The 288,358-nt window shown below is 39.7% G+C and overlaps 2 protein-coding genes, 1 non-coding gene and 2 pseudogenes across 4 annotated transcripts; 2 read left to right on the plus strand and 3 right to left on the minus strand.

The window, feature by feature from the left end:
- Positions 1–6,967: 6,967 nt before the first annotated feature.
- On the plus strand, positions 6,968–46,218 carry SMARCA5 (SWI/SNF related, matrix associated, actin dependent regulator of chromatin, subfamily a, member 5). Of its 2 annotated transcripts, XM_026499413.4 has the most exons (25): positions 6,968–7,276; positions 7,413–7,678; positions 11,040–11,114; positions 16,530–16,696; positions 20,141–20,241; positions 21,962–22,062; positions 22,816–22,995; positions 24,103–24,258; positions 24,353–24,484; positions 25,882–25,950; positions 29,249–29,358; positions 31,519–31,745; positions 33,399–33,520; positions 33,602–33,754; positions 34,962–35,094; positions 37,608–37,756; positions 37,956–38,075; positions 38,908–39,018; positions 39,560–39,673; positions 39,854–39,976; positions 40,726–40,858; positions 41,470–41,588; positions 41,971–42,183; positions 44,114–44,221; positions 44,955–46,218. In XM_026499413.4, exons 2-25 carry the CDS (start codon positions 7,502–7,504, stop codon positions 45,018–45,020), a joined length of 3,159 nt encoding a protein of 1,052 aa, XP_026355198.1. In that variant the 5' UTR covers positions 6,968–7,276; positions 7,413–7,501; the 3' UTR covers positions 45,021–46,218. The 2 variants fall into 2 exon arrangements, with proteins under 2 accessions (XP_026355198.1, XP_048068175.1); XM_048212218.2 differs by having other exon boundaries at positions 7,065–7,678.
- A 23,201-nt stretch (positions 46,219–69,419) lies between these two features.
- FREM3 (FRAS1 related extracellular matrix 3) lies at positions 69,420–152,558 on the minus strand. The gene is made up of 8 exons (XM_026499414.4): positions 147,383–152,558; positions 145,881–145,970; positions 103,334–103,480; positions 99,600–99,830; positions 96,574–96,699; positions 86,024–86,275; positions 74,184–74,333; positions 69,420–71,629 (listed from the first exon to the last, which is right to left on the minus strand). Exons 1-8 carry the CDS (start codon positions 152,556–152,558, stop codon positions 71,424–71,426), a joined length of 6,378 nt encoding a protein of 2,125 aa, XP_026355199.3. The 3' UTR covers positions 69,420–71,423.
- On the plus strand, positions 110,246–110,349 carry LOC113255847 (U6 spliceosomal RNA). Its single transcript, XR_003316467.1, has one exon. It is a non-coding gene; the product is annotated as a U6 spliceosomal RNA (small nuclear RNA).
- Positions 152,559–204,857: 52,299 nt separating the features above from the next.
- Positions 204,858–206,023, minus strand: LOC113255435 (ethanolamine kinase 1-like; annotated as a pseudogene).
- Positions 206,024–278,005: 71,982 nt separating this feature from the next.
- On the minus strand, positions 278,006–278,975 carry LOC113255484 (protein SEC13 homolog; annotated as a pseudogene).
- Positions 278,976–288,358: the final 9,383 nt, after the last annotated feature.

Genomic DNA, 288,358 nt, shown 5'->3' on the forward strand with positions numbered 1-288,358 from the left:
TATTTATTCGATAGAGATAGAGACAGCCAGCGAGAGAGGGAACACAAGCAGGGGGAGTGGGAGAGGAAGAAGCAGGCTCATAGCGGAAGAGCCTGATGTGGGGCTCGATCCCATAACGCCGGGATCACGCCCTGAGCCGAAGGCAGATGCTTAACCGCTGTGCCACCCAGGCACCCCTAGATTATAAACTCTTATACAGTCCTGTTCTGATTGACCGACAGAGGTAAATAAGCACTTACATGGATTGCATATTCCTAAAATTCCCAGAAAACAGTGAACTAATACTTTAAATGTGCTAGAATCTAAAAGGAAAGAAAAGTATTCTTAGCAAAACTAACAGGTAACTTTTGGTGACAAATTCACAAAATTTAAGTGAATCTTTAGCAAACAAGACTAGTTCAATATTATTGGTTTAACAAGTCTAACTATGTCTTCTCTGGTTTATCATTGTTAAGTATAATGCAAGCCTATATCTTATTCTGGTTGGGAATGTTCTTCCTAAATTTACAGTAGTTTATGGATCAAATAAACTAACATTACTTCCACTTAATGTTTAAAATTATGAAAAAATATGCATTTGTGTTTAGCCAAATTGATTTTCAATAGTCTGATTTTCAATAGTAGAAATTATATTTTACAGTGTGTTGGTTTGAAGATAATTTCTTTAGGTGACTTAAAACCGTGGACTTAATTACATTAATTTCCAGATGTTCATTGGATGTTGAAATCATTTCTAAGTAAGATATGACACTGCAACATTGATTACTAAGCATAATTTTCATTTATATGCTTTTATTTTGCATTTTAAATGCTACAAAGAGGCTCTCTCTGTGGGCCTGTTAATAAATGTGCTTATTTTCACCATTTTGAGAAATATTATAAAGGATGCATATGGCTGTAAAATGTTGTTATGTGTATTGATGAGTTTTGCTAGTCTACTAAAGTGGCAGCGTAGGACATGTAGTTTACAATTACTTACCCTCTAGTTTTGTGTGACATAACAGTTACTTTGGCTAAAAGTTACAATTAATACAAATGATAGAGACTATATTTAGGAGCAATAATTTCAGAGAAATAAAATTGTGCACATGCTTTTGTTTTTTGAGGAAAAGAGTAGTCTTTTCCAAAAACAGCCATTCTCAGGGTTTTTCGGTCTATGAACTCTGCACTACATTTTCACCAGCAATGTCTGATTCAGTTTTTCTCTATGCTCACCAGCATTTTGGAGTTGTCATTATTTTTTATTTTAGCCATTCTGTTGGGTGTGAAATGATATGTTATTGTGGTTTTAATTCACATTTTTTTAATGTCTACTGATGTTGAACATCTTATCAAGTGCTGATTTGCCATCTGTGTATCTTCTTCAGTGAAATGTCTCTTCATTTCTTTTCCCTGTCTTCTAAATAGACTCTTTGCTTTTTTACTTGTAGAATTTTGAGAGCTCTTTATGTATTTTAGATACTCATCCTTTGTCTGATATGTGTTTTGCAAATATGTTCTCCTATTCTGTAGATTGTCTTCTCATCTTCTTGCCAGTTTTTCACAAGAGCAAATATTTTTAATTTTGTGATTCAGTTTATCAGTTTTTCCTTTAACTGATCATGCTTTTGGTTTCAAAGGTTAGGAGCCCTATGCTTAGCTCTAGATCTTTAGCATTTTCTCCTATTTTTTTTCCTAAGACTTCTATAGTTTTGTTTTGCATTAAATTTATTATCCATTTTGGGTTGATTTTTGCACAAACTGAAACCTCGGTCAAGGTTTTTTGTTTTTGTTTTGTTTTGTTTCGTTTTGTTTGTTTTTGCTCTTTGCCTATAGATGTTCCTCCAGAACCATTTGTTGAAAAGTCTGTTTGCATTGAGTCCACATGTTCATTGCTAATTTATAGACATATAGTTGATTTTTGAATGTTTATCTTGTATCTTGAACCTTGCATAACTCATGTATTAGGCATTAAGTTGTTTTATGTAGATTTCTTGGGATTTTTGATGTAGATAATGATGTCATTTACAAATAGGGACAGTTTTATTTTTCCTTTCCAGCTCCGTATTGAATATCAGTGATGTGAGCAGAATTCTTGCGTATTTCTGATCTTAGAGGGAAAACATCCATTCATTAAGCGTAATGTTAGCTGTAGGCATTGTGAATGTTCTTTACCAAGTAAGTGGAGGAAGTTTCCCTCTTTTTTTTTTTTTCCTAAAACTTTTTATCATGATGGGTGTTGAGATTTTCTCAAATGCCTTTTCTGCATCAATTGAGATAATCGTGTGTTTTATATGCAGATAACATTGCTTGACTTTCAAATATCAAACCAGTCTTGCATCTCTAGAATAAATCCTTTTTGGTCAGGGTGCACAATTTTTTAAACATATTGAGTAACTGTATTTGCTAATATTTTGTTAAGCATTTTTGTGTCTATATTCATGAAGAATATCGATTTTCTTTTTTATAGTGCCTTTGTTTGATTTGGTATCAGGGTTATAGTAGTGTCATAAAATGAATTGGGAAGTGTACCCTCTTCTATTTTCTGGAAGAGATTGCGTAGAATTGGTATGGAATTGTGGAAAAATATTTGGTAGAATTCTCTAGGACACTATCTAGGCCTGGAGATTTGTTTTGGGGAGTTATTAAGTTATATATTTTATTTCCTAGTTACAGTTCTATTCAAATCGTCAGTTTCATATTGTCCAAATTATGGTAGCTTGTATTTTTCAAGAAAATGGTTGTATTTAAGTTGTCAAATTTATGTCTGTAGTATCCCCTTGTTAAACTTTTGATGTTTTCAGCATCTGTGGCAGGAAGTTCTGTTTCATTCTTAATATTGGTGATTTGTGCACTTTCTTTGTCACTTTTTCTAGAAGTTTGTCGATTTTATCTTTTCAAAGAACCAATTCTTTGTTTCATTTTATTTTCTCTAAGTTTTTCCGATTTCAATTTCGTCGACTTCTGCTTCAGCCTTTATTATTCCCTTCTCTTTGCTTAATTTGGGTTTACTTTGCTCCTCTATTTCTGGGTTTCTGAGATGGAAGCTTAGAGAATCTTCCCTTTCCTTGAATTATTTCGTTGAAGTATTTAGTGCTGTAATTTCCCTCTTAGCACGTTATCTGTGTTCCACAAATTTCGGTATTTTGTATTTTTATTCAGTTCAATTTACTTTTTCTTTTAAGGCCTCCTGTGAGACCTATGGATTATTTAGAAGTGTGTTGTTTAGTTTGGAGATATTCCTTGCAACTTTTGGCTACTGATTTCTAGCTCAATTCTAATGTGGCTGAAGAGCATGCTGTGTATAATTTCAATTTTTTAAAATTTGTTGAGGTTTTCTTTTATGGTCCACCTTATTATATTTTTGGTGGGTTTTGGAAAAAAATGTGTATGCTTCTATTACGTGAAGTGTTCTGTAAATGTCAAGTAGATTCTGTTGGTTGACAGTGTTGTTGAACTCTTCTATATCCTCGGTGATTTTCTGCTTAGCTGTTCTGTCAGTTACTGAGAGATGCTGTAGCCTTCACCTATAACTGTAGATTTGTTCTCATTTTAGTACTGTCAGTTTTTGCTTTGCATATTTTGCAGTTGTGTTGTTTGGTGCATACACTTTTAGAATTGTTATATCTTCTTGGTAGATTGACATTTCTTGGTAGAGTGACACTCTCTCTTTGTAATTTTCTTTACTCAAGTCTACTTTACCTGATAGATAGAACCACTTCTGCTTTCTTTTGAATAATGTCTGAGGCATATATTTTTCCATCTTCTTATTCTAAATCTTTTGAGCAAAGGAATCCCAAATTTCTTAACTATAGCTTTGGCCATAGCTAATTCTTTTGAAAATATTTCAGGAGTGGTGATAGTTAAAATTTAACTTTGGATTATAATATTCGGGTTCCTAGGAGTATTCTACCTAGAACCAATTCAATAAAGAAGAGAATATTTTTCACGAGTGGGAAGAAAAGGCACAGAGAATTTGAATTTTTGACTTGTGTGTATTAAAGGCAACTTTAAATGATTACATAAAAACATGAATAAACACCCAACAGATACAAAGTCACTCACTGATGTGAGTTGGTGACCAAATATAAGGGGAATATGTTTAAAACTTATTTAGCTTTTTTGTTAAGAGCTTGGTTAATGTTTTTGTTTAATTGAAATGCTATTACATGGCAAATGACCCATGTAGGAGAATTCTGAAAAATGATACATACCAGATGTGATCATTGGTATCTACTGTTGGAAATGTCCATTCACAGATACTCACAAACTCAATACTCTCGTATTGTTGTCATGTAGTAAGACTTTATTTTCCTAGGCTTTCACAAAATAAAATAAGTATGTGATGAAGAGAGGCTCAGCATTCCTACTCCGTTCTTGATAAACTTAGTTAACTCCTTTCCCTTATCACTCAAGGCCAAAATGCTGAGAGTTCTCGCTCTTGGGCATCTTTTGTTCTCTGGCAATACCTCTTCGTTCTACTCCCCAGCACAGCACATGCTGTGCTGGCATACTAAATCTAACGGAGGAAATTTTAAGTGTCAACAATATGTACTTGCATATTTGAGACAGAATACTCATATGTTTTTACATTGTAACACTCTATTTCTGGGAACATGGTTAAAGCAGGAATTTTTTCTAGCATTTTCTTGACATGATTCTCCTTACCTTCCTCCTTATTAAAAAAAAAAACAACAAAACATTAGATTATCCTTCCTCCAACTGGACTGATTCTTAGGCTTATGATTCTTCAGGATTAGAATACCTAACACTTGAACACAGAGCTCGCTCCATGTCAGACACTGTATTAAACGCACTACATGCACCCTCTAATTATTGTGATATCATTATAAGAATATTATTCCAATATAAAATTGAGATAATAATAAAAAGACAGGAAAACTGATTTCAAAAAAGTTGAAAGATAACTTGCCTGCATTCACACAGCTACTAAGTTCTTGAGCCTGCCCTGGAATCTATGCTTGCCTGAATCCCCAGTTACTCTCCTACCCCTACACTAATCCTATATTAGACTATCAATTCCAGAACTAGCTATTATTGTAACCTATTAGTCTTTGAAAAAAATAGGTCTCTGTGATTCATGTAAGTACTATCTGCCTAACTTAGCTAGTATTCCCATAGCTCCATTGCCAGGCATCCTGTGTTTTCTGTAGCTTCTCTCTCCTCTTTCTCTCTGCTTCTAGACCCTGCTCAAAATTGGTTTCTCTGTTCTTAATGTTAATTAGAGGACTCAAACATTCTGTCTTCTCTTCCTCCTTTCTTCTAAGTATCGTCCCTCCACGATTTTTACGATTCCCATACAGATTTCATATGCTTATATGAGAAACTCACAGTATAAATGCACATGTTAAAACTGCCATTTTAAAGGCAATTTTATTTATTGCTTTTCTTGTTATTTATTGCTTTCCTTAACTAGTTCTTAGACTTAAGAACCTTCCATTTATATACTTGTATATATTTTTAGGCTTTCTGAACCAGGACCCAAGATACCTACCTATCACTATAGAGCGGGGAAATATTCTGAATATTAAATAAATGTTATATTCTTCCTACTTAACAATGTCAATAATGAATAAATTTTTATCAAATGAGTGTCTATATGTCAGATACCACCGTAGACACTTTTACCCTTCCACCCACACTTTTTTAGGTAAAAGAACATTTTTTAATATTAAAATAAGTTTTATCAGTATAATAATATACAAATTCATTTTAGAAAAATAAAAAAATACAAACAAAAAAGAATTAGGAAATAAACACCAGCAACACTTTCAATACTTTTATGATTATCCTTCCAAATTTTACCTATATTTTTGAACTGTTAGATTTTTTTTCAATTAACACTATGTAATAAACAGTCTTCTACATTAATGGCTGTTAAAAGGTTAATAATAGTTCGTTTTGTGGGTGTACGATAGTTTTAAAATCACAGTTCAATGTTGGATTCAGCCTATGGGTAGCTTTTTGAATTACATGTGATTATGTTGAATGTCATTGCAGGTATTTTTCAAATGTATCCTTAGGCAGTTTCCTACAGTCTCAGAAATAGCATTTCTAATGGACTGGTGGACGTTTTCCAGATCTCAAAGAATTATCATTTGATTAGTTAAAAGTTTGTAGTCTGTACATTCTAAGGAGATCCTTTGTGTATGAAATTCAGCATAATTAAAGTTAGCTCAAACCTTAACTATTGAAAAGTGTGTCTCCTTTATTCAATAAACACTGATAGAATTCTTGACATAGGATGCGAAGATGAGTAAGAGGTTGCGGAGTGCAGGTAACAATTTACTGTAATATGCAGATTTGTTATCCACTAGACTACAATGTGCTTAAATTCTGTAGAGAACAGACGCACATGACCCTTAGGCTGTGTTGAAGAAAGCCTAAGGCAGCGGACAAAACAGTGATTACTTGCTGCATTTCTTACTGAGAAAGAAGAATGTACTTTTTATTTAATACTTGGTGGTTGAGGAAAAGATACAACCCACCGGTGGCCTCTCTTCCTTGATTACTCAGGTTTCTCACATGGCCGCGGGCAGTTCGCTTGCTTTTAGCCTGTGGAGGAAATACCGTCTAACTTTGTGTCGAAGGAGAAGAAATTTAGAAACGACTGAAATAGCTAACATGGGAAGACGAAAAATATCACACTAACGGAAACTTGTCCTGAGACAAGACGTCACTTGGGAAAACCATAACGTCAACGCTATGGCGTCACGCCTATAAGCGGAGGCGGTAAAGTGTTAAAGTCAGCACAGGCCCCCATGTTTCAGTAGGCGGCGCAAAACCTGTGCGAGTTTTCAGGTGGCGCCACCGACCCCTCCGGGCCCAGAAGATAGGACCAAGGAGGACAGCCGTTAGAACTGCGTTCGCGTCATACCTCAGAGCGAACGCACAAACGTACGTCTCCAAGCACTCCCCCGAGGCCCCGCCCACTCGTCGCCCTAGAGCCCGCGGGGGGCCCCCGAGGGGGCGTGGCTAAGGGTGAGGCGAGGAGAACGCGCAAGCGCACTCAGACCCCAGTCAATTAGCCAACTATTAATCTCGCGAGGGTTGAAAGTCGGTGGCGTAGGTAGTTGTCCTGGATGCTGGCGAGATAGATGATTTCTCCCAGAGGAAGAAAAGGAGGCGGCGAAGCTAGTTCCCGGCGTCGGTCTCTGTTTCGCTTTCCTTTTTTCTAACTCCAACCCTCCGCCCTCCCGTAAATCAACCCGCCTTCCCTGACCTCGGTGACCCAGGTGGCCCCGCCCACTCTCGTCGACGTGATTCCCGCCGTGAGGTAAGCGCCGGTCGAATCCCGAGCCCCGCGGAAGAGGAGGCAGACCAAAGGGGGAGGCTGCTGGGCCGGGCTTCGGCTCGTAGCGGAGCCGCAGCGCAGGGGGGGCATTCGGGTGGTCCTTTCGCTCCTTCGTCAGCTCGTGGCGACGTAACCACCCAGGCCTAGGCCTCCTCATCTCTGCCGAGCCGGGCCTCAGGCAGCAGCGAGTGACGCAGACGGAACATCATGTCGTCCGCGGCCGAGCCTCCGCCACCCCCGCCTCCCGAGAGCGCGCCTTCCAAGCCCGCAGCCTCGGCCGCCAGCAGCGTGAGCAACAGCAGCAACAAAGGCGGCCCGGAGGGCGTCGCGGCCCAGGCGGCTCCCTCTGCGGCTAGCTCCGGCCCCGCGGACTCCGAGATGGAGGTGAGGGTGGCTGGTGGCGCGGGGAGAGGGCGCAGCGGGGAGGAGGAGCTGGTTCCCTCGCCCGGGTTTTAGTGATCAGACGCAGAGCCGTACTCCACCCCTCCTGCATCCAAACTCGGCCTCAGACCCTTAGGATCCGAAATGATTCGCCCTTGCGCCCTTGTGCTTAACCTACCCACGCCGACTCCGATGGGTTTCTGGAACTTCACATTTACATTATTTGTTTCTTTAGCGACCCTTGCCAAATCCTCCGGAGCTATTATTAAACATGATATTGATTACTGAGGCCGAGAGGGACCTACCCGGTTATTTATTTATTTATTTTCGGTAGACTCCCATAATTCCCTCACCCATCTCCGTTTCTAGCTTTTAGTTTCCACTAAACTTGCGGGTAGGGAGGGGGAGATGCCCCTTAGTAGTGAGGGAAGGTTGCGCGGGGTGGGGAAGGCATTTAAATGCAGCGCATCCGAGGACTCGGGCCTCTCTTCTCCATCCCGGTCCTTGCGGGGGCGGTATCTGTTCTGGGCAGAAACAATGGCTAGAGCTGGATGGCCGAGTGCGCAGTGGGGATAAGCGGGGCGCAGCTGCTCCTGTGAAGGGAGAGGAGGCTCCTCCCAGGCACTGATCCTTAGGGAGGGAAGCGACCGAGGCAAGAGCAGCTGTCTTGGACCCCCATCTAATTTGGGTAGGGGGATGGATGAGCGAATGGATGAATTAGTGAGTCTGGGGTGGTTGGCTTTCAGTCCAGCGCAATTCCTTCTTTTGGGCCTTGGCCCTTTTTTTCTTTTCTTTTTTTTTAAATTGGTACTGCTCGCTTGCCGAGCCTGCCTTCAAGGGCTGGAGTTGGCCAGGGGATGGTGACAGTGCTGCGGGGGTGGAAAGTTTGGGGAGCTGCCAGGCGGGTCTCTTGGGTGTGCTCCAAGACTTTGCGAGGTCTGGGAACAAAGTGATTGCTTGCTCCTTCCAAATTTTATTCTTGGCCTTCGATCTGTTTTGAGATATTTTATAGTCGCAGCCCAAAGATTTCTGGGATTTTTCCATCCTTAGATAGAAGGAGTGAAGGTAATACTGCTCTAAAAAAGGATCTTTGATGGAGAATTAACACAATAAGTAAATGGAAGTGCAGTTTACCACTGGAACGTTTGGCGCACCAAAGTTTTACTTGGGCACCAAAGGTCTAATCTAGCGTGAAGTAACATTATGTTAATAGTTTATAAGAACTTTTTGGTGACGGTAGGTTTAGTGCAATAGGACATTGATCTGTACTTTTAAGTGATTTGATTTTTGTTTAAAATTCTTAACCTAGCGTTGCCTATTTTTCTTAAGGTTTTAAATGGTTCTTTTGGATTACCAGGTCTGTTTAACTTGGATTCCTGCTCCATGGTATGAGGGGGTTTGAAAATATTTGACACTGAAAGCATTTGTGTGTAAATGGACAGTTCTCAGCAAAATGCTGTCCATAGTTTTCATCAGCTTCTCAAAAGGGTCTGTCATTCGAATTTTGGAATAACAACCATTGTCTCAGGAGAGATGTTATTTAAAGAAAGAGTAATTTAAAGCCTAAACTGGCTTTTAGTTGCTATTTTTATATTTAAGTGGAATTTAAGTATGGATATTGATAGGATAACAAGAACCAAATGAAGTCTGGGCCAGATTTATTTGCCAGTTGAAGAAATTGAGTCTTCTGATAGGTAGAATCTGTGATAGAACCCAGGTCTGGCTCTGAAACTGACCCATTTCCCACGTATTTTTACCCTGTCATATTCTTACAAGAAGGATGTTTGACAGTTTTATTTCTTGAAGAATGACTTAGTTATTTTTACCTTTTCAGTATAGGAACATGAGTAATTTCATCTTTTATCAGTTTCTTCCCTGACTAGTTTTAGTCTTGATTTTTTTCTTTTCATGTTATAGTTGATTTAAAAACTTTTTTTAAAAGTAAATGTACTTTAGTCTTTTTTTCTTAACTAAATTCGGAAATCATGGAGGTTCACTGATAAATACGGGTTTGAGCATATATATATAATATATCTGGCAATCTTAAATGCCTTTTTCTTGTTTGAAAGTAGAATTTAAGGTGGGTGTTTTTCAAAATTAGAAAATAAATGAAAGCTTGCATTCTCAAATTCTTTCTGACAAAGCGGACCTTCCCAGAAATATTAGTTAGCTTTCCTATATATTCAGTTAAATTTTCATTTTTGCTTGGTACCGATAAGTCAAGGGAGTAATTTCTTTTTTGTTTATTATGATTTTTTTGGCAACGTGGATGGAACCTTTTTGTCTTTCACTGTTGATCAGACTAATAGGTAGGTATACTATATGCCAACAGAGTAGACTGATAGATAGGCACACTATATACCAAATAATCATAAGACCTCAGTTCTGGAGTCCAAATCCTTTTTTTTTTTAAACTATGAAAGAAATAATGATTGCTGTTGGAAAACATGTTTTACTATATTTTGACCTTTTGATATCTAGTACCATTTTGTGAAGTAGGCTAGTAGGTGGCTTTATCATTTTTATTCATGGACACCAGAAATTTGCAGTGAGCTTAAAGGTAACACAGGTGCCTAGAGATCTTAGCAATGAAGTTAGATTAGAATTTAGGTAATTTGACCTCTCAGTTCTGGTACTGTACCGGCTCCAGTCCCGCAATTTTAATTACAGATAGCTTTATTATAGTACATACTGCCAAGAACAGATTTGTACATTGTTAATGAAAATTGTACTTTTACCAACTGTTCTTTAGTTGTTTTTTTGACAGATGAGTAGAACTTTGCAGAGTAGTTGTTGCTGTTTTTTTGTGGGATTTTGAATGCCAGGGTGAATAAATTTGCAAGAAAGGATATTTATTACTAATTTGTAGTTAAGGAGTATTCGATTTAGGATGCATGATAAATTTTTTGTATTTTTCCAGAAGATAGAAATCAGGGTGACTAATGATGGTGATTTCTAGGTGTATATTTTTGTAGGAGCACAGTGGATACTGCAGTTTTATGATTAAAAGGGAACATGATTTCTTCACATTATATACTATTTAATTTGGTTTCATAATATTTATTGAATAGAAAAACAGATTTGTTGAAAGTTATTCTATTCTAGGATGATGTAGATAATAGTCTTGTGTTTCAATCTTGGCCAATAGCCACGCAGTTTACGTATTTGGGTTAAATAGGTTGTTAGCATCATGGCATTTAATTTCATCAAGATACTCTGTCAGGTTAGATTATAGCCAGTTAAGTATCTAGCAAGTTTGGGATAGAAATGTATTACTTAGAATGAGTTTTGAGCAGAAATTAGTTTAATAATGGTGTGTTAACTATTTTTGAAGAACAATCCATGATTTTTTCCTTCCTACCAGGAAGTATTTGATGATGCATCTCCTGGAAAGCAAAAAGAAATTCAAGAACCAGATCCTACCTACGAAGAAAAAATGGTATGCTCTAGGTATATGAATAGAGTCTATAATAATTTTTAACTAGGTGACTGAAGGGACCAAACATCTACATTTAATTTTTATAACTGAGGCACAGATACCCAATTGAAATATGTGTAACATGGGATACTATAATTTTTGTTACTTACCTATGTAAAGCAAATACAGAAATAAAACATGAACACACATAATAGTGTTATGTAAATATATGGGATATGTTACTCCCCTTTATTTTAAGATTTAGTGTCAGGAAGTGAGGACAGTAAAAGACCAGAGAAGTAGTTATTCAAAGTGTTTCTGCATCTGTCATTCTATTCCACTGGGTACAGAGACAATAATATATACTCCTTGTCCACAGCATTTTTTGCAATATGCGTGAGAACTTTACAACAAGAGCACATCATGTTATTATACTTGAATCCTCGAAGAACCAGCTCACATTTCCTACGTTACAAAAATTTTTTTTAGCATGACTTAAACCATAACCTATGAAGAGCTTTAAACTTAAATTCAGATTCAGTAATAATAATGGCTAGTAGCAAATACTTACTGTGTACTAGGCCCTGTTCTGAGTGCTTTATGTGGATTAAACTCGTTTAATTGTACTGAAATCTTAAAAAGTTAAAATAGCATGTTATTTTACTATGTTATTTACATGTTGTTTATGTTACTACTATACAATACATCACAGTACGCTCTTTAAGAGTGAAACCAATGTCTTAATCTGTCTTCAGCACCCAGAACAATATCTGGTCCATAGTATATTTTAACAAATATTTTTTGAAACTTACTATCTTCTCAACCTTTGATCTTCTCTTCAAGATCAGTAGATATTTTGAATCTCTTAAATAGCTTCAAAATCCTAAAAATACATGCATTTTTTGAACACGTGTTTATGTATATGCATACATAATGTGCATGATAAACATAGTAATATGTAAAATATAAATGACATTTTTATTTTTTATTTAAATTCCAGTGTAATTAACATACAGTGTTATATTAGCTTCAGGTGTACAATATAGTTATTCACTAATTCTGTACATTGCTTAGTGCTTATCAATTATTTCACCCCTCTCTGGTAGCCACCAGTTCTCTGTTTAAAGATTCTGACATTTTTTCTCTTGTTTTGCTTCTTAAATTCACATATGAGTGAAATCATATGGTATTTGTCTTTCTCTGTTTTATTTCACGTAGCATTATACTTTTTAGATCCGTCCATGTTGTAAATGACAAGATTTTATTAACTGACATATAGGATTTGTTACATTTTGTAGATGTACATATCTGTATTTGTCCCATAGCTTTTCTTTGCTTTCAGCCTTAAAGATATATTTGCCAGCTCCACTTTTCCTATCATTTCCTCCAGCCCTTCACAATTTATGTTTTGTTGTTAACACTGTACTAGTGGATCTCATTTCCAGTTTATAGCTTAATTTCATTTCATTCTTCATCTCACTTGTGTGTGATATTGTCGACCCCTCCTCAAAATTTTTAGTTGCCTTGAGAGACCTTTTTCCCCCCCTTGATGATACCCTATTTACTTGACTATTCCTTTGTCCTCCTTCATCACATCCTAAACATTTCTTCTCGAACAGTTCAACAGTCATTGGTTTTCTTTCTCTTTTCTTTTCTTTTTTTCTTAAGATTTTAAGTAACATGACATCCAATGTGGGGCTCAAAGTCAACCCCAAGGTCAAGAGTCACATGCTCCACTGGCTGAACTAGCCAAGTGACCCTATCATTGATTTTCTTTAAACTGAATTCTACTCAATATTTATCTTTATTTTTTTTATATGTTTTCTCTTTTTATTTATTTATTTATTTATTTATTTTTTTTTTTAATGATTTTTTATTATGTTAGTCACCATACAGTACATCCCCGGTTTCCGATGTAAGGCTCGATGATTCATTAGTTGTGTATAACACCCAGTGCACCATGCAATACGTGCCCTCCTTACTACCCATCACCGGTCTATCCCATTCCCCCACCCCCCTCCCCTCTGAGGCCCTCAGTTTGTTTCTCATAGTCCATAGTCTCTCATGTTTCATTCCCCCTTCTGATTACCCCCCCTTTCTTTATCCCTTTCTTCCCCTACCGATCCTCCTAGTTCTTATGTTCCATAGATGAGAGAAATCATATGATAGTTGTCTTTCTCTGTCAATATTTATCTTTAGCCCAGATGCTTCCAGCCATCATATTATTTTCATTTGTTTGTTGGACATTTAAGTCCCTTTTGTACTTCTTTCTTAGGAATATACAAAATTGAATTTATTTTCTCGACCTCACATATCTACTTAGTGTTATTAAGTTCCTCTTAATATATACCCAAGCTGTCCTTGATGGTACTTCATAATTTTAATAGTCTTGCAAGTTTAACCTCATAAATACTTCCTCTCTTTTCCCCATTACCCTATTCAGTATTCTTCAATTGAATGGGTTATTTTGTTGACTTTCTATATTTGTTTCCTTTAATGATCTGGCCTCTTCCAAATCTCTTCATATATTTCTTCCATATTTTTCAGTGTCCTAGTTATTTCCTTTTTCACCAATCATGATCTTGATTACTTTTCTTTTAAGCAAGCTCCCCTATCATTTGTTAGTTTCTAACCATAGGTAAGTCTCAGTATCCACTCTTGATTCTTGAACCAAGGATGCTGAATACTACTTGAGAAAACTAAATAATAGTGCTGATTGGTACCAGAATAGATTTATGGTTTTTACTCTCAGGCTTTCAGTATTTATTGTGCAGCAGTCCATTTAGCTATTTAAAAACTTTACCACTCTGAATGAACTTTGTATTCCATTTCTGACATCCTTATTTTCAGACTTCTTCCACAAATAATTACAGGCCTTTCTTCAATTTATTTCCTCCCTATTTCCAAATGTGAATGGCCTGTCCCTGCCCTGTGTCATTTCCTCCTGTCTTAGATAAAGAAGCTTTTTTTTTTTTTTAAATATTTTATTTATTTATTTGACAGCCTACAAGTGGAGGGAGCAGCAGGTGGAGGGAGAGGGAGAAGCAGTCTCCTTGCTGAGCAGGGAGCGCCATGCGAGGCTTGATCCCAGGACCCTGGGATTAGACCTGAGCCAAAGGCAGCCGCTTAACAGACTGAGCCACCCAGTCTGGTTTTAAGCTATTGATTTTAATCTTCCATTTGATTTTATGATTAATGTCCTTCGGGTTCCTAATCTTATTCTGTTGTTTCTCCTTTTTAAGGATCTGTTAGTTTTCTCCCTTCTCTTTAAGATCTCAGATCATTTTTATTTTAATATTCTTATTCTCAGCCAAGGTCTTCACTTGTTTCTTTCTTCAACCCTTCCCACAATTCTACTGAAAGCTTATTCTGTAAATGTTGTTCTGAACTCTTTGGTTCTTTGCAACTAGTTTATAATTCCACTACCACTTGGATGAATGAATGGTGAGAATTCTGAAGTTATTGACTCTTGTATAGAACTGTGGTGAAATTTATACTTAATTCCTTAAGGCAGTAGTTCAAAACTTGATTGTGTAGAAGGTCTTGGATATTTTTGTTCTGATGTGTCATGAAGGACACTTTGAAAATCTTAAAACATCTAGAGCCATTAAAGGTTTTTGGAAATTAGAGATGCGTGATAAGATCTAAGAGTGGGGACGGGAGGGGGTACCCCCATCTTTGTTGAAACATTATGTCTTAGGATTTTCTTGGTCGTCCCTGTTAAAATTTTAGTGCCATTCTGTTTCTTTTACCCTGCTTTATTTTCTGAGCATTTATCACCTTCTGACAATCTCAATCCCTTAGGTTTATTTTTGATATTGGACTATAATGAGCAAAAAAGTGCGTTTTCTGGTAGATACACAAAAGTAGTTGTTAAATTGAACAGCTATTTAAGAAGATAATGTTTATTGAAAACTTTTGAAAGAAGCGAAGAATACCTAGTGGTTTTTGAATACTACAGAATAGGTTTTACCTTAAAATGTCTAGCTCTGACCAATCTGAATTAATTTTCAGAGCTTATTTATCTTGATTCCAAATTAAAATTACAATAATTGGATAGACTTTTTCAGCCCCAGTATCTTCTAGTTGCATGGTCTTTATTATATATGCATTAAGAAATGAAATCCTGCAAAATACACAGAAGTATCTTAGTCAGTACTTTAAAATAGTTTGTAATCCTCAAAAACAGAAAACTGAAGCTTGTCTTCTACAGAAAATTATCATGGAGAAGCATGTCGATTTCAAGGATCTAAAATTTTTTTGTTTCATATTTTTCCATTCTCTTAGTGTGATAATAGGGAACATTTCAAAGTGGCAGATATTTGACATGAAAGGAAGAACTAGTATTAACTACATTGGGTTAATGAATATTTCATGAACCTCACAGATTTTTTTTTTTTTTAAGATTTTATTTATTTATTCGACAGAGATAGAGACAGCCAGCGAGAGAGGGAACACAAGCAGGGGGAGTGGGAGAGGAAGAAGCAGGCTCATAGCAGAGGAGCCTGATGTGGGGCTCGATCCCATAATGCCGGGATCACGCCCTGAGCCGAAGGCAGACGCTTAACTGCTGTGCCACCCAGGCGCCCCCTCACAGATTTTTTTTTTAAAAAGATTTTATTATTTATTTGAGAGAGAAATCCCGAGGGGAGGGAGAGGGAGAAGCAGACTCCCTGCTAAGCAGGGAGTCCCAACATGAGGCTTAGTCCCGGGACCCCAAGATCATGACCTGAGTCAAAGGCAGATTGTTAACCGATTGAGCCATCCAGGCGTTCCCCCCCCCCCTTTTTTTAAAGTAAGCCCTGTGCCTGATGTGGGGCTCGAACTCCACAACTCTGAAATCAAGAGTCTTGTGCTCTACCAATTGAGTCAGCTAGGTGCAGCTTAATGTTTTTTAACCTGATACCTTTTTAAAATCTGGCACAGCTGAACTGATAAATGACCAATGCATTTTCCCCATTTCTGAATAAATTCACTTGTATTGAAGAGTGTCTTAATTTTTTTGTTATTTTATGGTCCTCTATATTGATGTATAATTGACACATGACAGTTGTAAGTTTAAATCAGTGAGTTTTGGCAGATTCATGCAGCCAGCCACCTTATAGTCATGATGTAGAACAGTTCTGTCATTCCCTGAAAAGTTTTCTCTTGTCTTTATCCCTTTGAGACTTCATATCTGCTTTCTGTCACTAGCTATAATTTCATGTAAGTGGAATCATAGTATGTAGTCTTTCTGTGTTTGGCTTCTTTTGCTTAGTATAATGCTTTGCTTTTTTTTTTTTTTTTTGTATAATGCTTTTGAAACTCATTGATGTTTTTGCATGTCTCAGTAGTTCCTTTTTATTGCTGAGTTCATTGTTTAGAGGCATGCTGAAACTTTGATTTCTGAAGTTGTATTTATATTCTGATAAAATGTGTCTTAAAATTTTTCTGCAGCAAACTGACCGAGCAAATAGATTTGAGTATTTATTAAAGCAGACAGAGCTGTTTGCACATTTCATCCAGCCTGCTGCTCAGAAGACTCCAACTTCACCTTTGAAGATGAAACCAGGGCGCCCACGAATAAAAAAGGATGAGAAACAAAACTTGTTATCAGTTGGCGAGTGAGTAATAGTTCATACTTCATAGTTGAAACATTTATTTTCGATAATCTTCATTAGAAGCATAAAATCACTTCATTAAAAAAACTGTTTAGGGCTGTTATTTATTTGGTCCCAGTTGGCTTGACAGTATGTAGCCATACGTGTATAAATGAGAATAATGTGTAATGCCTTAGCTTTTATGGCATTATACTGTTAGGGAATTCAGATGTTATCCTTTCCTTGGAGAGGAAACAAATGCAGATGTTAAGCAGCCTACTTAAACATCCCACAGAATTAATTAGAATAATCCAAGCTTGACTTTAGGTCTGATTTGGGGTATGCTGTAGGCATAAACCACATACATGCATCAAGGAGATTGCTTTTATCTGAAGTCTCTGCTTGTGTATGGAATGTTGTGATTTATGTCATAGCAGTTTAAAGTTTTTATTACTTAGTTGTCCTTCTGCAAATTGAAGTGTCAGGTTGTATGTTGCCCTTGGGTGGTTGTTTAAAATGTGTAAAATAACTCTACACGTTCAGTTTATAAATACTTTCTTGGAATTTTTGTGCTGGTTGGGTAATTAAGATATTTAATTAGTTATAACTGATAGATTTGGTATTAATAGCTTTAGGGTAATCTCAGTTCCCTGGAATGACCATGTAATTCCCAAAGTGAAAAATGAAAAATAATCTAATTAAATCCACTAGGTTATTTAAAAGAGGAAATTACAAGCTCTCAACATTGTTTAATTTACTATGCAGTTTACAGAAACGTGGACACATGAGCTGTACCTTGAAGGGATTTTCATCAGAAAGCATAAGCATACCTTAATCTTTTTTTTTAAGATTTTATTTGTCAGAGAGCGCACAAGCAGGAGGAGCCGACAGGCAGAGGGAGAAGCAGACTCCCTGCTGAGCAGGGAGCCCCACGTGGGGCTCTATCCCAGGACCCTGGGATCATGACCTGAGCTGAAGGCAGACGCTTAATCAACTGAGCCACCCAGGCTCTGTTAATTTTATATGGGGTATTTTATACCTTAATTTTATATGGGGTATTCTACTCATCTAATGTATCTTACACATTATGCATTGTGTATAACCAGAGTGCTTTTAATACTTACGAAACTTCCTAAGAGACATTTGTACTTCAGATGTATTTAAATTGTTTAGACTTGAGAAGTTTGCATGTGGCTATTTTTTTTTTTATTTAAAAATTTTAAAAATTTTTTTCAGAGAGAGTATGACCTGAGTCAAAAATCAAGAGTTGGCTAAGCCATCGAGGCACCCCTTGCAGCTGTTTAAACGGCATCAGGTCTCATGCTCTGGAAATGCCAAGTACTGTAATGGATATTTTTATGATGTAGGTAGTTAATAGGATGTCATGAAAAGAAACACTTTTACTAAGATTATATAAGATAAAGATATTCTGTAGTAAATATATAATCGTTCAGCTTGGTCTTACTGGTGTTATTGGGGAGAGGGAGTCTTGATTAACAGATTTCTTCTCTATCCTTCAAGCCATTAGCTTATGCAAAGTAATTAGGGTGATGGTACTGTCCTTAAGTATAAGGACATAAATGTTTTTCTCTTCATTCCATCATTTACTGAATGTAAATTCAGCGAATCCTCAGTTTTAAGTAATAAGCATATTCCAGCCTTTATCTTCAGCTTTATAATAATCAACCGTCTTGATAATAGACTGAGATTTTATTTAAAAAAAAAAGTTGAAGTTCTTTGCTAGTTTGTGGAGAATAAATTAGGATTGAGGGTGCATCTTTGTACTAAGTTTCATATGGTTAGAATGCAGAGAAGTATGAGAAATAACATACTAAGACATTCTAAATTGAAGCATTTAAAACAAGCAAGAATATTCTTGCATATGTTTACTGTCTTGGTCTGAGTTTCAGAGGAATGCTTTGAGAGGACTGATCATCCTCTTCCATCAAACATGTAGTTTTGGTAGAATTCAAGCTATAAATTAGATTTACTGTTTTCTAATTTAAATGAAAATATTTGTTGAAAGTATGAAGGTACAAAATTGGAAGCTTCAGAATTGGAGAGTAAGTACTTCTTACTAACCTGAGGCCTTTTAGAGATTAAGAAGTTCGGCAATATTAAAACTGCAGAAAATTAGTTTTTAACGGGATGTATCCCAGCATCTCTTGGGATGTAGAATCTGAGCATTTCTAAAAAGCTTTGAGTAATTCTGATAAATCTCTGGCTAAGAGTCACTGCTTAAGCCCTATGTCTCTCTTCTGCGTAGTCTGCAGCTTTTGGTGAAAGCTGTAGTTTTTACTTATTTAAAAACATAATATATTTATTCTTAATAGAAGCGTGGTTGACACACAATGTTACATTAGTTTCAGGTGTACAACAGTGATTCCACAGCTCTATACATTATGTTATATGCTTATCACAGTGAAAGTTGGTTTTGTTTAAAAATTTTTGAGTGTAGTTGACTTACAGTGTTACAGTAGTTTTAGATGTACATTTTAGTGTGATTGTACAAGTTTATGTATTATACTGTGTTCATCACAGCATATAGCTACCATCTGTTCTATTACATTGCTATTACAGCATTATCGATTGTATTCCTATGCTCTGCTTTTTATTCCTGTGACTTACTCATTCCATAACTGGAGGCTTTTATGTCCCTCTCCCATTATTCACTCATTGCCCACTGCCCCACCCTTCTCCCCTCTAGTAGCCATCAGTTCTCTGTGTTTGTAGTTCTGGTTCTGCTTTTTGTTTATTATTTATTTGTTTATTTATTTAAGATTTCATATATGAGTGAAATCCTATGATATTTGTCGTTCTCAGTGTGACTTACTTCACTTTGCATAATTTATTCTGGGTCCATCTATGTGGTCTCCAAGGGCATAATCCTATCCTTTTGAAAGTTGTACTTCTTAAGGGTTGCCTAGGTGGCACAGTGGGTTGAGTGACTCTTGGATTTCAGCTCAGGTGGTGATCTCCAGGTTTTTAGATCGAGCCCTGCATTGGGCTCTGAGCTCAGCATGGAGTCTGCTTAAGTTTTTCTCTCCCTCTCCCTTTGCCCCTACCCCTTGTGCTTGCTGTCTGCTAAAAAACAAAAACAAAAAACACATGGTTTTTAAAATGTGATTTCTGGTACTATTTTCTGGCAAAAATACTTAAAAAGGTAACTTTAAATTAGAGATTATGAGATTTTTCTGACTGTGTAGTTCCTTGAAATGAGATTATTCCATTATCTCAGATCTTACTCTATTTTAACAATTTTATGTGTATCTTAGAAAGCCATGTAAAACATTTCAGGTTTAAGTTTACTAATAATTTGTGCTGTTCCACTTCTCTAGAGAAGCCTTAATTTAAGTGCCTATTAAAAATGTGGAATCTTGGTCAGCCACTTGACTATTATGTTGAAATAGTAGCTGGTAGTTAAAGCTTGAAAGTGCTAATCAATTGATTTTATCTTGAACTTGACAGCTATCGACATCGTAGAACAGAGCAAGAGGAAGATGAAGAACTATTAACAGAAAGCTCTAAAGCAACCAATGTTTGCACTCGATTTGAAGATTCTCCATCATGTATGTTATATACATATTTATAACTATTTGATTTTTTAAAAATCCCCTTTTGAGACATCCTTTGGTTAAAGTTTTGGATTTGTTTTGGCTGTAATTTAAAAAGGGAATTTTTAGTAATCTTTTGAAATTGATTGTGAAATCAGATTTTTTTAATGGAAATGGTAGTATAGTAGTGTGATAGTGGTGCTGTATTTCAAAGGGGCATAAAATGCCATTATGTTTATTGTTGCCTGAATGTATATGTAAAACTAGGAATGGTTTTTACCTTTATTTGTCCCAGATAAGAAAACTTAATGTGTAAAAAAAAAAGAAAAAAGTACTTCATGAAGACTTTTGTTAACTGGTGTCAGGATTTTGTATTAGTTTGTTTTAAATTTTTTTCTGAAACATTTATTATTATTGGTTTTCTAAAAGGAAACCCGGTTAACCAGGTTTTTAAGTTTTACTTCAATATAATCTTGATAGTCTGGTGGCACATTTGTCTTTACTGCAGCCTAGCATTTTTTTTTTTTTTGATCTCCTTCCTCTCTTTCTTTTTTTTTTCTCCCTCTTACTTGATAATTGGTTTGTGTGATCGTAGTGGTTGTGAACGACAAAAATTTAGCAAGATCAATATAGGACATACAATTTGGACTTGTTATTTAATTAACTATAACTAACTCTTAAGTTGAACTTCAGGCAAGATGGTATCTGGTTAGAAATTCAGCAATCTGTTTAAAGTATGTATCTTCAAATTTTTTTTGGCTGTGGAATACCGAGTTTCCATTTTGTTCATGAAGTTAGAGACTAGAGCCAGATATATGGTACAAAGGGGGAAGGAAATTTGAATTGTTTGAATTATCTTTTTCTCACATTCCTACATTGGAACTAGTTTTCCCAGTATTTGGTTAGCTTTTCATCTTAAAGCAGTGTTTTTTGAAAGGTGATAGGGTAAGATGTGCATGTTAAAAAGATCTGGTGATTGTGATGTATATACTTAGTAATTATTCTGGTGCGGGAAATGTGTAGTAAACCCCAAAAGAGATACTGTCTCTCTTTACAGGACCTGTTGAAAAGTAACTTAGAAAAGGTAAAGGGAAAACAATCTCTATACATCCTGTCTTATTTCCCCTTTGTTAGGAGGAAGACTAAATCCCCAGAGAATGTCTATTTGGGTTACCATGGAGGGTGGAAACACTTGGTTTAGAAACACTTGCGGGGTACCTGGGTGGCTCATTCAGTTAAGTGTCTGCCTTTGGCTCAGGTCGTGATCCTAGTGTCCTGGGGTCAAGCCCCACGTCTGGCTCCCTGCTCAGCGGGGAGTCTTCTTCTCCCTCTCCCTCTCCCTCTGCCCTTTTCTTGCTCTCATTCTGTCTCTCAAATAAATAAAGTCTTAAAAAGAAACTTGTGATAACATTAAAAAAGAATATAAAGAGGTGAGAGAGTCCCTAGGACCAGTATATGGGTAACAGGAACTGAGTGATTGGGGTAGGCACTCTGATGCTTTACAATCACGGGTTTGGTTTTTTTTTTCCCCCTCGCTTGGTTATTGTCCCTATCCATTCACTCCTCTGCTCCAGATCACGGCAGCTATCTCTAATGACTTGAAATTGAAGACAGAAAAGTCAGAGTAAACCTATGTAGGTCCAAGTTAAAACACTGAGTATCAAATGAAGGGGACTGCCTTTCTGTATTTCTTGTGTCTTTAAAACATGCATTGTGTTTTTTCTTTTATTCTTAGATGTAAAGTGGGGTAAACTGAGGGATTATCAGGTCCGAGGATTAAATTGGCTCATTTCTTTGTATGAGAATGGCATCAATGGTATCCTTGCAGATGAAATGGTATGTGTTTAGTAGTTTTTTAGAAGGCCATATTTTGTCATTTAAAGTACTTTTGTACCATGAAATTTATAAAAGTTAAGATAGTGTAACATAATTTTTGTTGATTACAATCCAGAACTGTTAGCAAACTAATCTCTGTCAAACTTGGTTTAGTCACATAAGCAGAATCTATACTTCATTTGTGAGGAATTATTATTTATGAAAGTGTAATCAACTTAAAAGTAATACATTTTAGGAAACATATTTTTGGTAGACTCTTGTAATATACTGTTTTGGCCATTTCCGTCCACTTTTATAAAACACAAGTGGGATTAATTGATTTATTATCAGTGATAATCTTCTCAAGGGTGGCAGCTTGTACAGTTCTGCCTCAAAACATTTATTTCTTGTTTACTACTTAATAGATATGTAGTGAATATTCCAAATTTCCATATAGCTGTAGTGTTAAAACATGTAATTGCTTGAAGAAAGTATGGAGTCAAAAGAAATGGGTCTTAATTCTAGCCCTGCTGCGTGACTTCGGAAAAGTCACTTAAACTTCTGGACCTTATGGGTATGGTTAGTAGTACCTATTTATAGACTTGTGAAGATTAAAAACGTAACACAGCTCAAATCGAAACATATCAAGTTTTTGCCCTTTGTTAGCTATCATAGACACACAGGTTTTCTTTTAAATGTTTTTATGTGTCAGGAAATAAAGATATGGGTGTCTGTTTTGTTTTAATTTTCATTGCTTTGTGGTTATTCTTTCAGGGCCTGGGAAAGACTCTTCAAACAATTTCTCTTCTTGGGTACATGAAACACTATAGAAACATTCCTGGTCCTCATATGGTTTTGGTTCCTAAGTCTACATTACACAACTGGATGAGTGAATTCAAGAGATGGGTACCAACACTTAGATCCGTTTGTTTGATAGGAGATAAGGAACAAAGAGTAAGCTTTTCATGTTTCATTACTTTTTTGATATTTAAACAATTTGAATTTAGGTTTTGGGGATAACGAGAGGAGGGATAAAAGTGAAGGAGTCCAGTAATAAACTTGGTCTTCACAAGTATTAGTAACTTGCAAATGTAATATTGTCTTGGTAATGAAGAATCCTACTGGAGAAAAGAGTTGTATATTGTAGGATACCATATGAGTATAGTTTAGTTTGTTTCTTTTACTTTGGGATTGGTTATATAAAGTCAAAGGGTGTGTTCTCATTCTAGAAGCAACATTCTTGTTTTTAAAAGAAGTTTTGACTGTGCGAATTGGTTGGAAATGTGAGGAGCCAGATTTTTTTTTTTTAGATTGATTTACATAATAGTAATTAATAGTCATAATTTTTAAAGATGGACTGGGTCACAGTATTTTGGTGAGTTGGTATGGTATTTATTGAAGTAAGTTCAAATGTTGGTCAGTTGACATTTTCTGGAAGGATTAATGGAACTGATACTATTGAAGATACAAAGTTCAGATTTTAAAGTTTACTATATCAAAGAATAATGTACTTAAATTTGTTTTCTCTTCATTCAGCTCTCATTGCTTTTCTCCTTTTATAGATAACAGCGTATTTTAAGTTACCAAGTTGCTTTTTATGTTTTGGAGCCCAATTCAAACCACTTTTTGCTTTAGTTCTTTACTTGTGTAATAAGAGTAATAATAAAAAAGTTTATTAGATCTGTAAACATGAAAGGAATGAAAATGCTTACTGCAAACCATCCTTGAGTCTTCACTCTATGGCAGAAACTGCCCTCTCTTTCTAAACCCGTTTCCTTAGAATTTCAGCACCTGGTGGAAATGAAGAGAAGACATTTAAGAGTTAGTTTGTCGAATTTTGCACTGATCAGTTTTGTCAGTTATATTTTGTTAAATGGCTGGGACACTTAGAAATGATTCTGAGCTAGTTTGAGCTGGTTCTAGATGCCTACGTACTATAAATAACTATCCCTTTTTATTATTTTCCACCCTCTTTTATGTATTAGATTACTTGTCATCAATATGTTTAATGTGTAGTTAATTTCCACATGATGTGATTTTTTTCTCTTGCTACCTACACAGGCTGCTTTTGTCAGAGATGTTTTATTACCAGGAGAATGGGATGTATGTGTAACATCTTATGAAATGCTTATAAAAGAGAAGTCTGTTTTCAAAAAATTTAATTGGAGGTACTTAGTTATAGATGAAGCTCACAGGATCAAAAATGAAAAATCCAAGGTAATTTGGTATTTGGAAGCGAAAATCATTTGTGCCTTCATTTAGAATTTGATCAGTATGTAGAATATTCTAATGATGAATTTGATTCTTCTAGTTGTCAGAAATAGTGAGGGAATTCAAGACTACAAATCGACTATTATTAACTGGAACACCTCTTCAAAACAACTTGCATGAGCTCTGGTCACTTCTTAATTTTTTGTTGCCAGATGTCTTTAATTCAGCAGACGTAAGTATGTCTTACCGTTTTCTGGTTGTAATATTAATGTTTTTGTTTAATGCTATACATTTTTGTAATAAAATTGGCCTTTCAGCACTGCTTGAGATAATTGGTAATTTTTCGCTTTTATGTAGCCTGGTGTAACCTATAAGTTTTTTATGCATCCTGAGAGTTTACTTTTGTGCCTTTTGATTTCAGTATCATTTTATAAATCAGTTGTTTTCTCTCTCTGGAATGTCATGGATTCATTCACATTCTAAATAGGTAGTCACATTGGCCTGAATTTCAGCGGCTGTAGATGGACTGCTTGTGTCCTTAAGGTGCTGCTCAGGTTATTTCCCAAGGAAATTTGTAAACTTCACATAGCCTGTTTCCCCAGGATGGTCTTCAAATTTGGTAAAATCTGTCTAGCCATCATTTTATATGGTCTAACAAACAGAATCTAATCTTTACCTTTTAATAGATATTCACACTGATAGAAGTGGTTAAATAGATATTCAAACTGTTGGTTGTACCTAAGAACATAGTATGTATATTAAGAGTCTGCTATTGGTAATTACAATTTTTTGCTGACCCAGAGTTCATTTTTGAACTTTGCTTCCATGGGTGGAGAGAGAGAGAAAGAGCCTGCGCATGTGTGTGGCTTTTGAAGAGCTCAGTGAGCTACGAAAGGGCTAATTTTGGGTGGTTGTGTTAAGGATCATTATAAAAGAATAGAGAAATTTGTGTTCTTGGAAGACATTTAATCAATCTCAGGAAAATACTTTAGTTCTGCTTTTGTGTATTTTGATGTTTTTGTTTTAGAGATGTCTTACTGCATTGACACTTTAATTTGTTTACTAATCTGTGAAAGTTTTTTGTAGTTAACATAATTAATTCTAAGATTATGTTTACTAACAAAGCACAGATATATACCAGATGTGCTGAAGAGGGAAGAATATGGAGGTTATCCTTGTTTGGATCCTACCTAAATACTAATGAAATGCCGGTAGTTTAGTAAGTTTAAATAAAATTGACACTGCTCTGGAAACTTTGTGTTTAAGTAATCTGAGTAGCCTTGGAGAACAAACTAAAGTGATTTTAATTTTTCAGCTTTTCTAAAGATATATTTTTCAAGAATATTAATTCTCTAATTCTGTAGAACTTCCTTTCCAACTCTTGTTTATCATTGTGGAACTTGTCATCTTGATGTTTTTAATCTTATTCTCAAGGTAGTTCTAAAATGAATTGTTAACAATGACACATGAAAAATATGGGATTGAACCAAATGTTTTTTGCAGTTCATAGCTCAAATACTAAACTAATTCTAGAATTCATTGTTATGTCTAGCATAAATAGGGTATTTATGGTTAATGCTTGTAGTTAATATTTCTGATCTTAATTTATTTTTTGTTTTTTTAATCTAGGACTTTGATTCATGGTTTGATACAAACAATTGCCTTGGGGATCAAAAATTAGTTGAGAGGCTTCATATGGTAAGTGTTTCGGAATAAGGTTAAAGCATATTTCCAGTGGGAAAAATGATAGAGGTTTAAATTAGTGGATTATTTTTCTGTTAACAAAAAAACATATTGACTAGAATTAGATCTATTTGAATCCTGTCACTTAACTGTTTAATCTTATTCTGGGGGCTGGGGGGTTGTGACGTGTGCTTTTAGTATTAGAACCTAGGATGAAATCCTAACTTAATGAGTGGAAAAAGTAATCCAAATCTAAGAGATTTGGTTCTTAGAGGCTAAAGGGGTCCATCATTTGTTCTTAAATTCTGTGTATAAGCAACTGATAGTGCATTGCAAGCTGTGTTGTTTTTGCTTTGATAAATAGCTTTTTTACTTCTTATGAAGATTGACAAGTGACAGTTGGTAGGTAGATAAATTTCTCAAACAGAACCCAGAATATGATACCCTGACTAGCAGAATAAAGCCAGACCATGTAAGTGTGGCCTGTAAGGCCTTTCATGACCTAATGCAAGGGTTCTTGACTTGTATTGACATTTCAGTCTAGATAATTTTGAGGGGCACTGGGAAGGTGGTTTTTCTGTTTAATAGCATTCTTGACACCTGTACCCACTACATGCCAGTAATATGTCCCCATTTGTGACAACCAAGCATGTTGCTGGGCATTGCAAGTGTCCCCTGGGGGGGGGGGGTCAGTCTCCTCCCTAACCCCCATGATTTAACTTTCTGACATTCTCTAACTTCTGTTTCACTTCTTCTGTCAATTTAATTTGTTAGAATTTCTCACCCCACTATCAGTTTTCTGTAAACATTGTGCTAATTTCAGTCTCTTTGTCTTCGCAAATCCTTTCTGCCACATCTTGTACTCCCTTTCTTGCTCTTCACTGCTAACCTAGTCCAGCTCTCAGTGGTAATGTCACCTTTTCCATGAATATTCTGGATGAAGCCAGCCTAGAAGCTTCTTTGTATCCCATCTTTAATAATCATGGCATTCTAACATAGGACTTTGCGCTGAGTGTTGAAATGTTTAATTTACATGTTTTTTCCTGCTGCATTGTAAACACAAAAGAGGAAACACGTATCTGTATCTCTAGCACAATGCCTTGTTCATAGTGGGTATTTGAATAGGGGAAAAATTAAGTTTATGAAAGTTTAAATACTTGTTTCTATATAAATTAATTAGACTTTAAAATTCTCATGTACTGAAATTTTAGTATGTTAAATATTTGAAGGTGATAATCCCTTAGACATTTTTGTTTCAAATTAGATAGCATTTAGCATTGAATGCATGTAAGCATTTAGAGTATGGAGTGTATATGTAGACTTTGCTTTAATAAATAGGTACATGTATGTAAAGCAGACTCAATCCACATAACAATCACCCACTTTTGGCATTGCTGTTTATTTTGTTCAGACAGTAGTATGAAAATGCTTATCAGATCGGGAGAAGAGGTCTGGTCGCTCCCTTTCTGTACTCTGTCTTGAAATCCCCACCTTAACTCCTGTGGTCTCATGATAGAAGAGGAAATTCAGAATCAGTATAGGTATACTTAGGAATGAGATCATTTTTACTTAATGTATCAGTTATCTATTATTGCAAAATATTCCCTTCTCCCACCAAAAAACCCTTAATAGTATCTGTTTTAGTAATCCTAGAGTTTATGGGTTGGCTGAGTGGTTCCTTTGCTGGTTTTACCTGGATTTATCCAGCTGCATTTACCTGGACAATTCTGGAAGAGGGCCAGGTGGCTGAAGGTCTTAGTAAAATATCTGGCAGTGGCTGCTGATTGTTGGCGAAGATTATTTATACTAGCTTTCTTACATGATGACATTAGAGAAGTGTTGCTGATTATTTTTCTCACCAGTTTTTAATTTCTGTGTTATCGTATTTTTGTAAGCTAGTGTAAATAGAACATAGGAAGATACAAATAAAGAATCTTTAGTTTTGTAGATACTTTGAAATTTTATAAGAATGAACTACATACAACATGGATAGGTTTTACAAATGTGTTGAATAAAAGAAACGAGATAAAATGGGTATATACTATATAATTCTATGTATGTAAAGAAAATAACAGGCAAAACTAATCTACGACGTTAAAACGTAAGAGGGGATAGTGACTGGGAACGTTGCAAGAAGGGTTTCTGCAGTATTCTATTTTTATTTAGGTGATAGTTGATTACATGGGTATGTTTACTTGATTGAAATTTATTGAACTGTGTAGTCCTGATTTGTATAATTTATGCCCTACTTCCATAAGAAAAGGGTAGTAAAATTTTTATTGTTTTTATTTTAATTTCAGTATAGTTACCATACAGTGTTATATCAATTTCAGGTGTACAATGCAGTGATTCAACAATTCCATACATCACCCTGTGCTCATCACAAGTGCACTCCTTAATCCCCATCACCTATTTCATCCATTCCCCCCACCCACCAAAAAGGTAGTAAATTTAAAAACTAACCCTAAAAACATTTTAATGTGGACCTAGCTCTAAGTACTGTTGGACCATCTACATGAAAGTACAGTAGAACACCCCAACCCCTTGGCTCCTTGTCTGCAGGTGATACATTCCAAGATTACCAGTGGGTGCCTGAAACCATGGATAATACCGAACTCTGTATACGCTCTTTTTTCTTATACATAATATCTGTGATAGTTTAATTTATAAATTAGGCAAGATAAGACAGCAATAATTAAAAAACAGAATGATTATAATATTTTATAACAAGTTATATACATATATATAAATATAAAACATAAACTTATAAGTTAAATATGTTATATAAACATATATACTTCATAAGTTACATAAATATATATAGTTATATTTCTCAAAATACCTTATTGTACTCCCCCTTCCTCTTGTGATGATGCGTGAGATGATAAAATGCCTACATGATGAGATGAAGTGAGGTGAATGACGTAGGCATTGTGATGCAGTGTTTGTCTACTCTTGACCTTATGTTACATTGGGAGGAGGATCATCTGCTTCTGGACTGTAGTTGACGTGGGTAACTGAATCCATAGGTAAGGGAGGATGGTAACTAGTTTTAAATCTGAAAGTCAGTGAATGTTGAAAGCATCAAAACTTACTGTTTTTGGTGTCTTATGATGGTATAGCAAGTGTATATTCATTACATGTATTGAATAAGTAATGATCTTGTATTACCCTTCAGGAACTCAGTAATAACAAATTATATTGGAAGGGAGAAATTAAAAAAATAGATAAATTTCCATATATTTAATAAACAATTTTGAGATCCTGAAATAATTATAGATAAGATCATTTCCGTTTCTTTTTGATCTTTAAGGTTTTGCGTCCATTTCTCCTTCGTCGAATTAAAGCTGATGTTGAAAAGAGTTTGCCTCCAAAGAAGGAAGTTAAAATCTATGTGGGTCTCAGCAAAATGCAAAGGGAATGGTATGTGTTCTTAGACATTTTAAAATCACTGTTGGTTCTTCACTAACTTTGATTTGTATTTTGTTTTCCTAATTGTGTCTACAAAGAATAATTGTTTGCTCTGTTGAGCTCAACCTGAAGAGTTTTCTGGTCATGTAATTTAGGACTTGCTTATTAAATTTATAATACCAAGTCTTAAAACTTTTATCTTACAATCAGGATGGGAAGCTTATGAATCCAAGGATTAAAGTTGGCATTTAATTAAACAGGGATACATATATAAACCCCTCTACTTACGTTTTTTTAAGGAGAAACTGGTGGCACAGATGCAGACATATAGTTATCTTGGTGGTTCATAAATGCTGAATTGTGGATTAGCGCTAATATGATGAAGTTGGAGATTGTAAAGATATGAGAAAATTTCTTTTAGTCCATGAAGAGGCTGTTACATATATTTAATTTAAAAGACTCCATTCTGAGTGAATGTTTTATTTTAGGCGGGATTCCTTTTGTGAATTTATGGTGGCAATACAAGGTAGCTATTTTTAAACACGTCTGTAGGGAATTATAAAAATATTGAAAATCTTATAAGTTTCTTTTTTTTTTTTTTTGAAGGTTTTCTGGCTGTATGAAATCCAAAAGGCTAGAAACCACTAAGTATTAAATTTTTTTTTTTTTTTTTTTACAGATAGGTCATCCTGAATCAACAATGCAATGTGAAATGGCTGTAGAAAAAGATAATGTTACCTTAGCATATATTAACATATGTGTAGTGTTCAAAGGAGAGAAATAAATAGCTACCTTATTCTTTACTGGTTATACTACATTTCAAGTATATATTTAATTCCGTACTTAATATTGATAAGTATTTGCAAGGGGCTGGGGTTGTTGGTAAAAGGACAGAAAGGATAGATTTTAAAGAAATGGCATGTTATCTGGGAAAGAGGACTACTGTAGAAGGTAGTCCATCCTCAGTGTCCTTAAAACTTTTGGAAGGCTTTGATAAGGTAGCAGTTGTATGGCTCTAAAATAACAGAACTATGACATGAGTCGGTGTTAAGGGAAGAAAAATCTCTAAACATTGGTGAACTTCTGTCAGCCAGAATTGTATGGAAAGGTCTGCCTTGAATAATACTTTATGCCTCATAACTGGAGTTATGCATAGATTGCTTAGATTATTGAACTTACTTTGTTCAGAGGATTCAAGGTCTTGAAACTTTGGTATTTAGATATATTGCTTTTGCCTGCAGCATATTTACATTCTTTCTTTCTTTTTTTTAAAGATTTTATTTATTTGACAGAGATGGCAAGAGAGGGAACATAAGCAGGGGTAGTGGGAGAGGGAGAAGCAGGCTTCCCGCTGAGCAGGGAGCCCTTTGGGGGGGCTCAATCCCAGGACCCTGGGATCATGACCAGAGCTGAAGGCAGACTCTTAACCTAACTGAACCACCCATGTCCCCCCAGGATGTTCACATTCTTGATATGCATTCAGGGCTTTTTACAATCCATCCTTAGCTTGTGGCTATAGTTCTACTGCCCTCATATCACCCCCCCATATTTTATTTATATTTAAATCACATTGATTTCATTTTATTCTCAACATCATGCCTCACCCTGTCGTGATTCTTCCTTCATAGATCATCCTGTTCTCACCCAAATGCTACACTAGCCACATTGAATAGTAATTGAATAGTGACACTCTTCTTTGGAAAAGACTACAAATTAAATTATATTTTAAACTGTGTTTTGGGGTGCCTGGCTGGCTCAGTAGAGCATGTGACTCTTGATCCTGAGGTTGTTAAGTTCAAGCCGCATGTTGGGTGTAGAGATTACTTAAAAAACAAAAAACGAAAAAATCCTTAGGTCTTTTAAGTTTTGCTTAATTATTTAAAAATGTTCTGTCACCTGCTTTGTTTTAATTGATCCCAAGGAGACATACTATTTTGGACCTCAAGGCCCAAAGTGTTAAGTGTGAACATTAGAACAATGGGGGAAATAAAGAAAAACAAGGAAAGAGAAAGATATTATAATACATTGTAAACTCCTAACCACATCTTAGAAGTTGAGGGGTTCTTTGCAGGATTTTTGGGTTGAGGATAGGGTAGGGAATTAAGTATGGAAAGTAACAGGGACTGGTCAGAGCACATTTGAACCCTTTTCATATATTTTTCTTCTCAATAGGTATACTCGGATATTAATGAAGGATATAGATATATTAAACTCTGCAGGGAAGATGGACAAAATGAGGTTATTGAACATCCTGATGCAGTTGAGGAAATGCTGTAATCATCCATATCTCTTTGATGGAGCTGAACCTGGTCCACCTTACACAACAGATATGCATCTAGTTACCAACAGTGGCAAAATGGTGGTGTTAGACAAGCTGCTCCCTAAATTAAAAGAACAAGGTAAGTATGTTACTGGTAACAAATTGAGAAGTGATAAAAACTGTTTTAAAATTCTGATGTAAAACAAGGGACTGCTACAGTTTGAAATTACTAATCTGGCACTTTATAAAGTTGAAGTGTGAGGCATTTAAAAACTTCTACCTATTATTTGAGCTTCATTTCTCCCCCCAGTTTTAGGCTTCTAAATCTTAGTGATCAATAGTTACGGCAGTTACACTCCTGGATTTTGGGCGAGAGTTCTCATTTTATACATACTTTCCCACATATATCAGCTTTTTGTTATAAAGTGCCAAGAATGCTCTTTCCACACATACACAGTTCCCAGATGCTTTGGTAGACAGTGTTGTGTTCATAGTATTGTTTTTTAATTATTTATGTGGATTTTAAAATTATTTAAATGACAATAATGACTTAAATTTAAGTAATAAAGTTAAACAATAATAAATACGTGCATGGACCCAAAGCAATTTTGTTCATATCATGCTGACTTTTTATGTATGTAGTATGTATAGAGGTGTATTTAAAATACGTGAATGTAGAATGAATTTAGTGTGATGCAGCTTCAGTAATTACAGACTCGTTTCAAAACTTGTTTACATCTATACCGTACCTGCTTTCCTCTTCCCACATTAATTTGAAGCAAGTCCCAGACATCAAAGCTTTTTATACACTAATAATTCTGTAATGTGAAATAATACAGTCAGATTTCAAATTTTACCATTTGTGTTTCTCTTGCGTGTTTTGGTAAGAATGACTTTTGTACCAGTCGCCTCTAGGATATTGACTGTCAACCTTCTAAGAGTTATCAGTGAATTGGTTTACTTTTTTTCTTGCTCTTACACCTTTTTATGGAAATACATTTTCTAAAATCCTGGAGAGCTAAGTAGTGAAGGATTGAATTGGTGGAAAGGAATAGCAAGAACTTGGTAGAAATACTCAGATATTAATGAAAGCTATATTAAACTCTGCAAGGAAAATGGAGACTATTGAGCATCCTTAGGCATCTCGGGTACAAGAAGGTGAGACACCAGCAGATTATCAGTCTCAGCTTCCAAGACAAGATAATTTCATAATCTTTACTTTTTTTATAATTGCTTCTTGGTCTTCATGCATTCTGCTCTGAAGGCATTGCGCAGCTGGCTGAAGAAATGGAAGGGAGTTGAATAACTTGAATCATGGCATAAGTGAAAGATGACCATGTAGATGTGAGGCCACATTTATGTTATGGTCTTTCAGTCTGGAATTGGGTCTTCAGAACTGGAATGAGATGGGTTTTGGGTGTGTGTTGGAGGATGTTCAGGGCCATACACATGGGAGAATTGCAGTGGTGGGGAGGGGGGTGGAAAGTTATTTTTAAATGTATGTGGAATAAAAAGAATGATTCAGCCTACAGACAGACCCAGGCCAGAACAAATACCCTTTTCCGTTTACCTTAGTGTGTTGTACAGATACTGCCCTTTTCTGTTTTTGTCACTATGGGAAAGATGGGGAGAATGATTTGGATAAATAAATAAAGTTTTTTTCTTAAAACCAGCTAGGTAACTTGGAATTAAGGGGTAAATGGTTAGTCTTAGTTTTGATTAGCCTTAAATTTTTAAATACTTTTTTTTACTTTTGAAGCTTCTGAAAATGAGCTGTTCTATTTGCTAACAGGTTCACGAGTACTAATCTTCAGTCAGATGACAAGGGTATTGGATATTTTGGAAGATTATTGCATGTGGAGAAATTACGAGTACTGTAGATTGGATGGTCAGACACCCCATGATGAGAGACAAGTGAGTTTAATCCAGGAAGGGAAGGTAGAAAATTGTCAGATAAAATAATTTTCTGACATTTGTTTTATTTTATATCTATAGGAGTCCATCAATGCATACAATGAGCCAAACAGCACAAAGTTTGTTTTCATGTTAAGTACACGTGCTGGTGGTCTTGGCATTAATCTTGCTACTGCTGATGTAGTAATTTTGTATGATTCAGATTGGAATCCTCAAGTAGATCTCCAGGCTATGGTAAGAGATAACAGTAGATATATTCTTAATATTTTTTTGGAACTTAATATTTTCATAGAGCAAGTTAATGGTCTGCAAATGTCAGTGACTTAACCCAGTAAAATTTTTTCTCTGATGTAATAATTCAGAGAGGGTGTTTTCTAGGTAATCTCACATCTAAAGCAGGATATCTCTATCTCACAGCTTTGCCATATCTTAGGACCTTGGAATCTAGCTATATTCGTGTATGCTGATGGCAGAAGTGGGGATAGAGTTGAGGATTGCGTAGGAAATTTTTTATGGGTCAGACATGAAAGTGTCCCCACAATCATTGGCCAGCACTCAATCACATAGCATAACTGTGCAAGAGAGTTGGTAAATTATAGTATAGTTGTGAAAATTTATATATGATTTAGGTGGAAATGCAATTTGAATTTAAATCTAAGAAAAATAGGGGGCGCCTGGGTGGCACAGCGGTTAAGCGTCTGCCTTCGGCTCAGGGCGTGATCTTGGCGTTATGGGATCGAGCCCCACATCAGGCTCCTCTGCTATGAGCCTGCTTCTTCCTCTCCCACTCCCCCTACTTGTGTTCCCTCTCTCGCTGGCTGTCTCTATCTCTGTCAAATAAATAATAAAAATAAAAAAAAAAAATAAAAAAAATAGATTTAAAAAAAACTTTTATCATCCAACTTAATTATGATTTTGTCTGTCTTATTTGGAGACATGTGAATTTTATTTATTATTTACTTATTTTTAAGATTTTGTTAACGTGAGAGAGGGTGGGGGTGGGGGAGGAGCAGAGGGGAGAGGGACAAGCAGACTCCACACTTGGTGTGGAGTGGAGTCTGACGCAGGGGTTCGGTCTTAGGACCCTGAGGTCATGACCTGAGTGGAAATCAAGAGTTGGGCGCCCCTGGAGACATGTGAATTTTATATCAGTGTAACCTTGTAAAAGTAACCAGATAGTTTCTCATGGATTCAGCATCTGTTGTGTTTCATACCTCCTAAAAGTTTTTCTTGTGAGATAACCAATTAATTTGATTTGAAACGGAGATACTTTGAGAAACTAAGAGATACTAATCTAATACAAAATTCTTTTTAGAATAGTTTTGTTACATTAAAAACTTTAACACTTGAGAATATTTTAATTTTGCTTTTCAGTATACATAGTCAAATGTTATTTATGTAATTTTTAACTGTATTCAAAGTAACATGGTAATTTGCCTAGGACCGAGCACATAGAATTGGACAAACGAAGACCGTCAGAGTGTTCCGCTTTATAACTGATAACACTGTGGAAGAAAGAATAGTGGAACGTGCTGAGATGAAACTCAGACTGGATTCAATAGTCATTCAACAAGGTGAGCCTTAGAACTTTAAAAAATTTACCAAGTTGGATTAACAAATGTTTTTTTCCTAGATTTTTTAGGGGTTCTTGTTACTGAGCATCTATGGAATCAAGCTGGCAGCCTGAACGATATTTATATTCCAGAAAATAGTAAGCTTTAGTTTTAATAAGAGGATAGGTATGGGCTCAGGAAGGTTGAAGTTTGCATATTGGCTTTGCCAATTAGCAGTTCTTTTATACCATCCAAGTCTGTTTCCTCATCTGTTAAATGGGGAAAGAGAATTAAAGTTTAGTATTTTTAAGGATTACAGGGGAAAATGTATATAAAATACCCAGCATTCAGTGTGGTACATATTAAATAGAGCTGTGGTGAGTATAATTTACATGTACTAAAAAGCATTCTATTAATTATTCTGGTAAAATGAAGAAATAAAAATGAAACTCAAAGAATCTGATGTTATTTTTTTTTTTTAGTCTGCAGCTATTTTCTGAAGAGCCAACAGATGCCAGGCATTGTTCTTAGTGCTGAGAATACAATGGTGAAAGAAAGCAACAAGTGTTCTTATTCTCATGGAGTTTACAATTTAGTGAGAGGGAGACCCAGTATAAACATGTAAATAGGACTAGAGGGTGAGAGTGGGACTCCTCGATAACCTTGGGCTCATACTGGTTTCTTTCATTCTCAAATTTGCATTATAAGCATGCACTTCTTATCAGTCTATAAAGAGATAGATACACTGTTAATATTGTTCGCTGATGATTCCTGATTGTGTGACTTCATTTTGTTAACTGGCTTTTAATTTCCAGGTAAGTAAGGGAATGTTACGTTTCTTTCATATTCTATTAATGCCAACCATAGTGTTAGCCACATCTCTGAATTTGTGAAGACAATAAATGATGGCTTATTATTAGTTGTTTTTATTGATAATTACTTATTATCAAGTGCTTACTTTGTGCCAAGCCAGGTGCTAAATACTTCGCATCCATTATCTCCTTTAGTCTTCATGCCAGCTTGAGGTTGGCATGAGAAGTAGAGGCAAGTCACTTGTTTACTGTTCATGTAGCTAGGAAGTGAGTCATCTAAGACTAAGAACTATATTAACTTACTAGAGTGAAGTGTTTACTTAGGAAAGTCTCTGGAGCCTGCCAAACAGTAAGGTTTCTCATGGTAATGTAATGGCTAGTTCTTTTCCCCCTCAAATTCTTCATCCGTGTTTTTAGAAAAACATCTGCCTTCTAGTATTTTTAATTATTCTCATCTGTGAAACAGTTTTTAAAAAAAGAATGAAAATTAATTTATAATCAACTTAGAAAAGCTGTTTGAGTTTTTTTACTTAGTTTTTTGGTTTTGGGGGGCAAATTTTAGAGTGAAATTTTGTGCTAATAGCTTTGTAGGCATTAGTCAGATAGCAAGCCTTAGGTGTATACCGTTGTATTACTGTCTGCGAACTAAGGCATGTAATTTAAAATAATGAGAAATCATAGAACTGCTTTAAGTCTGAATCCCCCCCCCCCCCCGCCGTCCAATGGGAAGTAGTTTCAATAAGACTGAGGACATTTTGGTAGCAGTGAGATAGTTTTCAAACCAAAGAAACATTCTGAAGATAAATCCTAACTTTGAGAGTCATAGATGTTGGTGGATTCTGTTAGGGATCCAAAGCCATGATAACACAAATTTAAGATCCAAGAGAACAACTTGGGTCTTTATCCACTTATTCATTACAAGTTGGTTGGAATACAAAAATTGAAGTTTTATGTTAAGTATATGTGAATGGCCCTTTAGGGTAGAGATAATTCTTTATGGTATTTTGGTTTGTTTTGATTCCTCCATTTTTGAAAACAAATTACAGGGTTGGCCAGATTCCTATCAATTGAAGATCTTACTTTTCTTAGGTTGAATGTCTTCTATGATCAAAATAAGCTTTCAAGAGTTTCAGTTCTTAAGATTAGTAAATTTTCAGAAATTGATATATATTTCAGTCCTTAGCTAAAGCTTGGTAATATGAGGGTTTTTTTGTACTTCACCTTTTTTGTTTTGTTTTTTGTACTTCCTTAGATAAAGCTTGGTAATGTGAAGGTTTTTTTGTACTTCAGCTTTTTGTTTCATTTTGTTTTTTGTACTTCACTTTTCTAAGAAAAAGCTGATGGAGTATTAGTATTAATGTCTGTCTGCTTATCAGAAACTTCTTGTCTTTATAATCTCATCTGTTGATACTTTAAAAAATCTGAATTTTTATTTTCAAGTATCCCAACTTGCTATTATTCAGCCCATACAAGAATACATTTTATTGAGATGGTGTACAGTAGGCTTCATTATGTGTAATAGATTAACTTTAGAATATTTCAAAGCTTACAACTAAGAATCTGGCATTGTTTTATGTGAAAATGAAAATTATCAGAAGTAAATAAATAATTGATGCTTGAGGCAAAATACATGGTATTACATCTGACATTTAAAATTCCAAGTTTTCAGTAAAACACAGTTTGCTCGATTAACATTATACAACACTTTTTTTTTCCCCCCAGGAAGGCTTGTGGATCAGAATCTGAACAAAATTGGGAAAGATGAAATGCTTCAAATGATTAGACATGGGGCAACACATGTATTTGCTTCAAAAGAAAGTGAGATTACTGATGAGGATATTGATGGTATTTTGGAAAGAGGTGCAAAGAAGGTGAGGAATAGTTAAATGATAATGTTTTTAATATGTAAAATGTTTTAAATCAGAAGTGTTTGAGGAAATACTTGTTATGTGAACCAAAAAAAAGCAGCTTTTGTGTACTGCAAAGCCTAACTTACTTTAACTACAGTTCTCAAGTTTATTTATTTATTTTTTAATTCTCAATCTAATAAATTGTTTTTTTTCCCCATAGACTGCAGAGATGAATGAAAAGCTCTCCAAGATGGGTGAAAGCTCACTTAGAAACTTTACAATGGATACAGAGTCGAGTGTTTATAACTTTGAAGGAGAGGATTATAGAGAAAAGCAAAAGGTAATTTTAGAAAGACATTTTGGTTACTCGAAGACTTTATTTTACTTGAAACTTGGAATTTTAAGTGTTGGGTGTAATGCCTTGTAAATTTGTCTCAAAGCAGTCATTTCTGTAAACTCACATCTAAATTATTTTCATTTTTACATGTAGTGTCAGATTTTCAGTTGGTAAACTGAAATGTTTTCAGAATTTATGTAATGAGGCTTACTGTATACATTTGTAGTTGAAATATAGTGTGGGGTGATTATAATAATTTGGAATCTTTGAAAATTAAAATGAGTGGCAAAAAATTGTCATAACCTTACTAGATTTTTTTAAAAACAGAGTTGACTGGTAATAAAGGGGGAATGCTTCCTAATTTCTTAAGTAATATTTGTTAGTATGTAGAGAAATTAGAAAATACCTACAAGTTGGAAGAAAAAAAATAGTTTTACTCAACGTTTTTTTCTGTTAACATTTAGGGTTTTGTATAACCTCTGAATTTTTTCTAGGCTAAATACATACCTATATTTTCCTCCTAGTTTGGGTTATAGCATATATTCTGTAGGTTTCTCCCCCACACCTGCCACAGGATAGAATGTTTTCCATTTGGTCAAGAAATACTCAAGTATATCTATGCTATTCACTAGACACGGTCCTATGTATTAATTACATAGTTTTGAGCAAAGTAGCATAGTCTATCCTCGTAGAGCTTATAGTCCAGGATTTTATGAGTATCTTACTATTTACAAACAACAGTTGTAATGATGTACACAGTATGAGTTGCGTTCATCTAAGATTTGCGACTGTAAATAATTGAAGTTGGTGATATGAATTGTTTCCCATATGCTAGATTGCATTCACAGAGTGGATTGAACCACCTAAACGAGAAAGAAAGGCCAACTATGCTGTCGATGCCTATTTCAGGGAAGCTCTTCGTGTCAGTGAACCTAAAGCACCCAAGGTAAGTTGATAGAGCAATAAAATATCCACAAATACCAGAAATGTAGTAAATTTTTTTCTTATATGTATATATATTTTTAAGATTTTAATTTTTTAAAATACATTTGTCTATGAGAGAGGGAGAGAGAGCACACAAGCAGGGGGAGTGGCAGGCAGAAGGAGAAGCTGGCTCCCGCCTAAGCGAGGAGCCCTACGTGGAACTCGATCCCAGGATCCTGGGATCATGGCCTGAGTTGAAGGCAGACGCTTAGCGAACTGAGCCACCCAGGCGTCCCTTTTTTTGTTATATTCTTACAGTTAAATCAGATAGAGAATTAGAATCTTTTGTGGCTTCTTCCAGTGTATGTCTTTCACTTTCTGTTAAAAAGTTTTCTAAAAATTAGTTGTGAACCTGTGCATTTAAAGTTTGATTAATGTTCATTATTAATGGTAGATTCAGTTGCTTGGAGAATTGGCCATTATAGTTGATGGAAAAGGGAAGAATACAATTAATCAAAGCAAAACAATTTCTTTTTTATGGATGATATTGTTTTTCTCTCTAGGCTCCTCGACCTCCAAAACAACCTAATGTTCAGGATTTCCAGTTCTTTCCTCCACGTTTATTTGAATTACTGGAAAAAGAAATTCTCTATTACAGAAAAACTATTGGGTACAAGGTAATGGAAAGAACATTGCTCATAACTAATCTGGTTGGTTTTTAATTTAATAAATGGAGGATATATAAGTATTTTTTTCATGGTTGGATTAAAATGTGTAAAATATCATTTGGTTAAGAATTTAGTTCATCACATACTTTCTAAAATCTGATGGATGACATAAAAAAATATATTTTTTAGGTGCCTCGAAATCCTGACCTACCAAATGCAGCACAGGCACAAAAAGAAGAACAGCTTAAAATTGATGAAGCTGAACCCCTTAATGATGAAGAGTTAGAAGAAAAAGAGAAGCTTCTAACACAAGTATATAGAGTCTTTATTCAACATAAAATTTAGTAACCGTTACTTTTGTTAAGCTGCTGTGCTTAGGTCATGTTGGGGTATATAAAGAAGTACAAGTTTTTTCTTTCAAAAATGCAGTAACTGGAAATGATAAAGCATGAGCATATGGGTGCACACTACATTTTCGTTGTCACTAGTTGTTGAGGTAGTTGAGAAGAGTATGTATTTGCACCAGTCTTGGAGTGGATATCCTTTTGATTACCTTTCTTCCGATATTCATTTTCTTTTCCTTTGAATCTTCCACATTGGAACAGTATTAAGTTACTGTTCTCAATTACAAGTCTTATTTGGTACTCTTGTTTAACAACCTTTATGGTTTAATCAGGGTCTTTTAGAATCTGGCCTTAACCTATTTTTGAAGCTTCATTTTTCTTCCATTTTTCTGCTTGATACATCTTTGCTCTTTAGTCTTACGCTTATTGCTCTTTGAAAACTCCTGGTGATCCTTCAGAGTTCAGCAAAAATGTTACTTTTTCGTGCAGCATTCCTTACTCTCTCCCACTGAAATTTAATTGCTTGATTATGTAAACAGTATGTGATGTATTGCTAAAAATGCATGTCTAGATGTATGAAAAGTTACTACTTTAAAAGAACTTAAAACCTAGGAGTAATTGAAAATTTTCTGATACTTTAGAAATATTGGTAAGTGTAATAGCAATCTTATCCATGTTCAGTGTGCTCTTAAATGTTTTGTTTCCATTGCCTTGAAGGGATTTACCAATTGGAATAAGAGAGATTTTAACCAGTTTATCAAAGCTAATGAGAAGTGGGGTCGTGATGATATTGAAAATATAGCAAGAGAAGTAGAAGGAAAAACTCCAGAAGAAGTTATTGAGTACTCAGGTAATTCTTTTATTATTTTAATAGATACAAGAATGTTCTCAGGTTTTTGGAGAGCTATTGAGTTCAGATTTTAATATTCTGAATTATGTTTTGATAAGCTAAATGTTGCCACAACTTTTAGGGCCTTATTTTTTGTGTTTTTAAAAAACTGAGTTGGAAAATGTCCTTTTTAAAATGGCATAGTTAACTTTTTTTTTTTTTTTTTTTTTTACCATAGCTAACTAGCTATTGCTAAGAAAATAAGAATAGGTCACTAACAACTGTGCTTTCATTTTTCCTCTCTGTGACTGCTTACTCTGTGACTGCTTACGCGCTCTGTGCCTGTGTTTCCTGAAATCCGTTGGATTGTCAGATGAAGAGGTGTAGTTGTGCTGCGATGAGTGTGCTTAGAGTTCAAGAATAGAATTTAAGAGTCGGGAGATACTTACATTATCCAGTTCATCTCATTTTTTTTTTTTTTTTTTACAGTTAAGAAAAATTATTGACTGACTTTGTAGTATTAGATGTGAGAAAAATGGAAACATTTAATTGTTTGCAAATAATTTATGATAAGTTATTTATATTTTTTCCCCCTTCCTCCACCTGTCCCATCTGTCCAACTTTTTTATCAGCTGTATTCTGGGAAAGATGCAATGAACTCCAGGACATAGAGAAGATTATGGCTCAGATCGAAAGGGGAGAAGCAAGAATTCAAAGAAGAATTAGTATCAAAAAAGCACTTGACACGAAGGTACTTTGTGTATTAATAAGTATGGTAGTGATGTAACTTCTTAAAAGGAAATGAAATGGTGGTCTAAAATAATTTTCTTCAAAGAATAATATTCAAATGTTACAGGTGTATTCTCAACAGAATTTACCTTAGTACTTCAGTTGATATATCTGGGTCAGAGTCCCTATGATTAGCTCTTTCCTACAAAGTCTGAGCCTGTATTTCTCTTTAGAATAGTAGAGACTCTGAAATTGTTTCACAGCAAAGCTTATAACGTAATTGAGGTGCTTTGGATAGAAAATTCCGATTTGGAATGAAACATTGTTAGCTCATCTTATTAAAGCTAAGTGTGGAATACAGATCATATAGGATTTATGTTTTATATAAAATCTGACTTTGATAGATTGGACGGTACAAAGCACCTTTTCATCAGCTGAGAATATCATATGGTACTAACAAAGGAAAAAACTACACTGAAGAAGAGGATCGTTTCTTAATCTGTATGCTTCACAAACTTGGATTCGACAAAGAAAACGTTTATGATGAATTACGACAGTGTATCCGCAACTCTCCTCAGTTCAGATTTGACTGGTTTCTTAAGTCCAGAACTGCAATGGTGAGTCCCTTGCACCTTTCTGTGTAATGTAGTAACAGTTTAGAGTAAGTATTGCTTAATATTCTTTAAGGTAAGTAAGGTAACTCATGAAGAGAAAATTGTGGTTTCACTCCATCTTTGGAGTACATGTTTGTTATAATAATGTAAGTATCTTGGGTTAAATCAGTTCCTTAGAAAACAGTTCTCATCTACAGTTAAAAACCTAATATCATGGATAACTTAAGAAATTTCTTGGTTCCATCTGCTTTTAATATCACATATCTTTTAACATCACCACATAGGATAAAGACTAGTTTTTTATATTTTATTTAGGTTGTAAATAGGAAACATCACCCTCAGTTTCACATTCTGAATGTGATGATCATAATTTAAAACTTGTATTTTTCAATTTCAGATACTTTTGGTTTTATAAATGAATATATTTCTATAAAGCAAGAACTCATTCAGGCATCTGCCCATCTGGATTGTTTTAGATTGATGTAGTAAAACACTTTATTCTCAATACCAGGGTGTTTCTGATAAGCAAGTTGCATTCCTAAGGACCTAAAAAGTTACAATTCAGGAAAGTTTAGCTTTGATGAATTGCCCTTTTTAAATGCATTTTACCATTTTGAAGCTTTTAACTTCCATCTTGTGTTCTTTAGGATAATAATGTCCCAAATGTTCTGTAGTCTTAAGTTTGGGATATACTGTAGGGTAAGCAAAGTTTAAACATTTTATATAGGGAGATTTCTCTTGGTGTATTTAAAGTATGTTGTCACTCTTCAAGACGGGGTACAGTGCAGTCTTCTCATGTTTGACCACTGAAGGATTTTTCACTAAACATTAACAGTGGCTACTGTTTTGTGTATCTGTGTTTGGGAAATGTTGCACTATAAATGCATTATAAATAAAACTTGAGGAAAGACCGATTCAGTTGCTACAGCTCTGTCTGCTGTCTTTAAGGGGGAACAATTTATATAGTTAATAAGAATGATTTTGTAGTTAGTGAAACAAAATGCAGCATCATGTTGATTTACCAGTATAATACCATGGTCTAAAACTTGTTTCATGTTATGATTGTATGTGTATGGCCCCTTCTTATAAATACTCTTGCCTTAGAGCCAAGAGTATTCAGACCTTACCACATCTGTACCACATTCTGGCATGTGTGCCTCAGTTCACCTGTTAAATATAGAAATTTAATGTAGTTTATTACCATCTATCTCTAGATTATATTGCAAATATTTCTAAACCTTGTATGGTACATCGTATAACAGTATTTTTAAATGATTTTGTGGTTGTGTAGTATCACTTTTTACAAGAAAACTATTTTGCTTATTAAGTAGTCAGCAATGAGGCAGATGGACTTTGTTTTCTTCAGGGTTATGTACTACTGCTACACTACACTGATACGACCTCTACGAAGGATTTTAGATTGCTAGAGAGATATGATGTAGATATCATAAACTTCCATGGCTATTTTTCCAAAATTGGGAAAGGTGGCATTGGGTACACTGATGACCATAATTCTAGTTACCTGTGCTTTTAAGGGAAAGAAGATGTACACTTATTAAAGTTCTGGTTTATTTTGACCCTGAAATAGGTGCATTTATATTATAGTTTTGGATATATAGGCTAGTTCTCAGGCATAGATACTAAGTAGCAGTGTAGCATATATTATGTTTATTTTCAGTGCTTGCATTTCTAAGGGAAGGAAGGATTTAAGACAACAGTATGATTTTAAATAATGAAGTAAAAACATTGATATCTTTATCCTCATAGCATGGATGAAAATCAGTTCTTTTGGCTGTTTTAGATTTTATCTATGGGGTCATGTATAATTACGTATTACACTATTAAAATGTTACAATTTAAAAACCTAGGTATCATGAAAACTTGTAGAGGGAAAAATATATGTTTACCATATAAATTTATGTTTACAATTCAGGAGCTCCAGAGAAGGTGTAACACCTTAATTACCTTGATTGAAAGAGAAAACATGGAACTAGAAGAAAAGGAGAAGGCAGAGAAAAAGAAGAGAGGACCAAAACCTTCAGTAAGTATTCATGAATATGCAGATATTTTCTTGGAAGACTTGTCTTCGTAAGAATTTGAACATTACTTGGCTATCATTGACATGTTAGTCTTTTTTTGTAAATACAGCCTTGCATTGCTTTTGATTGCTTTGTGTAGGGAATATCACATTATGATGGTATTCCATAATTTGGGGATTCATGAAAATCTGGGAAGGTATGTCTTGTGAATGCCAAGAGCTACCCTTGACCTTGGGAGTACAAGGTATAATTTTAGAATATATAAAGAAATATTAGGAAAGCAGTGGCTTTACAGCCTTTACTAACTTCTAAGATTTAGTTTAGTGTTCCAGTGATATCTTAGCAATGTAAAAACAGATGTTTTAAGAGGAAAAAAACCCTCTTTTTATTTAGTGGTAATTTCGAAAGTCATGAAGGAATGAATGCCTGAGTAATGTCTGGTATTTATGTATAAACCTCATAAAATAATTAGCACTGCTTTCTTTTGGTATCAGGGCATGTTATACTGTTTGGTGTATTGATTTACTGTTGCCTATTGCAAATTATTTCATTGGCATGAAAATTTTTGTGTTCGTAAAAGGAATAGATAAGAATTTGGAGAATTAAGACTATTCTGGTTAAGAAAGTCTAATACTTGTTACTTTGTAGCAGTTATTAATAAAGTAAAAAAAGTCCATATATTTTACCTTTAATATTAGTCTTGTGATGAAAAGGAATCCTTCATTTCATTTGTAGACACAGAAACGTAAAATGGATGGAGCACCTGATGGTCGAGGAAGAAAAAAGAAGCTGAAACTATGAATACGTATTTGTTTCATAATCACTAACTTTAAACCAGTAGTTCTTTAATTTACGGGTCTTCATAAGATGTACTGTACAACGCGCAATTGTTACGTCATTCAGAGACATCAGGTTCATCTGTTTACTGAGCTTAGAAACATAGTATGTAGTTTCACTTTTTTAAATGCAACAGCTGTGCTGAAATTTTTTTTATCATTAACACTTGAAGTAATAAAACAGGCTTCATTTATTAATAAATGTTTCATTTGATTTATTTTTCTATTGTTCCATTCGTGAAGATTGTGACTTTTTGTTTATCAGCTATAATTTCTATACTCAAAGCTTAAACAAGCAAACAACTAAAAAAATTGCAAATAACATTTGTCCCTTTGGTCTTCACTTAGTTGTGTAATTGTTTTAATTCACTTTGCCTTTGCAGAAATTTGGGTATCTTTGTAGTGCTGTGTAGAGTCTCATCTGGGAAGATTATGTAAATTGCATTCTCCTTGATTATTATATGGGTAGAATGGAACAAAAGGCAAGACAAATTATCATTAAATTCTATGCATATTTCTGTTATGCTTTCTGTTTCTATAGTTGGTTGTGAGGTGTGAATATGCCCTGTTCTGTTGGAAGACTGGCCTTTTAGTTGTATAGCCAAAGACATTTAGTATATTCTGGTTCCGTAAAGTGTTACTGTACTATTTTGTAAAAGGAATATTATTTTTAATTGTTTGGTAAATGTTTTGACAGTTACCTTCTTGAAGCAGCCACAACTTAGAAAGATAATGTCAAAACTAAGGTGGTTTTTTGTTTTTCAAAAAGACCCAGCCAAAATAAGGTATGGATTTGTCATACTGTTAAATTGAAATTGGTAACAGAATGTGTGTCCCCTTCCAGTTTACCTTTTTTGAGTTTTTAGAGTAATTGAAATTTTTATATTTTAAATTTTAAAATAATTTCTAAGTGTGAACGGCAAGATTGAGTATAATACCAGTTTTTATTTTCTATGAACAGACTTGATAAACTGGAGACCCTGAAGCAGGATTACCCAAATTGTAGTGTCAGGATTTTAGCTGTACCAGAGGCCTTTATGTGCTACACATAATTTGTATAAAGTTTTATATGTGCAAATTGGGTACATAAACAGTTCTCCATTTTTCTAAGGGAATGCAATAAATGTAGCATCGTGAATAAATATAACTTTTATAATCCTTAAGTGGTCTTTTCTTTCCATTTCTTTGATTTTCTTATTTGATTTTTCCCCCCTTAGGACGTTATCTCTTTCCCTTAGATTTCTTCTAAAATTTCTATCATTTGTCATTGTTTGCCCACACATAATTAGAAATTAGCATTATAAATAAAAATCTCAAAGTATTACTGATAACTGCTTACTTTTCTAAAATGTGGAGTTGTTGCTGTGTCAAGCAAAATCCAGTGGTTATGGTAAGTTTTGTAATTTGAGTTTCTGTTGCTCCCACCAGACTTACCTCATTTTAACCTTGGATTCTGGAAACAATTATGGGTCTAGTGTATTCAATATTTTAGGAAAGGGTTACTTTTTCATGAAAAGTGTTATCATTTTTAAGAGAAGTGGCCTAATTTGGGAAGAATTACTTGGAAAAACAAGGCTGAAGAAAACTATGGAAGTCACCAAAGAAATGTTTTCAAGAGGAAAAGAAACAGCCTAATACCATCTGGTTGGGGTGGGGATGGGGGATTCAGAGTAGGAGTGGGAAAACGTAGAAAGTGGAAATGTGTTAAAGGAATCAAGTATAGTGGTCAGCCCTTGAGAGCTCAGGGACTTAAAATAGAAACATATAAAGGGAAAAAGGGAAACAATTAAAAAAAAAAATGAAAGAAAAATATCCAAATTCAGCATTGTAATTAGCCAATGTGTGAGACATTTCCACAGGTCAATTAGGATATTATTGCATATTTAAGAATAAAGCTGTGATTCTGATTATATTGCTAATTAAGAGAAGGAAAAATTAGCTCAAAGTAACTTTTAAAAGAGGGAAAATGGTAGAGAAGATGGACTCAAAATTGGAAACCAATTTCCAATTGATAACCCTCAATTTTCAAATGAAGAGGTAGGTATCCAGAAATAGGTAGAATGGGGCCTAAAGCCAACCTAGACTTCGATTAGATAGTTTACTGTGACCTTGGTCACCCATGTAATCTGTTACCTAGAGTATTTCATTTAATAATTAAGGTTTTATATTTGTTGGAGAGGTTACGTTCTATTGGGAAGATATCCAGGTAAAACTAATAAAATAATCATTACTTTCAATTTTAATATTTTAAATAATTAGAACCTTGGAGAAAAGAGATAATGGAAATTTTTCCAATGGCAAGCCTTTCAAAAATTTGGCCATTTCAAATTTATATACTAGACAAAGTGTGGTTAGTTTTATAGCAGTGCTTGCATATGCTCATTACAGTGTTAGTTTTATTTACTTCAGAAATCTGAACTAAACAGCCCTAATTTGGGATAGTTGCATCTATGGACCTCTAAACACAGAATATCCTGTAAAGACAAGTGTTAGATAAATGAGAAGTAGCAATATATTGACCAGTTTTTGGTATCTAACAGTTACACAATTAACCTACCAATTTTGGTGGTTTCAAATTTTTTTGCCAAATACGATTATTTTTTTTTTAAAGATTTTATATATTTGACAGAGACAGCCAGTGAGAGAGGGAACACAAGCAGGGGGAGTGGGAGAGGAAGAAGCAGGCTCCCAGCAGAGCAGGGAGCCCGATGTGGGGCTCGATCCCAGAAGCCTGGGATCACGCCCTGAGCCGAAGGCAGACGCTTAATGACTGAGCCACCCAGGCGCCCCACGATTATACTTTTTATATGTTACAAAAAGAAAAAATATATATGTTAAGATCTGCATGTCCTTAGAGTAACAGATGGGTTTAATTCTAGTAACATTTTAAGGAATATTTAGAAATTCCATTTCTGAGGAGCTGCCAGCCCTTGACACCTTTGTTAGTGTTTTTGTGGGCAATTCAGTGGACAGTCTCAAGCTGAAACAGTCTGAAGAGGTTGAGTCAAGTGCAAAATGATGGACTTACTTTAGGTGTAGGACAATCTGTGACCAGATTCCTAGGACCGTTTTCAAGGAAGGAACAGCTCTTTATAAGATAGTGTAACCTGTTTCAGTATAAAGGCACACCTCAGAGATGATGGTTCAGTTCCAGACCCCTGCAATAAAGGGAATATTGCAATAAAGTGAGTCAGACAACTATGTTGGTTTCCCAATGCATATAAAAGTTACATTTACACTGTGGTGTAATAGCATTGTGTTAAAAAAAAAAAAAAGCAACGTACATATCTTAATACTTTATTGCTAAAAATGCTACCCATCATCTGAGCTTTCAACAAGTTGTAATCTCCTTGCCGATGGAAGGGTCTTGCCCGATGTGATGGCTGCAGACTGCTCAGAGTGGTGGTTGCTGAAGGTCGGGTGGCTGTGGCAGTTTAAGATAGTGAAGTTTGCCACAGGAAAGGTGTTTTCCTTTGGTGAAAGATTTCTCTGTAGCAGGCGATGCTGTTTGATAGCATTTTACCCACATCAGAACGGCTTTCAAAACTGAAGTCCTTTCAAACTCTGCTGCTACTTCATCGACTAAGTTCTTTGTCATTTCAAAAGCCTTCATAACATCCTTGTCCGGAGTAGATTCCATCTCACGAAGCCACTTTCTTTGCTCATATAAGCAACTCCTTATTCAATAAAGTTTTATTATGAGATTGTACCAGCTTAGCCATATCTTCAGACTCCACCTCCAGTTTTTTCCCCCCACCCCGTCTTCAGTTACATTCTCCACTGAAGTGAACCCTTCAAAATCATCAGAGGGTTGTTCTCAGCTTCTTCCAAACTCCTGTTAATATTGATACTTTGACCTCTTCTCATTAATCAAGAATGTTTTCAATGGCATCTAAAATGTTGAATCCTGGGGTGCCTGGGTGGCTCAGTCAGTTAAGCGTCTGCCTTCAGCTCACATCATGATCTCGGGATCCTGGGATTGAGCCCCACCCCCCGCCTCCGTCAGGCTCCCTGCTCAGCAGGGAGTCTGTTTATCCCTCTCCTCACCATTTGTGTTCTCTAGCACTCTCAAAGTTTTTAAAAAATAATTGAAAAAAAAAAAAGGTGAATCCTTTCCAGAAGGTTTTCAATGTACTTTGCCCAGATCATGAATTGTATTTCTTAAATTACAAGACTTGACTCCTGAATCCACGGGCTGCAAAAATCGATGCTGTTAGCAGGCATGAAAGCAATATTCATCTCGTCCATCTCCATCAGAACTCTTGGGTGGACCAGATGCATTGTCAATGGACAGTATTTTGAAAGAACTTTTTGAGCAGGAGGTCTCGAGTAGGTTTAAAATATTCAGTAAACCATGTTGCAAACAGATGTGCTATCATCCAGGCTTTGTTCTATTTATGGAGCACAGAGTACATTTAGCATTATTCTGAAGGGTCCTAGGATTTTCAGAATGGTCAATGAACATTGGTTTCAACTGAAAGTCACCAGCTGCATTAGCCCCTAACAAGAAAGCCTGGAGACAAACGGGGAACAACCAGTTAGGGAAGCAGAACACACATAACATATATCCATTAATTTTGCCCTCTTACACGGGTATGGTTCATGGCACCCCCCCCCCAAACAAAGTAACATCAAAGATCACAGATCACCATAACAAATATAATGAAGTTTGAAATAACTGAGAATTACCAAAATGTGAATCAGAGACATGGAATGAGCAAATGCTGTTGGAAAAATGGCACTCCTAGGATTGTTCATACGGGGTTGCCACAGACCTTCCATTTGTCAAAACAAAACAAAAAAAACCAGCATCTGCAAATGGCAGTACAATTAAATCGGGTATGGCTGTATCTGGATCCAAAATACTGGTACTTAGGCCCCACACTTAGATTTGTGGCAGTCAAGCTGTAGAATTACTGCCTAAGATTAGGTGGTCTGATCACTGGTAGACTTGCCAGCGGAAGCAGCGTGGGGGTGGGGGCATTCTAATGACCTCACCGTGTACAACTCTGCTTTCGGTCTCCTGCATCACTCAGCATTGTAAGTTTCACTTGACAAGAAGTATCACCCCAAGTTGGATGTATTTTGAAAACTGAGATCACTGTAATCTTTGGACTTAACTGTGATTAGGTGAAGGTTTTGAACCTCTAGAACCATTTTGTTAGAAACGTAGACTCCAAACCCTCATGCCAGGGGCTCCTGGTGGGCTCAGTTGGAAGAGCCTGCGACTCTTGATCTTGGGGTTGTGGGTTTGAGCCCCACGTTGGGTGTAGAGATTACTAAAAATAAAACCTTCAAAAAGTAAAAAACAAAGCTCATGCCAGATGGGCTGAATTAGAATCTACACTTTAATAAGATCCTCAAAGGTGACTCATATGCACAGAAAAATTTGCAAAGCACAGCTTTAAAACATTTTGCCAAGGCAGAATAAAAGGAAATCTTAATAGCTGTTCAACAGATACCTTTATATTACTATGACATCAAAGTAACATGGATTATTATTTTTAGTATTGAATGATTTCCCTCACCTAAACTAGGTCAGAGAAAATGCTTTTATCTTAAACTTTGGAGATGCAGATAGCTTTACCAAGAATTTCTCTGGTGAGTTTCAATATCCTAGCACTGAAGTCATGACATCCCAAATATATTAGGGCAGTGTTACTCTGCTGTGTGGTGGGAGGACCAGCAGCAGCAGCTGGGAGCCTGTTAAAAATACAGATTCTCGGATCCCACTCCAATCTACTGAATCGGAATCTCTGTGGGCTCTGTGGGTGGGGCCTTGAAGTTGAAGTCTTAAACTCTTCAGGTAATTCTTCCGGCATACTGAAGTTTGAGGTGCACTGTTTTAGTACATCTCAAATACCTGCTGGTTATTGTTCCCCTGTCCTTCATAGGAAAGAAATTATTGAACTTGTGACTGTGAGTTGCTTTGTCTTACTCAAACTTACGAATCTAGTCACGAGACTGTAAAAGGAATAATGCTGGGCACCTGGGTGGCTCAGCTGGTTAAGCATCTGCCTTCCGCTCGGGGTGTGTCCCAGGGTCCTGAGATCAAGTCCCGCATCAGCCTTCCTGCTCCGTGGGGAGTCCGCTTCTCCCTCTCCCTCTGCCCCCTCTCTCTCATGAATAAATAAAATCATTAAAAAAAAAATAAAAAGAAGAATGCTGAGCATGTAGGTAATTCAGTGAAGGACACCTGAGCAATCTTATTGTGAAGCTGTATGCCGCCTCTCCTTACAGGGATGGTGCACGGACGGTGTTTGGAGAACTAGGCTCGCTGACAATGATTTTGGATGACTGGGTCATTGCTTTCACAAGAAGGACAATTTTTTAACATCAGAACATGTAAAAGTAATTCTCAGCACATTTATCTCGCTGTATATTCTTTTAAGACTTACTTTTAAATGGTTAATCTGGTTTGAAGTCGGGGAAGTATGTTCATGCGTTGATGCGGAGACAACCAGATCTGCTTCCCAGGTATGGTCTGGGCAGAAAAGATCCTTCAAACCTCGGCAGACAGTTTAGACTTCTGGGGAGTCATCATAACTACGTGATGGAGTTACTGTCTGGGTGCTCTTAAAGTTGCTTACAGATGGGTCAGATTTCTCAAATGAGGCTTGTGTCTGAGCAGAAGGGAAGTCCATAATCTGAGGCGGCTCAGTAATGAGACAAAATGCACCCTCTAAAATGGATATGGTGCTGCTTTGGGTATCTGTACTTACGATTTCTAGACCCATTTGCTCATGAGCCTTGTCACCCGGGAATTAGTTTGGAGTGAAGACTACTTATTTAGAATGATTGTTCAGGGCAATACGTTGAATACTAATGCCCCTGTTTTTATCAGCACCTACATTTTGAGATGGGGTCAGGAACCCAGGATCGGCTCTTCCACTGTGTTTCAAGGTTTTGCCCCTAGCAAAGGAGACGAGGGACAGATGGTACTCCAGACTCCTCTTTCCAAATGCTCTTTGCATGCTCTTTTGATCGGACAGTGTAAATTGTGTGGCTATGCCACTCTCCCAGTTGTGACCTTGGAAGCAAACAAAAATGGCTTTGAGGAAGTTTACAAAGTAGGAGACGTGATCAGGGCAGGGAAGTTGGAGGTTATCGTTCCCGTGGGAGTTGCTGGTCATATACCTGAAGAGGACAGCAGAGGACTGGCTGAAAGCATCAGATCCTGCCCATTTCCCTAGAGACAGTGCTTGCTTGTGCTACATCAAAATCCACATGGCCAAGTTTTCTAACTTGAGTCTCTGGGGATGAGTGTTATCTTAGAAGGTGACACGAGATACTTGGTATTAGCTTTTAAACACTAATATTAAAAAGTCCATAAGTTTCTTTCTGACTAAAGTATAAATTTTTTATTTCAAGAATCACCATTAAATAAAGTTCATGAAACGGGGCTTGACAGATCTAATTATATATAGCAATAATATACCCGGTCATTCCCCCTTTTCCCTAAGGTAGTAGGTTACTGACCACAGAGTGGATGTTAACATATGAACAAGAATCATACCAGGATATTGAACCTGTGGGGTAGGGAGCGTAAGTCAGCCAAGCAACCGTATTTCTTATGTTCTGGAATATTTGGGAACACATTCATCTGTTTCTGTACATAGAACACCTTCTCGATGTTGGCAGTGTTGAACTGGGCCCACCTCTACATTACCCCAGGTCATGGAACCTGAAAGAAAAGACAAGTCTGATGTCATGTTGACCGCAGGGGAAAAGTCAGATCAGATGAGAGTTGTGTGATAAAGTGTGTTCATGACTTTGGCATGTAGATTTTCTCTTCTAGATGCAAACCTAGCGATTGCAAGTGTTGAAGAAGGAAAAAAAAATCAAAAAGACCTAAAAGGAGACATTTTTCAGATTTTTGTCAAGAGCAGCCAATACATCTGATGACGAAAATAAGGTTCTCCTGGAACTTCCTCATAAAACCCCGAAATACTACAAAAGTTATCGAGATAGAGGATGCCATTACGCTCTCAAAGTTTTATTTTTTAAACAGATTACTTTTCCTGAAGAAATGAGGACTTTTCAAAGAAAGTGATATTCTTGTGCCTAAGTTCATACTGATAAAGTTGGTTTTTTGTTTTGTTTGTACACCAAATTTAGATAAAATCTAGAAGGATACACGGCCAATGGCAGCACAGTCATAGCTGCGGCTTCTGTGGTGTTCTAAATCAGAAATAGTATTAGGATGGTTTCATCGCTCATGACAACTCTGATCATGAGTAGTAGCCACTTGGAGATGTGGAGGTTTCAGCAGGAAAGGGAGAGCACAGTTGATTAACACGTTTGTCAAGTGTGGAAAGAGGATGATGTTGCACGGACCATGGATTTGCCACTGCTAGGCTAGAGATGACGGACGTATGTAACTGTGAACGTAACTCTAAACGGTACCTTAGCTATAGAAGGGCTCTTGCCTTCAGAGAAGTTCTCATCAGTTTCTTCCTCGAAATCCATGGACCCGTCAGACATCCACAGCTCCTCTTTGGAGAGGAGGAACATCTGGGTATTGAGACCAAATTTAGCTGCACCAGGGTCACTGTCCTAATAGGCAGGAGAAAGACAGTTATGTAATGAAACCCAGATAGTTCGAAATAGAGTTACGATTTATAAGTCTGAAATGAGTTCGTAAGCAGCGTAGATCTCCTATACACAAAGCTTGCCAAGCAACACGATTAAAGTGATGGATCCCATGACCTTGTGGTTTAATGACATGACTAACAGCACCATCTTAAGTATCTGAGAATTCCTGTCCTAGCATAAGTTATAAAGAATAGATACGTATTATAGATTAATGTATATCGGAGAATTTAACTTCTTAAAGAACATGACCTTTTCCAAAGTGTGAGTGCTAGTGTTCCCATACTGATCCAGGATTTTCTGAGTATCTAATAGGGTCAAAGGTACTTTTCGTATCAGTGGAGACGACAGGAAGGAAGACTGTACGAGTGTTTGGTATGGTATTTTAGAAAGCAGTGCAGATCTGAACTCCTTTTAGTATCTATGCATAAAAAGCTAGGCTTTGGGAATAAGTGAGCAAGATAGACACAAACTCCCATGGAGTTTATATTAATCCCGGGGAGATAAAGGATTTATACAAAAAGTTTCTCAACCTCCATTCCATTGACCTTTTGGGCAGGTCATTTATTGCAGGACTTGTCCTGTTCGCTGTTGGGGGTTCAGCAGCATCTCTGGCCTCTACCCACTAGACGCCAGCAACACTCTCCCTATCGTGACAATCAAAAACATCTCCAGACATTGCCGAACGTCCTCTGGGGAGTAAAATCATTCCTGATTGAGAGCCACTGATATGCAATGTTTTCATGGAGTGGTAACTGCTATGAAGAAAACTAAAGCAGGGTTTAAAAGACCAGGGAACAATGAGGGATGGACAAGGGCTCTTCTGGACAGGAGGCTTTCTGAGGAGGGTCCATTTCAGCAGAGACACAAAGTGAGGGAGTGAGCTTTGTGTAAATCGCTGGATGAAGTCTGCAGGCAAAGGAAACAGTAAGTGTAAAGACGGTGAGGTCAGAGGAGGCTAGAATTATGGAGAAACAGCATGCCAGACCTTTGTGGCTAAAAAGAATGAGCAGGGACAGAGGTTGGATAGTGTAGGGTCTTGTAGGACACGGTGGGAGATTGTGTTTTCATTCCGAGTGATATGAAGACAGTTGAAGTTTGAGTAAAAGAGCAGTATGAGTTATCTGTGGTTCTCAAACCAAATTATTTTAGTCTTCAAGATTAAGTTATTCCAAAATAAGTATAATTTCTATTTTTCTCAAAAACATATTCATGCCTTCTCGAATTACTAATATTACTGCAAAGCCTTAAATACTAAAATGGTGATTAAGGACACCTTATAATACTCTTAATTGTACATCTAGCAAAATAAAGTGCCTGTAGCTTCTATAAACTGTAAAATATTGTTTTGGAAACACTTTGACATACTTAAACTGCATGTATCCAGTGTTATATACTTTTAAAAGTAGCTGAAACACACCAAAAAGCTATACTGTATTTCTAAGTCCTTCATAAAGCGGAGAGATGTGCACCTATGTGCGGAGTACTTTGGACGTTAATACAGCAGTTATGTGAACTGGTCCGCATTTACTTATACTCGCTCTCTTTGGCTTAGATGCATTTCTGAGTCTTAACTTTTAAAAACATAAAATACCACTTTGGTTTTCCAGGAAAATTGAGTTTAAAAAAAAAAGTTCATTTTTCTACCTTCTTTTAGCCTTAAAAATCCCTTTGAGAGGACGTGCTATATGCAAGTCAATTGTTTTGGGGTAGAACAGGTGTGTGCTTAGACATTCCTAAGATATAGGGATTTAAGGCAGAGATTTTAACAAATGAATTGATAACCCAATATGAAGTGGTAAATCCAAACTAAGGAAATGCTAGAAGGCATGTATTAACCTAATAGAAACCTTGAAATATATAGCTGTTACCAAAATATTCTTACCTGTTGGAACCTGATGTCAAGGTCAAAGGTAACGGGATCCTTTAGGAAACAGATAACAGCTAAGATATTCTTGGTGTGGAATCAGTGATACAAGGAATTAACTTCACTGTATACATCCCAGAATAGCCTCGGATCTGTTCAGGTTTTATTAAACAGGATTTGCAGCATTAGCTTGACTGTGATTATCACAAGAGATTATGCCGTAAGAACCAATATTGCAGTGAGAAAAACACAAAGGACAGGATTTTAAATGGGAAAATAAAGAAGTGGGATAACTTTTTGGTACACATAAAATACAGGAGAGCATCACTTTGGAAGTGGACTGGCCCCTCACCTTCTCTGCCCACCTCAAGACCGGCAACCTGGGGATCCTGGTGTCTGGAGAGGTCCCCAAGCCCTGATGACAGACTTCAGCTGGGAGTGTTGAGGCTCTGAGAGGACCGAGGGTCTAGGCAGTTGCCTCTAATTCTATGGCGTCCAAATGGATGGGTCTTAGCTCTAGGACAGCTTTGTTTAATATAGCATGATCTGTATTTCCAGTACCAGAAGGTCTCTTGGAATTAAAAGCTCATAGCTTTATACTGACAAAAAGGGCTTTAATTAACGCTTGCAAAGTCCGATCAATTACGCATGTATTTTTCTTGCTACGGCACGTTAGCTTTTCTGATGCCCTATTTTACAAGCTTTTCTGTCTTACACATCATCACTGAAGAACCCAGTATATGAATGCCATACTTGATCATGAGAGAAATTTTGTTCTCATCCCAGACTAAATCCGGTCCTGAAAAGTGAATTCAGTGGGAAATCAGAGATGAAATTCCAGCGCTGTGCTGGTCTATGGAAGGTGGGTTTACTTCTCAGGAGGCTCAGGGTGAAGGGGGTATCAGGATGGGGTGCAGGTAGCACTTGAGAGGATGGAGAGGGGCCGAGTGGTTGGGAAAGGATAGATCCTAGATAATAGCAACATCTTTCTAGAGCTCCGTTACGGTGAGCCTCACTGTTGCTCATCAGACACGGTCTGGTTTCAAAAAGGCCAGAGAAATCCAGCAAAGAAACAGCACGGCTTCTATAGACCATGGGTATTTCTCTGTGGCAGATGTTTGAATGTCTGTCAAAGCCTCTCATTCAGGTTGACAACTTCTCTGGGTAAGGTGGTGCCGTTGGCTGGAAGCAAGGCTTACCTTGATTAGACGTTCCAGCTGCCCTTGCAAGCAGAGCTCGGTCCTGAAGTTGACCGTCAGCCTGCCTTGTCATTCATGCATGCACTGGTTGGGAATACAGCAGCTGAGCAGAGGGGAAAAGAGGAATGTTGTTGATACAGGTTTACTGTGAAGAGGAAAAGTTCTCACCAGCTTTCCTTCATGAGTAGTTTGGTGGTCAGCTGACTTCCTGACTCTTTTCTAGGAGCTGGTTAGGGGCCATTTGGTCATCCTGACTTTGCAGAGAGTAACTCAACTCTCTTTTTCAGTTTGAATTCCTTTTAATCCTAGTACATGAGTGTGTTTGCTTCTTAGTACGTTTTCTGGTTGTAAAAAGGGTTTTCCTCTGGGTACTTCCCCCATCCCGCCTATTTCTTGCCCCTCTTGAGATTTCCCTGGGAGCCAATTTGAGGAAGTTAATGGCGCATGTCCTGCTGGATTACTTCTGCCCATTTGCTTCTAAGTGTTGCAGACACAGTAGTGTTCCTTCTCAACCTTAATAGTCCTAAAACAAGTGAGAGGAGGTCCTTCAAGAGTGGACTCAGCATAGTTTCTCTACAGTAGGAATGAACCTTAAAAAAACAAAACAAAACAAAAACCACAAAAAAACCCCCAAAACAACAACAACAACAACAACAACAACAACAACAAAACCAAACAACAAAAAAACCCCTTATATTTGCATCTTCTTCAGACGTGGGGCCCCGTGCTTAATACGGGAAGGAACAGTGAAGTGGAATTGCAAATACTCCTAGAGACAGAGCTGAAGGCTCACTCCGAAGCGCTGAGGCGCTGCAGTTCCCCTTCTCTCCACAGGATGGCAGTATCACACCTGCCGGGGAGCGGCGCCTCGCCTGGAGGTCAAGGTGTTGCCGGCCACCAACCGAGGCTAGGGTGCGAAAGATGCAGGAGTCAAAGGGGTGCGCACAGTCAGTAGGACTGGACCAGGTTTAACACCTGATAAGGTGGGGAGAGAGGGTCAAACCCTCTTAAGATACGTTGAGGAATTTTTGGTTTTCTAGCACCAAGACTTCAAAACAGGGAGGTAAAGCATCCCTTTGGTTACGGGTAACTCTCCCTCCTTTCAAAGCTCTTGATGCTTTTGCTCTCTTTTGCTTTTTCCACTGCTTCAGTTTTATACGATGGGTTGAGGTGGCCGCCAATGACCTCACGCGCAGCACATTTTTCTCGAGCAGCGGACTCTGCTTGGATTCTGAGTTGCAGAGCTCAGGTCCAGATACTTCCTCAGAGGAACAGAGGCTTCTCCAGGAGAAGTAGCTTCTCGCCCTGTTAAATGCCAGGCAATCAACGAAGAAAGGGGTCAAGAAAATATTTCCTGGTTACGATATAAATAAGTCACCTAACGTAATTTTCACAGCTTTTTGCGTCTGACTGGATAGTAGTTCTCTCTAGATCTGTCTGACCTGCTGCTTATTTGCCCCAGAGGTGAATACAGCGGGGCTCCGGGCTCATGATCACGCACATAGGTACATATCAGCCCCACCAGATCCAGAATCTTCACTGGTATCTCTTTGGCTTTTACACTTGAGCCCATCAGAACACTGACAGTTGACCCTTGAACAACACGGGTTTGAAGGACATGGGTCCACTTGAACGGGGATTTTTTTTTTTTTTTCCAATCTAGTACATACTGTATTTTCTCTTTAGGATTTTCTTCATGTTTTCTAGCTGACTTTGCTGTGAGAATACTGTATTAGATAATACATGTAACATACAAAACCGGTGTTAATCGGCTTATCAGTAAGGCTTTGGTTACCTGTTTCAATCCCCCATCTTTTCATTGTTCCTCATTTTCGAGGAAACTGGGACGATGGTCGCTGTAGTTTCTCACTTGTAGGGGCCACTCTTATCCAAAGTAGGACAACTGGCAAGGATTTTTTCCAAGTTGGTTTCTTGGCAAGTTTTTGTCAAAGTTTCCTCCTGCCATGATCCACCCCCCCCACCCCCCACCAGTTTACTAGGGAAAGCACTTAACTTTTGTTAATCTCCAAGGCATTGCATGCTGCTCCTGTGACTTTTGCCACAAATGCTGCTCTGAATTACTGGTAGCAATCCAAACCTAGGAATAATTTTGTTTAAAAGTGTTCTGACAACTTCTGAGGCCTCTTCTAAAGGGTAGGGAAAAGCTCCAACCCAACCTGTAAAAGGGTCTACAAATACTAGCAAATATTGAAAATTACCCGTTGTTTTTTAGTAAAGTCTACCTGCCATTCTTCTGTAGGTTCGGTGCCTCCAAGTTGTAGACCCTTTTAGAAGTGGTGGAGACCCAGTCTTAGGACTGTTTTTAGGACTAATGTCGCATTTTTAGACAATCTTTTGAATAGTTCTCTGAAGATTGGGACCCACAATATATTTCTGGATCCACTGAAGAGTAGCAACTCACTCATGATGGGTGTTTTGGTAAATATGACTTTTTTTTTTTTTCATAAGATATCCTGGGATAATGATTATCCCTTGTTCATTATATTTCCAGCTGGCTTAAAATTTTTTTTTTTTTTTTAAGGATTTGAGGGAGGGAGAGAGGGGAGGGAGGGAGAGAGAGAGAGAGCGTGCATGCAAGTGCAGGGGAGCACAAGGGGTGGGGGGAGAACCAGGCTCCCTGCTGAGCTGGGAGCCCAGTCCCAGGCCCCTGGGATCATGACCTGAGCCGAAGGCAGATGCTTCACTGACTGAGCCACTCAAGCACCCTCCAGCTGGCTTTAATGCTAGTATTGTGTTCAAATCCCCATTCTTCAGCTCTTAATAGAGTTGATAGGGGCACCTGGGTGGCTCAGGCAGTTAAGCGTCTGTCTTTGGCTCAGGTCATGATCCCAGGGTCCTGGGATCCGGCCCTTCAAGGGCTCCCAGCTCAGCAGGGAGTCTGCTTCTCCCTCTTCCTCTGCCCCTCCCCCCTGCTCATGTGCACATCTTTCCCTCTCCCCTCACTCTCAAATAAAATCTTAAAAAAAAGAATAGATATTATTTGACATTTGGTTAAGTCTAGGTCTGGTACTAAATCCATTATACAGGGTCTCTGTACAGGCTGCCAGCTTGGCGGCTTCATCTGCCCAGTTGCCTAAAGGAACAATCAAACTGTCTGATTTCTGGTGTTTTTGGCAATGGACAATAGCTGATGGGCCATCATTGCATCTAGCTCTCAGTCGTCCCTGATCTATAAAACTACTCCCATCTGTGACCATCTCAAGGTCTGGATTTTCCAACGGTAGATCCATATGGCTGGAATTAGTTGTAATTAACTTGGCCTAATTAGTCATATAAGCACAGCAATAGTGATTGACTAAATAGGTTTTTGTTGTTTTTTTTTTTAAATCTGCTTTCCTGGAACTTTTCATAAGAAATTTCAGGTTGAACGTCTAACAGCCTCTCAAGGCTAAGAAGCCAAGCTAAATACTTGCCATCTGACTTCACCCACAATACCTAGAGGTTTGGGTGAATTCCTCTCTTCTTGGGGTCCTCAAAATAGCCGGAGGTTCCTGCACCTGCCAGGAAGTGACCTTCTTTACTCACCTGGGACGGCTGCTGGTACCCCTGTAAGCAAGGTACTAAGTCAGTTTTCCCAAAGGCTTTCATTGGCTTTATGAAGTTGGGCTTAGTTCCTTCAAGCTGTCGGGTCCCATCGGAGTCTATGCATATCTCCCTCAAATAGGTCATTCTGGTCAAAGCCTTGGTAACACAACCAATGTTTCCAATTATGTCCTGACGTAAGGAGAACAGATTCTTATTAAACTTACGCAAATAAAAACATACTGCCGTGAAAACGGAAGAACACTCATTTGGAATTTCTGAATTCTGGAGAGATCAGGCAGGGAGAAAAAGACAAAGGTTTCTTTGTGTACAAAGGATTCTTTTTACCAGATTTCGGTTAAGTCATAGGTAGCTTAAGGGGCAAAGTTTCCTTAAATCTGGAAGAGCAAATGTTAGAGAACCAGCAACATTGCAAACGGGTCATGGAACCACCTGCCTCAATTCATTCAGTCCCATGTTATTAATTCTCGTTCTATTAGATGCAGTTTTTCCACTAGTTCTAGAAATTCCTACTGTTGAGCTTTACAATCTTAAAGATATCAGAGACCTGTATTTGTCATTACAGTGCATCGGACAAAGAAATTCTGTGGCACATGCTTCAATAATTAGAATTGCAGGTGATGACATTATCCCAGGACATATCAACACCTTAGGAGTTATGTAATTTCTGGAACAGTTAGTGATCAACCGGGAGTCTTTGCACAACGCACACCTACCGGCGACGGGGACCTGCTCACGCGCTGGTCACCGGCGGCTGGGCGCGTGCTCTCCTTTCTTCCGCACGCTGTGCAAGTGTGGAATTGGGAGGGAGGCGATGTGGTTCAAGTCTTAGCTCTGCCCCTGGTGCCTGAGTAACTCCGGGTGTTTTTATTTTTAGGGTGGGGCATTTGTACATACTTCACGTGGGACTAAGGATTAAGTGAGAAAAAAATTATTTTGTCAACTTCAAATAAGGCAACTAGTGAGAGTGGAGGACAGTGGAGTCACGCTCACTTGGAATTTTAGTTCCAGAGCGTCTCCCTCATGAGCCAGGTCCACCGGGGATCACCCACACTCAGGATTTCCCCAAGCCTCGCATGGCTGCTCTGTCCTCAGTCCCAGAGTCGGGAGCCCCGCTGTGCCCCTTCCCAGCAGAGACTCTCACAAGCAAACCTGGCCGTCACCACGCTCAGCCAACAGTTCCCGACGTGTCCTAGTGACTACTGACTTCCCAGACGCAGGACTCCAGGTGGAGGTTCTGGTAAGAGTGCAGGGTACAGACGGATCTCAGGGAGGTGCAGTGCTGTCAGGGGTGCTCTGTCCGTGCCTGGCAGGTGTTGTGGTGAAGCCATGCTTGGCAGGGAGCTCACTGTTATTGAGAAGATTGGAGCACTTGTGGTTGCCTCCGCAGGTGCCATTACGGCTGAACATGAGCCTGAAGTGGGTCCAGAGCCATGTGGAGAGGACAGGCAGCATTCCCGGAACACGGAGAGGTAGCCTGCCTAGGGCAGGGCTTAGGGGCCAGGACACCTGGATCCCCCCTGTATCTCTAGCTCTCCCAGGGGCCGTGGCATAGCCCCAAGATTCCCCCTTCTCCTTGCAGTGAATGCAATTATTATCCCTTTGGTTTTATGGTGATGCTTACCATCTGTGTGTGGCCTCGTCACAGTTCTTTTGATCAGATGGGGGTCATCAGGCGCCATCAGGCCCCGTATATTGAATCTTGGCCGGGGCAGGAGTCAGCTCCTCCTGGGCCAAGCAGGTGGGGCTGACCGAGGCCAGGGGAAACCAATGCTAATGAAGACTAAAGGCACTGGCTAGGCCAGGGTTCATAAGAATAAGGAAAGAAATGGTAGTTACCATTTGTCAATGCCTCCTAAGTACTAATGTACACACATTGTCGCATTTTTTCCCAACAATTCCTACAAAGGAGATGTTCTCATTTTGCAGATGAGAAAATAGAGTCACTGACACAGTTTTGTCTTTGTAAATTATTGACTTCGTATCCCAAAGGAAAAAAGCTTGGAATAAATTGATTAGTAATAATAATCTCTAAATGTATTTTTTTAAAGTTTATTTATTTTTAAGACATCTCTGTACCCAAAGGGGGGTGCGAACTCATGACCCCAAGATCCAGAGTCACATGCTCCTCCGATTGAGCCAGCCGGGGGCCCCTCTTTTAGTGTATTTTTGTCAAATAATTCCTCATCCAGACAGGCCTGATTTCTTGTTTCCACAGGATGCAAACCTGTGGAACACTTTCCTCAGCGGAGGCACTGAGCTGACCCTCTGACGGGTTTCTTCTAGTCCTTGAAAGAGGACTGTGGACATAGAGAGTCATACATACGCACACAAATACACGCTTACTGAAATTATTTCCAATTTGTTCATTTTAGGTAAGACACACAACGGATCAGATTCAGAATGACTTGAGAAAAGAAAGAGGAGGAAGAAATTATTACTATTGTCTACAACGGCTAGCCAGCCGGAGATTGCTGAGGGGCGGGGAGGGAGTCTGGATGCAGTGAAAAAAACGATAAATTAGGGCTCAAAATTGTTACACGGGGTTTGCATTGATATGAGGTCTGGGTAGCGTGTAGAGTTTCCTCCTCGTGGAGAGTCCCACCCGCCCGGCCCTGACCTGGACCCTTTACCCCCACGATTGCAAGAGCGGGGTGTTCTGTTTTAGAGAAAGCTGCTGTCCGCCTCACACCCCGAGACTGGGCATGCGTTCTGTGGCCTGGAGATGGGTATCCCTTTGCTTCAACATTCCTTTCATGAGTGTAAAAGCTGTGCGTTTTCCGATTCTCCTCAGTTAATGTATTTCTAGTAGCATTATATCTACTTGAGTTAAGCAATTCAGTGGTAGCTACCTCTAGAATTGACATCGATACCTTTGTCTGTACATATTATGTGTAACATTTATAATGTATTTTATTAAGGAGACATTGGAAATGTGTTGACCCTGATATTGTAAGGGCAATACCATAATCTTCAAAAATTATTGTCTAGGACATCTTACAGCTCTTACAGCACTTAGGGGACATCATCACATTTGGTTTTTGTTTCTTTGCAGTACAGTATTGAGGCACAGGCTGACCTGGGAAGAACTCTGGCTCTAGAATCAGCCTGAGTTGCAATCTTGACTCTCCAGATGACTTTGAACAATCCGTCGACGCTCTCAGAACCTCAGTCTCATTACCTGTAAAATGGTTCTTTTGCCTGAAGATAATAATACCTACCGGTTAGGAATGCTGTAAGATGAAATGAAAACGTGTGTGTAAAGCACTTAACGGAGTGCCTGGCTGATGGTCAACCCAAAACAAGCCTATCATACAGTCCTGCTAATGTGGATGTATGCATTGGACTCGAACTTACAAAACTTATAACACTTTGGAGAGTTAAAAAAATTTTTATTATTGAAGTACAGGTGACATGCAATGTTATATTAGTTTCAGGTGCCCAACAGCGATTCCACGATTCTATACATTTTGCATCGCTCACCATGTAAGTAGTCACCTTGCGACGTTATTATAATATTATCGACCATATTCCCTCTGCTGTACTTTTCATCTCTGTGACTTATTTATGTTATAACTGGAAGTTTATACCTCTTAATCCCCTTCCCCTATTTCACCCATGCCCCCACTCCGTCCCTTCTGGCAACCACCAGTTTGTTCTCTGTATTTATGAGTCTGTTTCCATTTTTTATTGGTTTTGTTTGTTAGATTCCACATACAAGTGAAATCGTATGGTATTTGTCTTTCTCTGTCTGAATTATTTCACTTAGTATGATGCCCTGTAGGTCCATCCATTTTGTTGCAGATGGCATGATCTCGTTCTTTTTTATGGCTGAGTAGTATTCCCCTGTGCGTGGAAACTTTTTTTTTTAAGAATTTATTTTTATTTATTTTTAAAGATTTTATTTATTTGAGAGTGACAGAGAGAGCGAGAGCGTGAGCACGAGTGGGGGTTGGGGAAAGGAGCAGAGGGAGAGGGAGAAGCAGGCTCCCCACTGAACAGGGAGCCCCATGCGGGACGCGATCCCAGGACCCCAGGATCATGACCTGAGCCGAAGGCAGATGCTTAACCAACTGAGCCCCCCAGCCCCCCGTGGAATCTTCTTTATCTATCTGTCCATGGATGGACACTCAGGTTGCTTCCATTTCTTGGCTACTGTAAATAATGCTACAATGAATATAGGGATGCACGTATCTTTGAATCAGTGTTTTCATCTCCTTTGGGTAAATACCCAGTAGTGGAATTACTGGATTGTATGCTATTTCTATTTTTAATTTTTTGAGGAACCTCCATACCATTTTCCACAGTGGCTGCACTGATTTATATTCAAACTAACAATGCACGAGGGTTTCTTTTTTGGAAAATTAAAAAAATCCTTTTATCTTCCATTTGTCTCATTCTAGTACAGAAAAAAATTCAAAAAGGGTGTAGTAAAAAAAAAAATCCCTAACCCCAAGTCTGATTTATTGTGCTCTTAGATATTTTTCATATATCGGAAATCATGTTATTTCAGTGGTAAAGAATGAACGTGACAGGGGCCAACTTCTGGAGGTTTCAAGCAGTTCTAATTTTCTCTTTTCATTCTGTAGCCCTTGTACCAAGGAATTTGCCACTGGGCTACTACCAGTCCCCATCCTCTTCGTGCACCATGACAACTGGACTCAGAAGTGCGAGCTCCGCATCACTGGCGGTACTGACAGCTTGAGCTGCACGCTGTAGCCTTGAACTGGCTTGGACGTAGATGGGGTCAAGTGTGATTGATTTCGTGTCGGTGAAGAAAGCTTTGCAGTCTGACTCCTGCGGTCCCCACCCCGGTGCTGGGAGCTGCGGCCAGCCAGCCACACAGGGTCAGGGTGTCATTAATGCTCTCGGCCTAGCAGATGGTGCTTGTGTTCTCGTAATTGGAAGATTTGGGATTACGGGCCTCAAATGAGACCCAAAAAATGGCAGGAAAAAAAGATGCATTCTTTTAGGTTATGTCTGCGTGGATCAAATATTTCTCCTGTCAGTAGCTCTGCCCGCAAAAAGGCCACGTACGTGTCACCCTGGGGAGCTGAGCAAGAAGCCGAAAGGACAAAACATTTTTAAAATTTGTGGTTTGTCATAGTAAGGCAAATTTTCTATTTTCTTCTGTACTATATTTGTTTTCAATAAAACATCTCAAATACATATCACTAATGCTCGAGGGAGATGCATCAAATTTCACATTACGATCTGCTTTGGCCCATCCTGGCACCACGGCAGGTATCCATGGGGAAGCACCCACACTCCAATTTGAGAAGAATCGATATCTACCGATGGAAACACCAGCATCAAGGTTTTAAAGTAATTCGAGCCTTAAAGGATGTCAGATTATAGACGAGTAAGCAAAAACAGGAGGCTCACAGATTTTTGCCTCCATCATAGCTGTGGTATTTATTAGCTAGGAGGGCAAGTGACTGTTTTGAGGGCTGGTGTGCGCTGGGTTGAGCAGAGCACTGAAAAACATGTCCTACGGTCGTACACACAAGTGGGAAGCCAGCAGAGGTCTGTCTTTGTTTTTGTGGCAGCTGTGTCATCATCAATGAGAAGAGACATCACTTGGGGCACAGCTGGAAAGGTGACAGGTGTGACAGTATCGATTTCTTTCAACGTACACAAGAGCTTTGGCCATCGGAAAGAGAGATATATGAACGGCATTTCCCAAACAGCAAAATGGGCCATACGCGGTCCCAGTGTATTTGCCATATTTTTCGTTAGATTATCGCAGTGTTCCGCTCCAGGATGTTTACTGACAAACCTGAAGTGACTGTGCCGAAGAAACTGTCGTTCTTGTTTTATTGCATCCATCTGTCCCTTTGTCCTTCGGATTTGGATGTAGAACACCACCCGGGAGCGATGAGCGGAGCTTCCTCCGACTCGGAGGCTCCTAAGTCCGGTAGAGGCTGTCCATACAGTTCACCCGTGAGCTGTTACCGTCTCGGTCTGTCTCCTCCAGATCCACTGTCTCTGCTTCTCTGATGCCCCAGGAGATGAGTCCCGTGGACCACGGCAACTGGGCTCCCTTTCCCTCCGGCTTCCTGTTGGGTCCGCCTGATGGGACGAGCCTGCAGGAGAGCAGGGCGTAGGAGCGGAGAGCTTGGGATCCTGATTCCCTGGCTCGCCCCGCACACGTGGCTCCTTTGGTTGGTTCCTCTCCCCGTAGGGTTCCAGCTATCGTTCTTTCGAGGCTCTGGTACACCGCTCTGTGCTTGCCCCTCAGCCTCATGGTGGTCATGACTCCTCATTGTCGCTGGTCCCTCAGTGCTTCTACACCCCTTTTGGTTCTCGAAACCTCTGCAATATTCCCCTCACTGAACGCTCTCGGGTTAAGTACTTTTGAGTGTGCCATGACTTTCCTGCGGGAACCCTGACCCAATAAAAATTCCTTTAAGAAGAGCACTTTGGTCAAATACATGGGGGTCAATCAATTTATTTGCCTTTTTTTTTTTTTTTTTTGTAATCTCGAAACACAATCCTATGTGCCAGGTGTGGTGTCAGGTGCTGGAAATAGAATGAGTCACATGACAGACTCGACCTTTCTTTTACTGAAGATGTTTTTAGGAATTTCAAATGCATAATCTGTATTCAGTCATTTATGCAGGTGCTCAGTGCTACTCAGGGTAAGGACATGAGGCGTAATGTACGACACCCCAATCTCTTTTCCTTACAGAACACCATCACATCCACAGTGCTCGTCTGTTACAGAAGCAAATTGTTTTTTCATGCTTCCTAACATTTACCAAACAAATAGATCATATTAAGAACAGTAAGTAAACAGCTGAATTTCTAGAAATATGGGTTGAGTAGTTCTGGTTAAACTTTTTGGTTAGTAGAGAGTCACCACACAAATCACCAATTTTTAAGGAATTACAATAAAATATATATTTTTTTACAATAAACTATTCTTGACACAAAATTATGGTAGACTTTTTTTTGTGTTGTCATTTTGAACTCAAATTCCTAGTTTAACATTATAAATGTGGGGGTGGGTGGACGAGGCAAGCTTTTGTGATTTCTGATTGCCTATCATTATTTTAATTGATGTTTCATTGTAGAGTCAAAGAACAAGGCTTTGTACCAAGTTCAGCATATTTGTGTTTGCTCTCAACTGAATTCAGTTGACAGACATATCATAGTGTCAAGATACGCCACCATACTAAGAATGGAAAGGTCTGAAGCACTGGTCCTTCAAATGACAACTGGTGAGGTCCTTTGAGAGCCCAAGAGAGACTGGTGAACGAGTAAAGAGAAAGGAAAACAGCTGCATATATGTCCCTTGCTCTGAAAATATTCCTCCAAGTGTATGAAGATCATATCATTACTGGCCCTTCATCTGAGCAGTAGGAATTTGACTTACAGAGGGATACAGGTGTAGAAGTCTGAAATCAGTGTCACCGGGACAAAGTCTAGATGTGGGCAGGCCTCACTCCTCCCAGGGGCTCTAGAGGAAGAGCCACTCCTGGCCTCTCCCAGCTCTGGTGGCTGCCGGCCTCCCCTGGCTTGTGGCCCCATCACCTGATCTTTTCTCTTCTATCTGCGATCTCCATCAACTCTCCCTTATGAGGACACTTGTGATTACAGTTAGGGCCCACCCAGGAGAGTCTTCCCATCTTCCCAATGAGATCCTTAATTTAATTTCATGTGCCAAGATCCTTTTTCCGGGTAAGGCAAAATTCATATGTTCCAGGAAGACCTAAATTCGTTGGAGGCCATTTTCAGCCTCCTACACCTGTCAAATTCTGGTTGTTTTGTTTCCTTGTCTCCACCTTATTATATTTAGAGACACATTTGGTGAAACCCTGTTTCTCAACCCTGCTTACCTTTTTCTTTTATTTTCACTTCTGTTGTATATAGTTTTGGTGATACCTCTTTGTATCCAGCTCATTTTTCCAAAGTCGGGGCTGATGTTCCCAAGGGACCCCACTTGACTCTGTCATCAGTTGTGATAATATAACGGAGTAAGGTCATTATAACCTGCTTAATTTCCTTAATTTCATAAATAACAAAAACTTGCTCTTGAACACATATATTTACCAATATAACTATAGAGTATGTTTGGGAAAAAATGGATGATAATCTCTTGACCCTAACACAAAGTCATTATCTTTTCTAGGCATGTCCTTTTACTCTTTTCCATATTTTGAAAGGTTGCAACAGCAACATGATCATTGGTAATCTAGAATTCCTATTATCCTATCAAGTAGCTATCCCACAATTCAATTAACAATTTCCTTAGTATGGGCCATTTAGGTTGCTTATAATTATTCACTCTTATAATATAATAAGGTTAGGAGGTACAACATCGTGGTGCCTTGTGGCAAAAAATTTTAGAATGCTTGCCTGGTAGAAAATGCTTTGTGGAGTCATCGGTGTTGGGCTGTGCCTCATGGTCCATCATCACGTGGGCTGAGCCCTGCTGGGTACAGCTGTGCATGGACGACTTCTGCCTCGTGTCTCCTCCCCTTCAGTAAATGACCGCCCTTGGCTGCCTTCTTCATTCACCCTGTAAATGGGCTCCTTAAACTGGGGTCTGGATACTAGAATAAAATATATAACATCTTCCCATTTACAGTTTGTTCAGTAGCAGTGACATCATGGGGCATCTGGTATATCTCCATGATGCTTTCTAAATCCCTAAGAAAATGGAAGTATTTTTTTAAAAGATTTATTTATTTAAGAGAGAGAAAGAAAGAGAGAGCAATGGGGGGAGGGGAAGAGGGAGAGGGAGTCTTTTTTTTTTTAAATTTACAATGATTTTTTATTATATTATGTTAGTCACCATACAGTACATCCCCGGTTTCCGATATAAGGCTCGATGATTCATAAGTTGTGTATAACACCCAGTGCACCATGCAATACGTGCCCTCCTTACTACCCATCACCGGCCTATCCCATTCCCCTACCCCCCTCCCCGAGGGAGAGGGAGTCTTAAGCAGACTCAGTTGAGCATGGATCCCGATGGGAGGCTCAATCCCATGACCCAGAGATCATGACCAGAGCAGAAACCAAGTTGATTGCTCAATGGACTATGCTACCAGGTGCCCCGAAAACTGAAGTATTAATGAGAAAAAAAATGTATATACTTTTTATTCCATAAAAATGTTAGCATGAGGGAAGAATACATGAGGAATGAAAATGAGCCCAATTTTCCATAGTGTGTAAGTCCATTCTTGGTAGGAAATTGGGTATTTTTCACACCTTCAGGCCACTAGATCTTTCATTCAGTATGTACATTCATTTAGTACGATTAAAGTCATATCTAGAACATACTGGGCTTTATCCTAGAAGCCTAAAATAAGTAGGTTTGCTTCTCTGGCATGTCTTCCTGGGAGGAAACCAGGAATGGAACAGACGTCACAGAAAGCACTGTTGGTCATGTCACCCAGGAGAAAAGATGTCTGCATAAACACTGTGTTCTTCTGGATGGAGTTCCTTAACAAAAGACAGAAAAGAGAGAGAGAGAGAGAGCGGGAGAGAGAGAATGTTTGAAAAACACTGAAAGACTGGGATTAATTTCAGGTTCAAAACCAAATCCGCTGTGGCTTTCTCGACAAAGCTGACAACGTGGATTTTTCCTGGGCACAGAGCACTCAGCAGCAAGTTCAGGGTGGTTGCTCCATTTGGGGGCTGGGGGATGTATCTGACAGTTATCCTGGCCACTATGTAGTTTTTTCATTATTATTATTATTTTTGACATTTACGAAGGGTTCATATCTTTCTGTCATGTTGGAGAAGCCCAATAAATATCTATTGAATTGAATTGTGTTTAAAAGGTTTTTTATTTTAAGATTTTATTTTTAAGTAATCTTTATACCCAACATGGGGCTTGAACTCACAACCCCAAGATCAAGAGTCGCGTGCTCCACTGACTGAGCCAGCCAGGCATCCCAAGTTTCAAAGAATTTTGATCTTGGTAGCTGGGCAAATTAGAAGATGATGGAGGGTGATTTTCTGTTGGTAGATAAGTACTCAGACAGGAATTAGAACAGGAAATTGAGGCCAAATTTCCCATTTTACAGAAGGGGAAGTGAGGTCAAGGGTTGCAAAGTAGCTTGGAAAAATCTCTCTGGTCAGGGAAGCTGATATTATCCAGCAAGGAAGCAAAACCCAGGCTGATGATGGATAAGGACTTCTCTCCCTATATATGCAGACCTCGTGGTAGCCAACAGCCTTCTTGTTCCCTTTTCTGTGGGGAAGGCTTCTTGAAATGGTGTTTTGTTTTTTTTTCCCCCGAAGTGGTTTTTATCATGGGTCATATTGGCTTGTGACTAGGTTAAGTCATGTCTGAAACACAAATTTAAAAAGCATTTGCATAGGAAATACCTAAACGGTAATCACCAGAATGAAGATGTGGTTTTCAAAATAATTTGGAAACTCTGATTTATGTGGTATTAGCAGAGGCATGCTGATGGTATTTGTATTGCCAACTTAAACTTCTTTAAGAACGAATTGGGCAGTTTGGGGTTTATGCAACTCTTCAACTTTTCTTTCTTCTTTATGATACTTGCATTGTAAAAAATAATTTAATTTTTTTATCCCCTTTTATAAAGGAATTTGCAAAGGAAGGGACATCTGATGAAAGGATTTCCATACCTAAGTGGCTCTGAGTAAGATTTGTGGAGAAAAGTTGAGCAATTGGCAAAAAGGAGCTTTGGGCTTCTCGGCAAGTTTCAGTTAGGGCGCTCTTATCACAATAACCCGAAACACTGACAGAGGGCGACAGTATGTATATAGTTGAAAGGTGCTTCATGTCCAGCATCAATGGGCAAAGAGAAGCTGACCCTTTTGTTCTTAACTTTTGATTTAATTGGTGACAATGGCTTTCACTAGCTTTAGAAACAAAGTAAAGAAAATAGGAAAAGGAAAACAAGGGCACAGTCTAATCCTTTCTGGGCTCAATCCTTTCCTGTATTTGTGTGTGTCTCTCTCTCTATCTCCACACAGTCACATAAACTATATTTGCATGTATCACCAGAATATACATAACACCAATGACAGTACAATATCATCGATATCCCAGAGTTGCTAAGCTCTAAGTATGTACAGTTTCATTCTGAGACGTCTTCTGGGTGTTGAAGTCCTAAAAGTCTTTCAGTCAAATGAGCTACAAGCCCACTGCTTACAGTCAGATGGTGTCGTTGATGAAAATGGTGGTTTTATGTGGTTCTCCAAGCACTGCACCCACTGGCCTCTGGAGAACTAATTCAAACCTCTCTGGACCCTCCAGGATGGGCCGTCCCGGGTCATCAAGGATCATCACTTGGAATATCTGCTTATGCACTCCTGGAGCAAAGGCCAGATGTCGGTTGATGCCAACATAATCTATTCCAGCTAGTGGGAAAGGAAAAGTCAAGAATGAGACTGTAGGATTCATTGTCAGAAGTTTTCCTTCAGAAAAAGTTTCCTTCAGAGAAAGACAGCATTCTTCTATGTACACAGCACCCTCACAATCATATTTTGTGGGCTCGAAGCCCAGAAAGGGGAAGTTTCCATATTCTACCAAATACCATGCTAGTCACTCATTCATGACCACGGCCGTCCTCATCAGGGCATCACCTTCCAAGCACTTCCACAGAAAGCTCACGGATAGACTGAAGGCTCTCTGAAGGCAACTTCAATTGGTAATAAAGAAATTTACCTTTAAAAATTTTAATTGTTAAGGTCACTATCATGAATTTTATTTTCATTAGGTTTCACTCATTTGCCTTTGTCAGATACTTGGTTAATCTTACCACATTCTGGTTGGTTTTACCAAGGCATGGAGTTTCTGCCTACTTCCTGAGTTATTAATTATTTTGTGAGTTGGGTCACTTGACCCAATAGCTTCTTTACTATTTATTTAAAAAGTCATCAAATGTAATGACAGCAATAAATTGTAACCAATGGAATAAAATAGAAAACCTTCAGTATATAAATAAATATGTTAATAAATCGACGAACAGAATATTTATATTGTCTCAAGGTATCTCTCCATAAAATACTTACTAATTGCAAAGGAAGAAACAACTTTATTGTGGAGAAACCCGGCAGATACCAACCTAACCAAGTGATCAAAGTTACTAGCACCACTGATGGATAAATGGAAACTGTGCCATTTGATAGACTCCAACGGGAACACAGTGTCATCTCTGCAAACATTCGTGCCAGAAAAGCACTGAGGGAGAGGGACAAGCGGACTCCAAGCCCAGCACAGAGCCCGATGCAGGGCTGGATCCTAGGACGCTGAGATCTTGACCTGAGCCAAAGTCGAATGTTTAACCAATTGAGCCACCCAGGCACCCACAAAAAAAATTTTTTTAAAGCCATTAAATAATTATGCTAAGAAAAACAAAACAAGATTACACTGAAAAGTGCCAAGGGAGGAGAGTAAGGGATCTTCTGCACTGTGGCTTGGATCTTGAGTCCATTGCTTACTTATACAAGCTATTTAACCTCCTTGAGTCTCAGTTTCTTTAACTGCAAGATGGGGGTAATTATTGTTATTTTACAAGGGTGCTGAGAAGATTAGAGATAATACAGCAAGGATTCTAGCATGGAGACTGGCAAATAGTAGGCACGTAGTACAAAGAAATTATAAAGATTATGTGACAAGTTATAACGATACAGGTAACCACAGATGCATAATTGTTATTGTGAATTGACCAAGCTGAGCAGATGAGTCACTTCTCTTAGTCCATCCCTACCTGAGAGCTAGCAGAAGGCTCATCATCACTTGTGCACAAGGGAATTTATCTAAACGAATTTCAATTTATTTTCCCAACCACAAGCCAAATAACCCAATGAGCCAATTAGTCTATTTATTTTCATTTCCAGAAAAAGAGAGTAAAAAATGACCTCTGAAAATTAAGAAAAAGAAAGAAAAGAAAAGAAAAGAAAGCACCCCCCCCCAAACCAGCTTGTAAGCACATTACTAGTTTCATGTACCATATGCTGTGATATATTCACTGGAGGGTTATAATCTGGGAATTCTTCCAAGAGCAAGCACTGTGCTCTCAACCCGATTGGCTGTCTTTACATCCCCTAACTTTCCGGGTACGTGCTGAAACTGGGTTTACACTTTCAGAGGCAAATGCCTATTTTACTCTCTTTACGCCTTGTTAGTTAGTATAGGCTTTTATGTTGCTGGGTTTTACTTGCAGGATTCGTGCTTTTCTCTTCAAAGATTCTCATTGTCTTGGATATAGATGATGCTAGTCCTGGACGAACCGATGGCCCAGAACCCAGAAGATTGAAAGGTTGCGGGGGGCAAACGAGAAAATGTGGCTATCGACGTAGGTGGAAATTTCCCCTTCTTTTCCTGTTGAATTCTTCTGCTTTTGGGATTGGTTGTTTTATTTTTTGGTAAAGCAACTGATAGGCTCCCCAGAGGAAGTGTTACTCAGAACTGTCTAGCTCCTCTTAACGACCAGGCCTTGATTGTCCATATCAAGAGAGGCAAAGGTGAGTGGGACACGAGGACATGCGGCTTGAAGCCAAGGAAAATGCCTGAGTCCGAGTGCAAACCTCCTCTCCTTCTAGGGTCCAACAGGGGCCTGGATTTTCCCAGGAGATGGGCCTTGCTCAGCCATTAAAGGGGTACCTTGGTCTAAAATACTGTTTATGAGCAGTTTACAGTATCTACAAATATTCTGAACTTTGGAAAATTAATTTGGGTCCATGACAAGCCAGGGGGTAATGAACGGATCATAAAGGCTGCTGTTTGAATAGTCTATTTATTTTATAAACAGCAGAAGTCATTCCATATGCAGACCATTTATGTGCTCAGGTAGGAGAAACTTAAAATCAGAGTCTATCAACAAAGACCAGGCATACCACACTTGACAGACTCGACCCCACCCTATACGTACATCTTGATAACGATATAATTTTTAAATGGCCCTCTCACCTTCTGCTCCTGCTGGCTCTGTCTTCCTGGAGCGCACAGTGACAGACGACGCTTGGGAAAGGTCAGGGCCTGTCCTCCAGACACAGATCTCCACGGAGCCAGCACTTTCCTCGACATGATACTCGGCATCCCCAAAGTGGAGGGTAGGCTCTAGGGAGGCATCAGAGGACAAACTAAGAATACTTCGGCCCTCCAGGCCAACTCTCTTGTGGGCTCCTGAGACCCTGGGTGTTTGTCACAATCATCCGACTTGACAGATCCCACAGGCTTGAGGAGAAAACAACAAAACACGTGTGCACACACACACACACACACAGACACACACACAAACCACGTCACAAATCTGACTCCAGGAGGTGCAGTGAGATAAGATCAGTAAGAATTCTATTCATTTTTCTGTTTCAAGAGATTTCTGTCGTATGAAGAAATTTCCCCATTGGGGAAAACCGGCCAGCTAGCTGTAACTCAGACAAGTCAGCTGTTATTTGGGAAAAGATGGTGGGGAATTGAGAAGGCTTTTTCTCAGGAGAAATTTCTCTTTGTGTTGGGGGACAGTCCAACCAGGGTTCTGAATTCGGGGACTGCTGCTGTTTCTTTTCTCACGATATTTGTTGATCACAGGGTTGGACAGAAATCCTGGGGGGAGTCAGGGTCCCATCAGCTGAGATGCCAGAAACGCTCCCCTGGAGGCAGAGAAGGGACTCCCTAGAAAGAGAAGGTTGAAGGAAGCCAGAGTGGGCGTCAGACTTTGGGGGGGTGGCAGGTGAAAGAGTAGCATACATCTCCTGAACGGAGGAAAAGTCCGACAATGAGAAAGTTGGGATTTTTACGGGTATGCCTGCTTCTAGCTAGTTCTCTGTGTTTGAGAAAGTAGCCTATGAACTTAGCTGACCATTTAAAGTTTGCACAAGGTCTAGCTGTTATACTAGGTGTGCTGCCATGAAAAGATTTGAAATGAATGTTTGTTTAGACTGTGAAATCTGGAGGCAAAAACCTGTAAACACCAGGAAGCAGCTTCACCATGGAGGAATGACCCCTGAGATGGTAAATGGAAAATTAACATTGTAGAGACGACGCCTTTGCAAGCATAACGCAATACAGAAGCACATCTGAGTTCAATGTAAAAATTTGGAAGGTAGAAATCAAGTTTATAAGTATTATTTGCTCAGGCTGTATGTTAGTAGATCTCTTAATGCTGAGGAAAGTTTTACTGAGTTTTACTATGATGTACAAGACCTCTCCTTATCTGACTGGAGTCCATTTTTGTCTGGAATCACTGAGCACCATAACTGGCCCTGTGCCCTGTTGTACCACACAGCTCACCACATACCCAACACGCCATTGTTGCTGGTGTGTTCTCTGAGCTGGAGCTCTCTTCCCGAAGTCCCAATTTCATACATTTCTTTTTTTTTTTTTTTTAAAGATTTTATTTATTTATGTGACAGAGAGACAGCCAGCGAGAGAGGGAACACAGCAGGGGGAGTGGGAGAGGAAGAAGCAGGCTCCCAGCGGAGGAGCCTGATGTGGGACTCGATCCCGGATCGCCAGGATCACGCCCTGAGCCGAAGGCAGACGCTTTAACGACTGCGCTACCCAGGCGCCCCTGTACATTTCTACTCATTCTTTAAGGCTGTGATTGAGAGTAACCTGCTTTGGGAAGCCATATATAACTCTTTCAAGAAATCAGACGTTCTTTACCGCATGCTTCCTAACATTTTGAATAGCTCTATACTTGCTATGATGGGCCACACTTGCTATTGGCTCACCTCAGGTGTCCCACAGGTGGGAGGCCTGCACTCAGAGAAGGGGGCAGAGAAGGGAGGCATCCTCTCGTTTCTTCTTGCCTAGACCTTTCACACCATCCCACCATTGCCGCTGATGAATGTTCCTGATACTTCTGAGCTTGGGACAGGAAAGAGGGAGGAGAGGCAAGAGGAGCAGGGATGTTTTTTCTTAGTGGGTGTTATCCTGGTGAACACACTTTCTGGTCTTAGTTGATGGAAGAAAACGGATTCTGTTTCTCATGGGCACGTTGGTGTCTTCTGTGGAGACCCTCACTCCCAGAGTTGGATATTTCTCATCTGCTGCTCCCTTGATGAGGTTGCTGCGTCTCTGTCCTTGCTGGTCACTTTAATCCTCCCTCAACCCATTAGCATCGGCGATGCTTCTGCTGGGGATTGTTCAGCCCTCTAGATGGCGCTTTCAGCCAAGACCTAAATTCACTCTGGTTCTCTCTGGCGTGAAAGGCTCACATTTGGTCCATGGCAACTCTCCTGCCACCAGTGCCTTGGTAACCTCTAAGAATACTGCCTAATCCTGATGTAGCCCCTGTGTTTTGCTCATCCATCAGAGCAGCCAACCAGCTTGTCTCCTATGTTGTGACGTTCCAGGGAAAGCCAGACCTCCGTTCACCGTGTCCTCCATATTGCATATGACACTCCCTACTTCCCAGATGGTCTCCTTAGAACCCCTTCTCCCGATTTATGGGTTCTGAGAAAAGTTTAAATGTGAAAGCTAACAAGCTCACACATTGTTCTGTATTTTTCTTAGAACCATACAAACTTCTCAAGGTCAGTGCCATAGTCCAAGTGTCTTCACACACTTAGTGACACAGAGGCTAGTATATAAAAAGTACTCAAGAATTTGTCAAATGGATAATTTTAACTCACTTCTGATATATTTTGAACTTATTACAAAGGTTTTCTTTTAAAAATAAGTTGGGACAAAGTGATCTGATTTTTTAGCACAGAACTTATTCTGTACGGTATCAAGGAAGGGCAAGAAGTAAGAAAGGGAAAACACATTTGGGTCACTTATGCCGCTGTGCGGAGAAAAAAAATGGACCAAGTGTCTATGAATATAGTCAGATACAAGATGTAAGAGGAGGATGGTGTCACTCAGAGGAAAAACCAGGCAACTCTTCCGAGATGCTCTGTGTACTAAGCTTCAGGGGATTTGTTGAAATAGAGGAAACAGCTCCTCTATGATGCCCGGCGGTATCTCCAGTTCTCCTTGGCCTCGCTCTGTCTAAAGAACTGAGACAGTGGCAGTAATCCGTAAGGGTGGGCAGTTACAAGAGTATGATGCTTTGACCACATCCTACTTACATTCAATTGATTCCCCAGCCACAGATGTGTTTTTATCTCCTTTCAAAGAGAATGCTCTTCAAATGGAAATAGGAAAAAGGAATATGACAAGTTGGGAAGTGAAGCTCTCAAAAGAGATATGACCATCATTTAAAATTAATTCAATGTCCAGATTCAGAGAAATTTCATGACAAGATCCAAAAGGGACTTGCAGATGGAGTGACAGAAACACTATTGGTAAACTGTGAGATAGGATAGATGTCCAAATGTGGGAGATAGGAAAATGTTTTTTTTCAATTGCCTCAGAAAAGAAAATAAAATCTAGAAGCAAATTGATCAGCTTAATCTCTAGAAAAATTCTAGAATAACATATTTAAAATGATACCTGAATTCTTAGAAAAGAAAGAGGTGATGCCTATGAGTCAATATTAATTCTTTAATATGAAAGAATTCAGGTAGTCAAATTCAATTTTGTTTTGTTGTTCATTAATGAGCATCCTCTCTGTGCTCTAAGCATCGCGGGAGCTGCTGGGGATGTAGAGGAATACGCATTCTTTGTCGTTGAGGTGGTTTTGGTATGAGAGGGCAGCCGCACCAATTTCAATCAGCTAACACCTGAGTGCTTTGACAAAAGAAGGAACCAGCCTCAAGGCTCAGAGGAGGAGTACTGGGAGAAATAAAGCTGTGCCAGATCTGAGAGATGAACGAGAATGGACCAATGGGAGGAATGTTCCAGAACGGCTAATATGGAAAAAGGCAGAGAAGACTGAAGAAGCCCAGTGTCTGGGGAGAAATATAAGCATTTGCTTCTTAGAGATGTATGAGATGAGAGTGAAGGGTTGTTGGGAATGAGTTAGAGAGGAAGGTAGAAGCCACATATGGCAGGGACTTGGATCCATCTGAAGTAGATGGGTCTTTACTTTTCAGACTTTATAGCCTGTGGGAACCAATTTCAAGCAGTGGAAAGTGGTTGGTTTTGTTGTTGTTACTGTTGTTGTTTCTGTACATCTGTCTAACTTCAGCGTGAGCCACAGATTTAAGGAAGAGTTAAGGCTGTCAATTAGGACGCTACTGCAATTATCCACGTGAGACATGAGCATGGTTTGAACTGTGCACTAGTATTAGGGTTGCAGTGGCAGATGAATGTGTTAAGTGTCCCGAGCAGCACCCGGAGACTGGATGTTGGGGGTTTCTAGGATGCCCTGGGGAGGTGGGAGTGGGACTGTCAATAACTTAGTTGGGAATATAGGAGGGGAAATAGTCTCTATTGGGGGGTAGGAGAGGGCAAGATGATGGCATCTGATGGGATATCCAAGTAGATAGGTCTAGAAAGGCTGGAGTTCAAGAATCAGGTCAGGGCTGGAGGTAAGATTTGAGAGTGTTAAGCACATAAGTTGGAGTCAATCCTGTAGTAGATGATATAATCATCCATATGGGTGAATAAAGAGAAATGTAGTGGGGGTATCAACCCTTAGGGAGACTGGCAGAAGGGAAAGAGTTCAAAAGAGAGACAAAAAGAAGAAAAGGAAGGAAGGAATAAGGAAGGATGGAGGGAGGAAGGAAGGAAGGGGGGGAAGGAAGGAAGGGAAGGACTGATGGCAAAAGAAGACTAGAACTGGGGAAATCAAGGGCAGAATAGTGAGAAGAACGAGTGGTCACAAGGTCAAATGCAGCAAGCAGATCCAGAAAGATGTGCAAAGCCAACAGTGGCAATCAGTGCAAAATAACCAAAACACATCTTATGAAACTTTAAGCTGCAAAAAGTGAAGTATGGCACCCAAGTTTAAGAATAAGAACGGAAATAAATTTTCTTCTACTTGTGAAGCCTGTGGCAATTGGATTGTCATATGACTAGCCCTATAAAGCATAGCGCTACTCTTTCTTCCCAATGGTTTCCTGGTTTTACAGCACCGCAATATGTCTTTCAAGTTTTAAAAACATTTATGTGTTGAAGTTTATCTTGGTCCATACAACAGTATTAACCACATAAAAAAAAAAGTTGGATGTGCTGATTTCCCCAAAATGACACTTGGTTTATGTGCCATTTTTCTTTACAATGTTTTCTTAAATCTGTCATTATTCTGTTAGCTACCCATTTAATGACAAAGATACTAATCCGGCTGGCTATCTTTATAGGCAAATTTTGTGCACGTTATACAAATCTTATTGCCACAGGACAAAACTAACAGCCTTCTATAAAATTTGACATCAGTTCTTTTTTGGGAGGAGAGTATAAGTTTTCAAAGCACATGCTAAAAATGGAAAGAAACACCCTCGGTCGAAAAGCGGAAACGTGCTTATAAGTGTTTATATATAAACAGACACAATTTGCTGAAGAACGAGTGTCCTCACTTTCCTCTTGCCCCTGGTACAGCCCCTGGAAGCGAGGGTCCAAAGCCCAGTGAATGCCTAGGAAGCCTATTGAGCATTCAACTAACACTTATTGTCCAGAGTCCGTGGTGTCTGCCCTCATGCCACTGATGTTTCTTATAAGGGTTCCTGTGTCAGGGTAGGGCCAGGACCTTGGCGGGTTAGGTGGCCTCTGCTTCTATACGATTTCTTTTCTTAGCATTGCTCCATGGTAGTTGCCTTTCCAAAGGTATTCCTGTAGGTGACCCATTTGACAAGGGGATATTTGATCTCTGTTTAAGGAAGCAAGACATTTCGCAGAATCTAGCTAAAGAGAATGAAAACATTTCATCCCTGAAAAGGTACGGCACAGGGAATATCGTCATCGGACTTGTAATGGCCGTGTGCGCTGACCGATGGTAGCTATGCTGATGAACTAACGACATACAGAGTTGTCAGGTCACTGTGTTATGAAACTAATGTAACATTGGGTGTCAACGATATTTCAGTTAAAAAAATTATCTAAAAAACCCCAAACCAACCAACCAAAAAACAAAACAAAACAAAACAACAAACCCATTTCATGCCAATTCTAACTAGAAAAAAGAGAGTTTTCCTTCGACTTACTTGAGTACATCTTTAGATTGCTGGATACTGTGCCACCAGTTGGCCTAAACGAAAACGTGCTTTTGCAACAAGATGTTGGACGTACTGTGTCTGAATAAAGAAAGCACTATCGGTACTTAACAAGGGCCCGGACTGTGGCCAATTACATACAAAATCGTAACCCTAGAAAATGAGCATGCCCTTTCCTCCATATTTTCCCAAATCGTCAATTTTGTATGACACTTGTTTTTAGTCCTGACTGAAATGACAACTATATGACCACCTGAGATACACTACACATTAGGGTCTGATACAAGTTTAATGCTTAAAACACTGAGTTAGAGGAATTATTGTTTCATGGCAATAATTCAAAAGATTATAATCATGTGGTTGGTATGCTAATAACCACGGAGGATTGTTTTCTCAAGGAGAAGATAAAATAGTACCAAAGGAACCATTAGCACCATGAATGGCAAAATCTCTGGGTATCTTTGGTCTAGTGACTAAAGCAGAAATAGTACCCATAGTAGTCATTCCAGGGCAACGCTGAATGAGCACCTGCTGGGGACCTGAGAGGAGAGGAAGTCACACTTTAGAAATTTACACAACACCTTTTCTGAAATACCATTAATTCTGACCGTGGATATTGGGGTGTTTTGGGCCCTTCCTCAGTAGAGTCAATCCTGGGCTACAGGGAATGTGACTGTGCCACCTCAGGAGAGTGGGGCTAGGTCAGTGTGGTCACATCTGCAGCAAAACTGATTCGGCTGAAGTTCACTCTGGGTGGAACCTGGAAAAGAGAAAGCAGCCAGAAGAAGAAAGAATGGGCTGCCCATCTTCAGCTGTGTTCAAAGAAAGAGTATTCTGACCATGGACCTTGAGGGTCCAGGACCCTTGGCAGTACTGGCCCCGGGGGCTGGAGGTGGTTCCGTGGCTTGAGGGAGTTGCTGAGATCTCCCACTTCTCAAACAATTTCCTGCTTATAAGGTCGCTGTCCATGTAGAGTCTCCTTTAAGAAGAGGATATGCTAATGAGTGGTGTTGGGGCTTTTTAAGCTTAGCAAAGTGTTCCATCTTCAGTACGTGTTATAGGATCTGAATGCAAGTCTCCTGGATTCAACAATGATTAACAGTGATTTGCTCAGAAAAACGGGTAGTAATTAAGATTGTTTATACTGAACTAAAAATCTTCCATCATTATTTTTGCACATGATTTTTCCCCCCTTTCGAAAGCCTTTGTGAGTTTGAGAACAGCCTAATTAGAGATCAAGTCAGATGTGACAGAAGCAGGAGAAAGACCTTATTTGACTTTGTGGTCCTATACTCAACACCCAGTCGGCCACTGTGAATGCTTCTTGAATGAATTAATTACTTAAGAATCTACTAAAATCATTTCAAACAATACTGCAAGTTATCAACTGTATCATATACTGGACTTGGTGTTAATTTTCTTCCCTTTTTGTTCTATTTTTTTTTGCCTTTTCTTTTTATGTTTGGTGTTGGAGAGTTTCACCATTTCTCTGTTCTAAACATTGGAAGCTTTAAAATTACTAGTTTTAAAGTAAAAAGTAAGCAGGGGATATGTCAGTGCTCAAAGAGAAAATATTTCTTCAAGAAATAGATTTTAAGACTTCTATTTACTTTTGTACATTCCTTTAAAGGCTGTTAGGTTCTAACACCCCGGAGGCCAGAAAGAGGAAGCCCTGCCCAGCTATTGGGAGAGTCAGGCCAGTCCTGGCAGCACTCCAAAACAAAGCCACAGGAAGTCAGATCAACCCAGACAGGCCCAAGATGGCTACCAAGGCAGGCTGGAAATCCCTGACCAAATAAGGAAGGCAAGGCCTGAAACCCCTCTCTCAGAAATCCCCACCCCAAGTAATGAATAGTCCATCCCCCTCGTTAACAATCGTCAGTAAAAGATAGAAATCCAAGCCTTGGGGCGTCTATCTCTCTCTGCCTCTCTGTCTCTGTCTCTCGCCCTTGCCTGTTCTCACATCTCGAGAGCGTAATTTTGCCTTAATAAACTTTCCTGCTTGTGTTGCTCATCCCTTGTGTTGTGTCTGTCCTTGATAAGACCAACTGCCTTCAGCGACATCGTTGGGACTGGCTGGGTCTAAGCCTCAGGGCCCGGGGTCCCCCTGTTCACCTGGCAACATTGCCATGTACAGTTACCCCTACAGGTTAGTCCCACTTTGTTCATCTTACTCTGTTCTTCACATAAGGACTCTGTGGTTCATATAATGCTGTGGCACTAACGAAATTCATCTCTGGCATTTCTGGCTTTCGCTACCGGAATTTGATGAGTCAGTCTATTGTATCGGTGACCACCATGACTTAAAGACGTAAGTTTGTTACTTGAAATATAAACAACACAGTCAAAGACAGAGAAAAGTGCAGCCCAAGTGGATTACCAGGATATGGAGAGAATTAATGAAGAAAGCACTGACCATCTGTGGCTCCATCATCACTTCTTTCTCTCACTGATCCCCCTGCCTCTCTCTTATAAGGACCTTTGTGATCGTATCGGGGCTACTTGGATAATCCAGGCCGATCTATCCATCTCAGGATCCCCAATTCCATCCCATCTACAGTCTTTCCCAAGTAAGGTAACACACTAATGAATTTGAGGGATTAGGACACGGATTCATTTGGGGGCCATTATCCCACCTGCCACACTGACCAATGGACTTGAATGTCCAACCCCTTGACAGCCATTCATTTCTTACTGTACAAACTAACATTTGGGTTAGGAAGCTCTGTCCGAGCTCTTCTGTGAGGTGGTTCCGAGAGTAAACTCAGTTTTGAGCACACCCACAAAGTTGTAGTCCAAACCGGGCCCTGTGAACTTTCTTGTTTAGCTCTGATGTCTGCTGAATCATTTATGACCATCTCTGGTGTTCGTAGTTTTAGGGGACACTCTGGTTTTTTGATAAATTCTTAGAAAGTGTTAGGTAAAGAGGTTGCAGGAAACATACTTCTTATTGGGAAAAAAGAGAATCATTGAAGGTCAAACAATCTTGTTCTTCACTTTTGCTTTAGTTTTTTAGGACGATTTTTAAGAAATAATTCTTCCTAAATAGGTGGGTGAGACTGTAAAGTATTTCCTTATCAAAGTGTAACTCATTATATGCTTAGAAAATGTTAAAGCATGGAAAACCATATAGCTTTATTTTGGGGGTCTTCTAGAACCCACGTAGGAAAAAAATAGCATGAGTCAAACAATAGGAATTTATTTATCCGGGGGAAACCTTGAAGAAATAGAAGACAAAATGGATAGCTTGAATCATAAGACCATTCACGTTCAGTGATTAGCTCTGTTCTTTATCTGACTTTTTAACACAAATTTTTAAGTTTGTGACAAAATTTTATTTAAAAAATACTCAAATCTTCTACAGGATACTTCATTTTATGGGTATGAGAACTAATTAACTAAAGCCTTCATCTTAAAACGACTTCAAGAACCATCAAATTCTAGAGAGGGAAGGGTCCCTAGAGATCACCCATTTAAACCTCCTTATTTTAGGAATTGGGAAATGGAGCCCCAGATAGCCCCACCTGTCCAAGGTCACCTGAAGTGGTAGTGGACCCAAGTCTCCAGGTTCCCAGTTCAAGCTTTCCTCACTCTGGCATTCCACTTCCTGATTCTCTTTTTCCTCCCACTTTTTTTTTTTTTTCTTGTGTACTTGGAGCAAGAACAAGGTCCAGCAGAGAAAGAGAACTCAGATTGTACTGACCTCACTCTTCCGGGTATGGGGAAAGGTATCCTAGTGGAAGGAAAATGAATTTGAAGGTTTATCTTTACAGAGTTCAACCTTTTCATGTGAATTCCTCCTCACCAGAGAAAACTGTGAATTGGTTATAAAAGGAAAGAGCTACTAAGAAAAAAAGTATGTAGAAAAATCTACGAAGTACCTCCCTTTCTCTTCTCATTCTGCACTGAACGTCTCAGTCTCTGGAACTCAGTCCAGCAAACTTTCCCTACCTCTCAGTAAGAGTTAGGTGCTCTAGCCATAATTCCAATCATAACCCTGATATTAAAAAGAATCTAATCTTTCATTTGGCTTCAAAACCACAGAACACCATATTATCACTCGTTCAGACTGTTCCTATTTTTTACTGACTTCATATTTATCAAATAGACTTGAGGTATCAGATTTTTCAGGACTCTCAAACAGTTAAATTTACTCAGATTTTCCTTCTGTTCAGAAGACAACGGATAATTTATATATAAGACTATGAATAACATTTCTCTTTCCAGAAAAATTGGATAATCAATATTGATATTCTTAGTAGACACTTCCTAATAACTCTTTGGTTCAGTCGAGAAGATAATACAAATTCTAAATTCCCATACAGTGAAAATTCACACACGTATCTGAAGAAAAATGGTCATTCTCTTAATTTTAATGGGGACATTTTTGAAAAGGAAAGCTCACAACGAAGGAAACCTAGACTCAGGGTCTATACTTATTTTTAGCTTTTGATACTTGTGAAAATACAGTTTGGAATGGAACTTAGTCTATAATGGTTTTTTCTTTCTTTTCTTTCTTTCTTTCTTAAAGATTTTATTTATTTATTTGAGAGAGAGAGTGTGCGAGAGAGAGAGAGAGAGAGAGAGAGAGAGAGAGAGAAAGCACCAGCCAGGGGAGGGGTAGAGAAGCAGGCTCCCCGCTGAGCAGGGATTCCCAGGACTCTGGAATCTTGACCTGAGCTGAAGGCAGATGATGTTTTTTCTTTTTAATGGAGCAAAATGGGTCTATTCTACAACTCTGAGATTTTGTCCACAGGGCGCAACATCAACGGATAAATAAACCCACTTTAATCTCACTCGTATCTTCCTTTGTTCTACGGTTGCTAGAAGAACATCATGTCACCCAGAACATGGAGCTCATCTGCTGTACCAGCTAGAGACTGGTGCACTCTTCAGTCCTGGCTCTGTGCTTATCTCTTAGCACAGCTCTCGGAGTCGTGGAAGCTCTGTGCATAGTTATAAAGCAGTCACCCTAATTTTGGGTCTGTGGTAGCAGCCAGTCTAATCTTGTTTAGATCTGAACACGGCAACTCGTGGCCATGCAAATCCCAACAGAGGCACATTTGAGAGATGAAGCAGTCAGACTAGTAATAAACCAGTCTGATCCTGCCCCTGGCTTGACCCACATTTTCTTTTTTGAAAGTGCTTCTTGTAGAAAGGGCAATGGAGACCTAGGAAAATCATATTGGGCTTGATACTACTTATCACATCTGGGGGGTGCGGTTGGTGTTGAGGAGTGGGAAGGCCCCCTCTTCTTTGGCTGAATTTCAGCCGGGCTCCCTAGGAATTGGAGCCAAATTCCCTGCCACACAGGGGTAGGAAGAGAAGTCTGGATGTCTACACATGGGCGCTCCATGGGACCCTTGTACCATCTGAAGACTCACGTACCTCCTGCTGTGAGCACCCCCCCCCCGCCCCCCGCCTTGTGCTACTAAGATGAGGGTCCCTGTGGGCAGTCCTGTTTGGGGAATCAGATACTTAACTTTGGTCTTCTTCTTGGCTTATTTAAAGTCTTAGGTCATTTCTTTAGGCTATTTTTGTTGTTGTCGTTGTTCAGTTAAGCCATACACAAATATTTTTTCTCCCTGAATTGTTATTTTGGTGTTGGTGATATCTATGTATTTGACAAGCCACTCACAGCTTATGGAGAAAGAGGGACCCCAAATAGTCCTTCAATAGATAATTTAAGGGAGATTTGTCTTTCAACTGTTGAAGGACAGTGTAAGAAGGCAGTTACTGCTAAGCGTTGAAAACAGGAAATGGACTTACCATCACCGTGATCAGCCAGGATAACCACCCTGGTGGTGGGGAACTGGGCTCCCAGTTGCCCTCCCACGGGCAGGCTCAGTGAAACACTAAAGGATTCCTCCTCTTCATAGAGGCAGTCATCGATGATCAAGACCCGGCAGTTCTTCTCAGCCTCATCCTTGTCAAAGTGGAGGAGGCTGGTGCGATCTTCTGGACGTGAGATGTAGTCAGAGAAAGAGAATGCTGTTGAAGGAATGGAGCCTGTGGCAGAACCTATAGGAATATGAGATGGAACAGAAAAGGTGAGAAGAAATGGAATTCTAAGTAGGAAGCCTATTCCCCACTGGTTCTTCAAACTGTTTTGGGGTAATAGCATTGAGCACAATGCTATATGAACCATAAATCGCACTTCTCTCTGACAGTCCCAGATATTCATATTGTAATTAGAAGCTTTCAGAACAGACCCTGGCATTTTGACACGATTCACAGTTAGTGGTCTCTAAACGGTATATATTGAATAAGGTCTGTTTGGATTAGGCGCTAAATAAACTGAAGTATCGTAAGATACCAGGCCTGGTTTAGCTTAATTTGTCCATGACACAGATGGGGAAACTGAAGTGCGGAGAGATGGGGACCAGAGAATCCATGCCGTGGTCGTGGTGCAGACGTTTCCTGCCCTACCCTTCCCCCGGGGGCAGAGCTGCCAGCAGCAGCCGCACAACCTGACTCCCACGCCCGACTAGAGGTCTTTGCATGGCACCAAATGCAGCCACAAAATTACTTGTTATTTTACAAGAAGTACGGGACCGATGGGAAGATTTCAGTTTAGATGTAGTGTGTCTTAAATTTTATTATAATGATTTACATACATCAACATTCACAAATCTAAACACACCATTTGATGAGTTTTGACAAATGTATACAGTCACGTAACCATGACCACAAGCGTAACAGTGAACATTTTTATCCACCCCGAGAAGTTGAGGTGTACCCTTTGCAATCCCTCTCCTTCCCTGTCCCCAGCCCTGGGAACCACTGATCTGTCTTCTGTCACTACACATTTACTTGCCTATATGAAAATTTCATACACATGAAATATACACTTAGTCTTCTGTGTCTGATTCCTCTCATTTAGCACAATGCTTTTGAAATTCATCGGAATTTTTTTCCCCCTTTGTATTGCTGAATAGTATTCTCCATTGTATGGCTATACCACAATTTGTTTTTCCCATTTACCAGTTGATAATTTGGGTTGTTTTCAGTTTTTAGCTATTCTGAAAAATGTTGCCACGAATATTCTAGTACAGGTCTTTGAGTGGGTATATAATTTTATTTCTCCTTAGCAAATATTTAGAAGTAGGATACCTGGGAGTTAGTGCAATGTTTTTATTATGGCAAAAGAAATATAATCCAAAATTTACCATCTTAACCGTTTTTAGTGTACATATCAGTAGTGTTGTCTAGTCACGTTATTGTGTGATAGATATCCAGAACCTTTTTCATCTTGCAAACTGGAAACTCTATGCTCATTAAATAATAACAACTCTCCACTTCCTCCCCCCAAGTCCGTCCCCAGTCTCTGGCAACCACCATGAATTCGTTAGCTCTAGGTACTTCATGTTAGCAGAATTATACAGTATTTGGGGGCCCCTGGGTGGCTCAGTCGTTAAGCGCCTGCCTTCGGCTCAGGGCATGATCCCAGGGTCCTGGGATCAAGCCCCGCATCGGGCTCCTCTGCCGGGAGCCTGCTTCTTCCTCTCCCACTCCCCCTGCTTGTGTTCCCTCTCTCGCTGGCTGTCTCTCTCTGTCAAATAAATAAATAAAATCTTAAAAAAAATAAAGGAAAAGAATTATACAGTATTTGTCTTTTTTGTGTCTGGCTTGTTTCATTTAGCACAATGTCCTCAAGGTTCATCCATGTTGTAGCCTGTGATGGGATTTTCTTCTTGTTTAAGGCTGAATAATAGTCTCTTGTATGTATGAACCACATTTTGTTTATCTATCCATTTGTCCACGAATACTTGGGTTGCTTCGCCTTGGCTATTTGAATACTGTTGCTATGAGAAAGGGTGTGCAAATATCTCTTCAACTTTGCTTTTACTTTCTTTGGATATATACCCAGAAGTGGGATTGCTGGACCATATAGCAGTTTTAATTTTAATATTTTGAGCAACCTCTGTACTGTCTTCCATAACAGCTGTACCATCTTATAATCCCCACCAACAGTTTAAGTCAGTGCATTTTTTTTTGTATTAAAAAAATAGCAACACACAGAATGAGAGCTAAAAGAGTAAAAGGCAGTCACAGTAATTTAAATGATCTAAGCCGACCAGATTTAGGTAAAACAAAGACTGTGTAAAATGCTCAATTTATTAAATAAGCCATTTTTGAAAAGCCTGAATATTTCCCACCACAGTTTTCCTTAATGAGAAGCAGTGGGGCTATGACAGTGAACTTCTGAACTGACACGCTAGTCCAGGGTCTCTCTTGCTTGAAGCTATGGTATATGCATCCATGTGGGCTAACACCAATGTCCACTGTCTTCTTGCTAATGGGAATCAGTATAAATACAAGCTGATACTTATGAGTGTGTGTTGCCTGTATACATACAGCTTGTTAAAAAATGAAAATGCTTTCCAAATTGACCTCCTAGGTTTTGCACAGAGGGGCACTAACTCCCAAAATGTTTCAGGATGATTTTTCAACAGAACAAATTTTAGAATTATCAGGTAGTAACAAATGGACTGTTTTGCTATTCTGGGAACCTAAAAAAAGGTTAGAGTTGGAGGGATTGATGAGAGTAAAGCTTGTTTACAAAGGCAGAGGGCAGACACTGCCAGACATGGGTAGCTACAGGGGGGATGAGCATTTGCTGGGGAAGCTAGCCCGGTTCCAGTGCCAGCCTGTGCTTTGAAATTTATTCCTTCCTGACGTTCCCTCCCGCTTCGGTCCTGCGAAATCTCTGCATTGAAAAGCTCTCTGAGCCAAGTGAGGAAGGAGAGGTTGGCCCCTAGGGTGTCAGAGACAGAGCCATCAACAAGGGCTAGAGAGAGGCACTCCCCAGCTGGACGGAGAGGTAAGTGGTTCCAATACAGAACGCTCACGGGACACGATGAGACGCTCTGTTGGGGAGAAGTTTTATGCTTCAAGATATACACACAAAATGGGAAAAAGGTCCTAAACTCTTACAATAATCTGATGAGATCTCAAACAACCTTTGGGATGCTTTTCTAAGAGTGCAAAGTTTAGAAGGGATTATACGTGAGAATACCCTGTTTTCTTTCCCCTAGTCATCTGGCGTGCAGAATGTTGATATGACAGCCCATGTGAGAAAACGACCTTATCAGAGACCTCACATCTAGCTCCTCAGGATACATACCAAAAGCAGATACATGCTGGACTTGCGTAGGAAGTGTCCAATGCTATCTTTATTAAGTCTCTTTTGCAATATATTTCATCTAGTGAATGGTCAAATAACAATTTATTAATAGTTCATAAAACAAAAGTGATTGGGATTTTTCCCTTTTCTTTTTTTTTTTAAGATTTTATTTATTTATTTGACAGAGAGAGAGACAGCCAGTGAGAGAGGGAACACAGGCAGGGGGAGTGGGAGAGGAAGAAACAGGCTCCCAGCAGAGCAGGGAGCCCCATGCGGGGCTGGATCCCAGGACTCCGGGATCATGCCCTGAGCTGAAGGCAGATGCTTAACGACTGCGCCACGCAGGCGCCCTGGGGTTTTTCCCTTTTCTGTTCAATTTTTTCAGCTGACTGATGCACTTGGTGAACTAGACATTCATTTAATTAAGTAGCTTTCTGTGTTCAGTGAAAGACTGAAATATAATTCTTGAAAATCATTTGGCTGTGGAACTCTACTAAAACAAAAAGTAAAACAATACATTTTAACAGGTTTTTTTGGCAAGTTTTTTTTTTTAAAGATTTATTTATTCTTAGAGAGACAGAGAGAGAGAGAGAGAGAGAGAGAGAGAGAGAGTGTGGATGCAGGGGCAGGGGCAGAGGGAGAGAGAGAACCTCAAGCAGACTCCCCGCTAAGCATGGAGCCTGACCCTGGGGCTGGATCCCAGGACCTTGAGATCATGACCTGAGCCGAAATCAAGAGTCTGCTGCTCAACCGACCGAGCCACCCAGGGTCCCCTAGCAAAATTTTTTGAAACACCTAGTGTTGATAGAAAAGAGTCTAATTTATATCTCAATTAAAAAATTTCAGTGTATCTAAATGACCCATTCTTCCTAGGATTCTGGAACTTTTACTTTGGAAAAACAATGAATTTATTTTAGTTTAAATAAAAAGCAAGTTAAGAATTCCCAGGAATTGAGACAGAAAATTCTGTTCTGAAACATTAAATATAACCTGAGGTATAAGAACAGGGCCTTGGCAACGGTCTGCAATATCTCTTATGTAGTAGGGAAGCATGTCCAAGGAGTACGGATGGTGTTCCAGGTTGTTTTCAAAAAGATGCTTTAGCAACTGGGCCTCAAGTCTTCTAGGGCCACTAGCCAGTGGTTGTACTTGGGCAGTTTTGCAAGCAGCATTAGAGAAGTCTCTCGTATAATACGTCCCTTGTTTGTGGAGCTGGATTAGGAGGCAGGATGGACTGTCTTAGTGAGTATCGTTTAATTCTCCAAAATTAAGGTTAGACCCAAGGATTTATTTCATATTAACCTAAGAACCACCCTCTCCCCTCCACCCACCGGCATGAAGTTTTGCCGGCAAAGTCTAACAACTGGCTCTCCAAATAAGCAAAACACCCCAAAACGCTGATCTGTAGTCTTTGCTGATTTTTGCCATGTAGACATTCCCACCAGCCAGTTTCACTGTCAGTGTGAAGTCAGAGCCTAGATTTGGGAGGACAATGTGCACACCTGACTCCTACCCTCAGTTTCTAGCTGGGACCAGCATGCCACTGCAGCCAAGATGATGATGGCATAGATTTTCCCTGGGAGTCTGAGAATCTATGAAGTTATTTAAAAAAAAATACTTGTCTCTTTGCAGAGAGTATATATGACTCGTTTCTGTGGCTACATAGCACATTTGCTTTATAAAGATCATAGATCATACTTAAAGTCAAAGAAAGCCGTATCAAGAAACTATACTAAACGGCGATTGAATCACTGTACTATGGTATTTGATAACTTTATGAGGTGGCGAGGGCATTTTCTCAGTGAGAAAATTGAGGCAGAGAATGCCCCAGTCACTCGTCCATGAGTCAAAGACCTGTCTCCTGATGGGGCATCTTTTACTTTCCCACATTAACTTATTATATTACTTAATTATAAATTCTTTTAAACATACAAATTTCCTTTAGTATAGATTTTTAACGGGGCAGCAAGACAGGAAATCACTTCTCTTTAAAAGCGCGGCATTTAACTCCTGGTTGGAGAAGGTCCTTGTCAGAAACCCCAGGCACAGCTCACGTGATGCCCAGGAGTGTCTGTGACTGGGACAGGTGGGGGAGCAAGTGGAGAGAAAGGAAGGGTGGAGAATGCCGAGCTAGAGCGGCATGGGAGCACTGTCTAGAAGAGTCTTGGGGACATCTGTTCCCAGTAGTGTGTCTGATTAGGTATTCTGGGGTGCTCTCCCACTGCAAAACATGTATTAGAAATTTATTCTGGCTTTTCTGTGCTCATAGGAATAAGGAAAATCATCCAGGGTCAGAATGAAACAAAAACAATATCCTAAAAGCCCTAAACACCAAACGCCGTAAAGCTAGAGAAGGGAATTCCACTTCGAAGCGGTGTCACCCTGAGAGCAAGGGCAGCGTCAGCCCTGCAGGGGGCGCTGTGCCCTGGGCCTAGGGCTCCGCCAGGGAGCAGAATCTGAACTCTGCAAGTAAGCCTGGGGATACGGGGGGGAGCAGGAGTGTTTCTGGGGCAGCATCGCTCTTAAATCCTGGAAGAAGCAACACAAATCCTCCTTGGAAGAAAACCTCAAATAAAGCCCTCGGATCTTCCACAGATTCAGTCACACAAATATGAGATCTTGAATGCATAGAAAAGACCGATCACTGCAAAGACGACTTTAGACCACGGGCAGGCTTTTTAACATCAGCAGTGGAAGCTGGAAGATGCTGGAACTTCAAAATGCTGGGAGAAAATAACTGCCAACCTAGAATTGCAAGACTGAGGTTGAAATAAACACGTACACCGACAGAAAAAACTGGAGTTTACCCTCAGCAAGCCTGAAGTCAAGGAACTTCCAGATGATCCAAGGACCCCTCTGAGATCAAGGTGTCACTTCTATAACCTATAAATACTCTTATAACCAAATAAATAGACACAGAATTTTTTTTAAGGAAAAAAAAAGGAGAAAGTCTTCTGTTTGGATGTGCTTGGAACCTGCTCAGAATAATGGTGACTAAAATAACACAATAAAAAATTATTATAAAAAAATAAACATAAACAGGTGAAAAAAAAACAAAAACAAAAACTAAGGATGTACTGTATGGTGACTAACATAACATAATAAAAATTATTAAAAAAAAAAAAGAATAATCTGCTTTCTACCTCCTCCTTAACATGACCCGGAGAAACAGGCCAATCGGAGAAGTGGGGCTGGGCCATGGCTTGTGGGTCACCACACAGTCCTCTGCAAACGGGTAAAGTCGATCATTTGAAAACCTCAACCTCCTTGACCTGGGTCTGACCAAAACACAGGATGAATCAGTACCATTCCTGGACTGTTGGTTTTAGGTTCTGTGGTTTGCTCTTCATCGGCTGTTTTTGTCCAGTAAGAGCCGTTTCCTAACAAGGAAGTGACTATTGAGAAGAAAAAGATGAACGACACCCATCTTAAGAATAAAACAGGGGCAAGAACTAATTTGCACACATCCGTTCCCAAGGTGTCCTTGAGCTTAAAACATTTCGGTAGAGTAATAGTTCTTAGTCATTGAGGGGGTTAATTCCTCCAGCTCTTCTTCTCCCCAACATTTTTTTTTTTTTTAATACAATGCCCCCATGTCATTGCCTGAGAATACTGATGATGGACATTACAGGCAGGTAGCAAGGACAGGCAATGCCGCAGCTGGCTGAAACGTTAATGGTGGGACTTTGACATCCCAGCAAAGCACCACATAAAGCTAGTCACTCCTCTCATCTACCTGTAGGTGTAATATGCGTTCAGTATTTGTGAATTACTATAATGTACGAAGCATGAGTTTGCTTTCCATTCAACTGTTCATACAGCTTATGCTTATTTTACTCATGAAAATAAGAACTGGTAAAGATTTATTTTAATAAGAATTCCATAAAGGTTTAAATAATCAAATTAAGGTGTGCCTGGGTGGCACAGTCTGTTAAGAGTCTGACTCTTGGTTTCAGCTCAGGTCGTGATCTTGGGGTTGTGAGATTGAGCCCCCATTGGGCTCTGCACTCAGTGGGGAGTCTGCTGAAGACTCTCTCTCTCTCTCTCCCCCTCTGCCCCTCCCCCATTCTCTCTTTCTCTCTAAAAAACAAACAAATAAATCTTTAAACAACCAAATTAAACTTTCACCAGCTGAGATTTTTAGGTATCTGCGGGGATTAGGTGAGGATAAATACCGCAGTGCCGCTCAAATGTGCGTACACAATTTACGAGTTCTTGGTCTCTTGCGAGTCCATAGAGGTGAGCAAGAATCAGGCTTGACCATGAACGCCGTGCTTCATGCTCCAGGGAAGGACCCTGGCTGGCCCTGTTAGACTTTTTAAATTTATTTTAATTTTTTATTTTTACTGAAAGCATGAGAACTGTCTTTTGTGTGGGTCAAGACTCAGGTACTGAGCCGTCTGAGTTGTATGCCAGCTAAGTGGGGAATTTTCTGGGAATATCAATCTTGGACCTGGAGACCTTATCGGATGTGTCCCGTTGAGCAGTTCTATAGGAAGTTCTATAGGAAGCTCCATCTGGGTGTAGCTTCTCCCAGGTGGGGCAGAGGCATCTCTTTATCCTAACTGACTCATTGCCCAATCTTCTGAACTTCCTAGTTTGTTCTGCTGATCCTTCTACAGTGAGGCTCTTTCCAGAAGCAGAGGGGCGGGCAGACCTTGGTGGTCCTTTCCAGTTTAGCAATAGCAACTGATCTTCCAAGTTGGGCTATTTACCACCTCATTTCTCCCATTCACAGCTAGTAAACTCCAGACTCCTTGTCTTCCAGACAGTATGGGTGTGGACAGAGACTATGCTACTGATATCGGAAGAAGCCCAGCTGGAAGCCTAGAGCAGAGAAGGAGCTTCTCCATCAGCTTCTCCACCCAGCTGCAGCCCCTCCCCTGCATGCCCAGGTTCTCATTCATTCTAAGACTTAACTAGAGCCCAGTGTGGACTTGGAAGAGAGAGCAAAGCACATCCTCCCAGGGATCACCTGGAGAAGAAGACCTCAAGGACTGCCTTGCCTTGGAACTTCTTCTCCTTGCTTTTCACTTCCTGCGCGGGCTAGCCCCAGGTGGAAACCTAAGTTACCTGTAGCTGGCAGTGCCTGATGCCTTCAAGAGCGGAGTCTTAGTTAAAGAAGAGGCTTTAATGAACAGGGCGGTTTATCTCTGGACATAAAGCCAAACACAAACGTGAAGATCTCGAAGATGTGCTAAAGAGCTTGTCCTTGTAGTTGGCTTTGAAAATCTCAATATAAATTACCTGCTTGCTGCCAACGTCCTTGTTCTCGGAGCAGAGGAGAACTTGTTCCTTCCCTCAACCTTGGCACTGTGAATAGATCGGGTAGATGACCCTCAATTGCGGGGGCTGCGTGTTGTTGGTTGTTTAGCAAGTGTGAGCACAGACTGGAGATCTTGCATAAATGAACAGAGCGTGGTCAGGCCATACATAAAAATAGAAATCTGACCCACCATCCGCAGCAACAAGTCAAGGAAGTGAAACCACTACCTCTGTGACGTGTGGCTTCAAATGGCCAGGACTTAATAACTTTCAGCTTCTCTAATTTTTGCCCTGGCTTCCAGTGTAGGACCAACCAGAGAAAGCCAAACACACTTCGCTAATCAACCACATAGGCTTCCAGCTTCCTTATGCCAACAGCCTCCCGTCAGGGTACACCTTCCCTTTTTTCCATTATAAAGCATTCCACTCCTCTGCCTGCCTTTGAGTCTCTGCCAAATGCCAAGTGAGGGTGGCTGACCCCCTAGCTATAGTGAGCTCTGAATCAATTAGCCTGTGACATTATAAGTAATATATATTTGGTTTCTGTACCTGTTTTCCCGCACACAAGCTCCTTAAGCCCCTAGAATCCTTGAAGTGATATGTCTTTTTGCATGCTAATGAGAGGACTGGTGGTGGGGGCTCCTAGATAGCACTGGGGATGGGACAACGGTTGCCTGGGAAACCAACCAGTGATTAGAGGGCTGGGATTTTCAGCCCCACTCCCTAACCTTCAGGGAGGGGAGAGGAGCTGGGTATGATTTAATCACCAATGGCCAATGATTTAATCAACCATGCCTATGTAAGGAGGCCTTCAGAAAAAACCCTAACCAAAGGGGTTCAGAAAGCTTCCGGGTTGCTGAACACCTCTAGGTGCTGGGAAAGGGACACGCCCAGAGAGGACAAGCGAGCTCTGTGCCCCTTTCCACATACCTTGCCTATGCATTTTTTCTGTCTGGTTGTTCCTGAGCTGTATTCTTTATAACAAACCTGTAATCTAGTAAGTAAATGGTTTCCTGAGTTCTGTAGGCTATTCTAGAAAATTATCAAACCCAGAAAGGGGAAGTGGGAACCTCCAGTAGGTGAGACACAGAGTGACAACCTAAACTTGGGATAGGTATCAGAAGTGGAGGTGGTCTTGTGGGGTGGAGCCCTTACCCTGTAGGGTCTGTGTTATCTCCAGGTAGTGGCATCAGCTGGTGTGGGCAGAAATTGCAGAATTGCTTGGTATGGGAAAAACCTGCACGCATCTGGTGTCGTCAGTGAAATACTGGTGTGAGTGTAGAAAAATGTAGTTTACTTTTATAGCTTCTTCTTCTTCTCTTTTGTATGGTCTTCTTATAGGTCCATCGTTTTTGTGTATTGCATAGTTCTAATGAGTGAAAAAATGCGACCTTGAGAGACTGGACAGAGGACAGCTAAATTTTGACTGTATAGAAGTAGAGAGGTCAGAAAGAATGGGATGTTGTTTTGAGGTGTAAGGACCCCTGGGCCCATGGTTAGGGGGCATTTTTTATTGTTGGGGGTGGGGAGGGAGAAGAGCCCGAGTAGTACATACAGACTATTTCACCTTGTTTCTTAGATGCAATGCAGACTATTACAAGTAAGAATCCCTTATGTATATTTTCCACCAGCATATAGAAACTATTTTCACATAAAATGTCTCACGTGACCCTCAGGCAACTTTATGAGGTAGTCACAACATACATTTTTATCCCAGTTTCCAGTGAAATTTTATCGTCCAGCTGCAGCAGAATTAGGCCACCTGCCCGTGATTGCAAGGCGGTCGGGTGACAGGGCGCGAACCAGGGCTGACCCAGGCTCCAGTCCTCCTCAAGCGCATGGCTCACCACCCAGCTGCTCCCCGCGGCCCCACAGTCCTGCCTAAGAGTCTTATTCCGGGATGTCAGTGCCCCGCAGAGCTTCCTACCTTCACGCGTAGAGCAAATGACTGTTAGTGCTTGGCTGGCATCTCCAGACCGTCTCACTGGAATCAAAAGCTCTCCGACATGCTCCTCTATTTTGTATTCTGCTTCTGGAATATAAACTGTTGATTCTAGAAAAGATGGTAGAAGACACTTCAGCAAGGCTTCAAGTGGACTGGTGATACTGGTGATATTTTAACCTGAGTAGAAATGTACATAGTCTTTGACCCCTCTATTTTTCGAACACGATTAACTGTATGAGATACAGTGGGAATAGGAAATGTTTCTTATTCAGTGGGGCTGGAGAGGCAGTGGAATTGGGTTTAGGAGGCTTTTGAAAGGTTAAAAAGGAAAGCTAGCACTAAAATGGAAAGGAAAATCTTGCAGTAACTGTCTTTTTTTAATCTGTGTGCGATCAAATTTTAGGTCTTCTAAATAGAGATCACACATTTCTACCTTTGCTTTACTCTTATTGCTTATTGCTTATTATTATTATTATTATTATTTTTTTTTAAGATTTTATTTATTTATTCGACAGAGACAGAGACTGCCAGCGAGAGAGGGAACACAAGCAGGGGGAGTGGGAGAGGAAGAAGCAGGCTCATAGCGGAGGAGCCCGATGTGGGGCTTGATCCCATAACACCGGGATCATGCCCTGAGCCGAAGACAGACGCTTAACCGCTGTGCCACCCAGGCGCCCCTATTATTATTATTTTTAATGCTTTTAACAGTCAGGTGACCCAATTCATTAACACAGAAAAATTTTTTTCCTGCTTTATTCAACAAACATTTTATTCAACACTTATTGTGCAGGTATTGTGTGGAAGACCCTGGCCAATTAATATTTTGGGAAAAATAAGTTACTGGTTCTCCCTTAATTTTTTTATTAGGCTTTTTAATTCTGGTATCGTTGACATACTCCTACCCTTAATCTTTAAAATAACATTTCCGTTGGAATTTACCGAGCTGTGTGTGCGGTGTTTGCATCTGTGTGCATGCACATGTGTGTATATTTATGGATGCATACATACCAGAACATTCACTGAAATACGAATGTCAATATTGGTCATCCCTTGTTGATGGAACTGTATGTACTATTTGCCTTTGGGCTTTTCAATGTTTGCCAAGGGTTTTCACTAAGCATGCATTGTGCAATGAAATATATGTGTTTGTTTAAAAAAATGGAAATTTAAAGTGGGTTGTTCTTACTCACAGAGTCAAGTGGACAACTGATCAAATCACACTTAACTTCTTTAGTTCTTTCCTTCATAACATATATACACACAGATTCTTCCTCTTGGAAGCAAGAAGGAAAAATATTGTAGTAGACCATCATTTCTTCTTTGGAACTATTACTAAGTGATAACCCAGCATTCAATGTTGAATTGTCTAGTTATCATGAGTTAATTTTTTTCTTCTTTATTTTGCAGCCTAAATTAGTTTCAACTGGTACTGGTATCTACCTCTAAGAAAATAGTGGTCCTGATTTACAGAGGAAAAGACGGTGATCATTTTCTTTCTGCCGTTTACCCTCCTATGGTAGTCTACTGACATCTCTTGACTCAAAAGGTTGGCATCATGGAAGAAGCTAAAAGTAAGTTAAAATTATTAATATCATGTGAAAAAACTGGAAAAATACATTAATACTGAGTTGTTCAGACATGTTCTCTATTTTCCATTTTGAAAAGCCTGCTCCCTTCTATCTATGAATCCAAATCCCATTTATTCTTCAAGACTCAGCTCAAACGCTCCCTCCTCCAGGAGGCTTAACTGCTTAGGACTATGGTGATCTTTCCACTTTCTTACCTCAGAACTCTTGACTGCTTTAGCCATATATCCTAACATGGGGCTTTCCTAGTTGAGTCATGTGTCTAAGTGTTGTTATCAATAAAACTGAGAAGATACCTTGTTCCTTGGGTAATGGGGCAATGTTTTCTACTTTTGTCTACCAAAAACCAAAGTGTATAGAAGAGTATTTCCCAAATTGTATTTAGAGGAAACTATAACTAAGAGATTTTATAGGATATTCCTTGGAGACAATAAATTAAAAACAAAATCTGTGGTCTATTTTGGGAAAACTGATTAAACAAAGTTTAACAGGTTTCTTTGTGGGAGAATTTCTTAGGAAGTTTAATATGCTAGCGTGAATTATGATGCTTCGAAGGAAGGAAGATATTTGAAACAATTTCTAGATTTATTTGGTCCATGGGAAGCTTTCTGATCCTGTTGTAGAAATTCTATTACACTACTGTTCTTTGTTATGCAGTTTGGGACATACGAATACTTTCCATGCATTCTTGTGAATTTAACTAAAACTTAGGCGCTGGTAGTAAGTCATGCAATTTTAGGGGATGCCTGAATTCTTCAACTATTATGACAATCAATGTGTCTAATTAAAATTCAAAGCTGAATACTAAAACATTCCTTAAGGGAGTATTCTTGTCCTTTCACGAAAAGGGGCAGCCAATAGCACAATTCCTAGTTAAAACTTCTTTTTCCCTTTTAAATTTATCTTGGGAGATATTTGCTGTATGAATGAATGAATAAATGAATAAAATGAGCCTATGAATTCAAGAATATGATCCACAACTTTGTGGAATGCATACTAAAGCCAACAAGTTGACTGACGCCCAGCAGCCACATCTAGGACAAGTATATCTAAAGCCCCTCCCTGATCTGGTGAGGTGCTCCCGGAAAATGGTGAGAAGATAGCGGACCTGGAATGAGCCCTGAGGATCAGCCCTCTGGGGGCAAAGCTGCACCATACTGAGTGTGTAGAGAGCTAACCATGAGGGCTTATGCATATTTTAAAGGAATGCTGGTAAAGTCATGTCTATTTCAATCTCCTATATTCCTTTTCAAAAATCCTAAGAGCAAAGGAAAACACTGCCTCAAAGTGATTCCTAAGCTTTAAATCCTAAATGGTATGAACATGTTCAGAGGCTTATGGAGCCCGAGGGATGTATGAACACCTGAAATGGGTGCAGGAACATGTACTGGTTAATAAATCATATCAACAGAAACCACATACCATCTTCAGGGTCCACAATTTCAACAGTTGCCATTTCCGGAAACTCCAGTGCAGCCATGACAGGGTTCAACAGAATGATCTGGAAGGTCTCTGAAGCCTCGTATTTATTGTCAGATATAATTCTCACTCTCCACTTGGCCAAAGTCTGTCCAGGATTGAAATGGACCTGTTTCGGGGACTTTCCCTTAAAATCTTTATCTTTCTTCGCAGTTTCATCTTTGGTTACAATGCCTAAATAAAAAGTGGGAAACTATGAATGTAAGCCAAGTCACTGAAGAAAGATTCTTTCAAAGTGGATTCTTTTGTTGATGAAAAGCAGATAACATGGAAGTTATTTCTTCTAATGCTCCCAAAAGACATTTATAAATTAGACTTATTGGCTAAGAGTGTGTATGTAAGTAGAAGTGGAGGGAAGTGAGAGGAAAGCAGAGAAGGAGAGACAAAAAGGGAGAACAGAGAACAGTCATTAACTTATTTATTTTACAAATATTTACTGAGGGCACCTGATATGCCAAACTCTACTAGGTGCTCAGGATTCAGAGATGAGTATGAAACCGTTCCAGCTTCCAGAGAAGCCACTAGAATGGGCACCATATGGAGGTGGAGATCTTTGGCTGTTTTGTTCACTGAAGCACTCCTGGTGATTACAACAGTACCTGGCTTGGAATAAGGATTTCATAAATATTCTTTGAGTGACTATTTTGTATCTAGTAATTTCAATAGTTTTAATTAACAAAATTAATTTTTTTCTCACGTGGATCTTTACTCATGGTGGCTTGAATTCTTCTGTGGTTAGTAATTTATAATTGTAAGAGGATTGGTAGTGATTTTCCAGACACGTAGGGCGCTGCTGGTAAAAATGGAGAGGTGGGGATAGGTTTGAGGTCTGTTAGGAAATAAAAATTAGTGACTCACTGAAGAAACTGAACGACAGCAAGACAGTGTTAAAAGGACCCAATGTGAGATACAAGGTGAAAGGTGCTACCCCCTCCGGACTGAATAGAGCCTCCCCTCACCACAAAATGTTCAATAGTATTCTAGATTGTTTGGTTCTGATTTTTTTTTTTAAGATTTTACTTTATTTATTTGACAGAGAGAGAGACAGCCAGCGAGAGAGGGAACACAAGCAGGGGGAGTGGGAGAGGAAGAAGCAGGCTCTCAGCGGAGGAGCCTGATGTAGGGCTCGATCCCAGAGCTCTGGGATCACGCCCTGAGACAAAGGCAGCCGCTTAATGACTGAGCCACCCAGGCGCCCCATGTTTGGTTCTGATTTTAATATCCTAATGAAGGCTTAATGAAGCAAGAATACCTGTACCTCATCACTTTGGGTCTCATTATATGGTGAAGACTCTGCAGTTGTCTGAATGTGTGAAATGAAATATTACCACCTGACCCCAGCTATTGTGAAAAGCTTTACATAAAATGAGATGAATATCTCCTTTTGCTCTTTCCTCTGTCTCATGCTCAGAGAATCTGATATCTTGTAAAAGATACCCAAGCCTATACAGTGTGAAAATAGTTTCCAAGATAAGAGAGCTCACGTTGACTTTTTACGACTGTTCGAAGGAAGCTTGCATCGGTCCTAGTTTGGTAACTGAGAATGAGCATCCGATATTTAGGAAGAGCCTCCTCAGGCCCTATGTTGGACTTGGAGAAGATAAGGAAGAGGGAGTGGTGTCCTCAGCCACAGCTGAAGTATAAGTAGCGGGCACTGCCGTCTACACTGAGTAGGCACGTGACCATTTAATACTTGGTGAGCATTGGCTCTGTGTGAAGCGCTGAGGAGGCGATGTGGAATTCCGTAGGGACACTACTACCCCTAAGAGGTTTACGAGGGGAAAGAAACAAATGATTTCAGTTCTGTTTGATGAGTGCCAAGGTCCAAGAATGAGAGTTAACATTTACTGAGTATTTAATGTATGGCAGGGACTACGGTAGACTGATGTATACTCGTCACGTTTAATCCACAAACAACTCAGCATGGGGTGGGGTGAGGGGACTAGGAGGGCTTCTTGGAACACTGAGTAAGGTTCTCTAGGGTGGTGTTGATGTGGTTTTCAAGGAGTTTTTTGTAGAACAGAAGAGTTGATTATATGTAGCTCACTTCACAACGCATATTGGGCAACTGCCATACACCCCGTGTTGTTTTCGGTGTTGGGCATAACCCAGGGTGTAGTGTCTGCCCTAATGGAAATCTACTGAGGAGGACAGACAGTGAACAGATGGACATATGTTGCAGGCCAGGGACGCTCAGTGCTATGAAGAATAAGGCAGAGCCCGGGGAGAGCACCTGTGGAGGGGCTGGTTCAGGAAGGGAGGCTGGGGGCATCTCTCTGAGGAGTTTCCTCCACCACCATCCAAATGGTTCTGGGCAGGTAGAAGAGTTTTTTTTTCTTGAGTACGATATGAAAATACTCCTTGACATAATAACCCAAATCTTGTGCCCATGAGAAATCCCTACAGTAAAGGATTATAAAGACAGAACTCTACAAGAGAAAGGAGGAATAGTTCCGTTCAAGTTCCTGTGGCAAGTTCCACTGTGGGTTGACAAAGTAACCTGTAGTGTAGACTGAGGGCCACCCAGAAATCAGAGTGCTCTTTGGCTGACCTCTTTTAGGGGAACAGTCCTATCCCACAGCCTCGGCCCTGGAGAGGAGACTGGGGAAAAGCTTGTCTTTTCTTGATCGCCTATTCTCGGCCATCTCCCTCCTGGCTTCTTTCCAACAGTTTTGATATGTTGGCAGGTCTCTGACTGGATTCCAAATGTCTGGGAAACTCAGAACACTCATTTGTAAAATGAAGATAACACACTCCTATCTGTCTTCTCAATAGGTTATGAAAATAAAGACAAAATGATCTCTGAAAGTTTCGGCAGCTAAAGATGTCATAAAAATCTAATGCATTATTAGAACAATTATTACTGATTATTAATGATGATCATGACATGGATTATGTAGGCATTTTATATCTGTTTATCCCAAGGAGGCATAGGCCTTTGTAGCCCGTGGAAAAATTTGACGCTGTCCATGTTTTGGAAGAATTTAGAACCTAATAGCAGGGAGAAAACAATTATGTATAATCAAAAGAAATAGCTACAGCAAGACATAATAATATATCATGTACTCACAAATAATTTTTCAAAAGAAATAACTAGAACTACGCATGTATCATATATTGTATGCTTAAAAACAATTTTATTTTATTTTATTTTTTATTTTTAAAGATTTTATTTATTTATTCGACAGAGATAGAGACAGCCAGCGAGAGAGGGAACACAAGCAGGGGGAGTGGGAGAGGAAGAAGCAGGCTCATAGCGGAAGAGCCTGATGTGGGTCCCATAAGGCTGGGATCACGCCCTGAGCCGAAGGCAGACCCTCAACCGCTGTGCCACCCAGGTGCCCCTTAAAAACAATTTTAAAAGAAACTGAGTGACTTGGGGATTGTGGTATATGGCTATGAAATATTTTATTTTTCCTGGTGTCTTTTACATTGAAACAGAAAGACAGTAACCTTCTAGAAGGGGCAAACAGGAGGAGGAGGGTGAAAAGTTGGAGGGTTTATTAAGTGTGTAACGCACGTGGGGTAAAAACTACGGCACAATTTCACATATTTTTTTAGAGGTTTCCTGAAAACTGTTGTTGAGTCTCTTCCAATATATTATTTCATAATTATTTTTAAGCTTAGATTTCATGTTCCCATTACCTATTGCCAACAACCAATCTAAATTTACTTACTGATAGAGGATGTTTCTTCAAGATACCCTCTGTGCGTGAGGGTCACCTCTAGGAATGTGGCGTCTTCATCCACAATGTAGTACTCTTTCTCCAAAGAAATCCAAGCCCAGTTCAGATGGAAAGGTTGGTGTGTTAGCTTATTTCCTTCTGTAATGGATAGGGGGAAAGGAGATGTTGGATGAAAGCTGGAGAATTAGATGGAAAAATCATCTAATGCAGGGTTTGCACTTTGCTTCTAGAGCCAAGGGGTTCAAAATATATGCTCCTTTTTTATATAGAGGGAAGTGCTTTGCTTTTCTAGAGAGTGCCGTGAGCGCTATCGAAGGCCCTGTTCCCCCTGCTTAATGTGGGATTATTCATCCGGGTCTATTCCTAAAAGGCTTATGCACTAGAGTTCCAAAGAGCCAAAGCTTAGTAGCTTAAAAATTCCACTCATATTCAACACTTCCGTCCTTTGCTCACGGCTTCCTTTGTTCGCTTCCCCTCTCCCTGCCTCCTTCCCTCATTTTCGTCCTCTGCCCTCTGACTTACTCCTTTGCATTGTTCGTGTATCCATTTGCTTTCACAATAGGCTAGAAGTTCCTTCAAGACAGTGCCCACATGATACTTCCTTATTTTAGCACTGTGAGGGTCTGGTATGGTGTCTTGAACTCAGATTCTTAATGTTTAAAAACTGTCCAAGTGGAGGGTAAGCGACAAGGACATAAGGCTCTATCTGCTTTGTTCTTGTCCACACTAGATCACAGGCCTCTTCGCTGGTGGTAACCTAGCCCCGCGTTGGGGCTGTGCCACGTGTGTGGATTGGAAGAAAGAACAGGTCTGCCTCAACTGGGGAGCAGCTGTTACAAATAATCACCTGTAAAAGGATGTTGAAACAGGACTCTCTGGGACTCAGCTCCAACCGACGCACCAGCGTAATAGATATCAGATAGCAAAGTGAGTGTGGGCAGACTACCATTTGCAACATTTACAACAGAAAGCTTTACTAACCAGTTCTACAACGACTGAACCCCTAAATCAGATCAAGCATATTACAAAAGGGCAACACAGAGACAAGAAGGAAGGATTTGTGAAGAGAGCACTTTAGAAAAAGCTGCTGGGCATCTCTACCACCACCCAAGGGAGGTGCGGGCATGGGGTAGGGGTACAGTGTTCACCTCCAGCCTAGAGGGTGTGGGCTTCATGAACCTTGTGGAGAGGAGACACATCCTTCTGTAATTGTAGGTCCGTGTGACTAATGCATTCTCAAAAAAGCTTACGTGGCCTTGGCAGGGTAAGGAGAGTGGAGGGGCCTGCCTTTGGGAAGTAATTAAGTATCGACAAAGAGTGAGACAAAGAAAGCATGCATGTGGGTCAGAAGGCGGTCATCTGTCCAATAGAGCCTGTTGAGGACGCAGGGGGATCTCAGTGGAAGGAAGCTGGAAGCGGACCACCAGATTCCCATCAACTGCGGGAACAGTAAAGGACAAGGGCCTACAGATTCCAGAGTCAGGAACCTCTGAGGAACTCATGAAAACACCAACTAAAGAAAGAGTCACTGGTAAATAGTTGCCATCCAGGGGCCCCAACATCAGAGGACAACAATACTTCCCCTACCAGACTGTGCTCTGTCCCCTGTCTCCTCTCTCTCTGGCGCTAACGCAAGGATCCAAACCTTGCTAGGAAGCTAGGGGAACCACGGGCATGGAGAGAGAGGAAGCTGGCCTCTGCTCTCCCCCATTGGCACAGGCTCCTGCTAATAGCGACAGAGGAAGCTCAACAAAGAACAAGTTCTGAGATTTAATTCTTGCTTGGGGCTGTTCATTCGAATGACCAGATTGACACAGTGTTTGATTTAATAGGACTGTAAGATGTTTTTATCTGACAGTGATTCAAAAAGTTGTGTGACCCACCCAGGTATCCAGTGTAGGAGGAGGGAAGAATCCGTGCCTCCCAACACCACCACTGCATAGTAAAAGGACAGACAACTAAAATTATAATTTGATTATATCACAAATCAGTTCGTTTGGCATCCCAGGAACTCACTGAGGCATAACTGCAGGGTAAATGCATCTGCTGGATTTCATATGTTTATTCTCCATCTGTCTCCTCTCTCTCTAGAGATAACATTATTGAAATTATTGTGGGTATTCCGATAAAATACAGAAAAATGTAAGACAAATATACCAGAAATCCTTTCACGTTATTAAAAAATATGATCTTCGTCTTTTTTCTAGTTTGAAACCACTTTAATTCTTCCAGTGTACAGTTTTTTGGATTTTGAAATCCTGAGTCAAAGTAATAGTTTATGTTTACTTACTCTTTTTCAAAGTTCTCTCATGTAATCTTTCTTTTATTCTGACAACCACACTACAGAGTGGGACAAATATTAGTCTCATTGTATATCTAGGCAAACAGTTTCAGGCCAATGAAGTGACTTGACCTGGTCCATTCAGGGTAGTGGCAAGGTCCTGTCTTGTCTGGACTGCAGACTTCTAGATCCGTGCTCTGCATCTGACTCCGAGCTGCCGCTCCTACGATCAATGCTCCTGGATCAATGCAACCCAAATACTTCAAAAGGGAACTGGGCAAAATCTATGGCAAATAAGACCCTTTGAATCAACACATCTATGATAAAAAAGCATCAGCAATTAGATACAAAACCGTTTTCACAGCCCAAATGTTTACGATATGGATTTCTCAAAAAAGTGGGCCTAACTACTGAAAATCTTCAGACCCTAGGAGCTCCCCTAAGTCTCTGCCCCGTGGAGCCATATGGTTTCTTGTTAAGACTTCTCTTGGGGTGCTTGCTTCAGTCTGTACTCTCTGAAGGCCAGCTGGCTTTCTCCACCTGTCCATGCATGGGGCCCCGCTCATCTTGAGTTTGCTTATCTTTATATCACATGACCAGCAGAGAAAGAGTCACACCTGGGCATCTCAGTGGCCAAGTCTGGGTCTGTCTAGCTATGGTGTGGTTAGCTGTGGCTTTGCTGCCCTGTGAGATTGAGGAGGAAGGCAGTTCTCAGAGAAGAGGGTTCAGAGATCTAGAGATACCTAAATGGTATTTATCTTTAAGATGCAAAAATGAGGTGAAAATAGTAGAGGGCCCCTTTTACATTTCTGTCTCCGGTAATTTTTCTGTACACAGATTCCTAAAGTAAAATGTGCACATAATACAAAGAAACAACGAGGTGACATAGCAATAGCAGGGATTTTGTCTGCCACTAATTAGCGAAATGGACTGGACAAAGTTACCAAGTACCTTTGAGTGTCAGATTCCCGGACTGTTAAATAAACACAGTAACGATAACAAGGACAGGAATAATATCTTCATCACAGAACTGTAAGGATTACCCCGGATAGTGAAGGTGGAAATAAGTAGCAGGGTGCCCGGCACACGGTACGCTCCCAAGAAACGGGTCACATGAAGGTTATTGTGACATTGAGGCACACGTTTTAACGGAGACGCAGGAGTACAGATCAGTACAGATCAGTATTTTCTTAATGCATACACCAGTTAGGTGCAGAGGACCATTTACTTGCTCATTTACACATCCTATAAATAATGACTTCAAATTCCCGCCAATCAGCAGACACGGCGCGAGCACTGTGTTAAGTGCTGTGGATCAAAAGACACAGAAGTGATCAAGTTAATTTGTACGTCAGGACCCACAACATGGAGGCCCCCCCAGTGGCCCGGTCGATGTCACAAATCTAAACCTGAGTCAGCCTGCGTTGACCCGAAACACCTGTCAAGGAAACCCAACATACACCCATCACAAGACTTCGACTCCTCTTTAGCAAGTTTGCTTTCCTCTGGAAAATAGAACATGCTCAAATCTTATAAGGAAATCTCCAACCTCCTGGCCAATCACACTCTGTCTCTGGGCTGCCTCTTCTAGTGCTCTGTGAGACCTGCTCTCGCCCCACATCCCTCGGGAGCAGTGCTCCGCTCCTTGTGAGCTTCTGTCTCCCCAGTCCATGAATTGCTTTCCCTGGAATTTAAATAATATCAAACTGGCTGCTCGATTGTGTTATTTTCGTCATTTGACCCCAGGTATAGTTTCTTCAGACAGGATGTGGACAGATTTCATGAGGCAGTAAAGGCTTACGCACTGGGCAGTGATAGTGGAGAGGAAAAGGACGGTTTAGGGAGAATTAAGGGAGAATCGAGAGATTTGGGGGACGGGAAGCCAGCACTCAGGAGAAGGGCTGTCAGAGATGACTCAGAGCTCAAATCGGGCAGCTGGAGGATTGCATAGCATGAGCACATAGAGAGAAGTCAGGAGGGGAAGACAGCTTGCGAGTTTAATTGCAGATTTGGCTTTGAACGGATGACAGAAGTCCGAGGGAAAAAAAGTTCATCAACTATTTGGATATGTAGATACATGAGGGAAAGTTCTGGGGGAGGGACAAAGGCAAAAAATGTATATTTGGGTGCACTGTGATACAGGGTGTTTCTGAAACGGTGTTTTAAAGTCCAGTTTTTGAAAGCGTAACGAGAGAGCTAAGTACATATTATACAATCTTTGGACTTTGTCAGGCGCTGTCTCTCAAAGGCTCTATGCAACGGTGGACGTGGATAAGAACACTTACAGTGTTAGGGTCCCAGCTCAGCACTGGACAGCAGGCGTCCTAGGGCCCTGAAGAAGCCGGTTCAGGCCTTGCCCTTCGCGACCCTCAGACCTGCTGGTCCCTGGACTTTGACACTCCAAGCCAGGGTGATGTGGAGCAGCGGACTTGGTCTCAGTCAGCCACTTTGCCTCTGGAAGTGTGGCTCTGATTCAGTGTCCCGGGTTGGTTGGCCCGGCACCATCCCTTGCTGGGGAAGGGGGTGGAGGGGGAGGGGAGAAGGGAATGCAATGGGAGAAAGAGGAGGCGGTCGATGGCCAGGGAACCCCTGCTAAGATGGAGGCCCACATGCGAGGGTCAGTTTTGGGGGCCCTGGCTTTTGAAGTCAGGGAGGTCTGAGGGGGAGAGGAGGAGGGGACCTGACGATGGTCCCGCCCAGTGGGGGCAGAGACATGGTTGCCTAGGCTTCAGCTCTGCCCTCTCAGGCTTCCGTTGGGCGCACTCTGCACAGGTGCAGCTCCTCCCTGGACCCAGAAGCAGGCAGCCAGCCAGCAGGTGCATTAAAGATGACACTCCAGGTAAGGAGAGCTGGCTTCATGTATCGTGAATACGAGGGCAGAGTCTGGATTGCATGAAAGTCCAATTTATGTAAGACTCTGCGTAGACGATGTTCTGTACTTCAATGAGGACATAACTGTAAAAAAAGGAGGACCAAGAACTAAACTCTAGGGACAGTTGCATTTGGGAGCCAGTGAAGGAAAATAAGTAACAGAATGGAAAATAAGGAGGCTGTTAGTTTTATGACAGTGAGCAAGGCTGATATAAAACTAGCATCTAGAAGTAAAAACAGTTTCAAGCAGAACTATAATCTCCTTATCGAAGGATGATACCTTGTTCTGTGCTGTATCAAAGCGCCATAGTTACATATCTAGCTATACCCTATGGCGGCATTTTTCAACCTCAGTACTACTGACATTTGTGCTGGATAAGTCTTTGTTGTGAGAGGTCGTCCTGTGGATTGTAGGATGTTCAGCGGCATCCTTGACCTCTAGCTACTAGATCCCAACAGCAGTCCCTCACCCACCCCTGTCCTCCAGCTATGACAATAACAAAAAATAAAAAAATTGTTTCCAGTTATTGCCAAATGTCCCTGAGGGAGAAAAATAACCTTCAATTTAGAACCACTGCTGTAAAGGATTTTACTGCATCCTGATAAAAGTCTTCCTGTGTTTCATAATCCTGTTTTAGGAGAATGACAAAAGAAACCTTCGGATTTGAACTTGGCATTGCTAATCAAACATTCCTTATTGACTTCGGAACGTAACCTGTTCTAAGTCAATCTGAGGAACATCAGAAGGACACAATATCAAGTACATTAAAACTATTTTTCCTGTGGGAAAATCAGAGTTTAAAGTTGGGGACAAGAGCTATATTCATGGGCTCTGGTTTCCCGTCACACTTTTCCTGGGCAGCTTTTGAAGAGGAAGCATGAGGTCGTCAGGTTTAGGAGGGAAGACTGGAGGCTGGCCTCCCACACGTGATCTCTATGCCCTAGGCAAGTGCCTCCGTCCCTGTTCTCACATCTGTGAGACTGAGGTAAAGATAGGAACACAGGGGGCACCGGCTGGGAGAGGCCTTGTAGGTATGGAAGTGTGGGTGTGTCGCTTTGATGGTTCGAGCTATTATTATCAGTTCCTTTCTTTCCTTCATGAGTCAGGAGAATGAATTGTTAAGAACTATGTAGAACCAAGTTAATGCTGTAATGCTCTAAATAGAACCTATAAGCTCATAATGGGGGATGGAGGATGGCGGTAAAGAGGGACCAACATGTACCAATTGCCTGATATGTGCCGAGTGCCGGGCTAGGAAGTGTGCAAAAGGCCAAAGAAAAAAAAAATAAAAAGAAAAACAAGAGACAAACGAGATGAGGCAGACGGGAGTCGGGGAACAGGAACTGATGGGACTGGTCCGGACAACGGAAAGATCTGAGTGCCCAGTGAGGGGAAGAGAAGTAGAAGACAACTATGGAAATAATAATGGAGAAAAACACCCAACTGCAGAATTTCTAACTTCATGAATTGAAGAGCATAATACATTTACATTTTCATAGTTATCTCCCGTTGGGTTAAAAAAAAAAGAAAAAAAGGAAAAATACACTAAGGATTTATCCAAATACTATATTCAGAAGGAATTAATTTTGATGTAACTTAATTTACCAATTCTAGTTTCTGATATAATCTCTTCTTTTAAAAACTCAGTAATTTAAAAAATAAAAAAAATAAAAACCCTTAAAATGAAAAAGAGATTATCTATTGCTAAGGCACAATGTTGAAAATACATCTAATAAATGCTTACTGTCACGCTCGCTTTGGCAACACATGCACTAACACTGGAACGATACAGCGAAGATTGTCATGGCCCTTGTACAGGCTGACACGCAAATTCATGATGCGTTCCATATTGAAAAAATAAAAAATAAATAAATGCCAACTCTCAAATGAGTAAAATAAAGTACTGGATGATAAGGTAGCCACTACTGTCAAATGTGAATGGCTTACGACCTTGAACCTCAAAACAAGATTTAATTGACTAGGATATTTAATCTTAAATGTTTAATAATTACCCAAAGAAAATCTAATATTATACTTATGTTTTTTATTTTTATTTATTTTATTATTTTTTAAAAGATTATTTATTTATTTATTTGACAGAGAGAGAGAGAGAGAGAGTCAGTGAGAGAGGGAACACAGGCAGGGGGAGTGGGAGAGGAAGAAGCAGGCTCCCAGTGGAGGAGCCTGATGTGGGGCTTGATCCCAAGACTCTGGGCTCACGCCCTGAGCCGAAGGCAGATGCTTAATGACTGAGCCACCCAGGCGCCCCTATACTTATGTTTTTTAATACTCCATGACATTTTCAACTAGCTTCGTCATCATAAGCATTTAGCTTCTACAGCTACCAACTTTAACATGTACCTGAATTCCTTAAGCACCTCTTCCTCATAATACTCACAGCTAGCGACAGTCACATAGTGTCCGTTAATATCATTTGTCTTTGGAAAATGCTTCTGGTGTCTCCTTGTGATGAAATGTGATGAAATTGTGGCTTGCTGTGTACAGCTAAGCTGTATGTCTACAGGATATAAATATACTAAATATAACATATTCTCCCCCAGGAGAGTTATAATTTCAGGGAAAAGAAAGGAACTTGAGATAGAAGAATTAGCAAAATTAGGTAAGAGCCAAAGTCACACTGCCTGTCAGATGGATCTCCGTTTTCTTCCCCTAGCTGTCTCCAGTGCTCCTGGAGCTGTGGGCAGTAATTTGAAAAATGTACCTTGTTGGGTGAGATACGCTACACCCCCTTCCCGCACAAGGATATTATACCACCCCCATTTCTTTAGCATAATTCACTTCTCTTCAATAATTCCCCAGGCCTGCCCCATTCTCCCTTCGGTGCTTTAGGGTACAACCACCCACGACCCAAAGTTGGGAAGGAGAGCGGGCCTCCTCTTGGCGTCTCCAACACACAGGTGCACGTCCGTTCTCCTCTTGAGGAATAACAGGTTGTTTTGTACAACCACACGGCAGGTTTTTCAGGAAGTGTGTGTGGGGCGGACTAAAGAAGAGGACGCAGATGAGACATCTGCAGTCCTTTCTCTCTTTGTGTTCTTCTAAGCTACAGCAATGTTACCTCCCAGACCATGTTTCTATATCTACTTCTGTAATCTTTGGAAATGCCGGGGCAGGTGGGCGGGTGAGGCAGCAGGTGGGTGGGGGGTGGTGGCAGGTGCAATGCAGTTTGAAAGAGGTGTTTGGTATATTCTTTTTGGAGATGTCCCCAAACTGTCTTGATGATATATTTGGCTCTCCATTTTGAAGAATAAAAACCCAACATGTTACTGCTATGTATAACAATACAGGTTTTCTGTGCCCTTTTTCGCTTTCCTAAAATAGAGTTCTTTAATATTAGCACAGTGGAAGCGGTGGGAAAACATAAAGACCAGAAGCTTTTTAAAGATTCTTTTGCGTGCCTCAATAGGGGCACCACATCCTGCTCTCGTCACAAAACAAAATTACCCGAAGTACTCTCAAAGCAAGATTTTAGAGAATTAAAAAAAAAAAGGATAAGACTGAATGAGCAGAAGTTTCCAACTACTAGGAAAGTAAAAATATACAGATTTTATGATCACATGCAATGGCCATTTCTCTGTGGGATTTGGGGCTCCCCATGGCTTAACTGGAAGGGAGAAAATTGTGCCTTCTTCATTCTCAAGACTGTATGGGAGTCAAGGAGGATGTTGAAGCAAACTTTCCTTCCAGAGAATGTAATGTAGTATAATGCAATGCAATATATACAGCAAAGTCCTCTTTGGAGGTCAGAATAATGATTCTCGTTTTTGGATACAATCTAGTGAGAGCCAGAGAAAGCAACTGGGTCCTGGTCAGAACCTTCTTCTTCTCTCCCATGAAGGATGGAATTAGAACCTTTCTGAGTTCCTTCCAAGTTTAACAGTCTATGTTTTCTGCCCCCCTCGGCAGGGGGCACTGTCACACCAATAAAGAAAACATATACACTTATTAGGTCCCAGTTTGGAAAAAGAATATTACTCAGCATAAGTTGGTGTATAAACTTGATAAATTAAGTGAGAACTTCAAGCCCTCAGGAGGACGAGTTCTTGGGAAGGCACAAGCTGTCTGGGGACAGAGGTGCTGGGCAACGTCCCGATGTGTGATCTTAGCCCCATCTGTGTATGAGCATCGAACCCTTTCATATCTGTGCTGTCATGTGAAAATCCAATGCTTACCACCGCCCTGAAGAGCGGGAGTGGGTGCACGTGACATTCGACAAGCAAAGTCCCTGCGTTCCGTACTTGTGCCTCATTCAACGTCCCAGAGCTAGTCGATACATTTAAAAGAGTGCAGTGCCCCCCATGATCTGGATCCTTGCTACCTCCCCATCATCTCCTAGCTCTCTTGCTGCCTTTGGAGTCTGTGAGAATTTGTTCTCAGTTACGTGCTCTTTGTGAAGCTAACAGTGTGGCTTCACAGCTCTGAAAACTCTTAGTCATCCCTCAAGGCTCAGTTGGAGCCTTGCTCCTTGGAAAACCTTCCCCGAGTGATGGCTCACCTACGCCACTCACGCACGCACCTGTCCTTGCGAGTGCTGCTCTCACGGTCCTGCCGTGAATCGTCTCTATGTCTGGTTCTCTTTCCACATCAGTAGCTGCTTTTCATCATGGAGTCCCTAGTGCTTGGCACAGAGCCTAGAAATTACAGGGGCTCGATAAATACCTGTTGAACGACTGAAAGCCTCCTGGAGAAAAGCTGACCTAAACACAGATTTCAAGGAGAATAGAAACAGCACTGCTAATAATTTAACTCATGTACAATTTGTAAATCTATTACCTTGCTTCATAAGAATGTAGACAATGGTGTTTAAAAATCTAGTGATATCACAGTATAGACCTGTAGTTTTATTGTAGTCAGAAAGACAGCCAGAACCACACTCCAGTTTCTTATACTCTTAGCTTAGAGCCTCCTCTACACAGTACTGCGTGTACAGGCTCTGAACTGATCTTTGAGCTTGAGGGTCTAGTTCTAGAGAGACTTCTAAAAAATAATAAAAATATGATTTTACATTTCCATAGTATGTATTATTGACCCCCCCCCCCCCCCGCTACAGTCCAGTGTTCTGTTTATGTTCTAGAAACTGATCACATCACACTGGGCATAAAAGTTTGGGCTTGATTAGCATTAAAAATGAGATAGTATAATAAAAATTATACATGTATATATAATGAAAAGCAGTATTTCCTACAAAGCCATAATGCACTCTGTATCTTAGGAAGACCTAACCAAAGAAGTCCCCTACAATTTTTTTTAAGATTTTATTTATTTGAGAGACGGAGCAAGAGTGAGAGAGATTGAGAGAATGTGTGGGGGGAAGGGCAGAGGGAGAAGCAGACTTCCTGCTGAGCAGGGAGTCCAATGTGGGGCTCCATCCCAGGACCCTGGGATCATGACCTGAGCTGAAGGCAGACACTTAACTGACTGAACCACCCAGGTGCCCCTATATCTCTACAGTTTCTTATAGGTGTTCAACACAGGACACATCCCCCAGGGGGTCTACTCTAATGTCAGTGACTAGCAGCTTGGAAAGAATGGGTGTGAAAGCTAGAATCACTTATTCTCCTACGAAGAAAGAGATAAATGTAACATCCCCATCCCAGTGTATGTCCACGGTTAACTCAAAGGAGACATAAGACTGTTCCAAGAGCAATTTGATTTGTAAGTGTTGGGAAGGAAGGAGCCATGTGAAAAAAGTGTCAAAAGGAAGCTTTGTGGAGGCATAAAAATAAAGTTCTCATCACAGCCCAGACTGTAGAACACAGTGGGTTCACACACTCTTGTAAGGGGCTTTGGCCAAACCTTGGAACCATGTAACCAAGCTCTAAGTGAATGGGGAGTGACCTCCGGTAGCGTTCTTAAGGTCTGACAAGACAATAATCAGGGAGGAAAGTTTGGAAGTTAGAGTAAACCACAGCCTAGCTCTGTGTCATCTCCATTGTTAGTTATCCCAGGCATTATAAAAATGGGCAAGCTGGAGAGCCAACAGATGTCATTAGCCTAGTTCTTGGCAAGCACTTATCAGGCAAAGAATATAAGCTGAGCTTTTCTTCCCCCCAGGGAGGCATTTCATTTGTCAGCAATTTTTTTCTGCCAGACCACATCAACAATTGCTAGATAAATGAAATGCTTCCACTCAACTTACAAACTCTTGGGTAAAGTATTTATTTTCTAGAAATAAAAATGCCTTTTTAATAGCACAAGCTATAAACGGTCCCAGTGGGTTCCACTCAAGCAATCAAATGCCAGAGCCATAAATCTTATAGACCCTTATGGAAAATGGAAGTGGCTCTGTTAGGCATCGCGTTGAATGATGCTATAGGTTCACAGGATAAAAAATAGCAGAATAGGTCATAGCTAATAGGTCAGCGACAGACTGAACCCATTGCTGTGGAAATGGTAAGGGAAATTCAGTGTAACAATCGCCCAGGATGTATTTTATGATGATAGCATTTGTTTGGAAGACTTTGGATTATATATTTTTTGAATTATGCTTCTGCATAATTTGACATTGGATATCCTATTATATAAATGATCAGGAGACATTCAAATGTGGAAAGAAATGTGACTGGGGCTTAATACATAGTCTAGGCTTTCTGTCTCTCTGGGTCTTCCCTTCACACTTACTCCTTCCTGCTGTGTGTGTGTGTATGTGTGTGTGTGTGTGTGTGTGTGTGTGTGCGCGCTTTGTCAAAACCCCTCCCTCCTTCCTTCATCTTGCCCTTCCCACATATCTGCCTCTCCTGTATTTTACTATGTCTTTGTGTTTGCATGAGCTCTTTCCAGCTTCTAGAAGACTAGTTAGTATTTGTATACACTATATTTAAAACATAAGGACTGGTGAGTCCATAAGCAGGATCTACACAAAGGTTTCTCGATCTATCCTTGCTGTACCATACCAAATGGAATGCAGTCTGGTAGCTCCCTTGAGGTTTATCATAAAAGCTCAAGGTAAGGCTTCACTCCCATATCTTTCATTGAACATGCTGAAATATACAACTGGGTATAAAACTAATAAAAATTTTAAAAATTAAAAAAATGGATACAATCTCTGATTGTATTTTGGGTCTTCGGGTCTATGACTCTAAGTGGGTAACGATTATACTCATAATCGCTTCTATAATTTTGCTCTTTTTAAAATAAGAAGATGAAAGTTCAATCTACAAGGCGTATTCATTCTTTTAAAAAGTGCTCCTTGGGGTCTGTAAGGAAAGGAAACATTTTCGTCCTCAGAGCATGTGAATTTTATGGAGGCAGCAATAGAACAGAAATACGATTGCCCCTTAAGCCAAGGCCCTTTGCCCAGCATGGTTTCCACAGTTGCATTCGACTAACTTGCCTTTTGGTTTCCCTAGGCAGGCCCAGGCAGAAGTCATGAGTCAAGGATTAAAACATGCTGTTTCTATCAAGTCTACCCTTTCCAAAGTGATTATTTTCATAATTTTCCAGATCCTGGGTTTCTTTCTGTGTGTTAATAACGGGTGACCAACACACTGGGAATAAGTATCACTACGGAAAAGAGGAGAAGCCAGTCCTCAGTCACACAAGGCTGCTTTCCCCATGCAGCGTGTGCATGAGATTTCAGGGCTGCCAAGGGGGGTCTGCAGTCGGCCTCCAGACCAGAGCCACCCAGCACCCCCGGAGGGAACAGTGGGAGAATCCGGGAAAGCAGTGGGGTTTTGCTGGGGGTGAGTCAAGACAGGAGCGGTCTCTGCAAATGCTTACTAGCTCTTCTGCACTCCCCAAGCAGTTAAGCCTGGGAAAAAGAAACACTGTTACGCCCTGATTGGCTTTTCATCAACTGGGGGTACTTGTGCTTGCTTCAGGTTAAAACTTTTTGGCAGAACTGTTGCTGTGATGGTTACTTTTATGTGTCCACTTGGCTGGATGACAGCACCCAGCGTTTTTGTCGGACGCTCGTCTAGACATTGCCGTGAAGGTGTTCTTTAGCGGTGATTAGCATTTGCAATCAGTTGAATTTAAGTAAAGCTCCTCATCCACTCAGCTGAAGGCCTTAAGAGCTATGACAGGCTTCCCCAAAGTGATTCTACCTCAAGACTGCAACATAGAAACCTGCCTCAGTTTCCCACCTTCTGGCCTGCCCTGAAGATTTCAGACACAAAACTGCAACTTTTACCTGAACTTCGGATTAGCCAACTCTGCAGCTGTGTGAACCGATACCTCTCTCTCTCTGTCACACACTCTGTCTCTGTCTCCGTCTCTCTCTCTCTCTCTCTCTCTCTCTCTCTCTCTCTCTCTCACACACACACACACACACACACACACACACACACACACACCTCCTACTATTCTGTGTTTCTGGGTTCAGAACTGTGACTAATACTGTCACCATAATACCTGCCCCCTCCCCTCTTTTTTTCCTCTGATACATTAAGCTTTTCTGAAACTATTCTAGATGCAAGCATCTCCCAGCATGTCCCTCTAATCATATTTAGATGTTTGGACCCTGTCTTCCTGTTTTGTTTGTTCGTTTTAATCCAGGCAGATGCATTCAGCACATGGCCATTGCAACATGAATTCTCTGGGAAGAACTTTTCCCTTTCCCCAGTGACAGAGATGAACCATTTTAATCTACCTAATTTGCCCAAAGAGCTTTTATGAAGCTTTAAACCCAGATCCTTCAAAAAAGACAACATTAATAAATGGAAAAGAAAAATCTACATTTCTAAAATTGACTGAACCTTTACCACTGCTTAAAAATGCTAGGAAAGATCAGAAATACAATACAAGGTTTAAGAGTGTTTTTACATAAAATGTACCTAATATACATTCAAAAATCCTCCAGGGTAAAACTTGAGTTGTAGAAGAGATGTATTAGCAAGCATTACTTAAAGTGTTAGCATATATCCTGATGTATTTTCTGGAGCCAAGGATTAGGTTATTGTTGTTGTTGTTTTTTAACTTGAATTCTGTGGCTTGCAAATCTTCGTTTTACAAAATAGAGTCAATTTCACATTTGAACAAGGATCGTAAAATGAGAATCTCATTTACAGGAAAAAAAAATCATCAGAACAAGATTCAATGACTGATAAATTTCCCTGTGAGCTCTAAATGCATTTGATTGCAGTTATAGATTCGGCCTCACCAGTGTGAAACATTGTAACTAAATTTTCTTTTGTTATACTCATGTTCCAGATGCCATGTTCTCCGTCTGCTCACCCTGTTCATCAGGCAACCTCTGATCAGCACCGAGGCTTTTGGAAAACCTCTGCATTCCTCCTGATACATACATGGGTGTATACAGGCTCTTGTTTATTTTTCCTTTGTGAAAGTTCAATCTATTAATGCCAACCCACGGAAAGAGAAATGTCAACGTGGGAGTGTTAATAACACCCTTTGCAATTTAAATTTCTCATTATCTTGAGGCATCAATAAGTACCCAGCGACCATACTTTTCTGTAATTCTTTACCCATACTTCCCCGCTCCCCCTTCCTGCCCAGTTTGAGAAAAGTTTAAGGTATACAGCATGATGATTTGATTTACATGTATTGTGAAATGATTTCCACAATAGGTTCAGCTAGCATCTATTTTCTCATATAGGTACAATACAAAGAAAAGAAAGAAGAAAAACAATTCTCCTTGCGATGCGAACTCTTAGGATCTATTCTTATGACAACTTTCCTGTACGCCGTACAGTACTGTTAACTGCGGTCACCATGTACATTACATCCTAGTGCTTATTTGTCTTGTAACTAGAAGCTAGTACTTTTTGACCATCTCCCTCTAATTCCCCCTCTCTCAACAATGCAGCTCTGTAACATAAGTCTGATCTCACTTCCTGTGAGGTGTGTGTGTGTTTTTTTTTTTTTGAAGATTCCACATTTAAGTGAGATCATACAGTAGTTCTGCATCTGTTGAGCTGATCATATGATTCTTTTCTTCCATTCTATTATTGTGACATATCACATTGATTGATTTGTGTATGTTGAACTCTCCTTGCATCCTCAGGATAAAGCCTGCAAGACCATGGCGTGTGAGGCTTTTAATGTGCTGGTGAATTTGGGTTGCTAGTATTTTATTGCATCTACGTGTAGACACTGGCCTGGAGTTTTCTTTTCTAGGTGTCCTTGTCTCTGACACGCTTTTGAGAATAGGTAGGCCTTCTTGGAAGGGTTGAAAACACTCATCACTTTTTCTTTTCTATGAGGATTTTTAACATGGCTCAGAGAACCTACATTAGAACTCCGTATACAAATCTTCCTCTCGCCTTGTCTGACATTGCATATGAAGCTATGTATGCAGTACGCGGTTCAGACATGCGCTTCCATGTACTCGCCATGATGGTACTAGATAGCAGAATTGCTCCCGTTTATTTACTGGCAAATCAAGGTTCTGTGTTCACACAGGCTAGCATCTTTGGTTGCTTCTGAGGGAAAAGTTTTAGGACCAGTTCATAGGACTTGCATAAAATTCAGAACAAAACAACTGGTTGTTAAAATTGAACAAACCAATCTATGGCATCTACTTTCATGGCTTGGGCTTGTCAAAACAGGAAGCTAGTTGGGGGTATTCTATACACATTAGTTATGCTCTTTCTATCCTTGTTCCTAATTATTGCTGTTGTCATGTCAATTGCTAACAAAATCATACATGGTGTTGTACAGTCCCTATTCCAACTGTTCATACATCTGATGGTTATAGAGCAAAGGGAGTCTGAAGGGACTCTGATAAAGACAGTGATATTGGATTAAATTAGCCCCCTCACCAAAACAGTGGTGTAGACCTGAAAATCTGATCATTTGCCTCTCCTTCTGTAGTCACTGTATTTTGTCTGGATAGATGGAAGTCAATAGGAGGGACTGTAAATGACCTTTGTACTTGCAGCAGCTCTTGCCCAGGAGATAGCAAAAGTGGATGGTGGACGTCCCCCAGTGGGTTCTAACCTGCCATAGCTGCTGAGCTGCTGTGAATGTAAAGCACCCACTAGCTAAAGACGATCAGTGACGGGGATGCTATCTTCCACGGTCAGTGAGCAATGGGACTTGTTGTAATCAGTTATATCCGTTCTATGGAATAATTTCACCCTCTCCTATGTGTAGGATTTAACCCTCAATTAACACACAGTGAACTTCCCCTTCCTGGGATATATGGGTCCCTCACTCTTCCTCTCCAGCGAACCACTCTGAATTTCCTCACTGACGTGGACCTCCTTGCCTGGCAAGTCAGTAAACTCGGTGTTCATTTATTTGACCACTGCAGTGGTCTCAATAGTTCTTTTAAGAATCTTCATATGTCTCTATGTTACTCATTATTTAAATAGGAAATAATCCTATCTAGTTTTGCTTGTTTTGTTTTTTTTGTTTTTGGGTTTTGTTTGTTTTTTGTGCCAGGTAAGTAATATACCTCCACAGTGTTAAATCGGTACTTAAAAAAACAATAGGATTCTTGAGTGGTTTTTAGAACACATCCCACTGCCACCCCCACCCCCCTTTAAAATGTTGCTAGTTTTCCTCCAATTGTCACAGACTCTAGCAGCAAAGAGTTAATGTTCATCATTAGACAGTTTCTCTATCATTTGCTAAATTTCTTTAAGTATTTAGCTTGCTGTATGTGAATAGAGCGAAGACAGAAACTTTTGATTTCCTATGGACTCAATAGAAGTTCCGAAGATGGGTGAAAACATACATTGCAAAAGATCAACGTCCCAATTCTCAAATGCCAAATACTTCAGATAAGATGGCTCAGAGCTTCACTGGAAAGCACCCGAAGCCCGTGATAGGGATGTGCAAATTCAGAGGGAGAGCATGGGATGCTGGCACCTGGAAGGCTTAGAATTCATTTACTAACAGAGGGTAACTTTGCTTTCATTTCAGTGGGTACTGATTAGTAAAATCATCAACTAAAATACTATACATCTGTTTCTTTTATTCACGAGTTCATGTGACCCGCAAAAGAACTGGTTTCTATATTAATCAGAATTGTGAGCACCTAATAAGGACATTAGAAAATCCTTTGACCTGTGAGAAAGAAATAAAAGGCATCCTAAAATCAAGTCTCTTTCTCTCTATACTTCTTAGAAGATAAAAGAGGAGAGCAAGGTACAGATAGTATAGGGCGAGGGGATCCATTAAGCACTGAATGGAATTGTGTACTTTAATTCAATATTATTATAATTTCATTTCAATGGACCAGTTCTTAGTGCTACATTTATTTTAGTCTCTGAAGAACTAATGGTTTAACATTTTTTTTCTATCTTTTGTATTTTTGCACAAGTCCCCAGCTGCATATAGCATCTCACTGTTTTGTGCTTAATATCAGATGTTGCCAGTTTCCTCCCTGTTTATTTGGTTTTGCTGGTGTGCTCTAAAGACATAAATTTAAAAATAACTAAACTATTCCTTCAAATGGACTTTTTCTTGCCTTTAGAAGAAAATAATAATACATAAGAGTTTTAAAAGCCATGATGAACAATAGAAAATAAAGCTGGGAAATTTAATGGGATATAGAAGTGAAGCCCATTCAGCTTTCTGGACTCAGACCTAGTTTGTGATGACATGGCTAAAGGCACCAAGAAGGTCAGAATCATCGGTAAATATGGAGCCCATTATGGTGCCTCCCTCAGGAAAATGGTGAAGCAAATTGCAATCAGCATGCTAAGTACCCTTGCTCCCTCAGTGGCTAAACCGAGATGAAAGACAAGCTGTGGGGATCTGGCACAGGGATTCCTGCACGAAAACAGCAGCTGCAGCACTTGTGCCGTCACAGCGACATCGGCCATCAGAAGCCTGAGGGAGTTGAAACACCAGCGGGAAGCTCATGGTTTGAAACACTGCGATCCTATCACAAATGAGTTAGTTTATGTAACAACAATGAAAAGAAAACAGTAAGGGAAGGAAGGAAGGAAGGTAAGAGAGAAAAGGAAAATAAAAGAAAGGAAAGAGAAAAAAGAAAGAAATCGTGTTCAGTCCTCTTGGGTATTGTGAGTTGGACAGACTGAGGTGAGGACCATGCATGCTTGCTGTAATTCTGACACCGGTTCCAATGTGTAATTTTTCCAGGACTACCAAGTAATTCTCTGACACCAGCTGGGTGTCCTACAAGTCAACTTACTTCTGATACTCTCTAACCCCGAGATAGCATCCGGTCCCACAGGTTAAGGGCTGTGTCCCACAAGATGGCCTTCACTTTATTTTTTTAAGATTTTATTCATTCATTCATTCATTCATTTATTCATTCATTTATTTGGAGGAGAGTGGGGGGAGGAGGAGAGGGACAAGCAGACTCCTCGCTAAATGCAGAGCCCGATGTGGGGCTCGATCTCACGACCCTGAGATCATGACCTGAGCTGAAATCAAGAGTTGGACGCTTAACTGACTGAGCCACCCAGGCACCCCTGACTTTAGATGCCAGTTACAAGTCCAGGCTGTCACCTGTGTTTCTGACCAGCTGGCTCTAGATGGGAAGTTCCAATGACTCCCTCCTTGGGTTTGATTAATTTGCTAGAGCAGCTCACAGAACTCAGAGAAACATTTTGCTTCCTAGACGACTGGTTTATCAGAGGAGGGTATGACTCGGAAACAGCCAGATGGAAGAGATGTATAGGGCAGGGTACCTGGGAAGGGGTGCAGAGCTCCCGTGTCCTCTCGGGGGCACCGCTCTCCTAGTACCTCTACCTATTCACCAACCTGGAAGCTCTCCTGAGGGACCTTCTGGGTTTCTGTGGAGGCTTCATTACATAGACGTAAGTGATTCAATCACTGGTCAGTGATGATTGATTTGGCCCCTCTTCCCTCCCTGGAGGTTAGGGGGAGGGTAGAGGGGGTGGAACTGAAAGTTCTAAACACAGGGTTGGCTCCCCTGGCAATCCGCCCCTATCCTTAGGTGCTTTCTGGAGTCACCTCATTAACATAACAAAAGACACCTTTATTGTTCTCACCACAGGAAATTCAAAGTGTTTGAGAAGCTCTGTTCTAGAAATGGGGAGAAGACCAAATGTATAGTCTTACTATACATCACAATATCACACTTGCCTGCTTGTTCTTAATGACATGAAGAGCTCAGAGAAAAGGCGGCAGAGTGGACCCCAGCATCCAGCAAATCAGAAGGTCACCTCTATTTGTTTATATTCTGGGCAAACCTTGCAAGTCATTGGTGGTAAAACTGAAACACAGATGCTCTGACATAATTATTAGAAAGTGGGTCCTGTGTTCGTTTTCTACTGTCATGTAAAAATTGCCACAAACTTAGAAGCTGCATAAAACACATATATATTGTCTTATAGTTGTGGTCGATCAGGAAGACAGACTTGGCTTAGCTGGGTCGGTGTTAGCTGGACTGCATCCTTATTTGCTTCCGAGCTGTTCTGTAGGGATAGACGCTTCTGGGATTTGTCCGGCATAACCGACCACCGGGCCTGCACGTACACAGACCAACTAGGGAATGTTGTTTGTGAGGCTCATGCTGTGTGAATAACCTTGGGAGCCTGGCTATTTAAAATATATTATCTGGCCTCCAGGTCAGAATGGCCCTTCTGTTGTGGATGCCAGGAGCTATAAGTCTTGTCTCACATCCCCTCTGGCCCCAGGCTGGGCTGCTCCCCCAGAATGGAATCAGGAGGAGAGGCAGACACACAGCCCAGAATCCTTGGAAATCTAGAAACATGGTAACATGGAAATGCAGCTCGCTCCTAACTGCACATAGGTGAACAAATGTTTAATTTCAAACCCTGTTATCTGTCCCATAAATATAGCCCTTACGGGGACGGTCAGTTGGAAGTCTCACCTGAGAGGGGAACACTTGGCCCAGGCCTCTCAGTCGGGACCCCAGCCTGGCTGGCTCCACGGGGCTTCCCCAGCTAACGAGTTTGGATGTTGTAAGTACCCAATTGGATGTAACTTTGCCTTATTCTCATCTCTTGCCTACTGTTCCCCTCATCTATGTGTAGATTCCTTTCCTCTTCTGTTTCGATTAGGTTTCTATAATAATAATAATAATAATAATAATAATAATAATAATAATAAAGTGTTCTTTCCTTTTCGAAACCAAAACATGGCTGTTGTGAATCTTTTGTTCCAAACACAAGCTCATTCAGATTATTGACAAAATTCATTTTCCTGTTGTTGTGGGACTGAGGGTCCCAGCTTCATACTGGCTATTGCTGGTTGCTGCCCTCAGCCTCTCGAGGCCTCCTGAACTTTCCTGCCATGTGGGGCTTTCAACAGGTACTTGGCATTGTGGCCGTTTGCTTCTTCAAGGCCAGCAGAGAATCTCTCTAGCAGGTGCTAGCAAGAGAGACACTGATTTAAATTCAGGCTTCAGAACAACAAATTAAATAATCTTTTGTCTACAAATTAACATTTAGGAACTTGGAGTGAAATGAAAAAAGTAATAAAATGGTTGGTAAGAATAAAAGGAAGAGGTAAATTAGAGTGGATCCAATTCTTTCCAATCTCCTAGCTGTACTTACTTTCCATTAAATGCACCCTATATGTTTTGCCATATAATTTATAACCAGGTTCTTCCTAAACAACCGTGAGTAAAGCAATGAGGTCCACTCATCTAGAGTGGCCCTGTGCCCCTTGGCATGTGAAGCTCCCGCCAAAGAGAGGGAAGAGTCAACTTTCCTAACCTTACCATACAACCACCCTTCAAAGAGTATTTCCACACTGGTGTTCTATGACACCGTACTGCTTTGCAGTGAACTGTGCGGGGTATGCTGGGCCTTGTAATGAGACAGGTCAGAGTTAAAGAGATGTAGACGAAGGAATCCGAGCTCGCAGGGAGGAATGGCTGGTGGGAATAGCCCAAGTAGAGCTGCTCCCTCCATTTCTACACCAGGTGGCCCAGGCAGGGAACCGAGTCCTGGGGCCACAGGCTGTAGCTACGACCTAAAGCCTCCGTGGAGACCTGACTGTCAGAGACCCCTTCCAAATACCCCTGTTATACCTACACCACGGGGTTCCTGGTTGGGGCTCTTTTTCCCAACAAATGAGTTCACAGGAGAGAAAAATCAGAGCTGCAAAGGAAAATCAATTTAAGGCTTGAAAGGTGAAATTGTGTAGAAAAAAAAAATCACTCTTTCATGCTTAAGTAATTACAGAAAATGTGTCTGCCAGCATGACGCCATTTTATCAGAAAACCACCCAGGTGAAATAGTTACGGAAATGGCATGACCAGTCCCAACACTGTCACACGTGAGCAAACGAGAGAAGAGAAACGTTGCAGGCGGATGAAACCGTCGTCAGTGGTTCGTAAAATTGGAGTGTTTCACATCTAAAGAGTACTCTCTCATGGATATCTCCTCAGGGCTCTAAAACTAACATTTGGGAGGGTTTCCGATTAGCTGTTTCTGTCAACTTAACTTTTGAACTACAAGGCGAAGGTTTAGCTTTTGTGACATGCTACGCAGGCCTAAGCATGTAACAGGTAGTTCCAGATCTTTCACTTTGAGCAAGAGATAAGAGAACTCTCTGGCATCTGAGAAGTTCTAAATTAAAGAAACCATACATCTGTTAAACCCGTTATTTCTCAAACTTTTTCAAACACGGGATTTTTGTTTTTTCTTTTAACACAACAACATCTTTTAACAACTACTTCTATGGGGTTTCATTCAGGAAGTACCATTTAAATTATTTTGAAGTCATGCCACAGCCATATGAAAAAAAAATTCATTCCATCACTACTTCTCAAACCTCACACCAAAATAACCGTAAGGACATATCATAGTGAACTTGTCCTGAGGAGGGGGGAGAACCAGGGTCCTGGGGCATAGCTAGAGGCCGTGAGCTTTGAAGTCTTAGAGATGTCTTAAAACTTCCCTGTGAATTTTGTAGTCTGCTTCATAATAGAAAAACTTGTGTGTTAATGGAAGGTAAAACTGCTCAGGGGATCTGTGCCAAGTTTACTGAGTCTTCCCACACGCCCCCAAGCTCATGGACACAAACCCTGTATTAAGGACAGGTATTACTTGCAATAAGCATTATTGAAGTTATGAAGTCGCTATAGAAAACAGACTACGATCTTAGGTGACTGAGCCTCTCTCCTGCACCACACTACAGATTTCTCAGCCTCTTATAAGTACAAATTTGAAAACGACTGATTTGTGCACACTTAAAAAGTACCTAGCCCTGGGGCTCCTGGGTGGCTCAGTCAGTTAAGCGATGGGCTCTGGATTCCGGCTCAGGTTACGATCCCGGGGTCCTGGGATGAGCCCGCGTCAGGCTCCATGCTCGACAGGGAGTCAGCCTGAGGATTCTCTCTCTCTTTGCCCCTCCCTCCACCTCTCAAATAAATACATAAATCTTAAAAAAAAAAAAAAAATGCCTAGCCCTAACATGTGTTTTCAAAGGAAATTCAGTTAATTTCCTATTAGTTGACACTCATTATTAGTCTTCCAACTGAAATAAAAGGTTCCTCAAGGCATCAATGACAGCACATATTAAGCCCCGGGTTCTCTCTCTCTTTTTTTTTTTTAAGATTTATTTATTTTGAGAAAAAGAGAGAGAGAGAGAGAGAGAGATCATGTGAACGGGGGGAGGGGCAGAGGGAGAGGCAGAGAATCTCTGGCCCACTTCCCGCTGAGAGCAGAGCCCCATGCAGGGCTCAATCCCCTGACCCCGAGATCATGACTTGAAACCAAGAGTTAGTTGCTCAACTGACTGAGCCCCCCAGGCGCCCCTCCCCTTGCCCTGGATTCTTAAAACTTAGGGGAAGGCTTCCACTCCTAGGTATATATCTGAGAGAAATGAAAACATACACTCACACAAACACTTGCTTGTGACTGCTCCTAACATTATTCATAACTTCAAAAAGTGGAAACAAGTCAAATGTCCATCAGTTGATGAATAAATAAAAAATGGTATATACATATAATAGAATATTATTCATCCAGAAAAGGAGTAATGTACTGATACATGTTACAATGTGGATGAACTTTGAAAACATTACGCTAAGTGAGAGAAACCAGACAACAGACCACACATTCCATGATTCCATTTATACGAAAAGTTCACAATAGTCCAATCTACAGACAGAAAGTAGGTTAGCGGTCGGCAAGGCCTAGAGTGGGAAAGCAGGGTGGGGAAAATGAGAGTGACGACAAGTAGGTATGGGTTTTTTTCTGGGGCAATGAAAATGTTAGAAAACTAGATGGTGGTGACGGTTGTATATCCTGGGAATGTATTAAAACCACTGAATGGTATACTTTAAATGGCTGAATTGTATAATATATGAATTATGTCTCAATAAAGGTATTAAAATATTGTATTTACATTTCATATATTTCTATGTACTTCTATTTCATGTAAATAGATAGATTTTGTAAAAAACAAAACAAAAACTGAGGGGCAAGGGAAGCCCCAGGAAGGGCTGATTATATTCAACAATGCAAAACATAAAATAACTTAGCAGGGACTTGTTTAGCTGTACAGATTTTCTGCTGTTTGCAATTAAAGGCACAAGGGAAAACCAAGCTTTATGTATTCAATCCACAAAATGAAATCCAACAGGAGATACTAGAATTCTGCCTTTTTTTTTTTTTTAAGATTTTATTTATTTATTCGACAGAGATAGAGACAGCCAGCGAGAGAGGGAACACAAGCAGGGGGAGTGGGAGAGGAAGAAGCAGGCTCATAGCGGAGGAGCCTGATGTGGGGCTCGATCCCATAACGCCGGGATCACGCCCTGAGCTGAAGGCAGACGCTTAACCGCTGTGCCACCCAGGCGCCCTGCTAGAATTATTTCATACCTTGACTATTTATTGCAGCAAATGAATCACATTTTACATTCCCTTAGTCATATTCAATTATACTGTTTCTGCAAACACATTCACATTTATCAAGTAACATATTAATCACATATGTACTTGTTTGTGTAATAATGGTTCTCAGAAAGCCTAAGCCTTCTTTTCTCCATAAAGTAGGTTAACGTAACTGAAAATTCTTGAACTTCTTTCCATAAGAATAATCCCCCTTAGACCTACTAAGATTATGCTGGATATCCAATAGATTTCAATAAAGCAGTTAACAGCATTCTTATAATTTTTTTTAAAGATTTTATTTATTTATTTGAGAGAGAGAGTACGAGAGCGTGCACAAGCAGGAGGAGTGTCAGGCAGAAGGAGAAGCAGGCTCCCCGCTGAGCAGGGAGCCCGGGACTTGATCCCAGGACCCTGGAATCATGACCTGAACCAAAGGCAGACACTTAACTGACTGAGCCACCCAGGCATCCCATGCATTCTTACAATCTTAGGCCTAGAAGGGCCCTTGGAGACGAACAATTCAACTTCTTCATTTTTCAGAGAAGGACCAGCCCTCCATCAGGGAGCTAGCGGGCACTCGGTTCTCCTGATTCCCAGGCGTGTACTCTCCCGCTAAGCCTATCTCCAAATGGTAATTCATGATAGCAACGATGACACTGAATAAGGTTTAATCAGTTCCTGAAGCACTGATCTCAATCACAGTACTTTCCAGTTGTATAGTTTATAAAGGGCTTTCAGAAACGTAATTTATTACAGTCTCATCACATCCCACAAACCAGACAGAAATCAGCGTCTCTATTTTGGACAGAGTGTCAAAAAGGTGGTAAGATTTGCCCAAGACCATAGCGCTTGTAAGTACTGGCTCTGGAATGAGAACTTGACACTCAACATTTCCAAGCCGAACTCATTATTCCTTGCCACCAGGTTCTCATGTTAGAAAGCTCCTGGGCATGTCTTTGTTTTAGGTGATACAAACAAAATTTACGGAACATGAAGTGTTTATGAAGTGAACAGTCCCCTTTAGGAGAACTGCAAAATGGGGTGGAAGACAAGAAGTTTTTTGCTGTTGTTTTTAAAGATTTTAATTAATTAATTAATTTAGTTAGTTAGTTAGCAGGGGGAGGAGCAGAGGGGAAGGGAGAGAGGGAATTCCAAACAGACTCCACACTGAGCGCAGAGCCCGACCTGGGGCTCAATCTCACTACTCCTGACATCATGACCTGAGCCAAAACCAAGAGTTGGACGCTTAAGCAACTGAACCACCCAGGCTCCTGGGCAAGAAGCTTTTATAGGATAAAGACCAAGGAATGGGGCACCTGGGTGGCTCTGTTGATTAAGCGTCTGTCTTTGGCTCAGGTCATGATCTCAGGGTCCTGGGATTGAGCCCCATGTCCATCATCCATCAGGCTCCCTGCTCAGCGGGAAGCCTGCTTCTCCCTCTCCCTCTGCCCCTCCCCCTTGCTTGCTTGTGTGCTCTCTCTTAAAATAAATAAAATCTTAAAAAAAAAATAAAACAGTATTTAAGAATAAAGACCAAGAAAGAAAGAAATGGAGACTATCTGATTGGCTGGGGCCATGTAGTCAACTTTGTTTGGGTGAGACGGCTCAGAGTTGGTTTGGCATTTGGAGACTGGATGACTGGGTACACTGTATTTCTGGTCAAGCGGAGCGTTTGCAGGGACATGAAAGTTATCTAAGTTTGGGCTCCCTGATGTGGCACCCTGGGCAGAAGCAGCTCCACCTCTGGCCTAGAAATTTATGTCAACAGTCCCCCTTTTTGATTATTCTCTTGACCATTCAAGAGGTTTGATCAAAACTATCAGTCTTAGCATGGCTCTCAGTTACCACTGCCTCTTCGGGTCTCAGTGTAGTTTGTACAAAAGGCAGTATTAATTAGGTTTGCATTCTTAGAGCTGGTTATGTTTTCTGTTCTCTTTTATTGTTCCAGTGGGAGATGGACCATCTGTCACTGGCCAATGGCTGCTCACATGCATTTAAAACTTTGAGAGAACACAGCATATAGGGAGATAATAATTGTTAGAAAGGAAACACCAGGCATCACTCTTGACTTCCTCTCTTTACTCCCTCAAATTCACGAACTGTCAATTCTAGCTCCTACAAATCAAAAATAATCTATCCACTTCTCTCCACACTTGTTTCTACCACTTAAGCTTATAACAACATTGTTTCTCACTTCCTTTGCTTCAATCTCTCCCTTTCTACTTTTGTTTCTACCTGCGGTCTATTCTCTATAATGCAAAGTTATGTGCACAGAGCACCTGGTAATCGTGTCACCGCTCTGAACTTTTACTGTCTCTTCATCACCTTCAGGATAAAGTCTGTTGACACATTTAGAACATCCTTCCTGGTCTGGAGCCTGCTCACTGCCTCAGCTCCCTCCACAGCCTCTGCTCTCTGTCTACGTGGTCAGAGTGAGCTCACACAGTCCCCAGATTTCCTCTGCTCTTTCTTGCTGTTATGCCTCTTTTCTATTCCCTTCATCTGGCTAAATCCCACTCATTCGGGTCTCAGCTTAGATTGTCGCTTTCTTAGAAGCTTCGTTTGAGTTCTGGATAAGATGCCTTGCACATTTGTTCTCAGAACAATCGAAGCTGACTCTTACTATAGCATTTACCCTCCCATTTAACTTATCCCCCATTGGACTGTAAGTTCCTTGACAGGAGGGACTGTGTCTCTTTTCCTGCCATATCCCATTAGCCTGGTAGATAACAGGAACTCCATAAACATTTGCTAATTAAATGAATGATACTTATGTCAGAAGAGTACTATGCCATTTCTGCAATTTGAGTCCAAGTTCTTCCTATGTGTTTCTTCTCATGGTTGGTGGCAATCGTACTCTGAATCCTAAACACCCGAATTAAGTGGCTACAATGTATTTCCCTTTGTAAAACGCAGAGCTGAAGCGAACCTGTGCATAACCGGCGCGGTCATGCTGACCGATACTGTTTAAAGGTTACGTGGCTTCTGTTTGGAGCAACGAAAGTTTTGAAAATATAGAGTGATGATGGTTGCACAAGACTGTGAATGAACGTATTTCATGATGTTTTAAATTGACTATAGTTCTACATGAGAGATGCAAATTGTTGAAGCTTTTATATTTTTTATTCTCTTTTCAGAACTCCAATATAACTGATTGATAAATCAACCACATTTGAGGAGCTATCTAGTTTTTCTTTTCTTTTTTTAAAGATTCTACTTATTTGACAGAGAGTACAAGAAGGGGGAGCAGCAGAGGGAGAGGGAGATGCAGGCTCCCCGCTGAGCAAGGAGCCCGACGTGATGCTCGATCCCAGGACCCTGGGATCATGACCTGAGCCGACAGCAGACGCTTAACCGACTGAGCCACCCAGGTACCCCTACTATATGGCTTTTCAAAATATACTCATCTAACTAGCCCTTATGCTTTGGTATACTGAAGGCCTGAACTTATACTTACCCACTGAAGTGTGTATTACGTTTTCTCAACATGTTTGTTGGTAAAGATGCCTATTATGTTATCATCTGAGAAAATCTGGTTCTGAAAGCATTTTTGAAGTTTAGTCATTGGTCTAGTTCAGCTGTACTGAATTTCCAAGATAATGCAAAATCACTATTTTTATGATTGCCCATTTCAGTTCTAGACATCAAACACTTGCCAGGATTTTACAGATTTAAATTAGTTTGCTTAGAGAAAAGAGAAGCCAGCGTGCAGAGTTCTTGACATTTTTTTGTTTGTGCCGTGAAAGTGCTTAGGCAATCTGTGGAAGCCTCTGGTCCCCTTCTTTCAACTGTTTCTGAATGTATATGCGAAAATGCACAGAATTATGTAAAACTCAATTGTATTAAAAATGCAATTGTCAGAATATTCAAAAATTTTCTGAAGCTGTTATGGAAAACAATTTGGTGGTTACTGAAAAAAAAAACTAAGCATAGAATTAGCATATGAGACCTATCAATTCTACTCTTAGGTATATACCTAATGGAATTAATTATTCACAATAATGAAAAGTTAGAAACAAGGTATCTGTCAACAGGTGAATGGAAAAACAAAACATAGTATATGCACACAGTGGAATATTATTCAGCCATAAAAAGGAAGTACTGATACATCTGATACTGATGTGTGGATGAACTTCCAAGACATCATGTTCGTGAAATAAGCTGGACACAAATGGACAAATATTGTATGGCTCCACTCATATGAAATATACAGAAAGACAAATTTATAGTGACAGAAAGGAGATTAGAGGTTACCAGGGACTGGGGGAAAGGGAGAGTGGGAAATTACTGTTGAATGTTTAGAGAGTTTCTGTTTGGGATAAATATAAAATTTTGAAAATAGTGGTGATGGTTGCATGATACTGTGAATGCAATTAGTGCCACTGAATTATATGTGTAAAACTGGCTAAAACAACGAATTTATGCTCACTGTATTACTACAGTCTAAAAAATTAATAATATACCCAAACCCATTGAATTGGGCACTTTAAATGGATGGATATGAATTATTGCGGTATGTGAATTATCTCATACGGCTATTAAAACAAGAAATTTCCGATAGTAATTACCACCAAAATTTCAAAGTAATGACGAATATAAAGGATACTTTGACATCTCTACACTTCCTATAACTTGACATTAAAATATCTATTATTTCTACTGATTACGAAGCCAAAAGTGCTGCTGGTCGTGTTATCGTTCATTGGCTACATTTATAATTGGGGGGAAAGCTATATTTTAGGTGGAGGTTAGTAAAAATAAAGATACCTTTTTTTTTCATTCAAGTTCACTGAACCTCTGAATTCTATCTACAGATCTCTTAAGATCTACAGATTTATTTTATAGAAAAGAAACTACAAAGGAGAAAAATTGGATTTGCCTTTGATGTCTTTAATTCATCTACATACATAATTCTGGGTGCTGAGACTCTGATGTGGGGCAGCATTTATGCATTTAAAAAAGGAAATGGGAAATCTTTACAGGTCTTCCCCCATATAATCACTGAGCTCCAGCAGTTCTACGCAGTCACTTAAAAGGACTAGGAAGTCATTGTCTCCAGAAAGCTATTATCTTCTCTCTTCATGCTGTGCCAACTGGTGCATATCCCACTTTTCTTTCACCACAGGAAGCAGAGACCACAGCCATTTTCAGTCTCTCCTAATTGCTTCCACGGAGGACCTCAACCGGCTCTCTCCTGAGCAAAGATGCTTCCAGCTATAACTCGACAACTCCACCCAGGGCCTGTCCTGAGCACCGCTGAGTGTCTGCCCGGATGATTAATGAGAGGACAGCTAGCTCCTCGAAGCTCATCATGGGAACGAAACTTTTTACATGGCTGATCTCAAAGGGATTCAATTTCCCTCCCTTCAGTAGGATTTTATTTTCTAGCAGATGTTTCTAGCGCTCTTGGCTTTTTTGGGTGGACATCATAACACCTCGTTCTGTTTCAAAGAATTTTTACTTGTAACCATAACAGATTGCACCCCTTCCTCAACACATTTGCTAGATATAATGAAGGTCAGGTATCAAGAATGTTCTCATTACAAGATGTAGGGATTGCTTTAATGACAGTATTGTTATCCTTTTTCAAACACTTTCTCAATAAGTACACCCATGGACATTATGGTTTCTGGACACTGCCTCGGAGAATGGAAAAGAAGGCCTAAGGAGGATTATGTAAATAAAGTCACAGGTGGAGGATATTGCAGGGCTGCGGAAAGAACCAAGAGGAATATGATAAGCATTCAGAGCTAATTTTATAAGTTGTGCAGAAGAAAGTAAAAGCAAATGAGGAAGAAAACGAGGATAGAAGGTGAAAGGAGCAGTAGACAGAAGAGAGGAAAAGCCGAAAACTGGGCTACCAAAGACAGCACTAACAAAGGATGTGGAGGCTCCGGGGGTCCCTCTGCTTGTGCCTCCCGGTGTAACAATACATTCCCGAGTTCACTTTCTTAATCTATCGTCAAAAAAGAAACCTGAAAGCCAAACATTCTACTTGCGCACCCTATTTCTAATAACATACCTAATGAACAAAACACTGTGATCCTTGATCATTTTAGCAGTTATCCCTTACCCTCAGTGTTGGCTTGAGATGTCAAGGGGCTGAAATCCCACGGCTACGGCGTTTCTGGTTTTGCGCTGCTCCCAGGGCACAGCCTCTGGAAACCGACCGGGTTAAGTGCCACGGACGTTCAGCGTGTTTTACTACCTGCTTTCCTGCCAATGAGGGCAGGGTTGCATATCCATTCTGCACTTCTTACATATGTTTTGTTTCTCCGTCAGTTTCTCATAAATCTGGGCTGAGAGCGTGCAGATGCATATATGCCTGTTCATTCCCACTTTTTGTAAATTACTTCAGGGAAGTCCGAGTCACTATCATACCTAGAGACAATGTGTCTGGGTCCTGATGGAGAATGATGAGCAAAATGCCCGGCAGCCCAGCTTATTTGAAGCTCGACAGAGTGCAATCTGTTGATAATTTTTCTATTAAGAATATTGTCTTCAGTGACTCTGGTCATTCGAAACTATAGATGAGTCGTCTGACCTAAGTTGAAACACTGAGTTCTGATTTCTAAAAGTGGCAATGGCATCGTTCAGTCATTTGTGCTTCTTGCCTTCCTTACACTGAAGGGCTTGCCTGTACGCCTGTGACTATATAAACAGCAGCTTCCAGATATTTCCTATAATTTCTGTTTTAAATATCTTTTGCCTTCCAGAGAAACATGTGATTTTTGGACAAAGAGTCGGTCAATACATAAGGATAATTTTAATACTGACTTAATTTCATAAGGATTAGGATTTTGTGATGGTCTTATTCTTCCATATGCCTCCCTAGAATGTTCAAGGGCTAACAACAGTAATAATAATTTCACTCAATGTCACCGAGACTTGAAGACTGTGTGTAAAAATACTATTTTTAATCTATAGAATGGGGGATAATATCTATCTCATGATGATGCTGTGAACATGCAATGAGAGGCAAGATACTGAAATATCCAGCATAAGACCTGGGACGAGACAGATGTTCAATAAATGACGAGTCTGAATTTGAAATCAGAGTATTTTCCCTCATTATCAAGAAGATGGATACACGTTAACTAGCCATTCCAAATGAGTCAAAATATTTTTCTCGTTTTAGAGAGCTCTGTGTGTTCATCTATACCTCGTAAACTAATATACATATATGTGCGTATACACACATATGTATTTGTTTTCTTATAATTATCTATTAATTAGGTACATGTGTTATGTACACAGAATTTAGGATCTAATCTGGAGGCTGTCAAATTTTATTTTAAATCGGTCCCTGAAGTGATTATTTAAGAGGCTGTTTACATAACACAAGACAAAAACAGCTTGGCTGTTTTTAAGCAATAAATTCTCTTTTCAAGCAATAAAATGTTTCTTAAATTGATGTATGTGGTAATGAGGATATTTAGCAACTGGAAGATGAGAAACTGGAGATGCACAATAACGTGATCTAAACGAGACACTCCCTGAATACAGTAGGTATTGATTTACTAGTCGAGAATACTAAGAGAGCATCGTTCATAGTATTTCTTGGCTTTCAAAAACATTTTCTCCTTTCATTAATCATCTTTGTGAAGTGTGATTATTTTCTTGTACCAGGGCTTTCCTAGGTTACTGCATGCTCAACCTGGCTTTCTATTTTTATACGTGGAATTGCACAGTTTAAAAAATAGAGTATGGTTCAAAAAATAAGCCTGTCTTTTATTTTATGGGGAGAAAAATATGAACAAAATGCTTTCATGCAAATACTCAAAGATAAAGAGACCAAAGCCATTTCTCTTTGAGGTTGTTTGCTGTGGATCATAAACTCCAAAATACATTTAGTTTTTAATTTCAAAAGTCTCCTCCCAAATTATCCACAACTATGATCAATGTTATTTTTTGAATCACAACTATGACTAAGCATACAGCCTCTACAAATCATAAAATGAATTTGAGATTTGGTCATTTTTTCATGAATTTGTATTTATCTTTTTATTCAACCACTATGATTTGAGCACCTATCACATGCCAGGTGTCGTCGGGGAGCATGTCAATTCTAGCACAGATTATGATCAGGATTACATGATTTGATTGAGCGTATCAATTTAATTAGCCAGATTATCTCCTCTATTTCTTTACCTGGCATACATAGCCCCAACTACAATTCTAAAGAGCTCCCATTTCCATAAAGATTAAAAATCAGACAATAAGTAAATAAAATTTATCTGCCATCTCCCAGACCTCCAGGACTTTAAACATTAATGGAAGACATAATTACAGCAAGACGTATGTGTGTGTGCTAACATTTGCTTATGTAAAAACAATTTTTGTTTTCATGTGGAATAGGACTATGGATGGGAACAGGAGAGAATTTTTGCTTTTTATTTTATACTCTTTTGTACTATTTGGATATTGTACTTATTTATACTATTTTGTACTTTTTGAATATTTGTACTGTTTGTGCACATATTTTTAGTTTTAAAAAATGTGGCCGAAAACATTAGGGGTGTTTTAGCACCAACAGAATAAAATGGAGAACTGAGAAAATCATCTGGAAATCATTTCACTTTTACCTCAGTATCTGCAGAACTTTTATCTCAAATCCCCACCTAATTTTCTATGTGGAAACTAAGTAAGAAATTCTACTTGTTATTAAAGTATATGAACAAAGCAGCTATGTTTCTCAAACATGGGCAAGCTGTTGTCAAAGAAAAAAAAAGGTATGGGACTTGTCTAGGATTAAGAGGTTTAAAAGTGTTCCTACACTATGAATAAGGTTAAGAGTCAAGCACCCAGTACTGATGTACAATATTTTATAAAATGTGACTTAGACTCAGCCCTTCTGTGTGTCATGTAAATGGATGAGGTTGTCACCTTGCGGTGGTCCTCATGACCCCATTGACTAGTGAGCTAGAAATTAGCAAAACTTCTTTTGACCTGTACTCAGAGAAGCAGACCATCTTGGGACAGTTCACTGTACCTGTGACTTTAGACTTAATTCTAAATTGCAGACTCAGTCCTTGCAAGTTCAGCATGGCAGACCTCAAAAACCCCCAAAACAGAGACTCCTCCAGAGTCTGCCCTGGCAGAGCCAAGGAAGCAAGAAATCTGGAGGGTTTCTGGGAGCACCTACAGCAGAGAAGGCTTTGCTCATTTTTTTTCTTTGCTCATATTTTTTAACTGATAAGGATTAATAGTTAATTTTTGGAATAAGCTGCTCTCACATTTTCTATCTGAACTACATGTCTGTCTTGTACCCTCGTACGAGAAAGCCTTGTATGTCTGAAGCAATGATGAATTTAGGGAAAAGTTAGAATGTTTTTGACATGCAAATATCCAGGTTAAATGAGCAATTTCACTGCTAAGAAAAGGTCTGCATTCACAACTATAGGAAAAGAGTCAGTTCATGGCAGCTTTGAACATGAGAGAGAAAAGATATAGCCATATATATGTAAAAATAATTTTTGGTTTACATAGCCATAAAATAAAATATTATATAGCTGTTTACAAAGGATAAAGCAGGTAAGGTAGATCTGTTTGTGCTGGGTTAGTGTATGTCTGGATATAGATGTACATTAAACAAAAGGCTCAGAGCCAAGCGCAAAAAATAATCTCTTTTGTGTAAATAAAAAGGATATACATATATTTTCTGCTATGTGATTAAGTTTTTTTTTTTTTGAAAGAAAACAGAAGGAACGAGTTCTCTTTTGGTAAAGAGACTAAGTATCAATGCACAGTTTATTATTATTCTTTAACTACGTACATGTATTTATTTTTAAAAAATATTTATAGCAAGGTATCTGGTGGAGGAATTACTGGCCATTTAAAAAATTTTAGACTATTTATGTTAAAAGTACCCATACAGTCAGGTATTTTAATGCAGAATTGTAGACTTGAAGCTTTCAGCTGGAAGTCTAATTAGCAAGGCTAAGAACAAGGTTTAAATAGTGTGACATGAAGGTAGTTTTCACTGTTGTTCCTACCATTCTGCCATGCATCGAATGCACTCCTAAAAAGGACTCAGTAGTGGAGGTTGTGAAAAGGTGTCTCCATTTCTAAAAGAATTAGTTTGTAGCAAAATATTACTGTGGGACAGTTACACTCCAGGTATGGCCTCCAAACAGAGATAGGAAATATGGCTGACGTGACTGTCTAGACAGTTTGTAAGGTAATCCAAATATAAGGACCTCTTCCATTTTTTTTTAAAATAATCAATTGTTTCAGTATGAAAGTGAAAAAATCAAATTAAATCACAAATGACATAAAGGGAAGATTACCTAGCATATTTCACAAAGGAGAGGGGATGACATTAAGTTTTGCTTAGCATGGTATGAGCACACCCAAACCTTCTAGCTTTTTCCGATACCTTGTGATCCTGAACTAATTCTTCCACAGACTGAGCATGGGGACACCGGTGGTGAGCCTTTTCTGTCCCTCTAGCTGTCTGCTCCATTGCCTCTGGACCGGCCTTGGTTATAGCTTGCCAAGAGTTAACAATTCATTTCTGGTCGTGGTATGAAGGAATAATAGATACAAGAAAGAAGGGTCAGCAGCAAATATAACCGTTGATTCCTTCCCGCCTGAGAAGAACCCACAGGTCCTCCTTTGTTTGGATTCTTAAATCCATTACATGACTTTTTGAATTATTTATAAGCCAGACAACATGTTTAGCTATTTAAATCAATATTATGGATCCAAGTTGGTTGTGATGTAGTCCAGTGTTCTTTTTTCTTAAATGGAAATTGCTTTTTGTTTTTTCTCTGATAGTAGTGTTCATTGTAAAGCATTTACACAAGAAAATGTAAAGAAAAGTCGAAAGAAATAAAGATAACTTAAAATCTATCACTGCCATTATAAACCATTTTTAACATCTCGCTACATATACTTTAGACTTTTTCCTATGTCTGTCTATATATAGGCAGGTATACCTGAAAATGCAATCATCCTTTACAACTTTACACAGTTTTCTACTTGGTTTTCTTTTTAACGATACATTGGGAACCTCTTTCCACATTATATATGGGTCTATTACGACATCATCCTGAAGACCGGCAGACATTATAGCCTCACAGCAGTTACACTTTTGCTGCATGACGGTCATAGAAATATATTGAATGTCTTGTCTCTTCATGACATTGCCTCCTGGTTTCTCCTGAATTTGAATTCTTTGGCTGCTCATTTTTATCTCTCTCTTCTGCATTCTGTAGGTCTTTGCTTTTAACCCCCACTCTCTTCTTACCACTGTTTTTATTTAAAATAAAATTAGAATTGTGTGGGAAATAAGAGTAAATAGACTTCAAGAAAGGGCTTCTTTGAGGCCAGTGTGAAAATATCGGGCCACAGATTTTCAGTTGACTATTCAGAGACATTTTCTGCCTTGCTCTCGAACTCTTCGATGTGTTCAAGAGAGTTTCAAGTCCTACACAGTGTGGTATTACCTTGGCTGTTGGGCAGACTCACTGGTCTTACAGTTAGTTCTATCACTGGTCCTAAAAAACCTTTTGGTTGCTCTTACTTTACTTTCATAGCTTGCTTGAAAAAGACACTTTACCTAAACGGAAAACTTACACTCACAGGGACCATGAGACATATATCAGGTCAAATTAAAGAAAAATTCAAATATCAAAATGCATAGTGTTAATCAGTTTGGTTTTAGACACTGAATAATTTAAGAGGAAATAAAACAATTTGTTTCAGGTCCTAAGGAGAATGTGAAATATCTATAGCACATCCCCAAACTAAAATTGTCTCGTTCCCATATAATCATTTAGTGTGGCTTATGAGAAAGTATTGACTTATGTTTCTAATGGTTCCTTTGTATGGATCATTTTAATTCTTCAAGCCCATTCCTTCACCTTAAAATCTGAGATAATAATTTCTGTCTTACAGGTTATATAGTAAGGATCAATTGGAACAACACCTGTAAATATCTTTGTAGAAACATTAAGTGTCATATAAATTTAAGGTTATATTATATGGTAAGTAGAACAGATCCATTCAGCATTACATATAGTAGAGATATGCAAAATTTCGAGACAAATCTATGAGTATAATGACTTACGGAGAGGGAGATGGACGAACTTGACAGTATGCTTAATTGGCACAGTTCAGAGCTTTAGAAATCAAAAATGCATTCTCTATTTTACCAGTGGATTTCATGATAACCTTGAACATAATGAAATTCATCACCAATGTTATAAAAAAGACTGAGCTCTTATATACCAATGGCCTTAGTCTGAGTTACTCAAAATTGATGATGCAGAAACAGATAGAACATACTAACTAGGTACGTTGTAAAAAATTTCCATTTGAATTCCCAGTTCAGCTGTGTACACAAGTACAGGTATGTGCATAACTATGGGAGAGGAAAGAAGAAAAGAAAACTCGTATTTATTGGGGAACTGATATACTCTGGGTATCCTATTACATTTTTGGCATATGTCACTTCATTTAACTCTAGCAGAGCAAGAAGAAAAAGGCACAATTGCTACAGGAAACAGGACGCGGATAGGCAAGGTATTCCTGTGGGTGGGGCTCAGCATGCAGTGGCAAAGCCTAGAATGGTGGATCCGAGTCACTTTCTCTTCTTCCTTTGTCTCCTTAGTGGACTTTTTTTTTCTTAGTGGGTTTCTAATAAATATGAAATCAGTTTAAAAGTGGGCAGAGAAAAAGATGAGAAACCAAGAGTTCCAGGCAAGACCCCAATAAGATAATTCACCATAATAGTTTAAAAGTTGAATATTTGGGGACCCCTGGGTGGCTCAGTCTATTAAGCATTTGTCTTTGGCTTGGTCATGATCCCAGCGTCCTGCGATCGAGCCCCACGTTGGGCTCCCTGCTCAGCAGAGAGCCTGCTTCTCCCTCTGCCTGCCTCTGCCCCTGCTTGTGCTCTCTGCCTGTCAAATAAATAAATAAAATCTTAAAAAAGAGTTGAACTTTTTATATCATCAACTGATCTAACTATAGATATTCAGGAATAAATTGTTAAATTTTTTTTTACCTGAAAGAAGAGAAATACAACTTCGTGTCTCAGCTAATAATTCTAACGATAATAACACCTGCCATGTGTTTGCTTTGTGCCAGGCACTCTTCTGTGCCTCGTGCATGTTTTTCTTTAGTACTTGTGATACTTAGGATGGTGCCCCCTAAAGACGTCCACATCTTAATTCCCAGAACCTGTGCATGTATCACATGGCAAAAGGGACTCTGCAGGTGTGATTACAGATTCTGAGATGGGGACGGGATTATCCGTGTGAGCCCAATGTCATCCCAGGGACTCTTGTAGGGGAAGAGGGAGGCAGGAGAGTTGGCGCCAGAGTGGGACAAACGAGAACGACTGGACACTTCAGGCTTTGAATATGGACGAATGGGACCATTTCTAGAAGCTAGAAAGGGCAAGGATGTGGGCTCTCCCCTAGAGTCTTCAGAAAGGGAGGCAGCCTTGCCCAAACCTAGATTTTAGCCCAGTAAGAACCACTTTGGTCTTCTGAATGACAGACTTGTAAGTCTGTGTTGTTTTGAGCCACTAAATGTGTGGTAATTCATGGTAGCAGCGATGGGAAACCACTGAAATCCTCATAATAATCCTACGAGATATACACTATAATCATCTCCAGTTCACAGATGAGCAAACTAAAGCACAGTTTCTCAGAGACGCAAAGCACTACACGGCGGCACTGGGCTTTGAGCGCAAACGGCCTGGTTTCAGAGCCTATGAACCGGAAGCCTTCCTGCTATGCAGCCTGGGGTCCTAATAAATTGCATCTCTAGAGTCATATTGCCACCACCTTCGCCTTTAAGTCCCTGAGCTCACCTGAGGATGTGCATGACGCACAGTCCTAGAGGCAGGGCACGGTCTTCTCTTAATGCCTTGAAAGCTGGTACCACTACCACTTTCCACCACCACCACCATCAACAACAAATTCGACTTCTGCCCACTGGTAACAAATGCATCCCTAGAAGTGTGTCCAGTTCCAAAAGCTTAGATAACTGGAAGCAGCACCTTCTGTTAGTGCTATAGGCTGTCAAGATAAAAAATATGAATAAATTGTCAGTCTAATTCCATTAGGGAAATATTTTAAAAATTGGGATATTTTATCTTTTATTATTTTACATTTATTTTAAGATTTTATTTGTTTATTTGACAGAGAGAGAGAAAGCACAGCAAGGAAAGTGGCAGGCAGAGGGAGAGGGAGAAATAGGGTTTCCACTGAGTGGGGAGCCTGGTATGGGGCTCCATCCCTGACCCTGGGATTACAACCTGAGCCGAAGGCAGATACTTAACCGACTGAGACACCCAGGTGCCCCCCCCCAATTGGGATATTTTAAAAAAAAAGATCAGGTTGGCTCTTGTAGAGAAATACATTTATAAAACTTGAAAATACCTGACACAAAAACGTTTAAGCGAGTTCTTCCACAGTATTCCAAGAATGCTCAAAATGGGCAGATAGGGATCTTAGCTCTGTACACGATGCTCAGAAAACAATAAAAAAAAAATCCAGGGAACAAATAAATGCATAAGTATCGAATCAGCATAGGGACATCCAACTATGAGCAAATGGGTCCTCAAATATTTTGGAGTCTGTGTTTGGTTATTATTATCACTTTAATTTACTAGAGGCTTCTTTGTGAGGTGAGGAAGTGCTGTCTTTGACTTATTCCCTGACTTTTGTGCATGGTTTTGGCTTCATGAAGACAGTGGTGTAGCAGTGGTGGTTAAGAACCTTGGCTTTGGAATCTGCAATATTTGGGTTTGCTTCCAGTTCACCTGCTTATTACCTGTATGACTTCAGTCCAGTTAGTCAATCTTGGTGCCTTTATTTTAAAATGGGCATCATAATGTTTACCTCTTATTTTACAGTGAGGATCAGAAGTCATAATGTATACAAAATCAATGCTCAGAAATCAGTTGCATTTCTATACACGAATAACGAGACCGAAGAAAGAGAAATTAGGGAATCCATCCCATTTACAATAGCATCAAAAACCATACGTTACCTTGGAATTAACTTAACCAGAGACGTAAAGGACCTATATTCTAGAAACTATAAATCACTCTTGAAAGACATTGAGGAAGACATAAAAAGATGGAAAGATATTCCATGCTCATGGATAGGAAGAATTAACATAGTTAAAATGTCTGTGCTACCCAGAGCAATCTACACTTTCAATGCTATCCCAATCAAAATACCGAGGACATTTTTCAAAGAACTGGAATAAATAGTCCTTAAATTTGTATGGAAACAGAAAAGGCCCTGAATCTCCAAGGAACTGTTGAAAAGGAAAAACAAAGCTGGGGGCATCACAATGCCGGATTTCGAGCTGTACTACAAAGCTGTGATCACAAAGACAGCATGGTACTGGCACAAAAACAGACACATAGACCAATGGAACAGAATAGAGAGCCCAGAAATGGACCCTCGGCTCTTTGGGCAACTAATATTTGATAAAGCAAGAAAAAACATCCGGTGGGAAAAAGACAGTCTCTTCAATAAATGGTGCTGGGAAAATTGGACAGCTACATGCAAAAGAATGAAACTTGACCACTATCTCACACCATACACAAAAATAAACTCCAAATGGATGAAAGACCTCGATGTGAGACAGGAATCCATCAAAATCATAGAGGAGAACATAGGCAGCAACCTCTATGACATTGGCCAAAGCAACCTTTTTCATGACACATCCCCAAAGGCAAGAGAAACAAAAGATAAAATGAATTTATGGGACTTCATCAAGATTAAAAGTTTCTGCACATCCAAGGAAACAGTCAGAAAAACTAAGAGGCAGCCCACGGAATGGGAGAAGATATTTGCAAATGACACTACAGATAAAGGACTGGTATCCAAGATCAACAAAGAACTTCTCAAACTCAATACACGAGAAACAAATAAACAAATCAAAACATGGGCAGAAGATATGAACAGACACTTTTCCAATGATGACATACAAATGGCTAACAGACGCATGAAAAAATGTTCAAAATCATTAGCCATCAAGGAAATTCAAATCAAAACCACACTGAGATACCACCTTAAGCCAGTTAGAATGGCAAAAATAGACAAGGCAAGAAACAACAATTGTTGGAGAGGATGTGGAGAAAGGGGATCCCTCCTACATTGTTGGTGGGAATGCAAGTTGGTACAGCCACTCTGGAAAACAGTGTGGAGGTCCCTTAAAAAGTTAAAAATTGAGCTACCCTATGATCCAGCCATTGCACTACTGGGTGTTTACCCCAAAGATACAGACGTAGTGAAGAGAAGGGCCATATGCACCCCAATGTTCATAGCAGCAATGTCCACAATAGCTAAATCGTGGAAGGAGCCGAGATGCCCTTCAACAGATGACTGGATTAAGAAGTTGTGGTCCATATATACAATGGAATATTACTCAGCAATCAGAAAGAACGAGTTCTCAACATTTGCTACAACATGGACGGCACTGGAGGAGATAATGCTAAGTGAAGTAAGTCAAGCAGAGAAAGACAACTATCATATGATTTCTCTCATCTATGGAACATAAGAACTAGGATGATCGGTAGGGGAAGAAAGGGATAAAGAAAGGGGGGGTAATCAGAAGGGGGAATGAAACATGAGAGACTATGGACTATGAGAAACAAACTGAGGGCCTCAGAGGGGAGGGGGGTGGGAGAATGGGATAGACTGGTGATGGGTAGTAAGGAGGGCACGTATTACATGGTGCACTGGGTGTTATACACAACTAATGAATCATCGAGCCTTACATCGGAAACCGGGGATGTACTGTATGGTGACTAACATAATATAATAAAAAATCATTAAAAAAAAAAAAGAAGTCATAATGTATACAAGCATTGCCTGGTCTGCAAAAAGTACTCAAGAATGGTAGCAATATAAAATTCACATTTATCATCACAGATTGACCCTTGTTTCTGATGTCACTCAGAAAGTACAGTGTCCGAGTCAGATACACATCTTTTTAGAATATCATCCTTCTAGAAAACAGAAAGAAAAATAGTCGCCATAAACTATTTGAATCTCACATGTGCTTAATGTTAGTGAGTTAGTTTAGAAGGCTTAAATTCAGCTTCATCTTTGCTTTTTTTTTTTAAAGGTTTTATTTATTTATTTGACAGAGATAGAGACAGCCAGCGAGAGAGGGAACACAAGCAGGGGGAGTGGGAGAGGAAGAAGCAGGCTCATAGCGGAGGAGCCTGATGTGGGGCTCGATCCCATAACGCCAGGATCATGCCCTGAGCCGAAGGCAGACGCTTAACCGCTGTGCCACCCAGGCGCCCCTCAGCTTCATCTTTTTAGTGACTTTGGTCCTTGGGAACTTGGGGAATGAAGGAAAGATCAGATTTTACACTTTAAGTGAGAAGATGGAGAGGAGGGGTCAGTGGTTTCCACTGTAGTTAGTCTCATCAGAAGAGGAGAAGGTAACTCATTATTTTTTTTTTTAAAGACTGTGTTTATTTATTAGAGAGAGAGAGAAGGGCAAGCAGGGCAAGCGGCAGGCAGAGGGAGAAGCAGGCTCCCTGCTCAGCAAGGAGCCCAACACTGGGCTCGATCCCAGGACCCTGGGATCATATCCTGAGCCAAAAGCAGATGCTTAACTGACTGAGCCACCCAGGAGCCCAAGGTAAGTCATTATTAATGAGTATCGACTTTGTGCTAAACACTTTACATATATTATCTCACTTAATCCTCTTGGCAGCCCTTTGGAAGTGGTATGGAGACCACCATTTTATACCTGAGTGAAATGAATCACAGAGAGGACCAGCTTACTTCTTTCAAGGTCACACGGGGTAAGCTGGGATTCAAACTCAGTCTTCATATAGGACTGTTTTCCCAAACAGTCCTGAATGATTGTATATGATTGAGGAAGAAAATGCATGTAACTTACTAGGAATGAGTAATGATTTTTACTGAAAGAGGTTATCGAGTGGCAAGCAGCACACGGGCATAATTTTTGCAATTATTCTGTCATACTGCAAAACACTTTTTCTTTGACAACATAATCAGCCCATTCCTAGCGGAGCAGAGTGCCTTCTGTCAGCTCCTTGCTTCCTATTATGCTACTTTGAAGGCAGAGAAAACAGATACAGGTGCAGCATACACAGGCGGTTTTTAAAGCAAGTTTTCTTCTATGCTGGTCGACACGTTTTTCACCATCCAGGAAGATTACAATTTGGAGATCAAGGAGATCCAGGAAGATTACAATTTGGAGATCAATTTGGAGATCAAGGAGATCACCCAATTTGTGATGATACAATTTGGAGATCAATAAGATTCAGTTCTGGAGCTGAAAATCCTAACAAACTCTAAAGGTGGACTTTCTAATTTGTTCCAGAAGGACAGAAACCACCAGTCAGATTCTCAGAACCACTGGAAGAGACTGACTTGCCTATAGGATGCCACACATAATCTAGGTCAGGTAAAATACTTCATATCTTATTCTTGAGATTCCTTGTCGCTTCCCCTTCCAAAACAGTAATTTGTCAAGAATCATTTGGCTTAGGATTGCAAATAGAGCAAACAGAATTCATATGTTTGTATTATGACATATACCAATTGTGATTACTATGTAAATAATTTTTTTCAGTTTCATATTGATTTTAAATAACCAAGACTCCCTTTTAAGGTTTCAATATTGACTTACTGTTGTCTTCAACAGAGAAGTAGAAGATATCCTTTGTCGCTTTGCTGCCTTCATTCAAGATGTAGCGGATCCTCCTTTCGTCAATGTCAGCTAATAAAAGAGTGAGTATCCCTCGTCATATTGGCATAATAGAAAACGAGTATGAGAACTTCAATGGTTTAAGGCATAAAAATACTACAACAAAGAAATTTTAAAATGGTTAAATGCATGCAAATCTAACTTCTAAAAAATGATTAAGTGAACATGAATCTAATTTTTTCTTAAAGTAACATTGGCAAAAATAGAACATTAGTTTAAAATTCTGTTACGGTGCTCTGTGTATGATCTGTGGGATAATCGCCAAGAAAGCCATTCTAGTGCTGCCCATGTTACAGCATCCTGGCCCTCTCTGGAAAGCGGAGTCCATCTGGTTTAGGTCTTCTGTACAAGCCGGGGGCTTGCATGATGGTAGTTCTTCATGAACTTTTAGTCAAAATGAATTTAAACAAGAATAACTGCTGCAGTCTAAGAAAAAAGAAAATGGGACTAAAATCATGATTTTGTTATTACCTATTCTCTTGGATTTTTGAGAACTTGTCACTTGGTCTATAATTGTGTTTTTTACATTAGTTATTACTCTATTAAAGAATTTGCATTTTGGGGGTATTTATTCATAAAGATAATTCTTATAAAACCATATGATTTCATCAGCTTTAGAAGCAATTCTGAAAATGTAACTAAACGATTTTTAAACACCCTTCGTAAGTTTTACTCTAAGATTGCATTTAGGTCTATATGTATCATACATAGAAAATTCCACGTATCTCTTCACATCTCATGCATAAAGCTACATGGAAAAGTTTTAAGACAATGTAAAGAGCTGCCAAAGACAGCAAGTGTCACATTACCCGGGGGGGAAAAAAAAAGAACCTGCCTCAATTCACCATTAGTAGTAGTGACAAATATATTTAAAAAAAGATCTTAAAAACATAACTCTCCACACACTTAGGAAAATTTAGTTCTACGCTTTTTTTTTTAGATGCAGAAGTTACATTTGAATAGCACGAGAAAATGGGCTGTGTAATATTTATCTCCAAAATCTAAGTACAAAATATCATCTTCAGAAATCTAAACTTACTGATAAACTATGACAACAATTCCTAGGTATGTCATTCTTTACTAAAAATTTGAAATTAAACTAATATTATCGAAATTAATGTAATCATATCTTACGATGATATTTCAGAAGCAGAAACTGCCCACCTGCATTCTGCAATTTTAGGGCATATCTACCAGCCTTACTAGATGTCCGAGAGTTCCTGTTAAATGGGCATGCTGATGAAATGGCTGGAAAAGAACTCGTTGCCCATTTTTGTTATTAGAATAATCTCGTATTCCACCATATTTCATTAGAATAAAAATCTCTCTGCCAATGGGCTGAGGTTGGGACAATTTTATACAGAATTGGGAGGTCTGATCTGCTCAAGAAGTGGGACAGAAGCATCGGGGATCTTGTTACTAACCTTGCATAAACACTCGAGTGCTCTGGTTTCCAAGGCCAGTGTTGATAATGAAGCCATGCTCTGGTCCTCTGGTCACTTTATACTTCAGGAACCCCTGGAAACAGTCTTGATCCTCTGCCTTCAGAGACCTGCTGGTAATCAGGAAGCTCATGTGTCCAGCGTGAAGGCGCTTCGAGGCTGGCGCACCTCTGTTAATGGCAATCTGGGGGAGCCTGTTGTCCAGAGAACTTATGTGGATCCTCATTACCTGAGGTTTGTGTGTCTCTAGGACAGTGTCTGGGAAGACATAGAAATCAGCATGAGTGCCATCTGTCACAGTCAAGGAGAAACTGTCCTCAGTTGTCTGACTGCCATCATGCCAGTAGCTAATCAGGCTCTCTCTCAGGTCCCGCTTGGTGAAGGTGGTCACGGGATGACTGCCATTATACAAAAGCCTACCATGGATGGGGAGCTGGGTGACAGTAAAGAGGAGAAGATCATCTGGAGTGTCCTTGTCTTCCACTGTCAACTCAAACGGAGTGATGTGTTTGCTCTCCCCTTCCTGCAGTATTAGTTTATGGATGGTCAAGACAGGTTTCTTATCATCCACGTCTGTGATGAAGATCCTGAAAGTCTGGGACACAGGGTTGAGTCCATCAGTCACTTGAAACTCAAAGCTGTCCGTCTTTATCTCATCATTTGAAGTGTGGACATAGTATATTTTGTTGCTAGCCAACTGAAGCTGAGTGAAAGAGGCAATGGGCGTCCCAGGGTGGTCAGAGCTCTCCAAGTGCCCCAGGCTAGGAGCCCGTGTGATTCTGAAGTGAAGCTGTTCATTAAGGCCGTTCAGGTCACTGGTGCTAAGCAGATTGGTGGTAAGGGTCACTCTGCCACCTTCTGTCAGGGTAAGCCCTTTGCTAACCACCTCAGGGAAGACCCTGTCTAAGCTGCCAACAGTGATGTAGAAGTAGCGGTCTATCAAAGGGTTAATCCCATCAGTCACATCAAACTTGATAATGTCAAGAACTCCATCTTGGCCTGTGTGGGTGTAGCAGATGAGGCTTCTGTCAATCTCATCCTGGGTAAAGTTCATCCCTAGCGTGAGGTTATTTCTCGCCTCCCCTCTGGGTTTTCTCAGCCGCTGTAGAAGCCCTTGTTGAGGCCCTGAACGGAGGACAAAACTGAGGCTCTTTTCATCAGAGTCAAGATCTGTGGCCTTCAGGACCCAATTTGTGATGACCTCGCTGTGTCCAGGCTCTACTTCCAGCCCATCATTGGTGGTCAGTCGAGGGGTTTCATCGTCCACCAGGATCACCATAACGGGTACCCTCCTGTGAGTGGTGTGCTTGCCATCACTCAACCAGACCTCAAAACTGTCCTCTGTGGTCTCAGAGTCATCATGCTCGTACACAATAGTGGAGGCCTCCTGGATCTCCTGTAAGGTGAAGCTGCGGATGGGCTGGCTGCCGGTGGCCAGCTGCTGGACGATTCGTCCGTGCTGAGGGAGGGCTGTGAGCTGAAAGTGAAGCTCATTTGGTGGCAAGTCAGCATCTGCTCCATTGAGCAGTGGGGTGTCTATGACCAGGCTCATCCCCTCTAACACCACAAACTCACCGGCAAAAAGTTCAGGCTGCTCGTCATTGGTGGGTAAGATGATTATAGGGAAGAAGACATTTGGGGAGAAGTTGATGCCATCAGAACAATGAAAGGTGAATTGATCTTTTTGTGGCTCTACACCCTTGTGAATACTCTGTACATAATTGATACGCCTCGCTTGGACATCTCTGATGGAGAAAGCACTGATGGGGCTACCAGCCCGTGATTCTTTTGAACCAGGAGCTGGTGCAATGTTTTCCAGGTAGCCAGAGGCTGGCTGACCAGTCACTGTGCAAAGGATTTCATCTTGGGGTGTGTCCACATCTTCAATACTGAGATGTCGTGAGGTCAAGGGACTCTTCCTGCCTTCATCAACAATATAGGACTCCCCCACCAAGACTGTGGGTGCCACATTGTCCACAGGCAGCACAAGCACTTGCACCTGCACTCTCTCAACTATGCTGTCTCCCACCACCCATTGACAAGAATCGTTGGAGAGAGTGAGGCTGAAGGTATCATGTTGTTTCTGGAAGCCAACTTCACCCCCAGTGTGGACATAGACTACTGCCCCACTGATGAGGTCCTCTTGGGTGAATCGTTCTGCAGGTAAACCATTCACTAGAAGAATGCCCAATTTTGGGCTATCCTCTACAATGAAAGACAGCATCAAGTCACCTGTGCCCTTCTTTTTGCCATGTATCATGTCCATGGTGATCTCAGTGGCTCTGCTCTCTAGTACATCTATGGAAACATCTAATAACGGACTACCTGTAACAGAGACCTTGGGACTTTTGTCAGCTGAAGTGGGATGCACGTAAATCCGGACGGTGATGGGTATGTGGTGCACCTTGTCACTTACCTCCAGATGGAAGGTGTCATTGGTGGTCTGGTCTCTGCTGTGCTGGTAAGAGACACTCCCATTAATAATATCAGCTTGCATGAAAAGTTCCCCTGGAACCATATGTTTGTTTAAGTAGCGCAGGTGTCCATGTTGGGGACCCGAGACTAATATGAAGACAATCTGGTCAACATCTGTGTCAGGGTCTATGACATCCAGTTCATTACTGGTGAGGATAAAATTTCCTCCCTCTAAGACAGTAAAGCCTCTGTTGGTGACTTCTGGAGGCTGGTTGTCCACAGGCTTCAGGAATAATGTGAATGTACCACGTATGCTGTTGCCTGCAGCATCCTCCACTTGGTAGGTGAACTGCACAACCCGTGGTACAACACCCAGCTTCCTCTGTGGGGGCTGGTAGGCAACTCTATGGAGATTTACCTGGGCCTGGGTGAAGTGCATGATGGGCATATCTGGTGAATCAGTGAGCACAACTTCTCCAGCCCGGACTTGGTGGTTGTCATCTGTGTCAGTTGGGGGTGTCAGTAAGGTGTACCACAGGTTCTGGTCATCTGAGTCCTGGTCAACATATTGGAGGAATTTCTTCTGGAAGTGAGTGAGTTGGTACTGGTGCACGGTCATTTCTAGGGTAGTTCCTGGAAATAGTTCTGGACTCTGCAGATCCACTGGTTGGACCTTGATGGTGAAGAAGTGCTGGTTGGATAGATTGGGTGGGTCATGGTCATCCTGTACATGGAAAATCAGCTGGGCCGTTACAGGTTGAGGTCTGTGGGGTCCAAGATGGCGATAGAAGAGTTTCCCTTCCATTATGTCTTGCTGAAGCCACTCAGTCACCACCTTCTCATAAAGTCCTTCCTTGTCCACATAATACCAATCTTCATCTTCCAGGGACAGAGGTGGTTCAGCCTGCCGAAGCAGCATCTCCCCCAGGTGCTGAGTTGAGTAGGAGGAACCAGGGGCCAGATCCCACCCTCTTTCTTCCTCTTCTAGAGGCTGGTCCTCCAGCACAAAGCAGATGGTTGAGTCGTCAGAGTCAATATCAGTTGCACTCAGGACAAAGGGGGAAATCTGGACCACCTGGCCTTCTGTAACTGAGAGCCCGGTGTTGGCCTTGACCTTCGGTGGTTCATCATCAACAGGTATGATGGTGACAGGGAAGAGGAATTCCACCTGGTGGTGCCCATCCTCCATCCGGAAAATGATATTGTCACTGTAGGTGTTGCTGCCATCATGCTGGTACACCACTCGCCCTGCTGCCAGGTCCTCTGGTGTGAAATGCTTGCACCCAGCAGGTGCCCCAAGCACCACCAGCTGCCCATGACTCAAGCCCCTTACTGCAGTTACTATCACCTCTTCTAGCTTATCATTATCACTAATCTGAAGGCTGTGAGTACTGGACAGGGGCTTTAACTGACCTTCAAATAGCAGCAGTCCCTGGTTATATCTAGCCACTGGGGCCAGCATGTTCATGGGCTTCATTATCACGATGAAGGCAAAGGGGTCTGAGGTGGCGCCATCTCCGTCCACCACCTGCAGCTCCAGCTGGAAGAGGTGCTCTGAATCCAAATTCTCTGTCGGGGGCTGATAGGCAATTCTCAGTTCCCGCAGCTCCCTCTGGGTGAAGAAAGAGACTGGAAGACCCAGGGGGTCGTCAGTGCTGACCAAGTACCCCTGGTGCCCTGGTGTGGTTGTGGGGGCATTGAGAATGTTGAAGACCAGTTCATCAGGGTCAGACTCTGTGTCCTCCGCAGCCAGTGCGTCAGGGGTCAGAGCTGTCAGCAAGAACTGATTGACCTCCATCATCATCAGGGCCACAAAACTGGGCCTAGGTGCAGTGTTCTCTACTCCGTCGAGGATGCTCACCAGCAGCTGGAAGTGCTCGCGGGGCAGCGCCGCCTCTGACCCAGCGCCTCTGTCTTCTGGCCCTAGCAGCTCCGCCATCAAGGGCACATAGTCCCGATTGGGCGACGGGGTGGAGGCGGTATGCTGGTAGCGCACCCCAGCTCTGACAAAAGTCTCACAGTCTACTCGCTTGCCCCTGGGGAGAGGGTCCCCCATGGCATCCACCAAATGCCCATACTTGGGCAGTGGGCCGCCCTGGGGAGGAAGAAGGGTGAGCCGGCACCTGCTGGTGGTAGAGGCTCCGTTCCCCAGGGAGGCAAAGTCCAGCACTCTCCTGTCAATGGCTTGGCTCCAGCCCTGCAGCTTCTCCACTGACAAAGGCCTGTTGCGCGTCACTAGCTCCGACCGGGGGAAGACCACGTCCACAGCCAGCGTGAAGGGCAGAGCCAGCGTGTAAGTCGGGGCGTCGTAGCGCAGTTGCAGCCGCACCCGAGCGCGTCGCGGGCTTTGGGAGCCGAAGTGAGTGTACTGGACCTGGCGGGGCCCAAAGGCGCAGGGGAAGCGGCGCGGGGAGAGCGCACCGTGGCTCAGCGGCAGGGCTTCCAGCACCGTCACCTCGCACCAGTGCCCGGGCTGCACTCGAATCACCAGGTCCCGGAGCGGGTCCAGCCAAAGCGAGCGGCCCACGGGAACCCGGAGTCCGGGGTTGGCGATGAGGACGCTGGGGCCGTCGGGGCTACTGCGGGCCAGGGCGCCCCAGGTGGGCAGGTAAAGCGCAGGGTGGGGTTCAGTCCCAGGCGAGGGTACCTGTCCCTGTAGCACCGGGCAGCTCAGGAGCACGTAGGTGAGCGCCGCGACAAGCTGCCGGGGCGTCCCAGCGGGGCGCGGAGAAGTTGCAGCCATGGGACCTTGACGCTGGGATGCGCGGAGAGGACCCTGTCCTAAGAGGGCCGGCTCAAATGCAGGTGCAGCCTGGGGAGGAGCAGGCTGCTGTCCAGTCGGGAGCGAGGCACGCACTCAGCAAGAGCCGGTGGCCATGCTTCAGCTGTGGCAGGTAAAAGCTGCTTCTGCCCACCTTCTGTCCTGCCTGCGTCGCAAGCCTTTCCTCGGCTGGCTCCGGGGACCGCCTAGATACGCCCCAACGCCCGGAGACCTCGCGAGGGTGCCGGAGCTCGCCCCTCCACTCCTTTGTGCCTTTAACCTCGCTACCTTACTGACCTTCGTGCCCGGAGGGGTAGTCGGCCGCTGTGCAGCCCCCGCTGCCTGCTTCAAACCAGCTGGTCGGGATATTCTCCCCGGTGCCTCGAAGAGATTGTTCTTTAGGACTGGGAGACAGACAGCGACTGTACCGGGTCAGTTGCACGCGTGGAAGACACTGCGCTCCCGTGGTCCGTTCATCCAGGCAACGGTGTTTCTGAAAGGGGGGAGAGCCACCATTCCTCTTCCTTACCTCTGACAGGCGTGCATTTCCTAGCCAAAATTGAGTCTCACTTCGGACATAAAAGAAGCTAGCGAGAGCTATTTTGCAAATTGGATTTTCAAGCTGCCTGTCTGACGAAGCAGCTTATTCCAGATCTTGTAATTCGGTGCTTCCAAAATAACCCTGGCATTTCTCTTCTGCTCAGTTCTAGAGGAAAAAGATCAGCATCCAGGCTGGTGAACTTGAACAGCTTTGACAATCTGTTTCTAGTCAGCGGGTCTCACATAGCACAACCGGGTGTACACGTTGGCTTCTTTCCATTTTTTTAGAATGTGGTTTCCATATCTGATCAACAGTGACTCCCTCTGAGTTTATTAGACATGGTGTTTCCTAAATACTTTCTTTGTAGAAAAATATGTAGTAGCCAGAGGCGAGAATGTCAAGAGAAAGAGTAGCAGAGAACATACCGCAGGTACCTGGGTCAATTTCTGTGAATTAATCTATTTAACACTTAGAATGGAATTAGGATCATTTTGGGGCTTTTAGTTAAGGATGCCTGCCCTGGTGGGTTGTAATGTTAGCTACTTAGTTTGTTTTCTTTCTTTCTTTTTTAATGATTTCATTTATTTGAGAGAGGAAAAAAAGCAGGTACACACATGGGGGGAGGGGAGAGCAGCAGACTCCCCGCTGAGCTGAGCCTGGAGGGGATGGGGCTCAATCCCAGGACCCTGATATCTTGACCTGAGCCCAAGTCGGATACTTAACAGACTAAGCCACCCAGGTGCCCCTTCATGTCTATTTTTTCAAATATTAGAGGTGTCCATTTAGGCACAAGACAGACTAATCATTCCCTGTAATTAAAATGGTAATGTGCTTTCTTATGCAATTAATGTAAATGTGACACTTGAGGTCAGTGAAAATAGATGTGTCCAAAACAGTAGAGATAAATATGACTTCAAGGGGAATATACGTGTACAATGATGTCCTTAAATTATTTTATGTTACTGTGTGGCAGATGCCTGTCTTAGGCATTTCAGCCCCAGCAGCTCGGACTCCCAGAGCAGAAATAATCTGCAGTTGGCTTGGAATCATTAATATTCTTTTAAAATATTTAATCAGCCAGTGAAAGGCCATGAGTCTATATGATCCACAAAGTGGAACGTAGTACACCTCATTAGCACAGATGAGGCAGATTTGTCCATATAATTGAATATTAAGACATAGTAAATTTGAAACAAAATGTTTAGTGAATTATACTAGTCCAGTGTGTCTAGAAATTATTTTTAAAAAATATTTTATTTATTTTATTATGTTATGTTAGTCACTATACAGTACTTCATTAGTTTTTCATGTAGTGTTCCATGATTCATTTTAAAAAATATTTTAAATTGAAACAGGTAAAATTCCATTGTAAATGAAAAAGACATTGTATTTCATAAAGCCACTGCCTGATCCAAAGGATGGTTTTTCTATAATAGAACTTTTTTGCATATATTAAACTTCACCAAATGAATATTCCTGTATGAGTGTAATTTTGATTTCTGTCCAAGCGCCACTCATTCTGGGCAACTGTGTTGTCCCTGTGCTATTTTCATTACAGAGATGGGGGTTGGGACCGGAGATGAGAGAGAACTAAGCTACTAGGTTTTTAATTTTGTCCTCTGACCTTCCCCCTCCAGTTAACATTCTCTCTACCATTCTTCTGTTCTTCCCTACCAAGCTTCCTGAAAGTGGGGTTTTTGTTTTTCCTGCTGTCTACATGACTAATTCTCCCACTCACTCCCTCTTAGAGCACTTCAGTCTGGCTTCCACTTTAAAAACATCAACAAAATTCTATGTGAGGTCATTAGTAACCTCCATGTGGCAAAAATCCCATGACTTTCTCGAATCTTGTCCATTTGCCACACCCTTCTGTTTTTCCTCCTTTGTGGTTTAAGTCCATCTTCTTCAGAAAGCCTTTTTCCTATGCTCCCCAAGCCATATTAAATCTGCTTGTAATTCTGCATTTGCAGATACTTGATTCAGCTGCATGAGAGCAGGGAGCATGCAATGTTGACCCCTGATAGCCACTGATGCCAAGGACTGGTGCATCGCAGGTACATAAAAGTGTTTGTTGATTGAATAAGATTGAGAGGTAGTAATCAGGTACTGTGAAGTCTAGGTGCCAGGCAAAAAAACAATAAAAAAACCCCAAACCAGTGCAAGTACAGGATAGCTCCTTTTGTAACCGAACCCAAGTCCATCTGCCTGATGCACAGCAAAGACCATCACTGAGACACTGGGCATGGTAAAGGAAGGGTTGATTCCGGAGGCAGCCAAAGGTGGGGATGAGGAGACAGGAGGGCAAGCCTCAAATCCACCTCCCTGAAGGAGAGTCAGGGAAATTTAAAGGCAAATGAAAAAGGTCTGGGTAAAAGTTGCAGCTGTGCTTAGCAGTCCTGTTAACCCTTTGGTTACCAGTGTGAATCCCCACTGTCTTTTGATTATTGCTCATTCTTGAGGGAATTGGGATAACGACCATTCTAGTTACTTCCTGCTAAAATGGGGCAAAGATCAGGATTAGAGGAATGGAAAGGTTCTGTACTCATTTGGAAATCTTTAGTTCCAAGTTGAAACCCAATATTCTACGTTACCAGGATTTTTTGTACTTCGGTTTGTTGTTCTTACACTATTTTATCTAGGGCCTTAGGGGAGATTTGTTGTAACCACGTAGCTTGTCGTACTTGTCCACAGATTTCTTTGGATCAACTCTCCTAAAGAGTTACGGGTCCAGCAGAGGCTTGCTGGTCCAAGCACGGTTCTTTTTGATCTTCATTTATTCTGTTTTTCCAGTTTATTTGGGTCTCCAAGAAGGAGTTTAATTTCCGTTAATGCCCAAGGCTTTGGACACTGCTTGTGTGACTTTTGCCACAAATGCATCTCCATTGTCACCCTGAATTATGAACAGCAATCCAAGCCTAGGATGATCTTGCTTAAAGTGTTTTAACAGCTTGAGACCTTCCCTGAATGACAATGGAAAAGCTTCAACCCAATCTGTAAAGTTGTCTATAAATACTAGCAAATATCAAAAATTACCTGTTGTTTTTGATATCCTGGTAAAAGTTACTTGCCAGGCTTCTCCAGGTTTGGGGGCTCTGAGTTGTATACCTTTTAAAATGGATAGGGGCCCCGTCTTAGGATTGTTTTTAGCACAAATGTCACATTTTTTAAATAGTTCTCTAATGATTGGGACCCGCAATATACTTCTGGATCCATCGAAGAGCAGCATCTCACCCATTACAGGTGCTTTGGGGAATACAGTTAAATATTTCTCCCATAAGATGTTCTGGGAAAGGATTCATTCTATTTCCAGCTGGCTCTAGCGGCAGCATGGTGTTTTAATCCCCATGCCTTGGCTCCCTTTAGGAATATTGTGGTTGATACTGTAGTTAAGATTATGTCTGGTACTAAAGCCACTATAGAGGGTTTTGGATCTTTGTAGAGGCTGCCAACTTGGTAGCTTGATCCGCCCAGTTGTTCCCTTGGGCAATCAGTCTGATTTCTGTTGTTCTCAGCAATGGACAATAGCTGCTGGGTCACCATTGCATCCAGCTCTTAATGGTCTTTGATCCATAGAACTGTTCTTGTCTGTAAACATCTCAAAGTCTGGATTTTCCAGTGGTAGAGCCATCAAATAAGGAGGGCTGGAATAAAATTGATCAATTACCTGTAGGTTTCTGGGGATCTTTGAGTGGTTTATACAGAAACAGGCATGAAGATGGCCTAAACATGGGCCCTTGTGGCAGTTTTTCTCTGAAGTTTACCTCAAGCTGTCTAGTTTCTGTTTGCAGGGCTTTAAGAAAAAGAGCAGTTTTATTGCTCAGTGATTCCAAGTCAAGAGAACGGGAGAAAATTGGAAATATTCGTGTGGAGAGCTTGGCCAGATACTTGAGGACACCAGAATTCAGAATCCAGTTTTATAGGCAAACAACAAGCACTCACAAACAGTTCATCAGAACTAAAAAATCTAACATCCACAACAGTGTGTTACTGAAACATTTCTCTAAAGATCACCCTCATTTCCAAAGATTAGGACTAATTTGTTTGTAAAATAATGTTTGTAAAATGTTTGTAACAAACTTGGCCTAATTATTTACCTAAGTGCAACGAAATAGTGATTGGCCATATGGATTTTTGTTTGTTGCTTTAAAAAAAAATCTGTTTTCCTGGAACTCTTCCTAAGAAATTTCAGATCAAATGTCTAATAGCCTCTCAAGGCTAAGAAGCCAAGCTAAATTCTTGCCATCCGATTTCACCTACAATACCTAGAGGTTTGGGTGAATTCCTCTCTTCGTGGGGTCCTCAAAATAGCTGGAGGTTCCTGCACCTGCCAGGGAGTGACCTTCTTTACTCACCTGGGAAGGCTGCTGGTACACGTGTAAGCAAGGTATCAGGCCAGTTTTTCCAAAGGGCCTCATTGGCTCCATCAAGTCAACCTTAGTTTCTTAAAGCTGTCTGGTCACATCTGAGTCTATGCATATCTCCTTCCGATAGAACATTCCAGTCAAAGCCTTGGTAATATAACCAACGTTTCCAATTGTGTCCTGACAAAAGGAGAACAGATTCTTAATAAACTTATGCAAATTAGTGCATTGCTATGGAAATAGAAGAATCCGTACTAGGAATTTCTGAATTCTGGAGGGATCAGGTAAGGAAATAAAGATACCTGTTTCACATTTGTTTACAAATGAATGTTTTATCAAACTTCCGTAAGTCATAGATAGTCTTAAATTTGGGAGAGCAAATACTAGAGAACCAGCAATGTTTCAAACAAGAGTCTGTTTGAATGCAGTTTTGCATTAGTTCCAGAAATTCTTACCGAGTTTAGTTTATGGCCTTAAAGGTATCAGAGACCTGTAATTGTTATTATAATACAATTGACAAGGAAATTCTGTGACATACAACCCTCTAATAATTAGACTTACAGGTGAGGACATTATCCCAGGACATTATCAAAACCTTAGGAATTTTCTATAATTTCTGCAACAGTGATAGCAATGACCCCACCGTATAGCATAAGGAGGGTTCTCATCACTCATGTGACAATGCTGCCCACGTAATTTGACACACCAAATCAACAAGCCTAATTAGTCAAAAAGACTTCCTTTAGAAGTTGAATTCTGGAAAGTTCGTCAGAAATATCAGAAAAAAAACTTCAAACAATATGCCTATTTAGGATTAGAGACCATTATAAAACTCAATATTTATTTAGGCAAGGTGGCAATAAGATCTTAAAGGCAAGTGCAGAGGGTTATGCAGTTGTTTCAACTTTAATCAGAGACCTAATAAAGACAAAACATAGTATTTTTCCAGGCAGATTAAAGATAAAAAAAAACTTCATGATTTAGACTAATCTAAGAAAACGGTCATTTTAACAAAGAGAAAACCAAATTCCAATCTCATCTGGTATACTTCTGATATTAAGACTCATTCAATCCAAGAAGATAGATTTTTAAAAAATTATGCAGTCTTTTTTTCCTCCCTGTCCGCTCTCCCATGTGGATGTTGGGACAAGGATGTCCAGGGCACTGTGAGGATCAGAGTTCTTGTGGCAGGTGCTGGGATGGGCGGACCAGAATCCCCATCAGGAACGAAGGGCTGTCAGCTGGAGGAAGGCTGCAGCAATCCTCACCTCTCCGAGGCCAGCAGGATTGCTCTGACCCAAGACAATGGCCTTGTCAAGGGCGTGCCCCCTCCCCAGGTGGTCACATCCAATGACTGTTCAACAGAAGGGTAGAGAAACCCAGTCTTTTTGTCCCAATTCAGGGTGGCTTTGAAGGGTAATGCAATGTTTGGAATCCTCGGGCAGTCAGCTAAGGTTTCTGTTGACGCACCCCTGCTCACCTTCTGCCTGATCTTGCTCTCGGGCTCCCTTCTCCTCCCCAGGTGGTGCTCACTCCCTAGTTAACTTGTTTACACGCTAAGCCCATAATCTCAGTTCCCATGACCATGCACAAAATTCGTTTCCAAATTCATTCAGATTTTGTCCTAAGTTTTTTCCTTAAATAACCAGTTTTGCTTTCCTTGCATACAGTTGTCCCCCTACTATTTCTAGTCGTCTTAATTACATTTATTAAAATTATTTACATCTATTTGTTCTTAGATTACCCATAAAACTTGGAGGCATTTGACAAAGTTCTCAGGTCTTTTTTTTTCTTTTCTGACAAATTTTGCAAAGAAGGTAACGTGAACTTATTTGACTTTCAGTAAACACAAGCAGAATAAAGTTTTACATTTAATGCTGATAATTCTAAAGAGAGATTCATTTTAATTGAACCAACAACCTTAATTAGCTTTAATACTGAGTATTTTTCAAGATTGCATGAACTTGAAATGTTTGGGTTAGCTTTTTTCTGAGTTTTAGAATGTCCAATTCTTATAAACAGTTGCCTTTAAATCAACTAAATAGAGCTCTTTTATAAATTGGTTTTAGCAACATCATCAAAGGTAGAGAAATATCTAGCAGGTACAACATACACGAACATACATAAATACACAGACAAGATGCAAACAAAATTTTAAAGGCCCAATTTCCAAATATCTTCCTTTGACAAAACAAAGCTAAAATCTCCCATTTTCCAGTTAGAACACAGCCGGTTTTATGCAAAGACACCGGAAGCTGCAGGGGCAAGCCAACCTAATGAAGCTCAGAGGACCTCTGTGAGCGTTGGCTCCTCCTCAAAAGCTGGGGCTTTTCCGACTGAACCAAATAGTTTTCTACTTTCTAGTTCCTCCCGAAAGGTCAGAGCATCACTGACTGAATCAAATGGCTCCCTCATCAGCTTTTTAAGCTAGAAAAGGAGACAAGGAGACCTCCAAACCGCCTATATGGAGGCAACCAACTGGGAGGAAGAAATCTAGGAGAGCCAAGGCAAAGAGGAGGAAGAAATACGCTCAGGTGTATTCCACAGGAAGTACTCACCAAGAGACGTCTGTCATGCAAACCGAACCCCCAAACCATTTCCTTGCAGTGAGAATTGAATTACGTGCCAAAGGTTAGGTGCCAGGCACGGTGGAGTCCCAGGGATGGTCCCTAGGAAAAAAAGCCTAAGCAGCTGCTTGGACTCGTCACTGAATTCCCATTACCAGCTTGGGGGTGGGGGAGTGGGGAGGGGGCATGAACCACGGGCAACAAGCTTCGGGTTGGCTTGTCAACTTGGTAACTAAACCCAAGTTCATGTGCCTGATAGGCAGCCAAGATGATCACCGAGATATCAAGAGTGCAGCAAGGAGAGGGCTTAACCCGAGAGGCGGCCACATGAGGAGACCAGAAGACAAACCTCCAATCCACCACCCAGAAGGAGAGGAGTCAGGGAAATTTAAAGGCAAATGAAAAAGATCTGAGTAAAAAGTTGCAGCTGTGGTTATTGGTCCCACTGACCCTTTGGTTACTGGTTTTACTTTCTTCCATCTCCAGACTTTATCGATTCCTTAGAGGCTGGTGATGGTTCTGTGTGGAGAATGAACATTTGATTTCTGGCCAAATATTTATTTTATCAAAGCTCCCCCCCCAAGACAGAACAATTTCACTTTTCCATATTGTGATCTTTTTTATCCCTCATCATCCGAAATTTATTCTTTAAAACTGAGCTGCATTTTACATTGTAAATTAATTCAACTTTCACTAAAACTGTGTCCTACAGGGTAGGACTCCTTATATGTCCCTGTCACTCCAAGGAACTTTCTGTCAAGTCCCACTCCATAAATAATTGTCAGCCTTAAGTACATAAATGACATTTAATAGGTCATAGAAAGGAGACAATTTGTCCAAATAGCCTGCCTGTGCTTTGGCAGGGAGACAGCCCATTTTTGGAAAGTCACATCCAGCTTTTAGGAGAATTGGATGAGAACAAGTAGGGCAGGTTTCTGCCCCGTGACCGGAGAAGTTCCACCACGGCCTCTGCTCCCCGTCAAGGCTAAGCTGTTCAACCTAGTCTTTGTTGAAGCTGTTTTTTTCCTCTAGCAGCTGGGGAATAGAAGGGCCTAAAGCCTAAATATCATAAGATGAATGCCTTGAATCCGACCGCTTGCAAATATTTCATGTTTCTACGACAGTAAAACCTACCTGGAGCCCTTACTCTGATTGGCCTTGGGGCCAGCAATGGTCTCTTAGACTGAAGAATACATTTCTGGAGGCTACAGGTTAAAAAATCAAATAAGGCTCTGCCTCAAAAAAAAAATTAAAATGGCATCCATTGGCTGTGTAGGTCCTGTGTCATCTGTCAGGACAGCAGCTTCAAGAGAGATTAAGAAGTTAAGCACACAGCCTGTCAGTGGCCGAGTCAGCCTTGTTCCCACAGAGTCAGCGGGGCGCGCCCATATTTCTTACCAGCTTCTTCCACCCTAAAGATGATGTGGACGGAGCTCGACCCCAGTGACTGTAGCCCAGGGCCATAGCTGCCTGTGCGTAGATCTAGTCGGCGATCGCCAGGCCCTGGCGTGGGCACCGTTGTTCTCTGTGCCTCCACACATTATTGGGCATTGCTAAAGGCAAGCTTCACCCAACGGGGCAAGGAGATCATCGTTCCCAATGGGAGAAACCACGCAGCTTTTCTGAAGATATGGTGCTGCATTTGTTAATTTCTAAAATTTTCCCAGCAATTACTTCTAGTCATCCTATTAATGTAAAGGACACTGTTATTGTCAGAGCATTTGGGAGCTAGGGGAGTGGGGAGGGATGGGGAGGAGAGGAATCAGAATATTTTGTCCACCCTTCTGAGATTTCAGCTGCCATCTGGAAAACATCAGGTAGTCCTAGCTCCCTCAGGCCAGGAAGAGCCATCCTTCAGGCCATTGGGTGCAAGATCCCTGAGTCCCAGGGCTCCCATTCTGGCTGTGGCTGTTCTGGGGAGATGATGGGTAGCGAGGAGTCCAGGGCAGGGGAGCCTGTGGGAGGTAGAAGATGAAGGTTCTCTTTGGCTCTGCACCGGGACAAAGAGCTGATTCAAACTCCCTCATTCCTGGTTGAAAATAAGACCCTGGGAGAACAAAAGGCATTATTCAGAACTAATTTGTGACATGATCATTGATCATGTTACTTTAAACCATACAACATATAAAAGAAGTAACTATTTTTTATTTCAAAGGCAGGCATGAAGAACACATTAAAAAAAAGAATCAAAGTTAAAAGATTGAGTTTTTCTAGTCTATTTGGTATTCTTTATTTATTTTAGTATACGTAGGTACGATGTCTATTCGGCAGAGATTTCCTTTTAAGTAGTTTCAAATTTTAGAAGCAAAAGCTCTCATGAATGGTAATTAATTGGCAGTGGTTTTTGGAGATACCTCAATGGAATCTGATGTCAGAATGGATACTGTTTTGTTATTTGGGTTTTTCATTAATCTAGTTTGAGTGAGTCAAGAGGAAGTCTTAGGCGTAGTCCTATTTATTTGTATGCAAGTTTTATCTGATGGGGAATTATGCATTTTTAATAAATCAGCTTTTTCTTTCTCTTAAGAATTGATCTATTGAATATTACAATCCTGGTTTCAGCTCTGAAATGTAAAGTTCAGCCAAATTCTGAAAATGACTTGGTAGCATATTTATCAATTAAATATAATTACTATTACTTCTAATTTTTTTCTTTTGCATATGCCTTCAGAGTGTTCTAGTTTGACTTTTTTCCGTTTATTCAAGTACACAAGTGCAGAATAGGCATAGCAAATCCATGACTATCAAGATATAATTCTATCGTTTTTAATTATGTTTTATAAGGAAATTAAAGCTTTTTCAATATGTTACTGTAAAATATAATTAATAACATTGAATAGATGTTTAAATATCACATAAACATGATGATTTAAATATCAACATATTTCCTATGTTAAATCATTAGTATTAACTGGTGTCGTGTGAGTTTGCTAGGGCTACTGTAATGAAGTGTCACAGACTGGGTGGCTTAAACCATAGAAATTTATAATCTCACAGCTCTAGAGGCTGGAAGTCTGAAATCAAGGTTCAATAGGCTTGGCTCCTTTCTGGGGCTGTGAGGGGAGGCTCTGGTCCAGGCCTCGCTCCTTGATTTATAGATGGCTGTCTCCTCCCTCTGTGACTTCATATCATCTTCCCTCTATGCATATCTCTGTGCCCAAATTTCCCCCTTTTCTAAGGACAGCAATTATATTGGATTAGGATCCACTCTAATGGCTTCATTTAAACTTTATTATCTTTGTAAAGACCCTATTTCCAGATATGATCACATTGTGAGGTACTGAGGGTCAGGACTGTGATGTATGGATCTTGGGGAGACGCGATTTAATCCATAGCACTTATGTTTTGGTCCTTCAGACTCATACCCTTTTCACATACAAAACACATTCATCCCACTCCAACATCTCCAAATGTCTTAACCCATTCTGGCATCAGCTCTAAGTCCAAAATATCCAAATACATCTAAATCAGTTATGGGTGACACGTGGCATATGATTCATCCTGGGGCAAAATTCACCTCCATCGTGAACCCATGAAACCAGGAAACAAAGTTATCTGCTTCCAAAATACAATGGTGGGCAGGCATAGGATAGACATTTCCAATCCAAAAGGGTAAGATCAGAAAGGAAGAAAGAGTCGTGGGTCCCAAGCAAGTCTGACACAGGCAGGGCAAATGCCATTAGAGTTTAAGCCTTGAGAATAATCCTCTTTGGCTGGATGCTCTACAGCTCTGTCCTTTGGAACTGCCTGAGTCTCAGTCTCCCCCTTCAGCCAACGGTGGGTATGTAACAGTATTCTGAACTAGTTGTAACCTGTAAAGATTACTAACGTGGTAGGAAAACATTGGCCAGGCAAACTGAAGGGGGGGGAATCTAATTTGAATTCTACCTCATTAATAAGGGACTGATTAGGGGCACCTGGGCAGCCCAGTCGGTTAAGCATCTGCCTTAGCTCAGGTCGTGATCCCAGGGTCCTGGAGTCAAGCCCCGCATCAGGCTCCCTGCTCAGCGGGGTGTCTGCTTCTCCCTCTCCCTCTGCTCCTTCCCCCTGCTCGTGCTCTCTTTCAAATAAGTAAGTAAAATCTTTTAAAAAGTTAGGGACTGATTATTCATACTCAGAGTTAATGCAATGCTTCATGTAAATTCATATGTGGCTGGTTAGGTAGGAAATCAATTCTGGAAGCTCTTACAGAGAAGAGCAAATCCACTTCATTATTAGTTTTTTCCCCCAGAAATAATGACAATAAAAACTATCAACAATATATCATGTAGCCACACTTATTTCTACCAAGATTTTTTTCTCTAGAGTCGGATTTTTACAAACCAACACCAAACTGACACATGGACAATCCTCAGGTTATAGATGTGTGTATTTCTCTCAGATTGCACTAAAAACTAGTGCAACTTTCCCATTTAAAGTGACCCAGGAATGAAGATGGAGAGGAAGCCATGTGAATGGTGCTTCACTAATTGACTTGTCGATTTTGAAATCTCATTCAGATTCACTGCAAGGAGGCTTTCATTATGATGTTTACAATATTTTTAAAGTGGTGAATTTGTTTAATTTTGACTTTCAAGGGCATTTCCAATATATTCAGTAAACTTAAACAAGTTTTATAAATATTTTCTGTTAGAGATTCCCAAGGAAATTGACCTAATCGTTTGCTGAAGACTAATTTATAACTGGCATATCAAAAGTGTTTTTAAAAGAAGATTCTAAAAGTAGCAGGATGATCCAATGAGACTATATTTACACGTGTGGATGAGTATGCGTGCTGTCCCAGCAAGAGAGAGACACTTCGGACTTGCTGAAGGCAGCCTGGAGACCAGCAGATGGGGCTTCTTGAAATCACATCACAATCACAACCCATCATTCTTCCCCTCCCCACTAAAGGATAGCTGTGGGCGCTTTGGAGTCACTGCCAAAATTTTGCTTAGGAGAAAAACTTATTTTTGAATCATTAATTAAGGCCAAACGTCACTATTATTTTGGAGGGTTGACAAGGTTAACAGGTGTGATCAGACTGTATTTAGAGAATTCAAAGGAGCTCTGATCTCAACTACTTAAAGGTTAGACAGGTAGCATGAATTAATCAAGACATAGGGGCAGAAGAAAATAGAGGAGAGAGACTGTGTCTTGGTCTGGGCTGGCCAAACAAAGTGCACGCTTTAAACTCAAGCATGGTTGTCATCTATTAAAGGATACAGTGTTGTTTCTCGGTACTATTTTTGGAAGATGTCCATCTTTTAGGCACTATGGGAATATTTGGCACTACAGGGTGTATGGTGAGCATGGGCCAGGAGAAGGGACCTTCATATACATGTAGTTTCATTTTAAATTGGGATCATGAGAAATGACCATTGGTATAGAGCTGTGCCCATTGACCCCATAGTAGAGAAGAAAGCTGCATGGCAAAGAAGCTTCCCAGGGACACGGCTGTTGATCTTGGAGGGCTGTGATGCAGCAGGGATGTTGAAGCCAAGAGTGGGTTCCATAGTGGCCGTACACTGTGAATTGATCTTAAATTTTGTATGTAGGCTATATTTTGGACCAATATCCACTCAGTGCCTCATTCTATTTTGGAGGATTTATGGGGAGAAATTAGGATGTTTTAGGGGAAGGAAAAGATGGAGGAAAGGAAAGCGGTGGTGGATAATTGAAGGGGAAGACACAACAGAAGGGGAGAGAAGGCTCACAGGGAGGGAAAGAATGAAGGCAATATGATGACCTCTCAGAGTGAGATTTAAAGGAGATGATGTGGAAAGTGCCTGGCCTGGAGGCATCCAGAACTCCCAGACCCTGTGGTTTCCTCTCTCATTCCTTCCCTTTAGGGGCAAGAATTTATGTATGTCCCCAGGACCCAGAACATAGTGGTGTCCGATAATTTTCACTGAATCATTCTAAAGTTTACATCCGATTGTCACAGTTCACATAATTACGTGGTATGTTAATGTATAGATCTTTTTGGGTCTGGCCTTAGTACCTTGAATATGCAGAGGAATAGTTTGTATTTTGAAGATTGTGTCTATTTCCCTTTTCAGGTCTTCCTGAAACAAAAATCTTGTAAACAGATGCGAATATGCGGTATATGAAGTTTATTAAGATTCGACCCCATCCAATTCATATATTTGAACATGTAGACCCATTGCAATATGGAGATTGAAATTTATGGTTTTAAGTTTAAAAAGTTATATTTTTGGGCTATGAGAGAAAATTTTAAAGTAGTCCAAATCAATATAGCATTTTTAAAAAGCCTAGATTGCTTTAGTGTCTGTTCCAAAATGTAAAATTTTAATACTACAAAACAGCTGCAGAAGAGCACACTAGACCAGATGCTCTCTTTTCTTTTGTCACTGTTGTCGAACGAGTTTATTTTTAGTAATGTAACATGTTTATTATTCATTTAAAGTGACTGTAAAAGCAAATTTTGAAAGGATGCTTTCAGCATACATACAAATTCTCTATGAGTTTCCTTATTGCACGCATTATCTTGAGTAACATTTTTATTGGTTTATTTGTTATCAAGACATTTATGGTGTTCAGTACCATTACTTTTACTTCTATGCCTTAGAACGTCAGATGCTCTAAATTAAAGATATGGTTGGTAATTACATAGTTATTTGGATTTGCGAGCTACGTTTGCAAACTGCAGTCTTTATGAGAAAGAATTGGATAACATTTTCAGACTTGGCAGAAATAGAGAACGTCCTTTCATATAAAAAGGTCCACAGAAGCATTGATAAGAAAATGATGAAAAATCGAGTGAATAATTCCAACTAAATAAACATTTTTTGGGGGATTAAAAAAATATTTTCCCCCCTGGTCTTAAAATAGCTACCTCCATGAGTAATACTCACTGGGTAAGAGTTTAACCCCTTCTGTGTCCCTGCAATGCAGTCCAGTCATGCCACATTGTAGTTCACGTTTGGTGTCATTATAGGTCCCTGGGATGTGAGGTCTGCCGAACCATCATCAGGACTGTCTTTTATCCCTTTGGACGTACGGTGTGGCTACATGGCATTCCCCTGACTGGGTCTTTTTGGTGCTGCAGTTCCAGGCAGGGTAATCAGTACTTTTTTTTTTTTTAATTACTTTGACATCATAATTGCTTCATAGAGTTACAGAAGTTTGGTGTGAAGACTTACGAAAGAAGACCGTCATCCCCAGGAAAGGAATGACTCGTTACTGTAGAGATGCCAGTATAAAATAATTTTGTGGGGGGTGCCTGGGTGGCACAGCGGTTAAGCGTCTGCCTTCGGCTCAGGGCGTGATTCTGGCGTTATGGGATCGAGCCCCACATCAGGCTCTTCTGCTATGAGCCTGCTTCTTTCTCTCCCACTCCCCCTGCTTGTGTTCCCTCTCTCGCTGTCTATCTCTGTCGAATAAATAAATAAAATCTTAAAAAAAAATAATTTTGTGGGTCAGTTACAGATTAGATGTGTTAAAGGGGAACAGAATAACAGAAATATTCCAATTCAATACAGTTATCCCATTTCACTCCTACAGACATACCTTGGAGATATTGCGGGTTCGGTTTCAAACCAGGGCACTAAAGTAAGTATCTCAATAAAGGGAGCCAAATGAATTTTTTTATTTCCCAGGGCATATAGAAGTTACGTCTACACTATACTGTAGTCTACTAAATGTGCAATTGCATTATGTCTAAAAAACGTACATACCTTATTTAAAAAATACTTTATTGCTAAAAAATGCTAACCGTCATCTGAGCTTTCAGCAAGTCACCGTCATTTTGCTGGTGAAGGGTGTTGCCTTGATATTTCTGGCTGCTGATGGGCAGGGTGTCTGGGGCAATTTCTTAAAATAAGACAACAGTGAAGTCCGCCACACCAATTGACTCTTCTTCCGTGAATGATTTCTCTGTAGCATGCGATGACATTGTACAGCACTTTACCCACAGTGGAACTTTCAAAATTGGAGTCAGTCCTCTCAGACTCTGCCTCTCCTTTATCAACCAAGTGGATGGAATATTCTAAATCCTTTGCTGTCATTTTAACAACCTTCACAGCATCCTCACTGGGAGCAGTTTCTGTATCAAGACACCACGTTCTTTGTTCATCCGTAACAAGCAACTCCTCATCCATTACCATTTTATCATGAGATTGCAGCAACTCAACTATAATAATAATGAAAAATAATTGAAGTGTTGTGAGAATTACCAAAATGTGACGCAGAGACACCAAGTGAGCAAATGCTGTTGGAAATGGCGCTGATAGGCTTGCTTGATGCATGGTTGCCACAGATTTTCAATTTGTAAAAAATGATATTATCTTTGAAGCACAGTACAACGAGGTATGGCTGTAGTTACTTTTAAGATCAGAATGATCTCACCACTGATTTTCCCATTTTAATGAACAGTGCTACCTCTCTTCTAGTTGCTTACGTTCAAAAGTGTAATCATCAAAAGTCTTCCTTCTCTTTATCGGTGTTCATTCTCCCTGCAAATAGCCAGATAGCCAAACATCCACGTGCTAAGAGTCAAGCACTGTGACGAATACGACACAATCTCTGTCCTCTAGCGGCTGTAGAGTCTCTTCAGAGCCTTGGCTACTCGGGACTTAATTTTTCCCGTGTCTTCGCTTTCCTTTTCCACTGCAACTACCCTCCTTCAGACTTTCATCACTTTATGCCTGGACTGTAGTACTAGTTTCCAAGTCTCTAATCATCTTGCATTCTACCACTTTGGTCATGCTTCAAATTCTGTAGTCTGTCAGGTGACGCCTCCCACAGAAGGCTACAGCCTGCTCTCCCCTCCCCCCCGTTTTTTCTTAAACTACGAAGTGGTTTGTCTGGAATGCCCTTCTTCTGTTTCTCGGGGAGTCCAGTTTCAGTCATCGATCAGAGCTCTGCTGAATCCCCATTACGACATCCTGAGTCCCGAGGATGGAAGCGATTTCTCCCTCTTCTGAGCCCCTCGTCTACTTACTGTTCACACTACGCTCGTGGTACTCATTATTCACGTCTCTGTAAGGTTGGTTATCTGTTCCTGTTTGTACTTCATTATTAACTTCTATTTAGACTGTGTCTTTCTATCCCCTAGAGTTCATAACCCTGTGCTTTCGGCAAGCAGAAGTCACTCAGTAAATATCTATGGATTGATTGCCTCAAATAAAGATGAATTAACTCATTTGTTTATTCATTCACATGAAGTTCAGGCACAGGAATATCATTATCTAAGGCCAATTCTACAGCATTGTAAGCTTCTGTCATAGCCTTCTTATACAATCCAATTAATTCTTGTTGATAAAGTTACTTGGTTATTACCTCTATTGTTTTTTCAAAGAGTCAGAGCAAACTTTAGTGGCATCCACATAGAGTAAGACCTTGTTTTCAAATACTTGGTTCTAATTTCAAGTCTCTATGTGTATGGATTTATATATGTCGCTGTCTATATCTGTATCCCTCTATACGTATATACATAAGTATAGGTCACATGTATCACATATGTGTATATACATACACAGACACTATTTCAACTGTGTCATAAAAACAACAGGTACATTGAAATGAATTCTGTACCTTCACACATTGGAGATGGTCAATACCATAATTTGTGCTGCCAGCTCAACTCATTTTTGTGCAGTTATTGGAAAAATGCTTTCCCTGCTATTTTTATTTAAGTTTTTCTGAAATTACAAGAGGAGCTGTTAAGAAATTGTAACCATTTGCAACCATGTATCCATTTGAATCAGATTTCATACATACTACGCAATCAAAGCAGAATAAAGAAACAAACTGGATCTTAAGCTGATGAAACATGCTAAACTTTACATGGTAGGTGAAGCTGTTGCCTACAGTAAAATTTGGTGCTTCTGGTTATAACAGCAGAGTCCAAATGAGAGGTGCTGGGAGGAGGAGTGGGCTTGTTTGGGGGAAGATCTGGACTCTCCTTATTAGTTATGTTCCCTTAGGCAAGTCCCCCTCTGGGTCTCTGTTCCCCTGGGTGCAACACGTAGTTAATAGTAGCTGCCTCCCCGCGTTGAGGTCTGGATACAGTAATGTACGTGAAAGCTCTCTGTAATATGTGAAATCCTCTGTAAGGTAAATGACAACCCGAGCTGGAGCCTTGTTTCCTGTAGCCCTTCCCAGAAGTGCTGCTCCATGCCCTTCTCACGTTCCCTATCCTATGCTGTCCTCTGGGAATGCCCTATGTCCTCTGGGACTGTCCTCTGTCCTCTGGCTGTTGGGAATTTCTTTGTTTTTCTTGACGCTCTTGACTTCTCTCAACAAACTGACTTGTCCCTACAGCCTTCCTCCCATCCCCAACTCCTCCCCTGACAGATAACATCTGTGGTGGGTTTTTGATGTGGATTTCGGGCATGAGATGGGTGATATTCCTCAAATGAGTTGTGTGGTAAAGCGCTCTGAAGTTAGATGTTGCCCCCTCCATATGCCTTCTCTTACTGCTTCATAGACAACAACAGATCTAGTTTATACATTAGTATTTGAATGTTGAATATAAGGGGTATTTATTTGTTTCTGGGTCGCCAATGTCCGGGCCTGAAATTTTACCTAGCTCCAGAAAGTCTGGCGGCAATAGTCTATCCTTTCTAATTTTTAAACTCGGAAACACTTCTTTAAAGCAATTCAAAATTTCAGAGTTCTCATTTGAGCTAAAGGAGTTCAGTTCATCCAAAGGTAATAATAGCAGATAATAATAAAGAAGGTAATGTGCTCTTTGCCTCAGTTTCTGTGCTTGAAAAAACAGAAATGAGGTAAAATTTTCATGTATGTTGAGAGACTTGTACTTCTTGCTTAAAAAGAACAAAATGAAGTTTTCCAGAATCTGAAGCTAGTAAGGTAAATTATATGTTGAATGTTTGCTGAAGAAGAAATTGTATTATACTTGTCTTCCCAGTGTCCTATGGCAAAATAATTTAAATCCTTGGGAACATGCAGAAAGCATGTTTGATCTTTCTGCAAGAGGACATGGGACCATCAAGTAAAATTAAGACATTTGTAATCGGGAGTAGATCTTTTATGTGGTATTTGATTATGTGTTACATTTGTTATATGATTTGCAACAAGTTTATGAAGCATTATTTTATGTGATGTACGTTTAATGAAAAAAAAAACGGAATAGTTTCACTAGGATTATACCAGTTAATTTTGGCAGTCATCATAAATAAAATGTGCTATAGAAAAAAAATCTACCTTTCACTATCGTATGCCGTTTTGTTTGCAAATAGTTAAACTTCATTTGGCTACTGGTGGACAGGAATTTTATCGGTTTCATCTCTTAAAGCATTTTTTTCCCTTGGCTTAACTAATTTTGGGGGTGCATGGGTGGCTCACTTGGTTAAGCATCCGACTTTTGATTTTGGCTCAGGTCATGATCTCAGGGCTGTGAGATCGAGCCCTATGTTGGGCTCCATGCTAAGTGGGGAGCTTGCTTAAGATTCTCTCTCTCCCTCTTCCTCTTCCTCTGCCCCTCTCCCACCCTGCTCTCACTCTCTCTTTCTCTCTCTCTAAAAAAAAAAAAATAATAATAATAATAAATACTCTATATTTTGCCAAAAACATGCAATTTTCTTCTTCCCAACCATGTTTGACTTCCTGGTATTATTCACCTTGAAAATGCTGCAAAGATATTATCATCTCTGTATTTTACAACCCGGGAGGTCCCCTGTTTCTTGTTCTCTTTTAAAACATTTTGCAACACAGGTAATGATTTAATAACTTATTTGCAGGTCTGGTTTAATCTTATTTTTCTCTGTAGAACTGTAAGCTTTCTGAGAGCAGGGACCTGTTGCCCTCTGTGCACATGGCCCTCCTGGTGTCTAGTACCGTGTCTGGCACATGGTGAGTGTGAGACGGAAGTGGATTCACTGACTGAAAATGGTGGATAACACCCTGGCTCTACCACTTCACTAACTAGTGAATAAATCCCACTTTTTAAAGATACGACAAGTGTGCTTAAATAGGCTTATTCACCATGAGATGAAAAATGATTGAGAATATAGAATGTCATCTTCAATTATTACTAGATGAAGATATTAAGCATAGAGCAAATCAGAACAGTGCTTAATATTTTAGGAACTCTGTGGGGGGCGCCTGAGTAGCGCAGTCGTTAAGCGTCTGCCTTCGGCTCAGGGCGTGATCCCAGCGTTATGGGATCGAGCCCCACATCGGGCTCCTCCGCTGGGAGCCTGCTTCTTCCTCTCCCACTCCCCTGCTGTGTTCCGTCTCTCGCTGGCTGTCTCTCTGTCACATAAATAAATTTAAAAAAGGGGCGCCTGGGTGGCTCAGTCGTTAAGAGTCTGCCTTCGGCTCAGGGCGTGATCCTGGCGTTATGGGATTGAGCCCCACATCAGGCTCCTCCGCTGTGAGCCTGCTTCTTCCTCTCCCACTCCCCCTACTTGTGTTCCCTCTCTCGCTGGCTGTCTCTCTCTGTCAAATAAATAAATAAAATCTTAAAAAAAAAAATAAAAAAAAATCTTAAAAAAAAAAGAATATTTTAGGAACTCTGTGGACTTCATGGTCCAAGCCCCTAGAAATCCACTTAGGTAATTAAAGTGCAGTAATAAGTAGAATCTGAATCTCAAAAAGTCTCAAGTTCAAAGAAAGAGGTAATTTGTGGAAGGAAAGAAAACTTCGCTGATGGATTCAATCTGATCAACATATATTTTCTTTTTTTTCCTTCAGCTTTACTGATATATAACTGAGAAAACTGTAATGTATTTAGGGTATTAAGTGATGATCTGATTTATGTGTACAATTTGAAAGGTTTCCCACCACTAAGTTAATGAACGTATCCATCACTTCACATATTTATCTTATAATTATTATTATTAGTGGGGATATTTAAGTTCTACTCTCTTTGCAAATTTCAATTATACAGTACAGAATTATTAACTACAATCACCATATTACACGTTAGTTTCTCAGATCTTACTCATCTTATAACTGAAAATTTGTACCCTTTTACCAGCCTCTCCCTATGTCACTTCCATCTCCCAAACCCCTGGCAACCACCATTCTCTATTTCTATGAGTTCAACCTTCTTCTTTCTTTTTTTTTTTTTTTTATTCTATATATAAGTGATACCATGCAGTATTTATTTGTCTTTCTGTGTTTGGGTTATTTCACTTAGCATAATGTCCTCTAGGTCCTTTCATGTCATTGGAAATGGGAGGGTTTCCTTTTTTTTTTTTTAAAGCTGAATACTATTCCATTGTGTATATATACATATATACCACACTTTCTTCATCTATTCTTTCAGCAATAGACAGTTAGGTTGTTTCCATATCTTGGCTGTAATGAACATAGGAGTGCAGCTGTCTCTTGGAGATAATAATTCCATTTGGATATATACCCAGAATTAGGATTGCTGAAACAAAGTATGTTTCTCAATAACAGTATGAACAATGTCTTTTTTTTTTTTTTTTAATCCTTTGCAGCAGAATCTCAGAACTAAAATTGAGTCGAGTATAAGGTGATTCTGCTTTGGAGTTCATCCCAAAGATTAAAGGTATTCTAAGGTAGGAGGAATAATTATAGAAAGAGTTTGTGTGGTATCTTGGTAGTTTGTAGAGTTAATGGGTCATTTATTTATTTGATTTTTATTTTTTTAAATACTTTATTTATTTGACACCCACAGAGAGAGAGAGAGAGAGAAATAGAGAGAGAGAGAGAGAGAGAGTGAGCACAAGCAGGAGGAGAGGGAGAAGCAGACTCCCTGCTCAGCAGGGAGACTTAAGTGGATCCCAGGACCCTGGGATCGTGACCTGAGCCAAAGACAGATACTTAACCGACCGAGCCACCCAGGCACCCCATTAATGAGTCATTTAAAGTGAACTTTTTATAAGGAGAGAAGGCAAGTGCTATATTTTAGGAGCAGATATATTATTTTTTATTTTGCTTCATTTCCTTTTGAAGCAGGATTTCAGACAATTGACTCTTATAGAGTAGGGGATCTTTCCTCTCCCCTCATGTAAGTGGGAGAGGATCTCTTTGTAGACAGCACAGGATTTCATTCTTCAAGTACTGCAGGGCCTGAGGGATAGTTTTAGCATCTCTTAGCCTCTTTGGCATACTTCCAGGACCATCCTATCTTGAAGTTTTCTCCTTAGAGATCCTGGTTGTTTCCTCACCTTGCCCAATCATACCTAAGTCAAAACTTTTCCTTCCTCTATGAATACTTTTTATTTACTTTTTATTATGGAAAATTTCAAACATGTAGAAAAGTAGAGAGTATATTACAATGAACACCCGTGCCTTAGTATAATGAACACCAACATCCAAGTGTTGGACGTAACAGTTATTAATGTTCTGCCATTTTGCTTTGTCATCCTTTTTTGCTGAAATATTCCAAAGAAAACCACATACATCACCACACGCTACCTCTGAATATCACAGCCTTTATCTCCAAACACAAGGACTCCTTCTTACCCAGTCCTTCACTACATCACATACCACCCCCAACACCATAATACATACCATTTAACATGCAGTCCCAATTTGTATTTTTCTAATTTCTCTAAAATGTCTTTTACGACTGTTTTCTTCAGAATCCAATCAAGAACTACTGGTTGCATTTGGATCTATGTATCCTAAGTCTCTTATAAACCTTGGTCTGGGACTTGAATATCTTAGTTGGGAAAGGAATAACTGAGAGGGCTCAATTTGTAGACTTGGCAAGTCTCCCAAGTCTAAGTCAGACCCTGATAGGCAAGAGATGGGACTCTGAGACTTGGGACAGAAACATTAGAGTGGATGTGCTGGAGAACAGTAATCCCCAGGCAAGTGTGCAGAATCCATGCCTAGAAATGGATATTGAAGGGGGTTGGACTGGGGTATGCAGGTGGAATATAAGACTGAGTAAGAGTTTATTGATATGCATCATTCACCAATGATTTAGGGTAAAATGTTCTGAAACCATTGGCTCCTGGAACCATTCTTATACTGCTAGGATGGCTCTAACGTTTGGAAGGAACAAGAACATACATTAAATGAGGTGGAGATGCCACAGTTGTCTTGGTAGAGTGCTGAGAAAGGGCTCAAAAGGTGTAGAGAAATAAGGATATTTGAATGGATTCTCCATTACATTCTATAAGATCCCATCTGAGACTCTCCAGATGATGTTCTTTAGGGGGGGTCCAGAGGACACTCCCTTCACTGAGGTATTAAGAAATCTGCTGGTATCATTTAGAAACTCAATAACGGTTGTCCTTGTATAATGACATTAGTAGGATATTTTATTATGAAGTGTGACTTGCTAGTGTGATGGCAATGATAGGACTTGAGGCTGGATAGTCAGAGGCAAAATGTAGATAAATGATGGGCAACAAGGTCAGACTGGCAGGCAGGGGCTCTGGTCTGTACAGACACATGATGATGACTAACAGACTACTATATTAGTAAGGACATCTAAAGAGGGATAATATAATCAAAAGATATCAGAATGGATGAATATAAGTCAGATGAAAACCCCAGTGGGTTTTCATAAACGAGCTAGCTCTTAGACACAAAGTTCATAGAATGCATGGCTGTGTTCTCTTGAAGAAGCACTCTGCTCGCTCTGCTATAGCACCGCAGATGTGTACAATAGTAATTCCCCCCAGTCTTTCCCCAAATGGATCAATGGCCACTTACCCAGTAACTGGGCACTAACTGTCCACTAGGTGTTTTGAGGCCAGCTGGATACAGAGTTTGGCCTGACACTGATAGCAAGGGACCCAAGCTGCCTATCATGACCCCCTTGTTAGAGTAGAGGCATGTGGAGTTCAGGTGATAAATTCATTCCTGGCATGGGATGGACATTACAGCAGCTGGAATAATTCTCATTTTGATTCATTGACTTATGAAATAAAAACTGTATTATAGGGAAAGGCTCAGTGGAACCTCCTGCCCCCCTCCCTGACAGCTCTGAAACTGCCACGTTAAGAAAATACACCCCCAAATGATTAAGGATGAGTGGTCCCACTTACCATCATTCACTGTAAGCCCTTAGGGGATTTTTTTCTTCTGGTTCCAATAGCTTTAGGTTCTGTGGGTAGAGAGGTCTGCTTCCTAGAGAGGAGACTCAGTAAGAATCCTATTAAAGCTAAAACTCTAGAGGTTGCCTGATCATTTGTTTGCTGTGCAATCACCAGGCAATTGATTCAGTTTATCATGAGGAGGTATGATTGCTGTTACACAATGGGGGTAGAGAGAAGTGTGTTTGGAGTTTGTGGGATCCATGAGGCATCTTTTGGTACTCTTATCCCTAAATTTCACTGTGAATGGACAATTATTAACCACTGCCTGAGAAGATCATGGTCACCAGCCGCCCACCAGGAATGAAAGCCAGGATGAAGAGCACCCCATCAGGTAAGCAACGTAGACAGCAGAAGAGCTGAGTGAGGGTGAGGAAATATGAAGTGGGTGGTATGATTAGTTTCAGCCTCCATACCTGTTGTAGCAGTGGAGACTGTAGTTTGTGCCAGTGATCCTTCTCTTGTAATTTTTCTCTCTAGATATTGTGACCAAGCACCACTCTAAAGCACACAACAAAATGGGCTACGATAGGGGTGCATCTGAGCAGTTCATGGAGTGGACCATAGTAGGTAGAGTTGATGCTCTGCTCCAATCAGATGTCCTTGATTGCCATTGTACCATTTCCGTGAATAGCTTCGGTGCACTTCCCCCCTTGGAAGATTGACCTTGAGCTATGTAGTCCATTTATCTCCACATTTTTCAGAGACCCAGAAATGCCTCAGAAATGTGCCCCCCTAACCTTCTGCTGGCAGTTCTTCATGAATGACTGATGAGCACAAGAGTATGAAATCTCAGCTTTCTTGCTTGAGAACTCGAAGGCATAAGTCACACTCTCGGCACTGTTGACATTTTGGATGTGATAGTTCCTTGCTATGAGGGCCTCCCTATGCATTGTAGGACGGTTAGCCACATCCCTGCCTTCTACCCGCTAGCTGCTGGTAGCAACCCCGAATGGTGAGCATCAAAAAATATCTCCCGACATTGCAAGTTGTCCCCTGGGGTCAAAAATCACCCCCTGTTGAGAACCACTACTTTAGAGCTTTCTGGTCAGATGGACTGCAACTACCTTCTGTAGGGCCTGCCTGAGATTGCACTCTTGGTGGGCTTTCTCCCATCCCTTGCTTCCAACTCCCGTAGAGCTTTCTCTGGAAACATGTCCTTCATTGAGTCACTTGTACAAAGATCCTCATCTTCGGGACTATTTCCAAAGTGCTCAACTTAAGACAGCATCCATATTTAAACAGTCCGGGTGATTTAAAGTACTAAATGTAAATGGCAAAAGCATAAAGCTTTTTGAAAAGTTATAAAAATATAGTTTTGTGACCTTGCTGTTGGTCTAGGTCAGGTTTTCTCAGATAAGATACAAAAATCTTTACCCACAAAGGAAATGACTGATCAATTCTACTGAAGTAATACTAAGAACTTCAGTACATATAAGAAATCTCTATAAAAAGAAGAGACAAGCTACAGAATGTTGAAGATACATACAACACATACGGCCAACAAGAACTAGTATCCACATATAAGGAATGCTCATAAGTTGACAATAAAGACAGACATCACTATAGAAAAGTGGGCAAAGGACTTGAGTAGGCCTCTTATGAGAACCTAACTCCAAATAAGTAATAATCATATAAAAAGACATTCAGTCTCACTAGTAATAGGGAAATGGAAAAGTCCACAGATATTTTGATATATTAAGCATCTACCAGATTAACAAGTAAAAAGTCTGACAACAATAAATATTGATGAAGGTGTGGAGCAATAGGAATTTTTAGACATTGCAGGTGCGAGCATAAATTGGTCAAACCATTTGGGAAAATCATTTGGCATAATCTGCTAAAATTCATATATTCTGCAACCCTTCAATTCCTTTCCTAGTTATGTGTTCTAGATGAATTTGTGCACAAATGAACCAGGATACTTCTACAAATATGTGCATTGCCGGACTGTGATAACACCCCAAATTGGAAATGACCCAATGCACAGCGACAGTCAAATGAATAAATTGTGGTACATACAATGTAATATTATACATCATTGAAAATTAAAGAACTATGGCTATTTGCAAAAATATGGTTGCATATTACAAATATAAGGAAAGAACAAAGGAACATCAATTACAAAAGAATGCATTCAAAATGACCCCCTTTCCATATAGTTTAAAAATAGACAAAACCAAGGGGCGCCTGGGTGGCACAGTCGTTAAAGCGTCTGCCTTCGGCTCAGGGCGTGATCCCGGCGTTCCGGGATCGAGTCCCACATCGGGCTCCTCTGCTGGGAGCCTGCTTCTTCCTCTCTCACTCGCCTGCTGTGTTCCTTCTCTCGCTGGCTGTCTCTCTGTCACATAAATAAATAAATAAAAAATCTTTAAAAAAAAAAAATAGACAAAACCAAAGTATATTGTTTAGGGAAAATACATAAGTAGCAAAACTACAGAAAAGCCAGAAATGATTTTCACAAAAGTAAAAGTGATTATCTCCTGAAGAAAGAAAGGGGGTATTGGATCAAAGGGCTTCTAGGATACAGGAAACTTTTTTTTTTTTTGGCATAGTGGTTCATTTCATAATTATTTTAAAAATCTTAATCTTTATGGACATTTTTTTTCTCACATAAAAGAGTTCAAAGAAAATCTAATACTCTTTGCTTTGATCACTGTTGTAATTTGTTCAGGCTGCTGTGACAAATTACCACAGCCTGGGTGGCTTACAAACAACAGACATGCGTTTCTCACAGGTCTGGAGGCTGCAAGTGGGAGATCAAAGAACCAGTGTATTCTGTGTCTAGTGAGAGCCTACTTTCTGGTTCACGAATGTCGCCTTCTCCCTGGTCCTCACATGGTGAAAGGGGTGAGCTAACTCTCTGGGGTCTCTTTCCTGAGGTCACTAATCTTACTCATGAGGGCTCTGTCGTCATGATCTAATCACCTCCCAAAGGCCCCATCTCCTAATACCATCACCTCATGGGGCAAGGATTTCAACAGAGGAATTCTAGGGGACACACTCAGACCAGAGCAACCATCGTCTTTCATAGACCCCATTATCTCAGCCCCTTCTCCAATGTTAGATTTCAATGCCACCTTAGTCCTTTGATTCCTTTATTTTTTTTTAAAGCCTCCAACCCTTGCCTGATTAGTCCTTTCCTATATGGAGACACCCTGGCCTTTCACACTTGGCATTCATGTTGCATTAGCACTTTTAGCTCCCTTAGTGCCTTGCCTTCTCACGACATCGCTCAGGAAACTGCCAACATTGCAGTTTTGTTCATCTACCTTCTCCGGACTCTGGGGTGATGCAGGGATAATCAAACGTTAAAGAGATTCACAACTGGACTCACTTATGTTATGTAGTCTTGGTTAGACGGTCAATCTGCTTGGGAATCATTTTTATGGTCCCAGTTTGTTTTACTCCGTTCTCTCAAGTGGCTGTGCTGTAATTTTATCACTTACCTAAAATTTCCTCTCATGTTTTTGCTGAGATCTGTATTTTTTTTATAAATGTTCCACTGGATATCACCACCTGAAAATCATATAGCTACCTCAAACTCACTATGGCCACTGAAGTCATCATATACCTTCTTCTCCTTGGAAGAAGGAATATCGGCTCTCCTCAGTATGTTCCTTCAAGACACACCACCCAGGAATCTAAGCCAGACACCCAGGACTCAGTGTAGAAGTCCTCTTTCTTAGTACTTATCACCAATTCTTTACCATGTCTCATACTCCACAAACTCAGTATAATTCATATTTCTCCTCTCTCTTTAGCCTCTCGGGCACTGTTCTGGTGCAATCCACCATGATTTCTCAAGTAGACAGTTGAAGAATCACCTCTGTAGCCTTTCTGTCTCCAAGCTCACTGCGTAGTGTAGCCACTGCATGCCAACTACTTACACAATTATGCACGAAATATCCTTAAAGAGTGCCCCAGACTTATAGGGAAAAAGATCTCCAACTCTGTAGCCTGTGTATGCAGTTTTTATAATCTGAACATAGCTTCCGGACTGATTCTTCTACTGTCCTGTCTCCCACTTATTCTTTGCTCCAGCCAAACTGACCTTTTTGCTATTATCTGATTATGCCTCCATGCCTTTGCCCGTTCTTTCCTAGCAAGCTGTGCTATCCTCCGAACCCTAGCGAAAGGGGATTCATTTGTGGATTCTTCTCCCCTCTCTGTGTCTGATCTAGGAGTTTCCTTTGCCGCCTTATCACTTCACTTTGCACACAACTCTTCTGTAGCATTGATCACATTGTGCAGTCTGTCTACGTGCCCACCTCGTGCCCTGCCCTGGGAGTAGGTCTTTCAGACTTTGTATTTCTGGAATTAACACAAGACCTGGTAACCTTAACACAATGACTTCATGCATAGTGCTGTATCTTTAAATTTGGGGATGACTAGGGATGTGGAATAGGAGAGGCCTTGGGTTTGGGGGAATACATAGCAAAACAATCACAACAGTTTTATAAAGATGTCGTACGAAGTTTTAAAGCCCTATAAAATAAAAACAAGTCTTCTCATCTGCTTTTTTATGCCTGTAATCAAAGGGGATGGAGGACATAGAGCATTCGTGCTACAGTAGTGGATCAGAGGTCTAGATGCCAAGAGACAGCTACAAATCTGCAATAACTTTCCTTTAGTTCTGCTCAGTGTGTGGAAGAGATTGCTAGCTGGTTGCCAAGTTCGTCCTCTTTGAATGACCATTTTTCCAGACTCCCTTGGAGATAGGTATGGCCACAAGACTCAGCTCTGCCGATGGACTCTGAGTGGAAATGACATGGGCTGTATCCTGGCTTCCATGGCCTTTTCCATTTGCAGGCGGCAAGAATGGAAAGGATTCCCGTGGGGACCTTGAAAACCAGGTGTTAAAGAAGAGGACACAAGATGGAAAGGACTCTGTTCCTTTGCCACTACAAAGAGGAAAAGTGCTTAACCGGGCATACCCAGAGATCAGACTGTCATGTAAACAAGAAATAAAGTTTTGTTGTGAAAAGTGTTGAATGGTGACATCTGTTTGTTAAAGCAGTAAGCATGACCCTAACATACACAGAAAAATATTTCCTTTCTCAGCTATTTGTTCATGCGTTCCTTTCCTTTGAATTATTTGAAAAGTCCAAATAGGTTTGGACCATGTTTTTCTCCTACTACCATTTTGACAAGAAAAACAAATTTAAAAAGAGTTTTATCCATAGTCAAACTCTGTGGATACAGTATCTCACTTCACTGCTTTGCCATCCACTCTAGCCTGTCCTTGTCTGAATGGGTTAGGGGGCTCACCTCCCCAAACATCCTCCTGATCTGAGGAAGGGGAAAGACAGAGTCCAGAGCAAGCAGCTTTTTAGTGAAAAAGAGGACTCAGAATTACACACAGCACTTCCTCTCACAGCTCATTGATTTGAAAGAGAAGTGGAAAACGTAGTCCCTAGATGGTAGGCCTGTTACCACCTTCTACTACTAAAAGAAAGAAGAGAAAACTGGTATTGGGGAACACAAAGCTGTTCTGATGACCCAAGTATCCATACACCCTTACCTTCACTCTTACACCACCTTCATTCTCTCCTCAAGACAGACAAATCAGATCAGAGTCTAGAACACTAAGTGGTACACAGTCCTTTCCATCAGTTTCAAATGTGGTTCTTTGGGCTCTAGAAATCTAAAGAGTAATACATAAACAATGTGTATCCACCTCTCATCCATAATAATCATCTGCTACTGTATAACAAATTACTCCAAACCTTTGCAGCTTTAAACAACAAACATCTATATCTCACAGTTTTTGTGGTTCAGGTGGGAAAGGTCCTGGGGAGGGAGTCTTCCCACTGCTGCCCCTACCAATTCTCCACTGACACCTTTCACAGACAGGCACGGCCCCCAACGCCTTGCTAGGGACACACGGCATTGTATGCACGACAGTTCGTATCTTAGTCACTTACCACCACTCTGGTGGCAAGGTGGAGGGAAGACTTTTGTTCTCTGGTTTTGCAATTTCCTACTCGTATTTGGGTAACTTTGGGGGGGGGGACAGGGTAATGTGGCAGTGGGGAAAAGTCCTTGCTGTGACTTTTTTGATATTCATTAGAAACAATATATTCTTTCTGAGATATTTACAACATTATTAAAAAGTGGAAAAGGTTAAAAAAATTCAGGAGTGTCTTTGATGGAAGGTTCTGGATCAGGGTCTCTCATAAGTTGCTGTCAAGACATTGGCCAGGGGGCGCCTGGGTGGCTCAGTCAGTGAAGCGTCTGCCTTCCGCTCAGGTCATGATCTCAGGGTCCTGGGATCGAGTCCTACAATGGGCTCCCTGCTTGGCGCGAGGCCTGCTTCTCCCTCTCCTGCTCCCCCTGCTTCTCCCTCTCCTGCTCCCCCTGCTTGTGTTCCCTCTCTCTCTGTCTCTCTCTGTCAAATAAATAAATAAAATCTTAAAAAAAAAAAAAAAAGACATTGGCCAGGGCTGCAGTCATCTCAAGGCTGGGCTGGGGCTGGGGGTGTACTTCCAAGATGGTGCACTCCTTTGCCTTTGAGTTTTTGCGAGATGGGCTCCGCAAGTTTGCTTGAGTATCTTCATGACATGGCAGCTGTTTTCTTTTCTTTTTTCAATTTTTTATTTAAATTCCAGTTAGCTAACATAGAGTGTACTATTAGTTTCAGGTGTGAAACTTAGTGATTCATACTTAACACCACCAGTGCTCATCACAAGTGCCTTCCTTCACCCCTATCACCCATTCAACCCATACCCCAGCCCACCTCCCCTCCAGTAACCTTCAGTTTTTTCTCTATAGTTAAGAGGCTGTTTCCTTGTTTGCCTCTCTTTTTTCCCCATAGGTTCATCTGTCTTATTTCTTAAATTCCACATTTGTGTGAGATCATATGGTATTTGTCTTTCTCTGACTGACTTATTTCACTTAGCATAATACTCTCTAGCTCCATCCATGTTGTTGCAAACGGCAAGATTTCAGTCTTTTTTTTTTTTTATGGCTGAGTAACATTCCACTGTGTCTATATATATAATATATATATATATACACACCACTCCTTATCCACCAGTCGATGGACATTTGGGCTCTTTCCATAATTCAGCTGTTGTTGATAATGCTATTATAAACATCAGGGTGCATGTATCCTCCAAATCAGTATTTTTGTACCTTTGGGTAAATACCTAGTAGTGCAATTGCTGGATTGCAGGCTAGTTCTATTGGCAGCTGTTTAGCTCTACAGTGAGCGATCAAACAGAGAGAGCAAGGAGGAGGCCAAAACGCCTTCTGTGACCTAGTCTTGAATGCCACACACCACTGTCATGTCCACTATGTTATACTCATTAGAGGCAAATTACTAAGTCCGGCCCATACTCAAGGGCCGGGGAATTGGGCTCCACCTTTTGAAGAGAAGATTGCCATAAAATCTATGATCATAGTTTAAAACTACCACAGCCTGCTTTCTGACTCTGTATGTGTGTGTGTGTGTGTGTGTGTGTGTGTGTGATCATGTGTTTTACACATGTATTTTTTATTGTAGTAAAATATACATGACATAAAATTTACCATTTTAACCTCTTTTGAATGGACAGGTTGGTGGCATTAAATACGTTCACGCTTTTGCGCGGCCATGTATTTCTCACACTCCTCCTGCATTCAGAATATACTCATCTCTTCCCATATCCCGCCCCCGCCTCAAATGTCAACTCCTATCTATCAGCTCTAGGATTTGGCTTCACCCTCTTGAAAAGACTATACGTTCGCCTCTTGCTGTTTCGTGGATGCGGGGTGATAAGAAAGCACTTCATTACTCACAGAACAGCACATAGCAGGAGCAGCACATTTGGACTGGCCTCCTTGTTCTCTATACCCCACAGAGGTGACGCAGAGGGGTCCAGGTGGGCGTGTTAGGGTGCCAGGAGGTGAATGCACTGGATTTCTGTCACTGTTGAGAAATCTTGAGCTTAGAAATCCCCCTCTTTTATGGCAAGCCAGCTTTTTGTCTCTGTCATCAAATGGCATGGCATTCTTTCTGTGTCTCAGTCTTCCTATAATGTTTCCTATTTCCATAGGAAAATTTCCTATTTCCAAAGGAAAACAGTCGTATTGGATTAGGGCCTTAATGAGCTCCACCTGACGGGTTTACATCTGCCAAGACTATTTCCCAATAAAGTGGTGTTTATAGGTACTCAGGGCTAGAACGTCCATATATCTTTTTTGGGGGAAGAGTTCAAGCCAGCACATCTCTATCGTTCCTTTTCTCAATATTCACCACGCTGTATGATAATTATTTCACGTTCACCTTCCCAGATAGACCATTCTTCACTTTTTTCATTGGATTCCCATTGTTTGAGATAATAGAGCACTTGTTAAACGAGTGACTGTGAGCTGAGAAGCAAAGAGGTGGGCTGAAGACTGGAGAAGCAGCTCATCCAAGAAATTGAGGCTGGGAAGCTCTAAGCTAAAACAAACAGCAGGATCCAATCATAAGCTGAGGTTAGACACAGAGTGCGCAGAGACGTGGGGGAGCCGTGGGGGAGAGGAAGGTCAACTCAAGAACAAAAAGCACAATTGCAATTTGCTGCCTCTGTTTTGCATGAGGTCTGCCAGCCTCTTGGGCAGGAGACAGAGCCCTAAATTTTTGAATTTTTTCCCTCCAGAGTTGCTGAAACGGTTTTCCTCACACTTCTCTTAGTCTAAGGGGTGCGATTATGACCACACAATCTGGGTTCCTCAACACAAATTTTATGATTCAAAGGAAAGAGAACAGAACACAGAGAACATACAAAACATTTCCGGGTGTATCATTATGTTTCTGTAGCTTTGTTTATTACCTTTTCCTGGAAAGAGACGTTTGTGTGTATAATTCAGCGGCTGACTGTTCATATCCTTGTTTCCCCACTTCCCAGCTCACATATAATTTAGCTTTTGATTCACTACCACTGGAAATAAATCAAAGTTCCATAGTACACGATATGAAAATCTTTCAACTTAGTAATTTAAAAAACATTTTTAATAAGGTGTTGATAGAAGTTAATGCTACTGACTAGATTAAAAGCAGTTAAGATATTTTGGGTGCTTCCTCATGCATCATTTCTTCCATGTTCATATCAGTTTGATCAAAATAAGAATCACAGTGAGAGTTCAGTTTTTAATTGCTCGTAATGGACTCTGTAATTTACTGTGGGACACAGGGATTTGGGATCGAGTTGTGGAAAGGAGAAACGGGAATTATAATTTGAGGAAAAGTTTGAGATCTACTGGCTTAGTTCATTCAGATCTGCTGGGCTAGTATTCTCTGAGACAATTCTGATACATACATGTACACATGTGTATATACATATGATTAAGATGACTTATGCAATTTATTTGAAAGTGCTGTAAGGATAAGTTTAGACAATTGCTTCTCAAGCAGAGATAATCTTTCTCCAGTGGACCATTGGCAATGTCTGCAGACATTTGTGATGGTCATATGGGTGGGGAGGTGGGGGGAAGGGAGGGGTGCTTACTGTCATCTCGGGTAAAGGCCCAGATGCTGCGAAACATCCAGCAAGGCACAGGACAGCTCCCACAACAGATTGTTGAGCTCAGAATGTCACTAGTCCTGAGGGTGAGAAGCCCTGGTTTTGAGGATATTTAGTTGACATAAAAACGAGTTTTCCGTTTTCCAATATTCCCTTTTTTCTTTTTAACCTGCCACACTCCATAATCCTACTACTAAAACTCTTAAATATTAATTATCAAAATAAAAAATAAAACAGGAGAGAAGGTGCGTTCTATTGTGCTTGAGGCTAAATCATCGTCTGGTAGGAAATTAAGCAGCAAATGCGTTCTTCCAAAAATGGCTCTCTCAACCACAAGGGAGCCCTAGCATCCTGACTGCATGGACGTGATGGCAAGGCACGTCCAGCGTGGGAGTTCTATCTGGAAGCTTTTGTTGAACATGAGACTATTCCTGGGTTTCATCATAGGAAAGAAGTCTATTTCTATTATTTATTCAGATTCACAAGAAAATCTACAATGATGGAAAAAGTGGTTTAGTTATTTTTTTCAAAGGCTCAAAAGAAAATAACCTCTTCAAAATGAAGCCACGCGGTTGGTTCCCTGATGGCCAGGATGTAATTATGGCAACGTGATGTCTCTGGCATTTATGGAACACAAGTACTGGCAGCATTGACACCCGATTTTTAAGATAATACAAATCTGAGAAGAGGATGATTATTTTTAGAGTTTTTGAATTAATGTTTATATTTAGATTTTGGATAAAGCATATAATGAATACTTCTCCGGTAATGATAGATTCTATTGTGCAAAAATAAGACTGAGAATATGACTAATAATGCCATTGAAAGAATGGATATTATCAATGTTTAAGACTGACAGTCCTTACCTCCAACATGGCGCACTCCTTCACTTTATTCACCCCTCATCTTATCACAGAGCCCATTCCTGTCCATTGAACCTACAAAAGCAGTTCCCAGTCCTGCTCTATCACTCTTCTCTCTCTACCTTTTTGTTATATAACATTTATCATCACCTGAAAAGATGTATATTTAGTTGCTTATTCATTTTCTGTCTTCCCCAGCCTTTTCATCCAGTATGATATAAGCTACACCATAGCAAAGATTTGGGTTTTCAAAATTGTATTTAACAAGCCCTTATATAGTCCCTACTATTTCCCACGTACCGTTCTAAGAAATCTGTAAAGATGAACTCATTCACTTAAACTTATGAGAATTCTAAGATGCCAATTCTATTTTTATTCCCACTTTTTAGATGACAACACTGAGGTATACAGAACTGAACTAACTTATCCCATGTTAGATAGCAAGTTAATGGCAGAGCCAGTATTCGAATCAGATCTTCTCATTCTAGAGTCTGTCTTAACATCTCAACTCTGATGCTTACTAGTACATGTGTGTCTCCTAGACTGAGATCGAGCCGCAATCAATACTTGTTGGTTGAATGAAATGGTACTGCAAACATGTATGAAAATGAGTAGCATTTTTACCAAGTTATTTAGAATCAGAATTTAACTTCTGCAGAAGACAATAGGAGAAGGCAGGGAAAATTGAATGGGAAGAAATCACTGAGGGAGACAACCCATATGAGCCTCTTGACTCTGGGAAACAAACTGAGGGTTGCAGAAAGGGAGGTGGTTGGGGGGATGGGGTAACTGGGTGATGGGAATTAAAGAGGGCACGTGATATGATGAGCACTGGGTGTTATATTCAACTAATGAATCATTGAACATCATATCAAAAGCTAATGATGTACTATACCTTGGCTAATTGAATTTAAATTTAAAAAAATTAAAAAACAAAAAGCAAAAAACAGACCAAAAAAAAAAAAAAGAATTTAACTTCTGAATACCTAAGTATGTAAATCACAATTACACTATTCAACACCAAGACATAAGTTTTATTCATTTTATGTGTAAAGAGCAATAGATTTTTAAATTTGTCATCAGCAAGGGGATCCTCTCAATAGGAAAGCATTTTAAATCTTTGGAAATAGTATCATTCCAGCTGAATCAAGAAATATTAACCCACTTCCACATCAACATTTAGTAATTCAACAAATATTTATTGACTGCTTATTCAAAGGTTCTATGTGTTTGAGATACAACAGCGAGAAAGAAGAAAATTAAAAATAGTGCCAACTAAAGCAAAGGTCCTGGTCACACATTATACTTACATTAACACTGTTTTATTATTCTTCAATGTTAAAATTAGTATTTAAAAATGTTTTTAAATACTAACGATTAGCCAGATCCTCTCAACATCATAGACGGTAGAGTTCAACAGTAAGTTTGGGGAACACATAATAATTGAGTCGAGCTCCCTATTGGAAGGAAAAACATAACGAACAAAATCAAACATATTGTATGAAAAGATTTGTATGTTGAAACTCTTAAGATGTTATTAATTTGTCATTAATACATCCCCATAAAGGGTACACCTATAACCTAGGGGGATGAGTGTTGTCACTGACAGGTGACCCATAAAAGTTGTGAGGAAAGGCTTCCGAGCATAAGTTGACATTTGACTGGAGCGGAGAGGAAGAAGCAGCTCACTTTGAAAAGAAAGAGCTTATGAAAAGGCACATACAAATGTCATAAATTAGTTGATTCAAGCAAACATGTTTAATGACAATTAAATTTTTAAAATTTTTTTTCTGCCAGAAATAAGTGACCCAAATGCATATTGCACATATAAGTGCATAAAGGAATGTGTGTATGTGTGTGTATGTGTCTCTGTGTGTGTCTGTGTGTATGTGTCTGTGTGTATAGGTGTGTGTATGTTTCTGTGTGTACGTGTGTGTGTGTGTGTGCATGTGTGTGTGTATGTACTATGGTATTTTTTCATTGTATCTAACTGAGGAATCTGCCTATCCCTGGTGCTGAACCGGTGAAAGATGGATTCTGACATACTTTTTCTGAGCTTCTATAGAGTGTTTTCCTCCACAAAATAGGCCAAATAGTGGCAATCCCATCTACCTCACAGGGCATTTCTGAGGATCAGATGAAGATAAGCTGATGTGTTACCTGCATTTATTAATGCCTTGCCTTTTGGGATATTAATAATGGATATGAGATGGCTCATAGTAATGATTCAAGGATATATAATAATGAAGTATAAATAGAAAATTGGGACAAAGACAAAAATACTAAGAATCTTAATCATAAGACAGTATTGTTGAGTTGGGCTCCAAAATTAACCAGGTGTTGCAAGGTAGCCAAAAGAAAAGAATGACATATAATTGATGATTCTTATTTGAAAAAATGATATACAGTAGCTCCTCAGAAGAAGCAGAGCTCTTCCTGGATGGAAAAACCAAAGGAAATTTCCCTTGGGGGGTACAATGAGGGGTGTCGTGGACAGTCTCCATAACAGTATTTTACAGCAATGGTATCAACATAATATGACCCTGTGAGGGGCTTAGTGACTTGCTCCAAGCATGAAACAGGACATCCGCTGATACAATTTCACCTAAAGACTGAATTTAAAGTATACACAGGAAACAAAACAAAGAAGCAAAGGTGAAAAAGTAAGAAAGGGAGAGAGAGAGAAATCAAGAAACAGACTCTTAACGATAGAGAACAAACCGATGGTTACTGGAGGGCAAAGGGTGGGGGGATGCGTGAGATAGGTGATGGGGTTTAAGGGGGGCACTTGTGATGAGCACTGGAAGTGCTGAACCACTACATTGTACACCTGAAACTAATATTATACTGTATGCTAACTGGAATTAAATAAAAGCTTAAACTATAAATAAATAAATAAATAAATAAATAAATAAATAAGATTTCCAAGGGAAAAAAGTACACACAGGAGTGAATGGATTATGTTGTCTTTACATGATCTGCAGAAAATGTCGTTTTCTCTCAGCCAGCACTTTGATAGACTTTTCATAGCATTGAGGTAGTATTTTCTGAAAAGGCTCACAGCTTTTTTATTAAAAAATTATGAACTATTTCAAATATAAAAATATATACAGAAATTAGCATGTATTATGTATCTACCCCTCCGAATGAAAAAGGATAAAATCTACCTTTGAGTAAAAAAAGTTATACATAAATTGGAGGGCCTCTCTACTTTTGTACTCAGACCTTCTCCAGATTTCTCTGTAAGGACACAACACTATCCTGAAGCTGGTACACATTTTGAGATGTTTACCACATATGTGTGCATTCATGAGTATTAGTATCTTCTTGTATTCTCAACATGTACTTATGTGACATAATTCTGTACATGGCATTCTGAAGTTTGACTTCTTTCCACGAGGTACTTATTCGTATCTTTTGAAAATTAATTTCACTCACTTTTTTAATTTTTAATTTTAATTTTATTTTTTTTAAAGATTTTATTTATTTATTTGACAGTGAGAGAGAGGCAGCCAGCGAGAGAGGGAACACAAGCAGGGGGAGTGGGAGAGGAAGAAGCAGGCTCCCAGCAGAGAAGCCTGATGTGAGGCTCGATCCCAGAACGCCAGGATCACGCCCTGAGCCGAAGGCAGAAGCTTAACGACTGTGCCACCCAGGCGCCCCTCACTCACTTTTTTTAAAAAAAGACATTTATTTTAGAGAGAAAGAACGGGAGTGTGAGTAAGGGTGGGGAGGGGCAGAGGGAGAGGGAATGTCAAGGAGACTCCCCACTGAGCTCAGAGCCTGGCGTGGAGCTTGACTCTGAAATCACGACCTGAGCCCAAATCAAGAGTTGGTCACTTAACCGACTGAGCCGCCCAGGCGCCCCTCACTTACTTTAAAATAGGTGCTATTCATGTATGGTACGAAATACAAAGAACACTAAAGGATATTCTAGGGAAACTATGTCTTGTAAAAATGTCAGTGTCTAATTTACACACTCTCTTTTCCCAGAGGCAACCACTATATTTTGTGTACTTACCAGAAATATATGATGTTCATATCTCAGTGTAGTCTAATTTTCTCTTATTAGGAGTGAAATTAAAGATCTCTTCATATATTTAATGGTCATTTGTAATTCCATTTCTGTGAATTGTGTTTTTCATATATTTCGACCATATTTTTTCTATTGGATGTTGGCCCCTTGCCTTTGATTTGTAGAAGCTCTTAGAATGCCTGCATACGAATTTATTTTCTAAGCTTGTTTTCCCAGTTGGTTATCTTTTTACAGTTTTGTCTTTTTTCCCCTATGCAGAAAATGATTGATTTTTATGCCCTTGAAATGAGTAAATTTTTTTTATGGTTTCTGGGGCTTTGTGGCATACCTTTCCTACTCTGAGGTTAAAAAAATTCTCCCATTTGTTCCTCCTGTTTCCCTCGTTCCATATTTTATTCATTTACATCTTTCATCAGTCTGGCATTTATTTTGGTATGTATATGAAATAGAAATCCAAGTTAATATCTTTTTTCTTGATGGCCACTCAGTTGCCCAAACACCTTTTGTTGAATAGCCCACTGATTTAGGAGGCCACTTTGAGCACATCTAAACTCCCCTATACATTTGGAGCTGTATCTGGGTCTTCGGTTCTCCTCTACCGTCTGTCGTTGCCATTTTGCCTCCCTGCACGGCTTGCATTACAGCGTCATTATCATGTATACATATCTGGTAGGGTTATAATGCATTTCAATATTTGGTAATTCTTGTTTATTTTTTTAAAGATTTAATTTATTTGTCAGAGAAAGAGAGAGAGAGCACAAGCAAGGGGAGTGGCAGGCAGCGGGAGAAACTGACTCCCCACTGAACAAGGAGCCCCAGGCGGGACTCAGTCCCAGGACCCTGGGATCATGACCTGAGCCAAAGGCAGATGCTTAACTGACTGAGCCACCCAGGAGTCCTTTTTCTTGTTTATTCTTATATGAACGTCATAAACACCTCATGCACTTTCCAAAGGAATCATAATACTATTTCTTACTGAGATCGTGTTAAATTATTAATTTAGGGAGCCTTCATGTTATTACATGATGGTAGACCCTTGACACAAGAACACGATTTGACTTTTATTAATTCTTCTTTCCATTTGTTCCATTTTGCTTTTTTTTTTTTTAGCCTTTCACATTATGAAGTTTTCTTCATATAGATTTTGTATTTTCCTTGCTAGTTATTTTCCCAGGTATTTTTTGTTGTTGTTGTCTTGTTGTTATTGAATATGAGGCATTTGAATCTATGTCATATCTTATAACTGGTGGTTGTCTATGTACGTGTAGGAAATTGAGTTCCATATATTAATTTTCCTCCATCATTGTACCAAGTACTAAGTCGTTTTATTATTTGGACTAGTTTTCTCAGGTGAATCTCTGGAATTTTCTAGGTGTACAATTATATTATCTACAAAAACAATATTTTCATCTGTCTTCTCCCCAATTTTTATGCTGATTTTATCTTTTCCTTTTCTGTTGCATTGCCAGGTACTATTGGTGACATTGGGGTATTTGCCTTGTTCCCGACTGGATACTTATCCATGTTTTCCATTGAGAAGATGCTGGCCAATATTATCATGTTTAGGAAGTTTACCTTCGCCCTATTTTAAAATCTGTATTTTTCTTTTTTTAAACAAGAATGGATATTGAATTTATCAAGTCCTTCTTCAGCATCTATGGGGATGATATTATGATTTTTCTCTTTCAGTCAACTATTTTAAGTTTTTCTTAGAGTGAATCATCAGCTTTAAATTCCTGATGGAATATATTTGCCAATATTTTACTCAGAATTTTGTTTTAATAGTCATAAGTGAGTGTAAGTCTATAATTTTCTTATGTGATCATGATGGGTTTTAGTATCATTGTTATTGTAGTTTTATAAAAATAATCTAAAAGGTATCCTTTTCCCATGCTCTAGAACAATTCAAAAACACTGGGATTTGAATTTTTAAACATTTGGTGAAATGCCACTGTGAAATTATTTAATCATTCCGCTTTATCTGGGGGGATGGTTGCTCTGTGATGCTTTTCTCTATTTCTAATGGTAATTCATTTATTTAGATTTTTTATTTTTCTAGAATTAGTCTTGGTAATTTGTATTTTCCCAGAACATAGTCATGCATGCAGGTTTTTAAATATATTTTCTTAGAATTGAGAAAATATTTTTCAGTGTTTTTGTAATTTTGTTATCTGTGGTTTTTTTCATGTCTTTTAAGTTTGTGATTTTATGTGCCCCCTTTTCTTATTAGGTCACCTAATCATTTATCTATTTTATTAGCTCCATTCCCAAGAAATCAGTGCTTGGATATAATTACTAGCACCAACTTTTTCTATGTTTTTTGTCTTTGATTTTCTACTTCCTGTTCATTTCTTAAGTTAATTTCATTCTGTTTCTAGCCTTTTGGGTTTAATGTTTAATTTGTTTATTTTTATTCTTTTTGAGTATTAAGTATTTAAGGTTATGGATTTTTTTTTAGTACTGCTTTATCTGTGGTGAAGATAATAATAGCTAACATTTAGTAAGTGCTAACCATGTCTTAGGGACTGTTCTAAAATTTTGCAATGGCACTAGGAGGTGGTTACGATTATTATTACCATCATTTATCAATGCAGAAACATAGGCTCTAAGGAAACACACAATAATAAGAACAATAATGAAGCAGAACTTTCTTTCCCAAGGTCAGACAGCCACCCATGGTCTCTGCGAATATGTAAAGTGGGACATATGCTAAGAGTTTGTCAGCTCTTCCACTCTCTGACTCTGATTAGGCCAAATTTAATTTTTACACACCAAACAAAAACACTAACTCGTCTCTCTCTGCTGGCTTATGAAGAGGAGAATTTGCCTTACGAAGAGTTGCTTGCTAGGCAAGGAAGAGCTTGGAGACAGAAAGATGGCAAAAGCAAGGAAGGGTTGTATGTACATCCTGCTTGTGCCTCACCGTTGAGAGATGTGTTGCTAGTGCCAGGAGGAGGGTCAGAGAGAATACCGAGCTTCCTCACTGCACCTCAGGCAACTGGACTTTTCCTATATCATCTTATATTTATCCAAGACCACTGAGCTTCCCCCCACCTCCAAGGATTCTTCATTTAGCTTCTAATAAAGTCAAGAATCAGTACTTGGAAGAGGTGGTAAGGAAGGTGCAATATGATGGATTGGGTATTAGTAATCATGGGGGGGGAAAGGACATACATGTCTGTAGGTTTCTATCTATATTACTCATGGGGCGCTTTTTAAATCAACATAATCACACCTTCCTGGATGATCTATATACATCAATTCACCTACACTGGCCGCAGCTGGTTGGAACAGGTATGGAAATCTAACTCAAATTAGGTCGCTGAAGTTCTCTTTCCTAGGAAACGGAACACAGGGATGTTAGTCAATTTCTGTTGGACTTTTAAATAGAGAGACTATTTCAAACTGGGCCTGGGACAATCATGTGCACACTAACACAGAGAAAGTAAGAGGGAGAGAGAGAGAGAGAGAAATTTAGCATCTATATATAGTATAAATTTAGCATCTATATATAGTATATATAGTAGAAATCGAAAGTTCTGTGACCCAGAAGAGAGGGAGTGAATGACCTCATTTATTGACTTTCAGTCCCTGGTTCCAGTTTTGTGAGACTTGGTTGTATCTCCTAACACTGAGTTCCGTGAGACATTCTTATATTTTCTCTTTTGCTTAAATATAAGTCATTGAGTCCTGTTGATGGTAACCAAACAATCCCTAACTAAAAAAGCAATGTTAACACGAACAAATCTGAGAGTAGAGGAACACAGTGCAATGTCAAATTGTGTGTGTGTGTGTGTGTGTGTATGCCTCAAAATAGCATATTAAAATCTGTCCTACATTCCATGGTACACTTGAAATATGTTTATTCATGATTAGAATTGAAAGAGGGATAATGTATGCTAAATTTAAATGGTGAATATTTATAATTATAAAACTATCGGGATGAAAGAAGAACTGATGATAACCAGGTCATTTTATTTTCCCTGCCTATTTCTTGGGGAGACAATGCCACTCTTAGGCATCACAACATTTATATATGAAATATTATTAAATACTGAAAATTTTAAATTTAATACAGAATTCGGGTTTGGTATTTTCTTTTCTTTTTAAAATTTTCAGCAGTTATTTCTCAAGTGTTAGAATCTTCACCTAGGTGAAAAGTTGAAACTTCTAAGATAATTTTGTGAATAGGCTCTATTCAATAAATATTTATTGAATGCTTCTTTTGATCCAAGCAAATAGTCCTAAGCCCATCTAGTGTTTAATAAGTTAGGCCACAAGACATTGTTTCTAGATAAAAAGCTCAGGAGGAAATAAAGTCAGGGAGAACAAGCATGAATTTCCTGTGTATGAGGAGGAAATTCTATTTGGATTGAGGTAAAACTCTATTTGGGTTGAAACAATCTTTTCACGTCCTGTTCAGCTAGAGGGGTAAACCTCTAACCTTGAAATCTAAGGGACTCCAGAGAACTAAGACTTTCATGAGCTCAAGAGAAGAACTGCAATTTTCAGGATAAGGAAATGAAAACAGTGATTCAGAAAAATCCAAAGGGTGGCTATGGTTTCTCTTAATGAGAAATCAGCTGGAAACATGCCTCACTTAAATAAAGCCAAAATGCAGAGTACAAAGTATAACATCACAACCAATAGAATAGAGGAACCATGCAATTCATGTATGGTTGCAATAGATGTAAACATGCTATTTAGAATTCTAAGGAACATTATGGAGTGCAATTTATTGAGATCTTTAATGTAGAATAACTTACCTCCCATAGGATAGAATTCGATTTCCTCTTTTGGTTGTGATGATGTAGGTAAGTGAGGATTAGGAATAGATATCAGAAGGTTAATTTTTCAAAGTGTACTTTCAAAAACTCCAAAGAAAAAATATTTTGTTGTATGTATTTCTGAGAAGTAGCATCTCATTATGTCTCTTATTACGCAATTGCAGTCTGGACCACCTATTTTGTCTCTATCAATTGTCCTTAACTGTTCATTGTCTCCCAAAACTCAAGTCTAGTTATTGATGTGTAATTGTTCATATGTGAATGGGAAGTGAATTTTGACATCATCATCATCATCATCATCATAATAATAATAATAATAGTAATAATAAAGGTTGGTGTAATAGACCAGAGAGAAATTACCAGCTCATACAGTGGATTTTGGTCACCTCCCGTGGTCTAATAATAATAGTAATAATTTCTATTTATTCAGCTTTAGACTTTTAAAAGTCCAATTTTATATTTTATAGAATAATGGAGATAAATAAAGTTAAATGCCCTTTACTGCTCAGATTATATTCAATTGACATGGATAAATTTAATATAAGGTGAAAATAGTAAGAAGAGAGAAGGCAAGTTGGTAGGGAAAATAGGGAAAACTCAAGCAATACTTAAAAGTAACAGCTGAAGGAATGGGATTAGGGAAAATTCAGAGAATGTTGGCAGTGGCAGGATTTTTATTTGTGACTGGTACTTATCTGTTAACTATGGTTACCAGCCCGCCATGGGATAAGTACAGAAACTAGACTATGCATTTAGAAACTTCTGCAGCAGTTTAACATTGCCATGACACTTTTATTATATTTTTGAAAGTATATGTTCAAAACAAATTGAGAAAAATCTTGTTCTTCACTACAAGTAATTTGAGATGTACTGAGCTAGGCAGTCTTGTATATTCTTCCAACGCTGAAAGGTAAGAGAACATGATTGGGCTCAGAACTTTTACCAAAAAAGAGCTGAAAAAAAATATGTGATCTATCTTTTCTCATTGTCTTTCTTTAAAGTGTACCACTAGTGCAGCAAAGGAAATACAGTTAATGATATTGTCATGGTGTTGCATGGTGACAGATGGTAGCCACACTTGTGAACATGGCATAGCAGAAAGAGTTGTCCAACCACTATGTTGTACACCTGAAACCAATATAACATTGTGTCAACTATACTTCAATAAAAACATTTTTAAGTGTACCTCTGTATGTGTGCATTCTCATAGTTCCGCTTTGCTATTCAGCTAGAAACTCCCCAACCTAAGAGTGATACTTCGTTATGCAGGTACAAGATTTTTTTTGCTGACTTTTGTAAATTAGCTTTATATCTAGAGCTGTGCTAAATTCCTTTATTAATTTTGGTTGTTTCTTATATTCCTTATAATTTTTTATGTAAACAATTATATCTGAAAATAGATTTTTTTCCTTCCTTCCTTCCTTCCTTCCTTCCTTCCTTCCTTCCTTCCTTCCTTCCTTCCTTCCTTCCTTCTTTTCCTCCCTCTCTCCCTCCTTTCTTTCCTTCCATTCTTATTTTTATGAATTTGTGTCTTTTTTGTATTATTGGAAGAGTTAGGGCAATGTTAAGTGGAGGTAGAAAAAAATGGGCATTCTTGCCCTGTTTCTATCTCAAGAAGAAATTATTCAATATTTCACTATTAAATATGATGATAGCTATTGGTTTTCTACAGACAATCTTTTCCAGATTGAGGAAAGTGTTTTGTTCTGAGTTTGCTGAAAGATTTCTTTTTTTGTCATGAATTTATCAAGTGACTTTTTTTCACCTATTGAATTGATCATGTGGTTTTTCTTTTTAAAATGTTAAATTATCTTGATTTTTTTATAGCTAGAATCCAACTTGGTTGTGACAACCAATTTTTATTTACAGAATAGAATCTTTTTAAAAGGATACATTCCTTCAAAAAAAGGATGGATTTCTTCATTTAATCAATGGTTAAAGGCCTTATCAGACAGATGTAAGGCAAAACATCACAGGACAAATTTTACCCAAGTTAACAGTAGTAAAAAATACAGAAATTAATTTTTAAATACAAACATATGCAACAAAAATGGGAAGTATAGTATCAAACAGAGTAACAAATTCTTAGACTTTCGGAGGCATATCAAAATGACTACATCAAAAGTTGCATTCACGTGAGACGTGTAATATATTTTCAGTGCTGAGACTGTTTATAGCACCTGTGAAATACACAAAGCACCATTATACTACCAAAGTTCACACTGGTACACACAGGTTTAAGCTTTATGCTGCAATTTCTCAAATCAAGATATAGTTAATACAAGGACAATTACTTATTTTATTTTTTTCTTCCAAAGCTGAATAAAGAAATGATCACTTAAGCACATGATATAATGTTATGCCTTCCTCCTCATAAAAATGGTATGTTTATATATACATAGATATCTATGTATATATAAGTATATATATTTTAAAGACTTTATTTATGTATTATTATAGATTTAATTATAACATATTTATATTACATATAAATTATAAAAATTATAAATAATCATATAATATAGATTATATATTACATATAAATGTGTGTATATATTTTAAAGACTTTATTCATTTATTTATTTGAGAGAGAGCATGAGCGAGGGGAGGAGCAGAGGGAGAGGACAATCAGGCTATGCTGAGTGCGGAGCCCCATTGCAGGGCTCCATTCCTGACCCTGAGATCAGGACCTGAGCTGAAATCAAGAGTCTGACACTTAACGACTGAGCCACCCAGGTGCCCCCCAATGGTGTATTTTAAACTTCAAATACTTCATATCATGGAAACCGACCTACATGTACAAAGTCTCCGAAATACAGTAGAGTCAAAACGTTTGCTCTTTGTAGATTCCAACCATTTATAGCTATCTCAGAACAGGTACATGCAGGGAACAATTTCAGATTATTGGACAAAAAACAATGTCACTGTGTCACTACCTACATGTAAATAGCAGCACATTACAAGCACAAGAATGGCAGGTATGCAGTCTCAGCTGTCGTTCCTGCCACTTTTGCAGGATCTTTTCCAGGTCACAGAAGTTAGTTTATATGGATACAATAGGTTTCAACCTGTCTTTGAAAGTTCCTTCTGAAATTCAACTAACGGGAGCACCTACAATTCGAATCAGTCAGCTTTTCCTTACTTTTCACTAATTAGTTCATATACCATATGTAATATTTTTAATTTTAAAATATAGACTTTATTTCTTTGAGAAGTTTTATGTTCATAGCAAAATTAAGAGGAAAGTACAGAGATTTCTCATCTGTCTTCTCTCCTCCACTTCTCCCTTACCCCACATAGCCTCCTCTATGATTGACACCCACCACCAGAATGCTATTTGTTACAATTGATGAACCTTCACTGACACATCGCTACCACCCAAAGACCATAGTTTATATTCATTATTAATTTTTAAAACATCCTATCAGTGTTCTATTAAGGTGATTAATGGCATTCATAACACCATTAATGGGTAAGATGTAAACAAAACATGGCTATATTCAGGAGTTATTATTTTAGATAAATATTTTAGAGAGCAATTTTTCATAACTGGAAAAGCCATAGGATTCATACTGAACACAGACATGATGATATTTTATCCCTGCTGTTTTATAATATCAGTAGTATAATAAGAGCATCAAGCATAGTAAAGAAGGGAAAGCAGATTTCAGGACAGAAACCTACAATTTTAAGTTTTGGATGTCCCTAACACAGAAGATTATTTTCTATGGCCATTATATATATTTTTTCAATTCAAATGGTACAAATATTTCATCCCTTTCATATTATGATCAAGAAATTAAATTTTTTAGTGTAAAAATATCTGTTCAAAAACTCTAATGTATCTTATAATGTATGCTATTAATTTCAGTTTTCAAGAATTTAAGTAATGCTAGTTGAAGGAATTTCTTTTTTAGTATCACGTTTATAGACTGATCTTCAAAGACAGGGACAAATAGCTTAAAATCATGGATGCACTTTTCTTTCCAAGGATTGAGAATGCAAGACATAACATTGTAATCACAGAGGTGGCGTGCAACAGGAAATAAAAAGAAAAAAAGGTGATTCAATGTAACTAATGCCTTCTTTAAAAAACAAAAACTGACAAAAACAAACAAAACATTTTGACTTAACGTGTCCCCAAAGGACATCTAAAACCTAACTTGCTGAAGAAGAAAAATCAGAGCAAGTCCATTTCAAAACAAAGATGAGGTTGCTTTACTATGTACTTGTAATTCTCTTTTCCTCGGCGCATAATAGTTTACCAGCACTTGCCTTCTTTTCTGTAAAGTCGTGCAAACTGCTACCAATAACACAACTCCCCTTCTAGTGTAGAACACTGTTAACTTTCTCTGTCAGCTGAATGACTGATTCATATTGAAAGCTTAAGCCTATATCACTTTGGACTGCAGTAAAAATGCTTATGGAAAGAATTTAAGGCAGGAAATCAAACTATTAGATAGGGTTTTTATTTATATTACCAAGTAGGGAATTCATAAAATCATACAGAAGTCTGCATGTAACCTAAAATAAATGTCTGTATAATTTTAAAAGTTGAAGTCTCTAACATTGCAGAAAATGTTCTTTTCTTTAAACCTGGAAGGTTTATCAACATATATTTATGAAGTTAAAATGAAGCTAAGATAAATATTTTGGCACAGCAAAAATGGAAATAGCTGTAATTAAGAGATTACTTACGTCTTTTCTATCTTTTACAATCCCCTAGTGAACAATTTTATTGAGTGAAGCTAATGAGATATGCTCAAGTTGAACTAAGAGTTATTATCATCCCATGTCTTACATACATAGGCTTTAGATTCACACTGAGATATGTATCATTTCAAGCCCCCCCCTTTTTTAGAAAAAGGTTAATAACCCTGAAAATAAGAAAGGGTAGTACTTCAGTTTGTAATCATTAGATTATATTTTAAATTTATTTTAGCTTAGACTCATGACTCAAAGAATGGAGTTGTGTTACTATAACCGTGTGTTAATTGAGTGCTTTCAGAATAAACCTCACAAAAATGAGTAGCCAACTCAAGAAGTAACATCAAATTAGGCACTGAAAATCTGTATAAATAAGTACAGACATTCACATAAAAACTTTGATAAACCCTATTTCCAGTTCCTGTTATCCCACTGTGCAGCCAGAACGATTGGCTGTTTCCAGTCCAAAACCAAAGAGCTGAATCATTTCTGACAGATAAATTTCTACAAGAGGAAAGAGAATGCAAAGCAATATACACTCAAATATATACAAGATAAAATTTATGCTAATCTGCAAATTTTTATTTATACTCTTTTATATACACCCCAGGAAGACCTAGCTGAGTTTTGTGCTCATTGCTTTCAGATGATCATTTATGACTACGTCTCTTTGAATTCCAGAAGATGGCGGAAGCATGGAATTGGAAGGGAAAAAAAAATCAAATATCACTGTCAGATAAGATTGTATAAATATATAAGGAAAAAAACGGGAACAAGGTTGAATTTGGCTTGTTAAATATGTATTCATGTACCACTTCTAAAAACCATTTTCATATCTACAACAATTGAACTTACTACCAGTTATTAAGTCAAGCATTCAAGCTCTTTAGCTTAACATAAATAGGCGAGAGATATCTCATCAAGCCCCAGTGCAAGTCAGAGGAATATTTTTAAAAGACTGTTGAGATTTATGTTTTTTAAGAATCTCTTAAATGGTTAATATAAAGAGAAACAATATGAAACTATTACTAACCTGCTCCATGATCCCAAAATCTGTACAGAAAATATGAGCATCTTAACACTAAAAACACACAAAATCTCACCAAAGACTGGGAACAGTATCTTAAACATCTCACTTTGTTCCTGACATCTATGAATATCCCCAGGCTAACATGAGAGCTATTTTTCCCTGTTACATTCACCTTTACACAAATCTCTCTGAAAAGCCTGCAATAATATCCCAACCGGCAGCAATACCCAGTCTACTGGTAATGTCTCAGTGAATCTCTATTCAAGATGATTTGAAGAAAGGCTATGGTGTAAAGTAGAAAAATGATCTCCCTCTTACCCAGTTCTCCAAGGTAAATACTGTTATACTTTTAGAGATTGGTAAGCAAAGAATTTAAGGATGTTACATATTCTTCATGGTTCTATAAAAATGTTCCACCAATAGATGAAAATTCCACCAAAAACACATTTTCAAGTTCATTCTAACACTATAAAAGTTGTTTAATTGATTCCATTCATTTAATCAACCAGGCAAAATTCTATTGATTCTGTAGTAAAATGGTTTATAAGAAGAAAAGGGAACATTTGTAACATTGGGGAGGTAGAAAAAAAAAATCTTGTTTTAACACTGCTATAGATACAAAAAGATTTTCACATTCTAGAAAATTGGACAGCTACATGCAAAAGAATGAAACTTGACCACTCTCTCACACCATACACAAAGATAAACTCTAAATGGGTGAAAGACCTCGAAGTGAGACAGGAATCCATCAAAATCCTAGAGGAGAGGATAGGCAGCAACCTCTACATCGGCCAAAGCAACCTTTTTCATGACACATCTCCAAAGGCAAGAGAAACAAAAGATAAAATGAACGTGTGGGACTTCATCAAGATAAAAAGCTTTTGCACAGCCAAGGAAACAGTCAAAAAAACTAAGAGGAAGCCCACGGAATGGGAGAATATATTTGCAAATGACACTACAGATAAAAGACTGGTATCCAAGATCTACAAAGAACTTCTCAAACTCAATACACGAGAAACAAATAAACAAATCATAAAATGGGCAGAAGATATGAACAGACACTTTTCCAATGATGACATACAAATGGCTAACAGACACATGAAAAAATGTTCAAAATCATTAGCCATCAGGGAAATTCAAATCAAAACCACACTAAGATACCACCTTACGCCAGTTAGAATGGCAAAAATAGACAAGGCAAGAAACAACAATTGTTGGAGAGGATGTGGAGAAAGGGGGTCCCTCCTACATTGTTGGTGGGAATGCAAGTTGGTACAGCCACTCTGGAAAACAGTGTGGAGGTCCCTTATGTTGAAAAATTGAGCTACCCTATGACCCAGCCATTGCACTACTGGGTATTTACCCCAAAGAGACAGACGTAGTGAAGAGAAGGGGCATATGCAGCCCAATGTTCATAGCAGCTCTGTCCACAATAGCTAAATCATGGAAGGAGCCGAGATGCCCTTCAACAGATGACTGGATTAAGAAGTTGTGGTCCATATATACAATGGAATATTATTCAGCTATCAAAAAGAACGATTTCTCAACATTTGCTGCAACATGGACGGCACTGGAGGAGATAATGCTAAGTGAAATAAGTCAAGCAGAGAAAGACAATTATCATATGGTTTCTCTCATCTATGGAACATAAGAGCTAGGCAGATCGGTAGGAGAAGAAAGGGATAAAGAAAGGGGGGGTAATCAGAGGGGAGAGTGAAGCATGAGAGACTATGGACTCTGAGAAAAAAACTGAGGGCTTCAGAGGGGAGGGGGGTGGGGGAATGGGATAGGCTGGTGATGGGTAGTAAGGAGGGCACGTATTGCATGGTGCACTGGGTGTTATACGCAACTAATGAATCATCGAACTTTACATCAGAAACCAGGGATGTACTGTATGGTGACTAACATAATATAATAAAAAAATATTAAAAAATAAAATAAAATGGCATTTAGCTGTTTGTACTTACATTATTAGCTTTAAATATCTTGAAATAATCCAAGTATTTTAAAACACTTGTCTGAGAATATAAGTCATTTGGAATAATACGCCAAACTCCTATAAAATCTCTCAGAGAATAAATTCATAGCTGCATATTTTGAATATACAGTTCTATTAAGCCAGCTTTGCACATGGGCACTCACAAGACTGAAATGCAAAGCATGTCAGACTGATTTTCAGAGTAAACTATGACTATGAAACTCTACACAGCAATTTCTGAAACCTGATGTCTACTTATCTATACTAGGGATCTAACTTCCTTCATTATACTAATTGCCTCCCCCTCATCCCCAAACAAAATAAAGAATACACTTACAAATAAGACAAAACAAATAAAATAGGAGCCCTCTATCATAAGTATTTATTTCACATTTTGTTATATCGATTTCAAATATAGAACATCAACGTCCTATACGTTCCTTATTTAATCTTTTTAACCACTCAACAGATTTCTCTGAACTTAATGTATCAAGTAGTCATTGGATATGGATTCAAACTAAAACATGAAACCAAAATGTAAGGAATGAAGTTGGGGAGGTAAAAATGAGTTAATCTAAATAATATTGATTTGTCCCCAAGTACGATAAACTTGTTCTTTTTTATTAGAAAATTAGCAATAAGGGGCACCTGGGTGGGTGGCTCAGTCAGTTAAATGTCTGCTTTCAGCTCAGGTCACGATCCCAGAGCCCCCGGCATTGGGCTCTCTGCTCAGCGGAGAGTCTGCTTCTCTCTCTGACCCTCCCCCTCTCATACTCTCCTCCTCTCATGCTCTCTCTCTCTAATATATAAGTAAGTAAGTAAATTAATAAATATTAAAAAAAAGAATTAGCAATATTATTACTATTTAATAAGAAACAAAATCTAGACTATCTAAGTTAAAAAGCATTTTTGATTAGAAACTATTTGACATAGTAAAATTTTAAAAACTGAAACTTATAACTTAAATGACAATATATGGACTCATCAATACAGCGCAGAGCCTGACATAGGGCTTGATCTTACAACCCTGAGACCATAACCTTAGCTGAAATCAAGAGTTAGACACAGAACCAAATGAGCCACCCAGGAGCCCTAAAAGAAATGTTTTTCAATATTCAATTCAAAAAGTCATACCACCAACATAGAAGGTAAGTGTATTTCATTCTCCCAAACACATATTTTTATATCAACGTCCTTAATTATCTATGCAAGAGACTGGTATTTCAAGAATAAATGATTCATGGGGTGCCCGGCTGGCTCAGTAGGTAAAGCATGTGACTCTTGATCTCAGGGTCACAAGCTCAAGCCCCAGGTTGGGTGAAGAGCTCACTGGAAAAAAAAAAAAAAAAAGGAAGGAGGGGCCTGGGTAGCTCAATTGGTTAACTGCCAACTCTTGATTTCTGCTCAGGTCATGATCTCAGAGTCCTGGGATCAAGCTCCAAGTTGGGCCCCATGCTCAGTGGGGAGTCTGCTTGAGGATTCTCTCTCTCCCTCTTCCTCTGCCCACCCCCCAACCCCCACTCTCTCGCTCCCTCAAATAAATAAATAAATAAATCTTTAAAAAAAAAAAGAATAAATATGCATCTTACTTACAGTGCATTAAGATTACAGTGTTTACACTGAATACCTACAATGTATGTTGTAATTCATTCGACAAACAGATAAAGCAGATGAAAGTCATAGAATCATGTTAAATTTATAATAATTCACATATAACATAGATTAAATTATCAAAGAAAGGGTTAAACTGACATCTTCATAGCTCTTTGCAGATTCAACACATTTCTATGCCTCTACATACTGATAGCAGTAACGTATTTCTTGACATCATTCAATCTACTTAAAAAAATTGACTGTATAGAGGCTATAGTTTATAAAGCAAGGTAACCAAGTGAAATAACAGAATTTTAATTAATATTGGCTTCTTAGAATTTCTTAAGAAAAGATATACAAGGATTGCTCAGCTGCCTATGAATAATTAAATCTCTTTGCTTAAGCACTTTTAATACAGTAACTGCAGGCTTCATTTTGAAGTTTTTGTTAAAACGAGCAATTGCTTACTCAGGGAAATCACACTCAGTAGTGGGGTATTTGGCTTGAATCACAGCCCATGATTCCTAAAGATATGAGAAGCCAGTGACTTGAATAAAGAGTATTTCTACCTCCTTTTCTGCAATTTCTGTCTCGAAGCCCTCATATTCTTTGTAGGCTTCAAGGTCAGCATGCAGCCACTGACCCTGGAATTCCCTGTTTGGATAGAGAATATAGTCCACACCACTTGCACCTGTAAATTCACTGAAATGATTTCTAATATCATGTAGCAGGCAGTTGTGTCCAGAATTTTACAGTCAATGAACTGGATGGCACCTTGTTTCTCACTGTAGATTTTATAGATTATGGCAAAGCACAACTAGTAATCTCAGGCTGGAAAGATTCTTCTTGAAATAAGTCATCTCCTCCTGAAGTCTGAGGGCTTCGTATTTTACTTAGGAGCATTTTATTAATGTCTTTACCTGCAAATGCTGTAGGAATGAGAGGGAAATACCTTCCCATCTGTAGCCGTAGATTAGATTAGGGAATCCAACCATTGTGTGCATGAATAGTATGGATTTTAGCAAGCTGATGAGCTATTCGTCTGAAAAAGGCTGAGTTGCAGACACATTTTTGATCCAATGTTTTTCTCTGTATAAATTTATAGCATAATTGCATCAAAAACTGGGGATGTACTGTATGGTGACTAATATAACAAAATAGAAATTATTAAAAAAATTTATAGCATAGTTCATTACAAGGTACAGTTGAGCTGTGGTGCACAGCTATGAGCTTGCAGCACTTAAAACCGCTTCACTTCCTCATCTCACCGAGTCAGTCTTATTGCCATTAACTTCTCACCGGCACTGAATCTTCCATTATATTGCCCACATCACAGCCAGGAAGTTTGTGATTTCATCTATAAAGATGCGCAGGTCTCCTCCTGGGGGGTCCCCCTGTGGCCACAGGTGTTGAAGGTGGTTCAGAGACCCTCCTGGCAGCTCTGTTCCTCCTGATCCTGAATCATGATACTTAACTTGAGCACCTCCAGGGAGCCCATGGATGTGACTGTCCATTGTCCGGGAGACAATAGAGACCACTGTATAGAAAGCGACAAAAACCATGGTGGGTACTGACTAGCTGGCAGATACCTGGGACATCCTGAGAGGCTCCACGCATTTGATGCCTTCTCTTTACTTATGATTTAGGACCTCACATTCGTTGACTCCAAATCACTGTTCCAAAGTCGGTTAATGTTCACCTTCTTCCCTCTCTACAGGATCAGTAAAGATGCTTTTGTACTCAAATTTTAGGCTTTGAGGTTTTCCTTGGTTTTACTGATGATAGGATATTCTTTGTTTTCCACTGTTTGGTTTGTTTCTTATTGATTCTATGACTAAGAGCGGAATTTGAAAAACCTTTACTAGGCCCTTAATACAAAGTAGCTGTTCTCAATTCTGGCTGCACATTAGAATTGGAAGTGCTTTTACAGTTTCAGTGACCTGGCTACATGCCAGGCCTTTAAACCAGAACTTTCAGAGCTAAACCCAGGCATCGGCCATTTAAAACATTTCCGAAGTGATTCTAATGCTCGCCCACCAGTGTAGGGTCTCCTACTTCTTTCTCTATGTATTTTTGTTTTGTTTCATTTTGTTTTTATTTGAGAATATGTGTAAATTTGTATACTGTCCACATAAATTTATCTTCGTGGAACCCATCCGATTATTTTTAGCATCAACAAATTTCAATGAAAACGTATTTTTCCCATGTCTTCAATTGAGTTAATATCAGATTAAGACAAATTATTTTCATGGTGATACTGTTTTTAGGAACAAACAATTGTTACTAGAAACTAATTATTAAATCATACAATATAGAAAGATTAAAACAGATGCAGAGAGAAATGAGATTCGTACCGAACAGTGCTTCATTCTGTTAGCTGAAGCTTTCATAACAAAGGACCACAGACAGGAGGCTTAAACCACAGAAATTCATTTTCTCACAGTTCTGGAGGCGAGAAGGCCAAACTCAGGATGTCAGCACGGGTGGTTTTTTCTAGGCCTTTCTCCTTGCCTTATCTGCCTTCTCTCTGTGTCTGCACACACTCTTCCCTCTGTACCTGTCTGTCTTGTTTTTTTTTTTTTTTAAAGATTTTATTTGTTTATTTGAGAGAAAAAGCATGAACAGGGGGAGAGGCAGAGGGAGAGGGATAAACAGACTTCCCACGGAGCAGGAAGCCTGACCTGGGGCCTGACAAGGGGCTCCATCCCAGGACCCCAGCATTACAACCCAAGCCAAAGGCACTCAGGTGTCCCTGTCTGTGTCTTAATCTTCTCCCCTTATAAGGACAACAGTCCGATTGGCTCAGGGTCCACCCTTATGATCTTATTTTAACTTAATTAGCTCTTTCATAATCTATCTCCAAATACAATAACATTCTGAGGTACCAGAGGTTAGGACTTTGACATAGGAATTTTAGAGGAACACGATTCAGCCCATACCATACATCAAATAACAAAAGTTTGAGTTTTATAGCTATGCTGGAATTTCAAAATTATAAAGTTAAAATAACAGATAAGGCATGAAATATAGTTGAGTATAAAACTTTATCAATAATTTTCAAGTGTAAGTTATTTTTTTTCCTCGAAAGATAGTATGTACTCATAGAAATTTGGAAAACACAAGGAAGAAGAAAGGAGAGTAGCAGAACAATTGTTTTCTACTCCTCATAAGTGCTCTTCACATATTGATGCCTAAAAAATGAACACAGTTGGTAAACACGATACGTATGAAACGATGTATTCTGCTTTTCAAATATCATTTTCCCTTTTATACTTTTCATTAAAAGATTTTTAACAGGTGTATAATGCTACATCTGGTCAAGAGAAACAGTGTTTTCTTAATCATTCTGCTTCTGGTTAGATATTTGGGTTATTAGTCGGTGTCCTACCAAGAAAACTGTACAATTAACTGGGTGATTGGGGAGATTTTTGAAAAACAGACTATTTTTTTTAACAGTTTTGGATTTACATAAAAACTGGATGATAGTACAGACAGCTCTTATCTACCTTCTCACCCAATTTCTCTTATTAACATCTCACCTCAGTATTTTACATTTGCTGCAATTGATAAATCAATATTGATACTTGGCTATTAGCTAAATTAGCCCATAGTTTATTCAGATTCCCTTAGTGTTCATGAAATGTCTTTTCCTGTTTCTGGATCCCAACCAGGATGCTTTATATTGTGCAGTCAGACCCCTTTAGGCGCCTCTGGGCTATGATAGTTTCTCAGACATTGTTTTTCATGACCTTGGCAGTTTGAAGAATACTGGTCAGGTATGCCACTCTAATGGAATTTTTCTGACTTTTTTTATGATTACGCTATGGGTTTTGAGAAGGCCACAGGTGAAATGTCATTTTCATTATGTCATACTAAGGGTACAAATGTTACTGTGATTTATCACTGTTGGTGTTGACTTCAATCACCTGGCTGAAGTCGTATTTGTCAGGTTCCTCCACTATGAAGTTACTCTCCCCCACCCTTTCCATAATGTATTTATTGGGAAAAGAAGTCACTACATACAGCCCACACTTAAAGAGCAGGGATTTATTCTCCCTCTCCTTGAGGGATGTGTATCTATATATATTATTTAGAATTCTTCTGCAAGGGGGATTTATCTTTTACCCCATTAATTTTTTTTATTAGTATGGACTAATGGATATATATGGTATTCTTTGGGTTATAATCCAATACTACTTTCTTTTGTTGCTCAAATGTTTCCAGCTTTGGTCATTGGGAACTCTTTCAGTTGCCTCCTATGTTCTTTTGACATAACCTCATCGATAGAGAATTTTTTAAAGTACTTCCTTACTTTCCGACACTATAAGATGCTCCAGGCCCATCTTGTATATTTCCGGCCCCAGTATTAGAATCAGCCACTTCCTCAAGGAGCCCTAATTCCTTTTATTGGAGGATAATATTAGAAACCAAATCTGGGCACTCGGTGTGCTCATTGTTACCGGGATATTTTTACTTTCTGACTCTCTCAGCTGTCAGAACAGGGAAATATATGTGTGTATACTAACTCTTGTATATATTCATATTTATAAATATCTCTATAAGTAAACATCTCTACTAAGCTAAACATGAGTTCATACTGATGTCTTCAACTCTGATCCATTACCACATGGATTATTCTGGACTTCTCCCCTTGCCTATCTGTCAACTTGTACTCCAACAGTGAGAAACCTGGGTCCAGCCATCCACCAACCATTTTTCTTAATTGTTCAATTACATGGTATATACACAGGAGTATTATAATTGCTAACCTTACTTCTGTAGAAAACAACTTTATCAAAAATGGTGTAGTACTTATGAGCAGTTTCTTTTGCCTTTAGCCTTACAGATTCAGCTCGTTTCCAAAGTCAGTTAGGTTTTAACCTTCCTCTTGTATCCTCTTACACTGAGGCTGTTCCATACATTTGTAATGTAGTTAGATTCTCTGGTCATGGTCTTCATTCCATCCTGGGATACACCCTGACCTCCTAAATAATGCTTTAAAATTTGCATACATTAAGGTTTAGTCTTTGTGCTCTAAGTTCTGTGGGGTTCGGCAAATGCATGATATAATGTACCCACCAGTACAGTAACATACAGAATAGTTTCACTGCCCTGAAATGCTCTATAATTCACCTATGCAACTTTTCTTGACAACAAACCCCTGGCAACCACTGACTGTTTTACTCCCTCTATAGTTTTGTCTTTTCCAGAATATTGTGTAATCATATAATTGAGATCAGATAGTATGTAACCTTCCCAGATTGGTTTCTCTCATTCAGCAATGTGTATTTAAAGTTCCTCCATGTTTTTGTGGTGTCTTGATAGTTCATTTCTTTTTATTGCTAACATTCCATTATGAGAATGAACCATAGTGCATTTATCCATTTATCTATTGAAGGACATCTTGATTGCTGACAGTTTTTGGTGAATATAAATCAAGCTGCTATAAACATTCATGTGCAGGTTTTTGTCTAGACATAAATTTTCACATCAGTTGAGTAAATGTGATTGCTAGATTGTATGGTAAGATTATATTTAGTTTTGTGTAAAACGGCCAAGCTATCTTTCCAAGTGGCTATGCCATGTTGCATTTCACCAGCAATGAATGAGGGTTCCTGTTGCTCTGTATTCTCACTAGATGATTTTTATAGCGGAGTAATTTATAACAATATGGGCAGGATTTAGGGAAACAAGCAAGGGAGCTAGCAATAATGTGCTGGAGGGAAACAATACTGGAGCAGCTGAATGGAATGTGATTCCTCCCTGGAGTTAAGGCCTTGGGTCACAGGGCACAGAAAACCAGCCACCATTTGGGAGATCTAAAAAGTGGATTCACAGCTGTAAATACCTCAGCTATACTCTTCCCCTTCTGATTGTTCTCCTGCCTGTGCCTCTCATTGGTGGGCATTTCAGATTATTTCCCCTTGGATATGGTATTTCCAATGGTGGTATTACTAGACAAAAGAAAATGAAAATTTTGAAGGTTGCTGAAGGACTGATAGATGCCGCATAAATAATATCTAAAGTTTTGCCTATCATAGTTCTAAGATCTTATGATTTCTCTGTTTCAGCATCGTTGTTGATATATATATGTATACATATATACATATATATGACATAATTAATTTTATACATTCCCATAGGCATTCCCTTTTTCATTTGTGGTTGCTGTTATTGGCACATAGAAATTTTAACTTACTTTGGGAACAAGACTATATATGATGCAAGGAGTTGGGTACACACTAGACACAGGATTAGTATACTTTTTCTTTTGAAAATGAATAAATAAAACATCTCTACCTATATATTGATATAAACACAGATTTTTACCAAAGATAGTGGATAAAATATATTTTCAGAAACATACGGTAAATAGTCTCACCTTAAAGACATGATAATCATGATTTCAAATATGTGCCCAAATTGTTCCTTGTGCCTTAATGCTGCTTTCTCGTTATAAGTACATTGCTCGTGAAAACTAAAAGTTTGCAGACTGGTTTTGTCTCTGCCCATTTCTGTTTTCTTGCCAATAACAGCGACTTCTCTAGTGTCACTGGGATTCTTGCTCTTTTTGCCTTTCTTTACTATGTCTTCACTCCGATCAGGGAATGCTGACAATTCGAAAAAAGTCATTGAAGAGACAGCACAATTTAAAACCTTTCATCCTTTCTCACTTAACAGAGGTATACATCTTTTCATTTCACTGAAAATGCTCTTGCCAAGGTCACCGATGACTCATTTTTTGCAAAATCCAGTGAACTCATGAGCCCTTATTCATTTATTTGACCTTTTAGCAGCATCTGGCACTATCAACGATTACCCTTTTCTGGAAGCACTGTCATCCCTTGGCATACAAGACACTGCATTTTCCCTGTGTTTCAGGTCTCTGGAGCCAGACTGTCTGGGCTCAACTCTTGGCTCTGACACTAATTAGCTGCATGACCTTGGGTAAGTCACTAAACATCTCTAGGATTCAGTTTCCTTACAATTAAAATGGAGATGATAATAGTACCTATCTCTTAGGGTAGGTATGAGGAGTCATTAAGTGAATGTATGTAAAGTGATTCAAATGATACTTGGTACTTCAGCACCTCTTAAGTAATGGCCAGCGGAATGATAGTAAACTAGTTCTCCAAAAAATGAAGCCCTGCTTTGTAGTGTTGCCAATGTCTTTGGTGTAACTACATCCATGGCCTTAAATACTCCCACCATTCTTGAGCATTTAAAAATTGGCTTTCCTGGAGCCGACTTTCACACACTACTGACAACTACTTCCCCCCGGTTGCTTAATCTACTCTGCTTAGTCTCCATTGTGGGCTCCTGTTCCTTCTGTTTCTTAAACATCACTGTTCTTCAGTGATATGCCGTAGGGCTTCTCTATTGTTTTACTTTGTATATTTTCTATGAGCAATCGCATTCATTTAAAATAAAATTGGGAAAAAATTAATAAAATTGATATATAGACTTCCAGGGAAGATGGCGGAGTAAGAGGATCCTAAGCTCACCTTGTCTCATGGATACAACTTGATAACACCCACATCAGTGTAAATAACGCAGAAAACAAACCAAAGACTGGCAGAACAGACTCTCCACAGCTAAATGTGGAAAAGAGGCCACATCAGAGAGGGTAGGAAGGGCAGAGATGTGGTTGGGAGTCATATCCGAGAACGGATTAGTGTCCAAAATATTTAAAGAACTTATACAACTCAACACCAAAAAACCAAATAATCCATTTAAAAATGGACAGAAGACATGAACAGACATTTCTCCAATGAAGCCATACAGATGGCCAATATACAATGAAAAGATACTCAACATCATTGATCATCAGGGAAATGCAAATCAAAACTACAATGAAATATCACCTCACACTAGTCAGAAAGTCTAGTATCAAAAAGACAAGAAATAACAAGTGTTGGTGAGGATGTGGAGAAAAAGGAACCGTCTTGCACTGTTGGTGGGAATGCAAACTGGTGCAGTCACGGTGGAAAACAAAATGGAGTTTCCTCAAAAAATTAAAAATTGATTTGCCATATGATTCAGTAATTCCACTACTAGGTATTTACCCAAAGAATATGAAAACAGTAATTTAAGAATATATATGCAACACTTTGTTTACTGCAGTATTATTTACAATCGTCAAAATATGGAAGCAACCCAAGTGTCTATTGATGAAAGGATAAAGAAGAAGTGATATATATATAGCAGCCATAGTGATATATGATATAGCAACCATAAAAAAGAGTGAAATCTTGCTATTTGTAACGACATGGATGGATCTAGAGAGTATAATGCTGAGATAAGTCAGTCAGAGAAATACTATATAATTTCACTTATATGTGGAATTTAAAAAACAAAAAAAACGAACAAAGAAAAAAGAGACGAATAAAAACAACAACAACAGACTCTTCACTAGAGAGAACAAACCCGTGGTTACCAGAGGAGAGGTGGGTGGGGGGATGGGTGAAATAGGTGAAGGGGATTAAGAGTACATTTACCACAATGAGCACTGAGTAATGTATAGAACTGTTGAATCACTATATTGTATGCCTGAAACTAATGTAACACTGTATGTTAACTACACTGGAATTAAATAAAAAGAAATAAAAATAAAAAGAAATAAATTTTAAAAGTTGATATATAATTTACATATTATACAATTCATCCCCTGGAGGTGTACGGTTCTGTGGTTTAAGTATATTCACAGCATGATGCAACCATCACACAATCAATTTCAAAACATTTTTCATCACTCCCAAAAGAAACTCGGTACCCACTAGCACTCACTCCTCATTTCCCCCACTTCTCATCACCATACCCGTTAACTTACTTTCTGTTTCTATAAATTTGCCTATTCTGGACATTACATATAAGTAGAATTGTATGATGTGTTGTCTTTTGTGACTGTCTCCTTTTACTTAGCATAATGTTTTCGAAGTTCATCTATGTTGTAGCACGTGTCAGTACTACAGTCCTTTTACTGCTGGTTAAAATTTTGCCGTATTGATGTACCTAATGTTTTACTTATCCAGTTATCAGCTGGTGAACATCAGGTTGTTTCTACTTTTTGGCTATTATGAATAATGCTGCTGTGAAGCTTTGTGTGCAAGTTTTCATGTGGACATATTTTTGTATTTCTCTTGAGTATGTATCTAGGAGTGGAATTGCTATATTTAACTTTTGGAGGAATTTCCAAACCATTTTCCAAAAAGGCTACAGAATTTGGTGGCAGCGTATGAGGGTTCCACTTTCTCCACATTCTTGCAAACTCTTGTTATTATCTGTCTTTTTACTATAACCACCTTGGTAAATGTGAAATGCTATCTTTTTGTCATTTTTTTTTCCCTAATGGCTACTAATATTGAACATCTTTTCATGTACCTATTGGTCATTTGTATTTCATCTTTGGGGAAATGTCTATTCGTATTCTTTGCCCATTTTTAAATTGGTTTATTTGTCTTTTTATTGAATTTCAGTGTCATCCACTTTTATGGTTTCAATTACATTTTTATTCTTAAGATTCTGAAAATACACATTTAAGTCTGGATTTCTTATCTGAGCTTCATAGATTCCATGTAGTCATTACAAATGCAGTAAGAGTCTTCAGCTCTGCTCATCTTTCTGAGCTCTTCCTTCATTGAAAAGTCTCTCACTCTGAAACCTGGGGGTTGTTTTGTTTCTTTCCCTCTAAATCTAACCAACCACTAAATATTGTTTTTTTCTGTCTCCTAAGAAACTTCTCAAGTTACTATTTCTATGCCAAACTTCTTGAGACCACCATCAAATTTTTTCCCTGTGTATCTGTAAAGGCCTCTTGCCTGACTTTTTAAAGGTCTATTTCATTCTCTATACTTCAGAGTACATATCTGAAAATACAAATCCTTTTAATAGTCTCATTTCACTTTTAGCATAAAATTCAAATCCTTAACATGAATTCTATAAAGGAGATAACTTCCTAATAATTAAAACTATCAACAATGTATTAGATCAACTTAAAATGTAGAGAGTTCCTTGCCACTAGAAACGCCCAGATAGAGGTTGAAAATTGATCATCTCTCAAGAATGGTGTGAACAGTATTCAAGCTTTGGATAGAAGGTAGAGACCAATGTCTACTAAGACTCCTTACCATTGTAAGCTGCTATGATTCTAATACATATGTACTGCACATGGTAATAACCAAAAATTAGTTAGAAAATCTCATGTACATACAAATTTAAGTAAACAATTTTATAGTTGTAAAGAGTCATAAGCAGTCATTTTATTTAAAAGACTATCATACATTATAGAAAATTACTAAGTACACAATTTGTATAAGAATAAAATCATATAGCAAAATTATAACAATGGACAAAATTATAATTCTGGGGGTCAGAAAATGTCTATATAGAATAAATAAAAATGAAGCCCACTCCTTTGGCCAAAAAATTGTTATCAACACAGTTTAAGGTCACTGATATTTTTAGAACTGATGAAAATTAGAGACTCCTTTTGTTGAAAAATACGCTACTGCTCCAAATTCTCAGGGTGTTTATGAGCTTCTGAGGTTTAGCCACGAATCCACACTAGAAGACCCCAGATCCACAGAGTGGGGAGCTGAGGTTTGAAGGGAAATGTTATAACATATGTGTATAAGAGTTTTTCTAATGGTTAGCCTTACCATCAAAAGGGCTTTTTGAAAATTAAAAATGGATCAAAAATACACACACACAAAAAAGAACCTTAATAAAAAAATATATTCTAGGCTTAAGTAAATCTATATTTATTTCAGAAAGATGCATTGTAAAAAATAAGAAGGTACTTCTGTATTAGAAATTATCATATAGCTCAATACCTTAATGGTAGTCATTTGAGTTATGGAGAAAATTTGAAATAAGCTAATAGAACAAAAGATATATGTATCCCATTGGGGACCTTCTCATGGCAGATTTTTAAAGATGTTAAAAAAATTGATTCAGAGAGAAATGCATCCATGCCTTGAATTTTGATCTCTCCAGTTTATAGAGAAATATCACAGAGTGGGTTTATTTAATTTGTTCCTTGACTGTTGTGTTTTTTTAATGTTTTTTGAATTATATTATGTTAGTCACCATACAGTACATTCCTGGTTTCTGATGCAAAGTTCGATGATTCATTAGTTGCGTATAACACCCAGTGCACCATGCAATACGTGCCCTCCTTACCACCCATCACCAGCCTATGCAATCGATCACTATTGCAATGGCAAGATGTATTTTTATGGGACTTCTCATAGATTTTCTACATTGAACAATAGGCTCATTTCCTTTCAAAGGGCAGAAATACTCAGGTCATGGTATGCCCTGGCAGACTAAGCACCATGGATAAAAGATGTCATCCAACACCAGCAAGGCATCACTCATTAACCTTGCCACAGTGGGTCCAAATTACATCCTCAAATACTGCCAACAACTTCAAGTTTGATGTCACTAAAGACACATCATTAATTTGTTAAACTGCTTTGTCTGAAGGGAATGAAAGATGGTTGTGTTATTTTCCAGGACTGAAAGGGAAATAGGAAAAATCAGAATAACAGATGTCTCTTTTATTCACATTATTCAGGTATCTGAGTGAGGATGAATTCTGAAGGAATGTAAAATAACATGCAGTGAACCATGGAGGCAAAGCTCAGTGAATTTAGGATACATTTGGTGCATTTTGCCCCTGTGATCCTTTTAAACTGATTTATCCTTCAAAATATACAATGGTTAACATCATTTTTTAATGAGGAATCTACATTTTAGCGTTTTACAATCATGGGTGATTTTCTAAAATTACGATCAATTTTCAGTCTATGGGTGGAACTCAATATTTATATTCATGACGGTAGTTTTGCCTCGGGAAACTGATAAAACACACACTTTAGGTAAATACTTTTGATCCTTAGAACTTATGCTTGGGTAAAACTGAGAAATCTAAATTCGAAATGTCTACACAAGGTGTTCTTAACTTTTGTGTTTCAGGCAAATATTTAATATTTATAAATTTAAAATATTTTAAATTATAAAACAATTATAAATATTTAGAATATAGGTAAGCAAAAGTTTAAAAAATTATCTGTAATCTTACTCTCAGGGAAACCTTAAAACTGGCATTTTTCATTTGAGATTTTTAATTTGACAGGCAGATGATCATATCAATTAAAATAAGAATTACACGTTTCTTTTTTTTTAATAGTTTTTAAAACTTAAATTCAGTTAGCCAACATACAGTACATCATTAGGTTTTGACGTAATGTTCAATGAGTCATCAGTTGTGTATAACACCCAGTGCTCATCACATCACATGGCCTCCTTACTGCCCATCGCCCAGTTCCCCCTTCCCCCCACCCACCTCCCCTTCCTCAACCCACAGTTTGTTTCCTGGAGTCAAGAGTCTCTCATGGCTTGTCTCTCTCTCTGATTTCTTCCCATTCAGTTTTCCCTCCCTTCCCTTGTGGTCCTCTGCACTATTCCTTTTGTTCCTTGTATGAGTGAAACCATATGATAACTGTCTTTCTCTGATTGACTTATTTCACTTAGCATAATACCCTCCAATTCCATCCCCGTCGATGTAAATGGTAGGTATTCATCCTTTCTGATGGCTGAGTATTAAGAATTACGCATGTTTCTTTTATCTTTTTTCCATTGTACGCTGGTTAGAATTTATAGAATAACGTTAAATAGATTGATGATGGTGGATACAGTATCCAGCTCTGATAGTATTGCTTTTAACATTTTACCATTAAGCACAGTGTCAGTAATGGAAGTGATTTAGTTTAACAAGTTAATGTGTTTTCTTTCCTAATTTATTTAAATTGTTTTGAAGTGGAAGATATCGGTACCTACAGAGATTAAGTGTGTTTTCCTACTCTATTAAATCATATTAATAGGCTTCATTTTTGATACCATTTTATTTAACTTTTATTTTTATTAAAGTAATATCTATAAAGTGACATGTATTATTTATATATTTCTATAGGGACTTAGAAAAACAGCTCTCTCCCACCACAGCCTTTTTCTTCCCTGTGTCCTCCTTCTTAGAGGGATCCATTTCAAACTGGCTTAGTTATTCCAATTTGTATTTACTTCATATTCCTGTGGTTTGCCTTTTAACTTTCTTAGAGGGCTCTTGTAATATTAATCTTTCATATTTTATTAAGTCTTATTTTATGGCTCAGTATATGCTCCATTTTGGCAAATATTCCATACATACTTGTAAAGATTGTCCCATGCAGTTGCTGCCTGATGTTTTCTAAATATTAATCGGGTCAAACTGGGCCATCAATTTATTAAAATGTTCTACATCTTTGCTAGTTTTTGTCTGATTTTTCTATTAATTGCTGAGGGAAGCGTATTTTGTTTTCCATTTATGATTACACATTTAAAAAATTGTCCTTTATAGTTTGATGAATGTTTGCTTCCTGTATTATAAAGCTATATTCCTACAATCATATATTTAGGATTGTTATTTCTTTCAGATAGTTTCTTTCCTTCTTTATCTCTGGATAATACTTGATTTCCTTTCTGATATTAATATAACCATACCAGCTTTCTTGTGATTAGTGTTTACATGAAATGTATTTTGTATCTTTTTATTTTCAAGCTATCTTATTCTTATTTTTAAAGTGTATCTTTTTAAACAGTATGTACTTGGGTCTGTTTTTTGTTTGTATGTTTTTAAATCAAGCTTGACACACTCTAAGATTTAATTCAAGTGTTGACATTTAAAATAATCATAAATATGGTTATTATTATTCTTTCTCCATTTGTAATAGTCTGGCTGCATCTGAATTCCTTGTTTCAGTTTTTCCTGAGGCTCAATGCACCCTTGTTCTTAAGAAGCCACATGAGAGCCTGAGAGCATATTGATAAATTACTAATTTTGTTTAATCATCCAAGAGTTCTGACAAATATACTTACTACCCCTAAGACCGTTATTAACATGATGGTGAAAGATACGTTTTTATGTTGGTTTTTAAGAATCTAGCATTAGGGGAGCCTGGGTGGCCCAATCAGTTAAGCTCAGGTCATGATCTTGGGGTCCTGGGATCAAGCCCCACATTGTACTCCCTGTTTATCAAGGAGTCTGCTCAAGATTCCCTCTCTCTCTCCCTCTTATCTGCTCCACTCCTTCTCTCTATAAAATAAAAAAAAAATAAAAAATAAATAAATAAATCTATCTTTAAAAAAAATCTAGCATTATATCCCACACATTTTAAGTTATTGAACACTTTTCTACAGCATAGTTTTATTCATTCAATAAATGAATCATCATATGGCTATGCCATGATTTAGAATTTATAGAGTAGTTATAGATAAGTTATTGAACACTTTTCTACAGCATAGCTTTATTCATTCAATAAATGAATCATCATTTGGCTATGCCACTATTTATTTGACCATTTTCTTATTGAGGAAAATTTAGTTTATTTTGTGTGTTAAATCTTTATGTCTCAAATATGTTTACAAATAAATGTAATATTTATATAAAAAAGAAATTAAATTCAGTAAAATAATTTTGTTTTTGTTTTAGAGAATTTCCTATGTCCCAAACCACCATTTATCTAATATAGAAAAAGTTATATGGTTTTATATAACATTTATTGTCCTTAAGGCATTTGCATTATATTTAGGAAATAATTATGCATAAAATACTTAAAAATGTTATCTAAGAGAATATATTTAAGTTTTAACATGTGATATCAAAGGAAACCAGAAAACAATGCTGAAACCAGAAGACAATGCTGAATCAGGCCTTCACATGTGTTTTAGAAACAACATATAGATCCTTAGAACATATCAAAATGAGCCAACGATATGACTTGGCTGCTACCAAAATGTGCACTGGCACCTTAGACAAAACTATAGGAACAGGGGTTAGTGTGATTTGGACACAGTATTTTGAGCAAGGTATTTGGACATTAGCTCCCACCCAGATGTGAAGAACCTGGGAACCACGCTGTACAAGGAATGATGAAGAAAGCCGACTTTGGAAGGACAGAGACCTAATCTGGAAGAGGAAGAGGAAGCCTAAGGAAGTAAGTCCCTTCTACAGTTTCAATGGCCAGCTATTCACAGTGAGGCCTGGATATATTGTTAATAAACTTTGTAGCATCCTTTGCTTGTCCTACAATCTAAGATCTGGCTTGGAAAAAATGACAATTTGTCTTTTCAAGCCTGGTATTTAACCTGAAGCTTCACAATAGTTCATGAAATAATGAGTCAACTAGGTAGAGTTATCTTTTTTTTTTTATACATTGACATCTTTACAGGAAGTAAATTCAGAGAAGATGCAATGATGTATCATACACTGTATTTTGATACTCATATGACTGTGTCATTTCTTACAATGAAATGTAATGTGCTTTGGATGAGGAGTTGGAAACCAGATCTCTGAAGTTTGGTGAGTCATATAACTGAGTAAGTCTGGAAAAACTAAGAGCCGGGCCATATAGAATTTGTTTGATGTTTACGCTGCAGTGACGACTGAGAAAACAGAAGCTAATACATTGAATAAGAGAATTTCCATTTAAAATTCATGAAGTTACACTGAATGATTTTGAGAAGCAGCAACAGCTTTGGGGGAAAAATACTCAAAGAATGAATAATTGAACACAAATGTGGTCTAAAGGATCAAAAGTTTGGTCATCATAGAATCGAGAAGATAATTGGACTCAAGAAGGTTCTATGTGTGTAGAACATCTCCTGGGATATTCTGCCTGTTTAAACAATTCCTTTGCGCTGTGGATGAATGAGCGAGGTGCCACTGCCCAGATGTCCTCAGTTTAGGGGGAATCAACTTCCATGGTTGTGAGAAGGGGAAAAGAGAAAGCATGTGTAAGGTGCATGGGAAGTTACGGGAAGTTGAAATACAGAATGGCCAGTAGAAATTCTGGTATCAAGATTTAGATTTTTATATCTGTAAGACATTATTGGATAGTGCCTAGAAAGTTATATAGGTTTGTTAACATTTAATTAATTTTTAACTATAAGTAACTCTCATTATTTTCCTTCTCTCCTTATTCATTCTTACACGACTGACACATTATATTATCTTTTCTCATTCTTGAAATAAATTTAATAGGTTGATCCCTTTGGTGTGTTTGTATAGAATTTCATGTCCCAGAGTCTAAGCTTTGTACAAAATCTGGGGAAATTTCTCTGCTGGAGGGAGAGGTCAGGAAATTGGCATCAGCTACCAAACTTGCAAGCTTGCCAACAGCCAGCTATATTTCAAATGGACACCTCATTTAAAAGGACAGAGAAATCAACAGATACTCTATATTCTGTAGCGGCTGAAACATAGTAGCCTAAAATCTTACTATATTCACAAAGATCAGAGCATTGTATACTGTGACTTACCAGTTCTCTGAGTTTTCCATAATTTCATTCTCCACTCCCATATCACTATCTGCCTAATATCACTCTGGGGCTATCAACCATGATGCTACTCTTGGGTGACCCAGTGTCTATCTCCTAATCCCTTGCTATGTAAGATGTATTCTGTGGACCGGGAAATTTGGCACCATCTGGGGTCGTATAAAAAATGCAGAATCTCAGGCCTCCCCATAGACCAACTGAATCAGAATCTTCCTTTTAGAAAGAAACCTATGTGATTCATATGAGCATTAAAGTTTGACAAGCACTGTTGCGGCCAGTGTTGGTTCTTAGGCAATCTCCCTGGCAATCACAGTAAGCAGACCATGGCCACTCCTTTAACTTCTCTTTTGATCCGGCTCAGCAACAAAATGGAAGGAAGGAATCAAGCATTTATTCAAACAACCCATAATTTTTAATCACTTATTCTATCACAAGCACTATATCAGGGACCGGAAATAGAGAGAGAGGGGTACACTTCCTGCCCCAGTAGCCCACAGCCGAGTGTGTAGACAGTGAACTAGAGGTTGTGCCACAAATCTGACATCTTCTGGAGTCATCGTTTCCTTTCATGTTCCAAGTACATCACGTGGGCTCCACCCCATATTACTATGCATACACCAATGCCTTCCTTAATATTTCAGAGGATTGTTGGGTGTGGCACCTTATTGTCTTTCAAAGATGCCGAAGACCTCTCCTCAATCGTCTCCTGTATTAGAGCCCCTGCCTGCTGTTGTCCAGTTCCCACTCACTGCGCTGAGAGGAATTCATGGATGGAACCTTCCCTCATTCTTCCCCAAGGACCGCTAACAGAAGATCATTGTGTATGAAATGCTTTTCCTAAAGGTTTGGGGATACTAGAGAGCAATTACAGGACAGACTGGAAAGCAACATTTTACCTGGAGCCTCTCAGCCATCTTCACTACAGGAACCCCCTTTTCACCATTGCCAGTCTTGGCCCTGGCCTGCTGCCATATTGCAATGGCTTATTTTTCAGAACTGAGTTACAGTTCCTTTTTTTCTCATTTCCCCAGGCCCAGGTTTCTAAACTTCCAGCTTTTCCCGTATTCTTCCCAAGCTGCTGAGGAAAAATGGAAAGTTCTTTAGCATGACAAAAATCAGAAAACAAAAACAAATTTTTGCCCTCAGGAAGGTACCTTTCTATTAAGTACAGTAATACATCTCTTTATTGACTAAATCTCACAAAAATATTTATTTTTTGCAAATGAAAAATTGTCTCCTCTGAGCCCCAGATGAATTTTCCAGCTCTACCAGATAGTTTTTTCACCCCTCATCTACTAAGAGAGTTATCCGTCAGTGTAACAATATGATGGCAGAGGTGAGCATAACATGGAAGCTGTTGAAGGCTGGAATCCTAGGCCAGGCTGTGCAGAGCTGGACACAGACATCCATGGATGGCTTCCTGGATGATGTAAAATGAGTTTCTGAAGGACCTTCTAAGAGTTAATGAGTTATAAAAAGAAGATAATAAAAGCTAATGAACACGATGTTTAAACTTTGAGAATGCCAAGTTTAAGGGATTGTGGGATATTCAAGTGGAGTGACTATTCAAATACTAATGATAATTAAAGCCATAGGAAGGAATCAGTTCATCCAGAGTGAGAAGAAAATTGAGGTTCATCCTGAAAAGCTGAACAATGTGTAGGAAGAAGAAAGGCCATGAAGGATACAGAGAAGGAATGGTGCGGGAGAGAGGAAGAATACTAGAGAAGCATAACGTCCCTAAAAACAGAGAAGGACAGAGAATGGAAAGTCGACAGTCAGAAATGCTTCAAATACACCAAGTAAGAAAGATCAGGTATTGTCTACGGGACTTAGCAGCAAAGAAGTCATCTGGGTTTCTTACATGACGAAGTTCTTCCAAGGTAGGCCAGAGGTCTGACAAGCAGGTGCTCAAACTAAAGATTTTCTTCTCTTGAGGATCTTATCTCCTGCTTACAACATGTCTACTCAGACACTCGTTCTGCAGTTGGGTGAGTGTACCTGTTCGTAGAAGTTATGTATTTGTATTTGGAGTTTCTTTCCTGAGCTATGGGACATCTACAGCACTGACCCAATGAAAAGTACATCCTACTGTCTTTGCAATTCCATGCACAAGCATCTCATCACCTAAGAACTACCCCCTCCTAGTCAGGGTGCACCCCAGTTGTGTTCCTTATTATTCTCACTAGGCACTTAATGTGAATAAGCAAGTCATAAATGAAAATGAGTGTCTGTGCCAGGCCCATTAACATAAACCAAGTGATAACAGTCTTTGCTTGGAACCATCTAACAGTTGCCCATCTTCCTAAGAAAACCGTCCAACAAGGGCCTACATGATCATCCCTCTCACCTCTTCAACCCTGTGTCCTTTAACTCTGCCCTTCACTCATTCTAGCGTTCCTGACCTCAGGATCTTTTCCCCTCTGATGCTCCTTCGGCCTGGAATGCTCTTTCCCTACAGAACGTCTTGGCTCAGGCCTCTTTTAGGATCTTTAGTCAAATGCCACCATTTCCATGACATTTAAATTGCAATCGCCCACAACAATCCTTTTCTCCCTTCTCTGCCTTATTTCTCCTGTTGTGCTAATGATCACCTAACACAGCACATACAATCTGTCTCAGGAGATGCCAACTCCTTGAGAGAGGGATTTTGGACTAACTTTTTCATTTCCAGATTCCCAGAATCTACAATGGTGCCTGGCACAAAACAGACCCTCCACAAGTGAATGAATGATAAGCACAGGTCACTCTTCTCTATCTAAGCAAGGGCACTTGTGGCCCTAGAAGCTTAAGATTAATTTTCTTTTTTTTTTCTTTTTAAGATTTTATTTATTTATTTGACAGAGAGAGACAGCCAGCGAGAGAGGGAACATAAGCAGGGGGAGTGGGAGAGGAAGAAGCAGGCTCCTAGCGGAGGAGTCTGATGTGGGGCTCGATCCCAGGACTCCAGGATCATGCCCTGAGCCGAAGGCAGATGTTTAACGACTGCGCCACCCAGGTGCCCCTATAATTAATTTTCTTAAGAGCACTTGCCCGGGGGGGGGGGGGGGGAGTGGCAGGTGGGGGTGTGGATGGCAGGAGTGTGACAGAGGGAGCAACAGAGGGGAGAAGTTGGAAATGGGGGTTGGGGGGAGCTCAGAAGCCTTGCTCTATAAAGCCCAAGTTCACAGGATTGATATGGCAGGTTCTATGGGCTGTGAAATTGGAGTTTAAAGCAACTGAACAAATATTTAATCATGGTGTAAACACTTGTTTCAGGAAGGGGCTGGAATCTGCGGGGGATGGAGGGCTCAGGTCCAGTACAGTTGCTGTTGCAACTTTTCCTCCAATTCCTCTGACCTGTTCTTATCTTTCATTTACCCTATTTTCCCCCCAAATCACACGCTTCCTTTAAAAATGTCCTTGTATATTATTGCTGCTTTTTTGTTGCTGTTGTCAGCCTAATCGTGGAAGTAGGGTGTGCGGAGAAAGCACACGCAGGTTTATGCGCGAGTCAGAAGCTGGGAGGAGTCTATCTCCAGGTTTACACATGACGGAGCAGTGGGATATGCTTCCTTTCTGGGAACCACGACAATGGTCTGAGCTCTTTGGTGGAGTCGCACTGCAAGGGTGACCATTCCTAGAACGACATTCCGATCCAACTGAACTGTGTGTTTTATTGTTTAAATAGAGGCCCCCTTTCTCGGTTTTCTCTGAAAGCAGATATTGAGAATATAGACTGACTCAGGCTTCCCGAATACAGACCCAGAAAGGGGATCGGGCCATTAAAATGAAAGTGATAATTCTTCAGGCCAGGTATTTCAAGGTTGAGTGTTTTCCCCAAGGCTGAGTGTCTGATTTAAAACAACAAGACAAGCTGGCCGTGGCAGACAGGACCTGACACATTCTCAATATAAATGAGGAAGTGCAGTGCAGGCCCTGGGGTTCGCCTCCCCTGAAGCATCGGAGCAGCAGGGAGGTGGCCGGGTTCCGCGGTCTGAGCCGCAGCCTGGGCAAGTGGTCGCATTTACGTTCTTTCCGTCAGCAGCGGTCACTGAGGAAGATTAAGTGAGCTCCCCACAACTTCATCAATACCAACTGCTCGATACATGCGCTTTGCTTTGTATTAAGCACAAAAGCAAAACCTAATTCCTTCTCAAAGCCATGAGATGAAATCTGGATTTATGCTCTCACCACAAATTGGAAGACACGTTTATTTCAGAATTCAAAAGGAGAGAGAAGAAGACTAATGGGACACACACACACACACACACACACACACACACACACGAGAAAAACTAGTGTCCCACAGCAAAGGAGAGATTTGCGTCTTTTTACATTGTGCGTAAGATTGTTTCATAAACATTTGTGAAATATTAAAAACTACTGAGCATATTAAGATACTTTCTGTATTTGTAAGACATTATCAATTATGATTTACAGCTCTGGGCCCTAATCAGCTAAGTGATACTGACGGTAGATGAAAAAATTTAACGTTGGATAAAAAGGCTCTATTGTATGGGTAGGACTGTGTGTGTGTACATGTGTTTGTGTGTGTGTGTAAACCAGCCAAATAATTATAACATTTACTACACAACCAGATTCTTTTTCAATTAAAATTAAGCAAGACACCATGCTTTCACACACATGGCCTAATTAAGTCTCACAAGCCTATGAGGTGGCTATGATTATTTCTCTTTTGGAGATGAAGGAGCTGAGTTTCTGGGAAGCTGACAGTCACACAACTAGTAGGAAGGACCAGAACATCTAAACGCAGTGACATTTCACTGCTCCATTAGCTGCCATTCACTCATCAAGCTACCCTTTATTCATTACTTCCTACACGTCCTAGGTTTGGTTTTTTTTTTTTTTTTAGAGATTTTATTTATTCATTTGAGAGAGCAAGAGAGAGAGAATGCATGAGCGAGAGAGAGAAGGAGAAGCAGACTTCTCATTGAGCCGGGACCCGATGCGGGGCTCGATCCCAGGACCCTGAGATCATGACCTGAGTCAAAGGCAGACGCTTAACCGACTAAGCCACCCAGGCCCCCCTGTCATAGGTTTTCATAGACTGTATTTCATGTGCATGAAATACATTCAACAACCCTGCAAGGTGTGTGTTTTTATCCCCACCTGCACTTTACAGAGGAAGAAAGTGAGACAGAGTCGTTGGAGAAACGTTAGTTTCTCTGCTAGTAGATGGAGGCCCCATATTGTCACAGGATTTCGGAGGCCAAAGCAGCCGTGCTTTCTGCTGCAGCACACTGCCTGAGCGCATTTTTTAGAAAGATTTCTATCCTTTAAAAACAAGGCCAAGAGAAACAAACCCAACAAAAACCTTGACGTTTCAGACAAACACAATCATAGGTAAAGGTATTCTGAATCAGGCTCATAGTAGAACATAAAAATAAAGCTTACGGGGTGCCCGGGTGGCACAGCGGTTAAGCGTCTGCCTTCAGCTCAGGGCGTGATCCTGGCATTATGGGATCGAGCCCCACATCAGGCTCCTCCGCTATGAGCCTGCTTCTTCCTCTCCCACTCCCCCTGCTTGCGTTCCCTCTCTCGCTGGCTGTCTCTATCTCTGTCGAATAAATAAATAAAATCTTTTAAAAAAATAAAAATAAAAAACTAAAGCTTACGGAAGACTACTGGGTCTTGTTGGGTGATGAGTGGAAGGTGTTTTTCAGCTTTCTCATGTACTCTGTTCTCGTGTTTCCTAAGATCCTGCTTTGGTGAGCTTCCTGTGACTCTTCAGTCTTCCTTGCAATTTCCACAAACATTTTCCTTGGCTGAGAGGCAGGGCATTCCTTCTTTGCTGGAGGACCTATAAGCAGTCACAGGGGTATATTCATATTCCCAGGGAGCAAAGTGGAGGGAAGGCAGCAGGAGGAAGTCTGTAGAACAGACTTTATCTGATCCTTCTAAGGAAAAATCAAATGCTATTGAATGGCACAAAATCAATTTTCTATTCATTTAAGAGATGCCAAACAATAAAAGACCAAGTCTAATTACTTGGATGCCTAAAATCCCATATTTGGAAACTTCATTTACTTTTGTAAAGACAAGTATTTCCGTGGAACAAATTCCCCTGCAGAAAATGCCAGTTTTCTGAGAAAGGATCGCAACTGGTGAAAGCATGAAGATGGGTAGAGGAAAAGACACCCGCCCCAAACTTAAATGCTGTCTCCTAGAGAGGCCTCACATTTCCTCTCCAGCAGAGCCCTTTCTTAGAGACCCCACCCTCAAAGCTGCCCCTATAGTTTTTACTCAGACCCTGAGGAACCTGCCTCCCTGGGTCCAGAGTAGACGCTCAGTAAATAGCTGTTGACTGTTCTAGTTTTCTGGCATCGCGGCAACAAATGCCTGCAGATTTAGTGGTTTGAAAACAGCGGGAATTTACTATGTCACCTTTCAGGAGGCCGGAAGTCCAAAACGCGTCTCACTATGATCAAAGCAAGATGTCAGGAGAGCTGGGTTTCTTCTGGAGGCTCTAGGGGAGATTTGTTTCTTGCCTTTCCACCCTCTAGAGACTGCTCACATTAATTGGTTTTTGGCTTCTTCTACCATCTTCACAACTAGTGATGTCAGCCTGCCCTCCCTCCAATACTCCCTCTTCTACCTCCCTCTTCCACTTCTAAGGACCCTTGTGATTATATTGGGCCCTCACAGGTAATCCCGGATAATCTCCCCATCTCAGAGTCAGCTCATTAGTAATCGTAATTCCATCTGCAACCTTATTTCCTCTTTACCACGTCACACAGCACCGTCACAGATCCAGGGATTAGACAGAGACATCTCTAACGGAGAGGATGAGTGGAGGTGCAGTTCGTACACACTGATGGACTGAATGAGCAAACTAGAGAAAAATTAGCTTTGCTTAATCATCTGGTTTTTTTTTTTTTAAATCAAAGCATGGTTTTGAATGGACAGTGTAAAGAGACCTAAAATTTCAAAATAACCCAAAAGACCGGAAGCTTGCATACATCACTTTGAAAAGTCCATTGACTGTCTCATGACTTTAAGAACAATAATCTACAATGATAGTGGGAGATCAAATGGTTGATATCATGGAGTATTTAAATCTCTATGCCGTAAAAAGAAAAATCAAGCACCTTCACCAGGAAAAATAAATTATGGAAAGGCTCAAAACCATTGTGTCTATTTTATATCTGGCCTCCTGATCCTGCTAAAATACTTAGTATGGACTGAGGAAATGCCAGAAATCCCAGGGATATCATTTCCTATAATCCTCGGATATAGATCCAAAGCCAAAGAACTGAAGTGTTTTATCACTATCCTGCTGGGAGTAGTGCTTAAATATATGTGTTAACGGTACCTTTTAAGAAGTTTCCGTGACATACAACAGTGAACTTTGTTCTTTCTACCGATAGCCTCATTGCCTGACACTTTAATAGCATGAAACATATGTAAGGGCTTCATTGACTATCCCCACCCCACCCACTTGGGATGGGTTTCACACCACGAAGTAACCCAGAGGCATCTTTTTTTTCCATCAGAGAAATAAAAGCCCACAGAAATGCAACTCTCTCTACCCAATTTGAAGGGCACGTAAAACTAGACATTAAGATTCCGAAAGACATTTAAGGTTACTATTAGCATCTGGAATTTGGCATCCTTTTATATAAAATAACATTTTGGATGCAATTTTCCCAAACCACATTAACATCCTGATGCCTCTTACACCTACATGGCACAAAACTGACCACATCAAGAGAAGTAATCATCTCACTTGGAATTTAGAATCTTCTATGTCCTCTTTAATATAGTCTCGGTTTTTAGAGGTTTTTTTTTCTTTTAATCAAGTTTTCTTTGGGGATCTCACTGTTGTTGATGACTACCATATATTAAGGCACAGTTGAAAACAGCCTACCAAAAGTGGAAAGCCATCAGTTCCAGCCAGTAATTTCCCATTTCTCATATTACTCTTTTTTTTCTTAATATAGTCTGAATTACCCTACTAAGCATTACATGGATTATCTTATCTACTTTAATGCTGAGAAAACTATCCCCACTTTACAGATAATGAGAATGGTGCTAAGCAAAATTAATATACTTAATATGTGACTGCTAGAAAGGGTGGACTGGGGACTCTAACCTATCTGAGGTCAGTGTCCATGACTCTGAATGAGGAAAATTAGCCTGGTTATTCCTAGGACCTAGAATAATTTTGTTTTATTCTCTTATGAAGAAATCTAGTTAGATAATAATTGAATGTTTAATATGCCTTATGGAAGAGTAAGATCTTTTCAAAAGCTACCCCAAAACTGTCACATATCATTAACATCATACTATTACTTTGTTAGTAATCTAAATATATATGGTAGCTTAGGATCTGAAATTCAAAAAATGCAAAAAAAGATGAGTTTCTAGATCTTGTAAAAGGACAGAGTTTTCTATTTATTTCTTACTGCATTTTCTAAATCTTACCCTCTCATTTCAAAATTCACAAAATGATACATTTTGGTAATAAATATTGTTTTGATCTTTTTAAGGTAACTGTGAGCAGCTATGTTATACAACTGTTTGTATTTCTATATCATATATGAATATATATAATTTTAATTGTATTAAAAACACAAAGTAAAATTTACTATCTTAATCATTATTAAATGTACAGCTCAGTCTTGCCACATTTATTCACATTGTTATGCAACAGATCTTCAGAACCTTTTCAGCCTGCAAAACTAAAACTCTATACTCATTCAACAAAACATCCCTATTACTCTCTCCTCCCCTCAGCCCTTGGCAACCTCCACTCTATTTTATGTCTCAGTGAATAAGACCACTTTAGATACCTCAGATAAGTGGAATCATACAGTATTTGTCTTTTTGTAACTGACTTACTTCATTTAGAATCATGTCCTCAAGGTTTATCCATGTTGTAATATATGACACTATTTCCTTCTTTTTTAACACTGAATATATTTATATATTTCATTGTACATATACAATGCATTTTGTTTATCCATTCATCCATTTATCCATTCATCCACTGGTGGACGGTTGGGATGCTTCTACCTCTGACCTATTGTGAATAAAGCTGCTGTGAAAAGAATGTGCGAGAATTTCTTTGACACTCTGCTTTCAGTTCTTCTGGGTATAAACCCAGAAATGCAACTGTTGGATCATACGGTAATTCCATTTTTTATTCTTTTGAGGAATTTCCATAGTGGCTATACCATTTTACGATTTCACCAATAGTGCAGAGGGTTCTGATTTCTCCATCTGCTCACCAACACTTGTTATTCAAGTGCAAAAGGATGAAACTGGACCCTGACACCATATACAAAAATTATCTCAAATGGAGTCAAGATCTAAATGTGGGACCTGAAACTATAAAACCCCTAGAAGAAAACAAGGGAAAACCTTTATGAGACGAGTCTGACAGTGATTTTTTGGATATGGCACCAAAAGCACAGACAACAAAAGCAAAAATAGACAAATGAGACCACATCAAATTAAAAAATTTCTGTGCATCAAAGCATATAATCATCAGAGAGCAAAAGCAGCAGAATGAGAGAAAATATTTTCAAATCATACATTTGATAAGGGTTTAATATCCAGAATATATAAAAATTCTCACAACTAAGCATATGAAGAGAGATTCAGCATCAATAATCATCAGGGAATGCAAATCAAAACCACAATGAGATATCACCTCACACCCACTAGGATAGCTATTATTAAAAAAAAACCCAGAAAATAACCTGCATTTTCATATATTTTAATGTTCATTAGTTTTTCATTGGTTTGATTCATTAAAACATGGCATCCTATAAGTTTATAATGATATGCAAATAAGGGTGTGTTCTAACTATTGTTTGATGACTCCAGTTGTGAATTCTCATTCGCTGGGTAAAAGAAAGCCCAGAACTAATGACAGAAGCTCAACATGGTTCCATAAGCACATTCGCGTACTCAACACACTTGTCTTATTTCTTTTCTGGTCTTTGGTTTGGAGCCACAAAATGACCTCATTCCTGGACTCTATTTCCCTGAAAGAGTTAAGGCCTGTATTGTTCTCCATTTGGGATTGGCATTGTATTTTATGGACTCTGTTAGGCTTGTGGGATTTATTGTTTAGTTCACAATAAACAAGGTCCAGGTAGCTCATGTCATTACTTTGTGTAAATTAGAAAAAGGTTGCCTGTGTGTATGGACTGGGCCTCATAGCTCATGAATCACTAAGGGGAATGGGGAGCTGGGTTCAGCACCCACAAACCCATTCACTCAGGTGTCCTTGTGCAGTGGCCCAGAAGAATAATTTTAGATACTAATTCCTCTTAGAGGATTTTGACAATATGGTATTTAAAAAAATATATTTAGCCCTCAAAACAAGCCTTTTTGTGACTTGATTTTCATAGGGCCTTTAATCCCTCATCTTCTTCCAAGGCCAGACCCTTGGAGGAGGGGGTCTGAGCTACTCTTGTGCTGTGAGGCCAGGAAGTGGGTTTCTCAAGAGAAGCTGGCACCTCTACCTCAAAGAGCAACATGAGTAGAATCCCCCGAAAGCCGCTTATGCAGTATGACACTTTGGCCAATAGGGACTATTGTCTATTTGCAATGGCAGGACTATAATCATTGGCAATCCTCTTACTATTCAGAAAGCTTTGCTTGTATTTAACTTGTAAATGCATCTGAGGTCTTCCTATTACTTTTTATTTGTTTATTGTTTATTGTTATTATTTGTTTTATTTGTTTATTATCTTTTCTTTCTGTGTCCTTAGAGGACACAATGTAGAATCCTTCTTAAGTATTTAAGAAATTAAATATTTGAAAGAGCAAGTTAATGAACACATTCTTACGTTGTACTCAAGATGGTACACGCAATACAGGCCGAATGGATATTGTTGAGTGTCTGACTTAATTCTACAAATGAGAAATGCTGTAGCTCTTGATATGAAAGGATGGAATTGAATCCTTACGCTTTGGTAATTTTTAATCAACGTTGTACTCTAGAAAGACCATTTCAGACCACATGTAAATGAATAAAAACCTGAAAGTTCAAGAACCTTGACTTCTTCAGAATAAACTGTCAAATATATTGTAATCTCCCTACTATTGAGTGTATCTGAAATTACTTTGAGGATTCTACAGAGTTACTCATCAAAGAAAAGTAAAATTGCAATTTAAAATAAAAATTTTTGAAGCAAAATTTATCCTTCTTTCTCTTTATATTTAATATTTTAACACTCATGAAGATTTTACTTATATCTGAAGACTATATACAGTAATAACGTCAGACTAAGGAGGACATACAAAATAAGAAAGCCCATTCTTAAAGTAACTGTATTGGTTGCTCTGCCATTTACTTTCAGTTCCTACAGTACTGAAAGGTAGGTTCCTACCTATCAAATCACTTAATAGCTCAAGAGAGTGAGATAAAGAAGATCAGAGATTTCCCTAAAGTAATTCAAATTTGGGTCTATAAATATATCAGGCAATTGTATTTTCTTGCCACAAACGTCTTTCTTTGGAGGAGATGTTACCTCAAAGTTAAGACAGTCTAAGAAACAGACTCTAGTTAGAGATGCAAATATGAATTCTTAATCTCACCTAAGAACCATAAGATCTCACCACTCTAAACAAAAAATAAATACATCTCTTACATGTATTTTCCTCTCTGTATGTTATCTTTTTACTCAACCAAGGATCTTATTTCATCTGAATGTCAGATATAATTTTCCAGTATTAGTGATTGCAGACTGTAAGTCAGATTTTATTGTGAGACTTGATTTTACATCTTTGATAGGAGATACAATTTAACTCTGATTTTGCTTGCTGGCAGATGCTTGTAAACGTATTGCTTGAAGAACATTCGGAAGAATGGGCTGGTTGATTATTGACCACATTTAGCAAACCACTGGCCTGGCATACACCTAAATCAATCTTCATGCTTCCCTGCTTTAATTGACTACCAATTCCACAACAAAGAGACTAATTTCCAAAGGAAATGGGCTGCTTTGCTTTAGGATTTTTGATTAACCTTGGAATAGCTGTGCTTTATTGTGTTTGAGCACAGTTCTTTTAAAAGATTATGAAATGACTACAGTTTGTGCTCTGGGAATCAAGCCTTCAGACCAGGTATTGCATGCTCTGATTTGTACAGGAGAAACATGTTTCTAAAAAGGCATAATGAAATTATACATTCAGTGTGGGCATGACTTTTCCATCATTGATAGAGGCAGAGATGGGATTAATAAAAGAATAAAGCCTCCTAGAAATTGAACTGGGCTTGAATAATATTTAAAACATTAAAATCATTTTGATTTATAGCTGATCCATAAATCCTAACCTTTGGTATAGTATTTTAAAGCTGAAAGACACCACATACTCTAGTTTCCTTACTTTACACATAGGGCAACTAAAGACCAGGAACATAAGATAAGCAATGGCTACGTCAGGATTGGAACTGCGATCTCTGACAGCAGAGATACTTTTATTTCAACCATCACATTCCAAAACAGCAATTCGGTACTGATACTGTTATGAGCTCTTTCCTGAAAATTCTCTGTAAAATAGAGGGATCCTCATTCTCACATACCACATACATTAGTCAGTCTGCAAGAACTTGGATTATGGATCCTCGGAGTTCTGTGGGCCAGTGATCTCTATGAAACTTTAAGAATGAGGCAGGGAATACTGGTTCTTTTGGGTCTTTTGAAGAGCATTTAAATGCAAGGGAAATGAGGGTTTTTTCATGCAGAGTGGGCAGTATAGGACAAAATGGGAGAGGGATTGGGAAAGTTGGAGATGGAAAAATTATATTGAGAAAACAAAGGAAGCTGGGTCAAATAGGAGATCGAGGTTAATTAGAAGTCCTGAGTGAATGACGGGATTCAGTGGTGAGTTACCTTTGCAATCAGACAAGCTTGGGACCAATTGAATGACACTGGAGCGAAGAGGGAAATGAGCTCACTTGTCTGAATCTCTTTCTAAAGCCACTGCGGTCAGTCGGTGCAGTGCTGAGCCAGGGCAATCCTGCAGAGCCTGACTACTGATACGGCTTTGCTCTAAGGGCACCGGTTCAGAAACATACACGTCATTTATTCCCTATTAGAACTGGATAATTTTTGTGAAGTATTGTAATTACTGTGTGCGTTGAATTAAAGAATATTTTGTAGCATGAATGATGGCAAAAGACTGGAATATGATCATTGTCAATTAATATGTAAATTACTTACAGCAGCAAAATAGTTTTGTCATTTTTACTAAATTTCTCTCTTCTGGAATGAGGAAAACCCTTTGATTATCTAAAAGCTCCTTTTATTAACAGAATGGACATTTTAGAGAATGCCTAGGGGCGCCTGGGTGGCACAGTCGTTAAGCGTCTGCCTTTGGCTCAGGGCGTGATCCCGGCATTCTGGGATCGAGCCCCACATCAGGCTTCTCCACTAGGAGCCTGCTTCTTCCTCTCCCACTCCCCCTGCTTGTGTTCCCTCTCTCACTGGCTGTCTCTCTCTGTCAAATAAATAAATAAAATCTTAAAAAAAAAAAAAAAAAAGAGAATGCCTAGAAGTTTGAAATTTATGTAAAGAGAAAAAGTAAAGAAAAATTCTACTTACTTATCTTGAACTTTCTTTTTTTAAAGATTTATTTATTTATTTGGGAGAGAGAGAGTGCACACACATGAGCTGGGGGAGGGGCAGAGGGAGAGGAAGAGAGAGAATCTTGAGCAGACTCTCCACTGAGTGTGGAGCTCAATACAGGGCTGGATCTCCCCCAAGATCGTGAGCTGCTGAGCCGAAATTTGAGCTGCGCAACCAACTGAGCCACCCAGGTGCTCCTTAAACTTTTTGTAATTTGGCAACTGTTTTCTCATAATCACACTGATCATCTCAACACTATTCTCTTGAAGCTTCTGAAATGCAGTATGTTGTATTAACAACCTCTAGAGAATTAAAAAGCAAAATGATAATGATAAGGGGGCAGAAGGCAAGCTGAGGGCAAAGCACAAGCTGATACCCCAGATCCCCTGCCCTCCCCAGGTAGGATCTGTGTGACATCCCTCGAGCACTGCTGGCTGCCCTAGAACAAAGGAAAGGGGAAAACAAATGGTTAACTGATAGAGATCCCAGTCATGTAGGATGTGAGCCTCCGTCAGTTTGCAACTGTCTTAATGATTTATAAGAAAAAAAGCAATCGTATCAAGAGCCAAACTTCTAGAAATCTACAGACTCAGTCTCCTGGGACCCTAACATCACCTTCCCGTCTGTAGGATAGAAAATCTTATATAATCAGTCACCCCGCACACTTAGAATGCAGCTCTTTCTGCCCGCCGGTCTTGTTCCTGTGCTTTAATAAAACCACCTTTTTGCACCAAAGACACCTCAAGAATTCTTTCTTGGCCATCGGCTCCAAACCTCACCACTCCAAACCACATCAATAATGTGTCAAAGAACATACGCATTGGCAGGGTCCTAAGAGTCTTTGAAAATGAATTCCACAGTGTAAGAACTAAGATTGCTGAGGAAGTAGTTTTCAATTCTGTGAACATCTATTTTGTAGACCATTGAAGACTAATAGGTGCTCTGGCCTTAAAACATAAAATAGAGTGAGCACCTCACACGTGGCAGAAGAACGCATCTTCCACTCTGAGCTTCATTAATTATAAGAGCTAATATATAAACTGAGTATTGACTATACTTTATGTTCAGTGCTTTTCAGGCATTATGTCCTTCAATTTTCCAGCTTTGCGAAATATGTACTATTATCCCCATTTTATAGAGAAGGAAACTGAACTTAGTGATGTTAAGCAGTTCTTCCAAGGCCACACGAACTGGGGTTCATGTGTAAATATAGTAATAAGCTCTTTGGTGCCAGGATGATATCTGTGGTTATCACAAACTCTGAGAGACCAAGTACGTAGAAAATTTGAAATAACCTCAGAAGACCTCCCGCCTCTGACAGAGCAGCCTGAGGCTGATGGGCAAATTCCAACACACAGCCTTCAATGGTGAGGAGATGGGTGCGACCCACAGATGAAACTCGACCATCCTTTCTAACACAATTTTTCTTTTTTCTTTTCTTTCTTTTTAAAAATATTTTATTTATTTATTTGACAGAGAGAGACAGCCAGCGAGAGAGGGAACACAAGCAGGGGGAGTGGGAGAGGAAGAAGCAGGCTCCCAGCGGAGGAGCCTGATGTGGGGCTCGATCCCAGGACTCTGGGATCACGCCCTGAGCCGAAGGCAGATGCTTAACGACTGCGCCACCTAGGCGCCCCACTAAAACCATTTTTCTGAACTCCTTATAAAGAAACAATGACCCCTCGCAGGGATGACGGTCCTTACATGGATTCTTGCAGTTTTGTGTAAAATTGAAGGCTATTTTGAGAGAAGCCTCAAGGAAGAGGTCAAAAAGGAGGTTTTCTTCTATTTGTATTGGGGAGACAACCATGTTTCTACTCTCTTAACTTTCCTCCAGTATAACAGTGGAAGGGATTGAACTTGCAGAGGCCCTAACAACTACTTACAACCAGGCACAGTTACCAAAAAAAACCCAGAAAATTCCATATGTCTCCATACTTCCTTACCCTCTCGCTTTTAATGCAGCCCCCACCCACTGCCTTGGTACAAACAGTTTCTCAATTGCTGTCTTGCCCACCCCACCCCCCTTGCGGTGTATTCAAGAAGCTTCTTCTCCTTTGCTCTGCCTTGGGCAAATCCTTTCACTGCCTGCCACCACCAGCTTCCACCCGATCATCACCCTACATTTGGGGGCCCCCATCTGATCAGGAGAGACACCACATAGAATAAAACTGAGGGGAAGACATGGTTGTTTTTGTGTTTGTTTTTTCCACAAGAAATCATCTGTTTGTTCTAGGAAATAATTGAAAATTTATTCAGTTTCTCTACCCCAACCTAAAATTCTTAAAGGTATAGAAAGTTTATCCATAGTATCTTCCCAAAACTTTGTTTTAAAAATTTTGCTTTCTTGGGGTGCCTGGGTGGCTCAGTCGATAAAGCGTCTGCCTTCAGCTCAGGTCATGATCCCAGGGTCCTGGGATTGAGCCCCACATCAGGCTTCCTGCTTAGCTGGGAGTCTGCTTCTCCCTCTCCCTCTGTTGCTCCCCCTGCTTGTGCTCATTTTCTCTCTCTGCCGAATAAATAAATAAATAAATAAATAAATAAATAAATAAATAATCAATCTTTAAAAAAATTTGCTTCCTTAATATTGACTTGTCCTTTCAAAAATCCATCTATTTTTGTAGCACATTCTTTTATGAGTAATAATCATTACTAACCATCATTGTGTAACCGAGGCTCAGGGTTACAAGAGCACCTGGCTTGGGGGACCCAAACAGACCAGGTCTGGCCACTTGCCACTGATAAAATCTTGCTGGCTCAAGGCAGTCCTTGTTGCTTGCCAGAAGAGGGGGGGTTAGTTTTGGTTCCCATCAGGGGATGCTTTGCCCTCAGGATTTTTGCCTCAATTAGGAGATAAACTGGAGAGAAGAACTTAGTCAATTAGAAAGCATAGTCAAAATGGAGGTAGTTGATGTCCTCTTTCAAATCGCCACTCTCAAAACACCGTTCCATTCCTATGGAAGGAAAAGGGACAACGGTCATTTCTTCTGTAACTACTTCCTGATGACCAGGGATGACATAGGGATTTTGGAATGGAAGACTCTGACAGGGTAGGAGAACTTCATTTCTCGAGTCTCTCTTGAAATCGAGTGAAGGCATCTCCACGCTTGTGTGAGTAGCACGGGCTCCAGTTTGACAAATAGAAAAAGTCAAACAATAACCAAAAAGAAAGAGAGCAAGAAATACAACAATGCTCAGCAGGGCATGTTTCCATTTGGAAGGACTCAAACTTAGCCAACTGCTCAAAGGACCTACAGCTGGGGCATCTATAGCAGTGATGTGTTTGTTTCTATCTTTCATGGCTTCAGTTCCATTTTTGGAATAACTTGGAATATATATGCAACACTGTTTTAATGAGAACACAGGTCCCTCTTGGAGCTGCAAGCAAGATACCAAGGGCCATTCCGTTTTGGAGGACCACCTTTAGAATCTGTGGGTAAGTGCATGCCAGGTTTGTTAAAGGTGGCCACTGTATACTTGGCTAAAGCCTCTACTTGTCATTCTGTATCAACAGAAGCAGCTCCTGGGACAAATACAGCTAAGGGAGAAAACCATGAAGAAGCCTTCTTTACCTGATGTCTAACATCCTAATTGTGAGGAATTGCTGTTAGGTTGGAGATGGCTTGTTCCAGGAGGTAAGTGCATCCCCAAGTGCACCATCCAATCCAGTCATAAGGAACGTGAGACCATCCCCTATTTCCACAAGTCCATAGCTAACCCCATGGAGTGGGGTATGCTCTTGCTCTTAAGGAGCAATTTTGCCATGCCAGCTCCATAGAATTGGTCAAAGTGAGAGGTGAGTTACATAATTATTGGGGAGTCCATTCTATTGTCCAGCTGTTCAACTAATCATGTGCGCATGGGGTCCTTTTATTATCCCACAGAGCAACAGGCACAAAGATTGTTTATACGTGAGCTATTATGGCGATTTCTCTGAAGTTTACCTCAAGTTGTCTACTTTCAGTTTGCAGGGCTTCAGGAAACAGGGGAGTTTTAGTTCTCTGTGATTTTAAGTAAAGAAAGTGAGAGAAAATTAGAAGTCTTAGGAGAGTCACAGCCAGGTATTCAGGGAAAAGAGGAATTTAGGATCTAGAACAGTTTCATGGGCAAACAACAAACATTCAAAGACAAATGATTAGAACTAGAATCTAACATCCACAAAGGTGTATTTTTGAAAGATAATTTTTCTCTCTAAAATCACTCTCATTTCTATCAAAGGTAGCTAAATTGAGACCTATTGTTTGCAAAACGAGTCTAGTTTTAACAAACTTGGCCTTATTATTTACATAAGCACAGCAGGAATAGTGATTGACCATATAAATTCTTTTTTTTATTTTTTTAAATTTATTTCATTATTTTTTTAAAAGATTTTATTTATTTATTTGACAGAGAGACAGCCAGCGAGAGAGGGAACACAGGCAGGGGGAGTGGGAGAGGAAGAAGCAGACTCCCAGTGGAGGAGCCTGATGTGGGGCTCGATCCCAGGACTCCGGGATCATGCCCTGAGCCGAAGGCAGACACTTAATGACTGAGCCACCCAGGCGCCCCATATAAATTCTTTTAAACCTGCTTTGCTAGAACTTTTTATAAGGAATTTCACATTGAACTCTTACTAGCCTTTTGATGCCAGAATCCAAGCCATATCCTTGCCATCGGATTTTCCTGTAATACCATAGATTTGGGTGAATTCCTCTTCTCGAGGTCCCCAAAATATCCTGAGGTTTCCTGCACCTGCTGGGAAGTGACATTTTTTACTCACCTGGTGAGGCTGCTGGGAACTCTGTAAGCAAGGTGTCAGGCTAACATTTTGAAGGGGCTCTGTTGGCTCCATAAAGTTGACCTTAGTTCCTTAAAGCTATTTGGTCATATCTGAGTCTATTCATGCCTCTCTCAAATATGACATTCTACTTAAAGCCTTGGTAAAATAGCCAATGTTTCTGATGGTTCCCTGTTACAAGGAGAGCACACTGCCATAAAAGAACGAATACTGGGGCACTGGGTGGCTCAGCCAGTTAAGCGTCTGCCTTCGGCTCAGGTCATGATCCCGGAGTCCCAGGATCGAGCCCCGCATCAGGCTCCCTGCTCAGCAGGGAGTCTGCTTCTCCCTCTGTCCCTCACCCCACTAGTGTTCCCACTCTCTCTGTCTCTCTCTCTCAAATAAATAAATAAAATCTTGGAAAAAAAAAAAAGAAAGAAAAGAAAGAATACTCCCTGGGAGTTTCTGAATTCTGGAGAGTTCAGGTAGGGAGAAAAGCTAAATGTTTCAATTTGTTTACAAAGAATATTTTATCATATTTCTATAAGTCATGGATAGCTTAACAAAAGGTCTTCTTAAATCTGGAAGAGCAAACATTAGAGAACCAGCAATGTTTTAAAGAGTCAGAAAAACTATAATCATCTTCCTCAATTCATTGAGTCCCACGTTATTAATGCTTATTCTGTTTGATGCAGCTTTTCCTTTAGTTCTGGAAATTCCTACCTAGTTTAGTTTTCTGATCTTAAAGATACCAGAAACCTGTATTTGTCAAAAGTCTTTTCCATGAATCTCCTTGAAGAAGAAACACGTCGTCAAGAGCATCAGAACAATAACTATAAATGACAAAAAAACTCAAAAATGGACATGGTTAAAGATCTGATGAGAGTTCATTACAATGCAGTTGACAAGAAGACCCAGTAGTATCTGTGACACACAACATTTAATAATTAGAATGTCAAGAGATGAACTTGTATCAGGATACATGAAAACTTTAGGAATTTCATATACTTTCTGGAACAGTTATAGCATTTACCCATCCAGTATAACCCAACTTTATCATTGGTTTAACAATGTTTCTCATGTAACTTAACATACCAAATAAACAAGCCTAATTAGCCAAAATGACCTCAATTATATCAAATCTTGGGAAGCTTGTTAAAAACCTCAGAAAGGTTTAAAACACATGTCTAAATAGGATTACAGATCATTACACAACTTAATATTTAATTATCCATTTACCCAAGGTGGCAATAAGAGCTTCTACAGAAGCTTCTATAGTTGTTAGCAAAACTTAGCTCCTTTACTATTGAGAAGTTTTAATTTTCTTAAGTGATCAAAGACCTGATAAAGACAAACATAGAAATTTTGGCTTTCTGGGTAGATAAAAGAGAGAAAAAATTTTGTTTATAATTTATTATCAAAAACAGACCAACAATCCAAGAAAACTTTGTCTCTCTGAGAGAAAAGCCACATCTCAGTCTTACACTAGTGTAGTTTTAAAACTCATTCATTCCAGTCTTCGTTCCGACCATGCATAAACTTCTTTTCCAAAGACTTCCTTTCACAAACCTTCTACAACTTTCTTTTTCATTCTGATTTTTTCCTAAGCTTTTTCACTTTAAATAACCAGTCTCATTTTAGGACAAAATTACTTTCTTTTCCTCTCAACAAAAATGTATTCCCATTCCTGTATTTCCATTCCTGATATCTTTTTTTTTTTTTTAAATAAAAAACACATCTTACTTTCTTGGCATACAGAGTTGCTTTCCTTATTATTTTCCAGCAGTCATAATTACATTGATCAGAATTTTACTTTTAGAAACCTTAGTATCCAGTGAAAACTAAGTAGTAACCAATTGTGAATTGTCTGTTACACCAGAATTCTTTAAATTGAAAATTTATGAATCCTTTTCATAATTTCTAGAAACATGTTTTTTAAATACAACTTTAAATAAAGCACCGAGCATGTTTACCAACAGACCCAAGCATCCTCAGTTTCTCTGAGGATAAACCTACATTCCAAAGCAGATAAACCTACATTCAGTAATTGATACTTGAGTATTCTATCTTATTTGGAAAACACAGATATACAATGAATTCAACCCAATTTACCATTTAGCTTAGCAAAACTTCAAAGTTTCAAGTTATGAAAGATATTGAAAGCTATAGGGGCTCCTGGGTGGCTCAGTCAGTTAAGTGTCTGCCTTCGGCTCAGGTCATGATCCCTAAGTCGTGGGATTGGGTCCCGCATGGAGCCCTGCGTGGGGCTCCCTGCTCAGTGGGGAGTCTGTTTCTCCCTGTGCTTCTCACCCTGCTCTCTGCTCTCTCTCCCAAATAAGTACAAAAAAATCTTAAAAAAAAAAAAAAAAAAGAAATCTATAAACCCTTTTACTTACTCAACCTACTGTTTCTTAACAATAAGCCATGAAAACTTTATGAAACAAACAAAATAAACCATCATTTTAAGTCATCTTTTTGCTGACAAATTGCAACAGAGATAACATGAGCTTATTTGATTTTTAGTAAACCTTGGTAGAACAGAAGTTTTATATTTAATGCTGATAACTCTAAAGACATGTCTACTTTAATTGAACCAATGACCTTGGATTAGCTTTAATACTGAATGTGTCGCATCTGTGTGACTAGCCAGTCAATCTGTCTGTCCCCCTGTCAGTTTTCCCTGGGGCTCCTGCAGAGAAATTGGAAGTGAGAGGTTTTAGGTCCAGGGAGCACTTGGCCCCTGTGTGCTGATTTGGGAGGTGCTTTAGTCTGAACCTCATGAGGAGCTGGCCCAACAGCTTGGGGTGCTCTGCTCCTTGCTAGTGAGGGTAGGAGAGGGCATGGTTTAGGGGCCAGCTGTGCGAGCAGCCCAGGTGGTGGTGCGAGAACAGGAGGAGGGGAAGGAGGCAGGCACAAGGGTGCCGCCCACGAGGCCGAAGGTGGATTTGAAGTTTGGACTAACATTTCTTTTTCTCCGTCTCCTGTCTCTCCTTCCTGCAAAATAGGCCTTTTCTCTGGTTGCTTTTCAGCCCTTTTCACCATTTAGTCAGAAAATGTCCTAATGGACTTTTCTGGAAACAGAGGAGTATTCTCCATCTTTCGAGGCAAAAGTTCAGAAGAACACAGAAGAAACAAAACCGTAACTAAATGGAGCCCAGAGTACCTCTGTTAGCATTTGTTCGTCCCCCAAAGTCTGGGGACTCACTGATTGAACCAAATGGCTTCCTAGTTTCTGGTTCCTCCCCAGAAGTCAGAGCTTCACTGACTGAACCAAATGGCTTCCTAGATGAGCTGAGAGAGCCAAACCCAAACCCCCTATTTGGAGGCAATCAAATGGGAGGAAGGAATCTAGAGAGCCATTCAGTAGCCATTTTTCCTCTGAGCTTGACATACACATAGACCAGGTGGTGTTACAATAAAGTCATTTTCTTCTTAGACAAAGGTTTAGAACTCAAAGTAGACCAGTCAGCCAATATTCTCCTTAGGAGGCTTTGGGAGGGGATAGGGTTATCATTCCCTATCATTCCCTATCCCCCCCTCCCCACACATCCCAACAGGGATCTCCCCAAATGCATATCTGGCTTTCCATTTAGCTCACATCTGTTCCTCTTTCCCAGGGTATCTTCACAAATTACAACAGCCCCTGCCACAACTCAAGCTATGCAAGCCTGAACAAATGAGTTACAAAAATCTGACAGATGGTTGAAAAGAACCCAACAGCAGGGAACAAAGGAAGGGTGGGTAGGTTATCAGGGAAACTTACCAGGAGTGAATTTCTAGTGCCTGCTACTTCTTCTAATTCATTTCTCTGTTTCACAAATGTGGTTAAGGCTGTTGATGCCAGTCCAGGCTGAAAGAGAAACAACATCCTTGTAATGAAACAGGCTTTAGCAGCTGCAAAGGACTTCCTTCCTGTCCTCCCCATCCAGGGTGGACTAACCTCTAGTAGCTCACATTGACCTGTCACAGACACTAGCTCAGTAAATGAATGAGTGAACCCTGTGCGCTGCCCAAGCCAACTGCGCCATCCTGGGGACTCTGGGAGGCCGGAGGGGGGGAGGGGAGCACTAGACAAATTGGAAGTACAGCTTCTGACTGGCTCCCCCAAATTGCAGCCACACACAGGGGCTCCTGGGATTCCAAACACACCATGTTTGGCCACTCCCTGCAGACAAAGTTCAGAGAAAGAGGAGTGGTGGTGAGACAAGAAAGAAATTGGTTTCATTGAGGCCAATACCAGGAAGACAGTGGACTAATATCTCAAAGACTGCCTCTAAAGTGCTGAAAATACTTCTGGGTTTATATAAGGAAAATGTGAGACAAAGGTGGGTGGGTACAAGTAGGTGGGCAGTAAAAGTCAGGTAGATCTTTGTCTTGGGGTCAATCATGTGGGGTCTTGCTGGCTCAGGGAAGTCCTTATTCCTTGAGGACTAGTTTCCGTTCCCACCAGGGGATGTTAGCCCCGGGTCTTTGGCCTGAGTTAAAAGATTAGCTGGAAAGAACTTATTCAATTAGCAAGTACAAACTAAGATCAAAATGGAGGTGGTTGAAGTCCTCTTTCAATTGCAATGGCAGCATCTTGTCTGGACTAGAGAACAAGAGAAGGAATTTTTTTTTTTTTTTAAATATTTTATTTATTTATTTGAGAGAGAGAGAGAGCATGAACAGTGGGGAGGGGCAAAGGGAGAGGCAGAGGGAGAGGGACAAGCAGACTCCCCGCCAAGCACAGAGCCTGGTGGACCCAAGGCTTGATCTCAGGACCTTGAGATCACAGCCTGAGTCAAAATCAAGAGTCGGACGCTTAACCAACTGAGCCACCCAGGTGCCCCAGAGGAGGAATTTCTTGACAAATTCCATTCGTGCAGAATGAAAAACCAACAGGGAGTATGTGTGAGTCCAATCGTGCCTTAACTGCACTAAAGAATATAAGAACGATTTGTTGACCGATAAGTCTAGCTTCTTCTACTCTATCTCCACACTCCTATCTCCTTGGAGAGAGCAAAGAAGCAATGAAACAATACCCCGGCGAAATACAAAATCACTACTCAGTCAATCCGAATTTCCAGTTCATACGACGAAACTCTTAAAAAGTGGATAAAGTATTGAATATAGCTCAGTAACTTGATTTTTAACAAGACTTTATTCCTTCTGCCCTGTTAGCCCTCTGATACCTTCAAACAAATATTTCAAATGGATTATCCTGTTTTGTACTTGTTTTCCATGGGAGGATTGCTATTCTGCAGAAAGCTATTCCAGGGAAATGGAAAAATGTCAGTTATTTCCTTCACCTTGCTTTGTTGAATTTCTCACTTAACGCTTCAGGTTGAAAATGGCATCCTTGATTTTTCATAGTACCAGAAACATCTGGGGAAGAAAAATCGAAATGAAGGAAAGAAGGAATATTTATTGAATCTTTATCCCGTGATGAGTGGTGTGTTAAAAATATTTCCCTTGTCAAATAAAGAAATATTTATTTCATACTTTATTATCTGTTTTGTGAAATTATAGATAACTGAAGTGTACCTCTGTGTATTCATGAGATTTTTACCTATGGGGCAGACCCAAGAATCCTTGGTCTATTTCCATGATGAATAAAAGAAGATGTTATATGTTAGAAAACATAAGGATCCTTGGTTCTTCTTAGAATCCATCCCTTTAAGAAAGAAAGTCAAGTTTTGTGCTGAGAAATTTTAGTAGAGACCATTTTTCCAAAAGTCACAATAACCATTTTTCTGAACCTTCAGGGATAGCTGCTTTGCTCTATTTCTGTATGATGATATTCAATCTGAATACCAAGGAAAAGAATGATTTACTTTACCTCTCATATATGAAACAGAATTACCTTTTCATTATGAAATAAGTCATATAGTAGTCACCCAGGTTTTATATATACGATTCCTTCTTTACACTTTTCTTAACTAAAATTTAAAACTCCCCGTGTAAAGAATATTTGTCTATATTTCAATTAGTGGATATTTCTTTATGCTGATAGAATTTTATGAGTTAAGAGTTTGGTGTTTATATGATAGAATTTGCATGTTTGGTTAAATGTCATGAGGCTCTTTTCAGGTTCATTTTACAATCTCTTACTTTCAAAACCAGCAAGCCAAGATGGCCTGCAGCCACGGGAGACAATTTTCATTTCTTTCACCAGGTTGATGAAATGTGGCCTGGTTCCAAGTATTGATGACACATATTCCCGAGACAACCTCAGAGACCACATTCTTCACTGGGTAAAAGTCACCCCATCAAGCAAAAAGAGTTTCCTTGATATTTTCTTGAAAGTATTGACTAAGTCCTTCCAGCTTTTTGGCAGTTTTAATCTCACATCAAACACTTTTTGGTAACCAAGTAGACAAAGAAGAAATTCAGCTTTCATTCTCAGGGAGCATGCTCTCAGAGGCTTAATCCCAAACCACTGATGGAGGGCGGTGGTGCCAGTGCCCCGCGCTGAACCTGCAGCCACGGGAAGGCTACCCCGGTTGGCAATCAGGCAATGGAGGTGATGATGGGAAATGACTGCCTGAAGAAAACTCCTCCCCTGGCACATATCTTATCTTTCTACACCGTGGGGAAGTGATACAAAGGCACTGGGGCCAGGCTCCTCTGCTTTTTTGTTATCCACAGACTAGCTCTGGAAATGGAAGCTAAGGAGAGGCTGGAATTAACTGAATGATTCTGCAGGCTTTTCCAGACACCCTGCCCATCAGGAGTAGGCAGAGCTAAACCAAAACTAGGCAAGGTGTTGCACTATGAGTCTTTAAGGTAAAAGAACACATTTAAGGGGCTGAAACTGTAATGATTCATCGGAGAGATGTAGGGAAAAGTTTTTCTGGAACTGGTTAATGTCGGGGAGGAGGAGGAGAAATATCTTGGGTGGTAGTGGGTTGGAAATAGTCAAGGTAGACTTTAGCAAGCTGAGTACAGTCTTTCTTCTCTCCTCGCCTAGCTGGTCCTAAATGCAGATGGCTGGAACCATCAACCCCTTACCAGGACCTAGAACAGACTTGCTGAATTGTTTGGTCTCCTTCCTGGGAGTGCTTGAGTATGAACTTTGGAACAGAAATTACAGGGAAATATTGATTAAATATCATTTGTGTGGCCTCAGCTTGGCCTAAAGCTGTGCTCGTCTCAGGATGCTGGTTTATCTGGAGGATATGGCTTACTATCTTCAAAAAGGGTTGATTTGTATATCTTGTACCATCCTTGTATCCCAGGGATAAATCCCACTTGATCATGGTGAATGCTCCTTTCAGTGTGCTGCTGAATTTGATTTGTTAGTATTTTACCGAGACTTTTTGCATCTATATTCATCAGGGATATTGGCCTGCGCTTTTCTTTTCTCAGGAAGGATTGAGAATCTCCCGAACAAGAGTTTATTTCAGAGGAAGCTATAGGCATGTATTCTTTGACTGAGAACAAGGCCTCAGCCGGAAGGAGGGCATACAGTGTCACCTAGGAGGCCTCCCGCACTAACTGGTCTGCCAGCCACAGTCACCATAAGCTGTTTGCTCCACCCTTTGCTTCCACCCTCGTTGCTGATGCTCCATCTATAAGACTTCATCATGTCTCTTTACTGCCACTGCTTCCTATGCTCACCTTAGAATAACAGTGTCAAAGCTAGGGCCACAATTATCTGATGTTCCCAAAGTTATTAGCCCTCAAATTGCATGAGGCTCTTGTTTCCTTGTTTCATTTTCTCTACTGGGTTTTGCATTTTATACCTTAAGAACCTAACAAAGCCTCTACGCTGAATCTCATATAGGCATTCCATACAGCCCCAACAGCATCTCCTTCTATTTCCCCTTCTGGCACTCTGGGTCTTTTTCTAAAGCCTTCATCTTCTGTTTTTATCCAAAAACAATGTCCTTATACACAAACCAGCTTATGCAAATTTTCTTGATTCAAATAGCTGACCACCTTTCAGGTTTGCAGTAGGTAACTGAAGATAATCCTGAAGGTCAACAGGGAACATGGCCCTGTGTCACTAGCAGTATCGCTGTCCAATTTCAACCTGGGGTCCTGGTAACACAAGCCTTTGTTAGAAAAGTAATCTCTAATTTTCTTAACTAGATTCCTACTAAACTCATTAAAATAGCACGTTATAAAAGCATCTATTGCCCCCAAACCTGTAGGATCTCTATTAAGATACATGGCTATTGCTAGTTCTGCTTTGTCTTGAAAGAGTTCAATGTACTCATTTAGGATAGAGGTTAACATTTTTCCATGGCTAAATGCTGCACAAATTACATTAAATTAGAATGTTGCTTGATACTTGGTTTAGCTTAGCGTTAACAGAATGGGAATATGTTGATTTTTTATGGTGAAACAAGATTAAATTCTCCTATCTAAAATGGTTTCTGAGACCAAAAAAAAAAAAAAAAAAAAAAAAACAAGAAGAAGCATTTTCATCAGAAATAAACAGAAATACATGGATTAAAGGCTAAAATAGTTGTTTAATGAAAAATAGCTAGTACAGCAGCAAACAAAAACGCCATGAGCTTGGAAAGGGGAAGGCGGCACATACCTCCCAGGCCCTCCAATAAGTAGCTTAGGGACCTTAATTAACACTCTGCGTCTTAGGTTCCTCAGGTGGTAAGTGAGGATAAACATCTAAAGGCACTTCGTGAGTATCACATTGAGGTAATGCTTATGATGTCTCTGACTTAGTAAGGGCAAAAGGAAGGCGGTTACGTTTCCTCAATCTTGGAAATTTTGAATTAGACTCATATGACAAGTGTTTCAAAGTATCTGGTGTTACTATGGTCCTCTTTATTGGTCTTGCCAAGCTTACATTTTAGCAAACTTCTAAAGGCATGCATTCTTCTAGAATCGTTTTTAAAAGCTGTTTTATAATTTTCTGGGGCTTTTTTGTGTTTTGTTTTGTTTTCGGTATCATAAGATACAAAAGCCTTGGTCCAGGTGAAAAGTCAATAAGCTTCTGTCACTTCAGTTTTGGCAGGTGACAGAAGGAGAGAGAAATGTTTAAGATACTATAAAATAGCAAAGAAATGATTATTTTCCTATTATTATTATTATTGTTATTATTATTTGCATAGAAATATTCTTGAGAGTCCATGAAATTGAAACTGTGGGCTATTGGCTAAGTGAGCCGATGCAGAAGGGTCGTACACCTGCTGAAAACAATTGGTTGTTGGATAAACAATGCTGGATAAAATAGCAAACAACACCACCAAAAATATTCATGGACAAGCTTTACAAGAAGAAAGAGAAATCCTTGAGTGACATAGGCAGAGAAAGAACTTAAACTCAGGATGGGCTCTGGGAGAGAACTGCTGTAGGAAAACTTCCACATCTCAGGACAAACCAGGTTACTGAAGAAAAACATAAGCCCACTGAAAATCACGAACTCATAAAGAAATATTATTAACAAGACAGGGGGGAAAAATACCATGAGAAAAAAATCAGCAAGTGGACAAACATTTCCTCTTTTAAAAAAGCACTGTAAGGGGGCGCCTGGGTGGCTCAGTCGGTTAAGCATCTGCCTTTGGCTCAGCTCATGATCTCAGTATCCTGGGATGGAGTGCTGTATGGGCTACCCGTTCAGCGGGGTGTCTGCTTCTCTCTCCCCCTCTGCCCCTCTGCCACGCTTGTGTGTGTGCTCTCTCTCAAATAAATAAAAATATAAAAGATCTTTTAAAAAAAAGCACTGTAAGAACTGCAGATAATAGAAAGAGGCTATAAATTAAGCATTTTTGGGGAAAAAGAGGAAAGAAGAATAGAAACTATAATGAAAAAAAAAAGAACATCAGGGAAAAAAGTTTATGTGATAGTTTTCTATACTTCATTCTTTAGAAACATTTCCCCCTAGATTTCTAGTCCCTTTGCATCAACAGATGTCTTTGCTCCTTTGAAGACACCTGTATTAGTTTGTTAGAGCTGCTGAAACAAAGCACCACAGACCGAGTGGCTTAAACAACAGAAATGTATCATCTCACAGTCCTGGAGGCTGGAAATCTGAGCTCAAGTTGCTTACTCCAGGGCATATGAAGGCAAATCTGTTTCCCTCGCTCTTTCCTAGCTTCCGGTGGTTTGCTGGCAAGCTTTAGTGTGCTTTGGCTTTGGCTACATCACCCTGATTTCTACTTTCATCTTCACATGTTCTTCCAATGTGTGTCTGTCTGTGTCCAAATCTTATAAAGACACGAGTCATATTGGAGCAGGGGTCCATCCTACTCCAGTATGACTTCATTTTAACTAATTATACCTACAATGACCCTATTTCCAAATAAAATCACATTCTAAGATACTGGGGGTTAGGACTTCAAAATATGAACTTTGGGGGCACACAATTCAATACATAACAACACTCAAATAGAAAGTGGTCATTTTTAGAACTTTTTGGTTTTATCAGAACAGGAGAACTGCAGAAACCCTCCAAACTCTTTAATTATACCAAAATGGATTGTTTTTGTAGATAAGAGAGATTTTTTTCAGATAACCTTTAGACTTGTACACTCTCCATCAAAAGGACACCATCAGGTTGCAAGGCCCTACTGCACGGTAGCCAGAGAGGCAGGAAGCTTCTCTATCACGAGCTCTGAGGACTTTAAGTATAGCTTTCAGAAAACTACTTAAGGTCTCTAAGTGTTTTCAGAATTCTTGTGTCCAATGTAGATCTGAACAGACAATATCAGAATCAGTAATATGTTAAATGTCTTAAAAACAATGAAAATGGACATTTTAAATGTACTAAAACTTGCTTTTGGGTCTTGAAATTTAGCCTATGACTGGATGAAGATATTAATAATGATTATGTATATTTTGGATATAACATCAATGCTATTGACCTGACATCGGCACTTTAAAGCACTTCTCCTACAGGGGTTGTTGTGAGTGGGCATTTCTAAGTCATATAGAAATAACAGTATTAATATAATTTTCCTGAAAGAGTTCTTGGGGGTGGTTAGCGTTTTTTTGTCAAATGAGATAATGAATGTAAAGCACGTACCAGAATATCTGGGACATAGTAACTACTCAGCAAATATTAACTATTATTTTTATAGTAGAGCAGTGTCATATTAAAAAAAACCTCTTCCTGCTGTGTTTTTCTTTCTTGGTAATGTAATTGATTCAGCGGCATTCCTATGCCATTTTTTCCTCAAAAAAGAGAAGTGTCAATGCCACTCAGAGAAAGAAGAGCTCAGTGAAGAAGTCAGAAATGTAAACACATGATTAGATCATATAGATAGTCTGGGAAGTGGGGGAACCACTTTGTCCTTAGGAGAAAGGTAAGGAGTCTGTACATGTTAAATTTAGGAAAAGCAGGAGGGGTTGGAGAAGGTCCTGTCTGATGGTCTCTCTTCTCTGTGTGAGGTATGAGACAAGATCATCGGTGGAAAATTAAAAGTGGTCATGGAATAAAGAATTTGAGAAGGGTGGGGTTCTGGGTGACTCAGTCAGTTAAGAATCTGCCTTTGGCTCAGGTCATGGTCCCAGGGTCCTGGGATGGAACCCCGTGTTGAATTCCGAGCTCAGCAGGGAGTCTGCTTCTCTCTCTCCTCCCTGCTTGTGCTCTCTTTCTCTTTTAAATATATAAATAAAAATCTTTAAAAAAAGAGAATTTGAGAAGGGTAAAGGTTTTGAACTGTTATCCTAAAGAATACAAACATCAGCTGGATGGAGAGAGTTCTGAGTCCAACTAGACCAACAGTCCAATTGAAGCTGTCATTTTGTATCTGAGGCCAATAAAAACAATGTTATATTAATTCAATTTTATTCTATTCTTTCTATTCTTGTGTACTGTATTTTACTTTGTCTGACTTAATTGGTAGAGGCAAAGCTGGGGGTCTCGTGGGCACAAACTAAGAAGTATGTGATTGTACTCACCCAGGACTGGCTCTACTGGTTGGGAGCAGGGAGAGAAGAGGGTGAGGAAGCAGATTGTGGTTCTAGCTACTGGGTAGGCAGGTAGGCAGGAAGAAGTGGAAGGCAGGATGGGCTCAAAGTGGAAAACACCTATCTCCATGGTGGAAGAACAGATATGGGGGCAGGAAGGGGATGAGAGAAATGGAAGGACAGGAGGCGTTGTTAAGAAAGTGGGGTTTTTGAATCTGAGAAGTTGGAGTGGGAGCGGTTCCAGATAGTTGATCTAGGGTCCGGGGTGCAGAAAATGGAGTGTTTCCAGGCAGCCAGGGGGTGGGGTAAATGAGGGCATGATGTCTGCACTTGAGGGTTGCCTTAAGAAGAGGTGAAGGTGTTCACAAAGGCCAACTCTATTTTCCAGTCTTAGAGTGCCTGGCTGTGCTCCTGTGATGGCTATGATGTCAAAGTGGGTGCCTTTCCTCACTCAGCTTTCCTCTCCTCACCAAGCCATCCCCTTTCTGGCATCTTGTGTCTCTCCAAGGTCATGTAGCAAATCACTTTTCCAATCAGGAGCAGCACAGGGACATAAATCAATGTAATTCATGCATGTTTCTTCCTTTCTCAAAGACTTGTCTAAATGAAACATTACAATATATTTGAGTTACACAAATTACATGCTGGCTTTTAAAAACTTAGTACGTGTACTTTTTAACCTTCAGAGAACTTTAGAGATATTAAGGTCATTAATCTTTTTAACACTCTTAGAGGTAGCATAATTCAGGCTTTGAGTTGAACTTGTTCAAAAGATTAACACAGAGGGCGACGAAGTGTTTGGCTACTTGATGCAATCTTCAGCCATTATATCTGGTCTCGGTGAAAGTATTGCTTCGGTCACTTCTGACAGTTTGAAAATAATTGCCTTTGTTCCTCTTTTCCTCAAGTGGGAAGCTATCTTCAGTAAAGACCCACTTCAGACTTCACAAAAACAAAAAAATATAAATAAAAGTTAATAATCAGATTAGAATTTCAAAGGGTGAAAATAATATGTGATCATTTCCTCTGAAACCCATAAGCCAACTAAAGCAATTCTGGGCTTTGAGTCCCCTTCTCTCCTGCTTCTTGTTTATTCTCATGGCTTGCATCTCTTTCTGGATTTCTCTCTACACATTTCTCTGTATGGAGATCTTTATTCACCTCTGGATCTCTTCCTGGGTGCTACTCTTTTAATGAATCTGGCTCCCACTTCTTAGTCTTCTGGCTCTCTTCCCTTTCTCTTCAGCTCTTCCTTTCCACCCTGTCAATGATCCTACAGCACGTATGCTTCCTTGGCTTGTCTTTGGTCACACAGAAGCAATCTATTTCCTGGCCCAGACCCAGGGATCAACTTTGCTCTCCTTGCTTTCACGTTTCATTACTATCACAACCAAGGCTATAATTATTAATTAACAGTTATTGAGTACTTACTATGTGCCAGGCAAGTAGATCACTTCCTATTGGGAAGATGCCATCAAAAAGGCAACAACACAGAGAGACAATGATCTGTACTTGCTCTGAGTCTGCAAGTAGGGAAAAAACTGAAATAGATTGTCAGTCGTGGTTTGGAATAAAATGCCTTGTCATCAGCCTTTGCTCTGTTACTGATAAAGTGAAACATCAGGTCCCACTGTAAGAAGCCGAGGACAAAAATAGAGACATTGATTGAACTGATAGCGGTGAAACAATGCCGTAGGTATCGACCCAGCATTGCTCTCAAACAATAGAAAAGACTGAGATGAATTTTCTTTGTACAGTACTCACTCAGGTGACTGAGACACACACAGAATTTAATTTCTGATTGCTGCACAAAAATGTCTAGGAAGAAGCTATCTGGAGAAGACATTTTTCTCACTATTCAAGGTTGCGGAAGTAGTTTTGTGGCCCGTGAAGCACAGAGGAGTGTGAAGGGCATACATTAGAGGATAATGTAAAGGGAGTTTGCTGTGTATTTTGCAGGAGCCATTCCCTAAGGAAGAATCCAGACCCCAGAGCTGAGAGGGGAATTAGTATCCAAAAATTCTCACTGAAACAGGTTAAGTATTTACAAATCCCACGTGGAATAGGTGCCTAATGATTACTTAGCAGGAAAATGTAGAATTGCCTCCATTCTTCGCTGAGTTGGGAGAAATATTAGCTGCTGGAAAGGAAGGGCAGGAGGGAGCAAAGCAGTTCTTGAACACTTCAGGAACTGTGGTGCATTGTTACGTGGCTCTGTGCCGGTTCCAGTAAAATCGTGTCTTCCCACCCACCCTGATTGGGGATACACTGCAAAGGGGGAGGAAATAACTCTTTAGTTTTCTGTAATTCATCGTAAGTCTTATTTGGGGCTTCCGTACCTTCAGAAAGGCAGGAAACTTTAACCCCAGTCTTTTGAAGGGTTCTTCTCCCTCCGTGGAATTTGTGTCATAGTTGTAAAAACTTACCTAGTGCTAAGAATTCAGGGCATGGCGTCTGGTCGCTGAACCCCTTATGCAGACAGGTGAGCAGGAAGACACCCATTCTGTCTTTCAGCACAGCCCCTGGGGTCCTCTGGCTCCTTGTCTCCATTTCCAGGGTGCATGCAGGGCCACTTCTCCTCCATGATTTTGCCACTCCCTTGTCTGCACTGCCCAGCAAGCAAGCAGCAGGCCCCATCTTCTCACTTCCTGCAGCTCCAGAGAACCTTTCTGGTGGGGTTATTTGTTCTCCACCTCTTGCTTCTTAAAGATATTTTGTTAATACCACATAGCGCTCCTCCTCTGGAACTTGTGTGGTTGGAATCCAAAGGCTGGAGAAACTTAGGATAAATTCTGCTTTTTTGTGATTGTTCGGTTGTGCCTCCCAGGCAAGAGGTACATGACTGTGTATCTGCTTGAATGGAAGGGAAAGAAAGAAACCTAGGTTGAATCTCAAAAACAGTATCTGGTCACAGTTATATGTGTATATTATAATATATATACGTTTTCAGAATTTAAAAAGCTCTGGTCAGTTGTCTGGAGCTGTGGCCATCTGTCTAGGACAGACATGTGCCATGCCAATGACAGAGGACACAGTGGAGTTCTTCAGAAATTCAATGGATGAGACCAGAATGGCTAACACTTTCACTCATTAGCCCAAATGTTGGTTTTGCTACTCCTGTGACTTCTTGTGAGTGAAGCAGGCATTTAGATATACACACCTTTTTTAGAATCCTTGGCACATACAAGTGCTTCAGAAGTGTTACTGGATATGTCTTGTGTCTTCTTTCTTTTTTATTTTTATGAGTTTAAACTTTAAAAAAAATCACTAAATTTTTAAATTAAATTAAATTAAGATTTATTTATTTATTTATTTATTTAGGCCACTGAGTTCCCATTTGGAACAGAAACAAAAAGACCAAAGAATTAAAGTTGAAAAAGACGTGAAAGGGAAATTTCAGTTTTGGAAATGTTTGTGTCTACGAGGAGGTAAGAAGTGGGAGAACGTGAGGAACGCCACAGATACAGTCCCCGGCCTCTGAGGCCAGTTTCTGAAGGAAAGGCTTCAGGTGTGCCTTGAGCACAGAACTCCAGCTTACGGGCATTCAAAGGATGCCATGCCTGGTATGATTTCTTTTGTGTGTTGCTTTTTCCTGCAGAGCCAAGAGACTATGGAATGGAGTCCCACACAGAAAGTGCGAGCAAGAATTACGGAGTCAGATAAGCTGGTGATGGGTAGTAAGGAGGGCACGTATTGCATGGTGCACTGGGATACGCAAGTAATGAATCATGGAACTTTACATCAAAAACTAGGGATGTACTGTATGGTGACTAACACAATATAAAAAAAAAAGAATTACGGAGTCAGGCAGCTCATCCTAATGGAGGCTCAAAGTCAGGAGCTCTTAACCTGTAGATAGCGGAGCTCAGGAAAACCGTGGATGCTTCTGCTCTCCCGCTCTTTGGTCTCCTGCATCAGTTCGGGATGACCGCTGTGGTCAAGAAGAACAAGACAGAAGCGGAAGTCTTCTAATCCTGTGTATGCATAAACCTTATTCAAAATATATTATAATGGAAACTAACTCTAAATAATCACGAGTCCAAGTGTGGCAGGAACAAGCCATGGGGAGAACAGTTGTTTAAAAGAATTCATTAGCAAGAAGGAAACTGTTCGGGATATTAGAAATAATCTACCACATGGAAATACGTGGCTTGGAAACTGATGTTTTTGAAGTCCTTCAGGTCATCAATGTTTAGAAACAAATGATATGGTCAAAAGGTAGTCTTTTGGTTGCAGTGTATAACATCTCTCTGAGGCCTTGAGAGAGATACGCAAACTTATCCTCTGTGCTGAGAGGGAGCGCTCTCCGTGCGGTGGTGGGGAAGGTGATTTAGTGGTATTATATTCCCAGAGTGCCTGCCACGGTAATTCTCTTATAACTGGCTGGCATAATTATGATAGAGTTTCGGTGAACATTATGCTGTGTTAACCACAGAATATTGTTAATTGCTGTTCGAATGACCATGAAATGAGCCATACAATTTCAAAACATACTTAGCCATTTCCAGAAGGGGTGCAAATGAGAGTTATTATGCCTCAAAGATTCAAGGGAAGCCGATTAACAGAACTAAGAGTGGAGAAAGGATTCATGACCATATTTCTTATGCTTTATGATCATCTGAACTTTCCTGATTTTACCTGGTATTAACATTCCATTTAGAGTCCATACATCATTGGATATTTTGGAAAAGACACTGAGGGTAACTTATTGACATTTTGCAGTTAGGTGTAATGAGAAGAGACTTCCCTCTCTCTGAATTTCTAAACTGAAGGTTCCGGAAAGCTCATCAAACCCTGTCCCTCAGCCCCTTCCCTGTCACCGTCCAGACTTAGAACAGGCATAGATTCTCCCACTTAGGACATGTGGTGTGATGGCCAGGGAAGGGCAAGCTAGGCAAGAATCCAAATTACCATTCCTGTTTCTCTTTCAGTGCGTGCTCCCTAGATCTGTCTGTTCTCCTGCATTTCTGTCTGCATTTTCCTCTGAGACAGTTACCACATCAGAACAGGAGCCGGCATGCTATAGCAGTGTATGGGAGAGAGCACAAGAGCCATTTAGCTTTGTCCTAAGGCTGACCACCATCTTGTGAGCTTCCCCCTAGGGGAAGAAACCTCAGCTTGACCCAAGCCTGCTTCCTTTAGATGCTCAGGGGATCACCAAAGGAGGAGCCTGACTCCCACCTCCACAGTTACAAATTTCAAGATGGCTCTTGGTAACATCTTCCTGTGCAGTGGCCAGAATGTTGAGAAGTTTGCTAAATCTTTATATGCACTCAGTTCCTCTGAACTTGGCAAGAGGAAAAGAATTGAATAGCAGCAGAAAAAATAATATGATACTATCTGCCTTGCCATAATTATGTCATATCTATGTAACCTTTCCCAATTTTCCTTGAAAGAAGGCGCATAAGCAACTTATGATCTAATTTCTTCCTAGAAGAGAGTTCTAGCCCGAGAAACTTACTTTATACTATAAAAATAACAAAACTGATCACAGCAAATAATGAAAATTTGACCACGTAAGTTACTTTGCAGTATTCCTTTAGGGTTTTTTTTTTTTTTTTCCTGTTTGTTTGTTTGTTTTTCCTACATAGACTTTTCCCCCTTCTCCTGGCTCTGGGTGTCATACAGTCTGCATGGTAGAGGTAAGAATCTTCACAGGGATTCTTTATTTCATCAGGAATGTTAGACCTGAGTTTAAAATTACAATATTTTTAAAATGATATTATATAATGTGCAAGGATACCTGTGAAGGACACGGAGTGGCAAATGCTTTGGGATTGGCACTCCCAGGATGACAGTTTCTCACTGATTCCTGTGAGGAATTGGGGGGTCGTCAATGTGCATATCATTGACTTCTTCCTAAACCAAGGAGGTTTTATTTACTTAAGACTGGTAAAACTGATGAGATGGGTAATTGGGAAGCGGGTATGGTTGGCCAAAAGGGAGGAGAGAGAAATTGTGTTACTATAGATAAGCCATGGGTTGGCAGTATTTTTTAAAAAGATTTTATTTATTTGTCAGAGACAGAGAGAGAAAGAGAGGAGAGAGCGAGCACAAGCAGGGGGAGTGGCAGGCAGAGGCAGAGGGAGAAGCAGGCTTCCTGCTGAGTGAGGAGCCTGATGCGGGACTTGATTCCAGAACCCTGGGATCATGGCCTGAGCTGAAGGCAGACACTTAACCAACTGAGTCACCCAGGCGTCCCAGTTGGCAGTATTTTGATTCACTATATCTTATATTAGAAGTGTTAGTAGTACTGTTTTTAATTTTAGAAAATTAATCATAGCATATTGGGATTTGAAGAATTTTAAGGTCACACAATTAAATTATTAGAGATTTGAACAGTTTCTATAATACTCTGATCAGGCATATAAATTATCTAGTCTGAATACTTTCTATGATGGGAAATATATCACTTTCTCTGCAGGGGCTTGTTTAATTCTGATCATTAAAAGTTGTTTGTAATAGCCGAAATTTGGTTCTCTAATATATATGAACCCTAGTTCCATTTCTTGGGCCTTTACAGAACAAATCTAACAACTGTCCTACAATTATTTCCAGATCATTCTTTATATCCACAGATTTTTCACTTCCATACAGAACATCTGTCTGAAAGGGTCGTGTGGATCTTGGTGATTCTGGTTTCTTTCTAGTTTGCCTAACTAGGTGTGGTCTGCCCATGAAGAACAAAGTGGCATTCCCACTGCCTGCATCCTAGGTCTTGAATTTCATTCTTGCAGGCTAAGATCACCGAGGGCTTTGGATGGGGAATCACTGATGGGTGTTATGTAGAGTAGTGCCATGGACTTACTTTTATTTAAAAAAAAAATCAATCTGGTGGTTTCGGGTGCTAGATTACAGGGCATGAAGAGTCAGAAAGTTATAGTAGTAGGAGGGCTTGTACCAGAGAAGCAGCAGTGAGGCTGAGGAGGGGACTAGATTCTACAAGTGATAGAGTATGGAACATGACTGAAAGAGAAACATGAATCAGCATGATGCTGAGATTTCTAAGCTTGGAGATCTGGTGGTGAATGATGATACTGCAAACTAAGAAAGAAAATCCTGGAGAAAAACCAGTTTTAAGGAAAAGATGACATCTAATTGTGATTTTATTTAGCCCATATTCCTCTCCCCAAATAATATTTTAAAAAGCCTATGTAAACACTTGTTATTTGTAGATACACTATGTAGCCACATTCCCCTGGTCTACCAACCTGGAGATCCTATTGGAAAAAGCAAGTGGGTTTTATAGGACATGACTAGGTATTGACTGGGCTTTGCATCCCTCTTCTGTACCTTCTTTGATCAATATTAATCAAGTTATTAAGCACTTGCAGTTGGAAGTGTTTTATACTCTTACTAATAAGCCATGTTGGATTATGGTATGAGGATTTTACCAATGTGTGTTTCTGAGTCACAAGAAGTGTCAAAGCCCACTAATTGCTTCGTGTTTAACACTTCCACCAGCCACAGCTAGCTAAGGTCTTTAGCAGCAAAATAAAACAAGTTTGAATTTTTAATCAAAATTTTAGGAGACGTGAAATTATTCATCTGACATCCAATTCCAATTGCAATTTAGGGCACTGTGTTTGGAATAATAACTCCTCGTACGGGGCATTGTGACAAATTGTAAGGAAATGACCCAGGAAACACTATGTGTTTTTTTTTGGGTGAAATCGTAAAATAGCCTTGTACCCTGCTTTTTTGTAGACAGCCTGTTCATACTATTTGCATTCTTTTCCAAGTCACTTACTTATCTTTGAGGCTGCTTCTATTTATGCCAACAGTTTGACTGGTTTGTGGAAGGACACACAGGGTAGAGGATCTCTAATTAGATGACTTAAAGGCATGGGAAGCTTGAGGCTGTTCTCAGTAGTTTGACTAATTGAACTCTACCTGGGTTCCAAGCTCAAGTGTCCATACGCATGACGTGTTACTTAACAGTGTAGAGCATGGCTGGTGGCAAGTGTATCCACACCGAGAGCTTGTCCCTTGTGAGGGGAGCAACTGCTGGGTCATGTTGTCATGACGGATTATGAGGCCATTACTTATAGATCTTTTGATATTTCAAGAGAAGCTAAAACTTTTTATGTGAAGTCTATTTATTACACGATATTATCAATTAATTTACATGAAACATATGCTGTGTAGACCGAGCAACACTTGCCCTCAGATCAGAAATGCCTCACTGGTTTGTAGTATCAATATTAGAACATCTCTTAACATGGCAGCTAAAGAACATGGATTCCTACCTTTACAAGGATTTACATGAAAGGTTTAGGGGAACACCAATAAAATATGGCCCCTTACTGCTTAACGCATTTTATTAATTTTCCCTAACACTGGGACTGCTATTTCGCTTTCTGGCACTGTTGCATTTTGTCAGCCAGTATTCATTCTGATTGACTGGTACCTGTGATATAAGTCATTTAAAATATTTTGAATATAATCCATGCCCCAAATTAAGAAGCCAACCCTGACCACTGGCTTGGTTTAGGTATGATTTTGCTTGAACACTGGAAGTCCTTTCAAAACCTTTTCATTCCAGGCATTCTACAGTTTCTTAGGTCCTTATAGGGCTACTTTAGAGATAAAAGTTACGTGAGTTTAAATAATAATTTGTTAGTAATCCCACTCATTCAATTTCAAAATATTATTTGGTGATTCCTACCTCAGAACCCCTTTTAATTACAAGCCCGATATGGGTTGATTTAAAACATTTGGTGAAAAGCCACTGTTTTCCTTCATCGATATTCTTCAAAGATTATCAAAAAATATTGGCTTTCTGTTGAGATTTAATCTTGTTTTTGGTCAATTAATTGGAAGCGATTTCAACTTAATAGGAATATAATTGGTTCAATTGTCAATTATATTAGATGTAAAAAACAAACATGACATAATATATACTGTTTATAACGTATTTTCCCCCCAAAAGTTTTTATTCTCAATAACAATTTACAGAATCTCTGTATTAAAGAAAATTAGAACTATCTAGGATAGAAATAATCTTGATAGTATGTAAAACATCCAGTCAAATGAGGCACCAGTGGAAGGAGCACTGGATTGAGAGTCAGAAGATGTACCCTGGTCCTTTTGTGAGCCAATGTGGTTTTTTGCTTTTTATTATTAAGTATTATATTGTTAAGTATGTTTACTATTTCGGGCTAGAAATTTAACTACTTCCATGGTAAGAATTTTAAACTTATTTTTATTTCATACTTGCTTTTCCAAATAAGAAAGAGAAGAGGTACAGTCTCCGGAGATTGTAGTGTTTGAAACTTATTAACTCTGTTGCCTCTGGCTACAGAGATCAAAAAGGAGTTTTTCAAGTCAAGTTCAAAAGAGCAGCGTCTGTCTTTCTGACCTATAGTGTTGTCAATAACTGTAAACCAGGTGCTACTCCTGGGAAATTAAGGTATTTGATTATTAAAACGCTGTATGGTGTGAAGGGCCAACAACAAGGCTTGGAGCTAGTTAACGCATGCAGAATAACTTCTCAAGTCAGGAGTGATAAATAAATTAAACTCTTCAGACTCTATCCTCAGCCTTCGAAGACACATTTCTGACAAGAGCATTGTCCCGGAATTCTCTTTCAACAACTTCCCCCCACCCCCGAATCTGGAATGTCTTGACTATTTCAATCTCCTTAGGTTGTATTCCCTGGGCAGCTTGCCCTTGCTGTTGTTGGTTTGTTAACTGTTAGACATTGATTTATATTCATTTGAAAGGACAAAGAATCATCAGTGAAGGCTCCAACTACCAAGATGATAAGTACCCTGCCAACACATGTTTGGTTTGGTTCCAAAAGGAACCATCTTGCAAATGCAGTGTGATAAAAGGTATGAAATTGTTGATTCCTACCTGAGTCTGACTCTAAGTAGTGTTAACCTTAAAAAGAAAACAGTTATTTTACCAACCTAATGGGTTCATTTGGGAATAGCAAAGATTCACAGTCTGGGATAAGCCAGCTATGACAAAACCACATGCAAGTCCCCAGAACAAAGGAAAGGCCGGCTCTCTTACAGAGAGAAGGGGGAAGTTGGGTGGGGCTATTAGAAACACAAATACTCCATTGGAGTATACTGGGAGTTCAAAGTATGGCGCCTTCTCATTGGCTGAGATGTGACTCTCTCTCATTGGCTGGCATGTTGTCGGGGAGGAGGAAAACCGTTCTTCCTCTTGCTGGGATATTAAAGTAGTATCCCTGTGCAAGGTCCATCTCTTCCTGTTGGGTCTGCTATTGGTGAGTGAAAAGGCATGAGAGCTCCGTCCTCTGGCCTCCTGATTCCATTTTAAATGAGGTTTTCTTTTACTAATTCTCATAGTCATGACTTGGGGATATTTGCAAACTTCAGAGCAAAAGACTGACAGAGAGAAAGAGAGGGGAGAGAAAGCACAATACCCATTCAGTGTTAGTAGTCTCCATAGTCAGATTGCACTTTTCCCTCTCTACACTTAACCACTGCTTCTTTGCGTGTAGTTTCTGCTGAGGAACAACGCCCAAAATTTTCCCCAAAGTTCTTTTGACCAGCTCAGAGCACCTCCTGGGCCCCTGGCTTCATTCTTTAAATGGTGTTAATAAAAGGTATGATGGCCACACCCTTGATCTTATCCTTATCTTGGGGCCATGTCTTCATTTGAGAATCTTTTTCTGGCTTGAGAAAGTAGGGATAAGAAACAGTTCTGGTTTCCATCTTAGCAAGCGTTGGCCTCTCAGGATTCCCACAAAATTCTCCCTGTAAACTGTGTGTGTGTTCTTTTCTAAGTTTGTCTTCCTCTCGTTTACCTTATATGCAACTAATATGAGTCGGCTGATATTTTCAACATTCTGCCTGGAAGTCCAAAAATTCATAAGGTATATTTTATACCTTCAAGTTACCTCACATGACAGTTTCACCAAATGTTCCATGACTATATGAGCTACCATGTTTCTAGTCTGTTCTAGCAATTTCTTTGTCAGTTTTCCGCCTCTGTCTGCCTCCTTATCCAAAACCAATTCCATGTTTGATTTGTGCTATGGCAGCACACTCCTTCTAGACACTAATTATCTATTGCCGTAATAATATGGTACGTAACAAACAACCACACACTGTGGTCGCTTAAAACAATAAGAATTTATGTAGCGCATAAGTCTCTGGGACATTTGGTTCTTCTGGTATCACATGCTTGGAGATTGGCTGCAGGTTGGCTGATGTGGTATGACCTCATCTGGGATGATCGGGGTGACCTGGCTCTGCCCTACTTTGTCTCATCCTTCAGTAGGTTAGCCCCGGTAGGTCTCGTGGCCAAGTCAGAAGAGCAAGAAGGGTAGGGGTAGTGCAAAAATGCTTTTCTCAAGCCTCTGCATGCATCTGTTGTCATCCCGTTGGCCAAAACAGATGATAAGGCCAACCTCAGGATCAAGAAGCTGGGAGGTGGGCCCCTCCTTGTTATGAGAGGAAATGCAAAGTCACTTGGCAAAAGGCATAGATAGAAGAAGAGGTGAGCATTTGGGCCCTTGGTGCCATCAACCTACCACATTACTCACCATGTTCAGTCCCTGCCTGAAGCAGATGCTGACAGGGCCTCACCCTTATTTCTCGGGCCTTACCACTGCAGTCTGCTCCAGTGAGCCAGTGACGTCCAACTCAGAGTATTTGCATCTTTTTGCCAAGGGCTTTCTCCTAAGCAGCAGAGCACTGCTCTGTGCGTGCCAAGTCCAAGCTGGGAGTTCTGGGAAATTAGCCCTGTCCCCTCAGGAGCAACCCTCAAACAACGAGTGATAAGACTTGGTATGTAATACCACAGCTCTCTTGTCCTTCTAGTGGGATAACTTGTAGGCACATATTTTGTACCATTTCCCAGAACTCATAGATATTACACACCCACAATGGTAGCTGGCTTGATAACATAACTTTTATCCTTGACTGGTTCCACTCATGTACTATCCTACTTATTTTTGTAGAAATAAATTGCTTACACTTGAATTCTTGTTTGATGGGCACCTAAATTAATATACTATATAACTTAACTCTTATTTTCCTTCAAATTTTGAGTACAAGTTATGACTTTCTTTAGTTCACTTTGTATGCTTACACTATGAACCAAAACCAATATTCAGTGTGCGCACATTTCTTAACTTTGGACAGTTTTAACTCTATGGTCTTTATAGTGCTCATACTCTTTATCTCCATTACTAAGTGTCCTTTAATTATAATATTTATTCTTATCACAACCTAATTATTAGCCTTATTATGATCTAAGTTTCAATTTTACTTTGGTTTTTCAGCATACAGAAAAATAAATCTAAAAATTAAATGCAGATATGTAATGAAGGTTCTCGCCACAAATATGAACCACGTAAACAGTCCCTGTTCAGAGAAATATTTCTTCCCAACTATTATTTTTTGGCTTCCCTCTTTTTTTTTTCCGTAGTAAACTCATTTAGACTTTTCCTTCTCTCACCAATAAAGAAAATTACTGACCGTAATGTAAAATAAAATTAATTACAATAACAAAACACCACCTACATTTGTCTAAATTTGCACTTTTATAATTGAGTAATCCTTTATCCTGCTATAATCGACCTGTTGTTAAATCTATATATTGATTTAGTTTCTGTCACTGTATTTTGCATATAGAATTTCTATATGACTCTTATTAAGAGATTCCAGTTTTTTGGTGAAATTTCCCACTTTGCCTATTTTCTTCGACATTTTAAGCATAACTATACTAATATTAAGCCTTTGACTGCTGATTCCAATATCTGGGTCGTCTCTGAGCCTTTTCCTGTTACCTGTTTTTTCCCCTCGTTTCTGTTTGTTGTTCTGTTGGTGTTGTTTTGTATATCTGGTACATTTTTATTGAATACCAGACATTGCATATGAAAAATTGGAGCGATATGGATTGTGTTACCTCTTTCCAGAGAGTTTTCTGTATCCTCTGCTTGGTAGCGCTGCTGGAGGCAAATCACCATAATCAAGAGAACCCGGAAGGTCAAAAGCTGGATTTCAGTCTTTTTAAAATTTAATCTCCTTCTTGAGTGGTATAGTGTCCCAAAGGTTTCCAATGAGAACGCGCAGTGTTCATCGGAGCGCCTTTCCCTTGGTGGGTCATGACCTCCAATTTTATGTTCTCAACACCAAAAGATTTCTTAAAATCTGCTCTTATTTTCAAAGGCTTTATGCTTGGCTTCTTAGCTTCTTGCTTCATCAGCTTAATTCACCAAATGCCCTGACAAAAAAACCCCAGCTGAGCATTATTCTTACCTTTTTTGCACCTCTTTTCCCTCTAGGCTTAAACTCTCAAATCCTGGCTGCCTTGACAGCATTAACCTCTCATTTTGGTCTACCCAGCCTCGTAAAATTACCAAAAACTCAGATTTTCTGCCCTTTAGCAGTGGATAAGGATTCTTAACCTCTCAACTGACAGGTAGAACTGGCAAAGCCCTGAGGGGTGAGTGGCATTCAGAACTCCGCTTATCTTTCTGCATTTCCTTTCTCACGGGGCTCTTGATACCTCAAGTTTCGCCTGCCTTGGAAGCTCTCCAGTGCCTTCAGACAAGTCATTCTTTTTCTTTTAGAATTTTAGCTGACTTTTCTTACTGTTCTTGGCATGCGGAATGGTCTACAAACAGCAACTTTATCACAGGTAAACATAGGGTGTTTTAGCTTGGATACTCCCATAGCTCCCAAAGTTAAAGCACTGAATAGGGATTTGGGGGCAGGTAAATTATTTGGGGGGGGGGTAGTCCCAGAAAACGAGAGAGAGGACACTCAGAATAACTAGGGAGAGAAAGAAAGCAAATTGAAGGTTTGCTTGAATACTAAACTGACTTACTGGTGTAGACAACTGAGGTTCAGTTCTGCTTGGGTCTCTCTGAGGAACTATATAAAATGCCCCTCAGCGCCACCTGCCCCAAGCACGGGAGGGGGGGGGTATTTATCTAGTCACACCTCCAGGTTTTCATGTAGGTCTGAACAGCTGAGCACATTCCTGTGGTCATCCTGCCTTGAGGAGGTAGAGAAACAGGGGGGAAGAAAGCAAGAGAAAAGGGGTCCAGCTGAGGTGAATGCTGATCAGACTTCAGGTGTTTGCAGCTGGGTAGCATAGCAATTGCTGGAGGATAAGCCTAGAGGTTGTGAGCAGGAATAAAAGCTGTCCAACATATAGGGAGTGAATACAGGAGAGCCTATTTTAGCACAACTTGGATGCACTCGTTCAAATGCAAACCGTATTTTAGAAGCAAGTAGACATAGATAGGAGAAGAAACAGGCTTGCGTCAAAAAGAGGCAGCGAAACAGTGAAACAACAGGTGGGTCCGTTTAACCCGCATAGCGTCTGTACGTTTTAAAAGGAAAGTAATTGTTGGTGGATTTTTTTGCGTAATTTTGGTCACAGAAGCGAAATCTGGTTTGTGCACACTTGAAAAAAAATGACCTCACATCAGGGTGATAGAGCCCCGAGGGAGGAATCCACTGGGAACCCGAGAACAATAAGCAGGAGCAAAGGATGCCACCAGGACTTTTGGTTTTGTAGCAATGGAAGCAGCCTGGTTAGGTTACTTTAAGGGTATGTATCTGTAGCTTCTTTTAATTCTTTTAATGTTTAAAAATTTAGAAATAAATTTAATATTTTTTTAAATTAAAAAATATCAAAAAGTTTAAACATTCACTTAAAATTAATGTTACGGAAGACTAATCTCAGGTCAGTTTTATTCAACTTAGAGCGGGAAGAAAGTAGCTGATGAGAGCCTAGGTTAGGTCGGTATGATGGACGTACGTGTTGCTTGACCAGCCTCTATTTCTCGTTCTTCCTCTGATCATTCTGCCACTACTATTATCTGACATCCCCAAACTCTCAGTCGGTGTAGTTGGGGTGGGACAGACCCCGCCCGGGGCAGGATATTTGAACGTCAATGGGGGGAGTGGCATGCGATCCAGACTGGCCAATGAGCGTTGATCTCGGGAAGAGAAGGGGGCCCCAACTCCACCCAAAGAAAGCCAGCACTGCGCTTCTGTCAGAACCTTTGGGAGAGGGGTGCTGCTTCCCCCAGGCTGGCGGCTGGTGGCCTTACTGCCTTGGCCTGTGGAGGGCCGGCGAGTGAGAGAGGAAGGGGAGCCCTTTGATGGCGGCAACAGAGCCGGGGTGCAGACGTGTCTCGAGCTGAGAGTTGCTTCTGAACATCTTAGTTATATAAATCAATTAATTCTTTTTCTCCCCAAGCCGCTTGAAGCCAAAAAAAAAAAAAAAAAAAAAAAAAAGCCTGACTCCGTGGAGAGTACCAGTGCCCGCGAGTCGAGGAGAAGGCTCTGGAGGGAGTGGGAGAGAGAGGGCACAAAGGCCAATCTGAAGTAATCTGAGTAGTTTTCACCAAAGGGAAGATGTGACTGATGAAGACACAATTTTTCCTTTTACCTATCCGATCCATGTAGAAAAACATATTTAAATAAAAAACTAGAAGATTTTAAATGAGAAATTTGCAGCTGCTTCTTAGTAGTGGGATTTTCCTTGCTGGCTTACCTTTTTGATAGATTATGCCTCTGAGGGTATTAGAAGTGATTTGTGGCCGAGTTTGCATAGTGCTTCATAGTTTTCAAATAACTGTGGAATATTTTTTTAATCTCATTTAATCCTCACAAGAACTGTATGTAGTAGGTCGGATAGTTTTCACAATTCCCCATTTGCCAACGGGGTTGTGGAAGCACAGAGAGGTTAAGATAATTAAGGAAACCCAGCAAATAACTTGTAGGAATGGTGTCAGAACCCAAATTTCCTAATCCCATGCTTTTCCTGTACATCACCCGGCTTTACTATTCCTGGTAATTATAGTTAGTTAATCATCCGTGATAAAATTATAGGGAGTGACCAAGTTATGCACAGGTGGCATTCCAACAATAGCATCTCATTTTCTTTAAAACATTACAGAATATATTTAACCCGATGAGAACTATTCTAAAAGAATGCTCAACGGGGACAGTTTGGGTGACTAGTTTAGCCAGAACGCTGATGCCTATCTGAGTGCTCACTGTGGGTCAGATTCACTATCCAATGCCTCCAAATTCTTCTGGAATTCTGGAAATGGGGAGGACTCACTCTGTCTTGGAAGGGAGGGTCCTATAAATTGGGAAGTGTCACTTGGGGGGGGGGGGGCTAAACATTTCCTTTCTAGAGAAGTAATTCTGATACTCTCTTCTTTTTCAGCTCCCAGGAAATAGAAGTTGTTTTAATCTCACTGAGGGAAGCATAGTGGGACCTCAGGGAAGGAAGAAAATAAGAGCCAGTTGCCCCCAAATTGATGATATGACTCAGCCACCCCACAGACAGTTGAATAAACAAGAGTTCTTATTTGTGAAGTTTTGGCCAGGAAGGAAACGTAGATAGATTAAGGATGGTGATAAACAACAGTGTATGGGCCACTGGGCAAAGCTCATGACAGCAGAACATCCACATCAATGGGACTCATCTTCCTAAACAGCCAGACACTCAATTTTCAAGTGCTGGCAAAATGGGGCTCGACTGCAAGTAATACTGAATAATTTTACATCATTTCTAATTTTAATTTCTCTGTAGAAATGTAGGAAATGTTGAGACTAACACGAAAAACTTTTTGGACACAGAAAAACAGTTGGCTTTGTAAAATTATGTGGTTTGATATTCTGTTGCTTTCATGAAACTGTTGTTTATATTAAGTGGCTTTAGAGCCAAAATATAATACTGAATTTCATCCAAGTCATGTAGTTCAGCCCATGCTTCCAAACGAAACTAATGGTCTGGCTCTATTTAAGTGTATTGATTCTGGATTCATAGGTTGTCTCAAAATGTGATTATATATTGTCCAAGTTTGACACAAGTCCCCTACCCTTACTCCTGCAAAGAAATCTTTGATGCATTGATTCTTCATTTCATCTTGAACTAGTGCTTAGGTAAGAAATATGGTCATGACTCTTTTTTCCCCTCTTGAGGAAAAAGGAAACAATAGACAAATCTGATAAATCCGTGTTATTCTAAACAAAAACAAAAGCCAAATTCTAGTAATGTGCTCTCTAAAAAGAGGAAACCAATGTTAGCTTTGATAAGATCTTCTGGAATTTAGGCTGACTATGTCTAGTATCTCAGATATCCTCTAGAATTCTTGGAGGAGGAGATGGTAGAAATGGAAAGAGGACTCTGGCTTCAAAGGGTCTTACAGACTGAGAGATGTTTATATAGCTTTGAACGCAGAAAAAGCCTTGCTTTGCAAAATCTGTGCTTTGATATTCTGTTGTTTTGTGAAACTGTTGTTTGTAATTGGGAGACAATAGAATGTGTATATATGTATGTGTGTGTGTGTATGTGTGTGTCTATATACATATAACTTTGTGTGTGTGTATGTATATATATATATATATATATATATATATATATATATATATATATATATAACTTTGCCCCCAGTTTCTGGCACAAAACTTTTTTTTTTTTTAAGGTTTTATTTATTTATTTGACAGAGACAGCCAGCGAGAGAGGGAACACAAGCAGGGGGAGTGGGAGAGGAAGAAGCAGGCTCCCAGCAGAGGAGCCCGATGTGGGACTCGATCCCAGAACGCCGGGATCATGCCCTGAGCCAAAGGCAGACGCTTTTAACAACTGCGCTACCCAGGCGCCCCTCTGGCACAAAACTCTTAACCCCCTGTAACTCCCTAAGTGGTAAGGGCACTAGGATCATCTCTTGTTCTAATAGATAATCTTTGACTCCCATTCCTGGCACAGGGCTCATGAAACCCTTGTAATTTTCCAGGGGATGGAAATGTCATTTGTTTTAATGAGGTGACCCTGGGTGGGCTCCTGGAGGGCTCCTGGATGAGGGCTGGTCGGCAGAAAGACCAAGCCATGATTAGAAGCCTAGAATTTTCAGTCCCCCACTCCCATTCTCTTGAGAAAGGAGAAGGACCGAAAATGGAGCTAAGGTGGACGCCTACATGACGAGGCTCTATAAAATCCCAATAGCGTGAGGTTCAGAGAACTTCCAGGTTGGCAAACACATCCACACCAGGAGGGTGACGTACCCCAGCTCCACGGAGACAGAAGTTCCTGCACTCAGGACCCTCCCAGACCTTACCCTGTGTGTCTCTTCATCTGGCTGTTCATCTGTATCCTTTATCATATCCTTTAATAAACTGGTAAATGAAGTATTTCCCTGAGTTTGTGAGCCACTCTCGCAAATCAAACCTGAGGAGAGGGCCATGGGAACCTGCAAATTTTAGCCAAACAGACAGAAGTCATGGGTAACCTGGGGGTCTACTCCTCAAGACTGGACTGAGCCCTTAACCCGAGGCAGCTGACGCTATCTTGAGGCAGATAGTGGTAGCATGGGGTTAATTTGTAAGACACGCAGCTGGTGTCCCCGAGAATTGCTTGGTGTGAGGAAACCCTCCACACGTCTGGTATCAGAGTGTCGTGAGTGTGGTGGTGGGAGAAAGTGAAGGAGACACACAGAAAAGAAAAACAGGAGGGAAAAACTGGGTGGTTTTTTTCCCCAATTCAATACTAGCTATGTAATATCTAGTATTATAATATTATGGGAAGAGGGTCAGGAAGAGAATTGCTTTCTTCTCACCAACTCTCCTACACAATGCTGCCTTCCCTGCTTCCCCTGAAATCAGGTGTGTGAGGGGAGGGGTGGAAGATGAAGCAGCTGGGAAAGGTAGAGATGGGGGACAAGAAGAGAAAGGTGAAAGCAGGTGTACCTTTCTTTTCAGACTCAGTGGCTCAGAAACAGAGGCACTGAGATTGCCAAAAAGATGAAAGTTCAGGGGCGCCTGGGTGGCTCAGTCGTTAAGCGTCTGCCTTCGGCTCAGGGCGTGATCCCAGGGTCCTGGGATTGAGCCCTGCCTCGGGCTCCCTGCTCCCTTGGGAAGCCTGCTTCTTCCCCTGCTGTGTTCCCTCTCTTGCTGGCTGTCTCTGTCAAATGAATAAATAAAATCTTAAAAAAAAAAAAAAGATGAAAGTTCAAGCTCTCCTACCATGGTTTTAAAAATAAAACATTCTTTTTTTTATAATAATATTTTTTATTATATTATGTTAGTCACCATTCTTGTCATACACAAAGTAGGGCATGTCTCGGAATATGTTGGGTGCCCAGGTACTGCAGTCCTACAGCCCAGTAGGTGGTTACTTGTGACTTTCGGAGATACCTATGTAAGACGTCCCTGCCCCCAACCAAAACGCTGATAGTCGCGGCTTCTGATTTTGCTGCAATCCTGTGTATTTCTTATTTTAATAGAATATTTTATATATATATATGTATCTTTTCATTGTTGGTGTTGTCCACTCAGCAATACATTTTCCACGTGATATATATACATCTGTAATAGAAATCTATTTTACGTCTCTTAATTGCGTATAATATTCTATTATAAAAATGTACCACATTTTATTTATCTATTCCCTATTAAACATTTCCAAGTTTTGAAAGTAAAAAAAAAAAAAAGATTGAACTGAAGTTTTTTTTGTGTATAAAATCCTGAGTGCTTTTTTCTTTTTAAACATAGGTATCTACCTGGGTGTTTTGGTTGTATTTTTTAAGCATAGCTATCTAAAACTTGGTCTGTCAGTTCACAGAATATTTTCAACTGTACTAGTACCGAGTACTACTTGCTACTACCTCCCTATTCCCCTCTCAACTTTGGTCGGTGGGCCTCTTGTAGATCTGCTTCCCCACCATCTCGCCCACACTTGATATTTACAAACAAAGTTTTGCAAATAAGATCAAATGCATGCAAAATGTTACCTATTTTACACACACATCCCCTTTGATGCTCTGGGCATTTTAAACCTCATGTCTTTGTCATCCTATCCTTACCTTGGCAGATTCTGTTACTCAGCTCCCACGCTCACGTCTGTCCCCACCTCACCGACTCTGGAGACTGGGGGTGGGGGGGCAGTGCTGGGGAGGAGGAAAAATTTCTGTAGCATAAAGACTGATTTTTTTTTCTTTCTTTTTTCCCCCAAAATGAGATTAACAGGATTTTGTTTAGGGTTGTGAAGTGTCCCCCAAATCAAAGCGGGCATATCCAAAATGACCCATAAGACAGTTTTGTGAAATTTTCTACTTTGATCTTGAATTTTTCTTTTATAATAAATGTATTTCTCTGAGATAGTCTCTAACAGTTGCAGAGTATTTCATTTTATGGATGTTCCAGAACTTAGTAAATTCCTATGTGTGTGTTTGTTGATTTTCCAGACAGTTGGGTAGGCTCTAATTGTCGCAGAATCTCAGGGCACATTCTTAAATTTCAACACTGGACTTGCTGGTCAAGTGAAACTTGAGATACACTGCTCAAAGCCCCTCAAAAAAGTTTGGACTCAAAAAGAAGTGGAACATTTTTTCCATGTGTTTAGGCCTAATTGTATTTCTTCTTTTTGTGATTTTTCTGTCAACATTTTTAAAAATTATTTATTTATTTATTTGAGAGACTATGAGTGGGGAAGAAGAGTAGAGGGAGAAGCAGGCTCCCGCTGAGCAGGGAGCCCCATGCGGGGCTCAATCCCAGGACCCTGGGATCATGACCTGAGCCGAAGGCAGACACTTAACCCACTGAGCCACCCAGGCGCCCCTCTGTCAACATTCTTAACTTTCTCTGAGTTTTTACTAAATTAGAACAATTCTTTGGGTTTTCTTTTTCTTTTTCTTTTTTTTTTTAAGATTTTATTTATTTATTTGACAGAGACAGCCAGCGAGAGAGGGAACACAAGCAGGGGGAGTGGGAGAGGAAGAAGCAGGCTTATAGCAGAGGAGCCTGATGTGGGGCTCGATCCCATAATGCCAGGATCACGCCCTGAGCCAAAGGCAGACGCTTAATGACTGTGCCACCCAGGCGCCCCTCTTTGGGTTTTCTATAAAGCCTGAACAATTTTATTACGAGGCAAATGGATTTTGAAAAAGATATTCTCAGCTTCATCTTTATACAACTTCTTACCCAGAGCATAGGGTTAACTGGACTAATTTACAATATTACTTCAGTTTTGTCCTATTCAGGGTAATACAACCCACTTAGCTTGACCGCAACATGGCATCTATTTCTATGGCCTTTATTTCACTTTTTAGGACCTCGCTAAATTTTCCAATTTAGTTTCTTGCTTTAAAAGTAACATTTTTCATCCTCACGATAGTAAAATGCAAGAAAATGCTTTTCTCATTTTTGCTGTTAACCACAACAGGAGGTGATCCCTGGGTTAGCTAGAAAGTACACATGTATTCCTATCTTAGAAACCGCCTTCCAAGCGAAGCCCGACAAAGTGACATGCCGAAATGTGAGAATAGCAGGGCTTGTGAGTTCCAGACCCTGGTACTAGAAATTTCCTGCTGATGAGGGCATTTTTTTCTGTAAACCATAAAGGGTAAAAAGAAAAAGATGGATTTCTGCAGCTGAGTTTCATGACTTCAAGAGAAACCAAATCTTAGATTTATTTCTCCAGGATAAGAAACACAGACATAGGGGCGCCTGGGTGGCGCAGTCGTTAAGCATCTGCCTTCAGCTCAGGGCATGATCCCAGGGTCCTGGGATCGAGCCCCACATCAGGCTTCTCCCACTAGAAGCCTGCTTCTTCCTCTCCCACTTCCCCTGCTTGTGTTCCCTCTCTCGCTGGCTGTCTCTCTCTGTCAAATAAATAAAATCTTAAAAAAGAAAGAAAGAAAGAAAGAAAGAAAGAAAGAAAGAAAGAAAGAAAGAAAGAAAAAGAAAAACACAGACATAGTAATCATCTAATGTTTTTTCCCACTTGACTTGATCTGTGATCTGTTGGGCCTTATCTGGTCTTGCAAGCAAAGTTTTGTTGCCACATTTCTGACGTTGGAAATTAGAAAAATCATATCCCCAAGCCTCTCACATTAGAGTTGTGCAAACTCCATATTCTATTTTCATAAGCACTTCTATGTAAGTCTTAATAAGACAAAAAAGAATTATAAGAAATAAAGTATCCCATACATACTTAATACCTCTTGATGGACTGTCCTTCTATGGGATGGGGAGGTGGGAGGATGGGTCCATAGGTGGTCCGTTAGAATAAAAAGTGTGAATTATTTTTTTATTGTTATGTTGTTCACCATACAGTACATCATTAGTTTTTGATGTAGTGAATTATTACTATTTTTTTAATTGATGTCACTCATCCACCAAGCTATTGTTGCCTTTTAAATGGGTGTGTGCTCCATAGAGCTGCTTTCCTTAAAGAACCCCTTTCTATGTCATATCCCTACCCACAGAAGTACTGAAAGTCTTAGAGTATGAAGGACACAAAAACAGGGCTTAGTCAGTCGCTGTTCTTTTGTAAACTGGGCCCCTATTCTTGTTTTTTTGTTTTTGTTTTTATCTCCATCCCCACATACTTTGCAATTTCTGTTTAGAATATTGGCAGATGGGGCGCCTGGGTGGCGCAGTCGTTTAGCGTCTGCCTTTCGGCTCAGGGCGTGATCCCGGCGTTCCAGGATCGAGTCCCTCATCAGGCTCCTCTGCTGGGAGCCTGCTTCTTCCTCTCCCACTCCCCCTGCTTGTGTTCCCTCTCTCGCTGGCTGTCTCTCTCTCTCTCTGTGTCAAATAAATAAATAAATAAATAAATAAATCTTAAAAAAAAAGAATATTGACAGATAGTACAGTCGGGCTTACAGTTTGAATCCTTATCAATCAAATACTTAAGGTAATTCTACAACACAGGAGAACTTTAGCATTTTATGTTATCTCTGTGTCTCTGGAAGACAAGACTCAATTTCCGTATACTGACAGACCGCATATGTAAAAGTAAAAGCATCAACCCTCTAATTGGCTTAATCATAGGAAAAAATAGTAAAAACAAGTGTTTCAAATTGGTCGTATAAGGCATATAAAGGAAAGGCACGATCGTCTAGATAATAGAAATCGATTTCCTATCCTTGTACTAAAACCCAGACCCCACGCAGCAGCCTGATGTAATTCCATTACCATGCTAAATCACTTGGCACTTGCATGGCCTTTTTATTTTTGTGTTACTCTTATTCTTGGCAAATGAATGAATTTCACTCAGCAGAAATAAATTAGACAGCTTGTCACTCAAGTTAATCACTATGGAGCTTTCCTTTCCCTGCTCAAAAGATAGGTTGACACCTACTGGGCATTAATTTAGTCATTTCTTGATAACAGAGCATCTATTTGCACATGGATATGAGTAGAGTTATAAAGATTTTTAAAGTAATTATCTCTGGGTCTCCATAGGATTTGAAAGTCTAATTAAAGAAAGTTTAAGTCTTTAAGAATTAGGTTTATGGCGTGCAATCCAAACAGGTTGCCATTAAACTGGAAATCAGGTATGTAAAAGATTGCAGAAACATTAATCTAAGCCAGGGTTTAGTTGTTTATGAAACTGAAGTTTTGGAACACCTGGGTGGCTCAGTCGGGTGAGCTTCTGCCTTCAGCTCTGGTCATGATCCCAGGGTCCTGGGATCGAGTCGTGCATCAGGCTCCTTGCACAGCGGGGAGCCTGCTTCTCCCTCTGCCTGCCGCCCCTCCTGCTTGTGCTCTCTCTCTCTCTCTCTCTGTCAAATAAGTAAATAAAACCTTAAAAAAAATCCAAAAAACAAAAAACCTCTGAGGTTTCAATAAAATAGATGAAAAGTGGTAGGTAGAGGGTCTCGGGTCTATAACAATGCTGAAAAAGAATTAAGTCCAGATTCCCTTTTCTAGCTGGCATTAGGAATATGCCCTGGTGCACAGTGTGTCAACAACATACGCTGCCTTGCTGTGTTATAGAAAGTGGACGCTGCTGGAGGCAGTCATGGGAGAAGGGCGAGGATATGGGTTTGGCTACATCCACTCCTGTGAATCGCATCTATACCTATGCATAAAATTCACTCTGTCCTGGTTATTCCTACATCCTCTCTTTGCATCGTTTCTTTTAGACTATACACCTTCTTAAAATACGTGAACAAATCTACTGGTTTCATGTATGCATTAACCTAAGACCAAAAGGATATTAAGATGGATGGAATTTTGCTGTGTACTGACAATAGTCCATGTTTTTCTCTTGGGAATGTAAAAGTGTTTTTGATCGTATATAAAAGCTAAAAACAGATCCTAACCTAAAATATCAGCAATACCAGTAAATTGGTGTAGGATATGTCCAGAAGAACATTATCTTAACAGGAAAAAACATTCAATAAATTTTATCTTAAAAAATCAGTTTTAGGAGCATTTTTTGGGAAGGTGTGACTTTGAGATAGCTGAATATATTTCTTTCAAGCAGATGCATTATGGCTTCTTGGGTAAAAAAGCTGTAGAAGTCTGTGAAAGTCACCAGGAGGAAGGGTGATATTCATTACCTTGGCTGGGGCCAGGGGAGGTAAACAGATCCATTTTAAATTGTCACGGCAGAGGGATATTTGAAAAGTACTTATAAAGCTAACTGTTTTTCCAAACAGTTTTCTTCGTGTTGTACCACCTTGGGGAGGCTTAATGGAAAAGAAGGAGCAGCAAATAGACACTGTATTAGAGGGGAAGATCTGGCTGCTAGCCTACTAGTTTACTTGTATTACTGATGTGTCAGGAGAGAATTTGCTTATAGATGTTTACATATGATCCAAAAAAGGTATTTTTCCTTTACCCCTTTCTCTCAATTATTTTTCCCCTCTAAAACTTTTACATTCCTGAGAGAAAACTATGGACTATTTTCAGTATGCAACAAGGTTCTGCCTTCTTTTTCAAGTCCAGTGTTTTAAGCTTGACCCAAACCACAGCAAAGGAGGTACGCTTTGTCCTATATCCCATCAGTGGCACTAAATATATATCAAAAGTCATGTGAGCAAGTTAAGCCTTGTAAAATTTACTTCAGTGTCTTTGAGAAATGCAAAAATGCTCACCATTCAGGGAAAAAAGAGACCAAAAGAGAATTATGATTTCTCCTTCACAGGTGGTTTTTTTTTTTACTGTTTTTTTTTTAAATCAAGCTCAGAATTAATTATTCTGTTTACACCGAAGTGCATTGCTCAGATTCAGAGCTCAACAATATGTATGATCCCTTACCCGATATAAATAAGGGTTTAATATCAGTCCTATCTCTGGGTGAAAATAAATAGCTCTGAAAAGTCGATCATTCTCATTTTCTTTCACACTTGGCCTGTAATAGTTGTTTTATGTCATTCCTGTCAGAGCTCTGATACAAAGTTGGATTGTATGTTACAGCTCAGCTCTCAGCCTTTACTGAAAGCTAAATGAGAGATGCCTTTGCCAGCAATTCAGAATTCTGAATTGTCAGTCTTCCTTGATTTTAGTTTGCCCCTCACCCACCAGCCTGTGGTAGACTCATGCATGGACTTTGGAGTTAGACAGATGTGGCTTGAAACTTTGCTCAGCCCCTTATATTTTTATATGGCCAGGTCACTTTTGAAGCTACTTCTTTGCCCCATCAGTAGAATGGGAATAATCAATGTACCAACCCCACAGAGTTGTGAGACATAAATGAGGTAACATTAGTGGTGAATCTAACTCAGGGTCTGTTACCAGGAAGTTGCTCCATGAAAAGCCGCCATTTTTTATGACATTGCTGTTGGTGTGATAAAGGGTTTTTTTCAAGTCTCATCACAGTTGCTACAGGTCCTCCTTCTTGAGGATGGAGCAACCAGCCGGAGGACTCTGAAAGCCAATGAGCTCTAGTACTGAGATGGGCTCAGGTGGTGCGGTCATCGCTGTCGGGTTTAATAACCATCAAAAAGAGTGACTCACTTCTGAGAAAAAGTGACTTATAGCTCCAAGGCCCTCAAAGACTGTTACCAGTAGACACTGTCCTCTGATGTGCTTGTCTAATTATATGTTAGCTGTAATTAAACACCTTAAATCTGATCATTTCTACTTAAGAATATAAATGGACCAAAGTATTTTTTTTCAATATACAACACTTCCCAACTTTTATTAGTTCATAATAATAAAATTCAAGGGAAAAATCATAGCCTTCACAGAAAAGTGTATACATACCACCAGGGATATCTTACACAGCCAATTGATGGGGTTTAAAAAGACTGAAGGATTGTGAAGAAAACTTTCTTTTTTTTTGTTATTTTTTATTTTATTTATTTATTATTTTTTATAATAATATTTTTTATTATATTATGTTAGTCACCATACAGTACATCCCTAGTTTTGATGTAAAGTTCCATGATTCATTACTTGCGTATAACACCCAGTGCACCATGCAATACGTGCCCTCCTTCACCAGCCTATCCCATTCCCCCCCACCCCGAAGCCCTCAGTTTGTTTCCCAGAGTCCATAGTCTCTTGTGGATCATTCCCCCTTCTGTTTACTCTCCCTTTCTTCTTCCCTTTCTTCTCTTACCGATCTTCCGACTTCTTATGTTCCATAAATGAGTGAAGCCATATGATAATTGTCTTTCTCTGCTTGACTTATTTCGCTTAGCATTATCTCCTCCAGTCCCATCCATGTTGCTGCAAATGTTATGTTATTGTTCTTTCTGATGGCTGAGTAATATTCCATTGTATATATGGACCACATCTTCTTAATCCAGTCATCTGTTGAAGGGCATCTCGGCTCCTTCCATGATTTAGCTATTGTGGACAATGCTGCTATGAACATTGGGGTGCATATGGCCCTTCTCTTCACTACGTCTGTATCTCTGGGGTAAATATCCAGTAGTGCAATTGCTGGATCATAGGGTAGCTCAGTTAAAATAATAGATTTGAAGATCATTTGTAGCTTTTTTTCTCCTAATATGAATGCTTTTAGCAGGATGGTAAATTACAAGCCATATCAAATCATGTTACGGCAGATAATCAATCTGGTTGCATTTGTAGCTACTCCTGGGAAGGTAGTCTTGTTGGAGCTATTCCTCCCAGCTGTTTGGTCAGTTGGTCTTCTGGTGGGGTTTGGTCAGCAGGTAGGGAGCTGGGCCTCACCTGTCTTGTTACGATTTGTTCTGTTGGCCCTGTGTGACAGAAGTAGACACAGAACCCTGGCCCTTGTTGACATCGCCAATGTACACCCACTGCCTGTTGATGGACTCCTTCCACAAGGTCACCTTATTGTCTTACCTGAGGCAGCCAGGATGTTGGCTCTGATGGACCAGCTCACATGCCACACAATATCATTGAACTGGTGCAGCAGTTTGGGTGACCACGTATTGCTTGAGGTGTCATCACAGGTCCAAATGAACACACAGCTGTCCTCATTGAACAGCTGGCAATGGTGCTGGTGGGCGGCCAATGGAGAGGGCCCAGGCCACATCTCAAACCCAGTCACTGTGCACTTCTAACTTCTGTTCCTCCTCCTACTGGCTGTCCTCCTCCTCCTTCCACAGCTTGATGAGGTTGTCACAGACACCTGATGCAAACCTCTTGATGTAGTTGGGCTTCTGCCCCAATGGCTGCTCTATGAGCCTTCTAGGTACAATAGGAGGGGTCCAACTGACAGCATTGCAGCCAATAATGGGAGCATCATTGATCTTCTTCACTTCCCACTGGACTTCTCCACTGTACGTCAGCAGGGAGATGGCCCCATTCAAGGTCCCACAGGCCAGGATTAGACTGTAGTCATGGGGAGCCCAGCAATAGAGTTCACTAAGAAGTTGTGGCCTGTGTGCCTGTGCATCTTTCCTGAGGTGCCATTTTCCTCTTTCTAGATAATGACTTTCTGATCATAGGAGTAGGATGCCAGGATGTTGCTATACATGGAGTGGGCCAGGCTACTTGCCACACAGCACCCTTATAACCCCTGAGGCTGGTGATGAGGATGTGCCCTCCATGGGGTACACTGAAGATTTTAACGGACCTGCCTGATGAGCAGGTTGCCAGGCGGGTGCCATAGTAGTCCATCTGAGCATCATGAATCATGTCCTCATGGGAGGTGTGCACAGTGTTAATTACTGACACCATGGCAGTGATGGCAGCAGCTCCTGGTGGTGCCCCCAAAAAGCTTCTACAGAGCAGAAATTTTTAATTCTAGTGAAGTCCAGCTTATCAATTATTTTTTTCATGGATTAAACCTATGGTGTTGTATTTACAAAGTCATTACCATATCCAAATTCATTTAAGTTTTCTAGGAATTTCACAGATTCCATTATATATATACATATAATATATATTAAATATAATATTATATATATATGCTTTATTTTGAGTTATTTTTTGTGAAAAGTGTAAGTTCTATATTTAGATTCATTTTTGTTTTTCATGTCTATGTCCAGTTGTTTGAGTACTATTTGTTGAAAAGACTATTTTTTTCCCATCATTTGCTCTTTTGCCAAAGATCAATTGACTATATTTATGTGGGTCTAGTCTATTTCTAGGCTCTCTATTCTATACCATTGATCTATGTGTCTATTCTTTCACCAAAACTACTCTGTATTGTCTACTAAAACTTTATAATAAATCGTGAAATCTGGTACTGTCAGTCTTCCACCCTGTTCTTCTCCTTCAATATTGTGTTGTCTATTCTGGGTCTTTCGCCTCTCCTTATAAACTTTAGAATCAGCTTGTCAATATTCATAAAATAACTTGCTAGAAACTTTATTGGGATTACATTGAATCTTCAGATAAAGTTGGAAAGAACTGACATCTTGAAAATATATTGTCTTCCTATCCATTAATGTGGAATATCTCTCCATTTATTTAGTTCCTAAATTTCATTCATCAGAGTTTTATAGTTTTCTTTCTATGGATCTTACACATATTTTGTTAGATATACACCTAAGTTTTTAATTTTCTTAGGTGCTAATGTAAATGGTATTGTGTTTTTAATTTAAAGTTCCACTTGTTCATTGCTGGTATAGAGTAAAGCAATCGACTTTTGTATATTAAACTTGCACCCTGCATCCTTAATATAATTGCTTATTCGTTCCAGGAGTATTTTAGTCCATTCTTTGGGATTTTCTACATAGATGTTTTCCTTTTATTTTTAGTGTGTAAGTTTCAGGTCATTATTTACTTATTTGCTGTAGATAATCATATTAATTGTATATTTTAGTGTTGGTAAGAACTTATCTACAAACTTAAAATGCTTTTTAAATCCTAATTGATTTCTAGATGTTCAAATGAGAAGACAACATTTCTGTATCATCAGAAAAAATTTAGGAAAAATAAATTAATAAAATAATAAATATTATATATGTCATAATATAGTGTCATATGTATAGTATTAAAAGGCTATACACAGGGGCGCCTGGGTGGCACAGCGGTTAAGCATCTGCCTTCGGCTCAGGGCATGATCCTGGCGTTTTGGGATCGAGCCCCACATCAGGCTCCTCCGCTCTGAGCCTGCTTCTTCCTCTCCCACCCCCCCTGCTTGTGTTCCCTCTCTCGCTGGCTCTCTCTATCTCTGTCAAATAAATAAATAAAATCTTAAAAAAATAAAAATAAAAAAAAATAAAAGGCTATACACAAAAATATTAATATGATAATGTGATCTCTTTGTGGAAATGCTATATGTAATTTTCTTTGTTTTTGCTTATCTGAATTTTTTTAAAGATTTTGTTTTTTTAAAGTAATTTCTATACACAACAAGGGGCTCAAACTTAAAACCCTGAGATCAAGAGTCACACACGGCACCAACTGAGCCAGCCAGGCACTCCTATATGAATTTATCTATATTTCTATCTTTGAAATATGTAAAAGAGAATAAAAGTCACTATCAATCAAAAGCAAGTCAATTTTACAGATGGGTAAAATACAGTTGACCCTTCAGCAACATAAGGATGGGGGCGCTGACCCACCATGCAGTTGAAAATCCACATATGACTTTTGATTTTCCAAAAACTTAACTACTAATAGCTTACCGTTGACGGGAGGCTTTACTGATAACATAAATAGTCAATTAACACATATTTTGTCCATTATGTGTATTATATGTTGTATTTGTACATAGAGTAAGCTAGAGAAAATAAAATGTTATTAAAATCATAGGAAGAAAAAAAATACATTTACAGTCTTACACCGTGAAAAAAGTCCGAGTATAAGTGGATCCACACAGTTTATACCTGTGCTGTTCAAGGGTCAACTATACATATCTTCTTCCATAGAAAGGCAAAGAATTGTAAATGAATGTTTAGTGATATAAGAAGTAACAAATAGGATGTGTCTTTTGTCCAGAAGATCTATGGCATTAATTCACAAATACAGATGTAAAAAATGAAACAAGTAAATCACTCGGAATTTCCACAAAATGTTGCTGAAGTAAATATGCTACCAAGAGTAATTTTTTTTAAAATATCCCATTCATTTATTTGACAGAGAGAGAGACAGCCAGCGAGAGAGGAACACAAGGAAGGGGAGTGGGAGAGGAAGAAGCAGGCTCCCATCAGAGCAGGGAGCCGGATGTGGGGCTCAATCCCAGGACCATGGGATCACGCCCTAAGCCAAAGGCAGACGCTTAATGACTGAGCCACCCAGGCGCCCCACTATCAAGAATAAATTTAAATAAGCTGCATGCAGGATGTCTTTTAAAGAGGGTCTCTGGGTGGCTCAGTCGGTCAAGTGTCCAACTCTTGGTTTTAGCTCAGGTCATGGGTTGTGAGATCGAGCCCTGCGTCGGGCTCCGTGCTCAGTGCAGAGTCCACTTGAGATTCTCTCTCTCCCTCTCTCTCTGCCCCTCCCCTTGTGCATGCACTCTCTCTCTCTTTCTCTCTCAAATAAATAAATAAATCTTTTAAAAAATGAGTGGCTGAGGTGTTCATATTTTGCTATTCTGACAGCATTACAACACAAATTTAGTTTTGTAGAGTGACTCTCTGGGAAGTTATTTGGGTGGTGTCCTGAGGGATAGGACAGTGGATTTGGAGTCAGTGGACCCAGATCTGACTCAGGTACCAGCTGTGTCATTGAAAAAGTCATTCAAGCTTTCAGAGACTGAGTCTTCTCATCAGTAAAACTGGCATCACAATTCTATGTCCTTTGCATGATTTTTGTCAGTATCAAACCAAATGAAATAATATGTGCAGTGCTTTGTGACCCATAGCACTCTATGCAAATGCTGGCTATCAGTATTCTGAAGATGAGTATTATAACCAATGTTACACAAATTATAGAAATATAACAGAAGTCATTGTCCTGGAAATGCTAACTCTTGATGCTGGAGTCCTAATTATGCTAGGGTATACCTTTTGCGCATTCTTAATTTCTGCTCTGATCTTAATTAATGAATACCAGTGTAGGTACATTAGATTTCTGGCAGACAGTGAAATTGGAGGTTTAGGAAAACTCTGAACAATGGCAGTGTAACTAGGATATAGTTTTACAAATTCCAACTTTCATTCATTCAATATTTACCACTGAAATCTATTGCTTATGGTGTTTCAAGTCTTGTGGCCACAGCAGTGAATAAAACAAAGTACCTGCTGAAATGGAGCTTACAATTTAATGAGGGGCGAGGTGTGGTCCATAACACTGTAGAAAACGAATATCTACTAGGTGAGTAATGGCTCTATGATAGAGTAGTAAGTGTAAGAAGGGCTATGAAGAACAATAAAGCAGAATAAGGGAGGAATGCTACAGGCCAGGTGTCCAGGAAACAGAACCTGGGATGGAGATTAAATGCAGAAAGTTTACTGAAAGGATCAAACACTTGTCAGAGAAGGATATGAAGCAGAATTGGGTGGAGGGAGAAGTTGGGCTATAAAGTAGATACAACTAGGCCTCTGCCAACCCTCTGGGAAGCCATTCGGGCCTCTAGAGTAGTGTTGAATTGTGGCAAAGGAGTGCCGGGTCTTTATGCTCCTGGAATGACCAGAGAGTGGTTGCAAGCTGTCCCCTGGGAAGGGGGTGTGGTCTTGTGAGGTGGCTTTCTTCTGCCCTGGGCAATTCCCAGAGAGGGCCAATAGCAGTTCTCAGCCAGCAGCACTGTGTTCATTACAAGGTGTGCACGGTCAGGGGTGAGAAGGAAGGGATTGCTCATTTTATAAAAGATGATCAGAGAAGCTCTCCTAAAACTTTTTTGAGAGTACATTTGAAGGACATGAAAGAAAAACCAACTAGACATCTGGGGGAAGAGGATTCCTAGGGAAAATAATTTTGACCTTCATTTTTAGATTTTTCTCAATGCAATTTCTATGCTCATCTATTGCTTTTCTACTCACATTCTATTATAGACAGTAATAATAATAACAAAAGCAGTATCATTATTCAACATGTAATTGCAAGCTTTACTTTTAGAAGCTGATATGAATGTCTTTCATAAAATTTTACTAGAGTATTAATAAACCAATCCACTTATTCGTTCAGTTACTGAGTATCTGTAAGTGCTCAATGTATGTCCCTTACTACATGGGGTGCTATGGGTACAATGGTGATGGGTGAATCAGTCCCTGATTTCAAGGCTGCTGACTTGGGAAGACAACTGAAACAGGCTATTTAAACACAAGATAGGGAGTGGCCTGGTGGGGTTAAGCACAGGAAGGGAAGGTGCAAAAAACACATCATTAAACTAAACCATGATGAAACCAGCATACGAATAGACGGGATAAGATAGATAACTAAAGCAAAGTCAAAATGAAGCTTTCTTTGAATTGGGGCAGAATGCTGTGTTCACAACAAAGCTGGTCACAATCGGTGAGGTAAGTGACTCTGGAAGGAAAACCACGCTTTGCTCACTTTTTAAGTTGTAGGATGGATTAAATCCACAAGGGTCTAGAAAGATCAGCCATCTATGCAGAAAACACACATTTCTATGACAAATCAGTTGTGTGAGAGGTTTTTATTGCGAAAGATGGACTCTGAGCATAAAAGAGACCTGGTAAAACTTGGCTCAAGGAGTAAGCTGGCATCTCTTACCAGAGTGGCCGTAAATTTGAATAGAAGTGTACTGGTCAGAAGATAGAATGAGTTTTGAACAAGTTAGTTGTTTTGAAAAAACAACATTGAATATGTTAAATATTCTTAGGAGATGGGATCTGCTAATTGCTCTAGCAAATTTTATAGGTCCTAAGAAAGTGTTTGAAACTTTCCTGTCAGTCATTGCACCACCTATTTATTGAATGATGTCCCTCTTCTACTTACTAGTCTAGGCACATAGAGACCTATGCAGTCATTGCTCTCAGGAAACTTATAGCCTGATGTCTGTGGGGCTATGGGTGGTTTATGATAAAGTAGTAAGCCAGTGTTATAAGATCTTGTGAGATATTCCTATTCTCTCATAATCGGCATCCATGACAAACCAAGAAAGACTGAGTACCACCTCATTTTAAGAACCACTGAGCTGCTGCTCACTGCTGGGGCCCAACCACCTCACAAGGGTTTCTTACACTTTACAGAGCCAGACTTTCTACAGGCCAGGTCCATACAAGGTGAGCAATGTGGAGGGAAGAAACTCACTGGGGGTTCCTTGTCAGTGACCTGGTAGGGAATGTATGGAGGAAGAAAGAAGGGTGCTCTCCGTTCCCAGATTGTAAGTGGGGAAGGGAAAGGGAAGCTCTGAAAGAAAAGCTTATAAATACTGGGGATGCCTGCAAGAAGATGGGAGGGACTGGCATTTTGCTTGTTGTTGGAAGGCTCTTTGGGCAGCATTTTGCTAACATGTCCCTATTTCTACATGAGTAGAGGAAAGACTATTGGAATGGGACAACAGGGCTTAGAGAAGGGCAGTGATTGAGAAGCTGAACTCTATCCATTTGGTGTGTACAGATGCCAGAGTATCCAATGGATCAAGTGGAAAGTGGCCAAAGAATTATCTTGCTAGTATCTCACACAAAAAGATGGCCCCCTAAGCAAGAGGACATTAGGAGGAAGAGCCTTGGGATAGGAATTTGCAGATGGGACTTGAGCAAGAATGGAAGAGGCAGCTGGTGTCTAGGTCTTCTGAGATTCAGCCATACCTTTGAGGGATCCAGCATTGGACTCTGACTCCCAGAGCCCATTGATGGTGTTTGTGGAAGCCGGGTCAGCAGCTGCAACCATCAAGCAGAGAACAGAACCTGGAACAGTTAAGTACAATGATGTCCCTTCCCCGCTTTTCATTCTCCACTTCTAACCCTCAGGAAGCTAAAACTAGAAGGGACAGGGTAGCCACAGAGCTTTGAGTTGGATGGAGATTAGCATATTGAAATTGAAATAGTATTAATAACGAAAGAGACTAGAAAGTTTATCTCTCTCAGATGTCTAGAAGTACTAGGAACTGTATATTCCATATAGCATAAGTGAATAAAAGATTGAATTTTTTTTACCCTATGAATTGGGAATTGCCAATAACCAGGTATGCAAAGAAAGAGGACAGTCCTAGAAACTGGATGCTATGAAGAAAATAAAGGGAAAAAATGAGATAGAATTTAATGGGGGAAGGAGAGAGGTAGGCTGCCAAAGCTTTGCCTTGGGTAGGCAGGGGAGATCTATTTCATTCAACAGTATTGTATTGTTTTTCAGTCCATTCACTATTCCCAGCTTTGGGGATATAGTAATAAACAAAGCAGACAAAAGGTAAAATCATCAATAATCTTCTTGGAAGGTGTGAGACAGGAATGATATGAAGAAGGTAACCAAGCAAAGATATGAGAATAAATGAGAACAAGAAAGAAAGAAGCATAGGGTGTTGGAGTTTCAAGAGAAAAGGTCAGTGGCTGAAGCCTATGAATAAGGAGAGATTTGGAGAAGGTGTTGGGGGTGGGGGGAAGAAGGTCGGCATAAGGACAGGTGAGATCCAGAAGAGCATGCTGAAGAGTGGGGATTTTGCTCTGGTGCAATGGAAAGCCCATTGGAGATTTTTAGATCAGGAAATAGATATTTATATTTTAATTTATGTCGTAAGTTTTTAGAAAAATTCCTCTGATTGCTTTGCGGTAGAGGGAGAGTAGGAAATAGAAGAGGTAGGGAAATAACATGTGGGCTCTCACTGTGTTCCCAACGATCTCATCTATTCTTTGTAGTAAGAATAAACGATGTTGGTCACTTTGCAGTGCTCCCTTTTCTTCATTTCAAAATACTCAGGGATGGAGGTACTTTGATCTGAGAAAATTAATATGTTCAGCACTTTTGTACTTTAGTAGGCCTAGAAAGAATTTAATTGATTTAGGTTAAGTAAGACTTACATTAAACTGATTGCTTTTGATTTAATATTATCTTTCATCTGAGAATGGAAATTATTTTCACATGGTTGGCAATATTGGAAATAATTACTCAACTTCAGTTGATAGATGGTCTGAAAATTACTTTATTAGCTTTCCTCAGAGCACATCTTATTACAAATAACACTACCCACATGAGAGAAGAGCCAGGAGAAGGGTCAAGGACATCCTATGAGTGACTTAAGTAGAGGCTGAAATAATGTGTTCTCCTAATATATGATGCAGTGACAGCATTTAGCAAAACCATCTGGAAGAGACCCAAACTGAGACAACAATCCCAGTTAATAAGCTTCACTGAGTGATGTTCATCAACTGATAATGTGAACTCAGGTTGAACTCTAGTCATAAAACTTGGAAAGAGGGAAGTTTGAGAAATTGTATGTTCTGCATTGCGAAATGACTGGCCTGAGCATAAGATCAATTCTAACAAACTGAGGGCTTCAGAGGGGAGGGGGGTGGGGGAATGGGATAGACTGGTGATGGGTAGTAAGGAGGGCACGTATTGCATGGTGCACTGGGTGTTATACGCAACTAATGAATCATCAAACTTTGCATCAGAAACCAGGGATGTACTGTATGGTGACTAACATAATATAATAAAAAAACATTATAAAAAAATAGAAAAATTATAACAATATACTGTAATTAAAAAAAAAAAGGATGACTCTAGGGGGCAGATAATTTCAAGGCCAACCTCAAAAAAATAGAAACCACTCAGCACCTGTTGATCATCTCAAATTCTATTTCCAAACCCATCTATGCTAAAGAACTTTTTGGATACCCACTGCAGGACTGAGAACATCACATCAAAAATTAAATTGGCTAATTGAATTTAAATTTAAAAAAATGAAAAAGTTAATGATTTTTACTTACTTTTCCTTTGAAGATGTAATACAGGCTTATTATAAAAAATTTGGAAGTTAGGCAAATGTAAAAAAGAGAAAAACTAAAATTCATTATAAATACAGGTCCCTAAACACACACACACACACACACACACACACACACACACACAATGAGCTCTTACTACAGGACCCATCTGTAATCTTTCAAACATGCAACAAACCCCATTCCTTGTCATTAAATCTAACAGGTGTCAGCATAATGTGACTGTTAAGTCATGTCCTGAGATTTCCAAAATGCTCCAGAACAGACATTCTAAGCAGTCACTTTGGGAGTTCACAGGACACATTGATTCAAATGCTGATACTGAGCCCCACAGCTTTGTGACAGTCTCCTTACTGTCCTTCAAGGGAAGGCCTGTGACACATGGCCAGGGCCCTGCCATTCCCTGTCTTTTAGGATTGGAGAAACGGAACCTCAGACATCCCTTACCCTCACCCCTGGGGCAAGGCTGTCATGGCATGTCTGGTGTGAGGGACGGGGAGGGGGAGGACTACATGTTGTGACACGAGACCCTTGGGTTCTAACTTTGTGTCATAGGCATGAGGGTGTCATGTAGCCCCTGAGAGATTTCTGACTCAGGATCTGCGCCATCCTTGAGATGACAGGAACTCTCCAGGGGTCATTTGGAAGTCAGGCCCTCCTCTGTGTGTTCCTACCCTATGCCTGTCATCCTCTTTACTGTTGAGAGAACTAAACTCCAGGCAGGTGAATTATAATTGAGATCACTTCATACCAATAGAAGCCTTTCAAAAACCCTGCCTTACAGACAAAGATTTGAAGTACACTCTGTCCCTGCCCTCAAGGAGCTCACAGAATAATAAATTGTTCTTTTGCTTTGTTTTTAACTACAGTGTCATTTCAGCAGCCAGGCACCTGTGGTACTTGACTAAATCCCATTTTTCTGCCACATTCCTTTGCCATCCGTCACGTGTTATTTCATTTGTGTCTAGACCGCCATGCAGTGAGAATGCAGGCTGAAGTCTCCCTCTGCCTTCTGCACGTTCTCTGCTCTTGGCTTTGTTCACACCTTCATTCCTTCACACTTAGCCTACTGGGTTTAAAATCTTAAAAATGGACTGAAAAGAACAAATTATCAAGGTAATACATGAACATTTTTAACAAATGTTTTTTCATGAACTTATAATAAAAATCACGATAGCTGACATTAATTGATCACTAGCATTGCACTGGGCACTATTCTAAATGTTGTATGTATAAACTCGGTCATTCCTCACCACCACCCTTTGAGAAGATACTACTGTGATTATCAACCCTATTTTGCAAATAAGAGTAATCGAGGCACAGAGAGAT

Source organism: Ursus arctos, unplaced genomic scaffold (assembly GCF_023065955.2).
Source record: "Ursus arctos isolate Adak ecotype North America unplaced genomic scaffold, UrsArc2.0 scaffold_11, whole genome shotgun sequence".
Classification (NCBI taxonomy): domain Eukaryota; kingdom Metazoa; phylum Chordata; class Mammalia; order Carnivora; family Ursidae; genus Ursus; species Ursus arctos.

Coding starts and splice junctions, on each gene's coding strand:
- SMARCA5 (XM_026499413.4), top strand. CDS start 7,502: ATGTCGTCCGCGGCCGAGCCTCCGCCACCCCCGCCTCCCGAGAGCGCG. Junction 16,697..20,140: donor AACTTGTTATCAGTTGGCGA/GTGAGTAATAGT, acceptor TGAACTTGACAG/CTATCGACATCGTAGAACAG. Junction 41,589..41,970: donor AAAAAGCACTTGACACGAAG/GTACTTTGTGTA, acceptor TGACTTTGATAG/ATTGGACGGTACAAAGCACC.
- FREM3 (XM_026499414.4), bottom strand. CDS start 152,558: ATGGCTGCAACTTCTCCGCGCCCCGCTGGGACGCCCCGGCAGCTTGTC. Junction 86,276..96,573: donor CATTTGCTCTACGCGTGAAG/GTAGGAAGCTCT, acceptor ATATTCCTATAG/GTTCTGCCACAGGCTCCATT. Junction 74,334..86,023: donor CCTGGCTGATCACGGTGATG/GTAAGTCCATTT, acceptor ATGCCTCCCTAG/AGCCTACCCTCCACTTTGGG.